Source organism: Mya arenaria, chromosome 4 (assembly GCF_026914265.1).
Source record: "Mya arenaria isolate MELC-2E11 chromosome 4, ASM2691426v1".
NCBI lineage: Eukaryota > Metazoa > Mollusca > Bivalvia > Myida > Myidae > Mya > Mya arenaria.
In genome coordinates this window covers 74,367,035-74,605,301 of record NC_069125.1, presented here as the reverse complement: position 1 = coordinate 74,605,301, position 238,267 = coordinate 74,367,035, and the positions used below count along the sequence as shown (strand labels likewise).

The window sequence follows — 238,267 nt, the reverse complement described above, 5'->3', positions numbered from 1 at the left end:
GCAGTTAAACTTTATGTCTTAACTCTTGAAAATCTTAATTATGTTTGCAATAATACACTTCACTGGCAATCAATTTAAACTTAGATCAATAAACACAACTCTAAAACACTAATTTTAATTAACAATATAATTAAAAAAAAATACAAACTACTTCAACTGATGTACCGGCATACATCCGAGGTTGTTTTCTAAAAAAATGGCCGAGGAGTTCCGAATGCCGAAATACCATAACAATAAAACGAAAGTAGACTTGATCAAAACAATAACAGCGATTATTTTTAGACGAAATAATCGCCATTATGTGGGACATAAAATTTTAAGTTGGATCTACTGCCATATGAGTGAACTTCGTTACATTTGGCAAAATTATCCTTCATATAACTTGGACACTTGTCATAAAATATATTGTGTACATGATTCAGCCTAAGTTGTCTACATCTTTGTTCGACATTTAAAAAACCAAGATCAGCAAAACTTGCCACTGAAAGCGAGGTTCTACAATGAAAATTATTAATAAAACGAACAATTTTATTTTGTGCCACCTGGAGTCTATTTTTAGACTTCATGGTAAGGCCACAGTGCCAAGATGATGAAGCATAGTCAAGATGACATCGAACTAATGCATTACAAAGAGTTTTCCTAAGAGATTTGTTTAAAAATTCACGTTGTCTATATCAAAATTTGATTCTAGAGTTAACCTTCTTAACAATATTGTTCACAGTAGATGTACCTGACAAATCAGAGTCCAAAATTGACCCAAGATATTTTACTGAATAAGTAAGTAAATTGTTTATTATAGTGACATGTGTATATAACATAATTACATTTTCAATACAAACATATAGTACATTTTACACCCGGCCCATCGGACCTATAAGTCACCTAAATATTAACGTTATGTAAAGCATATATTTATAGTTATACATTTTTAAATTTGTATGTTACAGTGCAGTTAATCTGGTATAGGTAATCAAGTTTATACATATATAGCATCTATGAGTTATAAATATGGAGATTGTTCAAAGAGGTAATAATTTCATTCGATAAAGATTAAATGAAAAAACGAAAGCAAACGTGTAACTGTGCAAATATATGGAGGCAAAATAAATAAACATAAACATGTATATTGAATAGAAACACAATGTCATTCATGCGTTAAGAATATAACGTATTTCTCCTTATGGTGTATGCCTTCACAATATATTTTGCTAACTGTCTGACATGTTTTTGCATGAGATATGTGATTTTGCCTGTATCAGAGAGGTTTACAAATTCATCGTTGGACATAAGTGGTCCTAAACATGTAGTTCTTGCAGCATTGTACAATTGACATTTTAGGACAAAATGGCACTTGTTTTCCACTTCTTGGGAATCACAAAGTTTACAGAGTCTGGAGTTGACTGGTTCACCTAAATAACGACCTGTTTCTATTCGTAGTGGCAATATACCAGTCCTAAATTGAGCAAGTAATGAACGTTCGTTCTTCTTAAGAGCTAAGCTCAAATACTTTTCACATTAAAATTCTTGTTTAAATTCACGGTATGTTCGTAGTTTTGGCATGGATCCTACATCTGTTGACCAAATGTTATTAATGTAATGATTTCGCACAAGCTTATGCACAGTCGGGATTTCAACAGGTAGCTTAGCATTGAATTTATCCAATAATCCGATATGCATCATGATGTCCTTGACCTCGCTTGACCAGTTTGTAGTACATCTGTTATAGTCCGTTTCAAATACTTGCGCGCATAGCCGGTCTCGGTCCATTAGCACGAGTCTATTCCAGAGGCGTAGCATATTACTCCATCTGCGGTAGCGGGTGGGAATCCATCCGGTGTCCCCGGTTAGGGCGGGTATTGGAGCAAATCGATGAACACCAAGAGCGTAACGTAGGGCACGGTTTTGGACGTTATCCGATGATTGAAATTGCTTGTATCCCCACACCGAACTACAGTAATCCATGACGGGCACAGCACATGCGTTATAAATTTTTCATAGGGTTTAAATCCAAGGTCCTTCAGTGTGTGTACTTTACTGATGACACTTCCAAGTGCTCTGCCGGCCCCTTTTGAGAGACCTTCACAAGTGAACGAGAAGTCGCCTTTATCTTGGAAAACGATACCGAGGTATTTGTATTTGTCCACGATTTCAAGGACATTTTCACCGATGTGGAAATTAAACTGTGTTCGTTGAGTACGTCCTTTCCGGAAGTGCATGCATTTTGATTTTGACGTATTAATCATCACACGCCAACGTTTCCACCAGCTGTTGAGAACATCTAGCATTGACTGCAATTTTTCCTCACTGTCAGCCATAAGCACTATGTCATCAGCGTACATGAGCATTGATACCTGATTTTCTCCAATAGCTACGCTACAGCCCAGGTCATTTATTTCCTTGACGAGATCGTTGGCGAAGATGGCAAAAAGTGTCGGCGACAACGTGCAGCCCTGTTTCACGCCTGTTACACAGTGAAACCAGTCGGTGTGAGGGTTATTTATCCGGACACAAGATGAGGAACTGGCATAGATATTCTTGACAGAGTTGTAGAACTTTCCATCTACTCTAGTCAGCAACAGTTTGTACAATAGCATGTCTCGATCAATATAATCAAAACAACGTCGCAGGTCGATATATGCCGCAAAGACGTTCTTGTTGTTTCTAACAACACTATTTAAGGTGAATACATGATCTTCACACGATCTATTTGCCCGAAATCCGTTTTGTTCATCCGCAAGAAGATTTTCAATTTCAAGGTACTTCGAGAGCCGTTTATTCAAAAATGCAGTATACATTTTGCTAACGCACGACAAAAGGCTAATCCCTCTATAGTTCATTGGTATTCGTTTATCAGATTGAGGATCCTTAAGTATTGGGTAAATAATAGCCTTTCTCCATATTGACGGGATAATGCTGGTGTCGAACACTAATTGAAATAATTGCTGTAGCACGGCAATAACTGGTGGATTTTTCAATACGTCATACGGTAAATTGTCTATTCCGCAGGCCGAACCAGATTTACATTTCTGTATTATAAATGCTATCTCTTCTAATGAAATGTTGTTATTCAATGATTCGTTCGTTTCATATAGGGGAACATTTTATATTGTTCTCAAGTAACAGTTTATGTAACTTTACACGGTTGTAATGTTCATTGTCGAAATTATCAAATTCCTGGCAATTGTACAAGTCTTTGAAGTCCTCTTTCCACCGGTCAAACACTCTGTTTTTATCACTCGTAACAGATTCGTCGGCTTCGTACACTTCAGTAGGGATGCGCGAGTCTCTCCGTGGTCCCAGCGCTTTGATTTTGCTCCAAAACTCTTTGGGGTTATTTGCCTCAAAGGTCTCGATTTCAATGGCTTTGTCCTTTCTATAAACACGTTCTGTTCTATGGAGAGTCTTGTCAAACTTATTCCTGGCTGTAACATATTCCGAGTGCAGACGTACTCTTAATGTCCTGTCATCCCTGCACTTAAGGAATCTATTTTCACGCTCTCTGAGCTCATTCCAAAGATCTTGCAATTCGTTGTTCCAGAATGGTTTTGTGTGTTTCAGTCTTTTTGATGTTCTTTTTGAACTTGACAATTTCGGATTTTTATCATTCATTTCAACCAAAATCACATCGCAAAGAGTTGTGTATAGACTGTCAATAGATTCTTGAGTCTCCCTTGAGTTTTATATTTGCATGATAAGAGAAAGTAAAGCAGTTCTGACCCTCTCACTGTCCATGAAGTCAGACGGGATACGCCGTAGGTTAAATCGAGCTTCGCGGGGGGTCTCTGTAGCAGTATTTGTACCAGATAAAGGTGCACTATAGCCCATGTCAATATATACACTTAATGCGCAGTGATCAGGAACGCGTGAACGCTCACTCAATAATCCCTGTAATCCTTGTTGATCAATAATGTCATGGGGGTTTATAACTTTAAAGTTTTTACAGCGCTGATAAATATCGTGTGGGACACAAATAAAATCAACAACAGCTTTCCCTTTTCTCGAAATAGACGTAAAGATATCTAGATCACGTTGAAAACGGCCGTTTAATACACAGAACTTGGAGTCACATAGGAATTCAACGAAATCATGGCCGTGCTGGTTTACAGTTTTATCAATAACCTTTCTATTTTACTGATTATTGAGACTTGATTTCATGGCCATTACATTGAATGCTGAAATCCCCTATTTTGCCAAGTTTACGTTTGGAGCCAAAAAGAATGCATTCTGTCTTTCCTAAATGAAGGGATAATTTGTTATCAGTTAACCACATGCTGCAGTTTTGCAATTCTTGACCAAGAACTTGTCTAATAATATCAGGGTCTTTATGAGAAAATAAGATAGCGCTGTCATCTGCATAAAGTATAAGTTTGCATTTAGAACTGATGCTTGTATTCATGTCATTAATGGAGCATAAAAACAGCAGAGGACCTAATATACTTCCTTGAGGTATACCACACACAACTTGATCAAAATCTGATTTGGTATTGTTAACATAAACAGACTGTTTTCTGTCGGTTAGGTATGAGCGAAACCACTCCACCGACTCCACACCCAATACCTGTAGCTTTCGGCATAAAATATCATGATCTACTGTGTCGAAAGCTTTTTGTAGATCCAACATGATCATGCCAGTAAATAAATCTTTAGCAGATTGTCTACGTATATAATCTGTAAGGTGTATTAGGCAGGAGTCGGTAGAGTAGTTACCACGGAACCCGCTTTGATATTCATACAACAAACCATTTTTTACTAAGAAAGATTCCAGCTGAGTGTAGACAGCTCGCTTAAGAATTTTGGACACAATTGATAAAATGCTAACAGGCCTATAATTTGAAACTTCTGACCTACTATTTTTCTTAAAAAGCGGTTTGACCTTGGCAATTTTTAAGTCATTTGGCACGCTTTCATTAACAATAGAACTATTTATTAAAAATGTAATATGTATCTTAATAAAAGGAGCTGCATCCTTTAGAAATCTAGAAGGAATATCATCAAGCCCAGTGCGTTTTGAACAATTTAGTTTGGATAATTCATTCAGGACAAATTGCTCTGAAACAGTATGTAGTTTAAAGGATTTTGACTCAGGGTTTCTCTGCTTATAGAAGTTTTGAAAAACACTAGATGAAACACTGAACAAATTTGATGCAACAGGCAGTTTCTCCACTAGAACTGATGCGACCGTAGTAAAAAAATGATTAAAATGATTTGCTATTGTTTTAGCGTCAAAACACAGTTTGTCACCTATGTTAAGAACTACATAAGGTGACGATTTACTACTATTACTGTATCCTAGATCCTTTAACTGAGACCACAGACTTTTTGGATTGTGTTTATTTTCTTCTAGTTTGTTGCATATATACTCAGATTTGGCTTTCTTAACAGCCTTTTGAACTTTATTTCTAAATGAGCAAAAGAGCTTGTAAAAATGTAAAAATCTGTATTGCCTGTTTTCCTAAACTTAAACTTATAAAAATCCCTATTCTTTATAAGGTCCAATATATCAGAATCAATCCAAGGCTCACTTCTTTGTTTTAAACGTACTTCTTTAATAGGAGCACTGTTATTTAAAACTGATAAAAATGTATCTTTAAACAAAATCCAAGACGATTGTACAGATTCCATCTTAAACATTTCAGACCAATCACAAAGTTTTAATTTACTAATGAAATCATCAACATTGTAAGTGTCAATAGTTTATGTCGGTTCCATAAAATACAGTATTCTTTATACTAACCAATTAAATTATATCAAAGAAGGTCCGTAGAAACTAATATAAATCGGTTCAAATGAAGGTAATTAATAACTATAATGAAGTATCCTTATAAAACAAATAAGTGAAGCCTTGTTGGAAAAACAGACGCGTAAAACCCTAACCCTCCACCTGGTTGTAAAGGAATTTTAATATGAGTTTCTTCTAAACGCTAATGTGTGAACTAAGGGAATAAGGTTAGGCAGAAACGCTCATAATTATAAAGGTTACACATTGAACACGGTTAACCGCCTATAACATGCAACAAACGATACTCCGTAACAGTATAAAAACTGAAATGAAAACACTTTTTTTAAAGTTAGGTCATTAAACAATTTCTTTTTAAACCTAAATAGTGTTTGTCATCCTATCCGAACATTAATATTCCGAAGCAACTATGGATTAAATTACCTGTACAATAAACACGCGTTAATTGAGTAAAAACAATATCCTCTTAACAATATCTGCCAGATCCCATGATGGTTGACCTTAAGTATGGGACAGTAATGAAGTAAGAGGTAGGATCGTGTCTCGCACTCGAAGTATTTTTAATATCCCTCCGGAAATATATGTTATATTCATTTGCAAATATGCAGCATTCCATAACGATCACGCTCTTAATGTGACGTTGAAACTTTAAGTAGAGTTTATGGAACGAACACATTTTCCATTTAAAAAAAACCCTCTCCTTGCATGACAAAGTTACAGCACGGACACGGCCAACTACACTATCTATCTATTTATCTATCTATAAGCATAAATGCAGCATTTCATAACGATTAATCTTAGGTGTCACTTTAAATTTTGAGATAGGAGCGTGGGTCTTGCATGTGACACAATACTTTTATGTACCTTCCGACAAAAAAACGGGTAAAATTGCTTTAAAATCAGATACTGTATTTGCATATACTTGTATGAATCATTCCATAATGACATTTTAAAGCATCCTCTTGCTTGACAAAGTTTCAGACCGGAAACCAACTTATAGACTGTAAACACTGTATATGCCAATTTATGAAACATTCTATAATGAAACAATACATACAGCATTCCATAATGATTAAGCTCTAAGGTTGACCTTAATCTTTCAGGTAGGTCCGTGGGTCTTAACGCTACTCATCGCCTGTATCTTCAAATACAGGTGCCGTTTTATTTTAAAACCCATCCATGCATAACAAAGCTCCAGCCTTGATTCGACCAACCATAGAAATATAATCAGAGTGACAGTATGAGGGTAAATTTGACGTCGCCATGCCGTCTTGCTGATTACCTCTTCGCTCGCCATTCTGAAGAAGGAAACAATTGAACATTATAGATATTAGAATTATGCAAGAGCGTCGTATGTATACACGGGGATGCACATACATATATCACACGCGTCAGGGATAAGCTACAAACTTGTGTTTCATAATTAATTCAATGTGAACAGAGCTTCGTGTTTGTGTGAGATGTACGCTCAACATTTAAGTTTTGGTAGTTCTTTGGAAAACAGAAAATGGTAAGGTGCTTGTCTATTTTGTCAGTTGATAAAGGTCCACAAATCACTAATTATAAAAGGCATTGTTGTGGTCTAGCTTTACATGTACGCATTGTCTATGGCAAGTCCAGCGGAGCCTATGTCGATGACAAAACCAATGTTACGACAACCTTTTGACTTATATTTGTTTCTAAAGAAATTTGACAGCAAAAAGAAAACACTAGACACGCAGCCATGCGACGGAATCATGTTTCAGTTTGCACAAACAGATGGATTATTAAACGGGTGACAGATAAGCATTCAGAAACCGTTTGTGAATGGTTGTTGAATTCGACCACGAAGTGTTTTATGAATATGGAACTCATATTGTTTAATTACATTGTTAATGCGATAAGCAAACTGATATATTTACCTGAGATATTTTGAAATCCCAGTCGCATGGCCAAGTTCAAGCCAGGACAAGCTAAACTACAAAGAATTTTGACGAATGGCCTACTGTTACACCTCTGCAATTAACATGAGATGCACAGCAGGGGATTGCCATGCCAAACATTCCTTAAACTTGCCTTTAAGTGTGACCTGAGCCTTGCACTTGTCACACAATTTTCTCATGGAAAACATTTATGCGTAGAAATTTTAAAATCCCCAATTCATGGCTAGAATACAGACGAAATACAATCCATGACAAATGACCCTCAAGTATTACCTTGACCTTTCACCTACAGGTATGGGTCTTGTACGAGACGAAATGTCTTTTCGCGATAAATAAAAGTCTAAAATTATTGTCATATTTCCCTATTTATGGCAAAGTTACAGCCAAGACAAGCCAAATTTCAAGGACGTTATCCAATGATCAAATGTAACCGCAACCTTGTTCCTATAGACATAGCTCTGACAAGCGACACCTCGTCGTATCTCGTAATAAGGTACTATCTTGACAAGTGAGCCCAGTTATTTTCCAATAGTCACCACATGATAGTTTGATAGAAGAACCTACCCTGGCATGAGACTCCGCGGGTCTCTCGTTGTTATTGATCACCTGCTGGTGATATACCATGTAAGATGGGGTAGAAGAACCTACCATAACAGCAGACTCCTCAGACCTCTCCAGGCTGTTGATTATCTGTTAAGACTGTATTATGTAAGAGTTGGATGGGAAAACTTACCTCGGCAGGAGAAACATCGGACCTCTCCATGTTGTTGAATCCTACGAGACTCTACCATGTAAGAGTGGGATAGATTAACTTCGCGGACCTTTTCAAGTTGTTCATTACATGCTGGGATCTACCATGTAAGAATGGGATAGAAGCACTGAACACTGGCAGGAGATTGCGCGGACCTGTAAAGGTTGTCGATCACTATGTGACTCTACCATGTTAAAGTGAGGTAAAATCGCCTTCCCTTGCAGGAGACTCTGTGGATCTCAAGGTTATTGAATACATGTTTGGACTCTACTATGTAAAAGTGGTATAGTAGCCTCAACAATGATAGTTAACTTCAGTTTTGAATGGCACGTTTGAAATTCTCATAGAGCATATATTGCAATCTAGGTCCAACAATCTCGAATGTAGATTTTCTATGAGATGTGACTAATACCATGCTCTGTGTGTGTGTGATTCATGTATGTGTGTTGGTACGCTGTCTGATTATAATGATGGTTCTATTGTTGCTGGGTCTCCATTGTGGTGTTCAGCTGGTTAGATTGTTGGCGGGCTTCCTTTGGTTTTCCAACTGCAGCTGCAGACTTGCAGCTTTATTTAGTTGCCGATCATACAGCTGTAACACACAGCAACATTCATATGAGGATGATGCACTAAATGGCTATGGTTTGAATACTTAACACTTATTTGTGGATTTGGTATTGCCATGTACATACACTTTCTTATGTCAGGCTGTTTTGTTTAAAACTGTGTAAATCGAAACATGAAATATCTAACATATTTCAGTCAGACCGTAACCCAAAAATGGCTTGCAACACCCGTAATTGTATACATGTGCTTATGACGTGGAATCACTTTCCACCTGTCTGTAGTTTTTCATCTGTGAGTATGTCATCTTCTATCATACCTTGATGGAATCTATAATGTAAACCCACGTCTCCATCATTCCTGTAACACACAACAGCCTGGTGTTGCACAGAATATATATAAAATAAGACTTTAGACCTGAGCACCGGAACTGAAACATTTCATCACTTTTCATACATTACTATCACTGAAAATCAGATAATTTTTTTTCGATTTTAACAAAGTAGCACAATGGTTTAAAAATGCATGTGCATTTCAGCAACATACTGTTAAAATAAATTCAAAAATGATGTGCATAAAATAAGAACGTATTCTCATTATAACTATCTAACCACAAACCTTAGTAAAATTAGCTTGTATACTTTTAAAGATAACGCAAGATCTGGTTAGGCAGTAGGCCTACAGTTTTAAGTACCGCAAATTGAAATTAGGTATCGTCAGATTTACTTTTTGACATGTTAAAATAATTAATGCGCTGGGGTTTCAAAAAAGGAGGAAGAATCTTAAAAAGCTCTTGGTGAGGAACCAAGGGAAATATATAATTATAGATAATTACGCTGAAAATTGAAGTGTGTTGACTAAAAGACTAAAAAATTAGTCAACACGTCCTCAGCCAATATCGGTTTTCATTTAATTAATTTAACTCTACCGATAAACTTGCTATAATAATAATAATAATAATAATAATAATAATAATAATAATAATAATAATATCTTTATTTAGAGAAGGTATAGACACATTATGACATAATTACAGGTTCAACCATAACAACATCATATTTTCAATGTGGCCTTCTATGAAGAAAAACAAACAAACAAAAACAAAATGCATTTGGTAAATCATAAAACATCTGCATCGCACTTATACATTCCTATACAAGAACTATTGATGTTTTGAATATAATTATTCTATACAAATCATGTTTAATTAACATAACAATTTAAGTTATTTGGATATACATCATGTACACGCCGACATACACTCAATAAAACACAACAATTTATAAAAACAACAGTTATTTCAATCTTTAAGATAATGAAAAGATGATAAACCTTTTTGAAACTTATGATATGCACATTTCAAGAGGTCCACTTTGTAATTATGCTTAAATGTGTTTAACTTTTTTGCATTTCCTATTTCATCCGGAATAGTATTCCAAACCTTCATACTGTAGTACGAAAAGGAATCCATGAAATAGTTAGTTCGCGGTGTTTGTATCAAAACTAAATCTTGTTTTGAAGTTGATCTTAGAGAATAGTGTTCATTATTTGCAAAGATTAGCAATTCAGACATTTACCCCGGGGCCTTTCCAGTAAGGGTATCATAGACATGGGTTGCACAGTGATATTTACACCTGTCTGTAAACGTTAGCCATGGAAGTTCTTGTAACAATCCATTTGAAGATGATCGTTTAGGAATTTTAAGAATGATTTTTGCAGCCCTATTTTGCAAGAATTTAACTTTATGTAAGTAACTTGAGTTTCCTTTGCGCCAAATATGACAACAATAATCTAAAATTGGAAGGATATATGCATTGTAAAACAAACGTTTCATCTCATCATTGAGGTAGAACACTAGACGTTTCGAAAGTGATATTTTACAGTTCATTTTTTTGCAAACAATTTCTATTTGCGGACGCCATTTTAGGTTATTATTTAATATAGATTCCAAGTAATTTTTGCACCGTCACATTTTCTAATGCTGTTCCATCGATTGTAAGATTTAATTTACTAACTTGTTTTGTTTTATATGAAAGCAATGTTCATATAACCTAGTTCATATAGGTTTATCATTTACTTTTATGAAATTAGCTAATTGTATTAAAGAAATCATCATTTTACATTACCTATTCTTAGATAATCACAGGCACATACCGGTTACAGTTTTAGGCTTCTCAAAATATTTTCGATTAGACTATTTTTGATAGAATTGTAAAACAAAGTAAAATTACGTTTTCCGCGCATTCACCCTTTGAACGCGTTCAGCACTTTCATTTCTCGAAGGGACGGGAGGACATTCATCCTATTTTAGCTGCCGACGAAAATCATTACATGACTTGCATAATCTACGTATAACTCTTCACCATGTACCGAGCCATCATGAAAGAAACTTTTATTGTGTTGAGTTAGTTTAATTGTGCTAAAACGAAAATAAACAACAACAATTTGAAGTACATGCATGATCTCCTGATTTACATCTATCAACATACCAAGTTCAATTCTTTACTGATTTACAAGTTATGCTCTGTACTAAATTTGTCTTATTGTCCCGCGATGGACTGACGAATAAGCGGGACAAACCACTTTTTTGTGGGTGTATAAGGAATTTTTAAACCATGTGCACTATCTTGAATTTAATATTCCTAGCTCTTTTTCATTTTATCTTTCAGATTATTTATTTGTAAGAAAAAGAAAAGGAATCCTTTGCAAAAGCAGTTAAGTAGGTAAGTTTTTCCTGTGGTCCCCAAGAATAGCACTCTGCTTAAATAACTCGCCGTTGGAATCCAATTGACATGACGTTAAACGAGATTAAGTCCGCCCTTGGCAATTAAGCATCTTGTTTAATAAATGTTTGACTTCCCTTTCATTGGTTTAACGTTTCCTACGCCATTTAAACGTGGACCGTTACCATACAAGCGGGTTGCATGTTCCTTATAGATTAACACCTCTGTGCTTGTAAAATATGTTGTTTGTAGGATAGTAAACCGCCGTAAAAAATTGAGGGTTGTCTAATAAGTAAACACCTATTGCATTACCGATAGTAAAAAACTTTTGAATAAAATTAAACGTACAAGTGGAATTTTGATGCAAGACATTAGTGACGCGAATCATAATCCGATTGACGGTAAACATGAATTTAAACGTTACTTATTATAGTATACACTGCATCTATCTACCTTAAATAACAGCGTAATGCTGAGCTTACTGAAATAGGCAGGGCGAGTTAGCACCTGCTATTGACCTTCTATGCATAGAACATTTTCCACATTTCTCCTAAATTGTCGTTTATACCAATCACGTATACTTAACTTTACATATGCATATAAAAAATTCTAACTCGACCATAACTTACGCTAAGCGCTATATAGACGTGTAACCTGAGATTCTCGTAGTTATACGTACAGCACGTATGCACAGCTTTTTAAATAGCCACGTCGTCTTACCATCGACATTTGGAAGGTAACGAATAATTTTGTTGATTTTCTGTATATTCGTTCGACTATCATTCCTTTATCAAACATGTTTTTAAAGGTGTGTTATCCATTTACGGACATTGAAATGATTTCCTTACAACAAAGTTTAAGAAAAGTTGAAAGAAATGTTTATTACTAAGTATTCACTTTTCTTGTTATTTTAAAGTTATCCATAGACACCTGTCCATTGAAAATTGCGTCTAATATGCGAAAGCCAGTCGTCTGTGAGTTAAAGAAATAAATTCACCTAGTTAAGCCCCCGGTGCCAGACCTTATATGTCTTCTGCCCATTGTCTTAAATTTTAATTAATTGTTAAGTATATCAATATGTTTTTGGATATAGCAATAATATGTTATAATGTCTGAAGTAAGTTTATACATTTGTGAATAGCATGCATAAAGATGTTCAATGCGGTTTCTGCATGATATGAGCAACGTCCTTGTTTTCGTTTTGTTTTGTTGTTGTTTTATTGTTGTTGCTCTTGTTTCACAAGATTTTGTTTGCGAAATATATTTGAATGTGAAAAAAAAACGGCGTGCCGCATGCAAAAAAATTCAGACGAAAGTTAAACCTTATTTTCAACTTAAGTCACCGAAAAATGTTGAAAGCTCGCCGGGCGCGAATTGTTGAACGTCCCTCAGGAGCAAGTGCTGACTGGGCGCATTGGTGAAGTGTTCCGTCGCCCCGCGAGCATCCTGCCAGCCGCTATATAAGTAACTGATGAAGCACACTCAACAGGTTGCCTAAGTGAACAACAGACCTCATCTAACTTGCTTCAAACGTCTTTCAGTAAGTAGTGTGTATAGTGTATGTCATATTTATGTAAATGTTGTAACGTTTCATTGCAATGCTCTTTGCAAAATAGATATTCTAGCAAATCCATTGATTCATGCATCCAGGACAATTAAGCTAACGTCTTGTATTCTCGGGATAAAGAACGTAGGTCGTATATTACTAAGTTATAACACTGTTTTAATTTTATTCACAGGAAGCTACAAAGATGAATCCACTTCGAATCACCCTGATATCGGCATTGTTTGCCATTTCTTTCGCCTACAGAGGTAAACATATTTTTAATTATTTAATAATTTGAAAGAAATTTCGTTACCTAAACGTGCCAAAGTCAGAAATCGGTACTGATTTTTCGTCATTGTAAAATGCATAAGCGTATTATTATTATTATTATTATTATTATTATTATTATTATTATTTTTTAACTTTTTGTAGTATTGTAATTTGCGATAGGACTAACAAGTTTTGCAGGAAAATCTCGCTATGGGACATGATATAAGTACTGCTAGATCATATTAATATAAATAGTTTATGTTTGTAAGCATACTGCACATAATCAAGGGAGACAGATCTGTTATATCCAAATTACCTTACTTCACATTCGGAATTACTCGGCCGTATCCCCACCGAAAAACAACATCGGGGGGGGGGGGGGGGGGGGGGGTATGTATATAGACGACTTACAATATCAGAAAACTTTACATTTAACTACATTGAAGATACGATCAGTGTAGTTAAATGTAAAGTTTTCTGATATTGTAAGTCGTCCATATGGGACTAACAAGTTTTGCAGGAAAATCTCGCTATGGGACATGATATAAGTAGATCGCGCAGTTGTTTCAATTTAGCAGTTAAACATGATGACTTTACTCTTGGGAATCTTAATTATTTATGCAATAAAACACTTCACTGGTAGTCAATTAAAACTTAGATATAAAAAATACACGTAAAAACACTACAAATAATTAATGCCATTATTTAATGTTTACGAACTACTTCTTCTGATGAAGCGGCATACATCCGAGGTTGTTTTCGATGGAAAATGGCAAAGGAGTTCCGAATGCCTTAATTCAATTTCATATCGAAATCTTAACTACTACATAACCTTAATCAATCTAATCCAAATTATATCCTAATATACTCTTTGTTGTCAAATTGGCAATTTAACTAGATTGATAATTTGTTGAAATGCTTTGATTGGCAAAGCTTTTCTAAATATGAAACCGTATGTTTGCAGTAACTATTCATTTGTTAGTTATCAATACTTTTAATCCATATTTATCTTTTCTGAAAATTTAAAGGATATTTCCCTTTTTTTGGTGTTTATCACGCAAGAACATGAACAACTCACAAGGATTTGACTCTTATTTTTATTTTAGTACTTTTATACACAGAAAAAAAATGATTGGTATCATTTACGTGGCTTATACGTTGCAGATTTGTTTCATTTCCTAGCATATAATTTCAGGTGGCGGCGGTGGCCGAGGAATGGGCGGTGGTATGCCCATGGGAGGTATGGGTGGCGGCATGCCAATGATGGGCGGTGGAATGGGTGGTGGTATGCCAATGATGGGAGGCGGAATGCCAATGATGGGCGGTGGAATGGGCGGCGGAAAAATGGGCGGCGGTATGCCCATGATGATGATGCCCGGCGGTGGCATGGGCGGCGGCATGGGTGGCGGCATGGGCGCCGGTAAGCCCATGGGAGGAATGGGCGGCGGCATGCCCATGGGAGGAATGATGATGCCCGGTGGCGGTATGCCCATGGGCGGTATGGGAGCCATGGGCGGTGGAATGCCCATGATGCCAATAGGTAAGTGTCTGTTTATCTTTCAATAAAAAAAATACATCTGAGTTTTTTTACTTGTTCTAATGCATTTCTTTTTTTACATTATTTAAGTACACAGAATATCGTCGATGGCATCTTTGATTTTGCTTTTGCAGGTGGAATGGGTAAAATGGGCGGCGGCATGGGAGGCGGTATGCCCGGTGGAATGGGTGGCGCTATGGGCGGTACGTTTGGAACTTTTTTTAGTATTTTCGGAGGGGAATTTAAAAGTTTATTTATAAAGAACTTTAATTTTATATATTACCAGATCATTTAAGTGTATAGATCCTTGTACCTTAGATATTTTTCTAGATATGTTATTATCTAATATGTTATTATCTAAATATATGCGTTTATATTTGTATTAACATGTTTCACTTTATCTTGCAGGTGGCCGCGGCGGAAAAAGTAAGCAATATGCAGATAAAATAAAGGCCTACACATTATTTACTAAAATTTAAATTGTATTTGACGAATTCGGATAGTTATAAAAACAGTCATATTAATAAATGATATTTTAAAGTAGCTTCGACGTAGATTTAAAGTATCCAAGGTGTCAGTTTTCTTCTAGTTAGTAAACTAACAACCCGTTATGGTTTGGTTTCAGGATACAAGCGCTATGCGAGCAGGAGAGGTAGGTTGTTTTTATATTGTATATATTTTGATACGACAATGGTTTTACTTTTATTTCTAGCAAATCAATCACTTTAAATAGTATTTATTGAACAAATAAAAACAGTCATGGTCAATGTGTATCCAATGTGTATCCGAATTTCAGGCGGCCAAGGTGGTGGAATGGGAGGCGGTATGCCCATGGGTGGTGCTATGGGAGGCGGTGCCATGGGGGGTGGCATGCCCATGATGATGCCCGGCGGCGGTATGGGAGCAATGGGCGGTGGAAAGATGGGCGGTAATATGGGAGGCGGTGCCATGGGAGGCGGTATGCCCATGGGCAGTGCTATGGGAGGCGGTGCCATGGGAGGTGGCATGCCCATGATGATGCCCGGCGGCGGTATGGGAGCAATGGACGGTGGAAAAATGGGCGGTAATATGGGTGGCGGCATGGGCGGTGGTATGGGAGGCGGCATGCCAATGGGCGCTATGCCCATGATGATGATGATGCCCATGGGCGGCACTGGGAGTATGGGCGGAGGCATGGGCGGAGGGATGGGCGGTGGCATGGGCGGCGGCATGGGTGGCAGTAAAGGTGGAATGGGAGGCGGCATGGCCATGATGGACCAGGTACATTTAATTTATAATTTTCCATACTTACACAAACGGATTAACAAAAAACAAACAAAATAAAGAGTTTCGACAAAAAAAAATCAAAATACTTTCAGCTGTTTTAAATCTAGAACATTATATTGACTTAATCTGCAATAATGAATCTTAAAGACTAAATAAATAATAATGCCACAGATGATGATGCAAATGATGATGGGTGGTGCCAATGGAGGCGGTGCTATGGGAGGCGGTGCCATGGGAGGCGGTAAAATGGGCGGCGGAATGGGAGGCGGTATGCCCATGGGCGGTGCTATGGGAGGCGGTGAAATGGGTGGCGGTATGCCAATGATGATGCCTGGCGGCGGTATGGGGGCAATGGGAGGCGGTAAAATGGGCGGCGGCATGGGCGGTGGTATGGGAGGCGGTATGGGAGGCGGTATGCCAATGATGATGATGATGCCCATGGGCGGCGCTGGAGGAATGGGCGGTGGAAACGGAGGTAAAGATTTTATATAGTCTATCTACATGTAACATGTTTTCGATTGTGTTTAAACATTTCAGTACAATACCATTTTTGTTTATATTGTTGTTTTACAATATTTAGCTATGGGAGGTGGTATGTCAAAGATGGGCGGAGGAATGGGTGGCGGCAAAATGGGAGGCGGCATGCCCATGATGATGATGCCCGGTGGTGGCATGGGCAGCGGTATGCCAATGATGGGCGGAGGAATTGGTGGCGGCAAAATGGGAGGCGGCATGCCCATGATGATGATGCCCGGTGGTGGCATGGGCGGCGGTATGGGAGGAGGTACAGTAGTGTTATGTTGCCTAAATTATATGATTAATGGTAAACCATCAAGTGATTTCCGACCTATTTGCCCGACCGCATTAATAAGAATTAGAACCACCTAATGAGTATATACATGTGTTATTAAAATATACATTTTGCCATTATTTGAGACGTTATAAAACAGCGTTGGTAGCATACTTCCGTGAAATTGTTTTATTCAGGTTACGCTATTACCGTTAATTGTGACACCGAGTACATATCAATGAGTGTAACTATTTCCTTATATTACTCGAAATACAGTTATCTTTGACTTCGTAGGTGAGGGCGGTATGGGCGCTGGTGGAGCTGGCGGTATGGGCGGCGGCAAGGGCGGTATGGGAGGCGGAGCAGGGGTCAAGGGTGGAGCTAATAAAGGTGATTAAGTCACGTTTATCATCCGTTTTCCGTCGATTATTCTTCCATTAGTCTTCGGCAATCGCAATGATTTTTTTTGCATTTTTATACAGATATGTTCTTTTTTTATTTTCCAGATGTGTAAAGGACAACCCAACGTCCATGGCCTTCAAAACTACGCGCGATTATATATAAACAGAGCTTTTGCTTGAATCCTATCTCCATCTAGTCGCAATAGTAGTTTCATTTGTCATTTTGCAGGCAAATATTAGGCGCTGTCTAATGCTTGTTCTGGTATCGGTATCGACTCACGACTCGTCCAATCTCGGGAATCCAGAATGCCCTCGTCTTGTCCCCTGTCCACATGCATGCATGACATCTCCCGCGTTAGCAGCATCATCACCATTGTAAGCAGCAACAGCAGCAGCAGCAGCACGGACTGTTCTTAGAGTTTCGACTCTTTCTGTATTACTCGGAAAGAACAAGAACCAACAGTGACTTCTAGTGTTCAAGATCCTGTACTGTACCAAAGACCGCAGACTATCCTACCTCGGAGATACCCTACATGCATGTGTCTTATATGTAACTTTAATTGTTGTTATATGGTATTTAATAAACTAGATTTGCAACTGAATATTTGTCGCGTTGTAGATGTTCAGTAAAAGTTCGTTTTTTATTAATATCTATTAGGAATCGAAAATATTGACTTTAACGTCAATGTTTCCTGCAAATTGTAATTGTGTGCAAATAACGCATAACGCATACTCGGGCAAAATCAGAAACATCAAACACGGTAGTATCGGACAGTTATGAAACTAAACGGGACTTCACTAAAAAGAGCCCAGAAGTAAATGGTTACACAGTACTACTGCCAATGCACCCATAGTGGGAGCATGATACACCACAAGAGCACAGCAAGTGGCAGCGAAAGATATTTTGTTTTGGTTTTTCATATGATAAAGGGCGATAACTTCACAATTACTAACGCCATAGAAAACTTACGTTCTTTAAAGGGGCTAAACATCAGACGATACAAATGCAAGAAAACATGTCAAAAACTTACATACAATTGACATCATTGTGTACAACGCATTGAATTTTACTTACTGATGTATCACATCGTTTACGATACATGCATTTATTGCAGAGTTTGTGCATTTGTTTCAATTCGAAATTTCGTAAATCTCAGTAAGTTTAAAAATAGTATTCCTATATTTATATGCACTCATAAACAGATATGGTTAAAACTGGATAACCATTATGCGCTATTTTAAGCGGGTAAACACAGAGAAGACAGCTGCTAATACGGGTAACTTCTTGAAATTATTGCATCCTAGTGTGTATTAATAAAATATGTACCAAACGTACGTGTAAAGCCATTTTGATATCCCTCCGTGAATGTATACTATATTTCTGTGCAAATATGCAGTATTCCTTAACAATCAAACTCTTAGTGTGACCTTGAACTTTGTCAGAAGTAGGGTCGTGGGTCTGCCTGCTGCACATCATCTTTAGGAAACGAATATATTCATCAATTATTTAAAATCCCTCCGTGTATGACAAAGTTACAGCACATACAAGACAAACTACACTCAATATATGTGCATAATTACAGCATTCAAAAGTGATTAATCCCATGTCTGAATATTGAGATAGGGTCGTTGGTATTACATAACTTGTATGTGTCACCGGCAGAACAATACGATACTCTATTGGCATATATGCAACATTCCATAATACCATTTCAAAACTCTCTCCTGCATGACAGAAAAGACAAACTATACCGTTCATGCCTATATGAAGCACTACAATGATAAACCTGTATTTGTGACCTTAACCTTTGAGATAGACATGTAGGTCTTGCACGCGACTTGTTGAAAGAAGCTCAGGTGTCAGGAATAAGCTGCAAACATGTGTTTCGTAACCAAAGATTCATGTACGTGTGAGATGTGCGCCTAATATCTAAGTTTTGGTAATTCTTTGGAAAACATAGACTCGTTAGACAGAAAAGGAGAGCCGATGAGCGAACGCCAATGCTCGTTTGTTATTTTTTATTACTTGAAAAGGGACCATAAGGCAACAATTGTAAAAGACACCGTTTAGGTCTAGCTGAACATGTGCACATTGTCTCTGGCAAGTTTCTCCAAGTCTTTATCAGTGTTTATGTTTTGACCAAGCCTCTGCCGATGACAACACCAAGATTACGACAACCCATTGACTTATTTTTGTTTCTTAAGAAATTTGACAGCAAAATAAAAACACTAGATAGGTCGCAATGTGGTGCAACTATGTTTTCAGTTTGCAAAACAGAATGGCTTGTTGGAGTGGGATAGATAAACCTACCCTGGTGGGGGACTCCACAGAACTCTCCAAATTGTTGATAATTATGGAACTCCACCATGTTGGAGTGGGATAGATAAACCTACCATGGCAGGAGACTCCACAGAACTCTCCAAATTGTTGATAATTATGGAACTCCACCATATTGGAGTGGGATAGATTTATCCTGGCGGGGGACTCCGCGGACCTTTTCAGGTTGTGCAACACCTGCTGGGACTCTACTGTGTATAAATGAGATAGAAGCACCTTATCTGGCAGGAATTTGCGCTTTCTCCTCAATGTCTCTTGAAGACATGATTGAACTCTACCTTGAAAGAGTGTTATACTAGTCTCTACTCTGAAACTTTAAAGAGGTCTCAAAGTTTCAATTTAAGCTGGGATTCTACCATGTTAGAGTCAGTCACCCAACTTGGCAGGAGACCTCGCAAATTTCTCAAGGTGGTTGATGATCTGGTAGGTCTCTACCAACATCCACCATAGCCTTTCTAAATATAATTTTATGCCGACATAAAATGTTTTTGGATCTGCGGGTTGAACTGAATCACCCCTTGCTAAATGTTTCATTCGAGAGGAGGATTCACTTAATTTTCAATTCGGTTTACACGGACGGCCCATGATACAGTACTCCGGCTTTCCTGGGGCCTCAGCAGCGGTTCTCAAAACAAAAATTGGAACAATGGCCGACTTTTCTCCGGATGTTCTCATATTACTGATTGGCACTAATGACGTTTATAACTGTAAATTAACCGTGCAAGGCATTACAAATCAAATTTGTGATATAGTCGACAGTGCACTTCATATTTTGAACATTACACAGGTCATAGTTTGCCAAGTGTTACATCGATGTCCAGCATCTGTGCAAATCCGTTACCCAGTTGACATTGAGTGGTTCAATGATCGAGTGGATACTTTGAACATACAACTTCACATCAATCTGCATTCCCGTTTTCCTGGTCGTGCATATCTATGGCGATTCAAGGGATTTTGGTCGGCAGAGGCGAAGGCAAAACACTTCAGTTCGTATGGTTGCCACCTTTCCAGAGATGGGCAGTTCAAACTTTTGTCAAATCTTCGGGCAGCCATAGTTGCAGCCATCCGTACCACAGTCAAGTGATACACAAGTTACGTTTTTATGTTTCAATAACTAGCTTGGTACATTACGCAAAAGTTTGGAATAGCTTTGCTTTTCTTTAATTTATGAAGCATATTCAACTTCGTCAATGATATTCCATTACGATAAGCTTTATGCTTGATATTTCAGTTTGATTAGTTGAAAATACATTTTACAGTTTTATTAATGGTATAATATTGTTTGTTACCACAGTGCGGCATGATTTCACTGTTTTCAGTGGGATATGCACATTTTCTTGTCTGTGTGGTGCACAAGGTGTCTTTGGAATATGACCACGGTGTGGTCATTGTTAATTTTTGCAGTCTTCCCATTTTAGACCTTGTGCGGTGCACAATGCGACCACGGTGTGGCGCGGGTCAACCTTATTTAGTGCGGTGCACATTTTTGACCTTGTGCGGTGCACATTGCGACCACGGTGTGGCGCGGGTCAACTTTTTATTTTATTTTGGGGCGTTGCACATTTTTGACCTTGTGCGGTGCACATTGCGACCACGGTGTGGCGCGGGTCAACTTTATTTAGTGCGGTGCACATATTTGACCTTGTGCGGTGCACATTGCGACCACGGTGTGGCGCGGGTCATTTTTTTTTATTTAGTGCATTGTGCACATTTTTTGGCATTGTGCGGTGCACATTGCGACCACGGTGTGGCGCGGGTCAACCTTTTTATTTTTGTGCGGTGCACATTTTTTGACCTTGTGCGGTGCACATTGCGACCACGGGGTGGCGCGGGTCAACTTTTTATTTAGTGCATTTGCACATCTTTTGACTTTGTGCGGTGCATATTGCGACCACATTGTGGCGCGGGTCAACCTTGTTTGGTGCAGCATGACATTTTTTCTGTTGCTTTGTGCGGTGCATAATGCAACCGCATTTTCGTTTCTATAGGTTTTGATATTTTTCAGATGCGCCGTCAAAAACGTAAGGCTGCCACAGTATCTAGTTGTCCTTGCTGCCCCGACACAGACAATAACAAAGATGCACCAATTCCACTACATGGAACAAGTCGAGACAACTCTCGTCATGCCCTGTCTGCAGTTCGAAATAAGAAGGTGGCAACTGAGAGGCAGACTGGACGGCCTAGAAGTAAGAAAACGGCCAGCGCCACAGCCTTTCCGGATACCTCTCCAAACGTGTCAAAACGTACTAGGCTTTTGCTGTCACGTGACAATTTGGATTGTGACGCTGAGGCGGAAGCCCCGGTTCTGGCAAATCCGCCTCTATCTTCTACATCGATGAACAATCATCACTTCATATCTTTATCTCATGAAGATTCCGAAAGTGAAGCTGAGATAGTCATCCCAGCCCATCCGAATCCCAACAGTTCACGTCTGAGAAGATCAACCATTAACACAATGTCTATCCCTCCTGGAGGTGTTCAGACTGTTCAGATCCCTGGAAGCGACACTTCAGACTCAGATGAGTCTGTGGAAGACACAGACAACCCTTCTCGCCAACACTCGGTTTAATAACAGGTAATGGCACACCAATTCAATATTCTGAGCCTATTAGCTCACCTTTCTTATCGCAAATAAAGAAGTCGGTCCAAAAAGCTATCTGGGCACATAAATATATCGACATAGCTTCGCTTCTGCCGGCATCAACCAATCAACACCAATCTCCAACATTTTCTTTACATGTGGACAATCAATCCAATATATCTATCTCACCATCACACAAAGCTAAGAAAATTACTACCATTGAGTCATGGACATCGGCTTTTATTCGGTTTATCGCCGTCTACTCACACAAATATCCACTTGAAACTTCCCAGCTCATGAAGTATATGGAGATAGTTCGGGATATCGCTTCACGGCGCCCAGGTCTTTCATTTGCTTTCTACGACACCCAGTTTCGTATGGCCCGAGCATCTGCACCTTTGCCATGGGACAGGTTACACACAGAATTTTGGTTAATGGCGTGTACCTCTTTTAACCCAGTATCTGCACAAACACAGCCATTTCGTCCCTTTCGTCCTGGAAAGTCAACTTCATTCAAAGTCAGACAATTCCTCGAGAACACATGTTGGAATCACAAAAAGCGCACTGGATGCCATAATCCCAAATGTTCCCAGCCCCACGTGTGTGGGTTTTGCAGAGGACAACATACAGCATTCCATTGCACATACTCAAATAAACAATTCAATGCCCAGGCCGCTCAAAACTCATCCACGCCCAAATCATCCCAAGCCAAGTCTTACAAACCGAGTGGTCACTCCAGTTAATATTGCCAATATGACCCCTTCTTTATTCGGGTACCCTTTCGCCCAGTATATCATCCATGGGTTTACAAATGGTTTCAAATTGGGTTATTAAGGTCCTCGAAATAACACTTCATGCACAAATCTAAAATCTTGTATCCAAGACCCTTCTATGGTTGCTCGTAAGTTTCAGAAAGAGTTAGATGCTGGTCGCATTAAAGGTCCTTTTTCAATTAAACCCTTTCCCCAATTGCATATTAGTCCTATAGGCTTAGTTCCTAAGAAAGAACCAAACCAGTTTAGGTTGATTCATCACTTAAGTTATCCCGAAGGTAACTCAGTTAATTCATTTATTGACAAAAATCTGGCTTCAGTCTCTTATGCAACTTTCGATGATGCTGTACAAAAAGTAGTCATGTTAGGGCGGGGTTCTTTCTCAGTAAAACAGACATTGACTCTGCTTTTCGCATCATTCCAGTACACCCTGAAGACCATGATTTGCTCGGTTTCAAGTTTCGAGACAAATTCTATTTTGATACTTGCTTGCCCATGGGCTGCTCTTCAGCTCCCGCCATATTTGAGCGATTTAGCACTGCCCTTCAGTTCATTTCTGAAAAACACCTGGGCATCGATTGTATGGTTCATATTCTTGATGATTTTCTCATTCTAGGTCCACCTAATTCCGCTCACTGTCAAACGAACTTGGATAAATTTTTACGTTTTTGTGCATACGTCGGGGAGCCTACCAAACCCGAAAAAACTGAAACTGCTCGGACAGTTATCACATTCATGGGACTCGAATTAGATACTATTAACATGGAAGCTAGACTTCCGCAGGACAAGCTAGTTAAACTTCGAAACCTTCTGTTCTCGGTAAAACGTACCATAACTCTGAAACAGCTTCAGTCTTTACTTGGTTACCTCAACTTTTGTTGCCAGGTGGTTCGTCCTGGCCGATGTTTTTTAAGGCGTCTCATAGACCTCACAAAGAAAGCCAGTTACCCTCGACATTACATTACTCTCACCAAAGAACATAGGAGAGACATAGCTGTATGGAAGCTTTTTACAGATCATTTTAACGGTACTTCTTTACTGCTTCAGCTCCGCTGGGTCGAGGCTGATTCACTACACTTGCATACTGATGCATCTGGTTCATTAGGTTTTGGGGCGACATTTAAAAGTCATTGGTTTTTTTGAACATGGTCAGACCAAATTCAACCTGAGGGCATAACGTTAAAAGAACTTTTTCCTATTGTTTTGGCTTTGGAGCTATGGGGTCAACAGTTACAAAATCGTTGCATTGTGTTACACACTGACAACATTTCTGTCATCCATATAATTAATAGACAAACGTCTAAAGTTTCGAATATTATGGTTTTGGTCCGTCGCATGGTACTAGCGTGTATGAAGTTCAATATTTTGGTGAAGTCGGAACACATTCCAGGCAAACAAAATGTTTTACCTGATCTACTTTCTCGCCATCAGGTCGACAAGTTCCGTCGGTTAGCGCCCCACATGGACATAGACTCAACTCCGGTGCCAGAACACCTGACCACAATTTTCTGAACTACAGTGTGTGTACCCTTCTAAATACGTCTCTGGCACCCTCCACGATGAATAGCTATAGAAATGCTTGGAAGCATTACATGGCCTTTCACCAACTGTATTACCCACAATGCGCTCCTTTGCCCGTACCAGTAGTACATCTTACACAGTTTATTGCCACTTGCCAACATCGTCAGCTCAAATCTTCTACAGTCACATCATACGTATCTGCTATTGATTATGTTCATAAAATTCAAAACTTTCCGAATCCGGCAGAAGCATTCATAGTACAAAAATTGTTACGCGGTCTTCGGCGTGATGGCGCGAAAGACAAACGGCTCGCGTTCTGCCTCAACGACCTAGAAAACATAATTTCTTATTTACCATCCGTCTGCGTGAACGGCTATTATGCGGTGTTATATAAAGCTATGATACTGGTTGCTTTCTTTGGTCTATTCCGCATCGGCGAATTGGCATTATCAAAGTTAGGGCAAAACAATTTGATTCAAAAGGCAGGCATTCAGTTTGAATACGCAAACGGTAAAGTATCCGGTGTTCAGGTTGAGTTACAAGCTTATAAAAACTCCGCGGGTCGGGGCGCCAGGATTCCCTTGTCCCGACAGCCTTTAAAATCACTCTGTCCTGTTCGCGCTTTAACTCGTTATCTACGCCGCTCATGCGCTTAACAGGGTCCCCTATTTCATCACCCCCATGGCATACCGATAACTACATCTGCGTTTTGTCAGGTGTTAAGGCAATGCGTTATAAAATGTAATCTTAACCCAAAACGCTATACGAGTCATTCTCTGCGGATCGGAGGTACTACTCACGCCCATTTATTGCATATGCCTGCAACACAGATTCAACAACTTGGCCGCTGGCGTTCTAATGCATATCTAAAGTACATCCGTCCGAAACCAGTGCCTATTACCAGTTAGGGTCAGGGGTCGCCATTTTGCTCTCATACTTGCTATATGACTTTCAGTGTGCCATTACCTGTTCCTATTGTTTCTACAATGACCCAGTGGGGGTCAAACTAGTTGTATTACTCACTGTGATAAAGCAGGGGTAAACAATTCAACGTTTTACCTACCGTGAGAAAGTGGAGGTCCTATTTTAATATTTGTATTAACAGTGTTTCCTACCGTTACGAAGCGGAGGTCCTATTTAAATGTGTTTATTCACAGTGGTACCTACCGTTACAAAGCGGAGGTCCTATTTCAATGTGTTTATTCACAGTGTTTCCTACCGTTACGAAGCGGAGGTCCTATTTCAATGTGTTTATTCACAGTGGTACCTACCGTTACAAAGCGGAGGTCCTATTTCAATGTGTTTATTCACAGTGGTACCTACCGTTACAAAGCGGAGGTCCTATTTCAATGTGTTTATTCACAGTGGTACCTACCGTTACGAAGCGGAGGTCCTATTTCAATGTGTTTATTCACAGTGGTACCTACCGTTACAAAGCGGAGGTCCTATTTCAATGTGTTTATTCACAGTGGTACCTACCGTTACGAAGCGGAGGTCCTATTTCAATGTGTTTATTCACAGTGGTACCTACCGTTACAAAGCGGAGGTCCTATTTCAATGTGTTTATTAACATTGTTACCTACCGTGACAAAGCGGAGGTCCTAGTTCAATATGTTTATTAACAGTGTTACCTACCGTGACAAAGCGGAGGTCCTAGTTCAATACTGTATTAACTGTGTTACCTACCGTAACGAAGCGGAGGTTCAATTTCAGTATGCTTATTAACAGTGTTACTACTTGTTTTTGCTTGTAACTTGTACATATGTGTGTAGTGTTGCTATGTTATCTAACGTGTCAAAGTGTTGTTCTTTTGATAGATTTTTATTTCATTTTCTTTCTTCACGTTAAATAGGAAAACATAAATTAAATTGTTTTCGTATATTTTAAAATTGAATTCACGCAGATTGGGTTCCCAGTTTCATAAGCTAATCATCCTTAACAGCATCTATGGCGCAGTGCCATGCCAACGTTCCTCTCTTTGGGCGTCGTGTGGTTACACTTATGGCGGTTATTTGGACGCTCAATGTGCTAGTCGTAAATAATATGTTACGAGGATGTCAAACTCGTATTTATTATTAGTTTTGACATTGAATAAATGTCCTTTTCACTGACTGTGGTTTATTATTCACGTCTCCCACTTAGTTGAACTTGTCATGGCCAGCCCCTCCTTATTCAGTAGCAATACATAAATATAATTTTATGCCGACATAAAATGTTTTATGGATCTGCGGGTTGAACTGAATCACCCCTTGCTAAATGTGCGGGTTTAACCGTTTACATCCAAAGCGTGGCTTAACAGCGCTCCACGCCGTGACCAGTGGCCACGTGGTGTGTGCTTGGCTTATCAGCGTTCCAAGCCGTGACCAGTGGTCACGTGGTGGGGGTCAGCCTATCGCTAGCCTCCCGCGTCAGCCATTCTAGTAAAATCTTCTGAGATGCGTGCATGCATATTTTGAGCAAAAATATTTTGCATAATTTTTCCTCCACCTCCCAATCCACCTCCATACATATTCAAATAATCTATGTGTATATTATTTTATTTTTTTGCATTTCTTTATGTTGTATATTTGTAGTGCAATCAACTCATTTCTAAGTTGTTTGTGTACTGTTTTATACTTCATTTCTTTGAACATATACATGTTTAGGCATTTGTTCTAGTATATTTTGGTTTTATTGTTACACGGTTATTCATTATTGGGCGGTTATTTGGACGCCCAATGTGCTAGTCGTGAATAATATGTTACGAGGATGTCAAACTCGTATTTATTATTAGTTTTGACATTGAATAAATGTCCTTTTCACTGACTGTGGTTTATTATTCACGTCTCCCACTTAGTTGAACTTGTCATAGCCAGCCCCTCCTTATTCAGTAACAATACATAAAAGGAGTCGAGTCACCCTGAAACATAAGAACATAAAATATGCTTATGTTGTCTATTTCATTTCATTTTATGACAAACATTAAACTCATTATTTTCAATATTAAATTTAGTATCTGAACCTGAAGTAAAATAAACAAAGGAACACAATATAGGTGTTCCAACAAGCGAGGTATTATATAGATAGAATGTACATTTATCACACCGAAACAATAATCTATTTGTATTTTACTTTTTTGTATTATATGATAAATAATAATCACCAAAAATAAATAAAAAAACACGTTTTTAGTTCACAATAAGACGATCTTCACTGTTCCCCGCTTGCTCTTCGAATGATTTCCCAAATCAGTACATTGTCCAGTGTGTGTATACCACGTGATAAGATGAGTCATAAATGCTACGTCGGAAGGCAACATTTTACTTCGAATAAAGACTTTTAACTAAGATAACTTCACTATTTCTTCACCATTTTAAATGAAACATAATGCAGTCTACCATGCTTACGGAGCCACGCCTTCGGTCTTTTACCAGAGTTTGATTGAGAGTTTAGTTTCTGAAAATTCTTCGACAAACCTTATCAAAATACGACCGTCTGACGGAGCACTGTCAAAACATTAATTTGGAAACAGGTTTGTCGAAGTGTTTGATGAAACTATAATCACCTTATCAAACTCCGGTAAAACAACGAAGGTGGGACTCCTTAGGTGGCATAGACTGCCCTTTGTTTCATTTAAAATGGTGTAGTAAAAGAAAAGTTATTGTTGTTTAAAGTCTTCATGTTAAGCAAAATATTGCCTTCCGACGTAGCATATATATTTATCACGTGGTATACACACACTGTAACCCGATACTTGTAATTTCCTCGAGGAAAATGTAAAACTTATAAAAACTACCTCACAGCCGTGTTTAATAACATAATCAATTCCGATAATAAATACGTACACTTAAGGCCTGTACACTTATATGTTGATATTCCAACCTCTAGATAGGGGAGTTGACTGTTCTAAAAGAGTACTCATCACTTGTAAAAATATCTTTGATTTAACATTTCATTGTTACACAATTTCGTGTCGTGCAATATCAAATCTATGAAAGTTTAATGCCGATGGGTTTGTTGTTCCAGATGCTGTCGTCAATGCCATCCAGGTCCACTAAGATGAGCTTATTCTCGAAAGTGAAAGGATGCAACAGCCATAATTGGGTTTGTCTGGGCCAGTTGTTTTGGAATCCACAGCTGTAGCACAGCTATCAGTCTAAGTGTGTGTTTTAATAGTATCTTAACTGGCATCATTTGACCTTGTTGTGTGACAATTGTTTGAAATTGCCTTCCCTGCAGCGGATGAGTCACCCTTAAGTATTATTTTAGCCTCTGGTCTGTTGCTGTTAATAACATTGACAATGTTGTGGCAAAACTATAATTCCGTTACTTCAACTCCATACCTATCACTCTTTACATGGGATACATAGTATGTACTTCTAGAATTGGGAACAGAGGATAATTGGAAGTTTTCTTTTGATAACATGTCTAAAGACATTTTATGTCTTTCTTTCTGCATGTTGCTGCTTGGTCTGTCTTTCAGAGTTGTTTATTTTAATTTGATAATATACAGTATTGTTCTGTGGACTATTTTGAGCAGATTTTGGCACGTGTGAAATTGTCCTAGAGCATATTTTGCCTTCTTGGTCTAACAATCTTCTGCTCATGAGCGCATGTTGTTCTGGTCAGAGATTCGTCTGAAACATTCGCCATCTTAGACTAGACTATACAGTCTGCTGCCATGTGATGTGATTCTCTGGATACGAGATGGGTATTTTGTACAGTTAGAGTCCATCAGCTTGAAGTGTTGCTGCGCAACACCTGTTTGACGTGTTTCAGCCAGATGGTCGGATTCTGTGGAGTTGTTTCGCCCATGGTACTTGTAGGTCTCACCATGACTATGGTTGCTGCATTTTTTTTATTTTATTTGATCTTGTACTGATACCCTGAGCTGTGGGTTTGGGATTCCTTGTAGTTAGGTTGGTACTCTGCCTGACTATTATGTTGGTTCTATTGCTGGCGCGTCTCCTTTGTGTTGGCACCTGGTTAGATTGTTACCAAGTACATTCTTTTGTGAAGCTGGTTTGTTTAAAACTGTCCAAACCGAAACATGAAGATGTTTTAAGTCAGGTTTGCTAACCCGAAAATGCCTTGCAACATCCGTATTTGTATACATGTGCTTATAAAGTGGATCTCACTTAACCAACAGTCTGTGGTGTAGTTTTTTTTCATCTGTGATTCTGTTCTCTTCTGTTTTACCTTGATGGAAATTATAGGCTCATCCTAACACCTCTCCATCATGCTCATAACTAAAGCTATCACGTGATGTTATTAATACCCCATATGCCGATTGAACACCGGAATTGAAACATTTTATCACGTTCCAGATATTACTTTCAATAAAATTAAGATTTGTTTTCGATTTACAAATATCACAACCTCTTAAAAATGTAAGTGCATTTAGCAACATACTGTTGAAATGGAAAAAAAATATGGGCATCAAAAAAGAATGTATTCTTAGTATTACCATCTAACAAGAAAACTTAGTAAAACTAGCTTGGATACTTTTAAATATAACGCAAGATCTGATTAGGCTGCAGCCCTACAGACTTAAGTACCGCTGATCAAAATCAGGTATCGTCAGATCTACTTTTTGGCATGAAATATTAAAAGTAATTACGCGCCGGGGTTACAGAAAGGGATACATTGTGTAATGCGGTTTAAAATAGTGTGAATTATATACCTTTTTATTTAACTACGTTTAAAGGACTGCAACACTTACCTGAATTTGAAAGCAATACTTATGTGAAAAACTAAGTCGAAGAATCTTAAATAATGGCGAAGGGCCGAGAAAAAAAGTATAGCTATTTATAATTACGCAGAGAATTGAAGTGTGTTGACTTAAAGACCCTGTCTAATTTAACATACTACACATAGTCAAAACGTCCTGAGCCAATATAGGGTTTCACTTCATATACGTTTGACTGACAGTTAACTTTCGAGATATAAGCAATGTTCATATATCCTAGTACAAATAGGTGTATCAGTTACTACATAATCTATTGTTAGGTAATGACAGGCACGTATCGGCTACAGTTTAGGGCCACTCAAAATAGTTTTGATTCATTTGTTTTTGCCGGTGAACAGCGCTTTCATTTTTCAGAATTATTGGATTTTAGCTGCAGACGGGAATAATAACATGACTTGCATAATCTCCGTATTGCCATTAATCCATATATGAAGTCATATGAATGTACCGTTAATTTTGTTAAACATCAATAAACAGTGTAGTACTAAAATACTGATGAAAACTCAGATTGAAGTGGTCTATCTCTATCAACATACCAAATTGAATGCTTCAATTCTTAACAAAATATGTAGCTCAGCACTATATAGTGCGTGTAAAATGAATTTTAAACCATGTGTTCTGTCTGAAATATAACATTCCTAGCTTTTTCGTTTTTCGTGATTATTCAATTTTTAACAAAAAGGCAAGAAATCCTTTATGAAAGCAGTTTGTATTAAGTATGTATGGCTTTTTTTGGTTCCCAGAATAGCACTGTGTTTAAATAATTTCCCTCTGGAATCCAATTGACATGACGCTAAATGAGATTAAGTCCACACTAAGCAATTAAGCATCTTGTTTAATAACTGTTTTACTTTCCTTTCATTTGTTTAACGCGTCCTATGCCATTTGAATGTGGACCGTTACCATACAAGGGGACTGCATGTTCCTTGTAGATTAACACCTCTCTGCATGTAAAATCAGTTGTCCGTAGGATAGAAAACCGCCGAATAAAAATGTGAGGGTTGTCTAAAGAGTAAACGCCTATTGCATAACCGACAATAAAACAAAATTAATTTAATTATGATTAAAAGTACAAGATCAATTTTGATGCAAGAAATCAAAGATGCGGCTGAATCGGTTTAGATGCGATTCTATAGTTTTTATCATAATCCGAATGAAGGCAAACATGAGTTTAAACGTTATTATACGTGATTGGAATAAACGATAAATTAGAAAAACTGTGGCAAATGTTCCATGCATATAAGGTCGATAGCAGGTGCGTACTCGCCTTGTGTCTGCGTTTTTCAGTTATATTAGCATTACGCTGCTATATATAAGGCAGAGAGATGCAGTGCATATCATAACAATGTGAGAAACTATACATATGCATATAAGAATGGCATACTGGAGTTATTTTTAAGTATTCACTATTTTTTAAGTATTGGAAATTTGGCCGCGTCTAATATGCGAAGGCCAGTCGCCTGTGAGTCCAAGATAAAACTTAGACTCACCTAGTATAGCCCCAACTGTTCCAGACCTTACTTGTAAGTATTATGCTTCCCATGGTATTAAATCTTAACTCGATGTTTTGTCTATAAATATTTCTTTAATATACCAAGCAAATGTTAAAATGTCTGGAGTATGTGCATATAGTTTTTCAAACAGCATGAATAAAGCGAGTTAAACCTATTTTTCAACATAGATCGATGAAAAAGGTTAATAGCTCGCCTGGCGAGAACTTTTGAACGGCCCTCAGGAGCAACCGCTGACTGGGCGCATTTGGTGGCGGTTTCCTTCGCCCCGAGAGCATCCTTCAGGCTATATAAGCAACTGAAGAAGCTTACTCAACAGGTTGCCTGAGTGAACATCGGACCTCATCTAACTTGCCACGAACGTCTTTCACTGTCTCAATTCACATAAAGCAGCAAAGATGAATCCACTTCGAATCACCCTGATCTCGGCACTGTTTGCCATTTCTTTCGCATACAGAGGTAAACTATTATTTAATTATTTGATACTTTGAAATATATTTCAAATGATGGCTGCAATCTTTTATTTTTTGCTCATTCGCAAAATTGGGCTTGAGTATAGTAGTTACCAAAACGTGCCAAGGTCAGAAGTAAGAACTGATTTTTCGTAAAAACCGTTAAGCATTTCGGGTAATGATCTTTTCCCCCCAAAGTATTGTAGTTTGCGAAAGGACTACCAAGTTTACAAGTACGCTTAGTTGGTACCGCTAATAAACCGACGGTCGTTGGTTTACAACCCAAACCCATATTGTTTTCCTTTAAAGGTTATAAGTTATGATATGAAACCTATAGTTGATTTTTTATGAGATGTAACAGGAAGTGGTCCAAGGCAATGGAACAAGAAAGTGAATTCTACTACTTATAGTGCAAATATGCATATAAAAACAGGACTATTATTTCAGTGATTATTTCTTCGAAATTCTTGCTACGGGAGATGATGAAAGTACTGTTAGAATAGTTGAAGCATATAGTGCACATACTCAAGGGAGACAAGTCTGCTAAATCCAAAATGTTATATCGATATCTGACCTAGAACATGACATTCATCGATCTTATTAAAATCATATCCTTATGGACGCTTTGTCGTCTGATTGTCACTTTGGCCAGATTGATAATTTATTCACAAGTTTCAATTGTCAAAACCTTGCCAAATATTTTTGCAGTTATTATTTGATTAATTATTATTTATGTTTATCAACCGAGAACATGAAAATGTAACGTAGATTTACAATGTCTCAGAATTTTATTTTCAATTCTGCTTTCATGAACATCAAATTTACAGAGAAAAAAAAACGATAAAGGAATTATCTGATTTTGTATCATAGACGTGGCTTATACGATGCAGATTTGTTTCATTTCCTAGCATATAATTTCAGGTGGCGGCGGTGGCCGAGGAATGGGTGGTGGTATGCCCATGGGAGGTATGGGTGGCGGCATGCCAATGATGGGCGGTGGAATGGGTGGCGGTATGCCAATGATGGGAGGCGGAATGCCAATGATGGGCGGTGGAATGGGCGGCGGAAAAATGGGCGGCGGTATGCCCATGATGATGATGCCCACTGGTGGCATGGGCGGCGGCATGGGTGGCGGCATACCCATGGGAGGAATAGGCAGTGGCATACCCATGGGAGGAATGATGATGCCCGGCGGCGGAATGGGTGGCGGTATGCCCATGGGCGGCATGGGAGCCATGGGCGGTGGAATGCCCATGATACCAATGGGTAAGTGTCTGCTTATCTTCCATGATACTATTTTTAAATCTGAGTTTTTTTGCTTGTACCTATTCATTTCGTTTCTAATATTTTATAACACTTGGTAGGCCGTTACTTGCATCTTTGATTTTGCTTTTGCAGGTGGAATGAATAAAATGGGCGGCGGCATGGGAGGTGGTATGCCCGGTGGAATGGGTGGCGCTATGGGCGGTACGTTTAGAACTTGTTTGAGTGTTTTGAGAAAAATGTATTTTTGACTATTAAAATGCGTACCAATGTGTCTTATTTTAGATTTTACCGGATCATTAAAGTGAACAGGACAAGGTACATAAAAAAGGTATTAGATATGTACGTTATCTTAACTTGTTTCACTTTTTCTTGCAGGTGGACGCGGCGGCAAAAGTAAGCATTGTTACAGACATATAAATAAAGCCTTCAAATTACTAACTTAAATTAAAATTGTATTTGGATAGTTACAAAACAGTCATATTTACGAAAGTTATTTTAAAATATTCAGGTATATAACTTTGACGTAAATATAAGTATCCGAGATGTCAGTTTTATTCTAGTGACTCAACTGACAACTCGTTATGGTTTGGTTTCAGGATACAAGCGCTATGCGAGCAGGAGAGGTACATTGTTTTTATATTATCTTTGTTTTGGTATAGTTATGGTTTTACATGTATTTATAGCGAATCGATCGCTTCCAATAGTATTAATTGAACAAATAAAACCCCTAATATGGTCAATGTGTATCCGAATTTCAGGCGGCCAGGGTGGTGGAATGGGAGGCGGTGCCATGGGAGGTGGCATGCCCATGATGATGCCCGGCGGCGGTATGGGAGCAATGGGCGGTGGAAAAATGGGCGGTAATATGGGAGGCGGTGCCATGGGAGGCGGTATGCCCATGGGCGGTGCTATGGGAGGCGGTGCCATGGGAGGTGGCATGCCCATGATGATGCCCGGCGGCGGTATGGGAGCAATGGGCGGTGGAAAAATGGGCGGTAATATGGGTGGCGGCATGGGTGGTGGTATGGGAGGCGGCATGCCAATGGGCGCTATGCCCATGATGATGGGCGGCGCTGGTGGTATGGGCGGAAACATGGGTGGCGCTGGTGGAATGGGCGGCGGCATGGGCGGTGGCATGGGCGGCAGCAAAGGTGGAATGGGCGGCGGCATCTCCATGATGGACCAGGTATGTATAATAAGATTACCATGGAAATGAAAATATTTGATTTTGCATACTAACTTAAACAGGTAAACAAATGTCTATATCAATCAAAATCAAGATTTCTGACAAACTTTGCTTAGCCGACTTTTCAGCTGTATACCATCTAAAATTTTATATTGACCAAATTTATAGAAATGAATAATATAGACTAAATAATCATGTCCAATCACAGATGATGATGCAAACGATGATGGAAGGTGCTATGGGAGGCGGTATGGGAGGTGGTGCCATGGGAGGCGGTATGGGAGGTGGTGCTATGGAAGGCGGTGCTATGGGAGGCGGCATGGGAGTCGGTACTTTGAAAGGCGGTATAGGAGGTGGTGCCATGGGAGGCGTTTCTATGGGTGCCGGCATGGGAGGCGGTATGGGAGGTGATGCTATGGGAGGCGGTGCCATGGGGGGCGGAATAGGAGGCGGTATGCCTATGATGATGCCTGGCGGCGGTATGGGGGCAATGGGAGGCGGTAAAATGGGCGTCGGAATGGGAAGCGGTATGCCTATGATGATGATGGTGCCAATGGGCGGCGCTAGCGGAATGGGCGGTGGAAACACAGGTAAAGATTATATTTGATATATATTACATGTCAAGTTTTCGATTTTGTTTAAACATTTCAGAACAATTGTTTATATTGCTGTTTTACCAAATTAAGGTATGGGCGGTGGCATGGGCGGCGATATGCCAATGAGGGGCGGAGGAATGGGCGGCGGCAAAATGGGAGGCGGCATGCCCATGATGATGATGCCCGGTGGTGGCATGGGCGGCGGTATGGGAGGAGGTACAGTAGCGTTATGTAGACTTAATAATATGAATAACGGTGAACCATCAAGTGATTTGCGACCAATTCGATAATAAGAATAAGATTGATGACCATTTGCTTGATCACATTTACAATGAACCAGTTATATAGGAATTAGAACCACTAAATGGGAACCAATACCACGTACACGAAGTCATACACTACAAAGAAAAGGACACCGAGTTAACATAAATTAATGTAACAATTTCAATATATTACTAGAAATACAAATTACCTTAAATACGTAGGTGAGGGTGGTATGGGCGCCGGTGGAGCTGGTGGTATGGGCGCCGGTGGAGCTGGCGGTATGGGCGGTGGCAATGGCGGTATGGGAGGCGGAGCCGGGGGCAAGGGTGGAGCCCCTAAAGGTGATATAGACACATATATCATTTGTTTTCCGTCGATTATTTTTTTATAAGTCTTCGGCAATCGCAATAAATTTCTTTTTATTTTCATGTGAGTTAAAGTTAACCCAGAGCACATCGCCTTCAAAACTACGCGCGATTGTATATAAACGGAGCTTTTGCTTAAACCCTATTTCCATCTAGTCACAAGTAGTTGTATTTGTTTTTTCAGGCAAATATTAGGCGCTGTCTAGTGCTTGTCCTGGAAACGGTATCGACTCACGACTCGTCCAATCTCGGGAATCCAGAATGCCCTCGTCTTGTCCCCTGTCCACATGCATGCATGACATCTCCCGCGGTGTCAGCAACAGCAGCATCACTGGTGTCTTAGAGATTCGGCTCTTTTTGTTACATTCGAAAGTGATTTAAGCCGACAGTGACTTCTAGTGTTCAAGATCTTGTACTGTACCAAATACCCCAGACAATCCTACCTCGGAGATAACGTGCATGCATGTGGCTTACGTAGCTTGAATTGTTGTTTTATGTTATATAATAAATTAGATTTACAACTGAATGTGTTTTGGGTTTTAGCTGATCAGTTTGTGGATTATGGTATTTTTGAGTTCTCTCTATTATAAACGGAGAACTTTTACCGCCTCATATTCCTTGTAGAGTGTACTCGTGTGCGAATGACGAATATCGCATGCTCTGGTTAACTAAATCGAGACATATAGAACACGTCAAGTACTTGGCAGCTATCAAATAAAACGGAATTATACCGGGAATAACGCATATATCTTGTCAATTAAAAGCAGATATATTGAATACGGGTAATGTGAAAGTTATGAAGCCAAACGGAACACTACTGGGAAAAGCTGACTAGTAAATGGTTTCACAGTTCTAGTGGCATGGCATCCATACGGCAGGACATGAGACACCACAAACAGTTGAGCACGCAGTGGTACGATCAAAACTGCCTCAAGCAGTAATGTAGGTTTTTAAACAAGAGGCACATCAGTGCCTGTGCTCCACTGGCCAAAAGGTTCAAGCAAAGACCACCTAACGAACATTTTCGTCAAGTTTCATAGAAATACAATCATCAATTTTTGAGGAGAAGTTATTTAAAAAATTTTTTTACTTTAATAGCTCTGGCTGCCATGTTGTGCAGTGGACCGAAATGATTTGGGCAATTTGAGTAAAGGAGCACCAAACAAACATTTCTGTCAAGTTTTATCGAAAAAAGGTCATCGGTTTCGACGACAAGTCGTATAAAGTTTTTTTTATTTTTTAGCTCTGGCAGCCATGGTGTGCAGTGGACTGGAACCATTTAACAAATTTTGGTTAATGACCACCCAAGGAACATTTCTGTCAAGTTTCATCAAAATCTGATCATCGGTTTCTGAGAAGATGTTCTTTAAAGGTTTTTCTATTTTTTTGCCCTGGCAGCCATGTTGTGCAGCGGACCGGAACCATTTGAGCAATTTTGGTTAAGGACCACCCAAGGAACAATTCTGTCAAGTTTCATCAAAATCTGCCTATCCGTTTCAGAGGAGATGTCGTTTAAAGATTTTGCTATTTTTAGCTGTGGCGGCCATATTGTGCAATGGACAAGAACCATTTGAGCAATTTTAATAAAGGACCACCCAAGGAACATTACTGTCAAGTTTCATCAAAATCTGCCGAACCGTTTCAGAGGAGATGTCGTTTAAAGATTTTGCTATATTTAGCTCTGGCGGCCATATTGTGCAATGGACCGGAACCATTTGAGCAATTTTGGTAAAGGACCACCAAAGGAACATTCCTGTGAAGTTTTGTCAAAATCCGCTTATCAGTTTCAGAGGAGATGTCGTTTAAAGATTTTGCTATTTTTAGCTGTGGCGGCCATATTGTGCAATGGACCAGAACCATTTGAGCAATTTTAATAAAGGACCACCCAAGGAACATTACTGTCAAGTTTCATCAAAATCTGCCTATCCGTTTCAGAGGAGATGTCGTTTAAAGATTTTGCTATTTTTAGCTCTGGCGGCCATATTGTGCAATGGACCGGAACCATTTGAGCAATTTTGGTAAAGGACCACCAAAGGAACATTCCTGTGAAGTTTTGTCAAAATCCGCTTATCAGTTTCAGAGGAGATGTCGTTTAAAGTAAAAGTTTACGCACGCACGCACGCACGCACGCACTCACGACGGACAATCTGTGACGACATAAGCTCCATGGCCTTCGGCCAGTGGAGCTAAAAAAACAAATGCAGATGTTACGTAAGAATAATGGCATGTATACACGTGTCAAATCAGGCCGCAGATAACTCTCAAGAGCACCGAATGGATGCCAAAGCTTTGTTTTTCTCATTACATCAAGGGCCGTAAGTCAAAAATTATTAACTCCAGAGAAAACACATGTACTTAAACAGAGCTATACTTGGCTTTAACAGCTTGTTTTTAATTAATTTATACCATATACATTCCCAGTCCAAGTATGTTGACACATACAGAATTGGAGGCCGGTAAATAAAGATTCAGTGGATCAAGCCCGGGTCCGACCATCACAAATAGAACAATGGTAGAGATCATCTGGATCAGACACAACAACTTGTACAAAACATAATAATATTTATTCATAATTCGCTTCCTTCTGAAGCATTTCTATCACAGTTATCACAGGTGTGTTTATGGTTTAGCTGAATTACTTGCCACTAATATCTCAAAACTATAACACTTTAAGAATACTTCAGTTTTACTCAATATTTAGCCAGTCAACATGAGCAGTACACAAACACTCTTTCATGGAATACACATAATGCATGGATCTACATAACGAGATGGTCAAAACCCAAAGTGTCATTAGTTTAGGCCGTTTCTATCATATACAAAAAATACAGCTTTCCTTATAAAAAAACATTAAATAACGTTTAAGAAGGTCTGCAGAAACTATTATGAATTAATAACTATAATAAAACACCCTAATAAAAACAAATATGTGTAGCTTTGTTGGGAAAAAGTATGAGGGTGCTTAACCCTAACCCTCCACCAGTTTGTAAGCATTGCTAACATGGGTGACTTCTACTACAATCCTGTTTCCAATTGGGTATCAAGGGCCTAGGAAGAAACACTTATATAAAGATTTAATCTTGAAAACGTTTTACCATTAATAAAATCATGCAACAAGTAATAATCCATAACAGTTAATTTGACTAAAATGAAAATAACTGTTCTTAAAAACTTATAAGATCATTAAACAATTTTCATATTAAAACTCAACAGTAGTTACCATCTTATCCGAACAATAACACTGGCCATGGACTAAAAATACTAGAAACATTCGCTAATTGAGTCAAAATTAATATCCTGGCAGTTAGCTAGTCTATAATTGTGTCTAGGTTTATCTTTTACATGAAAAACTGGTTGTCAGTTTCCCAGTCCACCATCACAGGGACAGTAGGAAGTACAATTGGGCGCTGTTATGAGTCTTGCTGGCTGCCTCTACCCTCACCATTCTGAAAGAGTGAAAACTGAACATAATAATACAACTAGAGCATAGTAATCAATAAAATGTGAACAAAGCAGTTTGTGTAGTTCGTGAGATGTAGGCATCTTTCAGGTGACAAAATATCTTGTCATGTAAGAGTTGGATACAATCACCTACCGTAGCAGGAAACACAGCAACTTCTCCAAGTTGTTGATCACCTGCTGGGACTCTACGAAATAAGAGTTGGATACAATCACCTACCCTGGCAGGACACACAGCAACTTCTCCAAGTTGTCGATCATCTGCTGGGACTCTACCAAGTAAGAGTGGGATAGAAGCACCTATCCTGGCAGGACACACAGCAACTTCTCCAAGTTGTTGATCACCTGCTGGGACTCTACCAAGTAAGAGTTGGATACAATCACCTACCATGGCAGGATACCCAGCAACTTCTGCAAGTTGTCTATCACCTGCTGGGACTCCACCATGTTAGAGTGGGATACAATCACCTACCCTGGCAAGAGACACAGCAACTAATTACTTCGACAAGTTTAATCGTCTGCTGGGATTCCACCATGTAAGAGAGGGATACAATCACTTACCCTGACAGGAGACACAGCAACTTCTCTGCAGACCAGAACTCTCTATGTTTTTGATCACATGTTGTGACTTTACAATGAAAGAGTGGATAGAAGCACCTACCCTGGCAGGAGACTCTGCAGATCTCTCAAGGTTGTTGATCATCTGCTGGGACTCTACCAACAGCTTCCGTAGCTTGCTCGCAGGAGAGGAGTCACCCTGAAACATACATAACAACATACAACATGCCTTGGTATTAATTTTGTCATTTATTACTCCAATCTTTTGATAGAACAGTTGATTGACTTACTCATGCCTAGTCAATTATATCATTAGACTAACTTGTCTTTGCTACATGATTTTTATATCATTCAATATCAAATAGATTAAAAAGTAATATTGGATAACAAATCTCATTCTTTCCAAAACAATATTGAATAATTTATCAATAGGAAAATCAAAAACAATAGAACAACAACAATAAAAACACACCTGAGATATGGTTGATATTTCAATGTTGATGGGTTTGTCGTTCCATATGCTGTCGTCAATATCATCCAGGTCTTCTAAGAAAGAGGTAAGCTTGTTCTCGAAAGTGTAAGGTCGCTCTAACTCTGTGTCTGCACTGCCCTGGGCAGTGGAATCCTGTCCATAATTGGGCTTGTCTGGCCCAATGGTTTTGGAATCCACTGTTGAAACACAGCTATCAGACTGTTCAGACTTAGTATTTTCCTGAACATTATAATGAGCACCATTTGGCATAGTTGATTGACAATAGTTTGATTCATCCTGAAGTCTACTGTTAGCACCTTCCTTTGTCTTGCTGCTGTTAGTGGCATTGCCAGTGTTCTGGTGAAACCGTACTTCTGTTTCTATTACTACATATCCTTCACTCCTTACAGGGGATACACAATATGTACTTCTAGAATTAGGAACAGAGGAGAACTGGAAGTTTTGTTCTGACGACAAGTCTGAAGACTTTTTGCGCCTTTCTTCCTGAATGTTACTGCTTGTTTTGTCTCTTGGTGAATTTCCTCTTTGATGATGAAACCTAGTTTGTTGACTGGGACCCTCTGACTGCTCATAGGACCCATTTAGCACTGTTTCTGGTCTACTGTTCTGTGGACTGATTTGAGCAGGTTTTTGAATGGCACATCTGAAATTCTTTTCAAACGACAACCTCCCAGAGCAGATATTGTCCTCTAGGTCTGACAATCTCCTGCTTGAGCGCAGGCTGTCCATGTCAGACAGTCGTCTGCTGTCCTCACCATCAGAGACCAAACTCTGAGGTCGGCTGCCCTGTGTTTGGATTCCCTGGATATGAGAAGGGTATCCTGTATGGTTTGAGTCCATTTGCTTGTAAAATTTTTGCGGAACACCTGCTTGACGTGATTCAGCCAGATGGTCTGACCCTGTGGACTGGTTTCGCCCATGATACTTGTTGTTGGTTCCACCATGACTATGGTTGCTGCCTGTTTGATTTTCTATGATCTGTGACTGATACCCTGAGCTGTGTGTGTCAGATTCCCTGTATTTATGTTGGTAAGCTGCCTGACTAGAATGCTGGTTGCCTGGCTGCCGCTCCCATGAATACTCTGACATTTGACTATTTTTGCCTTGATAAGAATTACTAGAATTAACTCTGAAACACAAAAAAAACCCCATAACATTCTTTATAAAAGAATATATATTTCCAACTTTAAACAAACCTAAAGCAGAAAGTTGTTTTTGTAATAAACAAGCGCTGTCACAGTGACAGCGCGCTCGACTATTCTGCCGCTTTACAGTGTAAAAATTGAAATGTTTTGGCGAAACATGCATGGATCACTGTAAAATTAGATTAGATTTCAATGCAATACATGATATGTTTGCTGAGATATTAACATAAATGTGGTTACATGCAAAATATCCCAGCTCACTTGTAAAAACAGTTAACTAACTTGGTTATTTAAGTAGGTTGGGTGGTTGAGTACCATTGTATAAAGTCTAAATGCAATACATCAAGTAGTTGCTGAGATATTAACCTATGTGTGTTTACATGCAAAACCTTAACCAGAATTTCTAAGTCAAATAAAAAAGGCCTATAATTTGCATTATATTCAAAAAAGTGTTATCTAACTTCATTAATTTAGTAGGTGAGATAGTTGGATATACATATATCTAAGGTTTTAATGCAATACATGATGTATTTGCTGAGATATTGACTTAAATGTGGTTACATAAAAACCTTAACCAGAATTTCTTTACATGCAAAACCTTAACCAGATTTTCTATGTCAAATAATAAAGGCCCATAATTTGCATTATATTCAAATAAGTGTTATCTAACTTCATTAATTTAGTAGGTTAGATAGTTGGGAATACATATCCAAAGTTTCAAGGCAATAAATGATGCATTTACTGAGATAATGACTTAAAGGTGCTTACATGCAAAACTTAACCAAAGTGTGACGCCGATGCCCACACTGACGCTAGGGTGAATAGTATAGCTCTCCTTATTCTTCAAATAGTCGAGGTAAAATCTGATGTTTCCCCCTATGCACATCATTGAACTTTGACCTTTAAGTGTGACATTATCTCAATACAGTTAACATTTGGAGTGAGTTATTTCAAAATACTTAAAGCTGTTCTAGAGAAATGGAGCGGACACAAAATAAACTCATATGACCTTTTACCAGTGTGACTTTGACATTGAACTGAGCTGGATGTAACATGCCCTATGCACATCTCAATATGGTGAACATTTGTGGTAAGATATTTCAAAATCCTTCTTGCGGTTCAAGAGGTATGTGGCGGACACAAAATATAGTCATATTATAAAACCAAATTATATTTAAATTGTTTGGTTAGGGCTACGGACTATAAAAGGGGCACAGTCGGCGCCTATTTCATAGGTTGGGTCGGGTAACCCAAACCAGAAGTATTTTTTTTAGGCCTAGCCATATGACCTCTGACCTTGACATAATTGTGACCTCAACCTTGAGCTGAGCAGGTTGTAACATGTGCCCAGCACATTGTCTCAATACAGTTTACATATGTGGCATTTTTTTTAAATTGTTCTAGTGGTTCAAAAGATATGGAGTTTGACATAAAATCTAGTCATATGACCTTTGACCTTGACCTGAAATCGAGCTAGTTGTAACATGCGCTCTGCACATTGTCTCAAAATGATGATAATTTGTGGGTAGTTTTTTTTAAAACCCTTCAGGGAATTCAAGAGATATGGAGAAGACAGGATTTGTGACAGACAGATGGACAGATGATACAGAACTTTTCTGGTTTATATTTCTGGTTTATGTGTTATTTCCTTTATACGGACAACTCTAGCAAATACAATACATCTCCCCATTTATGGGGGGAGACCTAATTAGACTAACTGGTACAATTTATGAACATGTATTATTGTCCTATAGATGTGGTCGTTACTCACTGTTGGTTGGAGTGTTGGCAGGTCTCCTTTGTGGTGTCCAGCTGGTTAGATTGTTGGCGTGCCTCTTTGGTGGTGTCCAACTGGAGCTGTAGACTTGCAACTTCATTTAGTTGCCGCTCATACAGCTGTAACATACAGAAATATTTAGATGAGGGTGATGAACTTATTGGCTATGACTTGAATACACTCATTGATATGAAATGCCTAGGAGTTTTCAAGTCAGTTCTAACTTATTGAAAAGGCTAACTTAAAGCCTTGCACCAATTGTAGTTGTATACACATGTTTATGATGTACAGCATACTGTTCCCACCTGTCTGTAGTTTTTCAGCTGCGAGTCTGTCCTCTCCTGTTTCACCTTGATGGACTCTATCAGCTCATCCTTGCACCTCTCCATCATTCCTGTAACATACAATATCATGGTGATTGAATTGTGACATGGAGGGCTCATTTTTATAACACTGTTTGCATAGAATATCTCCAAATAAAAGAAGAGCTATCACAGAATGTGATTAATAACCCAATATGTGGTGTGGCTTTAGTTAACTTTTAAAACCATTTTCTGGAGGAGGGGATGAACCTACCAAGCTCTTTCCCTTTTTGTGAACCTATTTTATTTTTCACTGAAAGGCAAGATATCCTTTTCAAAAGCAGGTTTTACAAGTAACTGAAGTTAGAATGGCTTTTCTGTGGTGCCCAATAATAGCCCTCAGCTAAAGCAACTCATCTCTGGAATCCAATTGACATGACGCTAAATGCGATTAAGTTTCAGTAATTAAGCAATTTGTTTTATTTTTTTAGTGTTTTTTTTCTTTTTATTGGTTTTATGGTTAAAAACATTCAAATCCAGGTTGCACAGTGTCATGTTATTTAAAAGAATGCCAATTTGTTCATAAATAATAGAAAGCACTTACAAACATTTAATAATAACTAACCTAAAAAGTTAACCTGGACAAAAATGTTTTGTTAAATATAAAGTTCTAGGCTGTATTCTCTGTTCTGGCTTATGAGTCTAGTGTTTACCTGCTTCCTTCTGTACAAGGGCTAGCTGTTGCCGTGCAGACCTGTTCTCCTCAGCCAGACGTACCACTTCCTGTCTCTTCTTCTCCAGCTCACCTGTAACCAGTTTATATTGTGTAACATTGCTATCTACATTCCAACTGACCTGTAACCAGTATTTATAGTGCAACATTGCAATCTACATTCCAGCTCACCTGTTACTAGTATTTATAGTGTGACATTGCAATCTACATTCCAGCTCACCTGTAACCAGTTTATATAGTGAAACATTGCTATCATCTACATTCCAGCTCACCTGTAACCAGTATTTATAGTGTAACATTGCTATCTACATTCCAGCTCACCTGTAACCAGTATTTACTGTGAAACATTGCTATCTACATTCCAGCTCATCTGTAACCAGTATTTACTGTGAAACATTGCTAGCTACATTCCAGCTCACCTGTAACCAGTATTTACTGTGAAACATTGCTATCTACATTCCTGCTCATCTGTAACCAGTATTTATAGTGTAACATTGCTATCATCTACATTCCAGCTCTCCTGTACCCAGTATTTATAGTGAAACATTGCAATATACAGGCAACAAATGTTCCCCCTCATCATTCATCAGAGGTTTGATAATGATAAATCACGCACTTGCTGTATGCATAGCATCATCACTCTGGTGTATGAGTATGATGTGTACCTTTAAGTGTTCGTATGTCATCATTGGCGTTGGTGTATCTTTGTTTCCAGTCCTGAGTCTCGCGGAGGGCATCCTTCTCACGGTCTTGACATTCCTTGCAGCGCAGGTCTAGCTGACGTAGCCGCTCACTCAACTCTTTCATCTGACTGGTTGCTGACGAGATGTCCTTCTCCTGATCACATACAAGCAGATCAGACAGTGTCAACAAAGATATAGGTACTAGCCCTTTATGGCAAATTTTAAATGAAGTCACAAAGAAAATTTTGGTTTCTTCTCAGACTCATGTATACTTCAACAAGCTTTTTTTCATGAATCTATGCTCAACACAGGCTTCGGAGGTTAGTATAATTCAAAGTTCATTTGTTTAAATTTTCAGTTTCTTGTGTATTGTAAGCCCATTTTATATGTTCTAAGAACCCAGACAAAAAAACAACAACAACAAAAATAACAATCCTGTAAGCATGGTACACTTGTACCTTTGTTCTCAGCGTGGTGGATAGTTCCTGTTCCTTGGTTTGCAGCTGGTTGTGGGCCACTGTCATATCTTTTAGAGACTTTTCCAAGCTTGACATCCGCTCCTGTGAAAAGGAATCATATAGTGAAGAGTAAGAGAAATTTCCCTAATTATGATATTTCCAGAGAATTTACCTTTATTTGCCATTCCCTAAACAATATGTGTATGTGTTTGTTGCAGAATTGCATATCTTTCTATAACTAGTCATGCTTACTCTAGACACTAAACTCCCACCTTAAGCTTTGTGTTGTGAGCTCGGCAGAGAGAGTTCTGGTTCTCCAGTGCAGAGACATCTCCCCGTAGCGACTCCATCTGCTCTAATGTATCCACCTCCCGAGTTTTCAGCGCCCGAATACTCGATATGTAGTCGCGCAGCTGGTCAGTCTTACTACGCAAGTCCTCTAAACATAAAAGACAGTCTTTATCATAAAGGACATTGTGTTCAAAAATCAAAAAACTGTTAACACCTTGTGTTTGATATAAAAAAGCTACATATAAAACATTGTGTTTAATAACAAAAAAGCTTTCTAAGATTTAGGATTATATGCTGTATGGTGACTTAATAATCTAATTTATCTAAGATTTTCACTCATAGAATAAAATATAAAACATAGATTTCTAATAAAGTGTTGAAAAAAGAAGAAACATTAAAAGAAGCTCATATTGCTGAGGAAACGATAGTTTCTTAAAGTGGGAGAATAAGACTTTTAGGAAGTAAAACAAGTTGTTACACTTATTTTTTTTAATTTACTGGTCATTTAATGTTTGCTATAAGAAATATTTTTATATAAATTGATCTATCTAAAGTCTATGTTTATAAATTGAATCTAATCATGCAAGAATTCAACCAGATGAGTTACAATTAAGTATTTTTAATTTTAAACAAAGAATGTCCATTGTGAATACATGTTTCAGTATGGATGATCTTTATCTGCCCAAAACAAAGACTAGCACAGAAACTATACTTCAAGAATTTAAATAGAGTGTGGAAAAATCATAAACACAATATGAACGTAAACTTGATATAATACATGTAGTGTAGAGTTCAAACTTAAAATTTATAAGATTTTTTACATGAAATTGTTAGAACAGATTATGGTAGATTTGTTTTAATACTAGTTAGTGATATTAAACATTAAGCCCCCTGAGCACAACTTTGACAAGGAAATATTTGAAAAGCATTATCTATAACCATGGCCTTGACCATTGATCATCTTACACGTAATGCAAGAGGTGTTGTCCACTTGCCAAGTACAAAGTTTATATAACACTGTTGATTGTGACCTACTGCCCCAATATCAATAGTGGTCATCTACTGGTCAAGGGAACCTACCACTGAAGTGTCATAGCCCTGGATTAAACCATTCTCAAGTTTAAAGCCACCGAATTCTTCATAACAAGTTGATCAAGACCTTGACCTCCGACCCCCAAAGTACTGATCAAGGGTTTTTTAACACTGGACTTCCATGGTTCTAGGTCAAACCATTAATCAAGTTATTGTGCCAACAGTGGAATAAAGTATTTTACTGACAAACAGTAGCCATGTTTCATATTCATAATTAAAATAAATCCGAAGAAAACTACAGGAAAGGTGTCTCAGCATGGTAAACCACCATAACAATTTGTTCTGAAAATCTTTCAATGCATGGTAAAGATACAGCCCTGATAAAGGTTCAGTCCAGACCTCTCCTATCAACAGTACTCATTTTGAAATTTAACCTCTAAGTGTGACCTTGACCTTGGAGGTGTACACCTTGGTCCTGTGCAAGACACGCCACAACATCATGGTGAACCTTCATGGCAAGTTTTTTGAAAATCCTATCATGCATGGTCGAGATAAAGCCCAGACAAGAAACATTTCAACCTTTGACCTCTTACCTTGACCTTTAAGGTACAGACATGGGTCTAGTGCGCGACATGCCATCTCTTTATGGTGAACCTTCATGGCAAGTTTTTTGAAAATCCTATAATGCATGGTCAAGATACAGCCCGTACAAAGGTGACTCTGGACAGACGCACACACATACATGTAACTGTCATTGTTACATCTATGTCTCGCTCAGCACAAGTGGGCTCAAAAAAACATTATGTCCATGATTTTAGTATGCAACATAATAATGCAAAAACATCCCCACTGAGTATATATATATATATGTATGAATAGATTTTCAAAACATATCTGAAAGAAACTAAGTTTTGACCAAAGCCGTTTCAATTTGAGCAGCGCACACATACAGAACCTTTAAAAAATAATGTCATTTTGTAGGTTTTGCCATAGTGAGTCAATCATATATATGTTCAAGCGCTCAAACCCAAAAAAGTAAGTAAGCAGTGAAATGCCCCAAGTGGAGTTGTAAAAGAAAGAGGAATAGAGCAAGATTATCAGTTTGTACCAGAGCTCATATCTACAAAACTACTCTCCGTGAAAATGTTAGTTCTACAACCAGGTGGTTACCGTATCTCACTGGATTGGAATGCAAAATTAAAATTAAATCATGCTTATACTGTTACAATCTTTAAATATAACTTCAGTGCATTATTAAAGTATGTGAAATCCCATAAATGACTCAATTTTAGATCCATTACACAATACAAAAAAATATTATATTTAGAGAACAAATCAGTGACGCAAATGAATTCCTTTTAATTTATGTATACCAGAACATAACCTAAAGAATCATCTGAATGTGTTTTTACAATACAGTAACTACAATTGAAGCACTAAGAAAACAGGTGCAAATACAAGAGAGGACTAGTTCACATAACTGTCCCATGATAAGTCATTAGTCAGTCTTAGTATATTGAAATAAGCCAGCATTCTTACACACCCGTGACCCAATACAAATCTGACACCCACCCTGCAACACTACCCTATCAGGTGTTAAGTGTTTCCCACTATGTTGACATACCCACCTTCATACTGTGCACACTTCTTGTCCAGGGATGTGAGGCGGGCTCGGTCCTGCTCCCAGGCAGTCAGCTGCTGCTGGTGGGCGGCCATCATGTCACTGAGTTCACGGTCCCGGTCCCTTAACTCCCCAACCAACAGCTGAATCTCTGCGCGCTGCTTCTGTAACGTCATGTTCTCAAGCTCACACAGGCTTGTATTCTGGAAACAAGTGGCAGGTTCATAATGTCTTCAAATACTTCAATAGGGGAACATGTGAAAATGAGGTCCCCATCTCTGAGAACACACCATATAAAATGACTACAATAAAAAACTTATGAAAATTAGATATAATCAAAGTGCAATTCTTCATCCTCCATTCTTGAAAGTTTGAAGATAAACACTAGTAATTTTTGGTAGATCATGAGACACCATCTCTTAATCACCGAATAATTTTAAGTCTTTCTATATGTGTACATTTGTGACTTCATTTATAGTGAAAACAAGTACACATGTATGCTAAATCATAAACTAATTAAGAAAAGTGAATGTCTGATAGTATATATATAGTGGAATAATGATTGACTCTCCAGTTTTATTGGAAAAAAAACAACAACAGACAAGATAAAAATGACAGAGGAAGACTCACTTGTTTAGAGAGTGACTTGTTGGTGTTGCGCTGTGCTCTGGGACTGTGTATAGTTGGTCTCTTCATCTCTGGTGTGCCAGAGATCACTTCCTTGTGTTTTCTGCCCCCTTGAGCATCTCTTTCTGTCTCTTTTGTCTTATTGAGCAACCGTGTTTGACTTTTGGGGCTTGATGACTTGGGACTTTCCAAGAACTCCGTACTAATCCTTGCTTTTGTCTGAACATTTATTTCTTCATGTCGACCACTAGATAATCTTGATGATGGAGTATTGTCTTCAGACCTTATAGACTTAGAACCTTGCTTGTCATTATCATCAACAGATCTGTCTCTATGTCTTGAGCTTGAAAATGCAATATTGTCACTATTTTCAACATTTGGTACACTAAATAATCCATCAGTGTATTTCAAACTTGATTTGAAAATGTTTTTAGCACCTTTGTTTTCTGAATCTCTTACATGCTGACTTTGGACTTTGTTCTTAGCGAGGTCTGACATAGCTTGTCTTTCATGGTGGAATGCTTTAGTGGATGGATGTTCTTGTGTGCTGGGTCTGAGATTGTCAATGAATGAGAGGTCTTGATCATTCCTCCTCTCCACCAACTGTGGTTTCCCGCTGTACTGTTGATGTTCCCTGTTTGGGTGGCCCCTGATCCTGTCTGGGTCATGTATTGCCTGCAGACTTTCTTCATAGTCATCTCTGTTAGCATGCTTCGACATGAGAGCTCGCATCACATTTTTGGTTGATGGAAGAGGTACTTTACCTCCCTATAAACAGATTCAAAATGATCACAACACACGAAGTATTTTACCAGTACTACTTGTAGTCAAAATCACTGTACCGTAGTGTACCTGATTGGATAGGAATGCAAATCAACTCAATATAATGAGTTTTATTTGTTTAATTTATTTAACTCACCTTTATTGGAGTGCTGTGCACTGGTATATCATCAGCATTGGAAAGGGCTGGAATACCTGCCAAAAAATGGAACATCATAATATGTTACAGAGAACGAAGTAATAGTTTAAGTAGAAATTGTGGCCTGAAGAATACAACTTGAATTCACTTGAATCTTCTGACTGGGCATTTTGAATTACTGAACAATTACAGCAGTCTCCATTCACAGATAATAACATCAATAACAACTAAAAATGAGACACTGTCTTTATTTTATTGGTTTAGATCCCCAACTATATTTTTAGTTGTAATTATCAGATCAACATCGAAAATTCTCTGCAACATGCTCTGAAAGTAAAACCCTCAGTCACACAGTACAGTTCAAGACTCAAGAGATACATTGTACCATGTACTGTACTAAAATATGTGAAATGATTTACATCCAATACACCTTTAATGTTTGCACACTTTTGTATACAGTAAATTGAGTAATCATTTTAAATGAAGATGGAGGTACTATCACATCATAACTGTATTGATTTTACAAAAATATATCTCCATTCAATGTATACTTTGTATCATCTAGTTTACCCAATACATGGAAGACATGACAAGTCCCTGGTACCTGATTCATCTGCAAAAGTGTCGTCCATAGCACACTTTCAAAATAGCAGGTCATCTGAAACAAATCAGTTAAAACTACATGTACATTGACACATTGCAATAAAATTGGTCACTATAAGAGTTCATGCATAAGCATATTTTTTTAAATGATATAAAAAGATAAATTCCCTTATTGCTCCCACCAAGTGCCATGGTCCCCGGTGTAGGCCCAGTCTATCACATCATTTTAAATGTGTTTTTAGCTTAAATACACTAGAAAACACCAGTTCACTAAGAGCATACTAAACATAACGTAATAAAATCCAACTAAATCATGACCCAAACATCCTGAGCTGTATGGTTATATTATAAACTGTTTGTGTCATATATTCTAGAGTCATGTTTTAATAAAAGGACTTACTAGTTTGTCTAATTTAAAACAAGACGCCAATGCGGCAACCCCGCATTAAAGCCGGATTTTTTATTTGACACTGCAATTTAGAAAACCTAGGATTTGAGCTAGTGACCTAGTACTTTTAACCAAAAGGACCCATTTTTATACTTATTGGAGATATAGTTCATATAAATAACCTGATCAACAGAAACTATTCCATTTGTGTGGGGAAAAATGAACATTTTATAAATACATCAGCTTTTCCAATAAGATCTGTCCCAGAGACCTAGTTTTAGACCCTAGATGGCACACTTTATAATCTAAGATTACATGTACACAAATATTTTTAAAGTTAATTAAAATTTAAATTTTTGAGAAATATGGGAAGATAAATTATGAAATTCATGATTGGGACGTGTGTTTATGAAATAGCAATTGAATTTAGTTGTTGACTGATATTGATAGGTTTATTGGTAAGCATATGACATCGGGAAACTATTTCCTAAGATTTGACCTAGTGACCTAGCTTTTGATCTGAGGTGACCCATATTCACAAATGTTTAAGACAACATGTAGACAAATATTTTGACCAAGTTTCATAAAGATTTGACAAAAATTGTTGAATTTATGATGTGGAAAGATTTTCCTAAGATTTGACCTAGTGACCTAGAATTTGACCTGGGATGACCAATATAAAAAATAAGCAAGATATTATGCAGACAAATATTCTGACCAAGTTTTATCAAGATATGAAAAAAAATGTTGAATTTATGACGTAGAAATATTTTATCCTAAGATTTGACCTAGTGACCTAGATTTTGACCCGAGATGACCCATATTCATATATATTCAAGATAACATGCCGACAAATAGTCTGACCAAGTTTGATAACCATTGGATCGAAACTCTTGATTCTATTACATAAAATGAAAACTTTAACGCAGAATTGTTAACGCAAAATCTACCACAATCCCCTAGCATGCTTAATAATTAGATTATAATACTGTTTTTGGAATTTGGATTCGATGTATAGTAGTGCAAACTTATGACTGATGTGGATTCTGGTATTTTCGCAAACATTTTATTTATTGAGTGTATTATTGTGTATATATATATATCAATTACATAATGAAATAGTATAAAGTATCAATCTCCTTCATTTACTTCATTAGCATAAGTTCTCATTCCTTTAGTTAAGTAAATGGCGATCATGTACTCATTTTCAAATATATCCCTACAGATCATGCAAGCATTATAATAAAGAAGAAAGTTTGTTTTAAGCTTAATAAATAAAAAAAAAAAATAAAATATTTGTAGTAAACATTTTAATTGCTAAAAACATTTAAATACTAAAAAATAATAATCAGAAAAAAAATATAACTTTAAAAAGTTAAATCAATTTAGCTTAAAAGGTACTTACACCCACAAAAAAGTTCTTATTTTCAAAACAGACTCCAGCCCATATTAGCGCCCTGATACCAGGGCGTCTGTTTTTCAAAATCCATATCACCAGAGCGCTTGAAATTCGTATTGCGTTAAGATCAAGCCACAGGGCACTTGTACTTTCGTTACTCCAATAGCAAGAAATAAGCCTGCTATTATCAGACCATACTCCCAGGGCATTTTCTTGACCATTTAGGAGATGCCAAACATGGGTATGAAGTAATTTTCAATGAAAGGGTGTTGTTTAAACAGCATTTTGATAGCAGACTTATAACATAACTCTCTTTGACTTATCTTAAATGGTAATTGATTTAAGGCAATGTTTTCGATGCAGGGTAATTATAGTGTGATCAGCTGCTTCTGCATTTTTTCTATTGAATTAAAAAAAATGCAGAATGGTTAAATTTTGACACCATTTCTGCAATAGAGTATTGTGTGCATGCATCTGTTTGAAAGGACAATTATTTTATCTGCACTATAGTATCAGAGTCGTGTGTTTTTAAAAAGAACCTGTCAAGTGACAGGAAAAGTGAGCACCAACCTGGGCCAAGGAGAATATTTGGACTAAAATTGGTTCGGGAGCCTCAGCGTGTTTTCCTTCAACTAAAAAACAACAAACTTAACCTTAATAACTATATTGAATAGGAATACGTACGCCGATCAGATATTGAAAAACACATCGTTTAAACGCATGCAAGGTTTGTTTTTGTTTTGAGTTTCATGTCCAAGCACGCCGCGCATGCGCATTATGCATCCACTGCCGCAAGGGTCTGTTAAAGGCTACAGTCAACCGTAAACAGTGGTGATACGCTAGTCGTCTGTAAAGCGCACAACTGACAGAACAAGCCATATTGCATATTGCATATTGATGCAAGGTGTCTCCTTGGCCTAGTGGTTAAGCATCCGCCTACGGAGCGGGGGTTCGTTGGTTTGATCCCTGACCGCGTCATACTGAAAATACGTTAAACGTTGGTACAAGTAGTTTCCTTGCCTGGCGCTTGGCATTAAAAGGGTACAGTAATGCTTGGAAATGTGGTGTACTCAGTACTGGTTTAACCCAGGAAAGTTGTAACCCGTGTATCGGTGCTTTACACCGAGCACGTAAAAGAACCAAGGGGTCTCTTCGAGGGTATCTCACCACTGTCTCTTCAGCCTGCTGTCCCTTCAGCAAATACAAAGGACCCCTTTAGAAATAAGTGTTTGCACTTTCACGGGTTATCCTTGACCGAAAGGTACAAACAAATCATGTTTTTATTAAGGCTTCAATAGTTAATTCAATGCTACTTTAGACGAATTATGAAGATTCATGATTTCTCATGAATAATCCTACACATGTGATTATTAGAGAGTTTACGGAACTTATATGGAAATGATAAGTGTTTACTGTTAACTATTATCATATGATGTATGTCTGTTGATGGGTTAACTATGGAATTACTGATTTCTCATTATCTTTTAGTAACCAATGATAATATGTTTTCATGAGTTTTTAACAAATGACAGTCCTTTTCCTTCTTTTTTTTGGTGAACCTTGGGCCAAAAATAATTATTATGAACATTTTATTTTTGGTTTCTGGCGTAAGCAGTTAATATTATATAATTATATAAAGTTTATTTATTTATTTGGGAGGGGAACATCATATTGAAGGTATTTGCTTATTTATTTTTCTATTCTGATAGCATTTCAATTGAGGTCCAAATAGTTGTTATTTGATATTTAGTACTGCTGGAATTAGACATGTAATTTAAACAAATTACTTATTTTTTTATTTACATGCATGTTTCGGTTAACAGAAGCATATTAGTAGCGATTTGACGAGTGTCAAGGTCAACTAGAGATTAGACTTTAGGTGTGTGTGTGTGTGTGTGTGCGTGTGTGCGTGCGTGCGTGTGTGTGTGCCGCGAATGTGTGTGTGCGTCCGTGCGTGCGTGCGTGTGTGCCGTGCTTGCGTGCGTGCGTACGTGTGTGTGTGTGTGTGTTGTTGTTTTTGTAAAATAAGAATAAGATGTATATTTCTTTGTATCGTGTTTTATATAATTGATATCCTACATAAAATTAACAAAACTCGCTGTATTAATGTATTTTGTCTTTGTTCTGTTGTATGTATTTATGTAATATTGTTTTATCTAAAAGTTCATCACATTGTTATAATTGTAATTAACTCAGCTCATATTCTATATAACGTATCCGTAACATTAAATACAACTATAAAATAAAGAGAGAAAAACATGGTCAACAACTAACGCCATATCTATTTAACTTCATATAAAGAGCCAAATCACGTATAATACACAGCCATGACCTTAATAGTAATAATGACTACTACTACTAATAATAAAAACTACGCATTCGGAACAAACCGAAATGTCCGAACTATGACGGATTTATGACATTAAATTTTCGCAATCGTAGTTTCTCGGCCATCGCCGGCATGCGTAATTTCACGGAAACGACTATATAAACTGACACCTTGCGATATCGCGAGAAAATTCAGTGCTGTCGCGTTATCTTTCCGGCCTCAAAAGATTACGCCCCTAAGTTATGCCCCATCTAACGCCAAGTCCTGGATCCGCCCTTGCTTTTATCGTTAATCACAATTCCTTTGAATTACGCTTTAAGTTTTCATATCATATTCTTTAAACTTAAATTTATCTATCTAGTTCGTGTTTTGGCACTTATGTTTTCTATCAAATACATATGAACTAACCATCAGATTCTTACATGCGTATTTACTAACACAACGTGTATACAAATCGTTTTCATAGAAAGTATATATTTTAAAAAAAACAACGAACTCGTATGGTCGGCGACCAGCCAAACTAAAAGAACAGCGAATAACTTCTTTTAAGTTCTCTTTTTAGACGTTATGCTTATTCATTTTATGACTTTATTTGTCGTTTTAGAAGATTTTTCACGCAACAAAACGGTTCTTAAACACAAATTTGAAGTACAGTTAAAGGAGAGTTATCATTTAGGATTTGTTTTCTTATATATAAAATGAATCCATGTATACCTTCCAACTGAAAATTACAAACATGTATCCCTATATATAACAAGAAGATTTTTGATGCAAGACAACACAGACGCGCCTGAATAGGTAAAAACGTGTATTTATATGTTTTATAATAATTCAAATTCGGAGGGTAAACATAAATTTAAACATTCTACTAAGTGACGGAAATAAGCAGGGCTGACATGAATTGATATACGCCGGTTAACTGACGTATTAAATCAAGGGAGCGCCATGTTGTCAGAAACATGTTAAAGGTTATACAAAACATGTATATCCCCACCAAATGACTAGCAGTCAATACTTGATTTCGAATTAAATATCTGCGGTACAATTAAGGAGGTATGTGGAAAATGTTCCAAACACGTAAGGTCGACATTTAGGTGCATTATCACATTATTTGAGGGTATATTTGTCTGCCTATTTCAGTAATCTGCGCATTGCGGTAAGCCTGAGACATGTACCCTGTGTTTCTTATCGTGAAATCTTACAAGAGGTATGCGCGTGATTAGGTAGCGATTTTCAAACACAGTGCTTTCCTTTGACAAAGGGGAATCACCACTGCGTCTGACTAGCGACCAGTCTAAACAAAAGGGCAGCGAATAAGTTTGTTGTTTTTCGTTACAGCCGTCAGCCTAACATATCTTTATAGAAACATGTTTTATATCGGTGCTTTGACTATTTACGGACATCAAAACCGTTCCTTTACAACATAGTTTAAGGAAAGTTGAAATTAATGTATTATTGATGAAAAGTATTCACTTTGCTTACCATCCAAACTTTTTTCTATAGACCCTTTCCCATTGTAAACATAAAGACCACCACAATCGTCATATTCACAAACACTGTCAATCTTTGCTTATATATGACTACAAAACCGTGTAAGAATAAATGTTAAACAAATTATGATTTACAATTTTGTTATCGTAATAGTCGAGCAGCCACTCGCTACATCAATCACTCCTGATCGAACAACACAGTGATAATATACTTTTGCACAGAGGTTACATTTTGAGTTTGCTTTCTTAAAATGAAGACTCTGGTTATCTGTCTCAGGTTTATTTTCAAAGTTTTAAGTAAACTATTGTTTGACTGTGTTTAATGTGAAAAGGAACATTCCCATAGTCACGGGTATAACAACCGAATGTGTATGCGGACTTACATGTCCATGTCATCAACACAGCACGACGCGGCATCGGCCATGCATAAGAGTTAACGTGAGTAACATTGGTGAACGTGATTTCCTGCGTTTCTTTACTACAAGCACATATAAGGTCACTGAAAACGGCCAGGATGACAACATATTGCTGCTATTAGATATCCGATGAAGCGAGTGAAGAAGGAAGTTAAACAGTAAGCTGTGACTTGCAATTACCATCTACATAATACTTGTATCTTAGCAATGACGAGTGTTGATGACTTCCACTACATTTTAAATTTAACTGAATACATTTTAGTCATATTTCGTTTGACCTCACTGTTGACTAGCACAAAGACAAATCACTGGTATAATAGTTAAGGAATGCGAATCAGCCCATATCTCAAATTCCATTCATTACTCTCAAAAGCCATACTGAAGTCACTGTAGCCGTATTTATTCTAACGAGTCATCGAATCATTGATCTACAAACGTCAATTGGTGGAGATACATTATTTAGGTATGTGTGGCGGTTTTGGTCAAAGGTTTGAACAAATAAAAGAAATCAATTAAACAACTTTTAAAATGTATGATATATATAAAGATGTTTAAATAAAGTAAATTTCAAATGTTTTTTTTTATTTAACTAAAAAGCTGATAACGAAGTAATGGTCATTTATATATGCATAATGAAAGGAACAAATACGGTAAATAGCTTCCTTTCTTAAAATATGAATAATTGTATTCTGGAAGCAATGCAAATCAATGTCAGTTGATGTAATGACTAAATTTGCTTTAATTATTTTCTTTGTTCATACAATTAACTGCATTTTGGGGAATTCAGTCGTATGACGTGAAGGAATTCGCTGTGAAAGGAAGTAATGTTTTTCATTACGTTTCTAATGAGAGTTTGACAAAGTTCTTTATATAGAAGCCGAACTAAATGCAAATCATTTTCATCATAAATATTTTCTAATAAACGTATATGAATACAGAACAGAGTTTTGGTAAGCTTGCTTTTTTGTTATAGCTAAAGATTCTTAAGGAAAAAACGTCAGTTCGATAAAGTTTGATATTTGGATCATTGTCTCATACATGTATATGTAATGCAACTCCGGAAATGTATTGTATGAATGAAGTTTTCGTTGACTTTGCGTTGGTTTATAACTGGTAGGATTTCAGTTTTATAATGCAAAGCTTTTTAATAATACTATACATAGTATACTGTTGTCGAGTGAAACCTTGGTGGTGGATTAGTTGTGGCGTTAGCTGTCCATCCAAGGGCCTTCTCGATCAGTAGTGTGAGAGCGGGGTAACAAGGGCATCATTCGTGCCAGGGTGCCAGCGCCTGTCCACCCGTCCCAGGCCCACTTATCAGCGCGCCGCCTTATCGGGAAAAGAATGCCAATCGTCAACACTGGTACCACAAACTCTGTAACGGCTTTCAACTGATCGCAACTTTTATCTTGTGTGAATATATTATGGTCAAGATAAATTACGGCTTTTATTAGTATCTGAATGGATCGTTTATGGCAGTGTTAATGGTGACGCAAACCGTACAAAGAAAGACTGACCATCTACCATCGTGCGCCAAGTTTCTGTAGATCCAATAGTCACGAGAAATATTTCTTCAGAATGTTCGCAGGCAGACATTATTAATAGTAATTGAGCCATGAGTCTACAATATTGATGAACACCCTACGTGAAATTCAATATGAATTCGCTGTGGGAATTCGGCATAAAACATCATAACTGCGGAGTCTTCATTATACGCTCGTGATATGTGTACGATAAGTTGTGGAGTGTTCTGTACCCAAAACTGAGGTCAACAAAGTGGTTCATACACAACAATCAGGCGAAGTATTTCTTAAGTACCAACTCTTTGCCAGGCTCGTAATTGGCGTTAAAACTGGACATGAACAGCTTGTAAGGCTTTGTTTGATAGAAGAATGCATTCGCAAGCTTAAACAATGGTAATATAGACTCAGGTTATTTGGATACTTAATACAATACAATACATTCTGAATTAAGATTAACATCCTCAAGGTAAACACTTACTTTTTATACGATTAAAATAAAATTCATATTTTAGACAGACTTTGACGGGGATATAATACCCCACAGTCCCAGAGTAGACGTCGTTCGATCATTTGATGCGCTTGATTACGGGGGGGGGGGGAGGCGTGTGGACAGGTCAGAGTTAAGGCTGGCTTAAGCTGTGCGCGGCCTGCCACCGACAGGTGTTGACGTTACCTGGGCCGACGCGCTAGCAGGGTCTGCGAGGAGCCAGTTCGCAGCCTGCCGCTCAATATTACCACGCGGAACGGCCAGCAACGTGCCTGATACACACTCACACTCTACCGATGAACAGTTCGGTATACTGACAATAGTTCATGGGAAAAACACATTGTATCTACTCGAGTGCTATTCATTTCGGACACAGCTTTGCTCTAATGGAAAAAGGAAATGAAGTGCCATTAACAGACAACAGAGAATAACTTCAATGGATTTTTATTAAAACTTTTGTAAGTACTTCACACCGAAATAATTCTGGTTTATGCCTTTGAAACAAAATTACTTATAGTGTTGCATATATAAATGTCTAAGTTCTGATTTTGAAGTAGCATTTTCAGAAAAGTATAAAAAAAGAAAGAAAAATTATATAAAACAGTAATTGTACCGCAGACTGTTGTGAAAAGAAATGGTCAGGTCATCCATGCTGATTCTTAAACTGATTACATATTCTGATCAAACAATAAAACTACACCACATCTTTTTATTACAATATATTGGCATAATAGATGAAGTGTCATGCCCAGACCGCCACTTGATATATGGGGCTAATGAGGGTCGGGTCCCAGCGAGAGGGCTGACGGCGGCTGATAAGCCCGGTGCTGTTATCTCATTCCAGGCTGGTGCCCAGGCCAGCATAGTGTTGGAAACATAGCACAGTGGTATTTGTTGGAGTACATCTGTGAACCATACTGGTAGTATTTTAAAATTTTCATCAAAGTCTTCGAATAACGTTAAATAAATATAGCACAGTTGCAGAAGGCATTACTATTGTGGGTGCTTGGAAAGTAATAACTAATGAATCAAGACGAATGTTCGTAGAACATTATGATTGTCCTTGTCGACTGGTGGACTTTTATTGTGTGATCTGATCCATGTTTCTGGATTATAGCAGGGATGTGTTTTATGTGTTCGCCAAGACAGTGATATAAACGCTTCCCCTGGATACACTCGCTGTATTATGATTAATCCTGGCAGGAACGCTGAATGCGCTGTCCAAGGTAAACACAACTTACCTTTTTCACCAGCCTTGTGAACTAGAATAACCACAAAACGTACGCTAATTATGGTTTGGATCAAAAACTAATTACAGTTGTACGTGGAAGCCACTGGCTACTTGACCGAGCGACTGTTTTGCGTGCGTCGGTGCCGACATACATATCCCGTCGGAAACGGAGTACATAGTCCGTCTGTGACGGCGTACATAGTCCGTCTGTCATGGCGTACATAACCGGTCGGTGAAGGAATACAAAGCCCGTCGGTGACGTCGTACATAATCCGTCGGCGACGGCCTACATTGTCCGTCAGTGAGTGCACACATAGCCTGACGGCGTACATAGCCCGTCGGTGGCGGCGTACATACCCCGTATGTGACGGCGTATAGAGCTTGCAACGTACACATCCCGTCGGAAGCGCCGCGTATAGACCGTCGATGACGAAATATATAGCTCCTCGGTGACGGCGTACATTTTCTGCAAGAGCGACGTAGTCCGACATAGAAACGTTAAATTCGGACAAATGTAGCCCCTGTTACTTTAGGGAAGAAGTGTTTGCACTGCACAGAGAGATTATTAGCACTCCGTCGCCATTTATGGAGGTCACACTCCTCCTGAATAGGAGATACACTGCGTGTGACGCTGGATTTCTTTTCTTTTGTTATTTAAATAGCAACGTCATTTAACTGGAATAGTGGCGCGATAACATCCGATAACGCAACATGGTATCTCACCACATGTCACTGGCAATGGGTAGACATTAGAGCGATTTGAAGTCAGAATAGTACAGTTATTGAAAATGGAGTGATTTAGACATATTTATTTACTTCAGATTTTCTTGTTGAAACATATGACTTCGTATGAAATGTTTTCGTAACAGCAACTTGATGCGTGTACTTGTGTCAACCACTTGTGTTGAGAAGTAATTATCCTGTTTTGCTAGACGTATGCTTGACAACTTTCAGTTCGGACGGTTGGTCATAAACGAGACTTGGCTAAATTTTCAACTCGTGACGTTTCCCGTTTTGCCCACATATATATATATATATTATATACACAATTATACCATGTCAGAATATCCTGTGGAGTGTGGTAACGTTGTGGCATTTCATGGAAGTCATTAGAGGAAAACTGGAGAAAATATGTGACATTTGTTTGGCTAATTTGAAATGTCTATAAATCAGTATTAAAATAATTGCATGGTCAGTGGTGATCACAACTCAGCATGTGCTTAGCTTTTCACATTGTTACTTAACAACTTTAACAATTTGTTTCAATTCTTCAGGCAAGATGCGACCCAGTGTGACATGAATACACACCAACCGAGACGCATCTGACTTGGATCATCCGCTGGTACCATCAGTGATAAACACATCGTCTGTGATAGCAAACATGAACCCCCAAACCCTGCTGGTGCAGGTCGCAGTGCTTTGCGCCGCGCTCACACTCGTCAACACATCCAACATCGGCGCCGACGATGACGCTAAGAAATCGCGTCGGCGAAAGTGTCGTTGTAAGAAATATATTGCACAAATAAACCAAGACATAGATAAAAGATTAGAAGCGTTTGAAAATAAGTTCGAAAAGTATTTGAAAACCTCGCTCGACGACTTAAATAAAAACAATGACGACGTTCATTTAAATGTAATATCAGAAAATATGAATGAGACAAGAGACACATTGAAAAAGGAGAGTTTGACGTTAAAACGTTTACAAAGAAGTATTCATACACAGGAAATTAGTGTTGAAACTTTAAATGCAAATTTTCAAGCTTTGGATACAATAGTGCGTAACCTGTCGCGAATTGTGGAGCGACTTGAGTGGACAATGCGCTCTAGTCTGGAATTCCGCCTTACTGACGTACGGACGCAAGAAGAGGCGGCGAACACAACTCCAGAGCCACTGTACCCAACAGGTGAGTCGCACTTCTCTCAACCAAATGATGCTAGTTTAATATATATTTTTCTTTTGTTTTTGTTTGTTGCAGTAATTCATGAAATCTGTCACAGTGTAGGGTATGCGTAATAATATGATGACATTTTAATAACAATTAAGTACTAGCTGTGCATACACAGCGGCGATGAATGTTTTTATTGAGTCATTTCTTGGTATTGTAAATACCTCAAAACGGAAGCATGATACACGATCCTGAACTTGGAAAATTGTTATCGATGAGCAAATTAAAAAGATTCATGACATGTATCATAAATTGGATGAGAAACTGATGTGTCAGTGACAATAGATTGGTGTGACTCAGTTGCGTTTGGAAGTCTTTATTATACGAGACTTTATAACTATCGGGCCGCGGTCTGTCAGCAAGCGACACCCGACCAGCCCCATTACATTATCCAGCCCCGGTCCGCATACCGGGTGGCAGTCGTTTTGTCTGAGAGATACGTATTGTGTCGATTGTATTGTAATAGATGCGGGGCAAACTTGATTACCACCGGCTAGACTTTTCTTATTCAATTGCGTGACTAACTAGGCTCTCAAATATATGTTTATATCAATTTGCAAGCAAAGTCACTGATGATGAACACACGAACGTGTACAACATACTTCAAATGATTGTGACCGAGCTGACGGAAATAGTCACAAGAATCTGTCATCCTGCGGTGCATATAATGTTTCCTCGAGGCCGTTTGTATGGAAATGTCGTGGGATGCTGCCATAAGAACCGTGATCTAAATATATGCATATGTAAGGACAACAAAGCTGACAATCTCACATAATTATATTGATATACAATGCCACAAAGTACTGATAAATCGTTATTGAAAGATGTCTGGGACACAGTTCCGTGTTTTCCCCCTGGCTCCAGCAAGTATAAACAATGATCGTAATCGTCTGTCTGTCCAACTAACTACTCGTGGTTTCCAAGTGGTTTCTATAAACATTCGTCATTACAAGAAATTGCAAAATACAGACCGATATTACCACTTTCTGTTATTCAGAGTGAGAGCAATTTAGAACTACAGTGCAATGTACTGGCATTATAGTTGAAATCATTTATTCAAAGTCAATGGTCTTGATACTTTGAGTGTCAGTAAAAGGGAACAAAGCAATAATGATTCAAAGACACCATTGTTCCAGAGAGTTTATAGATCTAGGTTAATACGTAAACAGACGAATTCCCTGTCTAGTCAAAAAGCGAACAGCCGTTGACTGGATGTACCTCGTAACCCGGCACACATAATCCCCGTGTCGTGCACGTGCCACTTAACTATAATACCCGTCTCGTGCACGTATCACTTTACCATAATACCGGTCTCGTGCACGTGTCACCTATTTAACCATAATTCCCATCTCGTGCACGTGTCACTTAACCATAATACCCGTCTCGTGCACGTGTCACATAACCATAATCCCCGCCTCGTACACGTGTCAATTAACCATAATACCCGTATAGTACACGTATCACTTAACCATAATCCCCGCCTCAGACACGTGCCACTTAACCATAATACCCGTATCGTACACGTGTCACTTAACCATAATACCCGTATCGTACACGTGTCACTTAACCATAATACCCGTATCGTTCATGTGCCACTTAACCATAATACCCGTATCGTACATGTGCCACTTAACCATACTACCCGTATCGTACATGTGCCACTTAACCATACTACCCGTATAGTACACGTGTCAATTAACCATAATACCCGTATCGTACACGTGTCAATTAACCATAATACCCGTATCGTACACGTGTCACTTAACCATAATACCCGTATCGTACATGTGCCACTTAACCATAATACCCGTATCGTACACGTGTCAATTAACCATAATCCCCGTATCGTACACGCATCACTTAACCATAATCCCCGACTCAGACACGTGCCACTTAACCATAATACCCGTATCGTACACGTGTCACTTAACCATACTACCCGTATAGTACACGTGTCAATTAACCATAATACCCGTATCGTACACGTGTCAATTAACCATAATACCCGTATCGTACACGTGCCACTTAACCATAATACCCGTATCGTACATGTGCCACTTAACCATAATACCCGTATCGTACACGTGTCAATTAACCATAATCCCCGTATCGTACACGCATCACTTAACCATAATCCCCGACTCAGACACGTGCCACTTAACCATAATACCCGTATCGTACACGTGTCACTTAACCATAATACCCGTATCGTACACGTGCCACTTAACCATAATACCCGTATCGTACACGTGTCACTTAACCATAATACCCGTATCGTGCACGTGTCACTTAACCATACTACCCGTATCGTACACGTGTCACCTAACCATAATCCCCGCCTCGTACACGTGCCACTTGACCATAATCCCCTTATCGTACACGTGTCACTGGACCATAATCCCGTATCTTACGAGTGTCACTTGACCATAATCCCCGTATCGTATACGTGTCACTGGACCATAATACCCGTATCGTACACGTGTCACGTGACCAAAATCCCCGTATCGTACACGTGTCACTTGACCATTATAACCGTTTCGTACACGTGCCAAATTGACCATAATACCCCGTATCGTACACGTGTCACTTAACTATAATACCTGTTTCGCACACGTGTCACTTGATCATAATCTCCGTATCGTACACGTGCCACAGGCCCGTAATACCCGTATCGTATACGTGCCACTTAACCATAATACCCGTTTCGTACACGTTCAACGGCACCATCGTACCAGTTTCGTACACGTTCAACTGCACCATCGTACCAGTTTCGTACACGTTCAACTGCACCATCGTACTCGTTTCGTACACGTGCCACTGGACCGGAGTAGTATTGCCTTCCAATAGTATCTCTTTTCAGCTATGCAGGAGGCCAATCTCATCCATTTTGAAGAAGGTCTCTAAATAGAAAAATAATTTACTTTATAGGTTGTTCGACTCAGTCTTTATTATTGAAATGTATTTATAAGAACTATAAAATATCAGGTTAGGTTTTTCTTTCTCCTGAATATAATCGATTATTGAGCAATAACGTATGTTCTTCAAAATACTGTTAACATGCAGCTTGTTGAATGTAAACACTTACAATTGCAGAATATAATTGGATATTAATAAAACACATGAACGATTATCAGAAATGAATAACTGTGCAGACGATTGGATGGTAGCAGAATGTTCAAGCAATTTAGTGCCGACAACAGATTTCTCATCACGGAACCGATCATTGTAAAACTCATTAAGCTATTATTTATAAATAATGGCTAAATGCAGATTGAAGATAGATAGTCCCTAAATATCTTTTACTTTTTGGTTTTGAACCTGCATTTTAACAAAGCAGTGATGCCCGTTCTGGTTTATATCTCAGAGGTCTGGAGAATACATCTTCTTAGGGCACCGCCATCTGATGATTCTCTACACATGCACCGTAAAATTATAATAGGGAATTCCTTTGCAGTAGTCATCTGACGTACAAAGTGGTTATAAATAATATTTCTGCAGGTGCATAAGTTTATGTGCGTTTTGATGGATTGTTCGGTTTGTTGGTATTAAGTATTTATACCTCATGAGCCAGATCTTTAAACACTGAACATGTGCTTAAAGTATTTTCGAAAATATTCTACACATCACTTCTAAAGTCGCAAGCTCTTAGCCACCCCTGGGATCTGCCTGTGTCAAAGATACCAACTGAAGAAAATGGATGATCATTTTGCCTGTCGGGCTTCCTGTAACCGAGGCTAGTCCCTACTTCTAAGCTGATGCAATATATTGCCGTAACGCAGCTTCCTTCACTTCCGCTACATAATAACTACCTCACTTACTGATGAAGGACTTTCCCTGCCTCACTCACTGATGAAGGACTTTCCCTTCCTCACTCACTGATAAAGGACTTTCCCTTCCTCACTCACTGTTGAAGGACTTTCCCTGCCTCACTCACTGATGAAGGACTTTCCCTGCCTCACTCACTGATGAAGGACTTTCCCTGCCTCACTCACTGATGAAGGACATTCCCTGCCTAACTCACCGGAAAAGCCCGCCCCCCCCCACCTCACTTACTGCTGAAGGACTTTCCTAACCCCACTCACTGGAAAAGGACTCGCCCAACTTACTTACTGATGAAGGACTTTCCCTACCTCACTCATTGATGAAGGACTTTCCCTTCCTCACTCACTGATGAAGGACTTTCCCTACCTCACTTACTGATAAAGGACTTTCCCTGCCCCACTCACTGGAAAAGGACTCCCTCTACCTCTCTTACTGATGAAGGACTTTCCCTACCTCACTTACTGATGAAGGACTTTCCCTGCCCCACTCACTGGAAAAGGACTCCATCTACCTCACTTACTGATGAAGGACTTTCCCTACCTCACTTACTGATGATGGACTTTCCCTGCCCCACTCACTAGAAAAGGACTCCCTCTACCTCACTTACTGATGAAGGACTCCCCTACCACCTCAATGATGAAGGACTCCCCCACGCCCATAGTACTTCACCCACTGATGAAGGACTCCCCCACGCCCATAGAACTTCATCCACTGATGAAGGACTCCCATACGCCCATAGTACTTCACCAATGCACATAGAACATCACCCACTGATGAAGGATTCCCACACGCCCATAGTACTTCACCCACTGATGAAAGACTCCCCCACGCCCATAGTACTTCACACGCGCACATAGAACATCACCCACTGATGAAGGACTCCCAAACGCCCATAGTACTTCACCCACTGATGAAGGACTCCCCCTAACACATAGAACATCACCCACTGATGAAGGACTCCCAAACGCCCATAGTACTTCACCCACTGAAGAAGGACTCCCCCACGCCCATAGAACTTCACCCACTGATGAAGGACTCCCCCACGCCCATAGTACTTCACCCACTCATGAAGGACTCCCCCGCGCCCATAGTACTTCATCCACTGATGAAGGACTCCCACACGCCCATAGTACTTCACCCACTGATGAAAGACTCCCCCACGCCCATAGTACTTCACCCACGCCCATAGTACTTCACCCACTTATGAAAGAATCCCAAACGCCCATAGTACTTTATCCACTGATGAAGGACTCCCCCACGCACATAGAACATCACCCACTCATGAAGGACTCCCAAACGCCCATAGTACTTCACCCACTGATGAAGGACTCCCCCACGCCCATAGTACTTAACCCACTGATGAAGGACCCCCCCCACGCCCATAGTACTTCACCCACTCACGAAGGACTCCCCCACGCCCATAGTACTTCATCCACTGATGAAGGACTCCCCCATGCCCATGATACTTCACCCACTAATGAAGGACTCCCCCACGCCCATAGTACTTCACCCACTGATGAAGGACTCCCCCACGCCCATAGAACTTCACCCACTGATGAAGGACTCCCCTACGCCCATAGTACTTCACCCACTCATGAAGGACTACCCCACGCCCAAAGTACTTCACCCACTCATGAAAGACTCCCCCACGCCCATAGTACTTCATCCACTGCTTTAGGGCTCCCCTACGCTCATAAGGAGGAGGCATGCTCTTAACTGCTATGAAGGCGATTACATCAACATGTTTAGAAGCTTACATTATGTTTGGAACCGATCTCTCGGAGAGACACTTGCCACACACCGCACTTTTAGTTCAATCTTCAGCTAAATCGAACTTTAAACAAAAATATAAGAAATATTCCCTTCATTAACAGATGGGCCTCGGGTGTTTTGATTGATGCACAGTGTTTATGTTGTTTTCTGCTCGACATTGTAAAGACATGATTGCATAAACATAGAATGTTATGTTAGGGATCTTCCGTTGAGTCCCGGCTGCAGTAGGGAATATACACCGGAGTCACTGTAGGTGTATGTGTGTCTATATGAATCCGGAGCACAGACGAACCTGGAAACTGTCATGAATTGCACAGAAACCCCCCACATGTTTCGTGCAGACGTAAAAGCGCACATTCTTTCGGTGATGTCATGCATAGTAGCCGAATTTTCGCAGTCATTGGATACTCGGCACAGGACATATGACACACCTTCCTCCAGGGGTTCATTACCTTACTAGGAGGACACAATGCCGCCACCCTTCCAGGTAGAAGGGACCACATGACATATGACACCTTCCTCGAGGGGTTCATTACCTTACTAGGAGGACACAATGCCGCCACCCTTCCAGGTAGAAGGGACCCCATTGTTAGTGCTGAATAATATGCCCGGTGTTTGAATGCATATTTACTATTTAGTAATTTACGTGTGAGTTTGCGCGTGCCAAATGCTGGCGGCCCAGCTGCTCCGTGTCCCGAACAGTTTCCCAGGACCTCGGCATGGCAGACACGTGCCCACACAATTTACGCTCTGATTCATCTCCTTTAACGAAACTTCTCGTTTGGTGCATACTGTCAATTCGTATACCAATTTGAAATATCTCATTACTTCAATTGCGTTATAGAAAAGCAATAAAGCACGGTGTATGGCTTTATAACAAACATAGCACCATAATCATATGTACGTATTATACGTTTTGTTACATAGTGACGATATGCACTGTTTGCGTCGAAATCTTGCAGAAATGCATCAATCCATTTAAAAAATCGACACCAACATTTTTAAATTGAAATGGGCACGCATAAACATAACTGAGAAAGTAGCATTACTTGTCGGGTGCTCCATAACACGGGTTTATTTCCTCTGTATCAGGGACCACATTGCTCAGTTAATTGGATGACTTTAAATTTTTAAGGGAATTTGGAAATATTACTTTTGATGTTTTTATAAACAGCATGACAGATCTTGAGAGAAATGTAAACTGTTTACACGTGAAAAGATGAGGCAAGAATTGCTGCAGGATCTCTCACTGAACGTGGCCACGTGCAGATACACTGGCCATTGAGTGCTCGTGTACAAGTCACTGTTGGTTGGTGGTAAATGGTTAATCATTTCTTAAATAGGGTTGATGAGGTTCTTTTTGGCGATTTCAAATATTAAAGGGCATTCAGATGATTGTCACAGTATATAAAACCATGCACAATCGATTTCTATATGTCAGAAACTACTTTTCCAGTCCAGAATTCCCACGGTAATTGGGTCAACGGGCCACTCGAATGAATTCTGTCATGATTAGAAATTAATCTTGCGTGTCGATCTGTCTACAGATTAAAAACGCGTGTTGCAATGTTGCAGAAGTATACCATCATCATCGAGGAACTGGCAGCAGCCGTACATGTGTGGGTGTTAGTCTCAAATCGAAGTTAAAATCTTGCACTGACAGTCCCTCTGACAGAAACCACAAATCGAGCTCTCAAATCACGATTAATGTTGTAATGTTATTGCTCATCACTGGGATTTGTTGCCATTTCGTTAGGCTGGAGAAACTCGGTCTAACAGGTGTATCTTCCACAGTTAAAACCTTTGCTATTCTTGCTTTGGCAAACTTTTTCTGTGGGTGGATTCATGAAGGATTTCCGGGAGTGGCAAAACGGGCGCCCCCTACCTTAAACTCGCGTAAAATGTTGTCTAAAAACCGAACATTCAATATCCTTATGTTATAATACATATGCGTAGAATATCCCAACATGCACCATTTTACACTATACATGTATTTAGCCAATAGGTTTCCGGGAGTTCCCAGCGTTTAGAGCTGTGTTGTTATTCACAATGCTCCATATACTGAAAGCACCACTCTGCTATACGGCTGTGGTACCATATTGATATTGTCCAATGTTATGATCCAAACAATCCAACCAAACATTACACAGCCACCATCGGGAATTAGAAACATGTGCGTCTACTTGGCCGCTGACTATCCATCATCGTCGAAGCCAAAATATAAATGGCATGCTTCAGAGACACGGGCTGACCCCTGCCTCACACTCTGATATACACCGTACATTGGTGCTATTATGTATGATTTTAATATTTTTTGATATTTTTTTCCCAAAGTCTATGTAACAAAGCAGAAAATGTGCTTTATGGAAAAATGAGAGTCTTGGATTTAAATAGAAATGGATAAGTAAAATATTTATACCATATACTTGCTTATACATGTAGAAAGTTGTTTGGCATTGGTGAGTGAAATTGAAAAAAAAAGTAATAACCTAAGTAAGCTCATCAATATTTATCAGTGCATACCTATGTTACAGATTTGAGACATCAGATAATAGACATCAAAATGCAGGATGTTCTGTTCGCGGGTTGTGGAGAGGATGTGCCGCGGATTGGTTCTTAATGCTCACTTTGTTTGCAATCTTTTAAGTTCATTGCTTCTCGCTGGGTTACATATTCCTTTCTGATCTTAAAGCAGAGATCGTTGAGATAACTTTTAGATAAAAAAACTATTTAAACAAATAGACAGTTAATACCGTTGCTGCACTTTGATTTCTTTTTTCTCAAAGGCGTCGCATAATTCAAGACAAACTTCATCAGGTAGATTATAATTAAAGCCATAGAATAAAGGCTTTTTCTAAGAGATATTACAATTTGGTTACCTAACCAGATTTTTGCAAGTAATCGAACTCTGGTCATACTTTCTGTTTGACCTCGAGATGTCACGCATTTAAACAGAAGTGTTTTGCATTTCATCGTGTTTTCAGCGACTGTACTGTCATACTGGCAATCAGACAGCGACTGTACTGTCATAATGGCCTTCAGGCAGCGACTGTACTGTTATACTGGCAATCAGACAGCGACTGTACTGTCAAAATGGCCTTCAGTCAGCGACTGTACTGTCATACTGGCAATCAGGCAGCGACTGTACTGTCATAATGGCCTTCAGTCAGCGACTTTACTGTCATACTGGCAATCAGACAGCGACTGTACTGTCATACTGGCAATCAGACAGCGACTGTACTGTCATACCGGCAATCAGACAGCGACTTTACTGCCATACTAGTAATCAGACAGCGACTGTACTGTCATACCGGCAATCAGACAGCGACTTTACTGTCATACTAGCATTCATACAGCGACTGTACTGTCATAACGGCAATCAGACAGCAACTGTACTGTCATACTGGCCTTCAGGCAGCGACTGTACTGTCATACCGGCAATCAGACAGCAACTGTACTGTCATACTGGCCTTCAGGCAGCGACTGTACTGTCATACCGGCAATCAGACAGCAACTGTACTGTCATACCGGCCTTCAGGCAGCGACTGTACTGTCATACCGGCAATCAGACAGCAACTGTACTGTCATACCAGCCTTCAGGCAGCAACTGTACTGTCATACTGGCAATAAGACAGCAACTGTATCGCTGTCAGACTGTCCTTAAGACAGCGGCTGTACTGTCATACTGGCCTTCAGGCAGCGACTGTACTGTCATACCGGCAATCAGACAGCGGCTGTACTGTCATACTGGCCTTCAGGCAGCGACTGTACTGTCATACCGGCAATCAGACAGCGGCTGTACTGTCATACTGGCCTTCAGGCAGCGACTGTACTGTCATACCGGCAATCAGACAGCGGCTGTACTGTCATACTGGCCTTCAGGCAGCGACTGTACTGTCATACCGGCAATCAGACAGCGGCTGTACTGTCATACTGGCCTTCAGGCAGCGACTGTACTGTCATACCGGCAATCAGACAGCGGCTGTACCGTCAGACTGTCCTTTAGACAGCGGCTGTACTGTCATACTGGCTCTCAGGCAGCGACTGTACTGTCATACCGGCAATCATACAGCGACTGTACTATCATACCGGCAATCAGACAGCAACTGTACTGTCATACCGGCAATCAGACAGCGGCTGTACTGTCATACCGGCAATCAGACAGCAACTGTACTGTCATACCGGCAATCAGACAGCGGCTGTACTGTCATACTAGCAATCATACAGCGACTGTACTGTCATACCGGCAATCAGACAGCAACTGTACTGTCATACTGGCCTTCAGGCAGCGACTGTACTGTCATACCGGCAATCAGACAGCGGCTGTACTGTCATATTGGCCTTCAGGCAGCGACTGTACTGTCATACCGGCAATCAGACAGCGGCTGTTCTGTCATACTGGCCTTCAGGCAGCGACTGTATCGCTGTCAGACTGTCCTTTAGACAGCGGCTGTACTGTGATACTGGCTCTCAGGCAGCGACTGTCTTTGATTATTTAAAACTCCATATATACGTCAATATCATCAGAAATAGTGGATTTCTTCAGTGATCCGATAGGTAACATTCGTTTTATTTTATCATTGCATACTTTATTCGCCTTTCACTGTTCATGTTGCCGAGAAGTATTGAAGAAATGCTAACACCAATCTAAAGAAGGGAGGACAGCTTGCCAATTTCATATCCACACGAAAAACGAAACGAAGCAGTCTTTTTTGTTGATTATTAAAACGACACGTGACATTGTCGATACCTCGCCTGTTTTCATGTTGTAATAGACGGCTCCGACATATTTTGAAATTTGATGTACAATATCATGTTCACATGGAGCCATACGTTGGAAGAATCTGTGGAAGATGATGCGGTTTACCCCTTAAGGGCTACTATCATCTGCATCTTATCTAATTCTTTATTAGCCACCAACCTGTAACTTAGGTGCCATACTCTCCAAAATAATGTTTACTTTCCACAGGAGACTTAATATTTGACTGCAGATTTGACTTAAGTATTTTCTTAGAACTACTAAGAGGAGGTCGTTTGTGTAATATGTTATTGTAATTAAGGTGCGAGGAAATGTTAACAGCAAAATTAACAGGTTGTTACGGTAAGCATTTCCAGAATGTTAAAAGAGATCCCGAGAGAAGTGCCGACGCCCGTACATTTAGGTATTGCCGCCGGGAGTAATTTCACGTCCGAATTCCGTGCTAACGACGGTGACAGAGGGGACCCAAATAACGCACTGAAAACAACACATAGTTTCTTAAGTTGAATTTAATCATACACCTGTTTTATATTTAAAACAAAAATGCTGATATATAATATGAATGTCTGAAAAGTTTGATGACATCAGCTGCATGTTACAATACAGATTGAGTTAATTTAAGGATTGGTGCTGAACATACTGACAATTGAAACACCGCCCCTTCATTGCAAATATGACCGTCTCGCTGTGCAAGCTGACGGGTAAATCAAAAACATAATGAATCCGGCTTCGAGAAGTGAAAGTACCCGCTTTGGTGACCACTTTGACGGTTGCCTTCGAGATGTGTAGGCAGGAAGTCAACAGCCATAAAGGGGTCACTTGTAAGTACGGGCGGTTCAGCGGGATAATCTGTAATGACCGGAACCGGATGAACTTGTTTCAATCAAAGCGCGAACGAAGCGTATCCCAACGAACCGTTTGTGCTAAGGCTCCCGTCATGTCCTGACATATCAAGTTCACATGCTGGCGGTGAACTGACGTCCATCGTGGTATGCGCCATTGATGGGATATAAATATATGTTTTAATCATCAAACGAAGCTCAACATCCGTTTCATATAATGAAGAAACGAAAAGTTTGCTATTTTGGATAATATATATCCAAGAACTCGTGATTCTAATTTTTCTCCGACACACGTTTATTTTCAGATTTTATTGAAGTCTTGAGGAAGCTCAGTGTTCTCTAAATGATGTGAATGATTAATAGCTTATCTTAAAATTACATTTCATTTATACCAGGATTGACATAGATATATATGAAGGCAGTAAAACACATCTCAAACAATCGTTCAACTTCGAGACCGTCTGTTGAATATTCACAAACATATTTTTTAACAAAGTTTTTGACAATATTAATTTGATGGTGCATGGCCTCGTTTTTCGCTACACTCCATGTCCGTATGACAGTCATTTCCATTAAATGTACGTATGTTTGCAGATTGCGAGGCCGTATACGCGAGTGGGGGTATGAAGTACCTGGGTGACTACTACATCATGGTGAGGCCCGACCGCTCACCAACACCATTCAAGGTCGTCTGTAAGATCATCGAAGGAGCAGGTATGCGGCCGCTGTTTTATAATATTGCATATGTCTTGGTGTAACACATACTATAAAGTTGAATACTTCTAGATATTTATTTTTATTTAAAAAAGCGTACGTACCGCAGCAATTTTAATACAATTTATTGCGTATAATGTTTCCCCGAATCAGCCCAAGATACAAATCGGAATATACTTTTATACGTAAACGTAAGAGTACATCGTATAAACCAATTGTTACGTGTTTCATTGTTTTGTTTTTTACAAGTACTAACTACTAGTTTTACATATGCGTACCTCATGAGTACCTGATGTCAGTTGTTTGCGTGTTTCAGGGTGGACGGTGATCCAGAGGCGACAGGATGGACGGGAGAATTTCTCGCGCGACTGGGAGGACTACAAACACGGCTTCGGTCGACTCCAGGGCGAGTTCTGGCTTGGAAACGACAACATCCATTTCCTCACTACACAAGGTAACACACACTCACTAATTTGCCGTTTGTTTTACTTTCACTTTTACAATTTAACTATCGTCTATTTAAAAGACAAACGCGTTCATTGCGTTAATAACGCAATCGAATTCAGTACGTTTAGAAAGAATTGGTAAAGTTAAGGAAGGCACGTGATTTCACGTGCGAATACTAGTTATAAAACCCAAATTTATTCTGACATAAAACATATATAATCATTAAATACATTTGTTCGAAATCAATGAAAATGCAATAAAATAACAGAACGTGAGAGATTATGGTAAAAGCAGCAATTCTCCGCAGCCAGGGGCGATCAGGCTGTGAACAGGAAGCGCCTCAAGAGGTCGAGCTATCAGACCGTCCCTCGCGCAGGTAGGCTTAGTCTGACGTATGGAACCCCGACATTAAACACGCCGCTTACGAAATAATGATGCCATGAAATTAAACGTTAAGAGTCTATCGCTTCTCAAATCTTAAGGATACACTAAAATATATAAATCCATAGAAGATTGGCTTCGGGCGATGTTGGAATCGCCTGCATACACCCGCAAGGAGTATGAGAATCACCTGTATACGCCCGCCAGGAGTATGAGAATCACCTGTATACGCCCGCCAGGAGTATGAGAATCACCTGTATACGCCCGCCAGGAGTATGAGAATCACCTGTATACGCCCGCCAGGAGTATGAGAATCACCTGTATACGCCCGCCAGGAGTAAGAGAATCGAGGTCAAGCGGTCGCCATTAACCTTATATTTATAAACACGATGTACGACGTGCTTTAAAAACAAGACAACTATTATATTGATAAATAAAAAAATGACCAATAACAAAGTAAATGCAAATGGCTAACACTGTGAAACTGGCATGAACACATTGACATATGAAAATCCGTCTTGACGTTTTGAGACAAAAATAAAATTACAATTTCACACAGAACAACAACTTCTACATGTTTCTCGTTGACAAACAGTGTTCATGTGGCGGCCCGTCACGAGAAGGACGGTTGTGTCACGAGGCGGTCATGGGTTTGCGGGCCGGTGAGGGCCGTGGTGCCGGATTTCGTGACGCCTGGGCGCGCGACCCTCCTTCGTAGTTCACGTTGTAGTTGTATGCTTTCCCATTCCCTGTAATAATTTCAAAATGAAATTGAAACAGTATGTTAATTATGTCTACTTTGCTTTATGAATAGTTTGAGAAATACTGATGAATGGTAGAGCAACTATAGTCACGGTCTTTCTCACAGCGAGTTGAAACCAAATAAAATATGTTGGCGAGTTAAAAGAGCTAGGCTGGTATAGAACAAAATGTTCGGAACTCACGCGGGTCGACGTAGGTTCCTGTAAACTGTCGGTTTGATAATCGACTCTGGGTCAGACTTGCATTATTTCGACTGTGGGGCAGGCCATCGGAGCGGTAGGCGGGGTCCCGGATATCCTGCATAGACTGGGCGCGCCGGCCGTGTAGCAACGTCTGTGTATCATTAACCGGCGCCGTGTAAGGAGGCTTCACTTCGCTTTCATAGTCCGGCTGTGCTATAAGTGGCGGGGCGGTTCGTATTGACAGCTGGTCAAGGTTCCTGGCGGGAAACGGATTCGGGGAGAATCTGAGCTGATCGTCCTCCTCTGATATTAGCGACAGTCTTTCACTGAGATCGTCATCCTCTCCGTCCCTCTTGCGGCCGATGGAGTTAGCCGTCCAGGGGTAGTTGAACTGGTTGTTGTGAGCTGGCTGTATGTGGGCGTGGTCTTTATGTGGACACTGGATCTTGTCGTAGAACATGGACGGCACTGTGTGTTGGCTGGTGCGAGGGTAACATGTACACACAACACCGTCATCATGGTTCACAAAGTCATCTCGCACCTGGTCGTAGTAGCCCCGACGGACGTTCATCTCGATGCGTGGCGGAGCCTCGACCGGCGGTCGCTTTGCGATCGGATGCCGCGGGTATCGGTGGTACCTCTCTCCCATGGTCTATTTCGACTGGAACAGGCACTATCCTTATTTGCTTGAAATGCTTATTATATACCAGTTTTTTTCCACTGAGATCATGTTCCGGCACTTAATAAATCCGGTTACGTCCTTGTCTGATATGCGCCACTATCTTCCACTTTCAGGGATTTAATCTGCAATAGCAATTATTAATATTAGGAAAATACTACAGATACAATAACTCTTGTCAGTTTAACTATGATTTATCGTTACCAAAAGAAGTGTTCTTAAAATGTAGACCCTGAATTTAACTTAAGATCTTCAAACTTAAAATGATTTAAAGATTTCGGCCACTGGCACACTCGAAGTTCATGTTTATCTTCCGTCTTACATTGCACCAAATGTGCTGCGATGTAAGGAAATGTTCAAACACTATTCATTGTACGTAGATTTATTATTATTTCGACCTTTATTTGTCGGCGTACATGAAATGAAAATATCCATTATGTATTGGAAATTAATGACACACGAAGAACGATAATACTAGTATTGTACAATATCTCTGCTTTACCTATATTTTTGTACATTTAAATAAAACAAAAATAGATGTTTTATCGGAGTTTTTGTAGTGCACAAACTCTTTTCCCAGAGACTGTTTTTATATCAAAATGTTTTGTGAAAAGAATATTGAAGCATCTTGAGTGAAAAGCTAAATATGTTCTATATTTGTTCCCCTTTTAATAAATATTTATACTTATCAATTATCACCCGGAATTTGGATAACATTTTCAGGAAAATCCGTGGAAAGGTTTAAAGCTGGTGAAAATATACATTTTTGTGACATATCTTTTTCTGGAATGTGCCACTACAGTTCTCTAGTTAAACCCATTTGCAATTAAACGGGCAAAAACATACACTCCTTTAAGTTATGTCTGGGACTGTCAATTTATATAAATAGGAAAAAAAGTATTTGTCAAAAATTGAATTAGTTATGGTCTAATCCAGAGCGGGAGAAACCTCGTTCTCAAAGTATTGCGTACTGTATTGATAATTATACAAGTATCATACAATTCTCTGTTGCAGGCGACTACGAGCTGCGTGTGGTGCTTGAGGACTGGGAAGGCGGCCGTCACCACGCCGTTTACGACCGCTTCCGGGTGTCGGGGGAGGACCAGGACTTCCGGCTGCACGTGAGCGGCTACCATGGCGACGCCGGCGACTCGTTGACGACGTACTACCACAGCCATGATGGAATGGCGTTCAGCACGTACGACCGCGACAACGACCGCCGACTGTACGACAACTGCGCAGAGTTCTACAGCGGCGGCTGGTGGTTTAATGATTGCTTCGAGAGCCACCTGAACGGCATGTACTACCAGTACGGCGACCACGACAACTACTTCGTCCGTAACGGCATCCAGTGGAATACCATCCACCGATATTCATCCCTCAAATTCGTGGAAATGATGGTTAAGCCCGCCAAGAGCCCAAAACTGCCGAATGAAATATAGACGGTCAGGGTATATGGAAGCAGGCGGGTTGTTAAAATGGGTTTGTGGCGCGGAGTGCTATTGCCCTTAGTTGCCTTTAGGCGATAGACAATCAAGTGAATATGTGATGCGGGAGTGGTTATCCAAACTAGTCACTTCATGTTGCTATGTTACAAAGGGTTCGTCTTTTCACATGATGATTGCCTTCTGAAAAGATCCCTTGGCAACAACTCAAAATTGTTTGCATCCATTGTTTATATCGTTAGTGAATACATGTATGTTGAAAACGTTAAACAAACAACTTGTACTGTATTGGCCGTTTTCACTGTAAATTTCACTCTTATTTATTGCATTTGAATCTCATGTGTACATATATATATATCCGTTCAAGTTACTTGAAGTATAAATTGGCTTGTCGTTTGCTGTATCATTTGCTGGTTGTACATGGACAACTTATGCCTTGTTACTGAATGCAATATCATTTTCCTGTCACATGTTTCGCTGTTTAGTCATTTACATTATACCACATTATTGGCCATTTCTGTTCGAGAATGATGTATGATATTATTTCTCTGATATTTGTTCCTCGTTTTGACAAGAGCAGTTTTGTTTGATTTGTAGGTGTTTAGTTACCGTTGTCAAACATTTGCTTACATTTTTTTCATTAGACATTTGTTTCATTTCAACTTTCTTTTTCTTTTTTGTACTTGACTCTAAAGTGGTTTATTATAGAAGTAGTTCCTCTGGTAAAAGTTGTCTATTATATAAGTGGTTCCATTGGCAAAATTGGTCTATTAAAGAAGTTGTTTCATTAGTAAAAGTGGTCTATTACAGTAGTAGTTCCACTGGTAAGTGGTCTATAGTAGAAGTAGTTTCACTGGTAAAAGTGGTCTATTACAGAAGTAGTTCCACTGGTAAAAGTGGTCTATAGTAGAAGTAGTTCCACTGGTAAAAGTGGTCTATTACAGAAGTAGTTCCACTGGTAAAGGTGACAACTGGTTTGTTACATTAATGAATAATGTGTTTTTTGAATCAAATATAGCTGCTTAATAATTTTAGAGTTTTGAATTTGCAGACATTTCCCGAAAACTCTTTGTACATACTGTATGTACATCTATCAGTGCCAATCATGTTTAAAATAAAATGTTTTCAACTTACTTTGTGTTATTCCGTGCATTAATATAACATCTAATTTTCAATGGCATTTAGGCTGAGTCCCTCTCGTAACTCGTAAGTTATCCACTTCAAAATATAAGAAATGTAAGAAATAACATTTTGAATGATATTAATGTTGAACGAAATGGTAAATGCTGTAGTTAAGAGTACTTTTTCAAAAGACTCATTGAAATAGTTTGAATATGTAGATCAGTATGTATTGATTTTATTGGTAAATATTCCAGAACCAAAGAGTTGGGCATTTATTACCATAACCAATACAGGCATAGAATATTGCGACAAAGAGAAAATCAGCATTTAAAAAGAAATGTGAATGTGTTTATTCTGTAACCCAAGTAGAGAATCAACCAGCCATGAAACCTTCATATAATTGCTGTCTTTCATGAAGAGTAGAGAAGGAGTTTATTCAATGATCAGGTATTGACAGTGTAGTAACAGAGTGTACGTGACAGCCGTGTATTGTAATGGTATGAAGAAGCTAGTATCTGGAGTGAAGGAATAATGAACATCTGTATTAATATAAATACGGCCTATACCAATTATAAATCAAAAGAAAAAAATAAAATAATAGTCATGGACATTTTAATAGCATATGTCAACCAATGAAAACACATGAGGCTATTGGGTTTGATCAGCCTTGTACTGCAATTTACAGGGGCTACCACAGTTCAACTGGGATTGTCACATTTACCTTTGACCTCGCAAACAACCAAGGGGGTGGGGTCAACATCTCACTGTACTGATGGTCCACAAAACTTAAACACCTTAAACGTAACTTAAGTATTGCTAGTGACTTGATACTAACAATCAGCAGTTATTAACTTTTGAACAATGTCTTTCATTTATTGTACTAACAGTAAAGAAAGGAAGTAGCTCAGTATAAGTATTACATTTTTTTTCATTGATGGGCAAAGCAATATTTATTTACAACCAAATCAAAGTGCTTTTCCTGATAAATTCATCTGAAAAACTTTCAAGGCCACAATCATGAACAATTTATGTTTCGAAGTGATAACGTGCACTTCTCATTCAGCCTTATCTCTCTCATGTGTTTTTGTGCAAGAAAAAAATAACTTGAATAGATAGGTATTTTCAAAGAGATCATGAAAGAAGTATTGTGCATTGGAAATATTAAATTGATGCAACAAAATTGTCTTAATCACTCATTATTCACCCAATGTTCAAAGGAACGATCATATTGTTTTTGTTTTTTTTATAAACAGATGACTAACAAGGTTTTTGAACACAAAGCCTTGCTTAAGTCCCTTTTTATTTGAATCCTCATTCAAGTGAACCAATTCCAAAGACATGTTGATTTAATTTTGAAAAAGCATCATTTGTAAAGATTTTTTTCTTTTAAAAAATATTCCATGAAAAGAAGTAAATAAAAAAAATGTAAAATTGCTCATTCCTCCTGATAACTTCAAACATTTTAATGAAATTTGGCACCAAAATTGTGTATAACTATGTTTCTTTATTTGCTTATCAAGGCCTTTAAGTTTAAAAGTTTATCATTTATGAAAGATAAAAGAAGTCTTCATTCTTATTAAATCCCCCTTTATACCCTGTTTGTCAGTGCATAGATTGTCACTAACATGCATCTGAGGTTATATTTACATTTATGATTTACATACCAAGTATAAAGTCAGTAACAAAACTTAGCTTAATAAATTTATTGCTCATATATAATCAAGCTGTGTAAAGAAATACATATTTAAATAATTATATAACAAATAAGAAAATCCTATCTTTACATTTCTTAAAAATAATAACAATGCTGCAATTAAAGTCTTGAATGTACTTGAAGAACTGTTTAATGTTGATCTGTTGAAAAACTTGACCAAAAAATTACTCTGAAGTATGATCATAATTGCTGTAAACAATTAATACATGTATGTAAGAGAAGACTGAAATCCAAAAAAACTTGGCATAACTGTTGAGAAAACAGGCGAGTATACTCTAGATTGAACAGCGTGTGAGGACAATATGAGGAATTATGCTGGCTGGAAACCTGAGAAAGTCATTGTCAGATACATGTAGGCAGACCACCGACTGGTCCAAAGGTTAACAGTGCTTTATGTGGTCATACAATGTAGATTGTGTAAAATATGAACTGTCAATATTACATGTCCGAGTATAAAGATGCAATTACAAAGAAATCATAACAAATACAAGTGAGATTTTGTATACGCATAAAATAAAGTATGAAAATAGATAAGTGACAGATATTATAAAAACATGTACTTAAGTGGGATATGAGATTATCAAAAACATTACAATGTAAGAAATACTATACTATATAAGTCAAAAGCCATTGTTTTATTTAAATATGATTTTTTTCCATAAATAGTTGCATTCATCTTGTTCATACTGTACACACAATTAACAATAGAACAATCTAATGATAAGCCTTCTTACTTCTCAGTTATAGGTTTATTGAATGGCTAGGTCTGACATTGTACTATGATCCCACTTATCAATCAAACCACCAATGTATACAGGTCAGCCAATTATTAAAAAAAAGAAACTTTCATCAGCCGTTTCACTAAGACAACCACAATCTTATCTTCTTTCATCACTGTCACATAGAATGTGTGAACTCTTCCCAGAAATACAGGTCATATCAATATATTGATGTTGATGTTCTAGGCCAGACATATAAACACCTTAGGAACATGATTAGAAAAGACACCAGACAAGATAATGCTATAAAGTGCTGTGATGCAGATAACTTTATACCTTTCATATCAATAGAAGAAAACACTAAATCATGTAAAGAGAACAGTTCTTGTAAATCTTTCAATTAATTGAAATGGTTACTACTGTAAGTGGTTCTTTGTTTAACAAAGTAAAATTGCATAAGTATGCTTGCAAATAGTACTTTTCTATCACATCAAAACAAGAAAACAAACTTCTCATAAAATTCTATAACTATGTACACATCTACCTAACCAAATAACTTAACAAAACAGGGATGACAATATGGCCTGTCATTTTGTTCCTTAAAAGTTCCTTTATTCAGCTGTTTGAGGCAGAAAGCACAGACAAAATGCTCCGGGTGGAACTTCTTGTACATGGCTGTGATGCATCTTCCAGTGATGGGCTTGGAGCAGCCCGCACACAGCGAGCCCCGTTTTAAGTGGTAGTGGTTCTCGCAGTATGGCAGGCCTTCGTAGTCAAAGAAACTGCCACCATTAAAAGGCTGGTGACACTCCTGAAATATTCATATAGATAATTATAATACACGGCAAAACTGAAATGCAGATGGTGGCAAGCTCACTCCTTACCTTGGAAAGGTTCAAAACTTTTCCATTACTATGTATTTACAATTGTTTGAAATATCAGTTAATGCAAATTTGCAATTATTCTTGAGGATGGTTCATCATAAATGCACATGTGGACCCAATCATAACTTATTTTTGACGTTCTATGAAACAACAGTTTGTCAAGTAACATAAGACATACCCAGCAGGCAAAACACTCTGGGTGCCAGTGTCTGTTGAGCCCAGAGATGTAGTTGTCAACAATGGCTCGCCCACACCCACCACACTTGGGCGCAAACAGCTCAAAGAAGTCAGCCCTTTAAGCGAAGACATGAAGATATCCATTAGGTTTTACTTAGAAATATAAAAGAAAAGGCAATGGGAAAGAAATATTTTCTGACAGAGAGAAAAATCAGGATGAATGGAAATATGTGTGTTGTGAGCATAATATATGGTATGATACTGACATTGTTAGTTCTTTTTGGTTTTCTTACTTTAATTCTGAAGGCAAAAATACTCTTAATTCATCCACTTGTTTAAGCTTGTGTTATCATGGAGATATGTACCTGCAGTAGGCCTTGCCATCCTTTTCATGGAAGCCCTCGTCCCCGAACGGCCGGCCGCATTGACCACAGAAGAAATGCTCCGGATGCCATGTCGCGTTCAATGCTGTCACACATTTCTGGAACACACACAACCAGTACACTTTATAACGATTATTCAAGTCATAAACAAAGCTAAATATCCCTTTTTAAAAGACAACTGTGTCATAATACTGAAATTTAAAAACAAAATTTTATTTTGGAGTTTAAATGATTTATCTATCAAATGTACTTATCAAGACAAACCATCTTAATATATGCACAATCAATTCCCTTTACATTTCTATTCTCTTCTGTTTTCACTTATAGGGTTTTTTAACGGAGTGCTGTTTTGCATGCTACAGACCCATTTCTGATGCGGGTGAAAAAGTTGTTTGGTACCAGCAGTCATGCACTTCTAAAATGGCATTCAAATGAAAATAACATTGTTTTTTTTATTTGATGCTTTGTTTCTATGGTTTTGTTTGTTTCTATGGTTTTGTTTTATTTAACTTAATTTTTAAGAATAATGTTTGGTGTATAAAATGTAGGAATATGATGAAGGACTAATGTTAGAAACAAGTCATTGTTCAGTCACTATGGAAACCCAGTTTGGTAAAAAGAGATTCCCCATAATCCTTAAATTCCCCATTATTCTAAAAATATATCTAATGTCATAAATAAAATTCATGATTGATGACATACACATTGTGCCTAGACATGACCTAAGCAAATGGAATTCAGCTAAGGAATTTCTTGCAAAATTATGATTGGAATTATGTGTGCATGTATGGTGGCAATATTTTAAACTTAGGCTGAAAAAATAAAGAATTTTATCTGTTTGAAGTGAATGTCATTAAAAAGGTATCAAATTATATGAAAATATCTACTCTCATTCTTGTACAAAGCAAGATTGAGTTCCTGATGTCACACAATACTAATCCAGTTCAAAACTCATTCTTATATTTTCAAATCCATTCAACAACCTTTACTCAACTATAGATACTGAAATTTGAAAATTAAAGCATTTTAATGGTCACAAACATCTAATAGCCTATGCAACAGTAATGGCTTGCCTTATTAAATATAAATAAATGTCAGCAGCTCAATTGTTTTCAAATGTAATTTGTATTTTCTTTAATCGGTAATATAATCATATCCTATCATTCTCCATCTAATCATTTATTTCCCTTCATTCATACATTTTAATAGTCAACCTAACCCTCCTCACTCATCCTTTCTATCTTGCTCATTTCATTGTTCATATTTATATTATTATATTAACTGCCACCATATATGCATACAAACTTTCCTTCATTTTTTTAATTATATCATCAGGCTTTCACTCCAAATAATGACATTTCGCCGTAACCACATCTGGACTATTTGTATTTGTTATTCAATTTCCATCTTCACATATGGATTATGGATTGTTATTCATGCCATTTCGTTTATGCATGCAAATAGAAGCAACATTAAACCTACATCAACAATGGGGCCATTGCAGTATGCACATCTCGGAGCAAACAGGGAGTGATAGTCTCTCTCGCAGTAGGCGACACCATCGCGCTCGTAGAAATTCTTGGTGCCTAGCGTCTCGTGACATTGGGCGCATGTGAAGTGCTCGATGTGCCAGATCTTCCCTAAAGCTGTGATCACCTGCATGAAATATATCAAAAATTCATGGAAATGAAAACATACAACACAAGTGAAAACTATCCAGATCAAAATGAAAAGTATTATTAAATTAGCATTATAAGTTAAAGACTGTTTTTAGAATCTCAAGTTTTGTTATAATTTTGTAGAAAATGAGTATAAAATTTGACTGTTATTAGCAACAAGCTGAAGGCACCTGTCCGACAACGGGCTGGTTGCAGGCAGCACAGAGGCCCTTCGACTTGGTGTTGACGCCCTGCTTGCTCAGGTCAGACTGCAAGTCTCCCAACATGCTCTCAAGCTGTCCACCCGCTGACCCACTAGACATTGTCCCCGTACCTGGGCCAGAACTCTGCAAATATATTCAGACACAACATCAGCCCCACAGGTCACATGGATATGAGTGACTTTGAAATCCTTTTGTAGAATAACATGTTTTATAACGACATAAAATGTTTGAAATATCCCATTTACTACAGTGAAATAAATGTTTTGGAGATATTGTGATATAGATGTAGTGAACTTAACATTCACAAACCATTTATGTGTTAAGATTAAATCATTACACTGGGAGTAGTTGGTTACCTGCATGCTTGTATTGGCACCATAAGACTGGGAGTAGTTGGTTACCTGCATGCTTGTATTGGCACCATAAGACTGGGAGTAGTTGGTTACCTGCATGCTTGTATTGGCACCATAAGACTGGGAGTAGTTGGTTACCTGCATGCTTGTATTGGCACCATAAGACTGGGAGAGGTTGGTTACCTGCATGCTTGTATTGGCACCATAAGACTGGGAGTAGTTGGTTACCTGCATGCTTGTGTTGGCACCATAAGACTGGGAGAGGTTGGTTACCTGCATGCTTGTGTTGGCACCATAAGACTGGGAGTAGTTGGTTACCTGCATGCTTGTGTTGGTACCATAAGACTGGGAGTAGTTGGTTACCTGCATGCTTGTGTTGGCACCATAAGACTGGGAGAGGTTGGTTACCTGCATGCTTGTGTTGGCACCATAAGACTGGGAGAGGTTGGTTACCTGCATGCTTGTGTTGGCACCATTAGACTGGGAGTAGTTGGTTACCTGCATGCTTGTGTTGGCACCATAAGACTGGGAGAGGTTGGTTACCTGCATGCTTGTGTTGGCACCATTAGACTGGGAGTAGTTGGTTACCTGCATGCTTGTGTTGGTACCATAAGACTGGGAGAAGTTGGATACCTGCATGCTTGTGTTGGTACCATAAGACTGGGAGAGGCTGGTTACCTGCATGCTTGTGTTGGCACCATTACACTGGGAGAGGCTGGTTACCTGCATGCTTGTGTTGGCACCCTAACCCTGATAGATTGCCCTAATCTCGAAGAATTTTGTTACCTGCATGCTTGTGTTGGCACTGCTAGACTGAGATAGGTTACGGCTCTTCTGGGGTTTGGCATATGAGGGTTCACTGCCGGGGGAGGGGGAGCGACGCTGGGGCCCTCCTCCTGCCTTATCCTTCATCTGCAGGGTATATGCACATATATTAGCCTTTTATAGGAAAACATAGCAAGAGTACACATGTGCCAACTATTTTCAAGTTAACCTTAGGGAATAACTCACACATTTAAGCCTGGGAAGCAAATAATGTTAAAAGCACTATAGGAGTGTTGAAACTAATAAAAACAAGCAAATTCGTTGAATTGATATCCCCCGCCTGATTGGGCTAAGTCAAGAAATGGAAATCAATTGTTGATGAAACATACATAAATGAGTTTGAGTTTGCAACTGTTTGAAATAAAAAAAATATTGTATATAATGTACCCAGTGACCTCATTTTTGACCTCACATGACCTACTAGTTTCAAACTATTCCAAGATTTCATTGAGGCATTCTGATTAAGTTTCATGGAAATTAGAGCAGATGTATTGCCTCTCGAGTGTTCCCAAGATTTCTGTAAGATATTACCTAGTGCCCTAGTTTTTGAGCCATATAACACACTTTTAAAACGCAGTCGAAAACCTAAAAGAACATTCTGACCATATTTGAACTTAATCAGACCAATCACCACCATAAAATAGTTTCGGACAAGATTTTTGAAAGATTTGACCTTGTGACCTAATTTTCGATCATATGTGACCCAGTTACAAATAAGTCCAAGATTTCATCAAGGAAAACATTCTGATGAATATTTGATCATGTATAATGCCTCTGGTATGTTCCAAAGATTTTTCTAAGATTTGACCTTCTGACCTAGTTTTTGACCCCATGTGACCCACTTTTTTAAGTGGTCTATATTTAATCAGGGGGTACATCATGACCAACTTTGAACATAACTTGACCAATCATTACCATGATATGGTTCTGGACAATATTTTTCTAATATTTGACATAGTAACCTAATTTTTGATCATATGTGACCCAGTTTTATTTACAACCAAGAGTTTATCAAGGAAAACATTCTGATTAAGTTTCATGAATATTTGACCATGTATAATGCCTCTAGTATGTTCCAAAGATTTTTCTAAGATTTGACCAAGTGACCTAGTTTTTGACCCCACGTGACTCACTTTTTTAAGTGATCCATATTTCTTCAAGGGGTACATCATGACCAATTTTGAACATAACTTGACCAATAATTACTTTAATATGGTTCTGGACAAGATTTTTCTAAGATTTTACCTAGTGACCTAATTTTCGATCATATGTGACCCAGTTTTATTTACGACCAAGAGTTCATCAAGGAAAACATTCTGATTAAGTTTAATGAATATTTAACCATGTATAATGCCTCTAGTATGTTCCAAAGATTTTTCTGAGATTTGACCTAGTGACCTAGTTTTTGACCCCAAGTGATCAACTTTTAAAAGTGGTCGAGATTTGATCAAGGGGAACATTCTGACCAAGTTTGAACATTTTCTGACCAATGCCTACCAAGATATGGTAACGGACGGACGGACGGACAACGCCAAAACAATATCCCCCTCCCGAAATCTTCGATTCTGCGGGGGATAATGACAGTAATACTTATGTCGATGAGGGATTTGTATGTCCTTTAGGCTTCTGCTGTTCTGGTACTAATCTGTACATCAATATGGATAGTTATTGCTGGAGTATTTCCTGCAAAATGCTTGGAAATCTCTGAGGCTACTTAAAATTAATTTTAAAGATGATATTTTATTTCAATGGAGAACTCAGCTCAACTGAGAGGTTCTCAATATTATAATTGAATCATGACTTCAGAAGCTCAAAATCTTGAAACATCCTGTTTGATCCAGATCACAAGACCACATTTTGGCATAACAACATACGAACAGGAGTGATTAATATAATGTTGAAATAATCTGTTTAACAATCGTTGTAAAATAAAAAAAGATACAAAATGGTTTCTTCATAAACTTTTCTGTGTGCACTTTCAAAAGTCACAAACCTTTTGATTTTCATGTTTATGCAAACTGCAAATATTTAGGTTTCAAAACATTTTGTGTTAATTAAAAAAGGTTGTATAAGAAATACGTCAGAAGCTGATTTTTGCAGACACAAGAACACCAGTGTGCCTGTTGAAATCAACTGTGCTAATATGCAGTCGGGCAATAGGTTTATAATAATTAGCACCTACACCATTTCTTTTGGTTAAAAACTAAAAATCCGCAAATTGCCTGGCTTTGTTCTAGTAAATGTCATCATGACCATTGACCTATTGACTGCAAAATAAATAGAGGTAATATACTTATCATGGCCAATGTGCATACCAAGCTCCAAGACTCCATGACCTATACATTTGACCTATTGACCCCAAAATCTAACCCTAATCCTCATCTACTGACCATAAACAATGATAATTCCAAGTCTGTCTGCTAGGGATGGGCTTTACCGGGGAAAAACTTGTCACAATATATACAGCTTATAATTTCATCAGAAGACGTAGCCCAATACACTGATGCAAATATGAATAGATAAATATGGCAATTAATGTAGTTTTCATGTTTATATTATTATTGTTTCCCTTTCTACGCATTATAAACACCTGTCAGCATGACATGTAACTTGATTAATGTATTTATTCGTCCTTCTGACTTTGCATCTTCGCTATATTGCAGGGTTGTCTACAGTTTTCATGTACCAGTAATGCTGACCAAAATTAAATACAAATTGTACTTGGTCATTTACTGGATACAAAATGATTCTTTTATTCATTAAAGCAAAAAAGTCAATAAATAAAGTTATCAGGAAAAGTTCAAATACAATAACAACAGGCCCACGAGGGCCTATGCTTTACTGGCATGAACATATATAAACTGATCTCATATTCAAAGGGAAGCTATCATATGTTTCAAAAAGGGCAAAGAGAAAGAAAGTTGTCTCTCTCAAACGGAGAGACTTACTACAATAATAGACATCTCTTGGTACAAAGTTGTCTGCCTTAGAAAACAATTTTGTAGGGCTGCAGCATGTTAAGGGCCATAATCCAACCATGCATGGGGGGATCTGGCTGATCTAAAGCTCGCGTTCAATGCAACTGTTAACAGACGGACACATGAATGACGTGCCAAATCATAATCTCTTATGGCCTTGTTGCCAGTAATGCTTAAATTGGTTAAAACAAATGTCATATTAGACAAAAAAAAATATTGATATGATTGCCCCCTACGTTCCAAAGCTTATCACTTCTCTCGTGCATCACAGTTTTTTTTGTCATTTGATTATATTGCACATCCCTAGAGTCTGCCATGATTCGCAGGAGTCACAAAAATACCAATGGTTAGCAACACAAACATTTTGCAACAGACCACCAAAAACACTAAAAAATGTGAACTGTTCTGCGAAAATAGTGGTAGTATAAATGTTTGGAAAAAAATTGCATTTCAATATTTCAGGAGGATAAATATTTTCAACCTGTCAAAGTGTGAATCATTGAAACATAAGAATAGCTCAGTAATGATTCTGTTAAAAAAATAGCCTGAAAAGTGTGAGCATATTTATGGCAATTTCTACAGCCAAACTAGTACAAGATGCACACCTTGAAATCGGAGAGTGTTGCCATGAGAGTGTCGAGCTCCTGTGTGGCAGCACTGCTGGTCTGGCTGACAGGCTTGTGATCTCGGTATTGGACCTGCTGCCCACCATAACTCACAGGGCTACCCGGCCTGCAACACCCAATATCATACACTCACAATGGTACTGCAACATAAACTAATCTGGTTCCATCTTTATAATCATTACAAGAACAGTAATGGACTCCAACAGCTTTGACTCCGTACTGCAGTCATGCCTGGTTTCGTTCTAAAGCCCTACACTCTTTTTTTGCGATAGACACATTTTACTTTCCTAGTTTTGAATAGGAATATTTTCAGTTCATTTAGACAATCAATCCAGATGAAATGTAATACAATGAAAGTGATATTTTACATTCTATTTATGAAGAATCATCATTGACTGTCAGTTAAGCAGCGTATATTGTTTTGTGAAGGTTTAGCATTTGCAAACTCATCTAGTGGCAAAATCAAATCCTAGTGAAATATCAAATAAACCATTGTTAACTGATGTTATAATAATAACAATGCAATTGTAAACCTTGCAAAATTTCTCAACACAATATAATCATAACTTTGAAATATTTGTCACTCTGAATGACATATAGCTTTGTATTTAACCTGCACTGACATGACTTATTCTTTCTCTTGTCTTACATGAACGCCTTGAAATCAATCCCTCTAGTGCTTATGCAAGGAAACAACCGCTGGCCATCCCACACTATACATCTATTACTGGTGGCCAGTACTCATACTGGGGAATGTGGCTGTGCTCATGCAAACAGATAACTCCTGGCCATCCCACACTATACATCTATTACTGGTGGCCAGTACTCATACTGGGGAATGTGGCTGTGCTCATGCAAACAGATAACTCCTGGCCATCCCACACTATACATCTCTAACTGGTAGCCAGTTCTTACCCTGGGTAATGTTGCTGTGCTCATGCAAACAGATAACCCCTGGCCATCCCACACTATACATCTATTACTGGTGGCCAGTACTCATACTGGGTAATGTTGCTGTGCTCATGCAAGCAGACACCTCCAGGCCACCCTACACTTTACATCTATAACTGGTGGCCAGTTCTTACCCTGGGTAATGTGGCTGTGCTCATGCAAACAGATAACCCCTGGCCATCCCACACTATACATTAATAACTGGTGGCCAGTACTCACCCTGGGTAATGTGGCTGTGCTCATGCAAGCAGACACCTCCAGGCCATCTCACACTATACATTAATAACTGGTGGCCAGTACTCACCCTGGGTAATGTGGCTGTGCTGGGGGTACAGAGGTCTCAAGCTGGTCAAGCAGGCTGTCCACTGATGTCCCACCCCCTCCACGACCTGGCTTAGGGGCAACAGGGGGCGGCTGCTTCATGTCTGAATCACACATACAGGTATTGATCTCAGCTAGAGTAATAATATCAGCAACTTTATAATAGATGACAACTAATATGTTTGTTGGAGCCATATTGTGCAAGGGGCAGTCTTATAGTCCCTGGACCATCAAGGAAAGAAAATGAGTTTATTATATTAAAAAAACAACATTCAAATGTTAAACAGTTAATAAAAAGTTTACTGATATATTGTGTATAATTGCAACCAAAGACAGATTTAATGGAGCACTTTGAAATAGTACATTCTTTAAACTAAAACATATCATATTTCAATAAAACATATCGTATTTCAATGAAACAACCTTATTTTTGATAAAACAATTAATAACTACAGTATTTTTTAAATTACAACTTTGAAGAATCAACAGAAGCTGGTGTAATTTGAAGTGACGTCAAATTGTCAAAGAGTCAATAGGCACAAAGTTATTCTGTGACAGTGTTTTAATTTGAAGTGACGTCAAATTGTCAAAGAGTCAATAGGCACAAAGTTATTCTGTGACAGTGTATCATATTAACGCTGCACTCTCACAGATATAGCATTTTTACAAGTTTTTTATTTTTTGTCTTCGAAAGAGCAATTTTTTGCATAAATATCTGCAAACCAATGATATAAAATTGCTGACAAAAAATCAGATCGTAGATTTTCATATTTCCGTACAAAAATTAATGTTTTATGACTTAAACTGTTACTAACGGTTTAAGAAAAATGCATAAAACATCAATTTTTGAACTTAAATATAAAAATCTGCGATCTAATTTTTTGTCAGCAGTCTTATATAACTGGTTTCCTTGTTTTTGCCAAAATTGGCTCGTTCCAAGACAAAAAATAAGAAAGTTGTCAACACCTTCAATCTGTGAGAGTGCAGCTTTAAATGAAAATAAAAACTGATATTTTTTGTAAACTAGAAAAATGTTTTAGGATGCTCTGTAAAAGCCTTAAAGAGTGCAATGTTTTGGAAATACATCTGGCTATCTTTAATAGACCATGTTAGGTATAACGTGTTATATTAGACACACTATAAACACAAACATGCCTGTCCAACCATACATCCAAACAGCTTACCCAAACCATTTTACTCTTTAAGTTATCTTCACTATCATGTTAATAGTCTACGAAAGTTAACAAAATATTTCAAGCATGTAAAACGTGAAAAGGTTTTAGCTGTGATGAAAAACTCAAGTGGGTTTATTGGTATATACATATAAAATGGCACCCTAGATGAATTATTGAATATTTCTCTTTTTTCGCAGATACATTAGGGATAAATAATACATTCATAGATGTGACTTGTATTCATATATGGTGTAAATTGATATTTTGATGAAGTCAGTCCTGGAACTTTAGGACAGACCCTCATACTTCATTAATAACACAGAAATTACTAAGACAGCTATAAATAGCTAAAAACAAAATACTCAGTAGGCATATTATTTAAAAAGTATGTGCATTGTGTTACCAGGTTGGTCAGATTTCTTGTCGACCTCAGCCATGAACTGTGCAGAGTTGAGGTCAGAGAGGAGCTGGTCCAGCTCTGACAGGTTGTTACTGATAGCAGACATGTCTGGCTGGGGTGGAGCTTGCTGATATCCTTGTTGGGGTGGGGCTGACTGGTAGCCTGGTTGGGGTTGGGCTTGTTGGTAACTGGTTTGAGGCGGGGCTGGCTGATAGCCAGGCTGGGGTGGGCCCGGCTGGTAGCCGGGCTGGGCTTGTTGATAGCCGGACTGATGCGGTCCAGGCGAGTAGCTGGACTGGTGCGGTCCAGGCGAGTAGCTGGATTGGGGCGGTCCAGCAGGCTCTCGCCAATTGTACTGGCCGTCTCCTGAACCCCTAGAACTATGTGAGCTTGGACGACCCTTCAATACACACATGGATCAGTAAAAGGAAGTTATGTATAATAGTAAGGCAACAGAAACCAACAATGAAGGCACCTTTTCCATCATTTCATTTCTTTTAATTCTGCAAAAAATAAAAAAAACAGGTGCCTATATGTTGTCTATTTTCATTACAGCATAAAGTACCTACAAAGGAAGAGCACTGGAGTCATTTCAGCTGATAAGAGTTCATCAAAAGTGATTGTTTGTAACTATAGACTTCTAAATATGTAATGCCCAAGGATAGTAACGGACTTAAGTAATCTTAATAAGAATGCAAACATCACAATTGTTCATTGTTCACCATCAAATTGACCATTAATTTGACCAACCCTTTAATATTTGCATACATTTGCCCATACTGGTAGTAAATACAGTCCACCCAATGTTATATATGATACATGTCATGACTGTAGCTAACCTGTTGTTGTTGCTGGTAGTGTTGGGATGTGTCTCTGTAAGGAATGTTGCCCTGTGACCCCTGGGAGGAGCCCTGGGAGGAAGTGGACCCACGGTGGGGCTGGTACCCCTCACGTCTCACTTGCTGTACCTCGTACAGCGGCTGCTGCTGAAACAGGCAACCACACTTATGGTATAGTAAGTTAATTCTACATCACAATGATGAACAATAAAATACGCTCTGAAGTCCTTTTAAAGCGACAAACACATAATCATACTTTTTCAAAATTTGCTATATAGTGGTTGATTTGACTCGGACTCAGGCTTTACATCATGTCTAGGGAATGTCCTCACAAATATTATCATCATTATTGTCAAGTCAACACGTTTTTTCTCTCAAATTCATGTACAGTACAACATGAATATATTAAAGTAAATATAATAGGTAAGTATACACAAGGACAGTCACAATGATATTGTACAGTTCTAGTCATGTAAAATGTGTACAAACAAATGCTTAACATTTCAACTTGTCAACTTTCAACAGTGACTTCTGCTCAGGATAAGAAACAAGGGAGACAACTTTTGCAACCCTGCAGAACAATAATCCACACCATGCAGCCCATGCCTACCTGAGTGGGGGAATCTGTGGTTTGGTATATTTAGACAGATGATTTATGAGTTTACACTCTTCATCAAACCAGCAATTAACTCAACAAGATTTGGTCTGGGAATCAGATTACTATGTTTATAACTGTTTGCCTTAAATGACTCCAGAAATAAATTGTTACAGCAGGAGAAAAGAAATTTTGCCAAACACATAAGTGTATAATAACAGTAAATAATTATGAAAAATATGGTGAGAAGTAATAATCTAACAATGAAGATGATCAAATCTGGTCATAGTAATCAGCCATCTAAATCATACTCAAGTAATGTGATAGTTTGCATAAAGATGTCAATGAAATTGACATTAATACAAGTGACCAATAGATACATGTTTAAAGGCAATAACATCCCAAATACAAGCTACATTAGTAATCATACCTGATCATCAAACTGGTGAGGTGGTGGAATGGCATCTGGTAGGTCTTGAGGGGGTGGTGGTAGAGGGGGTGGAGTCTCGCTGACACGCCCACCGGGCTCTGGCTGGTTTCCGAGCTTGGGGGCAGGGCTGACCTGGGTAGCCGGACGAGCAGGAGGAGGCCCAGAGTTGTTGTATGAGATGTGGGCAGTTGTTGACTGCAGGTCAGCTAGAAGTGCATCTGAAATAAGAAAATATCAAGACTGATTTTGTGGCGTTAAGGTCACCATATCAAATATAATTTGTATTAATTATGAAGCAGTACATTGCTGTATAAAACCATGCATAAAGGCACACATTCCATACTAGTATTTTTGTTTGTTATATAGAATAACAGATGAACTAGATGTCATAACCTAATGAGTATTGATCTTTATAAATGGATGTGTGTACACCTTTCAAGGCATACATGCTATCACACATGGACAGTTTTTTGGTATATAAAAATTGTAACATGTATACAAAACATACAACACATATTTAGCATCAAATCTTAATACCAAACTCTGAACAACCGAGGGTTTTGTCATTCAAAAATGACAGCACGGTGCATTTTTATATAGCAATATTAATAAAGTTATTTGTATCAGTGTTTCACCCAACACACATTAAAGGTATCTCAGGCTAAACAGGGTGGTCCAGGGATCCCTTCCCAGCGCGTTTTTTTAGTATTTCATTCACTGATGGTGCAATTTGATGTATATTTTTAGGAGGCGTAATTAAGATGAGTTTCACAGTATATTGCATAACTTATATAAGCGCCCTTGAACGTATTTTTTTATGAAAAGGGCGCTCAACAAATCTGGTCTAATAATAATATAATATGAAATGACACGTGCCTGGATTAGGCATGTCCGACAAGGCAAGTTGGGAATCCAGCTCTGTCTGTCAAGGGATATCAGGGGATATACTGAGATATTTATATTTACATAGAAATTGAGCATTTTCAATAAATTCCAAATGATACACACAATGTTTAAAGGCATAAATAAACTACTGACCTGAGTCCATGCTAGCCAGACAAAATATCCTACACAAGAATAAATAATAAAATTCCTTGAATATGTTAAGGCTTTTAAAGAATGATGTAAAATAGCATGTGCCTAGAATTTGATTGCCAAAAATTTCACTACTATCTGATAATGTTCCACAAATAAACGAAAGTGTGCCTGCTTTTATACAGTAATACAGGTTGCACAGATCCCCCATAGAATTGTAAAACAAGAGTGTAGCCGAGCAAAATGGTCATCTGTTTTTTTTATTAAATAAGGAACATAAATTGACATTTATCAAGAGCAATAGGCCTTACCACACATGTGGACATTGTCACTGGTAATATTTAAAACAAGTTTAATGTTATTTATAATCTTGAACCCTTATGACACTAGTTAAAGTTTTTTCTGTCAATCAAGGGGCAGTACGCAACAATTATTAAAACTCGTGTAATAGGTCTTTCTTCACATGTTTATTTTGTCACTTGTAAAATATGTACAAAGTTTCATGTGAACATCTTGAATAATCATTATGTAATGGCCAAGTTAAAGTATATGCAGGACCTTCCAAACTATCAATGGAAATAAGTCTGAGGCACAGGCCTTGCTGTTCATGTGCGTTTCCTTTCTGAAAACATGTGTCACAAGTTTCATTTTAATATCTGTAACATCTTTTTCCAAGTACTGTCTATAATAGGAAAGGGTTTTTGCAGACTAACGCCAATGACGTTAACTCAACCGAAGCTAACTCGGCTGATACCAATGACTATTACTCAACTGACGCCTATGACACTAACTCAACAGGCACCACTGACAATAGCTCAACTGACGCCAATGAATATTACTCAACTGAGGCCAATGACTGTAACTAAACTGATGCGAATGACACTAACTCAAGTGGCATCAACTCAACCGATGCCGATGACTTTAACTCAACTGATGACAATGACGCTAACTAAACTGATGCCAATGACTTTAACTCAACCGATGCAGATGACGCTAACTAAACTGATGCCAATGACTTTAACTCAACTGATGCCAATGACGCTAAATAAACTGATGCCAATGACTTTAACTCAACCGATGCAGATGACTTTAACTCAACTGATGCCAATGACGCTAACTAAACTGATGTCAATGACGCTAACTCAACTGATGCCGATGACGCTAACTAAACTGATGTCAATGACGCTAACTCAACTGATGCCAATGATGCTAACTAAACTGATGTCAATGACGCTAACTCAACTGATGCCAATGACGCTAACTAAACTGATGTCAATGACGCTAACTCAACTGATGCCAATGACGCTAACCCAACTGAAGCCAATGATGCTAACTCAACCGAGGCCAATGAAGCTAACTAAACTGATGCCAATGACGCTAACTCAACCGACCCCAATGACTTTAAATCAACTAAGGCCAATGACGCTTCCCCAACTAAGGCCAATGACGCTAACCCAACTGAGGCCAATGACGCTAACCCAACTGTGGCCAATGATGCTAACCCAACTGAGGCCAATGACGCTCTCCCAACTGAGGCCAATGAAGCTTACCCAACTGAGGCCAATAATGCTTACCCAACTGAGGCCAGTAACGCTTACCCAACTGAGGCCAATGAAGCTTACCCAACTGAGGCCAATAATGCTAACCCAAATGAGGCCAATGACTCTTACCCAACTGAGGCCAATGACGCTTACCCATCTGAGGCCAATGACACTTACCCAACTGAGGCCAATGACGCTAACCCAACTGTGGCCAATGACACTTACCCATCTGAGGCCAATGACGCTTACCCAACTGAGGCCAATGACGCTTACCCATCTGAGGCCAATGACACTTACCCAACTGAGGCCAATGACGCTTACCCAACTGAGGCCAATGACGCTTACCCATCTGAGGCCATTGACGCTTACCGAACTGAGGCCAATGATGCTAACTCAACTGAGGCCAATAACGCTAACCCAACTGAGGCCAATGACGTTAACCAAACTGAGGCCAATGACGCTTACCCAACTGAGGTCAATGACGCTTACCAAACTGAGGCCAATGACGCTTACCTAACTGAGGCCAATAATGCTAACCCAAATGAGGCCAATGACTCTTACCCAACTGAGGCCAATGACGCTTACCCATCTGAGGCCAATGACACTTACCCAACTGAGGCCAATGACGCTTACCCAACTGAGGTCAATGACGCTTACCCATCTGAGGCCAATGACGCTCACCGAACTGAGGCCAATGATGCTAACTCAACTGAGGCCAATTACGCTAACCCAACTGAGGCCAATGACGTTAACCCAACTGAGGCCAATGACGCTTACCCAACTGAGGTCAATGACGCTTACCATTTGAGGCCAATGACGCTAACACACCTGATGCCAATGATGCTAACTCAACCGACCCCAATGACTTTAACTCAACGGATGCCAATGACTTTAACTAAACCGATGCCAATGACTAACTAAACGGGCACTTATGATGCTAACTCAACAGGCGCCTATGAGGCTATCTCAACTAGCGCCTATGACATTAACTCAACTGGTGCCTGACATTAATGACTAAACTGAGGCCAATGACGCTAACTAAACTGATGCCAATGACCCTAACTCAACTGACGCCGATGATTTTAACTCAACGGACACAATTGACTTTAACTCAACTGACGCCATTGACGCAAACCCAACTGGCGCCTATGACGCTAACTCAACTGACACCAATGAAGCTAACTCAGCTGATGGGAATGATGCTAACTCCACTAACATTAATGAAGCTTACTCAACTAACTTTTCTGCAAAAGACAAACAGGCTTAAAATTGTTGCGATATTTCAATAAATTATGTTTGGACAGTGTGGTTAATTTAGAGCAAATCATTTTGGGCAGAAGTCTTTATGACAATGTTCATGTACCAAAACTGCATTATTTTTTATTATAGGACATTTTTGGAATTAAGCAATACCAATAAATATAAAGTACTGGCCATGTGTTATATACTAAACAGTAGGTGGGTAAATAGTTCAAAATGAAGAATGTTAAAGATTGAATAACATTGGTCTGGAAAGATAGAGGGCAGACCAGCTGTCAGACACTACAAGGTCTGTTCCAATCAAAATCAATCTCTTTGTTCCTTGTGAATTTGTTACCTGCAGGATGAATTACTATTAAACTGGTACATTCCACAGTATTTCTACATTCATTCATTGTAATATTCATTCCTCGGGTTAAAACTGTATGTCGTTACATACTAGGGACTTGTACATATACATTGACATGGAAATAGTAAATTACACGTTTGATTTAAATTGAATTAAATGAGCAATGACTTTATAACAATGTTATAACTACGAAACAAGGAAGCAGCATGGAGGCACATAAATCATGCTAGTGCCACAGTGGCGGCAGTGGCAGGTATATTCCAGGTAACAGAGGGCTTCCAGTGATCACTGTGTTTTGGAACACTGGAATGTGTTGGATATTTCAAACAGCAGTAACTGTCAGAATATCCAGGAAATAATTAAAGTTCCCCAGACTGGCATCAACATTACAAGGGTTGAAATTAAATAAGCCTGCAATCCCTGCACACAGGGCTCGCTCAAATTCTGAATTGAATTTGCATGGGTTGTTAATTTTTTGATGCCAAGAAATATGAAATTCAAGCTTGCTTGTCCATAAGTCTTATTACTGACAGAAGCACTGTATGTGTTTACCAGTTCATTGTATTCAACATGCTATGTTTATTAAGTTAAAAGAGACAATTCATGAATATCATATTTTCAATGGAGGTCATTTGTTTAAACATACATGTCTGAAGGCATTCGATACCACAGTTACACAACTTTCATTGTTGACTGTGAGAGTATTTGAAACAATAGCCGGGATTGTGCAAACTGATTGTTTTTTTCATATCGTGACCACACATCTGGTTGAAAGGAAGGAGGAGGGCATTCACGACTTCCTTTTATACTTAGGTTGTGACATCCTCAACAACTTCAACTGTCTCCAACTTACCAAGTTCTCATAAAATAAAGAAAATGTAAGACTGATGAGTAGTAGAACTTTAAAAGGTCACCATATCAACAAAACACATAAAAATGAGTTTGTACATACATTTTAGGATCATCCAAATCTCTTTAAAGATGACTTTATTAATTTATACTATCCTTGAAGTATGGCCACAAGTTTAGTGAAGAATCGACTATCCAAAACAACAAAATGATTAACATTTGGAGGTATGGTTATTGACCAGTTATAAATATTGTTATAGGAGTTGATCAGTAAAAGTTTCCAGTAAAACAAGTATGCATCCCCTCATAGCAGTGAATAAGTTGGATGGAAAATTTAAATTGAAGTATATGGGCATTGCAAGTTATACAGATAGCTTTTTAAACCAAAACTAACGTGGTTTTAAACGAATATGTTTATTCAACAAAAATCTTTGAACTACTGACATCATAGGGGTCATCTGCAAGTCACAACCAACCTTCCTACCAAGTTTGAGAATCTTAGCATTCTCAATTAACAATTTAAGGCAGAAGACTGAAGGCCAAAACAAGTTTATTTTGTGTACAAGGTTACTACAATCATGACCTTTAACCAAATATTCATAAGGGTGCATGACTGACCTTCCTACAAAGTTTGAAAACTGTAGGCCCAAGCATACTTTAGATGTCATTCAGACAAGCTTTACGTTTTTAAGGTCACCATGACCCCAAAATCAATATGGGTAATCTGCCGGTCATGACCAACTTTTCTACCTCGTTTGAGAACCTTAGGCCCATGAATTCTTAAGTAAAAAAGTTAATGTTTGGTTTACAGACCGACCGACAGATGGACTTACATGTGCAAAACTATACACCTCGAGTTCTTGGAAAAAGGGTAATTAAAAATGAAAAACTCATGAATCACATACGCCCCTATTATGGGTAGAATCTGGTTCATGTTTCATTAAAACCATGTAGTGAAGTGTAGAAAGGGGCACAAATCTAAAGCTTCTTGATTGAGATACAGACAAATGTCATGGACCAACCAACACTTATAATGCTAATATAAGCATAATAATATGAAATATACTATAATCAACAATGGAACATGGAGTATTCAGTCTGTTCAATAGATGAACAAATAGAAATAGATTCTCACGCTTTTTCACAAAAGATTGTTAGAGGCAAAATAGGATGATACTTCATGTATATACATTTTTTTTCCGTTTTAAACAAAATAATGCTCTGGGGCATGTTAATCGCTAACTCAACTAGCGTCTATGACACTAACTCAACTGTGGCCTATGATGCTAACTCAACTTGCGTCTATAAAGCTAACCCAACTTACGCCTATGACGCTAACTCAACTAGCACCTATGATGCTAACTCCTTTGACGCTAACTCAACTAGCGCCTATGACATTAACTCAACTTGCGTCTATGACGCTAACCCAACTTGCGTCTATGACGCTAACTCAACTGGCGCCTATGACATATACTCAACTGGCGCCTATGACATTAACTCAACTAGCGCCTATGACGCAAACTCAACTGGGGCCTATGACGCTAACTCAACTAGCGTCTATGACAATAACTAAACTTGCGAAGACTCAACTGACGCCAATGACCTAAACTCAACTGAGGCCAATGACGCTAACCCACCTGACGCCAACTCAACTGGCGCCTATGAGGCTTACTCAACTAGCGCCTATGACGCTAACTCAACTGACACCAATGAAGCTAACCCGACTGAGGCCAATAACGCTAACCCAACTGAGGCCAATGACACTTACTCAATTGATGTAAATGATGCTATCTCCACTAACATTAATGAAGCTGACTCAACTAACTTTTCTGCGAAATATGAACAGGCTAAAAATTGTTTCGATATTTTAATAAATTATATTTGGAAAGTGTGGTTAATTAAGAGCTTTGAAGATTGTTAAAGGCAAAATAGGATGATACTTCATGTATATACATATTTTTTAGTTTAACAAAATAATGCTCTGGGGCATGTTAATCATTAATATAAAACATTTCTTAAATGTTTACATCTTAACAGCACAGTGAGAGTTAATTAACAAAGTTAATCAGGAATACAGTAGCAATGCAATGATAGAATGATGCTGGAATAGAAGGTTAAACCTAGATACTTACATACACATGAAGTTTTACACTGTTAAATTTCCAACTAATTCCCCTTCTCTTTCACAATAAACCCCTAAACATTCCAAAAGTTTGTTAATGTAAACATAAGAAGAGAGTCTATGGGTAGATGGAGATATAGAAGTTGGCCACTCCTGGGCTTGGGTCTGATAAAACTACAAACACAAGTAAACTAACTACTGTGTCACTGTCCACATTCCTCCTAGCCTGAATCACTTCTTCCTCTCCACAAAATACTTCATGCTCACAAATAATTATAATGGCAAATTAATGAAAAGCAGCTGAGTTAAGAGAGCCACAATAAGTGAGTTATTGAGGATATTGCTGAGTGCAATTACCATGTACTGCAGCTTGTAAGTTCATTAACTGCATCTGCAGAATTTAAAGCTGCACTCTCACAGATTGACAGTTTTGACTCTTTTTTCAGCTTTTGTCTAAAAATCAGCTGACTTTGGTATCTATGCAAATAAGATAACTCACATTAGAACAGATCTCAATTGTTTGGGAAACTGTCAAAAATTTCATTTTCCTTATAGAAATAAGTATAATGCTTTTAACCATTGAAATATTAATTTTCGAACATAAATATGAAAAACTGCAATCTGATCTATTATCAGCAGTTTTGTATCACTGGTTTTGAGACATTTACACAAAAATTGGCACATTGCAAGACAAAAAAAAAAGTCAAAACAGTTAATCTGTAAGAGTGCAGCTTTAAATGTTAAACCCCCCACAAATAAACATGTGTTGTAGTTTTCTAAAGTTTATAAATAATATGTTTCAGAGAAAACACACACACACACAAACACACATAGCAATGTTAATACTGCAGTTACTACCTGTGTGATCAAGCAGACGGAGTGATTCATGCTTAAATGCTACATCCACCTTCCAATACACGACATATAAGTGACTCTTGTCACTTCCCTTACAGACTTGTCCAAATATTTCAATGATACCTAATACTGGTACTTTATCCCCCACACACATGCAGGGATGAACAGGATTAAACTAAAAAACCTAAAATAAATAAGTTATATTTCGAATATATTAACCCACCATACAAACAAAGAGCAACAACTCCTAAAATTAGACTTCGTATATTATAAACATGGTAAGCACCCTTCATTTCGCAATTGCAATGTTGCTGCAAGATATAAGGGCAGTCTCCAGGATTTGCTGTATTTTACCCATCTATGATTCAAATCTTTGAGGCCCTCAGTTAATTTATCCAGATAAATTTTTGTTAATCAATGATCACAGCTGTTTGCCAATGACTTTTAAACAAGTTAATCTACAAATAGATTTTATCAGGATCTTACGAAATGTACCGCAATTGTGACAATGGAGCTTGTGTATCTAACAGTAACACTGTATCATATGTAGTAGACACGTTTTTATTAGATGAAGAATACAACAGGCAATCTCACAGAACTTGGCATTTAAGGAATCTGATGTATAAATATGCTTGTCAATTTATTGAATCATTGGGGATAATCTTACATTTTGATGCCTACTAACACAGTATATATTACTAACATCTGAAACGGTATTGCTTACTGATGACAACCAGGGATTATCAAAAAAAGGACAAAAAATACAACACAGATCAAGTTATGGCACTCTTTGGGAGGCTCTGAAACGGTGTATGTTAGATGCACAAGTTCCAAGATCATAACTGAGGCACTCTTTGGGAGGCTCTGAAACGGTGTATGTCAGATGCACAAGTTCCAAGATCATAACTGAGGCACTCTTTGGGAGGCTCTGAAACGGTGTATGTCAGATGCACAAGTTCCAAGATCATAACTGAGGCACTCTTTGGGAGGCTCTGAAACGGTGTATGTCAGATGCACACGTTCCAAGATCTTAACTGTGGTACTCTTTGGGAGGCTCTGAAACGGTGTATATTAGATGCACAAGTTCCAAGATCATAACTGTGGCACTCTTTGGGAGGCTCTGAAACAGTGTATGTTAGATGCACAAGTTCCAAGATCATAACTGTGGCACTCTTTGTGAGGCCCTGAAACAGTGTGTGTCAGATACACAAGTTCCAAAATCATAACTGTGGCACACTTTGTGAGGCCCTGAAACGGTGTATGTCAGATGCACACGTTCCAAGATCATAACTGAGGCACACTTTGTGAGGCCCTGAAACAGTGTGTGTCAGATACACAAGTTCCAAGATCAAAACTGTGGCACTCTTTGTGAGGCCCTGAAACAGAGTGTGTCAGATACACAAGTTCCAAGATCAAAACTGTGGCACTCTTTGTGAGGCCCTGAAACAGTGTATGTTAGATACACAAGTTCCAAGATCATAACTGAGGCACTCTTTGTGAGGCCCTGAAACAGTGTGTGTCAGATACACAAGTTCCAAGATCATAACTGTGGCACTCTTTGTGAGGCCCTGAAACAGTGTGTGTCAGATACACAAGTTCCAAGATCATAACTGTGGCACTCTTTGTGAGGCCCTGAAACAGTGTATGTTAGATGCACAAGTTCCAAGATCATAACTGTGGCACACTTTGTGAGGCCCTGAAACAGTGTGTGTCAGATACACAAGTTCCAAGATCATAACTGTGGCACACTTTGTGAGGCCCTGAAACAGTGTGTGTCAGATACACAAATACCAAGATCATAACTGTGGCACACTTTGTGAGGTCCTCATAAAAATTACAGGCCTCCAATTTAAACTTTTTTCCTACTTACATTTTTTGCAAGTGGGTAAATGTTTACTTGCATTTTCAAAAAGTTACTTGCTTTTTTTCCCAAAACTATTAATTTAGTTTAATTTAGCATTCTTTGCCATATAATAAATTTACAAAAGTCAATACAAGTGAGTTCTAGTTAAACGTTTAATGAGCGAGTATCAAACATTACTTTTTCATAGGAACACATGACAATATTCTTTTAAATAGAACAATAGACTTTATTCTGACATATAATAGTTTATTCATATCTGCAGATGGCACATTCAGGGAAACAACTGTTTGGATTTTTCTTTGCTGTAATTGTCTGCTGCCTACTTCAAATGTGTACTACATCATCAAAATCAGCATTCGCAATCAGTGTCACAAAAGCATTTTATGTTTACCTGTTATGAGTTGTTAAGCGTCTATGCGACATGATATTCGTTGTGTACTCATAAGCGTTTGTCCTCTGTATTTTTATTTTGAAATATGGGACTCGCAAATGTTAGCAAGTAGATTTTTCATGAGGTCGCTATCGGCAAAACTGAATCTCATTTAGTGAGTATGCGAGCTTAAATTCCAGCCCTGAAAAAAACATATGGGTCTACATATTTGAATCAGTGATGCATGAAACGCAACTTATCCATGAGACTGTCCCTGAACAACATTCAGCTTTAAATGACGTGAAATGACCAAATTTTCAAAATTTGTTAATTTCAAGTCCAAAAATGCTTGTTTTTGATATGATTTGCAGTTCATATATTTTAAATTATTTTTCCACACATAAAAACCAAAATAATATTGGGACAAGTAAATTGATATTATTGTACATTGATACCTTTTAATTGAAGTTATATAGTAATTCAAACCCACAGAGAACGTGAAGCCCCCCCCCCTTCCCTTGCTTACTGTATGAATACTACTCAATTTTTACCTGAATTTTGCATAATATCTAATGTCACAAGAGATGTCTGTCAAACATTATCCCCCCCCCCCCGAGCGCATGTTGTCAGGATTATGAGGACAATTGAATAAAAAATTTACATGGGGCAAATGATAGCTGATTTGTCATTGACATGAGATGCCTTTGAGGCAGTTTTAAGATTATGACCATTCAAAGTGTGAGGATAGTAGGTACAGTTTTTAATCATGTTCAGATGACCTTGACCTTTGACCCCCCAAATCAATAGGAGTCATCTACTGATCAGGCCCAACCTCTAAGTCAAGTTTGAAGGTCATGGCTGCAGGCATCTAAAAACCGCCAATTTGCTGGTCTGGACCGATTTTGACCAAGCAAGATCAGTTTCAAAAAGAGCAAGAAAAATCGGTCCAAAATTTTCTCATTTTTTTTTATAATGTCGGTCCAAAATGACTAAGTCAGTAAAACTTGTAATACACAAACAGTCTTGGGTCATTCACACATTCAAAATTACCCCCAATAAAGTGTCCTAGTTACTATCGGACCAATGCGCCAGCTGCTTTTTCATCTACGCTGAACACTCGATATCTGTTAATAAGCAGACGCTTGCAATCGGTCCAATCACGTGTATTTGTAGGTCACAGAAGACACAACTAGAGCTGTCACAGGAGTGACGAATACCCCCAAATGCCGCCTGGACACAGGAATGGCAAACCATTCCTTTGAAAAGAGGCCATAACTCCAAGGGTACTGCACACTGCATCTTCTTTTATCATGCATGTATTGTTTGTCCGGAAACCGTTTTTCTATTTTCGTAACAGTGCACAAAAACCTTTACTCCACTGGCCCCATTTTCAATCACAAGCATTGTCTTCACAGAGGCTGCCTATACAGCAAGTTTCATCACAATATCTCATGCCCAATTAAAGTTATGAAGCAGAAACCATTTTTCTATTTTTAGTAACAGTGACCTTGACCTTGGCCCCACCAGCCCCAATATCGAACTTGACCTGTATCTTCTGATGTTACACCTGTGTACCAAAAAATGTTCAAATCTGTCAAGCCTTTCATGAGTTATCGTCCGGAAACCATTTTTCTATTTTAAGTAACAGTGACCTTGACCCCACCAGCCCCAATATCGAACTTAATCTGTATCTTCTGATGTTACACCTGTGTACCAAAAATTGTTCAAATCCGTTTAGCCTTTCATGAGTTATCGTCCGGAAACCGTTTTTCTATTTTTAGTAACAGTGACCTTGACCCCACCAGCCCCAATATCGAACTTGACCTGTATCTTCTGATGTTACACCTGTGTACCAAAATTTTTCAAATCTGTCAAGCCTTTCATGAGTTATCGTCCGGAAACCGTTTTTCTATTTTTAGTAACAGTGACCTTGACCTTGGCCCCACCAGCCCCAATATCTAACTTGACCTGTATCTTCTGATGTTACACCTGCGTACCAAAATTTTTTCAAATCTGTCAAGCCTTTCATGAGTTATCGTCAGGAAACCGTTTTTCTATTTTTAGTAACAGTGACCTTGACCTTGGCCCCACCAGCCCCAATATCGAACTTGACCTGTATCTTCTGATGTTACACCTGTGTACCAAAATTTTTTCAAATCTGTCAAGCCTTTCATGAGGTATCATCCGGAACCGTTTTTCTATTTTTAGTAACAGTGACCTTGACCTTGGCCCCACCAGCCCCAATATCGAACTTGACCTGTATCTTCTGAAGTTACACCTGTGTACCAAATTTTTTTTTTCAAATCTGTCTAGCCTTTCATGAGTTAGTGTCCGGAAACCATGAAAACCGACAGACCGACCGACCAACCGAACGACAGACAGACTGACCGACAGACCGACCAACAAGCTCACTCCTATATACCCCCTCAAACTTCGTTTGTGGGGGTATAATTGATGTGTTAATTATGTGCTTGCAGCTATCCTGATTAAGTGTTAAAATCGGTCCATATTTTCACATGGCAATATATGCTATGTTGTCGTCAATCATTACATGATATATCCGTTTGTTAATTTCGAAACTGTTAAATTTAAATTGTAATAAAGAAGTATTGCTGGTTAAAAACGGTTTTAAAGATAAATGCAACATTTTTGTCATTGTTAATCCACGGAAGCATTAAAATTCTGAATTAATTAACCTAATCATATAGAATATCAACAGCAACACGCTTGATTAACTACAGAGTCTGATAGCTGAATGCGCCTCCTACGTCATTTTAATTCACAGTTATAAAAAAAATTCTTGTCAATAGCAAACTTATAGCTTGAAGCCCCGATAAAAATCTAGATATATATTATTATACAAGATTATCAGTTGAATGTTGACCTGCTGTAGAAGCATTAAGCAAATAATACTGTTTCACTTTTTGTCGTCTGATCGCTTCCCGCCGGCCGCAGTTGTACTTGTTAGAAATGCCGCAGAACTCAATGAGAGTCTCATTTGAATTAAGCTTGTATCAGTGACTATCTAAGGCATTGTCGAGTTATCACTAAGACAACCTTTTATCATTAAAGGTCACTGTGACCTTGACCTTTGGCCCGATGACCCCCAAAATCAATAGGGGTCACCTACTGATCAGGCCCAGCCTCTATGTAAGTTTTATACCCATAGGTCTAGGCATTGTTGAGTTATCACTCGGACAAGCTTTGGTCTACTGACAGACCGACAGACAGACAGACATGTGCAAAGCAATATACCCCTCTTCTTTGATAGGGGACATAATTATTAGATGATTGATTTTGAGCGTTTGGATTTCAAATCATGCCTCAATTTGAGTTTCTGCATATCACATACTCCAGTTCACCTTAAAACTCTCATGAAAACCACAAATGTACAAGGACCTAAAATGGGATAACAAGAGTGCCAACTCTTGCAAAATAAGCCTGTCCTCTTTTTAGGACACCAAGTTGTTGTACAAAATTTAGAGAGTGAATACTGTTAAAGGGACCCGTTTATGTTTTGGCATTTTTTCCCCCCTAGTAATGAATCTGAAAACACTCCATAGTATAACTATTTACTCTTTGATACTGAATATGCAGAAACAAATACACCATAAGTAAAAAACAAATATTCAGGTTCAATTGGGGTGCAATCCAAGGACAGTAAAGTCAGAAAATAAAAGAAAACTGACATCAAAACCGCTCGCCCACAAGGACTCATACACAAACATGAGGATAACTGAATCTTAAAACATTGTGATGAATCACATTACTAACGCTATTCAAAATTTACAACACTTTATTTTGTAATTCAAACAAGAGGCCCAAAAGGGCCTATGCTCTACTGGCATGGCTTTTGTGGTCATATCAATCCAGAGCATGTATGTATGGGTAAAAGGCAACAGACATATACTTTATGTTTTGTGTTTGGGTTACCTGAAAACGTGGCACGTTCAACATCTGAGCCCAGAAAGTATTGTAAGCAGATTAGTTGCATGAACTATTTTAATATGTTCCAAGCAAAAGTCATCTGACAAAAAAAAAATGCTTTCAAAACTGTACTCATAGTAAAAAATTCTGTAGTTTTAAAAGTTAAAAAAAGTTGGTCAAAAGGTCAAAGTCAAGGGCATCCTATGACAACATTGATCAATTTGAACAAACATTCACAATCAATTGTGCTGAGATGGATGCACGAACACACAAAAAGATTTTCAAACCTTTCCAGATTTATGTTTACTAAACCTGTGAACCCTGGGTGTGGCCAGTAATGACACCAGGTGCATAACTTAAACATTCACAACCAATTTTGTTAAGATGAATACGCAAACTACAGAACTTAAAGCTAAAAAATGGCCTTTGGGCTTTGAACAAGAACAAGGCAGAGTAATTCACAAAATCAACTGCAGAAGCAAAAAGCAAATTGTCTCTCAAAATCCTAGACTTGCAAATTGTCTCCCTTAACTCTAGACTTGAATTTACATGTACATGTAAACTTGGCTAAAAATAGAATTCGCTCATGCAGACCTGGCTAAAAATAGAAAGCATTTCTTTAAAACTTTCATGGCCCATAATCTAGGCATTTATGGGCAGATCTGGCTGGTTTTCGAAAGGAACAGAGCTCTAATGGATATCTAGATACTGTACAAGTTTCATCGAGATACAATCAAAACTGAAGACTGTATCGTGTTCACAAGCAATTGTTTACAGACGCACAAACGCACGACCGCACGGATGCACATACTACGTACACATTACCACCGCATAAGCTCTTCTGGCCTTTGGCCAGTAGAGCTAAAAACTAGAAACCCTGCAATGCAAAGAAAACAGATTTTTAATATGGGCAATCAGAAATTAAAGCCAATTAATTTCTAGTATGAGCTAAGAAAAGGTAGCAGCCTTTTTATTTTCTTTATCAAAAAGAGACGTAAATGAAAATTACTCGAGTTTAGTTTCCATCAAGTTTTTCAACAGAACCCATTTTTATACTTTTTGTAACAGTGACCTTGATCTTGACCCCATCCCTCTCAAAAGCAATTGCATGCTAGCTCTTCACATAAGCTACCTACACACCAAATTTCATCACTTTCCATTAATTCTTACTGAAAGTATTGTGAGGAAACTATTTTTTCTAGTTTTTAGTAGCAGTGACCTTGACCCTGACTCCCTCAAAAGCAATTCCAAGCGAGCTTTTCACATAAGCTACCTACACAGCAATTTTCATTAAATCCATCAATGCTAGCTTAAGTTATTGGGAAGACACCAATGTTTGACGCCTGCCTGCCTGTCCACCACCCCAATGACATCCTCAATCTATAAACCTGATTTTCATTGAAAACCAGGGTTAATTGAAAACCGGGGTTAAAAGGTGCATTTCATAATTCAATGCCAATTGAAGGGTCATTATTCTTGAGTGACGGAGGCGACATCATTGAACCATTGGAGATATTTTACCCATACACATTCTGATCAGATTAGGCGATGATCGGACAAAGGTTTCTAAAGTTAATTGATCAGACATGATTTTTTTTTTAAAAATCAGGCTTTTAAGGATTTGTATTATTATTTCACCAAAGTGTAAATGCCTCCATATTGGTGATTTAGTGCTCCCCATAGCTTAGATTTTAGGCCCTCTGAGGCTGATCAGTTGACCAAAAGAATTACAAACACGGCATTCCATGGAGGGGTAAACTATGCGAAACATTGCAGACACTTGATAAGAAAATATGATTTAACTATGATTAATTTTGTTTAAATAAACATTTCTATCGATTATAATGGCTACAGTAAATTGCTGTTATTGTTTCTCCTCTGCCCTTTTCATTTATTTTGAAGATCCACTTCTGAGAAAGTGTTTTAAAACATTATGTTTTGCATGAAGTTTTGCATAAGAAATGCAGTCGTATTTGCCCATGCATTTCAGAAAGTGGCTTTTGCTCGTGTTGACAATGTTTGATTAAATCATGACTGAATAATGGCATTTTATTTTGATATAGCATAAACAATGATAAATACATAACACATAAAACAGGCTATGTCACTATTTAATTTTTTCCTGAAAATCAGGTTTGAAAGTGACTGGGGTCAAACATGTGTTCAAAGCGCATGGTTGAAGTCCTTCTTGCCTTATTTTCTGTGAAAAATTCCACAAAATGTCACTCGCTTTTTTTAACCACCAATGATAAATATAGAATAATTATACGCTACATGGTATTGATCATGCGCATGATCTCAGAGGTCATGGTTCAGAATCGTGTTAAATGTCGACTGTTTTACAATGAAATACAAACAGAGGGTATATATCAATGATTCAATGTTTATCACTAACAAGTCAAGACAATATTTATTTGGCATTTACACACACAAAAACAAATCAATAGCTGGCATGAACTTTATGCGACTAAGAATCAGACATGTGAACTCTACCGGCGGTAGACAAAATCTACCGCTTTTTAGACCCTTCTAACGCCCTACTGCTGTCCAGACAAAATCTACCGCTATTGTTTAAATCTACCGATTCTGAAAAAAAGGCCTATAATTTGCGTTTTACCTCCAGTAAGGTCATACATTTGTCATAATGTAAGTGCAGTCGGCTTGGCACACGTTGCTCGAGGGCAGAGATTAGCACCATCATTATGGCGGTACCTGTCATGCTCCTACCAATTAGCACAGTCGGCGATTATTGGATCATTATTTTCATAGCATCCATAAAAGATTATAAGTATCTTCCATGGCCGAGAGTGTAAGATAGGTTCATTCCGACCCGAGCGTAGGGTGTTTTGCGGAAACGGGGTTTACCGAGTTTCCGCAAAACACCCTGCGCGAGGGTCGGGATGAACCTATCTTACACGAGCGGCTATGGTAGATGCTTTTTCTCCCACCTCAGTTAAACAAAATTAAGTAAAAATGTATTTTTTGCTGGAACTCTTTTGTGCTTAGTGAAAATAATTGCGTATGGATATGCGATAGCATGTGGTTGTCATGGATATCCGCGCAGTGATCCAGTTAATGTTAATAGTCAAATCGGTATTTTTAAATAGTTCTAAGTAGAATGAAGCATTATTTCTTGAATGGTGCGTGAAAACTGTTTTATGGTGACATTTGAAGTGAGCAATAATTAATCAGCATTCTAAATGTAACCGGGTATACGATGTATATAGCGGCACTTATACTGTCTCGCTATAGAGCTAGCTTTTATAGCGACGGGGTAGAGTGTCCGCCTACAGAGCGAGAGGTCGTGGGTTCGAACCCCGACAGGAGCACATAGTAATTTGTGCAGTCTGTTACATTTGGCACCCAACATGGGGCCCGTGTTATACGATATGCCTCAAGGTCATTGCGAATTGACCTTAGTCTCCGAAATTCGAGGACGAATTTCAAAATGGAGGGGGAATGTGTAACCGGGTATACGATGTATATAGCGGCACTTATACTGTCTCGCTATAGAGCTAGCTTTTATAGCGACGCGGTCGAGTGTCCGCCTACAGAGCGAGAGGTCGTGGGTTCGAACCCCGACAGGAGCACATAGCAATTTGTGCAGTCTGTTACATAAATATTACCATAAGACAAGATTTCCTTGATGCTACTGACGACAGTCTTCAACAAGGGAGGTAATTACAATGTGGTGAACAATAAAAAGGAGTTCCATACGGGCATTTTATCTTCGCCCGTGGGCAAGATAAGAATATCTAGCATGGTTAAATTATTGGATCTACTTATCTGAGGTGGGAGAAAAGATGATCAATGGAGGGGAAAGTGAAGGCTACTGTGTTTTCTTCCTAGGCCTAGATAAAAAAAACAATAGTTCACACCTTGTGGAATTATGCTTGATATGATGGCTGTGTTACCACAGTGAACTAATACATCACACATTTAACAGTGACAAATGGTTGATTATTTGTGAAATTTTCAAGATATAAACTTGCTTTGTTACTACTAGTGATGGGCCGATTAGCGGGTATAATCGATTAACGGCTAGAAAAGCCCAACCGATTCCGATAATCGATTGTGTTTTCTCCGAGTCGATAGCGGGTACGAATACTCACGGGTACGAACGAAGATTTCCGAATGGGAAATAACGCAAAATGGCCACTCTAGCAGACGGCAATAGAGAGTCGGAGATATTAAATTTGCCACCGACGAAGGATAATTTGAATATGAACATCGCCATTTGTCGTCTTTGTAAAAAGACTTACAAAAACACCGGTTAGTTGAATCTTTTGAAATTTCCCGTCCAGTATTTTAATGTCAGGCTTCAGCATTATATTTTGGAACTCAAGAGCTGTGTTTGTGTAATCATCATTAATGTTTTGCTAATATATTGTCCCCACTTTAATAGAAAGAACGCGTGCCTGTCTGAAAGTTTAAAGTTTCCGAAATATCAGAAATGATTAATGCTTAACGGTTAAAACCGAAGTATGCCGGCAAATGGTCAGCCAATGAAGCGTTAGTATTTCGTTGCAGTTATCCAATGAAAATTGATTTAACATCGTACAGTTAGGCACAACTGTCAATATGGCGGCGCCCATAGCGTCAAAAAATAAGTTCGAAAGAAGTAGCAAAACTTTGATAGATTTTCGTATTTTTAAACGGTATGTCCGATTGAATCTATCTGTCGACAAGGGACAAAAATGCTGTGACATTTCTATATCCATTATTATGTAATATCGGTGGAAAGAACTTAGTTTTTTATGCAACTTGATCTTTTCAGTGACATTCAATGTACATGTTAAAGTGTAAAACAGTTTTTTATGTGAATAATGCTGTTGTTTGTACTAAATATCTAGAAAAAAATATTATAGATAAGTTGTAAACTGTCTTTGTGTTTAAATTTGTTGTTTGTTTTAAACGGGATGTTTTTTCATAAATAAAAAGTATCAAACTTGAGATGTAAGGGTGTAAAAAGAGCATGTATATAAAGCAGAAATTATACTATAATACCAGTCAGTTCTCACAAATGCCAGCTATGTATACACCAGATTGTAATTTAAGTTCTTTACTTTTTCAAAAGATCATTAGAATTTAAGTAAAACAGTCACTTTTAAGACATAAATATCTGAATAGAAAATTATGAAAATAAATAATATTTAACCGATTATTTTTCCGATATATCGCATCGGTTTGCTAACCGATTCCAACCGATAATCGGTTGCAGTTTTCCAACCGATATCCCATCACTAGTTACTACAAAATCATTTGCTATGCTGTTTGTAAGGTTTACTATCGGTATTTTTCTTATATCTTCGATGTCAAAAAATTGAATATTTAGCGAGAGTGCATGTTTCTGCACAAATTTTTTCCAACATTCTATTTTAAATTTAAATCAGTGATTTTAAATGTCATTTATTTTGAAGATTTCAGAATATTAAAAATTATTTAACCAAAGACTAGTTAAATTCAACACAGCTAAAATGTGACATTCGTACCCTCCCCCAATTGTACCAAAATAAGTTTCGTCCCCTGAAATGATGTTTTAACAGTACATGTATTTATTATAACAATACTTCATCTAGTAAATGCAATCAAATTGATTGTGACTATAAATTGATGCTTATTTATTGATAAGGAATATATATATACTTTCATGTACTGTTATTTAGTAACTGATACTTAAATGTCTTAGTGGAAAATTTATAAGAAACAAGATAATGGGTTTGTGCGTTTCCTTCTCATTAAATGCGGAGTTCTGGCCCAGGGTCATAAAATTGGACGATTTTCAACCCTACCATATTAAACTCCGCAGTATACAAGCACCACAGAAGAACTTGGAGGGTTTCTAGCAGGGATAATAACAGAGCCAAGTTGCCAATCCTGAAAATGTCTGCGTGGGGTTCAGGGGGCCGCTTAAGGCCTCCGATGGGTCCCGGGCAAAGCCCTGGTGGGGGGACAAGGGGGGCAAAGCCCCCCGAAGCTTTCCGTATTTTAGGGATTCTAATACCCTTTTTTGCCTTAGAATAGTGTTCAAGGAGTACTCCTTTCGGTTTATGTTCAACACGAGACATCCAAAATCACAACAAAGTTAAATTTACTTTTTTTTACCTGAAGTCACAGGCATTAGACATGTACCTGACATTTTGGTTCAGTTGTCCACTTCCCATAAAGCTATGATCAAATGCCTGCGTATGAACAGTCTACACTGTGGGATGTTTGATTTATAATAATGAACAACATATCAATTATCATGCTTGCAAATGTTTATTGTAAAAGGGTTCATTATTCATTTTTTTATGTATCATATAAAGAGTATTTATTCCATTTTCTGCAAATTTGATGAGAATATAACGTTATTAATTATTATATATATTATTCCAAGTAATATCCAAACGGGACTTAAATGCTTTGGCAGTGTAGCCGTTGTGGACTTGGTGGACTTTGACGTATTCTGGTCCCTAAGCCAGATTCTTTCCCCTCATGGTGTTACACGAGTCCAGAAGCACACAAACTAGATTGTCCCACGGCAGTTTAAGTCTCTCAAACTGGCTTTCAAATTCTATGAAAATTGATTCAGAATCAGCCCTTGTGATTTTTAAGGAGGCCAAATGTCTCAACACTATTTCTTTCTCTATAGCAGAAAAATAGCTGCAACAGTTTTCTCATTGTGTTTGTTGACTTGTCTTAGTTGAAACAAAACCGAGATCCATTAACTCCTCCACATGTTCATCATTGAAATGGCTAGCCACTCCGTAAGTCATCTTGTATGATGCTGTACACCTTTGAAGTTTTAATTCGCTGAGAGCTTTTGTATCTTTGGCAAGTGTCTTAAGTAAGACACACTACTGTGGTGACAGGGAGCATGTTCAGTTATAAATCCAAGTATCATGGCCTCTGGATTGAATTGTCAGTCATTGACAGGAACAAATGGATGCACTGGCTGAGGTGTCTGTTCATCCCTGACTTTTGTTACCATCAACATACCTGGAAATTACAACTATAGAATTTAAATCTCACTCAAACTGGGTCCTCAAGAGGTTTTGTTGAACTGTCTCAAATAGAAAATAAAATGACTGCCTCTACGTAGTATGTATTACTACTACAACATATTTATTCTTTTTTTTTTAAATTTGAACCAAACCAATTTTCATTTGAACCTCCCATTATGGTCAACAGCCACTTCTTATTGAGAACAAAGCTTCAAACATTATGAGAATAATAAAGAAATGGTTTACAGCGTAAACTTCAATCGGCCAAATAAAATTTGTAAAATTAAAACGATTATTATGACACAATCCGAATCGGGATGTCCGAAATAATGCTAAATGCGCAAAATTCATTCGTTCATTATTAGTTTGATCACTTTCCATTAATTTAAAAAGAAACGTTTCAGGAATTTCTCTTAAAAATAAATGGCAAATATACCCTTTAAATCGACGAATCGATGTTTTTAGAAGTTGGTGGTGGTCGATTTTTTCAAATTTTCCAATACCCGTTTATTTGTCTTCGTCTTCTGTCATATCCGGATACGACCATCCGGATACTTTCTTCTAGTCCCATTGGTAATTACCGTAATCACCGGATGCTACCTTAACCAATCATATAGCTCGATTGCCAAGACGTAAATAGGTTCGTTAATTTCCGGCTTTACTCTTCCGGAAAACTCACTTTTCGTACCCATAATTGTTCGAACTGAGCTCGATTCGCTCCCTGTACCCCTCCCCCCTAGAAAAAACTCAACGGATTTACATTAATTTCAAAATCGATCCGTGAGGCCTTAAATCCGGAATTCCGGATTAATCCGGAATTTTATCATCCCTGTTCTAGGAAGAGAAACAGTCTCAAAGGAAACCCCTGGTTCTAGGAAGAACAAGGGCAAAATACCAGAGGTACTTTAAATACAAATATTCAAGCACAGGGCACAATTTTTTTTATGAATTGATTTTAAGATGCGTTAACAGCCCTCGGAAGGCCCTATACAGTACAGGAAATATTTTTAAAGATGGCCAGACTGACATGAACTTGTTAGACGACCCCCCCCCCCCCAAAAAAAATAAAATAAATTCCCAAAAAAAAGCATTCAGCAACTCTTACCTAAGTCATCCATTACTTTTCTGTTGTACTGAACACTATTACTCATGAACTCCACATCAGAAATAGGTAGGTGTGACCTAAACTGTCAGGAAGTGTCAATTCATCAACAGGTGTCCGGGTGAAGGGTCAATGTACTATCTAGATGAATATGGTAATAAGAAACAGCTACGATGGACTTACTACATTATAACGCTCTGTTATACCAAATAGATTGCAATCAATGATAAAAAGGATCAATTTATGAACAGAAAGGGAAATTTTGATCATTACAGCTTCAACGTTGAGGCAATCGATTTGAAGAGTATTTAATCGAGTAAGGTTACACTATTTAAATTTGAGCAATATCCTACGCAGTGATTTCCCCTAAAACATCGTTTTCAGTTTGAATACAGTTTCGAATTTTAGTTTACAGGTTTATGTTTATAGATTTTTGTTGCATGAAATTAGACATAGCTGAAGGGAAAATGATTGAACTAACATGGACAGCATCTGATAGTCTCGATAGTGTGATGGTTTTGAAAGATAAAGCATAGTTAATAAATTGGTTTCATTTCCCTCGTTGGGTTTGATAAGTAATGCAATTTTATATCTATATCCTCTCGCCTCACAATGTGACATTGTCACATATAAGTTAGTCTAATTGAATGGCCCCATATAGTAGACTCGTACAATCTGTTCCATGATGCTCCGCGCATGAGGTGGTAAAGATAGAAGATTCAGATCGTGTCATGTGGCTGATCGATCCGTGGTCTTGTGGTACCACACAGGTGACAGTGCTATACACTGGTGCACGTTAACTTGGAATCAGTGTTACATTCTGTCTGCTCTAAAAACCTTATATGACTGGCACTCTTATCGCGGCACTCCCGAATGGGCCTTGTTCGATTGCGGCTATAAATAAGCCCCCCCCCCCCCCCGGTTGTCCGCCCAGTCCGCCCGGTTAGCTCAGTCGGTAGAGCGTTGGACTGTTAATCGGACAACCCGGGTTCGATTCCCGGGCGGACCAGGTCACTGCTGTTGTGATTGGTTATGAAATCCTTTCAACGACCATTCGCACTGTACCACTGCCCCTGGCATGTACAGAAGTTGTCAGTTCCTTGCAGAAGTGAAGGCACCTAGTACTGGTTAACCGCCTGATAGTCTGCCCAGGATAGGTGTGCGGTGCTCACGCCGGGACCCGGAGTATAAACTACTAACACCACCACCCCCTGGTTAATAGACTGATTGTTGCAAGCGGACCATTATAATAAATTTCTTTATGAATCAAAAGCTCTTTGATCGCTCTGAAAAATAGCCACACATTACTATATGATCAACATTATGAACAACTGAAGTGAATCTACATCTTCATGCATACATGTACGTGTATATGGTAGGTTAAACTGTCAGCTCTTAACCACTTTTAATGGTACGAAGAGAGATAATAGAAAAATGTATCTGGGAAGAAAGTATATTTATATAGCGATATAGTAAGTTTGACCATCAATGCACCTCACCTGTCCAGCTTCCGTGGCGGTACCTTGAAACTAGTCTCCGCTGACATAGCTCAACACTCCACATTTGGTTAAAATTATTACATGGCGAAAGGCCCCAAGAAAGTGATGTATGATGGTAATTCTTTATATGATGCTAAAGAAGAGGCTTTTTGTCATTACGGCTGGTAAATTGTTCCATACGGTCGGCTTGGTTCATGTAAATAGAATGAATGTTGTAGGGATCAGGTGTTATGTGGCGGAGTTGGAATTGGCCGTGATCTGACAAATAACTGATACCCGGGATGTCAATTTCGATATGAAATATTTTGTAGAAGATAATTATACGCATCTGTGTTTCCCTTCTTGAATAAATACCTTCATAATTGCACTATTTTTGTTCACTGTTAGTATCAGTACATGTTGGTCATGCATCTTGAAGCCCTCCGCTGAACCATGTCAATGCAGTTAATTTGAATCCAAAAGTGTTGGGTCCAGTCAAATGCATAGTAAGCAAGGTCGGAGCTTACACGAAATGCGCAGGCATTTGTTTGCGCTTGTTCGCTGCCCTCTGCAGAGAAAACAGAAAACGCTGTTTGATAAATCCAAAAGAAAGCGTCCAAAGAAAACGACTCAGAGGATCCTGGAATTGAGCCTTTGGCCACGACCATTTTAATGGGATCTATATCAGGCCTTCCAGTCTCAAAGAAAACTATGTTTTAATTGTATTTTAATAGTTAATTATCTGTATAATCATGGTTAAAATACAATGAAAACTACATGGGCATGTCTAGCTATAATTTGAATGAACTTGGGAAAAGTATCTTAGCTGTATGCCTTCTGCATGGTTTCATACAGAAGCGCCGGAAGGTATTTTGTTTTGGGGAGGCGGGGGTTAACCCCCTTCCGGTTGCGCGGATTTTTTTTAATCACATTGCTTAAAACGCATTTTTAACGCATTTTCAGGACTGACATCAATCGTTTGAAACAGCTTTAAAATAACGAAAACTGTAGATTATACCAATTAGATCAACTACTTTGATTATTATTATTTTGACCACATTAAAAAAATACATATACATATAATTTTACCGTTTATTACGTCGATAAATAAAACGATGTTAACATCAACACTTGATGTAATTGTCGTTTTTTTTTGACCATCCATTTTAGGATCGATTCAGCAGACTCGTCCTACAGCTTGCGGATCTGAATTAAATTGCTCTGGTCATTATCGTGACCTCTGAGTTGAAGGGCCTGGCGCGCAAGGAATCGGTTACTTTTCAGATTGGTAAGAAGCTGCTGGCGGTTGTTTTTCTTCCCTTTCCCTGTGCGCGGGTGAAAAGCTTTCCCCCAACATCTAGCTGTGTCTGTTTTGGCAATGTGGCATGGTGTTCGACCGCTTCCTTGTGGCACTCCGCTTGTCCGTGTTTTCTGAATTTGGGAGTTCCACCATTCCGGTTACAGAAGCCCGCTGAGATGAAGCTCTTGTCTGACTTGGGGTTAGCGACCTTTCCGTCCTTCATCGCTGCCACATGTACTGTTATTTAGTAAATGATACTTAATGGAAAAACGCCAGATCGGTAGACTGTATAAGAAATAGAATTATACTATCTACATCATGATTATAGCCCTTCACACATTGGCAATTAATTATCCTGCCACCCCCCTTCCACCAGCTCCGCCGCCTCTGCCATATAAAACAATAAGTATGGGGCGGTTTGTTAACCTCTAGGTTATATGATACATATACACTTATCTATGCCTAATGGTTGTAAAATGTAATAGTTGGTTCATCTATTTTAATGCATCTACTTCCTGACTTGTTGAAAATATACACAATGAGCTCGAAGCTTGAGTTATGCATAACTTCAATCACGAGAGTTATGCTCATGAATAATAACTACCTAAACGCTGACGGTCGGTTGTTCACGACAGGTGATCTTTTGCAAATCGCCCAACAGTAGACCTATCAACTGAATCGATGGAAACAGAAGATGGTGCACGAGTGATTAAAGGTACATGAACCTGACAAACACCAGTTAATTCAAACTGTATCTATTTTACATTGATTGTGAAGAAAATTATCATTGACTTATGCTTAGTCACTCTCGTTGGCGCGATTGTGCGGTTCTTGTTAAATGGCCGGAAACCGGAGTGCCAGAGAAAACTCCACTTGTCCCGCTTGGTGACCGCCTAACAAACTCACGAGCAACAAGTCCGGTAATCAATCCGGACTCCGTCTGGTCCTTATTCAAAGAATTAAGTTAGTTATCTTTTAATAACAGATGTTTATTTCATGTTGGTGTTATTATCTTAATTAAAATATTTGCTTGGGCTCATGCCGCAACCAATTTAAGTGAAGTAATTTCATTTATAAACTGATTACTAATTAAGGTCCTCTACGGCCACAAAAATATTAGTTCATTTTGCTATAAAACAAAATATCCCGCTATCTAAAGATGTATGGAACACTATTCCAGTCATTATTATTATTATTATAATTATTATTATTATTATTATTATTATTATTATTATTATTATTATTATTATTATTATTATTAATATCATTATGATTATGATGATGATCATGATGATCATGATGATGATCTTGATGATAAGGTGCTGCTGATGATGATGATGTGCAAGTGTATTTAAGGTGAGTTTTGATAATAAGTATATATGTTGAATAAAATGTGTTCAACCAATAAGCAGTTCAGATATATTTTTCTATAAAAAGTGTTCTGTAACCTCTTTAACAAACCGTACAATCAAGCGAACCATACTTGACAAGTACTGACAAACATGGCGTCGCGTAGCCATGTGGATAGCAAAGCTAACGCTGAAGTGGCTGAACGCCGGTTAAGACCCATATATGGTAGAATTTTAAATCATTGCAAAAACATCAATGAATAAATAACCCATCGCTAAATATCTTTGTTTTGCTTGGTGAACTTGATCTCAGTAATCGCTAATCTTACTGTGCAGCCACAGATATTTCGACTTTTGCCGAAGTTTTAGTTGTTTCATTCAGAACCCAGCAAAGCTCTGCCCCTGGCTAGCGTTAAATAGTTGCCTATGGCTGTGACCTCTGCTGGGTCTATATCGTAGCTAATCGGCCATCTCCGGCAAGCTCAGGAAAGACTACAACAGCATCATTGCAAGTTCTTAATAATTTCTGTATTGGTTCGATTTTCATAGAAATAGCTCAGCCCAGTCCGAGCCAGGCAGGATTTACTGGGCATTTATCTAAATTCATTTTTTTAATTTTGTCTTTATAGTATTGATTTTTTTCTAACATTCAAACTTGAAAATATATAACATTTCATATGTTTGTAATGGGACTTTAAGTGACTGATGTACATTGTTTATATTAAATAACATGAACGCTTACAATCAGTGGACTGCATTATTTTCTTCTGTATTATTTTAGATTGCTTGGACAATGGCAACAACAAAAAAGCACTTCAGGAAGCAGACAAAGTGTTGAAAAAGCAAAAGGATTTTCTTTGTGCAAAGGTAATGCTCTTGAATTTACTCATCACTTTTTCAAACAATTAATTCTTGGTATTATCATAGCCTTTGGCTTTGTAAAGTCATTGACATTGTTATGCAAAAACAAACCCTGGCAATAATAAATCAAGAATGAAAATTGATACACATCATGTGTATCGTCATGATGCGTGAGTGTAGCAAAAGCCACAACTCTTGCTTTAATCAATGCTGCATTATACCATTTATTTGACTGGAAAAAGCCCCTGAAAATAAATCAAGCTCCATGGCACTTATGCACCAGTAAATTGTAACCACGGCCCGCCCAGGTCCGGGGGTCTACCGGGGATAGCCGTGGAAATGGGCCGTGTTTTTACCTTTAAGGTGGCCCCGCAGTGCAGGGTGAATGCGGTGGTTTTGTCTTCGCTTTAAATATAGCGGGGAATGGGCCTTACCTAGGGACCCTGGGGTGCGGGGACATTTGGCGGGGATTTTACCATCTGTTCATTCCCGCAGGGAGGGGAATTTAGCCGGAGTTTGCTGGACCGAAAGTCAAAGTCCCCGCTACTCCCCGGACCGGGGGGGGGGGGGGCGTGGTTACAATTGACTGGTGCATAAGATGCCAGCTGTATCACACAGTATGTGTATAAACATGTCTCATGTCTTATTTGCATGAAGCAGAATAACAGAATTACTTTCTGATAGTCTGTAGTTTTATTTTGTAATTAAAAAAATAATGTTTTACAAACCATGGACAAGTTACTTTACAAAACAAAGAAGTAGTAAGACTGAACATGAAAACTGTACTTATACTGTGTACAGCGACTATGTATCTTTTAAGGGTATCTGTACATTTTAACATATGAAGTTGATTACAAGGATAGAACGTATAATATTTCATTTGGATCTTAAATTCCACCAAGGCTCAACAATTTATTTCCCATAAACATTAATGATTTCACAGTAGTAGGTTCTTAGAAGTCATTTACAAATCCTACTTTATCCATTAAAAACATGTTATTTATTTATACAAAATGTCAAAACAACATGTTTGGCTGTAGGTTACATATTTTCAACCTGATTTTCTTGAATACTGGTCCAGTAGTTGGTAGACGGTAAATAGGAGTTTTGGTGTTTCAAGGTATTGATGTAACTGTTTGAATAATTAATAGTAATATAGATGTTTGGTGTGGTCAGGTGTTGAAGTCTCTGTCATTGCTGCGCCTGGGTCGCCATGACGAGAGCACAGGGCTCTTACATGAAGTACACCAGCAGCACCCGACAGATGAGGCAACGCTGCAAGCCATGGCCATCTGCTACAGGGAAATACATAAACGTATGATGATTCCTTTTGTGAAATTACTTTAAATCATGGTTTCGTAAAAACTCCCACACTTGTAAGTTTTTGTTGTTCATATATTGATTTGGGACTCCAAAGGAAAGAGTTAATTGATGAAGTTGAAAATTTTGAGTATAATTTCCTTGAAGAAGCAGTATTTTGACATTATTTATATATTCTACATTTTAGTCTTCTGGTTTTGAAACCATGAGTCAGCTCGACTCACAATCATTAAAAAATATGAGTTTGGGCCCAATTCTGGATGTATTGGAACTTAATAACGGTAGTTAAAATTAATGAAATACTTTAATAGCAGTCGGTCTGAAAGGGATTTTATTGTTCAAAGTTATTTAGTTCAGCAATTGGGAAAAAATGCTTCATCAGTATCCTGTCCTCAATCATGAATGGTACTAAAATCAAATTATGAAAGCAGCATAATCCTCTTTGATTGAGAGAGTAAAAAAAAAAGATGTAAAAAAGATTTAAACAGTTAACAAAACGTTATTGAAAGCCATTAAGCATTAGCTGTAAACACTGTTGTCACATTAGTTTTGAAATTAAAATGACTTAACTAATAGCTCCTACACAATACTTTGGAAATACATGTAGCTGTAACTTTCTATCAAAGTATGAAAGTATTAAATTGCAATACCACTGACCAGGCTGCACTTTTTGTCAAACTCATTGATATAATGCTGATATTTCTACACATGGCCATCTTTGTATATATATGCATGATACGATTTAGAACAAGTGTATTATGTGCACCTGAAAGATTTGTTGTAGTTTCCGTTGGCTATATCTGTATGTTTGATTGCTGTTACAGTTGATCTGATAGCAGACATGTATGAGAATGCTAACAAGAGCAAACCCGGCAATGAGGAGACTCTGACAGCGCTGTTCATGGCCTATGTCCGTCTCGGAGACTACAAGAAACAACAGCAAACTGCCATGGCTCTCCACAAACTGAAACCACAAAAAAACCCATACTACTTCTGGGCTGTCATGAGTATAGTTATGCAGGTACACATGCATGGTTGCACTCATTTCACCCTTTTCTCACATTTTAATGGGTCTCAATTATTAATCATTGTTACATTGTTTTGAATAAGTGACTTGTTTATATGGTATGAACCAACAGTTTCTTTGGGGGGTGTATCCAGTGCTTGCAACCCTTTGAATCAGTTGGAGGGAACTTTCATGGTGAAAGTTTGCTTGTAATCAGAAAAAATATTTTTATGCTTAATATAGCGTTTACTATAAGTTATGTCTACTATACATGTCTGAAAATGGAAGATTTGGCAAGGAGAAGTTTTTTTTTCTTTTTTTGAAAATTCTATGTTGTTGTAGTGAATTTTTCATCAAGGACATTGATTTTAAGTATCGTTTGATTCTTAAATGTCAGCATATTAAATATCTTTTAACAAAAGAGTATTAAATAACAGCAGAGCTGAATGTAATACTCGTGCCCTATCCTGATCCTATCAAAATAAGATTCACCCCCTGCAGTTAACAAATTATTAATACTGGTAGGACATGTATTAAGGCCATTATGATTGTTTCAAATGTTTAGCTGTCTTTGTTCTTTTCTTCATGTAAGTTTAACAAGTACACTTTTTCTACCCCCCCAAAAACACAAATTTTGAGATGTGAGAAACAAAACTATTTTGTTTTAAAGCCATGAAATGAATGAAGATGCATAAATTTGGGTTTAAAAAACATAATTTTCCTCCCTAACCCTCCCCATTGGCCCCTGCGTGGGTCAAGGTGCTTGCCTTTTTCAATATTCTTACCTGCCATTTTCAAATCTTTGCTGGAGCATGGAGCATTTGACTATATTTAATGATTCCTTTGGGAAGGGGTCTCTTCATTGCGCTACATCTCACATTAAATACTGGACCCAACATTGCATTTTACTTTAGTTCTGTAGAATTATATCTAGCAAGAATATTTATTAATGTGTATAATCATGTATGCTTGTCAGTTAGATAGTTGGTCATTTGATTGGTTTTGTCCAGATTAAAACTCATGAAAGGGTCAGGTTATTTAAATAAATTTTAGTAACACATGTTTAAAACATTTAAATGTTTAGTTCATCTTTGGTTACATATCACTATTTTTGTGATTGTTTTCCAGGCCCACAGTTCCCCTCACGACCTTGCCCAGAAGATGTTCCTGCCGTTAGCTGAGAGGATGACAAAGAAGTTTGTGGAAGATGACAAGATTGAGGCTGAAGCAGGTGGGTTACTTAAAGACCAATCACATTGCATGGTTAACATTCTGCACAAAATTCTGTTCTTGTAAGTTTTGTGATGTTTCTTATGTATTTTCATCCGACACCTGTGAAGTAAACAGAGAAGGCAAGTTCATATATATATATTTTACATTATAGTTATTGAAATGTTCTTCACGTCCCTTTATGATAAGTTGTGGATGTTTCACTGCTGTTTATTCCTGGTGCCGTCGACTCCGTATCTCCTTCACTTTTCACTGCAATATTGTTTCACAGACTGATGCTGTGTTATAGTTTCTCTGATACAAGTTTGCCATTAGAGCCCCGTAAAAAAATGTGGTGCCATATACTTACCAGATTTATGCTTTTTAAAGTTCCTCACAGTAACAATACGGTACACTCTTTTATGACCAGTTATGAAACTATTTAATGTCTAGATATTGCCATATTTATGGCACTGTTGTACGGTATACCTGTTCTTAGAAGTTATAACAATTTTTATAGTTTTGTTGATATTAAACTGCAAACTGTTTAGATATTAAGGTCAAACTTTCTTTGCTTGCTCACAATATTAATACGCCCTTTTGTGATAATTATGTAATTAATGCTTAACTATTATCACATTTATGGCTCTATAAACTTCAAACTCTTTTGAGAAGTAATATAAGTTATTCTTAAATATTGTCACATTTATGGCCCATGGTATACTTAGAATTTATGACATAATCACATTTGTTGTGGTTTTGTTAGTAACCAATAACTAAAAAACCTTCAAGATATTAAATATAACTTTCCATACTTGCTGATAACAAGTCAATAGGCCAAGGATGTCATGCCATACTTTACTTTTCAATAATAAAATGCTTAGTACAGCAGTTCCCAATTATTTAGTAGCATGCCATCAAATTGCATACTCTTTTAGATATGCTTTCATTCATGGCCCTTTATCACTCCTGTGATGGCTCTAGTTATGTTTTCTTATACATACCCCGGTAAAAGTTTTGAAATCAGTAGAGGGTGTTCAGAGTACCAGTATAATGGATTATACCTAGCTGTGAAACTGTGTTGTAGAGGTTCAGATGTACCTGATCATCCTTGAATTGCTGGGTCGCTGGCAGGAGGCTGTCAATGTGCTTAACTCACCAATTGCAGGTAATTATAAACCTTAACTATTGTGGATCATTTAATAACTGCTTGGAATTTTTGTTTCAACATTATAGAAAATAATTATCCTCGTTTGTATAATGAATTGTTTCATTCTGGAATTAAAATTTGATGTCCATAATATTGATATGATTTACCATAAAACCTTGCAAGTGTGTTGTGATATAATGGTGTTGTGTTACCTGTAGATCGGTTGGTGAGTGAGCTGAATGTGAAGGAGATCAAGGAGGCAGAGCTATACACACACATGGAGGACTGGACCCGCACCAACCAGGCCTACAGGAAGCTCATCAGCAAGGAGTACGCAGCACACTAACATTATTTAGGCCTAAAAAAATTTGTTTGGTTAGGGTTACATCCTTTTCAAAAAAAGGTAGGGTAGGTAGGCTTTTTATTTTTTTTGTTATTAGGCTTTATATAAGAATGTTATTTTCATCATTGGAGAATGGTGTTAAAGTTATCTTCTGTATAAGCATTTAAGGTTTTAAACTACATATTGAAAAGCAATAAAAATAAAAAAAGTTTTTTTTTTTTTAGTTTTTCATTTTTTTTTCAAACTGACAATAAAAACGGTAGGGTCGGCGCCTATTCAGAAGGTAGGGTCGGGTAACCCGAACCAAATGTATTTTTTTTTAGGCCTTAGATTTTAGTCACTTCAATATGTTTAAAATAACCAGACTGTCATTTTGCAGTTTCATAATTTAAGGCCACACCAAATTAATGTTTAGTTCCTCGGATTTTTGCCAAAAAAAATTGAAGCGAGCGAGCGAAAAAAAAGAAAGAAAAGTTTTTGTCTGTTTTCATAAAAACCGAAGCGAGCGTAAAGCGAAAAATATATTTTTCCTTATCTTCAATATAAATAAGAAAGATTGTTCAAAATAATTGCCCTTAAAACTATTTTAATGCCATCTTGAACTGAACCTCTAATGGACATTGGGAAAATGTCGGAATACATACTATTTATTCATCCGTGTTTAGTACAAACATTATATGGATAAATCTAGGGATGGAAGCGAATATCCGAGTATCCGGATATCACGCAAGTATTCGGATACCAAAATGGGTATTCGAATATTCGTTAAGAATTAAAATTTCAATGAAATAGCTTAGCAGAGACATAGCAATTGTTATAAAAAATTTCAGATGAAGTATTTCAGGTGATTAACAGTGTCTGTCGCGAAGCGTGTATGTGTCACAAATCGTCTGCTTATTGGGTGTTTGCACAAGGCGTGATATTGTGTCCTTGTGCAGCACCATGTAAAGTTCTATGACCTTGTTTACAATGACAAGTGTTGTTTTATGATCTCAGATGTGCTTAATTGACACTAATTGGCACTAGTTGATATTAAACGGATTGATCATTAATCTGTAGGAATTGAACGTCCAATCACAAGATAAGGGTCGTGCAATCAAAGCTATTAATGACCAATCGTATTTTTGATGAATATGCATGAAGAAATTATTGCTATCTGAACAATAAATACAAATTTGTTTATCTTTTCACTTTTCAAATTTCCATCATTTTGCATCTTGTAATTTATTTTTCATACGATATGTAAACATGTTTAGTTTATTGATAAATAAAAAAAGTACACGCATGTAAATAAAGAAAAATCAGATCGTCTTTTTGTCTTCTTATCTTTTCCGCAATTATATCCTTCATTACAAAACACCGCAGAAATTGTAGGTATTGCATTAAATCAAACAATGTAATGAAATAAAATTACAATCGACTATCAAATAATCAAAGCGTCATTTAACATGAAACCTGCTGATAAATAACAAACTCGAAAGCATGTGGCAGTAACCAAGCAACCACCTCGGCCGAAGTGACTATCAAATTCGCGAGGTGTTTATGTGGTATTCATCATGAGTTTTATGACATGAAATGAGTTGTTTAGCTTTGATTATAACATTATAAATTATTAGGAATGAGAAAGAATGAATGAAAAAGTGAAATTGCCATATGACGAATTATAAATTAAGTGGACAATTATGTCAAATAACAGAAGGTGGGTGACATATAATAGGAAATTTACTTATTATTAAAACAATTCGATATGAGTATCCGGATAGTATTCGAATACTTGATACGAATATCCGGATACCGATTTGGTATCCGGTTTCCATCCCTAGATAAATCTAATTTCTTATAAAATTAAAACATACTTTAATATGACGATCATTCATAATAATAAATAACCCTGCTTTTAGTAAAAAGTTTGAAACGACTTATATAAATCTACCTGAATCAGTTTAACATCATATGCAACTGTATTTAGACATAACTAAGGATTGATTTTGGATTTGTAAAAAATGATCACTTACACAGGCATCATCAAACATCAGACTCCATACAACATAGGCTAAATTTTGTTTTTATTATCACAGGAAATACAATGACATGTGCTTATTAAAACAAAAAGAACAAGGGTATTTTTCAGAGTACTTTTTTTGGTTATTTATATGTTTTTATGCACCAGCCAATTGTATATGCCCCACCCCAAGTCCGGAATAGCGGGGGCTTTGACTTCCAGTCTCTCAAAACCCGGGTAAAATACCTGACCTGCTGGGACAGACTGCTGATAAAATCCCGCCAAATGGCCCCATTACCCCGAATACCTATGTGAGGCCCATTCCCGACTATTTTCAATATGAAGACAAAACCACATTCACTAGGCACTGCGGGGCCACCGGAAAGGTAAAAACACAGCCCATTGCCTCTGCTGTTCCCGGTATACCCCTGGAACAATGGAACAAGGGCGAGGGGTGGGCGGGGCAGTGGTTACAATTGACAAGTGCATTACAATCCCGGATTATGCTGCAAATAAAAACAAAATATAAGGTGATAAACTTAGTCTTACTTATGTTGAGGTATATCGAGACCAGTGTTTATATCGCTATTTGTGAAAAGATATTTGTTTAAAACTGTTGTTTTGTCAGAATTTGATAAAAAATGAGCTTGATACATCAATTTGGACCAAACAATGACTCAAGTTCCAGTTAAGTTGACCTGTCCGATTTCCATTCAAAACGAGTCACTAATTACGCAATATAATCGCTACCAGTCTCAGATACACATGCTTTATTGCATAATGATTGCTTTAAATAATGATCCTTTAGTGCATGAGACGATCAACAATGACTTCAAGCATGCTCAAAACATATTTATTGTCAAAACTGAGATTTTATTTCCAAACTTTGAGCCACTTTGTTTATACCGGAAGCCGCCATTTTGATTGAATTTATTGAAACCCATGCTAAACCAATCGATATACAGTATAAAAACATTACGCATCGGTAACTTCCCTTTACAAAAACACAAAAACTAGCGTAGAAAAATTATACTTGATTATTTTTAGCCTTTTAATAAATTATTACCTGAAAAAAATCTGCTTGGCGATCAAAATGGAGCTGCGGGCGCACAAAAAAAATAAAAATATTTTTTTTACATTTTCAAAATAATAGGAGTGGTAAATCCGCGGAACAAAATATCAATTCGGTGTGGCCTAAAGGTGCAGTTTGTAAAAAACCCACAAAAAACAGTTTGAATGCATATTTTTCTTATTTTGTTTTCTGTGTTAACTATAGAGAAACATAAAATAAAAACAGCTTTTCAATTTTGCTTTTCATTTTTTAGAAGAAAAATGTTTCATATTTTCCTTTTTCCTTTTCATTATCAATAATAAAAAATGAAAGAAAAAATGATTGTATCTAAATAAGGACGTTTTAGTTTGTATCAGTTATAAAACTTACATGGATTTTTCAGTGTTGACAATGTAGGCTGGTGGAAAGAATATATCTGCTCAATGGTTCAACTCTCTGCCACAAACACTGAGACCAGGTAAACTATAGTTTTTGTAACTGATGTTGATAAATATAACATTTTACTGAACTATGGAGCAATTTACGCATGTAAGTATTTGTTTCCATTTTGATCAGAAACAGGATAAGTAAGATGAATATATAGATTTAATGTCTAAAAGTTTGGAAGGAGCACAGTTGACACTTCTGAATGCCCAATCTAAACATGTACAGTCATGCATGTTGTTTCATAACTGCTGTGTGAACCATGCAAAACAGTATAACACTCCAATAGGCATTAGTTGTTATATATTTCAGTGGTAATGATGTGGATAACACAGCAGAAAAGGCTCTGGAGTTCATAGTTGAGTGTCGGGAGGTGCCGCGGAGTCGAGGGCCGTACCTCGCTCACCTTGAACTCATCCTGCAGTGTCAGCAGCACTCAGACAAACCATGCAGGCAGTACGGTATGTAGGCTTATTTGGTTATCTGCTTGTCATTAAATGTGTTTACAAAAACATTAAGAAAATGTTAAATGTTCAGGTGTTGACAAATTGCAAAGTGACATTGAATGTGTAAAATTACTGTGGGAAGGAAATGAACAGTTTGCTTGACTCCCATGGAGTTTTATTTGACCTAAACTCTCCTATTACATGGCAAAAAATAGCACTTGCATTTAAATTACTTGATCTTTCTGATTGTATTGTGGAAAAAACATCATTAAAAGTAAAGATGGAATAAAATGACAAGTTGTGTCTTTGTTTTTAGTTAAACGAAAGCATGTATTTCAGTTACAGCATTTGCAGAAGAGAAAAAAACAAAAGCATTTTGATCGAAAATTTGTGAAGATTCTAGTTTTTGTAATCTGGTTATCTCCCTTCAACCTTAAAAAAGTTGAAAAAGTTTCAAACAGTTTGTCAAAGGCAAACTCTTAAAATATCATCATTTATTTAGCAGTGAAATACTCTCAGTTTCACTTTAAACATTCACACATATAGAAAAACCTAGCACGACTACATGAACTTATTCTGAAACACTTTCATAATTTTGGATAATAAGATTGAACATAATTATAAATATGTTATCAGTTATGAGTTTTTGTTGATATCATTTAACTGTCTAGTGTGTCACTGACTGTGTATATTCTACCTGCAGGCGACCCTGTGGAGCTGTTGAACAGCTACTACGACATGTTTGGGGACAAGTACTGCTGCTTCAGCGACGTCCGCGCGTACCTAGAGATACTCATGCCACAGGAACAAACCAAGGTATGTGAGGCTGAACATTCATTCTCAACACACTCATGATAGACAGAGCCTTCCCCGGGCTGATATAGAGCTAGGGTATTAGGGCACTAAAAATCTGAAATCTGGGTCACCACAGAACTTAAATTCCAAAGTGAGTTTAAACTGATGTCCCTGGGTGCTTGTATATTTGTCTTTAAAGCTGCACTCTCACAGATTGACATTTTGACAACTTTTTTATATTTTGTCTTGGAACGAGCCAATTTTTGCAAAATCCATGGAAACCAGTTAAATAAGACTGCTGACAAAAGATTAGATAGCCGACCTAAACTGTCCTATTACGTTGGCGTCACACCTTGGTTAATGTTTTGCATGTAAGCACCTTTAAGTCATTATCTCAGTAAATACATTAGTTATTGCATTGAAACTTTGGATATGTATTCCCAACGATCTTACATACTAAATTAATGAAGTTAGATAGCAATTATTTGAATATAATGCAAATAATAGGCCTTTATTATTCGACTTAGAAATTCTGGTTAAGGTTTTGCGTGTAAGCACACATAGGTTAATATCTCAGCAACTACATGAGGTATTGCATTGATACTTGATACAATGGTACTCAACCATCCAACCTACTAAATTAACCAAGTTAGATAACTCTAGTTTGCATTTAATGCAAATGATTGCCCTTTATTATTAGAGTTAGAAATTCTGGTTAAGGTTTTGGGTGTAAGCACACAGGTTAATATCTCAGCAACTACTTGAGGTATTGCATTGAGACTTTATACAATGGTAGTCAACCATCCAACCTACTTAATTAACCAAGTAAGATAACTCTAGTTTGCATTTAATGTCATGTATCATATATATCATGTATTGCATTGAAACATTAGATATGTATTCCCAGATAACACTTTTTTGGAATATAATGCAAATTATGGGCCTTTATTATTTGACTTAGAAATTCTGGTTAAGGTTTTGCATGTAAGCACGCATTTGTTAATATCTCAGCAATTACTTGATGGATTGCATTGAGACTTTATACAATGGTACTCAACCATCCAATCTACTTAAATAACCAAGTAAGATAACTCCAGTTTGCATTAAATTAAAATAATGGCCCCTTTTTTATTCGACATAGAAATTCTGGTTAAGGTTTTGCATGTAACCACTTTTAAGTCAATACCTCAGCGAATACATCATGTATTGCATTGAAACAGATAACTTTATCTTTTTTATAATATATAATTTTTGCCCCTTTATTATGCGACTTAGAAATTCTGGTGAAGTCTTGCATGTTAGCACACATAGGATAATATCTCATCAACTATTTGATGTATTGCATTGAGACTTTATACAATGGTATTCAACCACCCAACTTAATTGAATAACCAAGTTAGATAACTGTATTTTGCAAATAATGGCCCTTTATTATTAGACTTAGAAATTCTCGTTAAAATTTTGCATGGAACCACATTTATGTTAATATCTCAACACACCATGTATTGCATTGAAATCTAATCTAACAGTGATCCATGCATATTTCGCCAAAACTTTTCAATCCTTACATTAAAAAGCGGCGGAATAGTCGAGCGCGCTGTCTCTTTGACAGCTCTTGTTTATATTTCAGATCAAAAATTGATGTTTCATGCATTTTTCTTAAACCATTCAGGCCATAAAACATCAATTTTCGAACGGAAATATGAAAATCTACGATGTGATTTTTTGTCAGCAATCTTATATCATTGATTTGCAGATATTGATGCAAAAATTTGCTCTTTCAAAGACGAGAAACAAAAAAGTTGTAAAAATGGTAAATCAGTGAGAGTGTAGCAAAGTACCTCCCATATCGTGTTTTATTCCACATTGAAAATTAAGTATATGGCAAGTGCCATATCTTATGTTAATATTTATATAGTTGTATTAAACTATTATAACACCCACATCAACCTTATGGTCGCTCAGCTGGGCTAGAACTGTCTGACTAATGATAGAAGTAGTCGAAACAAGGGATGCACAGTTTTGGGCAATTGAAGTGGTGATAATGTTGAGGGACGCACAATTTTTGGTGATGGGAACAGTAACGTATGTCCATGGGCGCAAAATATTTAGCAACAGGAATGGTAGAATTTATTATTTGCAGTTGGGTGGGTAACATCATCAATGGGCACACAAATTTTAGCAATGGTAGCAGTAACGAAGACCACAGGCACACACATTTTGGCAATGGTAGCAGTAACGAAGACCACAGGCACACACATTTTGGCAATGGCAGCAGTAACGAAGACCACAGGCACACACATTTTGGCAATGGTAGCAGTAACGAAGACCACAGGCACACACATTTTGGCAATGGTAGCAGTAACGAAGACCACAGGCACACACATTTTGGCAATGGCAGCAGTCACAAAGACCACAGGCACACACATTTTGGCAATGGCAGCAGTCACAAAGACCACAGGCACACACATTTTGGCAATGGCAGCAGTCACAAAGACCACAGGCACACACATTTTGGCAATGGCAGCAGTCACAAAATCCACAGGCACACACATTTTGGCAATGGCAGCAGTCACAAAGACCACAGGCACACACATTTTGGCAATGGTAACAGTCACAAAGACCACAGGCACACACATTTTGGCAATGGTAACAGTCACAAAGACCACAGGCACACACATTTTGGCAATGGCAGCAGTCACAAAATCCACAGGCACACACATTTTGGCAATGGCAGGAGTCACAAAGACCACAGGCACACACATTTTGGCCATGGTAACAGTCACAAAGACCACAGGCACACACATTTTGGCAATGGCAGCAGTCACAAAGACCACAGGCACACCAATTTTGGCAATGGCAGAAGTCCCAAAGACCACAGGCACACACATTTTGGCCATGGTAACAGTCACAAAGACCACAGGCACACACATTTTGGCAATGGCAGCAGTCACAAAGACCACAGGCACACCAATTTTGGCAATGGTAGGAGTCACAAAGACCACAGGCACACAAATTTTGGCAACCTTAGCAGTTACTTAGTCAGTGGTTAGTCAATTTTTAGTGATGTTGGGCAGTTGCCAACACCATGAGCGTACCATTTTTATTGATGGGAGTGGTAGCAAATTCAATGGGCACAAGCAATGTTATTATGATGGTCAATGGGAGAAGTGGTAGTGGTGCTATAAAGTGTAGCTGTGAGCAAAGAGGGAAGTTCATTGAAAACATGGGTGGCAAATGATTTTATCATAAATAACATTATTATGGTTTTACTGAAAAAGAACTTGAAAGTAAAAATTATATTCTTGAAATAAATCACATTTTGATGTGTTTAGATAGTGTCATAACATTCCATTTTATGATTTACATATTTTCAAAAGCTAAATGGTCAGATCCCAGATGGGGGGGGGGGGGGGGCACAAACAAAAGGCTCCCAACCCCAACATTGTTTACGTCTGAATATGCAATTATGTATTTTAAATTCTTAAATTAAGTTCAACATGTTTGTCAAGAAAAGTGTTCGGAATATGTCATGATAATAAGTCTTTTTCTGTCAAACAGGGTCTGTCCTTATTGTTGTAAATGTATTTGATATAAAAAAAAATCATCCCTTAGTCACAGGCAAAACACACAACTTTTAAGGGCATAATTTTATGCAATTTCATTCATGTCAATTTAAAGCTGTAAAAGCTTTTTAAAAGAATTGTAATTTAAGTGATCTTAAAATCTAGAAATGTAGTTAGAAACTAAATACACACTTGCGAAATAAACTAAACAAAATTTACATACGAATTAAGTTAGATAGTTAAATATTAGTTGAAAGATACCAATATACACATAACACAATGGAATGAAGGTGTTAATAGCTCAACAAGTCTTACTTTATTTCGTGTAGTGAAATCCACTTTTGAAATGTCATGGAACCTGAACATTGTTGACAATGTTAAACACAGACATGCGTTAAGCAAATTAAGATTATCCTCTCACAGGCTTAAAATAGAAGAAGGCCGTTATAGGAACATTCCCGACATGAAAGGAGATGTGACGTATGTTCATTGAATGACATTGAAGATGAATATCATTTTGTACTGATATGTGATAGATATAAACACTTAAGAGATCATTATATACCTATTTATTATCGAACACGATCTAGTATGTTAAAATTTATTAATCTTCTTAACTCTAAGAAGAAGTCGTTGTTACACAAACAGGCTATATTTACTATTAAGGCAAATCAGATCAGAGACAATATAATTAATATTACAGCCTAACTTAAACCGGATGTTATTGCTCTCTTCTTGTTGTTTCTTTTTGTTTGTATTCATGTTAATGTATATATCCTGTTGTGCATGCTATGATGATTGTTTTGATGATCATAAGCTGTATATGCTTGTATCTAAATAAATGTTCTGTTCTGTTCTGTTCTGTTATTTGACTGGTATACAGAAAAAAGTGTAAATGACTTACACTTTTTTCTGTATACCAGTCAAATAACAGAACAGAACATATGTGTCAATGCAGTTATAAATCAGGCATTGTGCATAGACTCGTTATTGACCTATGTAAATGCTGTAGTGTTTGTTGTTTTGATACAGACTTTTTTGTTCGCATTTCAGTTAATAGAAATTCTACAAAGGAAAAACCAGTACACCAATACCGATGGATCTTTAGTCTACGTAGAAAATGTGAGTCCATCTTCTGTTAGAATACAGTTTCAAGTAGTTCTTTGCCAGTTATCTCAAGTGTTACAAATGATTTCCAAACAGTTGTTTAGAATTGTTCAGTCTGAATGTTTTGTTAAAGTAAGTTATTTCATTTTTAGGTAAAACAAATGCAGCGACATATAACATCTCTACAATTATGTCGATGTTTAGGATGTCATGAGAACTTAACCAAAGAAGGAAAACTTTCATTTGCACATGAACTTGTACAAAGACATAACCATGGTATTCAGTTTGGTAAGTTTATCTTCACAGTACCCTGTCTGATGAGTCTTGATTCAAATAAACCTCTCTCTACTTGTCCAAGCATTACAGCCAGGTGTTGTTTTTTATCTAATACAGAAGGTGTTGTTTAATGGTCCCTTTCCCTTGGGAAATAATTATATATTTTCCCTAAAAATCAAAAATTCCTTCATCGAAAAGCGCATTGCCATAATTATTTATTCTGTGCAGTGATCTCCCTTGATATGCAGAGAAGATTTTTGAACTGCAAAGAGAAGTTGTCGCTTTTCTGAGTTTCTTTTTTATGACATCTTTTTATATCAAGCATGCAGTGCCTTGCAAATTACTAATCAACAACAAATATAGTTCCACAACTGGAGGCATTTCAACATCGCATCATCATTGCGCCTCTTTTTTTTTAAAAAATGCCTCAAAATTTTCCCTTGCTCAAAGGCCCTTGCTAGATTCAGAAAATAAAACCTAAAAGCTGACTCTCAGCCTCGGATTTTCTGTTTGTTAGGTATGGAAATGGGTCACTGATCAATGAGTATAGGGCCACAATCCCCCCAACACATACACACAGATGAACAAAATCCCCCATCTTTAATATTGTTTGTATATACAAATGTTGTAAAATATAATACTATGAAACATTATACTTGAAAAAATAAAAACAAAAACTGTTATTACTTGGGATATTTAAAAGTTACTTTGGCTGGGGTAAAGAAGTTGATTAACTCATGTGGGGGGTGGGGGAGTAAGAATTGCACATCTATGCAAACATTGGAGGGGGTGATTTTGTCCATCTGCCTAGCAATCAGGAAAATCAACAACCTGTTTTGACATATAGCCATGTATTTATTGTTTTAGATCATTACTTCAGTAAGTTCCTTAACTACTTCCAAGGCCTTACTTGGTTGCAAAAGTGATTAAGTCTGTATGTTGGATTTTTACCAGCTAGCAAGGGTGTATTTAGATAGAAATTGATGTGTAGGGGGTAATTCAGGCTTAAGTGGAATATATTTATTCTAGAATGCCCTTAGGATTGGTTCTGGCAAATTTAAGACAACAAAGATATTTTGTGAAATAATGTGGAGGCCCAAGTCTCCTGCACCTACGTGTATCTTCACCTGTGGCTGGAGTTTTTCCTACATATTCGAAAAATCAACTTAAGTATTATCTGGCAAAAAATGAAATGCACTTTATGGTTAAACTTGTAAGACCCTACTTGATAAGTGTGTCTGTTTTCAGGTGAAGACCTACTGACTACTGACCTGCAGTACTGTGATAATTATTTGTTGTTAGCTGTAGCCCTCATGATAGAAGTATGGCAAACTGATGGTAAGTAGTGATAGTTATGTGTATGTCAACTGTCTTCATCAAGTTCTTAGTGTGCTGTTCTCTTCATAAAGAATTCATGTTCTATTCAAATACGCTGTTTGTTTAAAACAGGTTTCGAATTTAGACTCGCATACCCGCAAAATGCGAGCGACATTTGCAAATTGCGAGTGACTTTTATTCAAGCTTGCAAAATTCTGCAAGTGGCTTTTTCGAGACCACACAATGTTAAAAGGAAAGAAGAATAAACATGAACATAACTACGCTACGTAGTCGAGTGTAAACAGCCTATAAGTGGCATGTTTACACTACTAGTATAAAGAAGACAGTACCGAGTCACGCTCTAGTAAGTTTTCAAAAACAGAACAAATACGGAAAAGGCCAAGTTTTATCTTGAATCTTTCCGGGATGCGCCGAGGCGTGCATAATACATAGTGAATACAAATGATGAAATCACCTAGCTCAATCATTGGCTAAATTTAGCGCTTTCGCGCACTATCAGGGCTCTCGCGAGGGGGCGACTAGGGCGAAGCGGTCGCCTTAAATTCCCAGACTTCGCCCATTTATATCATCAAAGCGACATTGACTTCGCCGACAATTTTATCACATTTTTAATCTGTCAATCAGCGAGTATTTGGCCACTGTCCTATTATTAGTCAAAACTTCGCAATTAGCCATTCATAAAATTTGGTAATCTCCTAATCCGATAATTGGGCCGTGTCATTCAATTACCAAAACATTGCGAGTAGGCGGAGCTATTGAATCAGAATGTACATTGAGAAGACCCTGATCAAAGTAAGTTAAAATATGACAGAAAAGGCGACATAATTATGAAAAATCTTGTTAAGCATTAATCAAGTTAAAAAATAATTGATATATGTATTAAACAAACAAAGCAAGACATTTTAAACATTGTTGCTTTTGAACCAGACGATCATAGCCATCGGCAAGGTGGCGCTTAGAAAATCAATATCATGACCTGTTAACAAATATTTGATTGGTTTTAGTGAAATGTTCATGATAAAAAATGTTTGGTAATCACAAAAATATTTTTTTTGCGTTGTGTAGAGTTAACTTACAGTAGTTTTCTCCTGTTTACGATGTCAAAAAAAATCAGCGAGATCGCCATTTTGTCAGAACAATTTTCCGAGTTAATTTTTCAACCTCCCATTATGTATTGGTAAATTTTTCATCAAGGCCGGTGATTTAAATGTCATTTGGTTCTTAAATGTTAGCACATTGAAAATTATTTAGCCAGAGACAACTAAATAACAGCATAGCTGAATGTGACATTCGTACCCTATCCCGAACGTACCATTATAAGATTCGCCCCCATGCACTTAATATATTTTGACAGTTCATTTTGATTGTTTCAAATGCTTAGTTGTCTTGGTTTTTGTTTCATTCTTGATGCTATTTGGAGATAAACATTGAAAAATACACTTTTGCTGAGCCAAATATGATACATTATTTTATGGACATTTCATAAAGCTAAAGCAATCAATTTGAATGTGAATATAAACTGAGGTGGTATGGCATAGTTTTTGTATCAGGTGTTAGGCGAAAAGTATCACTTCTCCCTAAAGTCTCCCCACTTCTCCCTAATTTGACTGAAGGGAGAAGTCCCTTCTCCCAAAATATTTAGCCTAGTGAGAGCCCTGAGTATATGTAAACCCCATCAACCTTTGAATATATTTCCGCCCAACTGTCAAAGTGAATAGACCGTCGATCGATATATTTCATGGTCCAAAGCATCCACGCTACATTTACTGTTGCTTTTATTGTTTTAAATTTATAATGTTATTGTTTTTAAAATGTTATTGTTTTTAATACTTATAGACTTAATGAAATCTGTAGCGTGCTTGCCAAATGGGTATTACCCGATGGTGAGGGTAAATATACAAAGTGAACAAAGTCAAATTATTGGACAGCTTTGTTATCAAAACGCGGCCAGCATCTGATGTGACTTTCCCAACCCCCAAAAAGAATAAGCCATCTTAAAGTTCTAGTAGTCGAGTCACTCAAGATTGATGTGTAAATTTCTACTGTAATTAGACAATATTATAAGGGAATAAAGCAAATACCGGTAATAAAATTGCAAGTTGATTTTTCATTTTGCGAGTTGCTTCAAGAAGCACTCGCGAAATTTTGCAAGTCAAATTTTCATAAGATGATGTGTTGTACACAAGCATGAGAACATTAGTGAACAAGTAGATCTTGTTCTGACCCATTCCAAAAACAAATTGAAAAATAAAACGGTTATGTTAGACAATGACTGTGTTAGATTTTAGTGAAAGAGCCAATGTGATTTGTAAAACATAATCTTGTAGAAATATGTATTCCTACACAGCCTGATATTTGCGTTATAATCAGTTTCTCAAACACTTGATTTGACTTGAGAAACACTGCATGAGATTTAAACTCTGGTATAATTGCTTAAGATATAAATTTCCCTGGCTAATTCATCTTTAAACTTTTTTTTATCGCAACAATTGAAGTCTTATATTGTTAACATACATGAAGTTACTATTTAAGTAACATATTGCCGATCCGTGAAGTATAAATTGAAAACAGCTTTTTTTTATTTTATTGAAGTCTTATTCATTTTTTCCCATTTGAAAGAAGAAATGTTGTAAATCGCAGTGCCAACTGTTACATAGTATTGCGTCATAGCAACACATGTTTTCTGTTGGATACATGCTCTCCAGCATTCAGACATCTTCCTATTTTTGGTTTAATCAATATTTATTACATAATAGTATAAACCAGATTGCACTGTTAAAATCAAATGTTTTCAAAAGGTCTATTTTTTCCTTCTTCCTGTTAAAAATTATCATTCCTAAAATTTATAGAGTAGTTTTTGTCTTAATTTTTCAAAATTTTATTCATGGATTTCCTCGCCAGTATAAAGCTGTGATGCACAGATCAACTCAAGAGGTAAATGGTCAATAAAGTTTTGAAAATAAATCTATAAATCTTACTGCACTGCATATATTAGTTATTGAAACATTGCTGACCTGAGATGGCCCGATGGCTATTAACTTTCAACAAGTTGAAACTTGCGTTAGTGCCTAGATTCATCAAAGGTTGGATAAAATAGGTAGAAGACATTCAAAAAAGGGTTATTAACAATGCCTAGACCTGTGGTCATGAAACTTATCATGGAGGCTGACCAGTAGATGACCCCTATTGATTTAAAGGGTTATAGATCAAGGGTCAAGGTCACATTGACCTTGAATGCTAAAAAGTTGTCAGAGTGATAACTGGACAATGTCTGCACCTATAGCCTTCAAACTTGACCTGGAGGTTGGGCCTGGCCTATTGATTGTAGGGGTCATCAGGTCAAGGTTACAGTGACCATGAACACAGACTTGACAATTCCTGGGCCTATGGTCATCCAACTTGACATGAAGGTTGGACCTGACCAGTAAATGACCCTATTGATTTAAGGGGTCATCAGGCCAAAGGTCATGATCACAGCGTTTGACAAACATCTCATGTTGTTTATTGATTACCTGATTCAGTATTTCTATTAACTATTTATTTGCTTTGTACCATTGTTATTTCAATATATTTATTACTACATGTGCTTTACTATTTAATAACCTTTGCCATGTTTACAAATCAATAAAATTCATCAAAACAAATATGACGGATGCTGATTTTGACATTTTTTTACCTTGCCCAATATATAATATTAGTGATATTAAGTTTTTTGTTGTTGATTTTTTTTTTTTTGCCTGTGTCTTATATACAATAACATCCTATACACAATAATTTATGGTAAGTTTAGTGATTTGTTCAGGTGCCAAAAAGTGGAGGCAGTGAAAATTGGTTGTGCTTGAATACAATGTACATTAAGAATGGCAGAACAGTGCTTAATTTTTGTTTATTTCATGTCCAAAAATTGCATGGAATAAGAGAATAAGACCATCTCATTATTTGCTTTTGGCTTTCTAAATGTAGATCCCTTTTGGTTACAGGTGAGCAGGGTATTGTATGGCAGATGATAGTGCTGCTGGAGCTAGGGCTAAAGGCGAGCCCCTCCAGCTCACAGATGAAACTGGTCCTCATCAGGCTCTATTGCTCCATGGGTAAGTGCTTACTTCTGTGTGGTTTTGTCATTACTGCTTAATCTTTTAGTCCTACTACTCCGGTGGGTAGTCATTCTGCTCTGGTGGTTAGTCCTTACTGCTATGTGGATACTGCTCTGTGGCTTACAATCATTTTGATTAAACAGTACACATTGATTATGACAAGTGGAAATGCAGTGAACAATAGCCTCGGAGCCTCTTCAAATTAATAGTTTGCCATTCTTGTGTCGAGGCCGCATTAAGAGGGTATTTTTCCCTCCTGTGACAGCTCTAGTTTAAAAATAAAGTGCTCTACTTTTGATCTGAGAAGATAAAAATTCACTCCTAGAATTTTGCAAGCTTAGGCAAAAGTCATTGCAAGCTTAGGCAAAAGTCATCGAAATATTTAAGTTTCACTCACAGTTTGCGAGCATTAGAGTTCAAATTCAAACCCTGTAGTTTCTCCTGGTCCATGGGTTAGTATCCACTGCTCCATTGGCTAGTTCCTTGCATTATAGATAAGTTCGTTGGTAAGTCAGGTGTGCATAAAGGTCATTCTCTCAGGCTTTGTTGGTAGGGCTTCAGTGCTATGGCCAATGTTTTCAGCACAAATATACAAATATAGGGTTGTTTGTATAACTAAGTGACACCATCATTTTTGGTGTTGTAAATACTTTCTATTCAAACAGATAAACTGTTAGATTTTGAGTATCCAATCCGAAAGAGAATATATTTGATTATATCTTATGCATAGGTTATATCTTTTCAAGGAGCATTTGGTCCATGTCCAGCCCTGTATGACGGTATGGAGATCAAACACATCATGAATGACACGTTGGGCTATATCGTGTCAAGCCACGTTGGCCGGTTGGGACATTTTATGGCCGCCTGTGCCATGTATGGAACTATGCTCCGGTTCTTCACTGTCAATCACAAAGAGGTACATTTTCTAGAATACTTCTGTTTGTTGTAAAACTGACAGTCTAGTGGAAATTGCTTTACATTTTGCAAAAGCCATTGTCTATGGAGAGTTCAATGAGCTTTATACATTATTTCTTATCCTGAGAAGTGTTTTCATTTTTATGCCCCCGAAGGTGGGCATATTAAAATCGCACCGTCCGTCCGTCTGTCCGTCCGTCCGTCCGTCCGTCCGGCTCTGTAACTTTCCCTTGTATGGACAGATTTTAAAATAACTTGCCACATGTGTTCCACATACCAAGATGACGTGTGGCGTGCAAGACTCGTGTCCCTACCTCAAAGGTCAAGGTCACACTTAGTGTTTATTCACAATGGAGTGCTGCATATAAGGACATAGAGTATAGGTTGTCGTGTCCGGGCTGTATCTTTCTCTTGTATGGACAGATTTTAAAATAACTTGCCATATGGGTACCACATACCAAGACGACGTGTCGCGTGCAAGACCAGTGTCCCTACCTCAAAGGTCAAGGTCACACTTAGTGTTTATTCACCATAGAGTGCTGCATATAAGGACATAGAGTATAGGTTGTCGTGTCCGTGCTGTAACTTTCCCTTGTATGGACAGATTTCAAAATAACTTGCCAAATGTGTTCCACATACCAAGACGACGTGTCGCATGCAAAACCCGTGTCCCTACCTCAAAGGTCAAGGTCACACTTAGTGCTTGTTCACAATGGAGTGCTGCATATAAGGACATAGAGTATAGGTTGTCGTGTCCGGGCTGTAACTTTCCCTTGTATGGACAGATTTTAAAATAACTTGCCAAATGTGTTCCACATACCAAGACGATGTGTCGTGTGCAAAACCCGTGTCCCTACCTCAAAGGTCAAGGTCACACTTAGTGTTTATTCACAATGGAGTGCTGCATATAAGGACATAGAGTATAGGTTGTCGTGTCCGGGCTGTTACTTTCTCTTGTATGGACAGATTTTAAAATAACTTGCCACATGTGTTCCATATACCAAGATGACGTGTCGCGTGCAAAACCCTTGTCCCTACCTCAAAGGTCAAGGTCACACTTAGTGTTTATTCACAATGGAGTGCTGCATATGAGGACATAGAGCATAGGTTGTTGTGTCCGGGCTGTAACTTTCTCTTGTATGGACAGATTTTAAAATAACTTGCCACATGTGTTCCACATACCAAGACGACGTGTTGGGTGCAAGACCCGTGTCCCTACCTCAAAGGTCAAGGTCACACATAGTGTTTATTCACAATGGAGTGCTGCATATAAGGACATAGAGTATAGGTTGTCGTGTCCGGGCTGTAACTTTCCCTTGTATGGACAGATTTTAAAATAACTTGCCACATGTGTTCCACATACGAAGACGACGTGTCGCGTGCAAGACCCGTGTCCCTACCTCGAAGGTCAAGGTCAAGGTTTATTCACAATGGAGTGCTGCATACAAGGACATAGAGTATAGGTTGTCGTGTCCGGGCTGTAACTTTCCCTTGTATGGACAGATTTTAAAATAACTTGCTACATGTGTTCCACATACGAAGACGACGTGTCCTGTGCAAGACCCATGTCCCTACCTCTAAGGTGAAAGATACACTAAGTGTTTATTCACAAGGGAATTCTGAATATAAGGACATAACAGTGTAGGTTGTCAAGTATGGGTGGTATTTTTTTATGTACAGAGGAAATTTAAAATAACTTGCCATATGTATTTGACACATAAAGGCAAGATCAACTTTTCATGTACTGACCTTGTTCGTAGGTCAATGTCACATTCGGGGGCATTCGTCACATACTGTGACAGCTCTTGTTATTTATTTTTTTTTTTTTTCAGACTGCAGAGTACTTAATAGCATCATACAAATATGGGTCTTTTACTAAGGTATGTAAATCAGGAGATATACATTTTGGAATAAAGATACTTCTAGATTGAAGTCACAGGACAGAATATGTTTTGGTTTGTCATCTAGTGTTAATTGACATCAGTACTGTAGGACGGTTAAATTTTGCAGAAGTTTTTTTGCAAAATCAAAAAGGTTTCGATAAAAAATGTAGCAAAAAAAGTATTTGCCATACCGGAAATAAGAATTTCATATGAATTTTTTTTCTAATTTCTGTGTAGATCAATGAGTTTGTGAGGTTCAGGGACCGCCTGCAGAACTCACTGCAGTATGCAAGCGCAACCGCTGAGAGGATGCTGCTGGACATGATCCTGGACACAAACAGGTATTTACACAGATTATCCATGAAACCCTTGTATCGCAGTGTAATCCTTAAATTTAATGGATGGACTTGGTTTGAAATAATTCATAAGTAAAAGATTTTTTTTATTTATTATCCCCCGCCTTGAAAAGGCGAGGGAATATAGTAATGGTAGGCGCGATTCCGTGTGTGTGCGTCCGTCCGGCCCACATTCATTTCTTTGCATCTCCTCTTACATTTCTCATAAGATTTCTGCCAAACTTTCACAGATTGATGATCATGAAGTGAAGCAGCGCATATTGTTGGGCTTTCCCGATTCAACCATTTTTGAAAGAGTTATTGCCCTTTGCTTACTTTATATTTAAAATTGGTTTCTTCGCAACTCCTCTTACGTTTTTCATGCGATTTCTACCAAACTTTCACAGATTGATGAACTTAAAGTGAAGCAGCGCATATTGTCGGGCTTTCCTGATTTGACCATTTTTCAAAGAGTTATTGCCCTTTGCTTATTTTACATATAAAATTGGTTTCTTCGCAATTCCTTTTACGTTTTTCATGCGATTACTACCAGACTTTCACAGATTGATTATCATAAAGTGAAGCAGCGCATATTGTCGGGCTTTCCCGAATCGACTATTTTTAAAAGAGTTATTGCCCTTTGCTTATTTTACATTTAAAATTGGTTTCTTCGCAACTGCTCTTACGTTTTTCATGCGATTTCTACCAAACTTTCACAGATTGATAATCATAAAGTGAAGCAGTGCATATTGTCGGGCTTTCTTGATTTGACCATTTTTGAAAGAGTTATTGCCCTTTGCTTATTTTACATTTAAAATTGGTTTCTTCGCAACTGCTCTTACGTTTTTCATGCGATTTCTACCAAACTTTCACAGATTGATGATCATAAAGTGAAGCAGCGTGTATTGTCGGGCTTTCCTGATTTGATCATTTTTGAAAGAGTTATTGCCCTTTGCTTATTTTACATATAAAATTGGTTTCTTCGCAACTCCTTTTACGTTTTCTATGTGATTTCTACCAAACTTTCACAGATTGATTATCATAAAGTGAAACAGCGCATATTGTCGGGCTTTCCTGATTCGACTATTTTTGAAAGAGTTATTGCCCTTTGCTTATTTTACATTTAAAATTGGTTTCTTCGCAACTGCTCTTACGTTTTTCATGCGATTTCTATTGCCCTTTGCTTATTTTACATTTAAAATTGGTTTCTTCGCAACTGCTGTTACGTTTTTCATGCGATTTCTACCAAACTTTCACAGATTGATTATCATAAAATGAAAAAGCGCATATTGTCGGGCTTTCCCGATTCGACTATTTTTGAAAGAGTTATTGCCCTTTGCTTATTTTACATTTAAAATTGGTTTCTTCGCAACTGCTCTTGCGCTTTTCATGCGATTTCTACCAAACTTTCACAGATTGATGATCATAAAGTGAACCAGTGCATATTGTCGGGTTTTCCTGATTTGACCATTTTTGAAAGAGTAATTGCCCTTTGCTTATTTTACATTTAAAATTGATTTCTTCGCAACTGCTCTTACGTTTTTCATTCGATTTCTACCAACCTTTCACAGATTGATGATCATACAGTGAAGCAGCGTATATTGTCGGGCTTTCCTGATTCAACAATTTTTGAAAGAGTTATTGCCCTTTGCTTATTTTACATTTAAAATTGGTTTCTTCGCAACTCCATTTACGTTGATGACTATAAAGTGATATAGCGCATATTGTCAGGCTTTTGCAATTTGACCGTTTTTGAAAGAGTTATTGCCCTTTCTTAATTTTACGCATTTCTTATGTTCCTCAGAAACTACCCTTACCATTGATTGGCTTTCGTTACAAAAAAATGCCCCATGAGGCGGGGGATATAGCTGTCTGTGACCGCTCTTGTTTAGTGTAAGATTGCAACTCATCAAGTGAGTACTTTGATCCATGTTTTCTGTCACCACTCACACACACACCAGCTTATGTACTAAACTGCTCAAACATTTCGATTGAAAGGTCAATCGGTTTTCAAAGATGTGAGAGTGCATTCTGATTCAGTGCAGTATGCTAAAAAGGCTGAATAATCTGTTACTCTATGAGTCTGGTCCTATAAGCAACTTGCCAAATTGTTTGACACCTCAGTCAAATTTAGGAGCATGTGTTGTCAACTAGAGTCGTGATTTTATTCAGTCTGATATTTAATGCTTTAAACTGGTTTAAAATGAAAAAAAATGTTATCCAAAGTTACAAACCTTCGCCTACATTGAGCAAATAATTATGCACATTACTACAGTTGACATTGAAGGGAAAAAATCCTGTTTATTTGAAAATGTTTTTTTTAAAATGGCATTTTTGCCCGTTATCAACCATGTTATTTTGTAACCCATATTTCTATCGTGTATTCACTGGTTGCTGTTAATAATTTACAACCTTGGATAGAGTGATCATGATGACAAAAGGAGTGGTAATGATGGAAAGGTCAACAATAGCAATGGGAGGGGCTGTGACGGCAATGGAAGGGGTAGTAAAAGTGACTAGAGGGTTAATGACGGTGATTGGAGGGGCTGTGACAGCAATGGAAGGTGTAGTAAAAGAGACATATTATTCAGCAAGACAGACAATCAGACTAAAAGACAGTCAGACAGACAGACAGTTAATGAGGAAGTCAAGGGTTTTTCTGAGGTTTTTAACCAGGTTTTTACAAAGTGAAACCTGGTAATTTGAATGACGAACAGACACAGGTTCTTCTGTCAATCTTTGAAAACCTGGTTTTCGTCGCATTGCGGCGTTTCTTGTTTGAGTATGGATTGATCAAGCGAGTAACACATCCCTCCCTTATCATGTCCCTTGAGTGGAGGGTATTGGAGTGGTCCCTTGAGTGGATGGTCTTGAAGTGGTCCCTTGAGTGGATGGTATTGGAGTGGTCCCTTGAGTGGATGGTATTGGAGTGGTCCCTTGAGTGGATGGTATTGGAGTTGTCCCTTGAGTGGATGGTATTGGAGTGGTCTCTTGAGTGATCCCTTGATTGGATGGTATTGGAGTGGTCTCTTGAGTGGTCCCTTGAGTGGATGGTATTGGAGTGGTCCCTTGAGTGATCCCTTGATTGGATGGTATTGGAGTTGTCCCTTGAGTGGATGGTATTGGAGTGGTCTCTTGAGTGGAGGGTATTGGAGTGGTCCCTTGAGTGAAGGGTATTGGAGTGGTCCTTTGAGTGGAAGGTATTAAAATGGTCCTTGAGTGGAGGGTATTGAAGAGGTCCCTTGAGTGCTGGGTATTGGAGTGGTCCCTTGAGTGGATGGTATTTGAGTGGTCCCTTGAGTGGAGGATATTGGAGAAGCCCCTTGAGTGGATGGTATTGGAGTGGTCCCTTGAGTGGAGGGTATTGAATAGGTTCACTGAGTGGAGGGTATTGGAGAGGTTCCTTGAGTGGAGGGTATTGGAGTGGTCCCTTGAGTGGAGGGTATTGGAGAAGTCCCTTGAGTGGAGGATATTGGAGTGGTCCCTTGATTGGAGGGTTTTGGAGCGGTCCCTTGAGTGGAGTAGTCCCTAGAGTAAAGGGTGCTCCCTTCAGTGCTGGGTATTGGAGTGGTCCCTTGAGTGGAGGATATTGGAGTGGTCCCTTGAGTGGAGGGTATTGGAATGGTCCTTGAGTTGAATGGAGGGTATTGGAATGGTCCCTTTAGGGGAGGGTATTGGAGTGGTCCCTTGAGTGGATGGTATTGGAGTGATCCCTTGAGTGGAGGGTATTGGAATGGTCCTTGAGTTGAGTGGAGGGTACTGGAATGATCACTTGAGTGGAGGGTATTGGAGTGGTCCCTTGAGTGGAGGGTATTTGGATGGTCCTTGAGTTGAGTGGTGGGTATTGGAATGGTCCCTTAAGTGGAGGGTATTGGAGTTGTCACATGAGTGGATGGTATTTGAGTGGTCCCTTGAGTGGAGGGTATTGAATAGGTTCACTGAGTGGAGGGTATTGGAAAGGTTCCTTTAGTGGAGGTTATTGGAGTGGTTCCTTGAGTGGAGGGTATTGGAGTGGTCCATTGAGCGGAGCGTATTGGAGCGGTCCCTTGAGTGGAGGATATTGGAGTGGTCCATTGAGCGGAGCGTATTGGAGTGGTCCATTGAGCGGAGCGTATTGGAGTTGTCCCTTGAGTGGAGGGTATTGGAGAGGTTCCTTGAGTGGAGTGGTCCCTTGAGTGGATGGTATTTGAGTGGTCCCTTGAGTTGAGGGTATTGTTGTGCTCCCTTCTTAAGTGTAGGGTATTGGAGTGGTCCATTGAGTGGAGGGTATTGGAGTGGTCCCTTGAGTGGAGGGTATTGAATAGGTTCACTGAGTGGAGGGTATTGGAGAGGTTCCTTGAGTGGAGGGTATTGGAGTGGTCCCTTGAGTGGAGGGTATTGGAGAGGTCCCTTGAGTGGAGGATATTGGAGTGGTCCCTTGATTGGAGGGTTTTGGAGCGGTCCCTTGAGTGGAGTAGTCCCTAGAGTAAAGGGTGCTCCCTTCAGTGCTGGGTATTGGAGTGGTCCCTTGAGTGGAGGATATTGGAGTGGTCCCTTGAGTGGAGGGTATTGGAATGGTCCTTGAGTTGAATGGAGGGTATTGGAATGGTCCCTTTAGGGGAGGGTATTGGAGTGGTCCCTTGAGTGGATGGTATTGGAGTGATCCCTTGAGTGGAGGGTATTGGAATGGTCCTTGAGTTGAGTGGAGGGTACTGGAATGATCACTTGAGTGGAGGGTATTGGAGTGGTCCCTTGAGTGGAGGGTATTTGGATGGTCCTTGAGTTGAGTGGTGGGTATTGGAATGGTCCCTTAAGTGGAGGGTATTGGAGTTGTCCCATGAGTGGATGGTATTTGAGTGGTCCCTTGAGTGGAGGGTATTGAATAGGTTCACTGAGTGGAGGGTATTGGAAAGGTTCCTTTAGTGGAGGTTATTGGAGTGGTTCCTTGAGTGGAGGGTATTGGAGTGGTCCATTGAGCGGAGCGTATTGGAGCGGTCCCTTGAGTGGAGGATATTGGAGTGGTCCATTGAGCGGAGCGTATTGGAGTGGTCCATTGAGCGGAGCGTATTGGAGTTGTCCCTTGAGTGAAGGGTATTGGAGAGGTTCCTTGAGTGGAGTGGTCCCTTGAGTGGATGGTATTTGAGTGGTCCCTTGAGTTGAGGGTATTGTTGTGCTCCCTTCTTAAGTGTAGGGTATTGGAGTGGTCCATTGAGTGGAGGGTATTGGAGTGGTCCCTTGAGTGGAGGGTATTGGAATGGGGTTGTTCACTGAGAATACTGGCCTTTAATGTATTACAAGAGTAGCAATATATAATCTATAATTTTTTAATGATTCACTGAAATATTCATATACACCCAAATGTAGCAGTTTGATGATGAAATACATGACTGTTTCAGCCATGTTAGCACAGAGCAGATGGTTAATTACATGGAGATTGATCCTGCCAAAGGTAAGAAATCAATGCTTTATGTTAAATACACATACACTGGTAGCAACTGTTGCACAAAATCAATTTTGTACCTATATGTAAATTCTTATGAAATATAAAAAAAGCTTGGCAGAATATAAACTTGTTTTTTCAATGGCTCCTTGAGTTAGATAAGTTATCCAAACTGGAGCTTAGGGTGTTTTACCGAAACAAGGTTCCCCGAGTTTCTGCAGAACATCCTGTGCAAGGGTTGGGATGAACCTTGCACAAGCAGCAAAGGTAGATGCCTTTTTTCCACCTCATTTAGACAAAACACAGAGAAAAAACCCCGAGGATTACCAAGTTTCCACAGAACACCCTGTGCAAGGGTTTGGTTGAACCTATCTTACAGGAGCGGCCATGGAAGATGCCTTTTCTCCCACCTCAGTTAATCAAAATAAAGCTGTATTTTTAGCTCTACTGGCCAAAGGCCAGAAGAGCTTATGCGATGGTAATGTGTACGTAGTATGTGCGTCCGTGCGTCTGTAAACAATTCATGTTAACACGATACAGCCTTCAGTTTTGATCGTATCTTGATAAAACCTGTGCAGTATCTACATATCAATAAGAGCTCGGTTCCTTTCGAAAACCAGCCAGATCCGCCTATGCATGCCTAGATTATTGGCCTTTATAGTATAAAAATCCTGTAAACAATTGCTCGTTAACACAATACAGCCTTCAGTTTTGATTGTATCTCGATGAAACTTGTACAGTATCTACATATCCATGAGATCTTGGTTCCTTTTGAAACCAGCCAGATCGGCCCATGCATGCCTAGATTATGGGCCTTGATAGTATAAAAAAAATCAGTGTGTCAGTAAACAATTCCTCGTTAACACGATTCAGCCTTCAGTTTTGATTGTATCTCGATGAAACTTGTACAGTATCTACATATCCATGAGAGCTCGGTTCCTTTCGAAAACCAGCCAGATCGGCCCATGCATGCCTAGATTATGGGCCTTGATAGTATAAAAAAATCAGTTTGTCAGAAAAATTACTCGTTAACACGATACAGCCTTCAGTTTTGATTGTATCTCAATGAAACTTGTACAGTATCTACATATCCATAAGAGCTCGGTTCCTTTTGAAAATCAGCCAGATCTGCTTATGCATGCCTAGATTATGGGCCTTGATAGTATAAAAAAGTCAGTGTGTCAGTAGACAAGGGGTTGGTTCTTTTCAAAAACAGTGATGTTGACCACACAAACCCAGCCAGTAGAGCATAGGCCCTTTTGGGCCTCTTGTTTTGAAATAGTGAAATATGTTGTGTATAAATATGTATTAATTCGTGGCTGTCATAGATTTGTGCACAATGATTTAAAATATGTAAATTATCAAATCGTTCTTTAAATAGTCCTGAAGAGAGTGCAGCATTAGTTATTGAATGCAGCATAAAAACCTTTTTTTGGTGCCATTTGAAGCGAGAAAAGATGTATTTGGATTTTAGATATTTACGCAAGATGAGGTTTCCATGTTGCTACAGAAGATGGTCTGTTAAAAGAGAGTAATTGTATGATGACAACAAAAAGTTGTCACATATGGGTACTTTTTAACACGGCTATTTGAAGAATAAGGAGTGCTATACTACTCGCCCAAGCATCATCATTGGGGTCCGGTTAAAGTTTTAGGGCAAGTTGGGATTTTCTCTTAGTCCAATACCCTTCCTTCAATTCACTTAATACTTCACACAGTTGTTCAGGGCCATCACATAATGAGGTTAGATAACTCCATATTATCCTTTATACAAATTATAGCCCCTGATTGACTATGGAATTTAGGTTAAAGTTTGAGGGCAGGTTGGGATATTTTAAATAACTTCTTTACCCTTCATTCAATTGACTTAATACTTCACACAGGTGTTCAGGACCATCACACAATGAGGTTACATAACTCCATACTATCCTTAATACAAGTTATGGCCCCTGATTGACTTAGAAATGTAGGTTAAAGTTTTAGGGCGGGTTAAAGTTTTAGGGCAAGTTGGGATTTTCTCTTATAAGTCCAATACCCTTCCTTCAATTCACTTTATACTTCACACAGTTGTTCAGGGCCATCATATAATGAGGTTAGATAACTCCATATCATCCTTTATACAAATTATGGTCCCTGATTGACTTTAGGTTAAAGTTTTAGGGCAGGTTAAAGTTGTCAGGCAAGTTTGGATTTTAATAAAAAAAACTTCTATACCCTTCATTCAATTGACTTGATACTTTGCACAATGAATGACGACCTTCTTACAATAAGGTTAAATAACTCCATATAAACCCTAAATACAAATTATGGCCCTTGATTGACTTTTTTTTTCTTTTCTTTTTTTTCTTTTGACAGGCACATTTTAATATTCTTAACCAGGTTTTCACAAGAGGGAAAACAAGTTATTAGAATGACTTGCGTCATTGTGTTGGCGGGCTGGTGGGAGGGCAGCAACAAAGTCACCTTATGTATCGAATAATTTTAGCTAGGTTTGACATATAGTGACCAAACTTGGTATATAGGAAGGGTTTATATAGATCTTTCATGGGATTACGTTTGAGGCCCCTAGGGTCAAGGTCAAAGTTACTATTAATAGAAAAATGGTTGGTATTGAACATGTAAGGGTCGACATATTGTGAGCAAACTTGGTATATATAAAGAGTTTATAGAGACCTTTAATGATATTGTGTTTTGGGCCCCTGAGAGTTATTGTCACTGTTTACTTGTCAATTTGATTTTTTTATTGCTTTTGACAGGCACATACATCATTATTGTATTCACTTCTAAGTCAAAGCGGCGTAGTCGAGCGCGCTGTCTTATGACAGTTCTTGTTTATCTTTGCATGTGAGCCAGTGTTTGTAATGTCTATAGGTAAGCAAGTACCTGAATGCATTATTGAAATAAATGGTAAAATGTAATAGTTATCTGTTGGTGAATTTTGTATTTGAGATAGCATTATTTTCAAATCATAAGTTTTAATGCAGTTACTTTCAGTAAAAAGAGTTCATTAAGAGTGTATGTTGGTTTTTGCTGACTGTTTGTGTGCTGTTCCTTTTGCTGACTGCTTGTGTGCTGTTTCCAGACAAGACTGACCCTGACCAGGTACAGGACAACCGAGACTTGACTGTGATCCTGTGCTGGGACCCACCATCCACATACAGCATCAACCAGGCCAAACAACAGTCTCTCAAAGAAGAGGTACTGGCACATGCTAGTTCATAATGAGACATTGTATTATGTGTTTCATAGTTAGAAATTGATATAAATTCTCCATTTTCATTAGACTGATGGTCAAATTTTTATGCTCTCTAACAAGCATGCATTTATTATTATGCCCCGCTTCGAAGAAGAGGGGTATATTGCTTTGCACATGTCGGTCGGTAGGTTGGTCAGTCGGTCCGTCAGTAGACCAAAGCTTGTCCGAGGGATAACTCAACAATTCCTGGACGTATGGTCATCAAACTTGACATGAAGGTTGGATGTGACCAGTAGATGACCCCTATTGATTTTAGGGCTCATCAGGTCAAAGGTCAAGGTCACAGTGACCTTTAATGATAAAAGAATTTTAAAGCTTGTCCGAGTGATAACTCAACAATGCCTGCACCCATGGCCCCCAAACTTGGAGGTGGGGCCTGACCAGGAGATGACCCCTATTGATTTAAGGGGTAAAAAGTCAAGATCACAGTGACCTTGAAAGCAAACTCAACAATTCCTGGACCTATGGTCATCAAACTTGACATGAAGGTTGGGCCTGACCAGTAGATGACCCCTCTTGACTTTGGGGGTCATCAGGCCAAGGTCAAGGTCACAGTAACCTTTAACGCCAAAAAGTTAACAAATCTTCTCGCAGTGATATCTCAACAATGCCTGAATCTATGATCATCAAACTTGACATGTAAGTTGGCCTGACCAGGAGATGACCCTTATTGATTTTAGGAGTCATTGGGTCAAAGGTCAGGTTCACAGTCACCTTGAATGCGAAAATGTTTCAAGTGATAATTGGACAATGCCTGCACCCATGGCCCTCAAACTTGACTTGGAGTTGTGTCTGACCTGTAGATGACCCCTTATGATTTTATGGGTCATCGAATCAAAGGTCATGGTTACAGTGACCTTGAACAAAAAAAGCTTGTTTGTGTGATAACTTGTCAATGCCTGCACCCATGGCCCTCAAACTTGACATTTAGGTTTTTGGTGACCAGCTGATAACTCCTATGGATTATGAGGTCATAAAGTCAAAGGTCATGGTCATAACACACTCTATCCTCACACTTTAGATGGTCATAATTTTTAAACTGCCTCAACGGCATCCAATGTCAGTGACAAATCAGCTGTTATTTTGGTCCATGCCAATTTCATTCAATTGTCCATATAATCCTGACAACATGGTGCTCAGGGGGGGGGGGGGGGGGGCATAATGTTTGACAAACATCTCTTGTTATAGTTGCCACAAGTGTCCATCTATCTGTCTGTATGTCATTAATTAGTGTCTGCTCCATAATTCTCTAGCCAATCAAACGATTTGAAATATCTGGCTCAAATGTCCACCACTTAAAGATGACATGAGCACATGTTGCAGCTACATATCTTAAAGGTTTGAGGCACTCTTAGGACCATTTAAATGTCCACTCCTTATATCATAGATTTCATCATGTCCTGTTAATGTCTTCTAAACCACTTGAAAGATAACTCAGTTTAGCCACATGGAGACAGTGTGCAGAACCCATATTTCAGGTATGCAAGCTCAAGCCATAGATTTTGTGTCTGCTCAGTATCTCCTAAACCCCTTGAAGGATTTTCATAAAACTCTGATAAATTGTTCACCACATCCAAACAATGGGCAGAACCGAATAACAGGCACGCTGGCTCATGGTCAAGTTCCCTGTTCAAGGTCAAAGGATCAAGCTATGGATTTTGTGTCCACAATTTATCTCCTAAACCCCTTCAAGGATTTTCATGATACTTCTACATAAAGAAAACATTCTAAATGCTCATTTCTGGCCAGCTGGCTCCATTTCAAGGTCAACTTCACAATTTAAAGTCAAAGGTTCGTGTCATAAATTTCATGTCTAGTTTTCAAACTTACATATGGTATCAAATATTTGTAGCTAGGTTTGACATTAAGTGACCAAACTTGGTATATAGAAAACAGTTATGGAAACCTCTAATGGGATTGTGTTTGGCGCCCCAAGGAGCAAGGTCAAGGTCACTGTTTATTTTACTTCTCTATTTCAGCTTGCATGGTTGAAGGTGCGGAACTTGACACTGCGTATCCTGGCAGGCAGTGTAATGCTAGGTCAGAAGCTTGACCATGATCACACTGCTAACAATGGTGTGACTGACGATGGTAAACCAGCGCTGCACAGCACCCTGGCTGACTTGCGGACACAATTTGCTGCTCACATTGAAATCTGCCAACAGTGCTATACTCAGGAAATAAAGGTGTGTGCCCTAAACTGTGTACGGAGCATGTCTGTAAACAATGGCTCATGTAAGAACTCTTTAGAAAGTTTCCAAGTATTGGATTATTCTTTATATAAGTTTATGAATGAAATGTTAAAGGAACACAAATAAGATAAAGATCTACAATTTTCTATATATGCACTATTAAAATCTCACAAGGAACTAGAAACATTTTCGCTGTATATTTTACAATGCATATTTGTTTTTCACAAGTAAGATGTTAGTAATCATTACTCTATTACTGTTGATAGTACCCTGTGCAGGGCCCCTTCAGGACGCGGCTGGTCACCTACTTGCAGGGCAACTACCACACAGTGTTCCTAGAGATGCTTGATAATCTCCTCTACATCCATTCACTGCAGGACATACAGCTAGGTATACTCACAGTAAGGCAAGGTGAACTCACTGCAGAACATACGGCTAGGTATATTCCCAGTAAGGCAAGGTGAGCTCACTGCAGGGCATACGGCTAGGTATATTCCCAGTAAGACAAGGTGAGCTCACTGCAGGGCATACGGCTAGGTATATTCCCAGTAAGGCAAGGTGAGCTCACTGCAGGGCATATGGCTAGGTATATTCCCAGTAAGGCAAGGTGAGCTCACTGCAGGGCATACGGCTAGGTATACTCCCAGTTAGGCAATGTGAGCTCACTGCAGGGCATACGGCTAGGTATACTCCCAGTTAGGCAAGGTGAGCTCACTGCAGGGCATACGGCTAGGTATACTCCCAGATAGGCAAGGTGAGCTCACTGCAGGGCATACGGCTAGGTATACTCCCAGTAAGGCAAGGTGAACTCACTGCAGGGCATACGGCTAGGTATATTCCCAGTAAGGCAAGGTGAACTCACTGCAGGGCATACGGCTAGGTATACTCCCAGTAAGGCAAGGTGAGCTCACTGCAGGGCATACGGCTAGGTATATTCCCAGTAAGGCAGGCTGAACTCACTGCAGGGCATACGGTTAGGTATATTCCCAGTAAGGCAAGGTGAGCTCACTGCAGGGCATACGGCTTTGTATACTCACAGTAACAGGATTCGAATTTCGACTCGCATACTCGCAAAATGCGAGCGATATTTGCAAATTGCGAGTGTCTTTTATTCAAGCTCGCAAAATTCTGCGAGTGGCTTTTTCTAGACCACAAAATGTTAAAATGAAAGTAGAATAAACATGAACCTAACTCCGCTACTTAGTCCAGAGTAAACAGCCTTTAAGTGGCATGTTAACACTACCAGTATAAAAAAGACAGTACGGAGTCACGCTCTAGTAAGTTTTCAAAAATAGAACAATTATGGGAAAGGCCGAGTTTTATCTGGAATCTTTCCGGGATGCTCAAAGTGAATACAAATGACGTAATCACCTAGCTCGATCTTTGGCTAAATTTAGCGCCTTTGTCGACTATATGTAAACCCCATCAACCTTTTAATATACTGTATCCGCCCAACTGTCAAAAAGAATAGACTTCGATATATTTTATAGTCCAAAGCATCCACGCTACATTTACTGTTGCTTTTATTTATTTTAAATTTATAATGTTATTGTTTTTAATACTTATAGACTTAATAAATCTGTAGCGTGCTCGCCCAATGGGTATTACCCGATGGCGAGGGTAAATAAGCTCATAAACAAGTTCCAGTAGGCGAGTCACTCAAGATTGATACTTTTTATTTTCATAATATGTCTTAGGTGTAAATATTTACTTTAATTAGACAATATTATAAGGGAATAAAGCAAATAATAAAATTGCAAGTTGATTTTTCATTTTGCGAGTTGCCTCAAAAAGCACTCACAAAATTTTGCGAGTGCTCTTCAAAGTTAAATTCGAACCCTGAGTAAGGCAGGCTGAGCTCACTGCAGGGCATACGGCTAGGTCTACTCACAGTAAGGCAAGCCAGGTATACTTACAGTAAGGCAAGGTGAACTCACTGCAGAACATACAGCCAGGTATACTCACAGTAAGGCAAGGTGAACTCACTGTAGAACTTACAGCCAGGTATACTCACAGTAAGGCAAGGTGAACTCACTGCAGAACATACAGCCAGGTATACTCACAGTAAGGCAAGGTGAACTCACTGCAGAACAAACAGCCAGGTATACTCACAGTAAGGCAAGGTGAACTCACTGCAGAACAAACAGCCAGGTATACTCACAGTAAGGCAAGTTGAACTCACTGCAGAACATACAGCCAGGTATACTCACAGTAAGGCAAGGTGAACTCACTGCAGGACATACAGCCAGGTATACTCACAGTAAGGCAAGGTGAACTCACTGCAGGGCATACAGCTTGGTATATTCCCAAGTAAGGCAAGGTGAACTCACTGCTGGGCATACGGCTAGGTCTACTCCCAGTAAGGCAAGGTGAGCTCACTGCAGGGCATAAGGCTAGGTATACTCCCAGTAAGGCAAGGTGAGCTCACTGCAGGGCATACGGCTAGGTATACTCCCAGTAAGGCAAGGTGAGCTCACTGCAGGGCATACGGCTAGGTATACTCCCAGTAAGGCAAGGTGAGCTCACTGCAGTGCATACGGCTAGGTATACTCCCAGTAAGGCAGCCTGAACTCACTGCAGGGCATACGGCTAGGTATATTCCCAGTAAGGCAAGGTGAGCTCACTGCAGGGCATACGGCTAGGTATACTCCCAGTAAGGCAAGGTGAGCTCACTGCAGGGCATACGGCTAGGTATACTCCCAGTAAGGCAAGGTGAGCTCACTGCAGGGCATACGGCTAGGTATACTCCCAGTAAGGCAAGGTGAGCTCACTGCAGGGCATACGGCTAGGTATACTCCCAGTAAGGCAGGCTGAACTCACTGCAGGGCAAACGGCTAGGTATATTCCCAGTAAGGCAAGGTGAGCTCACTGCAGGGCATACGGCTAGGTATATTCCCAGTAAGGCAAGGTGAACTCACTGCAGGACAACTGGCTAGGTATATTCCCAGTAAGGCAAGGTGAACTCACTGCAGGACAAAAAATAGATTGAAATAACACCATTTAGAATTGATTGAATAATGAATACATCTGCATTTTATGACTTGTGCGTTTGTTCTGTTCACTGACGTACAATAAAGCACTTCTTACAGGTTGCAAATAGTCTTTATATTTCACACTGTTGTTGGTTTGTGATTTGATATTTCATGGAATTGCATTCTACTAGAGATGGCAGTGGATGTTTTTTTAGCTCACCTAGCCAAAGTGCGCAAGGTGAGCTATTGTGATCGGTCTATGTCCGGCGTCTGTCGTCCGTCGTTTGGCGTCAACAATTGGTTATAATCATCTTCTTCTCCTAAACCGCTTGGACAATTTTGATTAAACTTCATAGGAATGATCCTTGGTTGGTGCTTTTTCAAAATTGTTCAAAGAAATGAATTCCATGCAGAACTCCGGTGCCATGGCAACCTTAAGGAAAATGTCAACAATTGGTTATAATCATCTTCTTCTCCTAAACCACTTGGACAATTTTGATGAAACTTCATTGGAATGATCCTTGGTTGGTGCTTTTTCAAAATTGTTCAAAGAATTTAATTCCATGCAGAACTCTGGTTGCCGTGGCACAAGGTCCGCACAGGATAGGAAAAGTCCTGGAAAACTCCTTGAATTCGGCGTCAGTCCTGGAAAACTCCTTGAAAATGTCAGAAATTTCCTTGAAATGTCCTGGAATAATAAAAATTTCCCATGAAAATTTATAATTCTCCTTGAAATTGGTCGGACAAACTAATCAAAATAATCATGAATATTTACATTGCTGACCATCGGAAGTCAAATTTCATCGACGAAATAGACGCCGTAAAAAGCACCGTGATTTTCCGGTCTTAAACCCGTTTTTTAACACTGCCTTTATAGTGCTGCGCGCAGAATAGCATGTTTCCGGTTGTTTACTTCCGATAATCCGATAAAAATGTCTTCGCGAGGAAAATGTGTGTTTAGAAGTGAATGGGAGGCGAATGAAAACTATAGACGATGGCTTCGTCCATTTAAGGCCGACAAGACAAAAGCGCTTTGTATTGTTTGCGATAAACTGTTTGATATATCAAATATGGGAGAAGCTGCACTGAAATCCCATGCGAAGGGAGATAAGCATGTAAATAACATGTCGAGGGATCAAAATAACAATGTTTCATCACACGGTATACACTCCTGGAAAAAATATTTTAAGTTCTGGAAAAGTCCTGGAATCTGATGATGACAAGTCTGTATGAACCATGTGGCAACATAAAGGAAAATATCAACAATTGGTTATAATCCTCATCTTCTCCTAAACTCCGTGGACAATTTTAATGAAACTTCATAGGAATGATCCTTGGTTGTTGTTCTTTCAAAATTGTTCAAAGAAATGATTTCAATGCAGAACTCTGGTTGCCATGGCAACCTTAAGGAAAATGTCAACAATTGGTTATAATCATCATCTTCTCCTACCCCCCTGGGACAATTTTAATGAAACTTCAAAGAAACAATCCTTGGTTGGTGCTTCTTCAAAATTGTTAAAAAAAATTAATTCCATGCAGAACTCTGGTTGCCGTGGCAACCTAGAGGAAAATGTCAACAATTGGTTATAATCCTCATCTTCTCCTAAACCGCTCGGACAATTTTAATGAAACTTCATAGGAATGATCCTTGGTTGGTGCATCTTCAAAATTGTTCAAAGAAATGATTTCAATGCAGAACTCTGGTTGCCATGGCAACCTTAAGGAAAATGTCAACAATTGGTTATAATCATCATATTCTCCTACCCCCCTGGGACAATTTTAATGAAACTTCATAGGAACAATCCTTGGTTGGTGCTTCTTCAAAATTGTACAAAGAAATGAATTCCATGCAGAACTCTGGTTGCCATGGCAACCTAAAGGAAAATGTCAACAATTTGGTTATAATCATCATCTTCTCCTAAACACCTTGGACAATTTTAATGAAACTTCATAGGAATGATCCTTGGGTGGTGCTTTTTAAAAATTGTTCAAAGAAATGAATTCCATACAGAACTCTGTTTGCCATGGCAACCTAAAGGAAAAATTACAAAACTTTTTTGGCAAATACTTTTAGGCCTAGTGCTTAAATATTTGGTGTGTAACATTGTCTATTGGTTATATACCATGTTTATTCAAAATATGCCCCTGAAGAAAAATTGGCCTCACCCAGTGGGTTACAAGTTCATTATAAATACATTTTGTTAAAATTTGATAGTTATGTAAAGTTTACCCTTGAAACAAGGGCAGCAAGTCTTTCTATATGGTTTCCCTTTTTGTTGGAGATTCCACTTCTTCCTATTTTTAGTAACAAAGGAATAGATTTTAAATTTTATTAAGTCTTAAACATAGTCACTTCTAAGGTAATTATTGTTCTTTTTTTAGGATCATGGATTAAAATAATCAGACTTTTCCATTGAACTTCATGTATATTATTGTTAACTTCATGTAGATCAATTTAAGCTACAAATCTTATCTTCTGTGTGGATAGTGAATAAGCCTTATACAGAAGTATGGTGATGTTGTCCTAGATGGAATAAGCAGAAATAGACTAAGAAGATGTACTGTTCTTTGAGCCTAGGGCAGATTATTGATTTTATTGGATGGTGCACTGTTTGTTGTTTGTGTATCTATACTATAAGTTATTTTAGTGTGCAAGCAATTAAACATAGTTTTGTCAGTGTGCATGCAATTGAATGAGTCCTGTCAGTGTGCATGCAATTGAACGAAGTCCTCTCAGTTGTTTGTGTATCTATACTAAAAGTTCTTTCAGTGTGCAAGCAATTTAACATAGTTTTGTCAGTGTGCAGGCAATTGAATGAGTCCTGTCAGTGTGCAGGCAACTGAAAAAAGTGCTGTCAGTGTGCAGGTATCTGTACCAAGTGCTGTCAGTGTGCAGTCAATTATCAAGTCCTGTCAGTGTGCAGGCAACTGAACAAAGTCCTGTCAGTGTGCAGGTATGAGAATCAAATTATGTCAGTGTGCAGTCAATCTTCAAGTCCTGTCAGTGTGCAGGTAACTGTGACAAGTCCTGTCAGTGATTATCCAGGGAAGATGTTTGACCATAATGTTTTTCAATATTCTTTGAGAACAAATATCAAGCTATATTGATTACAAAGGTTAAACTCTTTTACTCAGGTGAGCGATTTAGGGCCATCATGGCCCTCTTGTTTTTTCTGTTTTATCTTAATTGTATTTAGTATAGTGAGACCAACTCTCCACATAGCATAATTATTCAATGTTTTAGTAAACATCTCTTTTATTGGGAACTCCTGGCCATAGTGTAACAGATGGCTATCCAATTATTACTTGTGTTGAAATTTTGATATTGCTGGATGATAAAGATGTACTGATGAACATTCTTTTTGCAGATAAAACAGACAGCAAAAAAGAAGAGAGATTGCAAACATCTGTGCCCAAACTTGTTGAAGGTATGTTTCAAATTGTGAAACTTTCCTACAGCAAAATTAAAAACAATATATCATTTAATTTCTGCACGAGTAAAACTGAATAAATTTTGCAAATAAAAGAACCAAACACATTACAGACTGACCAAACAATGAATGTCAGAAATAACCATCACGAGTTCATAACATTGGAATGCCTTAACTGCCTTAAAGTCTGACATTCAGATTAAGAAATGCAAAATTCAAAAGCAAACAAAATAATTTCTTTCATTCTGATAGATAAAATATGTTTATCCATAATTATCGCTTTTTCGAAAACATACCTTTTCTGAATTAATAATTTCGATCCCGATTCAGTATTTCACACCTTTTTATCAATCCTTATTTCGAACTTGATCATGTCATAGTTTTTCACACCAAACTGTGATAGCACTAGGGCATCGGCTTGAAGTGATAAAGAAGCACAATGGGTTTGTTATCGAATGACATTGAGCACACTTAGGTTACAAACATCGTATAAGATAATGTGTGAATTATTTGGGTGTTATAGTGTATAATTGCTGTTTTACAGAATCTGAATATTATTTGAAAATGACTCATCAAATTCGATTGCCACATTTTTCACTTAAATTGCTACCGAACAATCAGTAGAAGGGCCCAGTAACCACTGCGGGAGTATATCTGGATCAGTAATTAAAGGAAAGGGTTTAAAGTGGCACCACTAAGCTACCAGGAGAAGTCATTTTTTATGAAATAATTCAACGAACATGTTTACAGAATGATCACTCAAACCAAATGTAACTTGTTGGTAACGTGTAACCGACATTGCAATTTTCACAACTTAATATGTTACATCATCTATAATTTGCAAACGCTGTCATTTTCTAAAATTATTAATCCCAAATTTTTTATCTGGGTCACGACGATTTCGGATTAATGGTGTTTAAATGTAATTGTAAAACCCATTAACATATACATGTCATACCTTGACAATATTCAATATTTTAGTGTTTTTTTTTACATAAAGGATACTTTTGAGTTTGAACTCAGTTATTGCATCAGCTAAGTGGTGTTATTGTGTGTAGGTGTGCTTGATGGATGCCCTTGCAAGCTGCTGATTGAGGACGGGGCAGGGCGCAGGCTGGACCCCTGCATCCTTGAGACAACTGTCCTGGCTGCAGAGGTAACACCTTACCACACTCAACTTTCTGATCTTAATATAATTACGTCAAACAATAGATATACATGTGTGTACTAGTTTTTATTTGGTCTATGGCTCTTTTTTTGTCTGTAATTAAGTATACATACATATTTCATAGTTATTGTAGCACTTTTTTTTTACCATTTTACCTCCAATTTCATAGAATGAACATGGTTTTATGCAAAGTATTTTGTATTTGCTGCATGCATATAAGACTTTGAATCATTTGTACATACACATTGCTTATTGCAGATGATCTCACTTCTGTAAATGGCTGGTGTCTATGTTTGAGCAGATGATCTCACTTCTGTAAATGGCTGGTGTCTATGTTTGAGCAGATGATCTCACTTCTGTAAATGGCTGGTGTCTATGTTTGAGCAGATGATCTCACTTCTGTGAATGGCTGGTGTCTATGTTTGAGCAGATGATCTCACTTCTGTTAATGGCTGGTGTCTATGTTTGAGCAGATGATCTCACTTCTGTGTAATGGCTGATGTCTATGTTTGAGCAGATGATCTCACTTCTGTGTAATGGCTGGTGTCTATGTTTGAGCAGATGCTCTCACTTCTGTGTAATGGCTGGTGTCTATGTTTGAGCAGATGATCTCACTTTTGTTAATGGCTGGTGTCTATGTTTGAGCAGATAATCTCACTTCTGTGTAATGGCTGGTGTCTATGTTTGAGCAGATGATCTCACTTTTGTGTAATGGCTGGTGTCTATGTTTTAGCAGGTGATCTCACTTCTGTGTAATGGCATGAGTCTATGTTTATTGCAGGTGATCTCCCATGTCTGTGTAATGACTGGTGTCTGCTACCGAATGTTGAAACCAGTGAAGACGGTTCTTACACGCAGGAACAAAAAGAAAAAGGACAATCCTTTACCTATGGTCTGTTCATGTTTCAGTATTATAAGTAGTTTTATTTATAACTTAAAAGCGCAGTTCTGAACATGGTTGAGAGTTTACTGTGGCAGCTATCTGTCCATTTATCTGTGTCCCTGTGTTCTTACCATAATTACTTGGGATGCAAACGAATGGCAAAACTGATATTCGAATATTCTGTAATTCTTTCAATCGAATATTCGATAACCAAAATGAATATTTAAGAAATGTAGTAAACTGCTGTTATTGTTCACTACAGTAATAACTGGGGCCTTTGATATAACCGGAGCATGCGATGGACCCTTATTTTCCCCAAAAGTATACTAAATAAATCCAACAAAAAACAATAGATTTTGAACAAACAAAAATCCAAAATAATTTATATTCCACAGCATTCATAAGATCGTAAATTCCCGGTTGAATGTCGTAATGCACCAGCGGATGGTCATTCTGTAGGACGCGCAGCCTCGTTCTGGGACTGATCTCAACTAAAAATAACCATGGAAAAAACAAACCTACGTGGGAATTATTTAGATAATAAAACGAAAAAAAAACTGAATATTTTACTCATCTTTTGTACAAAAATGTTACACTTCACAGTGCGGATGTAATAATGAAACATGGAAACTAGTTAAGAGCACATGACTAACACATGTCATTCATATCATTATGGCGTTTTGAGCAATATTGCAAAGCTTATTTATCAGCCATGACACCACTTTGTTGGCTGATTCCGTTTGTCCTTTATTGGCATGGTCATTAAAATTTACCAAAAATAATTGAAACTTGTTTGATGTCACTTGTCTAATAGGCAATTTTCGTTAAATTTCGGGTACTGTTTATAGTTGCGACGAAATGTCCCTAATTAACATATGACGCGTGCATAGTGTCATCACGTTCACGCCTCTGGCATTAGGGATTAATCGTTTTAAAAACAAGACAGGCGTATATATATAACTCATTTGCAGGCAAAAGGTTTAATAAAATATCAAACAAAAATCATCTAATATTCGAATACCGATTTTGACATTCGAATATCAAATGTTCGATCGAATATTCAAATATTCGTTTGCATCCCTAATAATTACTTAACAAGAACTTCTTTAGCTTTAAGCAAAACTAAATTATAATGAGTAGAACTCATTTGTATGATTAGTTGTATGATTAGACATAAATATTATATAATTTATAGTATTGTACATACCATGTATGCACTCTGTCTCAACAATTTCATAATAGGTACTTGTATAGAAGTTGAAATGACTTAATTATTTAGTGATGTTTATTAATCTAAGAACTACATGACACCATACAAAAGAGCAATCATTCCTTGACACATCACCTGTAGTTTTAGGCAAATAATAAAATATTAAAGAAAAAACACACTACAATTTCCCTAATTTAAACACTAATAGTTGTTTTGTCTTTCAGGATTTTTTCTGTCTATTTGAAGGATACACTTGATCACTAATACATTAAAAGATTAACAAAACAGTAATATACTGATATTTCAAGCATTACATTAGGGCTAAGCAATATACTGATATTTCAAGCATTACATTAGGGCTAAGCAATATACTGATATTTCAAGCATTACATTAGGGCTAAGCAATATACTGATATTTCAAGCATTACATTAGGGCTAAGCAATATACTGATATTTCAAGCATTACATTAGGGCTAAGCAATATACTGATATTTCAAGCATTACATTAGGGCTAAAACATGCTAAACAGATGCTTTTCTAGTACATGTTGTTATGTGTAATTGTTGGTAGTATTCAAGGTACTCCCGCAGGCTTTTTTCTATAGTACCCTATTAGACCTATACAGTTCATTTAACATCTTAATAAATTATTGGATGTAAAGTTGGGGGATAATTGAATTTAGAAGTTGTTGATTTACATCACATTGAAAGATCAGTATGAAATGTTATCTGTCATGATTTATTGCAATAGATATTTACACCACAAGTGTTGATATGCTAGCTGTTTTATGTCTTTTATCAGGGAAAAGAAACTGATATTGAATAATTTCCGCATTCGCAAAAAAACTGAAAAGCTTGTTTTTTTAACAAAATTTCCCAATTTCGGCATATTTCGTGACGCATATTTTCCCAAAATGTCTTGGGTCTTTTCCCCAAAATTGGCAGAAAATGCCCCGTCATGAAACTAGACAATAAATGATGTGGTTTTTATTGTATGTTGCAGCCATGCACATTTGAGAATTATAATGAGCTCGTTGCTGGGCTGGAGGTTGTGTGTGGGAGACTGCACAAGACTGCCAGTGACCTTGACCCCATCTTCCTTGGCCTTGACTTTGGCCAGCTCAACCTCACCAAACAAACAGATACCACAAACAACCACGTTAAGGTCAGTGTAAATGTCTGTTAAAATATTAGTTAGTAATATTTCCTCTTTTACTGTTTTACTCCATTACTTTTATGGCAAGTGTGCTGTTAAGTTGAAATTAGAAATAATCTGATTGTTGTTCTGCCATGTTTTTACTGTACTCACATATGCGTGCTGGAATTCAATGAAAACAATTCTGTGTTCAGGGCTATGCAGAGATGGAACGTGAAGTGTGGAAGAAGGTGGAGCTAGCCTACCAGCAGAGTGTCGTGGAAATCACTGAACTCCTTCATAAAAAACTCCAGTACCTCGGCGGCATACACCTTTGAGCCCATCTGACATGGGAAGTTTCCAGTCCCTCAACATTACCACCTGCTCATCTAAAGTCACCGAGTGTTCCTTCTGGCCTCAGATGTCAGCTATGGTTGCCCAAGCCATAGCCAGAGAGACCTGCATTGGCCATCAAATGAACTGTTTTTTTACTTGTGCATGAACATACTTTTATTTATATTAATGGCAACAGTGGTTTATCTGATCACCCTGGCTGTTTTCATTTAGAGCAATTCTGATTAAAATTGTTCTGTTGACAACTGAAATTTTGTTTTACTATTACATATCATAAAACCTGTATTTTTATGCTCCCAAAACTGCAGTCATATAGTTGCCTCTCTATCTCCTTATATCACAATTCTGCAAATGCTTACATGATTATCAAATAAACTGCCACAAATATTAACAAAATACTACTTATGTGCAGAGTGAATGTTCTAGTTGTGTTGCATCAGGCTCGACGTCTGATAGGGCTGGCTCGAAGACAGATAGCATTGTTTGTGGGGATTAGAAGGCTGATTGACATTGTTTGTGGGGATAAGAAGGCTGATTGTCATATTTTTAGAGTGTTGGAAGGCTGATTGATATTGTTTGTGGGATTTGAAGGCTGATTGACAATGTTTTTGGGGGGTTAGAAGGCTGATTGACATTGTTTGTGGAGATTAGAAGTCTGAAATCCATTGTTTGTGGACGTTAGAGGTCTGAAAACCGTTGTTTGTGGTGGTTGGTGGTCTGAAATCCATTGTTTGTGGAGGCTAGAGGTCTGAAATCCCATTATTTGTGGTGGTTAAAGGTTTGATCGCCATTGCCTGTGGTGGTGATAGGTCTGATAGCCTTTGTTTGTGGAGGTTATAGGTCTGATAGCCTTTGTTTGTGGAGGTTATAGGTCTGATAGCCATTTTTTGTGGAAATTATAGGTCTAATAACCTTTGTTTGTGGTGGTTATAGGTGTGATAGCCATTGTTTGTGGAGGCTAGAGGTCTGAAATCCATTATTTGTGGTGGTTATAGGTCTGAAATCCATTGTATGTGGTGGTTTGAGGTCTAAAATCCATTGTTTGTGGTGGTTATAGGTCTGATCGCCATTGTTTGTGGTGGCTATAGGTCTGATAGCCATTGTTTGTGGTGGTTATAGGTCTGATAGCCATTGTTTGTGGTGGTTATAGGTCTGATAGCCATTGTTTGTGGTGGTTCGAGGTCTGATAGCCATTGTTTGTAGATGTTATAGGTCTGATCGCCGTTGTTTGTGGTGGTTATAGGTCTGATAGCCATTTTTTGTGGTGGTTATAATCTGATAGCCATTGTTTGTGGTTGTTAGAGGTCTGATAGCCATTGTTTGTGGATGTTATAGGTCTGATCGCTATTGTTTGTGGAGGTTATAGGTCTGGTAGCCATTGTTTGTGGTGGTTAGAGGTCTGGTAGCCATTGTTTGTGGTGGTCATAGGTCTGATAACCATTTTTATGCCCCCACAAAGTGGCGGCATATAGGGTTGCCCTTGTCCTTACGTACGTCTGTCTGTCTGTCTGTCTGTACGTACGTACGTCCCGAAGATTGTTTCCGATCTAATTCTTGAAAACTGTTTGTCCAATCCTCACCAAACTTTAAACACATGTTTGTGACCATAATATCTTGATCAAGTTCGATAGTCATGGAAATCGCTTTAGTCATTTAGGAGTTACGGCCCTTTTTTGCCAAAAATACTTCAAAAATATATGTTTCCAATCTAATTCTTGAAAAGTATGTGTCCAATCCTCACCAAACTTTACATACATGATTGTGACCATAATATCTTGATCAAGTTCGATAGCCATGGAAATCGCTTTTGTCATTTAGGAGTTACGGCCCTTTATTTGCAAAAAAAGACTTGAGATTATCCTGAATAATCATTATGGCTTATTTTCTGTGACAAAAAATCGAAGTGGGGGCATCCGTGTCCTATGGACACATTTCTAGTTTTTTTTGTGGGGGGTGGGGTTAGGTCTGATCGCCGTTGTTTGTGGTGGTTAGGGGTCTGATAGTCATTGCTTGTGGATGTTATAGGTCTGATTGCTATTGTTTGTGGTGGTTATAGGTCTGATAGCCATTTTTTGTGGTGGTTATAATCTGATAGCCATTGTTTGTGGTTGTTAGAGGTCTGATAGCCATTGTTTGTGGATGTTATAGGTCTGATCGCTATTGTTTGTGGAGGTTATAGGTCTGGTAGCCATTGTTTGTGGTTGTTAGAGGTCTGATAGCCATTGTTTTTGGTGGTCATAGGTCTGATAACCATTTTTATGCCCCCTTTTGAAAAAAGTGGGGTATATTGTTTTGCACATGTCGGTCGGTCGGTCGGTCGGTCGGTCTGTCTGTCTGTCGGTCGGTCGGTCGGAATACCAAATGGTTTCCGATCAATAACTTGAGAACGCTTTGACCGAGGGACCTCATACTTGGTATGTGTATTGGTCATCACCAGCAGATGAACCCTATTGATTTTGAGGTCAGTGGGTCAAAGGTCAAGGTCAGTGTGACCTTTACATGAAAAACGGTTTCCGATCAATAACTTGAGAACGCTTTGACCCAGGAACCTCATACTTGGTAGGTGTATTGGTCATGACCAGCAGATGAACCCTATTGATTTTGAGGTCAGTGGGTCAAAGGTCAAGGTCAGTGTGACCTTAACATGAAAAACGGTTTCCGATCAATAACTTGAGAACGCTTTGACCCAGGGACCTCATACTAGGTAGGCTTATTGGTCATGACCAGCAGATGAACCCTATTGATTTTGAGGTCAGTGGGTCAAAGGTCAAGGTCAGTGTGACCTTTACATGAAAAACGGTTTCCGATCAATAACTTGAGAACGCTTTGACCCAGGAACCTCATACTTGGTAGGTGTATTGGTCATGACCAGCAGATGAACCCTATTGATTTTGAGGTCAAAGGTCAAGGTCAGTGTGACCTTAACATGAAAAACGGTTTCCGATCAATAACTTGAGAACGCTTTGACCCAGGGACCTCATACTAGGTAGGCTTATTGGTCATGACCAGCAGATGAACCCTATTGATTTTGAGGTCAGTGGGTCAAAGGTCAAGGTCAGTGTGACTGTAAGCTGAAAAAAGGTTTTCTGATTGTCCATATTTTATTTTCTTATATAGTAGACAGTAGAAATTTATATGTCACTAAATGCATGAGTTGAAGTATCAGTTTTCAGTGAACATCTAGTTTAATTATGCCCCCCTTCGAAGCAGAGGGGTTATATAATTGCTTTGCACATGTCGGTCGGTCTGTTGGAAGACCAAAGCTTGTCCGAGTGATAACTCAACAATTCCCGGACCTATGGTCATCAAACTTGACATGAAGATTAGGTATGACCAGTAGATGACCTGCCTCATATGCATCCAATGACAAATCAGCTGTCATTTCAGTCCATGCATATTTCATTCAATTGTCCAAATATTTCTGGCAACTTGGCGCTCAGGGGGCATAATGTTTGACAAACATCTCTTGTTTTTTTTTGTGGGGGGTGGGGTTAGGTCTGATCGCCGTTGTTTGTGGTGGTTAGGGGTCTGATAGTCATTGCTTGTGGAGGTTATAGGTCTGGTAGCCATTGTTTGTGGTGGTTAGAGGTCTGGTAGCCATTGTTGGTGGTGGTTAGAGGTCTGATAGCCATTGTGGTGGTCATAGGTCTGATTACCATTTTTTTTTTTTTTGGGGGGGGGGTAGGTCTGATTGCCATTGTTTGTGGTGGTTAGAGGTCTGATAGACATTGCTTGTGGTGGTTATAGGTCTGATAGTTATTGCTTGTGGTGGTTATAGGTCTGATAGCCATTGTTTGTACTGGTTATAGGTCCGATCTCCATTGTTTTTGGTGGTAATAGGTCAGATAGCCATTGTTTGTGGAGGCTAGAGGTCTGAAATCCATTATATGTGGTGGTTATAGGTCTGATAGCCATTGTTTGTGGTGGTTATAGGTCTGATAGCCATTGCTTGTGGTGGTTAGAGGTCTGATAGCCATTGTTTGTGGTGGTTATAGGTCTGATAGCCATTGCTTGTGGGGGTTATAGGTCTGATAGCCATTGCTTGTGGAGGTTATAGGTCTGGTAGCCATTACTTGTGGAGGTTATAGGTCTGATAGCCATTGCTTGTGGAGGTTATAGGTCTGATAGCCATTGCTTGTGGAGGTTATAGGTCTGATAGCCATTGCTTGTGGAGGTTATAGGTCTGATAGCCATTGTTTTTTTTGTTTTTTTTTGTTGTTGTTTTTTTTTTGGAGGGGGGGGGGGTAAACGGTCTGTGGCTGCTCTATAACTATTTTCAGCTACTCCATGAAAGGGTTTTGAAATATCTGTGTTCAATTTTTAGTTAAACTATTCGAAGAATAAGGTGGCTTTACTTCTCAACCCCTCATCATCTGGTTTAAGTCTGGGGCAGGTGACATTTTCAACTGTATCTCCAATTTCCTTTATACAATTCACTTAAATTAAATACTTCACACATTGGTTCAGGACCATCACACAATGACATTCCATACAGTCCAACCCCGTTGGCTCAAACTCACTTGGCTCAAAATCCTCGTTGGCTCGAACTAGATGTAAAGGACCAATTTCTTTATACTGAAGGTTAACATTCCGGCTTGACTTGAATATTACAAGACTCAACATAATTTTTCGCCGGTCCCTGGGAGTTTGAGCCAACGGGGTTCCACTGTATTATCCGGAATACAAATTATGGCCATTGATTGACTTAGGAACTTAGACACACTGGGGCAAGTTTTAGGGCACATTGTGTCTAGTTAAAGTTTAAGTTGGAATTTTCACTAATGACTTCTATACCTTTCATACAATTGACTAAATATTTTACACAGTTAGTTACAGCGTTACGGCCATCACACAATTAGGTTACATAACTTCATATTGCCTGTAAATACAAAATATGGCACTTGATTGACTTTTTCTCTTTTTTTTTTCTTCATTTCTTTTTTTTATTGCTTTTGACAGGCACCTTTTTATATTTTAAACCAAAGTGAAACCTGTTTATTAGAAAGACGTACGCCGTTGTTGGGGGGGGGGGGGCCTGAATAAAGGTGGCTTCAAACACAATTATGGTATATTTTTAGTAAGGTTTGACATAAGAGTTTATTGAGAATTTGGATTGGATTGCGTTTGGGTCCCCTAGGGTCGAGGTTACTGGAAATAGAAAAATGGTTGGAACAGTATTTTTAGTTAGGGTTGACATATTAAAACCACACTTGGTATATAGGAAGAGTTTATAGAGACCCTTCATTAGGTTGTGTTTTGGGCTCCAAGAGTCGTGGTCATGGTCAAGGTCACTGTTACTAAAAATAGAAAAATGGTTAGTACTGAATAACTTGAGTTAGGGTTGACATATTGTAACCAAACTTGGTATACAGGTAGTTTATTGAGACCTTTCATGGGCTTGCTTTGGGGCCCCTACGGTCAAGGTCATGGTATATGTAACTAAAATGGATAAATGTCTGGTACTGAATAAATTTAGTTAGGGTTGACTGTTAAAATGGAAAAAAATTAATACTGAATCTCACAACGAAGGCTGAAGTTCTTCAGTCAATCATTGAAAACCTGGTTTTGTCTCATTGCAGCATTTCTTATTTTTGTTTCTTTATTGCCTTATTTGCCTTTTTACATCATTATTGTATTCATTTCAATGACAAAGCCGTTTATAGTCAAGGTCAAAGTCCTATGATAGCTCTTGTTTCCCTACATGTGTATTCCAGCTTCATCAGTTCAAGGTCACCGCCAAATTGTGTGGCAAAAATACCAAAGATTTGTTTGTGTACGCTCAACTGTAATGTTTAGAAAATAAATTAAGCCAGCACAAATGTTATGCATACTTAGTAGAGATGTGCCAATGAATTGATGGTATGATCCACGATATGATATGTTATAATACAAATGTATTTTGTTTGATATGTGTTGCAATACATGAGAGATAGGTTTATGATGGCGCATTCTTGCCTCCTCTATTTTGCATTAAAATTGTGTTTGAAATCAGCGCTGTAATAACAGATAAAACCTTGATGTCAATATAATTGTTTTCTCTTTCATGAAGCAATCAGCAAATATTTGATGAAATTTGGCCATGATCAGTGAAAAACATGTGTTTTATCATTTTCAATGAATACAGGGAGTGAATGAGTCATCTCCTACACTTTGCCCGTGGATTTCCCTGGTACAGAAAACTTGAGTCCCTGATTCAATTTTCTGGCTAGGGACCCCCATTTCCATCTAACCGTGCATCCCTGGGAATTTGATTATCAACTATTATACTGTGAACCCACAAAATCACTAGAGCTCTCTTACGTCAAACTTGAGTGAGTGAGGAACACCAGCTTAAATTCCTAAGGAAAACCCTGTGTAGCCTTTCATTCTAATACTGAGACATGTAAATTTCTGGACATTACAGATTGAAACCTATTGATGGACATTGCATGAACATTGTAAGCTGTCTAAATACATTGCATGGATACTGAAACCTGTCTATTGACCTTGCATGGACATTGAAACCTGTCTATTGACATTGCATGAACATTAAAACCTGTCTATTGACATTGCATGGACATTGAAACCTATTGATGGACATAACATGAACATTGAAACCTGTCGATGGACATAGCATGAACATTGAAACCTGTCAATAGACATTGCATGAACATTTTAACCTGTCTATGGACATAGCATGAATATTGAAACTTGTCTTTGGACATGACATGGACATTGAAACCTGCCGATGGACATTGCATAAACATTGAAACCTGTCGATGGAAATAGCATGAACATTGAAACCTGTAGATGGACATTGCATGAACATTGAAACCTGTCTATAGACAGTGCATGAACATTGAAACCTGTATATAGCATGAACATTGAAACCTGTCTTTGGACATGATTTGGACATTGAAACCTGTATAGCCATTGCACAGACATTGAAACCTGTAGAAGGACATAGCATGAACATTGAAACCTGTCTTTGGACATGACATGGACATTGACACCTGTATAGCCATTGCACAGACAATGAAACCTGTCGATGGACATAGCATGAACATTGAAACCTGTCTTTGGACATAGCATGAACATTGAAACCTGTCTTTGGACATGACATGGACATTGAAACCTGTCGATGGACATTGCATGAAAATTGAAACCTGTCGATGGAAATAACATGAACATTGAAACCTGTCGATGGACATTGCATGAACATTGAAACCTGTCTATAGACAGTGCATGAACATTGAAACCTGTATATAGACATAGCATGAACATTGAAACCTGTCTTTGGACATGACATGGACATTGAAACCTGTATAGCCATTGCACAGACATTGAAACCTGTAGATGGACATAGCATGAACATTGAAACCTGTCTTTGGACATGACATGGACATTGAAACCTGTATAGACATTGCACAGACATTGAAACCTGTCGATGGACATAGCATGAACATTGAAACCTGTCTTTGGACATAGCATGAACATTGAAACCTGTCTTCGGACATAGCATGGACATTGAAACCTGTGGATGGACATGACATGGACATTGAAACCTGTCGATGGACATGATATGGACATTGAAACCTGTCGGAGGACATTGCATGAACATTGAAACCTGTCGATGGATGTAGCATGAACATTAAAACCTGTCGATGGACATAACAGGAACATTGAAATCTGTCTATGGACATTGAAACCTGTCAGAGGACATTGCATGAACATTGAAACCTGTCGATGGACGTAGCATGAACATTGAAACCTGTCGATGGACATAACAGGAACATTGAAACCTGTCTATGGACATTGAAACCTGTCGGAGGACATTGCATGAACATTGAAACCTGTCGATGGACGTAGCATAAACATTGAAACCTGTCGATGGACATAACAGGAACATTGAAACCTGTCTATGGACATTGCATGGATATTGAAACCTGTCTTTGGACATTACGTGAACATTGAAACCTGTCTATGGACATTGCATGAACATTGAATCCTGTCTATGGACATAGCATGAATATTGAAACCTGTCAATGGACATTGCATGAACATTGAAACCTGTCTATGGACATAGCATGAATATTGAAACCTGTCTATAGACATTGCATGAACATTGAAACCTGTCTATAGACATTGTATGAACATTGAAACCTGTCTATAGACATTGTATGAACATTGAAACCTGGTTATTGACATTACATGAACATTGAAACTTGTATTAAGCTTGTTTTCAAATGTTATTTTACGATAATTTCTCAAAATGTCACTTAATTTCTACATTTACATTTCCTCCAAATTGCAATGATACAAAAATATCTTGGTTCTACAAATCAATATGTCAAATGCACTTTTAGATAAATTCTTTGAACTGGTCCGGAAGCAATTGCATTATCATCAAATTATATTTGAACAAGCAAAAGGATAAAAACTTGGTTTAATGTGTATAAATTGAATAAGAGATTATTTTTACTTATTTTTAGCTCTTCTGGCCTTTGGTCCATCGACCGTTATGCGATTGTAATGTAGTATGTGCGTCCGTGCGTCTGTAAACAATTTCTTGTTAACGCGATACAGTCTTCAGTTTTGATTGTATCTCGATGAAACTTGTACAGTATTTAGATATCAATTAGAGCTTGGTTCCTTTCGAAAACCAGCCATATCTTCCTATGCATGCCTAGATTACGGGCCTTGAAAGTTTTAAATTAAAGAAATGCTATTTTTAGTTAACTTATTTTTAGCCATTCAGGTCTGCATGAGCGAATTCTATTTTTAGCCAAGTTTACATGTACATGTAAATTTAAGTCTAGGACTAAGGGAGAGAATTTGCTTTTTGTACTGCAGCTGATTTTGTGAATTACTCTGCCCTGTTTTTGTTGAAAGCCCAATTTTTTTAGCTCTAAGTGTCTGTAGTTTGCACATTCATCTTAACAAAATTTGTTGTGAATGTTTGTTCAAGTTATGCACCTGGGGTCATTACTGGCCGCACCCAGGGTTCACAGGTGTGGTAAAATTAAATTGGGATAGGTTTGAAATAAATTGGGATAGGTTTGAAAATCTTTTTGTGTGTTTTGCCTCCATCTCAGCACAGTTGCTTGTGAATGTTTGTTCAAATTGATCAATGTTGTCCTCGGGTGCCCTTGACTTTGACCTTTTTACCAACTTTTTTTTATTTTTTAAAACTACAGAAATTTCTGAGTACAGTTTTGAAAGCATTTTTTTTGTCAGAAGACTTTTACTTGGCACATATTAAAATAGTTCATGCAACTAATCTGCATACAATACCTTCTGGGCTCTGATGTTGAACGTGCAACGTTTTCAGGTAACGCAAACACAAAATGTGAACTTTATGTCTGTTGCCTTTTACCCATACATACATGCCCTGGATTAAAAATAACCACAAGAGCCATGCCAGTAGAGCATAGGCCCTTTTGGGCCTCTTGTTATCAAACATCACTGAATGCGTGCTTTAGATTCAATATTTGCTGTCATTGAAGTCGTCAATAGCCGTACTAGAATTCGCCAGTGCCCGTCATAGAAATCGCCAAATGTTGTACTGGAAGTCGCCAGTGTCCGTCATACAAGTCGCCAAATGTTGTACTGGAAGTCGCCAGTAGCTGTACTATAAGTCGCCAATAGTCGTACAAGAAGTCGCCAAATGTTGATATATAGTAAGCAATGATTTTTGGTCTACATTGCCCTATTTTGTTATTAACAAAAAGCAAATCTATAATGTACTAATGCACAACTGTAACTATTTACATTTGAGTAAATTGATGAATTGAAGGTAAATCATTAATTAGGATGTTTCTGTATTGGCCGTTGAAAATAAACCTTATCACTATAATGTTGACATGTTTCATCAATGCATTGTACATTCATGAATATAAGTACATTCAACAAACAGTACATACAAGTGCATCGCCACTCTAGTAAGAGTTATAAGAGACTATTACAATACAACTAAGGCACATATCAATACATCTTTATACAGATATGAGCAAAATACCCTTGCTAATCCCTTTTTAAAAGACAATAGAAACAAAATTCTAATAGTATAAAGTAGTACTGAATGCACAAATAAGAAATAGGAGTAAGATACGAAATCCACATATGATCAGATCAGCAATGTTAATGAAATTGGCTGTAAATATAAATTTCGCTGCTATTCTAAAGGCTGTTAAATTAATTTACATGGCTTGTATACTATATCTTTTACATTAAAACCCACCACGTTCACCTGCATCTGTGGCAATGTGGATGTTCTGTTTAAGTATATATATATATATATATATTATTTTTATATTTTTATTTTTATCCTCTTCGTGATAATTTGATTTATTTCATCTGATCGTTTTTCAGTTTCAGAAATGTTAAATGTTTGATCACATAAAACTGAAGACAATGATTGGATTCTATTATCAGTTGTTAATTTACTTTTAACATCGCCCACAATACATATGTTCCCACTTTACATAACTTTCCTATGAGACAATCGTGATCGATGTGGCGATCCGTTCTGTAGTGAAGTTATAACGCAGTAAAATTGTCTATATTGTGTTAGTTTGTGTTGTAGAGAAGGAACCATGACGTGCATCTCGTTTGCATTGGTTCTGACCCTGATGTGCTCCTTCATCCCTCCGTGGAGTGCCGAATTTCAACTTAACATTCCGAAGGCGATTTCCTTAGAGAAATTTGATAGCTTCGTAAGTGTTTAATATATTTATACATTCTGTTTACAAGCAAGAATAATTGGAAGTAAACTATTTCAATATATCATATGACTTAGGCAATTGTTATTCTATTTCAAATTAAAGATATCAGTAAATTATCTGGATGCTGTCCAGTTAACGAAAATACATTACTATAAAATTGGCATCTTGATGCCAGTTTTATAGTGGAATCACAGATTGTATAGTGGTATCACAGCACTAGTATTTTGGGTGTGAACATTGCTAGTGGATATGAGGACCAAGGCAGCATTTATGTTTTATGGTAGGCAGATCGGTTGATGGTCCGATGACTATCCGATATTAACGTAAAGTTCCTGTATGTGCTGGTACAAGACAAATCAATATGTAACGAATGTATTTGTTCAAAAATCTGCGGCTATTTTGAGTGCTTTTGTTTGTACAGACAAGATAACATGGGACCAAGATCTTCAAGATAACGTACGGATATATATTGGACCTATATAGATCCACCCAGCTGGTACATGTCGGACCAGAATCTTTTTATATATATATATATATATATATATATATATATATATATATATATATATATATTTCGTCTGAAAAACGGCTTCCCGTTGCGTGGTTTGCTAAGCTACCCGTCACAAGCGTTGCGTGGGTTACTAAGCTATCCGTCACAAGCGTTGCGTGGGTTGCTAAGCTATCCGTCACAAGCGTTGCGTGGGTTGCTAAGCTATCCGTCACAAGCGTTGCGTGGGTTGCTAAGCTATCCGTCACAAGCGTTGCGTGGGTTGCTAAGCTATCCGTCACACGCGTTGCGTGGGTTGCTAAGCTATCCGTCACAAGCGTTTCGTGGGTTGCTAAGCTATCCGTCTGGGAACGGTCGCTCAAAGTCAAACACATGTCGAAAAAAACAGCCTGCAAAGGACCACCGTATCACATTTCGTGCTATTAGTGACAGAGTTGATTGAAGTGCTGGGACTGTTTACTATATCATTTAAAATGAACTTAATATGAGAAGGTTGTGTTGAAGATGGATCCCAGAAATGCTTTCGGATATTCAAAAGAAACAGAGTCTTGTGAGCGTTTTCTGTGGTGATTTAAGAGAAAATGAAAGGCGATTTTCAGGCGCATAATTACCGTTGACGAGACTTAGATTAGTATATACGAGCCACAAAAGAACCCCAACTTTATGGAAAACACCATATATCCATCGAAAAGTTCAAAATAAGTCCGCCTTCAAAGAAGCAGATGTTCATCGCGTTCTTTGACACCAACGCAGTGATCTTGAGCCAGGCAGTACTAAAACGGCAAATAGTGAGAGCGCAGTAGTACTCAAGGGTAAATTAATTTATTTCAAGCATTTATTTCTAAATCTTTATGGTGTTTATGAATTGAATATGTTGTATATTAGAGATTTATACGTACCAAATTAAAAAATTACTGGACTTAATTTATTCACAGGTCCTATATCTTGATTTCATTAGGGCGATGCGGAAGAAGCGAGCCTCGGAACTGACGACAGCTTTTGTATCACAACAAAGCAACTCAGGAAATGATCGCCAATCATTTAAAGTTGAGAGCACCCTCCGTACAACCCTGATTAAGCATCATGCTATTTCTTCCTCTTTCCTACGCTAGAGTGATTCCTGAGAAAACAGCCATTTGATGAAATTGACTAAAGTGCATAGTTCAGTTCAGCCGGCGATCTTCCTTTCCAACTGACTCATAACTCGAATACTATACATCGGTGCATAGTCCAATGGATGGTATTATGAAAAAAGACCGATTAGTAACACACTGTTTAAAAATGCTGTTTTGGACATGACGTCAATGACTTTTGGCCGCATACCTAACACTGCTGTTTAAAACAAATATGAAAATTGTCAATTTGGCAATTTTTGTTATGGATTTTTATGTAATGAATACTTCAAAATAATATCAGTAAACGCAATCTTCATGAAAATGCGATTAGAAGTAAAGAAAGAGCTCTTTTCATGAACATGAGATTTGAAGTACAAAAAGAGCTCTTTTCCGCGAACCTTTTTAACACCCCTCGTAATTGAACGTTCGTATTGAAGACTGACTAGTGGAGAAGAATGATATTGAAAGATTGAAAGATGAATGCAATTAACTACGTACGTGTCTACATTGTGCAATTAAAATTAGAAATTATTTGACTAACACCTAGGTAAAAATACGGCATTGTTTCACGTCCAAAATAATCACTGTGTGGGAATGGACACCGGATATAGCTAAAAAATGATCAATCGATAAGCGTTTTCTTTTGACAAATGGTCAGTTTTCTATCATTTTTTTGTATTTTACGTTGATATATTTAACAAAATCGAAGAGTTTTGAATTACTTGATACTGTGCAATATACGACTATGATGAAAATATGTCTCCTCTTTTGTATAATAGCCCAATTCACTCCGAAAGTTGCATGATCGCTCACAAATGTTAATTTATGTGGTACGATTTCAAACATAAATCAACACATTGAAAATAAGAATAAAAAACTGAATCGAGCGATTTCATTGTAATTACATAATCTAGTAATGTGTAAAATATCAATATGATATATTTTGTTGTTACGGAGATATTCATACCTGATGGCTTGGCAGTGTACTGGGGATAGATGAAGCAAATAAATAACTGCACAGGGGATAGCTATTAAGTGGACTGAGGATAGTAACGTTGTATTTAGAATAACGAGACTATGATAATGATTACGGCTATTTATCTATACGCGAGCTCGAGGGAAATTGTTCGATGTTGTCCATATCGAGGGATGAGAGCAAAAACATGTTGTTGTTGTTTTTTTGGTATCTGTATGCACTGTTTCATTCATACATATTAGTTAACCATGATGTGTTTTTCACAAGCATCAATACCTAAATATTTTAAATACGCCGGTAATCTGATTTATTGAGTAACACAAAACATGTGGCCGTATAATTTTTGTGGTGTTTGCATTTCATATATATAGTGTTGCTTTGTAAATCAAGTAGGTACGTTTTTGCACACATCAAGTCACCAGTAGGGAATGAGATATTGTGATCAAATTTGGAACACGTAAAGCTTTTTTCTTAGCTTGGGTCGATTTTGGTATTACTTAGAACAGAATAATGGTCTCTGTTCGTTCATTTCAGTGAGAAAGAATGTATTGTGACCAACCCTGATATTATGCAGCGTGCATATACGTTCATTTAGGAGAGCATGGATCAAACTCATTGTTAACTAAAGTTTGCTCAATAATTTCTTATCAAATTGTACTCTCACTTTTTGCAGATTATTTGAAAGGTCGAAATGGACATATACATGTATATTATATATTAACAGTATCACTATCAATTTTTGTCCCATTTTATATGTTATCACCAGGACACAAATTTCTCAACTTTGAAACTATCCCCAGTACATAATACGGCTATCCCCAATACAGTACTGAGAACATTTCTAAGGGCATTTCTTTAACAGTTTAAAAGTTACATTGCCATATCTCACAATAAAAATAATTGAGCTTATGCTAGTGAAATCCTTCGATTCATATTTTTTATTTATTCGATATATTTCCTAAAAATAACAATACTTGTCGAAATTTTGTAAGTTTTGAGGGGATCAGCTCAGATTTGAAGAAACATTTTACGAAGTCTGCTAAATCGTAAGCACTTTAAAGTATACCATAGGCCAAATTAAGCATTCAGCTATTAATTCGAACACTTCATTTGTGGATACGGTAGATATGCGTTTACACAGCAAGATCTTACCTCTGGTTAAGAAAAACAACTGCATAATTGTCTGTTTACTTATCATTTTTTGAGCTATATCCGGTGTCCGTTCCCACACAGTGATAATTATGTATAAAACATATATAAGGATAAATGGTTTCAAATATTTATTAATACCCTCCACATTGTTTTTGTGTGTATTATTGAATGTTTGTTTTATATTACTGAATGTATTATATGTATATGTATGTGTATGCTTGTGTGTATGTACACCTATGTGATTGTTTGTAATACGAGAGACTATGTAGTCTAAATCCAATAGGCTTTCAATGTACTTTTTATTGTGTTCTTATCAATTTATGTTTGTTTTTATGTATTTTATATGTTTTATACTGATGTATATTTACTGAAAATATGTCTTTTATTAAATAAAACAGTTAAAATAAAACTTCTGGAGCTTTAAAAACTTAAGAAACAACAAAATGTTTTATGAAAGGATTTCCAGAGAATAAAACTTTAAACATTAAGGATATTTGGTGACAAAAACGAACGTTAATCATCAGGAATACAACACGGGTATGATATAAATATCGATGAGCTCCATGCAAAAAACATCGCCAAAATAAAATCCTTCTTAAACACATGGAAAGCTCATAACTTCACGTGTCAAGGCTGTAATATTTCTTCAAACACTTTTCGAACCTGGAAAACTGGAATATGATAGGTAAAATCTAGTTCTTTTCTTTGGTTAAAATATTTGACGCGAATTCTTTCTTTGTCACTGCTCTTCAATTGTCTGACTTACATGGCCAAAAGACATTGTAATATAAAAATGAAATCAATAACTTGGTAAAATTTATTCCGGTTATGTACCAACATAACCTCGTGCAAAGTATCTGCATATAAGTATAGTATAGACAACGAGTCTCTTGTGCAATAACCAGCCTTATCACTAGTCACTCAATAGTTAACGCCGTTTGATTATGAAAATGACCTTAAATTTGTGTTGTCCGATCAATAACTCAAGAAGCCTTCGTTCAATCATAACCAAATTTGTTCAGAATGTGTATGGCATAATATCTAGGACATGTTTGATAACTTAAGAGATATTTTCTTTTAATTATATAATTTACCTAAAATATGTACTTTACGATCAATGACTTTGGGAGCATTTGTCCAACAATCACCAAATCTGGTCATAATGTGTATCTGCGGTACATCTCGGTCTGTTTGAAAATCAGTCACGTTGCCTCCGACACTCGAAAGTAATAAATATTGCCCATAAATGCATTATAAGATAAATAGATAAAGATATAACAGTCAAAATTGATGTTTGTTATACATGTGTATGTTTGATTTTGCATAAGAGTGTTATTCTAACAATCAAGAAGTGCCACTTATATGTTATAGTTCATTTTAACTATAACAGAGTACAGGCAGCATTCGGAACTCCTCGGCCATTTTTTCAAAAAACAACCTCGGATGTATGCCGGTATATCTGTTGAAGTAGTCCGTATTTTTTTGAATAAAAGCATTAATTAAATGCAGTGTTTAAGAGTTGTATTCATTGCTCTCAGTTTAAATTGATTGCCAGTGATGTGTATTATTGCAAACATAATTACGATTCCCAAGAGTTAAGTCATACATTTTAACTACTAAATAAGATTACTACGCGATCTATTTGCAGCGGACTTAAACGTACCACTTTTTAAGTATGTAAACCGTCCATATACATCCGAGGTTGTTTTTGAAAAAATGGCCGAGGAGCTCCGAATGTACAGGCAGAAGATTAGATTTCTGCAAATACACCTTCTTCGTGAGATTGTTTTAACTCTATGTACCGTTACGACGCTGTTGGACATATTGTTACTGGAGATTTTAAGTTTATTAAAAAAATAGTCTCCTAAGAAAACTGATAAATAAAGGTCCTAAATACCGGATAGGATCTGAAATTAATTTCAAATACATGTACATACGAATTGACAGAAATATTGTTCAAGTTGGTGTAACTAATTGCCTTGATGACGTGGATGAATTAAATGTCTTTCCTAAAAGATACCAAAACTGAAATTTTAACAGTACTCCATTAGCCCCCCCCCCCCTCTATTTCTATATCTCCAAAAGTAATTATGGAGATCAAATCCCTACATAACAAATAGTCTTCGTTCCAGCTAAAGTTTGAAGTTTCACGTTTATATTATGCAAATACTATCATTGATGAGTTACAATCTTCTAGAACTTGCAATCCTAGCCTACTGGATGATTTTTTTTATTAAAAGTCATATTGATTCTTATGTTCAATTTCAATTGTGTTGAATGATGATCAAAAAAACATCCCAACAATACACTGGTTGCCTAAATTGCATAAAAACGTATAAATCACGATTTAAAGTTATTTTTATTTCTTATTCTACTAAACAGGTTTCGATTTTACTTACATCCTGCTTTACTGCGATTAAAATGCATGTGAAAAAATGGTAATAAAGTTTATGAGAACTCTAGAATTAATCTGTTTTGGTCCATCAATAAGTCTATAGAAGTAGTTAATAATATTGAAAGTAGACGATATAAGGCCTCTAAGCTTAATACTAATGACCTTTCAACGCTGTAAACATTTATTCCACAGTCTTTAGTTACAACCAAATTGACTCCTCTTATCGAAAGTACATTTGCTATGGAGATCAAAGCACTGAAAGAGCTGGAGACGTTACTGCTTAAAGCTGGCAGCAGGGGAGATACACCTGGTTGTATGAATGTCAGACGTGTGGCAAGTTGAGATTGAATCAGACCGTACAACACTCCTAGTCTGGTATTTTTTTGTAGAAGAAAGTTTCAGGATTGTGAATTCAGGACCTGAGCTATGATTTAAAAAGAGCAGGGTGCTAGGTCAGACAGTGATCTTTTGATGTGAATTGAAAGAGCGCTATCGCCTAATGGGGCATTTGCAAGGGTCAATGTTCAAAATATATTGTGCATGTGTTGTAACTACTCTCAATACCAATACAAATGGTAATGGTTGCTTTTATCTCAAATAAGTATCACAATAATATATCATTCTGTATTATTTTTAAACTTTTTTTAAATCGACATTTGGACATCAAATATAGTTTATAATTATTGATGGAAGCTCTTTCTAACAAAACGGCACAGTGGGAAATAGTAATACTGCAGCAAGGAGTCGGAAAAGGGAATCAGGTCACTAACTTCTGCTTTTTAGGCCTAGCTTAAGCACGGCAATGTTAAAAATTTGGGTAACAACTTATAGGATATGATCACAACTTTTTTGGTTTTGGTAAGAAGGAAACCATAAAACATGAACACTGAAATGCATACGGATATTAATTTTATTGATAGGTTGTAAATGTGTTTAATGAATTTCAAAGGAAGAATGTATTACAAAATAGATTTAAACAATTAAATGTTGAATATTATTTATAAATGGCAGCTTATATAAGATTATAGCAAGTTTCAAGTTTTATTAGCAATATCGGCAACACAAGAGCCTTTGGCCATGAACAAGTAACATAAAACATTTTAAGTGAGATGCACACAAAATACAAAGATTTAAACAGTACATACACCAATTTTATATGTTCTTATACAACAATATACTTGAAGGTACTAAACTAAGAAGCAACTGCATCAATGGAGGCAGATCGCCTCAACATAGCATGGTATATGAATTTAGCCACACGTCTTAAAGTTATACTATCATTTGATGACATTATCTTGACAAATTTATTCAATGTATTCCATGATCCTGAAATATTATATTGTATACGTATGTCGGAGTAAAAGGACAGCATAGTATAAAGTGGTATTCAGATTCAACCATACTTGTATTACAAAGTTTGCATTTACGATTTATACGTGATATATTATTATATCTTCCAACCTCGATTTCAAGAGAGTGTGAACACAATCGTAGTCTGGATAATGCAATTCTATATTTATCGTTCATATTAATTTCAAGATATTTTTCGAATTTAAAATCTTTCTTAAATTGTTTAAAATAGTCTAACTTGGGTTGCGAATTAATAGTATCAGACCAGTGTTGTACAAACTAATCAAAGAGACGTTGCCTTAAAGAAACAATGCACAATTTATCAATATGAATAGCTATTGGAGGTTCTTCATTAGCTGTATTAGTTAAAATGCTGACAGTGGTGTATGCATATAATGTTGTTATCGTAGCTGGTTACATTTACATATCAACAGTCAACCACACCTTTCATAGACCAATGCCATAACACCAGCAGTTCAATTTCAGAAAAAAACAACAAAAGAACAAGGTAAATGAAAAGGAAAGTTCTTTTTTTGCGTTTTTATAGTTAGTCTATGATTAAAAGTTATAATGCAGTATTTTATTTCATAATCTAAACAGGTCTGAAATTGAGCCCAATTAACATTTCAAATAAAGTACATCTTTATTTGTCCATAATTATCAATATCATACTAGGGTTTATTAGATCAATTGGGGATGAACCAAAAGTCATACATTCAAGGGACTTGAGACACCAGATGGTACCAAAATCAGCAAATTAAAATTTTCCTCAAAACAAGACTGAAATTATGAATAAGGGCTAGTATGAGGTCAAAAATGCAATATTTTAAATGAAAAAATAAATATTTCTATCCCTGTCCCAGCTGTGTGTATACACTAAAGAATAGCATGTGAGGGTCCTGTGATTTTTACAGGACACACTCAGAAGCTATTTTTTTTTAAATAACTGGGATTTACTCGGTCCAAAAACTCAATTAAAATGTACACAAAGATATAAATTCCATTAAAGTTTTGGACATTTTTTTTTCATCTTGCAATGGTATCATCTGGTGTCTAGTCCCTTGAAACGTATTCCAACCATGCCTGAATGACAGAAATGCAAGGTAAAGCTTAAGGAAAGAATGGTGCAATATGAAGGCAATATCAAAGGATGGATTTCTTTTAAAAGAACTGAAAAATAGTTACAATTAACCAGTCTGTAGTGTTATATGTATCTTTAATTAACTACTTTGGCAAAATGATAATGTACAGTATATTGGGCTTATCAAAATAACCCATGTTCTAATAGCAACAACATCAAAAATACTATAAAATCTGAGGCAAAGCGAAGGTAATGCAATTCATGGAAGATGCCGCAGCTGACAATTATCAAATAACAAGAATGACAGGAAGAGTATATCCATTGTCACACTCTTTTGAGTAGCATTTGTCATTATTTACAATTCAACAAGAAGAAATTTACATGAAATGAGATTAGCACTAAATCATGAGTGAAGTAATAATGTGAAAACAATGAATCTAAATGATACACATGAAAACGCTATAACATTGTGGCAGAAAAAACATGCAATGAGTGAAAATAATTACAATATGTCAAAAATCTATGTGTCTCATACAAAGCAATGCATACAAGCACTTACATGTATGTTGAACTAATTTAAGTATATTTACTAAGATTTATACAGCAAGTTCCTTAGGATTTGAAGTGATTATTTTTAGTTTGTAGAAGTAATGAAATTTAATTAACTATCATTTATTGTAGAAGTAATGAAATTTAATTAACTATCATTTATTTATAGGTTAAGCAGTGCATTTGGTTGGGGGAAAATCCCATATGTTTTACTTTATTATCATTTATTTTTTAAGGCTGTGTACTGCAAAAAAGTTTGTCCAAAAATAATTTCATAGCCGTTGAGGAATGTTTGGAATATGTTTCCATTAGAGCATTAGGTTATTGTTATTTTAATTAATTATCAATTTGGATGACATTTCTAGGCAGCCATGAAGAAGAGGCTGTTTTTAACAGTGATCAGACTTCAAGCTTAGAAAGAAATGTTAATGAAAAATATATAGACAATTGAGAGCAGAATTGTCAAAAGGCTTATTGCTGAGTTGTTATAGGAAATGAGACATTGACTGCCTTGTATATCATGAAGTGTACTAACTAAGTGATATAAAAATGATCATAGACAACAGTGGTAGAAATAAATAAAAACAAATTCATCTAGATCGATTATCAATTATTGACACTGGTATGGCAACATAAATGAAAGTATGTGAAAGTATGTGAACATCAATACAGAGTGAAAAATCGCATCTTAATAAAATCATAGTTGACATCAATTACAATATTTATGCATTGAGCACTGATAAGACACAAGTAATAAATGCAATAAATTTGGCACTGTCTGTACATACTGGTGATACCAAGTTGCCGCAGAATTTATAACACAGGAGTTTATCATTCTTCATTAATCACTGGAGACAGCATGATTGCGTTTCAGACCTTTCTAGTAATGTTTGAATATGAGGAAATGGTAGTAGAAGAAGTATATTGTTCAAGATGATGGTCCAGGTACACAAATAGTTTGTGCTAATGAAGGAAGTTGGTGTAATTTCAATCTGTTTAGTTACATGTTATCCTGACAAATAAGTGGCATAAGAACTGAATTGTTTAAAATAAAAGTGAAGATTTCCTTCTGCTGCCAGTAGGAAGCAAAATCAGCTCTGTGGAAATAGTCAGCATTGTGTCATCTGAAACTCCACCATCCAATCTTCTCTTGGCCTCTTTCACAAAGGTAGCTCAGATTTTCTGCAAATGTTCACACATGCTAATAATTTTTTTATTCAAACCTTGAATACTTCAAAATACCTATCAACTAAATAAAGAATGTATTGTATTTGGCAACGAGTGTTGTTTTTTTTTCCTTTAATTATGGGCATTTGTCATGATGTATCATCTAGACAAACACAAATCTTAAGTTGAATGAAACAAAAATGAAAAAAGTTTTCAAACAGCAGTAATGCTTGTTGTTTTAAGCATGATCTGACCAAATATATTAGGCTTTTGAACCAAATGAATGACACTCATTCTAGAGTTTTCTAGATGTCCGATGGTTATGCTAAAATTTTATTCACCTGCACGCAGTATATTGTTTGTTGTGGTAGTTGTAGTGAATGGTTTGTTGGCGTTTGTAGTGAATGGTTTGTTGGCGTTAGCAACAACATCAGTAAAGCAGAACATCAGTATGTCTCCCGGCCATACATCTTTCTCCACAGCATTGAGCCTAATGGTCACAACCTCATTGCGTTCCTTAACAGTAAGCCCTGGGGTTCTTCCTGCATTAGGAGACAATACGGTAATGCTTAATAAACTTAGTGATTAACATTTACAGAAAAACACACAAAAAAATATGTACTAGCACTATAAAAAAGATATATACATGTTACTGGTGGCTGTGTGAAAGAGATTAGGGCAAACTTATAGTAATCTGATATCAGCAAGTTGATAGTTAGATATTTTTCAGTAGTTAAATTTATATTTTGAAGCTAAAATGGATTGAAAAAATGTATGATAAATGAAAGATTCCATACCTGGATTATTTTGCTGGAAACTGACATCCTTGTTTTTTGAAGTGACTGTAAAGCATCCTAAAGGAAGACAGTGGCAGCCCCTGCATGTTAACAAAACAGCACCGGATGCATTTGCTGTTCATGCACAACCAAACCGCTATTACATAAAGTGGAATTTCTTGTTCCTAGTCTGCCAAATACTGTCTGAGGATGGTAAAGAGCACTTTTGACCTGCTGAATTTGGTAAGAGGTGTTATTGCCATCATGGAATGCCATCTGAGCTCCTGTGGTACACCATATTTCAACAGGCAAAGACTAGAATATGGCCCTCTTTTTTCAAAGGCTTCATTGATGGAATTCATCTGCAAATACATATGTTTCATTTTAAAATGTTTGGTTAGTTTAAGGTATGTTTATAAAATTGTTAAATTTGAATACTAACTGGTATTGTAATAAATAATGAAATGAGTTATATTTTGAATGATAACATTAAGTAATTAATGAATGTAAATTAAAACGAAAATGAATCTGCCCGGTATTGTTATTATTGCAATCCCTTCCATTATGATCATTCAAGCGAGAATTTGTCACTTGGACCTAATAAAACTGTCACGATTAGCATTAACACTCCGGGGTGTCGATTTGGCGTATTGCATTCGGCCCATGAAATTGTGTTCATTTGGGTACAAATAAGGTTGAATTAGTGAACGAAGAATTGTCCATATATAAAGTTATAAAGATATGTAAATCATGTTCAAAATAGCATTAACCTAAAGCACTCATTTTATTCCTATACTGGTCAGCCTGTATCTTTTCTTGAATGTATGATTTGATTTTATTTCCTATAAACATTACAGAATGATTACACTATAAATAAAACACTATTGACTTGAAATTAAACAGTAACATGTATTTATTATCGCTGACCAACCTGATGTTTAATACGGAAATAAAATGTTTTCAAAGTCCGTTTAATGCATATATCTTACAATAGATGGATACATTTGATCATTTGATACGTAAAGACATAGTGTAATTCTACGTCTATTTTTAAACTTGGAAGTTAATGAACAAGTCTTGTTGCAATGCAGTTAAATACAGACCGACAGGCTATACAAAGCTGAAGCACACTAATTTCACGTTTAGATGGCAATAACAATACTCACTTTACACATAGACGTTGAAGTCAGTCGCTTGCATAGACCTTGTTTTGTTCTGTAAACCTTCGTGACAGCGTGTGTAGGACTCCTGTCAATAGGAAGAATTTTAGCTGAACAAAAATAATAACAGCAACAAAATTTCTAATTTCCTACAAAACAAGATTTTTATAGCTCGATAACTGACCGAAAATTTTTTTCATCTGTATATGCTTCTACATATCATTTTCAAAAGATCAGAACAAAATACCAAAATCAGCGAAATAAAAAAAAAAGAACAAACTAAATTCGTTCGAAAATTCGTTCGAAAATTCTATTGTAAGTAGTCACTCACCGAAACTCGCCGGCCGATGATTGGAAGATGCTTGGAACGATGTGTATTCATAAATCATTTGAAACATATCAATCAAATTCCTTGAATCGCATAGTAAGGAACTTGCGAATTATGTATGAAAGTCAATTATTTTGACTAGCTAGCCGCGTCTATATCCCACTTGTTGTTTTTCTAGCAAAAATTGACAGATCCCAGCGCTAAGTATTATCGAATGGCAATGTTTTGTTTGATAGACAGGTCAAATCGATGTATTGAAAGATGAATGGAACGTGTTTCATTCATTCATTCATTATTCATAACAGGTCTGTTTGAACTTTATAGAAAATGCGTGGTGCGTTGTCATTGTGTTTTATTATTTAACAATGCCGTGTTAAATATTGTAGAGTTACAGTTGAATAATAAATTTTACATCATGAATCAATCGCCTTGGGGCACTACTTGACACGCGTAGTATGAAACGCACGTTTTTATCTGGCCGTGCACTTCCGTCAAACACTGGTTCCAGGACGCTTCTGTTTGAGGCATGAAGCCGGGGACCAAATGGTGCATGCCTGTCGAAAAGTAGCATGATACCTATGAACGGCACTGCTTTGGCAGTACCGTCCAAAAACTACTTACATGGCAGTTAATGATAAAAAAAGCTTTTTTAGCAATTATCGCTCAGATAAATACATGCCCAGATGTTATTGAAGTATTAACGTTTGTTCTGAATAATTCTTTTCTAAAATTTGGTACATGTTATATAAACAAACTATAGGCATTTCAATGGGTGCTAATAATGCGGTTTTACTTGCTGTCCTCTTTTTATACTGCTATGTAAGTGAATATATGTTCAAAATATCTAAGTCTTGAGATCTTGCCCTTGAAGATAAATTCAATAATACTTTAAGATATATTCCCAGCAAACATGACCATATCGGACCGATGTCGGCTGAATATCGGCATATCGGCCAGTGTTTGCCGATATCGGCCCGACATCGGCCCGATATGGGCATATTGACTGAAACATTGTATTTGTAATAATACTATATGATTTTATTTCGAATGTTTAAACATTATAACATAAACAATAGCTTTTGTTTTTTTAACATTTTATAAATATCGCGATATCGGTCCGATATTGGCCCGATGTATACTCTGTATTGCTTCAAGGGAGAGCAATGCATATGCTGCAACTTTCACTAGCAGTTCATTCCCCTGGCAATTAATAAATATTTAAATTCATTACCATTAAATAATAAAAACAATTTAAGTTTATATGGTTATTTTTAATTAATTCTGTAATTAATAGATTCAGTTCATGTTTATTTGATTTTTATCTACGAAATTATTTTGTTTTATATTCACTGCGGTATTTGTGCCATTTCAACAAGATGATGCAAGTAAAATCATACTTTTGGTATTAATCAATGGTAAGTAATCTTTGAATCGTTGTTGAACTTATACATATAAGGAATTATTATAGTACTATTCTGTTAATCTATTGTTTTATTCTCAAAAGTGATATAAATACTTTTATTTCGAGTAAATATGTTGAAAAGGAATTCGTGTAACAGATTTTCGTGACTAGTTCTCTTTGTAAGTTTGTTGTTTTATGAGTTTGATTAAAATCTACATTTAGGTAGCATATGCACACGAAAGCAAAGTATTACATTAATGATTTGGTTGGGTTTGAACGATTAATTTATCTGCTTCCATTGTAGACAAATTTAAAAAGAACATTTTGTTACCAATTATGAATCATAATTGAGACATTGTAATTTACAGTATCGTATATTGTGGAAAGATCGATCAAAGTTGCAGAGAGCGGACAACTGCAAATCGAGACACTGAAATAGAGGAATAAAGGCAATCATAGGAGAGGTATGTCTTTACGTCCTAATTGTAATGCACCAGTCAATTGTAACCACGCCCCCCCCAGGTCTAGGGAATAGCCGGGACTTTGACTTTCGGTCCAGCCAACCCCGGGTAAAATCCCCGCCCTGCTGTGACGAACTGATTGTTAAACCCCCACACCCCAGAGACTCTATATAAAGCCCAATCCCCGCTAAATTTGGCGCTAAATTTGGCGCTATGACAAAACCACCGCAGTCACCCGGCCCTTTTCCCCGGCTATCCCCGGTATACCCCCGGATCTGGGGGGCCGTGGATACGATTGACTAGTGCATTACCATTTATATTGAACGTGTTCATATTCATAATATGTTAGTTACAATCAGTCTGTCAGGATGCATATGTATATTTTTTGTGAAGCAAGTTAATTTATGATACATCTGTTAATGAATTAAGATCGAAAGTACTGATAAAAAGCAGGTGATTTAGGGTATTTGACTATTTCACACTTAAGAAAAGCAGGTTGACTATACCAACCTTTAAATTTACCTAAAGGGGAGAATGATCAGGATAACCGACTAATGTATTTGTAACTGTAACAAAATGTGATGCATTTCAGAGGAAGCGAGTTTAATCAGATGAGGATGAATAAATGTCAGTGACAACACCACCAAGGCATTCGAAGGTGACAGTGGCTATGGCAGGACTGTTCTGCAGGCATCACAACAGTTACTATAAGATCCCCAAACAGTTGCACCATCTCTACAGGTATATACCGCTATTAACCTTTGTTTCAAGCACAGTTCAATATATAATCCCTCCAGAAATATGCGAAGGGATGTAGGCAAATTTTATACAAACACAAACAAAAAACATTTCACATTTAACAAAAACCCAATTAAAATTAAGAATACCAACTTCCTTGAAAATGCATTATGTAAATACCCATATCCTGGAAAAGACCTATCTCGCCTATGTATTAACAGTACATGCAATTATTCCAGAGGGTGTCGCGAAATTCCGTCGTTTCTCACAACAGAGGTGCGAGCGAAAAATGCCGCCTGGTTGAAGACAGCATCGGAAAGAGATGGTGGAAGGGAAATGAGGCAGACCCAAATATCTGAGTGCATCCTTGGAACACTGGGATGAAAAAACAAAACAATATTATGTTAAAAACGCTTAATGTTTAATGCAGTAGCGTGATTTTGATAAACTGTTCAGGGGTATTATCCACATCCTGTGATAATTCAATTGTTTAAATATGTATAGCAATGATAATAATAATAAAAATTTATAAGATGAAATAGCTTATTTTATTATGTAGTAATTTGTGAGTATATTATATGCATGTAGGTTTACGGTTGATTTTCTCTGCATTATTATTTTTTCTCTCAGAAGATAAACCAGGACAAAGTCTTGTGTTTTAACTATCTTGTTCTGTTGTCATTGAGCATGACAATCCATCTGTATAAGAATAGGGACGAAATAGAAAGGATATCGGCATCATGCTGGCTAAATGTCGGCTATTAAAAATATGCCGACATCGGGCCGATGTCGTGCCGTGTTGCACATCCGACATCGGCCCGATGTAAATGCCGATGTCGGGCCGATGAAGTGTTCCATATCGGCCCGACGTCGGGCCGATATGAAATGTTTGCTGGGTTGCCGCTTAATCTCATACATCTAAAAGCATCCAATTAAGTTCTGCAACTCGAAGTTAGGGAAGATAAATTGGTATCAATCTGTATGATAAACGTGATGATTTTAATTTCAAAATAATTGATTGCCCTTGTTTAGATGGAGATATTCCTAGTTCACCATCAAATGGTGTTTTTATTGCACAGTTGATAAGATTCGCCAGAATATGCACAGTTGTCAAAAACATCTCTAGCAGTAAACTTATGACGAAAAACCTTTTTATTTTATAAAAAAAATAAAGTTGAATATGACGTCTTTTCATAACTAATTATATTTATGCAGAAAGCTACAGAAATAAGCTCAGTAGCAAAAAGTTTAAACAAACAGCTTTCAGTCCTTTGATTTAATTAAAATTTTGCAGATTCGTGTTAACTTTTAAACCGTTTTTTTCATACGTTTGGTTCACTCGGAATGCTTCAGCGTATGACGTCACTTTTTTCAAAATTTTACTTAGGGTTATCATTTAGAAAACGCTTTAAGCTAATTTGTATTGTATTTTTATTTTTAATAATGTTTTTTGTTTGTTTGTTTTTTGTTTATTCCCAGAGAAAGTACAATGATGATTTTCTCGCAAGTGTGTTGCTAGTGTAAAGTTAATTAAATGAAGCCCGATATGGCTGAGGAGGTTTTGATTTAACACATTTTTATTTTCTGCGCAATTATCTATACTAATGTATTTCCTCGGTTCCTCGCCAAGATTTATTTAAAATCTTCGGCTTGCTCTCAAATTCACATTTAATTAACAATCTTATGAACGTATTTAAATAAGGTTGTATTCAATTAAACCGTATTCATTGTATAGTTGGACTATATACATGCATCTGTGACACACGTGCGTTATTTCATTGTATTGTTGGACTAAATACATGCATCTGTGACACACGTGCGTTATTTCATTATATTATTCCTCACATAAATGTGTCCCTTCTTTGTATATATAAACTCGATCGGTCCGTATATCGCTGTATTCAAATAAAAATCCAGTTTTATGAAGTCAGCGGTCCATATCATATTTTTGGCCGGTCCGGACCTAGCCAAAATGTAATATGGACCGGTGACGTTATAACTTTGTCCATATACACCTTCGGGGGCTGACTGGCCGGTCCTTATAATGTCATATGACCCTCAGTGGTGTATAATATTTGTTAAGTATTGTTAGACTAAATACATGCATCTGTGACACACGCTCGTTATTTCATAGTATTGTTGTGACTATATACATACATCTGTGACACACGTTCGTTATTTCAATGTATTGTTGGACTATATACATGTATCTGTGACCAGTGTGTGTATACCACGTGATAAATTGCGTCATAAACGCTACGTCGGAAGGCAATATTTTGATTTGAAAAAAATACTTTAAACAAAGATAACTTCATTATTTCTTCCACCATTTTAAATGAAACATAGCGCAGTCTACGCCGCTTACGGAGCCCTGCCTTCGGCCTTTTACCAAAGTTTGATTAAGAGTTCAGTTTCTTAAAACAATTCGACAAACATTTTCACAATACGGCGAATAACTGCCAAAACATTTTTTTGGAAACTGGTTTGCCAGAGTGTTTGATGAAACTAATGACCTTAACAAGTTTAGGTAATAAAACAAATGCGGGGCTCTTTAAGCGGTATTGACTGCCCTTTGTTTAATTTAAAATGTGGTTGTAAAAGAAAAGTTATTTTTCTTTTAATTCTTCATTTTAAGCAAAATGTTGCCTTCCGACGTAGCATATATGACGTAATTTATCACGTGGTATACACATACTGGTGACACGCGTTCGTTATTTCATAGTATTGTTGAACTATATACATGTATCTGTGACAAACGTTCGTAATTTCAATGTATTGTTGGAGTAACTACATGCATCTGTGACACACGTTCGTTATTTCAATGTATTGCTTTTTATTTTTGGTATGTTTTACAGATTAAAACCAAGAAGTATTTCAGTGAGTTTAGCGTATTGGTGCCTAGGAAAAGTTCGACTGAACTGGAATGGTATCCATATAATTGCTATTTCTATAACTTCCAAAAACACAACCACTGCGGTAATAACGCTGATAAAAAGGACTGTTCTACGACCAACTTCTACGTCGTCAACTTCAAAGGACAGAAAAGGTCAGTAACTTCCAGTTGCTTTAATATATAGTAACATTAACCTTTTTCGTTCCAAAATATAGATGCCTTCAATCGCAATATTGTACTTGTTTATACTCATTAATATTGTGTTTTTTTATTACTCTTATTGCTTTGCAAGTGCAAAAAACGTATGGACAAGCGCAAAACTGAAAAGACGGATTTTGACATTTTAGTTTCACCATAGTATGTAGTACACAATTCCTGGTATCGAAAGGCCGGGTAATAGTGATACTTTGCTTCATTGTTATGTTACCTTTTTAAGAAACTAGTGTATATAAAAACGAATTTTAATATTTGAATCTGAATAATCTGTTCCTTAATTGTTCAAATTTGATACAGATGACAAGCACGCATGATCATGAAACTAAATTTTGGCTGGTTATCACAATTTTGTCAACCACACAATATTCCTTATATATTTTGAATATTTGTTTGACTGATTTGATGGGATTTCAATACAAATGCCATTACGGAAAAAGAGATTGCCTTATTTGTAAAATTTCAGTGCGTACCTTAAAGAGATGATACTGATGCTTTTGAAATTTATATTGTACAAAGTATAACAACTAAAATCATAAAAAGCTTAAATATTGAGGCCAAATCACTGTTTAAATAATTTAGTATGGTAATCAAAATCTCTGCTATCTTACACTGATCTGGTCAAGTGTTTTTTTCATTAGGAATAATTTTATTGGTATATTTGATAAGCGTAGTACACATGGTTAGGGATGGCATTCCTTTCCTGGAGAAATAAAAAATATAGGTACAATTGCCAATGTGGCCATACCACTCTATTACTGAAATGCGGTGCCTTTTAGTTTTGGATTCCCTTGTTATTTCATATTATTTGTAGAACATGCAAAAATTGGATACAGTTTCACAAGATATCCTCGTAACGAATGTTAAATTATTCATTATTCGGTATTGCTAATACTATAATAAAAAAAATAAAAAAATAATACATAGAGTTTAATTTATATAATCTAAGAGAACATAGTTTATAATAATTAGTTATAAACAATAAATGAATATGAATATATTGTTGTATTTCTCTAATAGCCTAAGAGTGAGTTAATGAGTTGTATGAAGTGACGGCAATAGGACTGTCAAAAGAACACAACGGCTGGCAAAAAAACTGAACAGTCCATGGAAGCCCAACTACTTTGTACTTTGAATGGTATACTTATAATACCGGTCAAAATCGTTCGAACAAGACCTTGGTCTTAGTCCAACAATTATTTATCAGATAGCTTACACATTTTGGTCGTGACTTAGGTGTGTATGCTTCTGAACCCAAATTGAATATGCAGCGTATGGAAGAGGAGGTAGTAGAGCAAATTTAATACAACGGTTTATAAAGTATTTCTAAAGTTTTCAATAAACTTTACCATTGAGACACTGACTAAAATTCAACTTTATGCTGTTCTACATGCCCATTTATTTATTTATTTAAACATATTTTATTGCCTTTTTTCTTTCAACATAATCGGTATTTACAACAATAATATAGAGTATACAAAAAGCAAATGGCTTGGACACAAGTTCTAACAACATTAGTAACGTCTTCCCCACGAGCACATAAACTTGATAAGTATTTTGCGATAAATATAAATAAGATAAGAAAAAGGTAAGGAAATGGATAAGTGAAAGAAATGTTAGTAAAAGACAGGAAGTAAAAAGAAAAGAAGAAGCATTTTGACTCACTGCTACACAGGTGATATGTGGTAAACTGTTCAATAAAACAACCTGGTTCAGTTATATTTAAAGAAGAGGCTAATCCGTAAACGGTTTAGAGTGTTTTATAAATAAGTGTACATAATGAAATAATACAATATTTTGGAAATATCGTCGGAGAGTAAGGGTTTTCCAAATAATAACGACGTAATGCTAAGTGGGTGAAACGCACGTGTTCCACGAAACATGGATATACGTTCCTGAGTATAAAGATTACACCTAAAGAAATAATGCTCTGCATCTTCAACTGGGTAACCACACTGACATCTAGTGCTATTAAGCAAATGGTTATTATAGAGGTCAAAGTTAAGATTACTACAATGGTTCCTTATACGAGCATGCATTACGGAGTATACACGTTCTCCTAACAGAAAGTACTTGGGAACCACAGGATCTTTAAATTTTTCCTTTAAATTTGCTTTAAATGCCGAAATTGAAGGAGATATTGTAATGTTAAGTTATAAATTGTTATATAAATCTATTGCTGATGGAATAAAAGACTTTGAGAATAACTCTGTTCTGCGAGGAATAGTAATGAAATTGCTATTATTTCGGAGATTATAATTTGTTGTTGTTGTAGAGATCACAGGCGGTATTATTTCTTGCAAATAAACTGGTAGTGTGCCACTTTTAGTTTGACGAGAGTTAACTTTTGATTTTTGGACGGTGCCCGCTCAGGGCAGCGTTCATAGTAGGGACAATCGGCTGAAAAGTTTCAAACCGATTTACCGCCTGTCTCGGTCGAAGAAAGAGTGCGGTTTTTCAATGTTTAAGACACCGGTAATATTCAATAGCTTACAAGAACATTAATAATTATGCAATAAATCTATAATTCTAAAGCATAAAGGATATGTTTAAAATACATCACTTAAGAATGCATGATTTATTTATCTTGATTTTTCCCTGCGCGAGCTGACCGTTACAATTCATGACATTGGACTTTTTCCTTTTTTTTGCACCAACCAAATTAATTGCTAAAAAATAAATCCGGACTCCAAGCTTTACTAGAATAAGGGCCAGTTTTATTAAACTTCGTACGAAGTCTGTTTTGCGTACGAACTTCGTACGATGTATCTCAGGCTGTTTTATTTATTAAGATTTTCGTACGAACAAGCACCTATTTCTTCGTAGATCTACGGAAATTTCTACGAAAGCTCTTAGGGTGGCGTACGAACTTCGTAGACTAAAAAATGGCCGCCACAACAACAGAAATATTCTATATTGGCGATCTTTCATTTATTATGGCGTATTTTAACAAAACCAACTGCCAAATTTCAAGACAGAAGACGACTCTGTGGAATCTGCAACCCGGTGAGTAAATTAACAAATCGTTACGACACTGTTTTGACTAAATTGTCATGGGGACGCAACCTCGCACCAACTGTCAAAATGTTTCGAAAAACAAAATGCTCTTATTTCGATGCATTTCAAGTGTTTTGTTGTGATAAAAACACTGGAATATAGACTGAAATACTATCCAACCATTAGACTCATGGTATATGAATTTTACGGTGTTTTAAGTAAAACAAACAAGCTAAAAACAGACTGATTTTATGACAGTGTTTTCATCTGTCAAAGTTTTTATCAATTTTCTATAACTTGCTTTGACTTATATTTACAAGATTATCATGTCTCTAATAGTGTTCAGAAATTCTAAATCAACATTGAAGCTTATAAATTTAATAGTTGCCTGGGGGTGGGGATGCTGTGGGGGGGGGGGGGGGTCAAAAAGTTAGTCCACTTAAATGGCCGTCAACGAGTCTTTTGACGATGTTGTTTTACTATGTCAGATTCGTGACGTCCACCATCCCAACAAAAAGTACCGAACGGTCCTTGCGCAGAGAATCTTCGCGGCCACAATTTTGAAATTATCTCCGTTATAAATTCAAATTTCTACGAAAATATTATTGCCTACTTTTAAACACATATTTATTTATGTCACTATGCCAAAAACATGTTCAGATATACTGGTTGGAGAGCAGTAGCCGGCGGAAAGCAGTAGCCGGCAATCGCTTTTTATTTGTGTGTTTTTTTTAAGTCTTCTTAAAAAAGGTGAGAATGGTAAATCTAAGCAACACCATTTGCATCGAATCCAACACAAAGCGTACGTTTAAACATTTTATTTACAAAAAGTATTGGAAATGTCAAAAAGTTTGCCAATTTTCTCTTGGGGGATGATCACGTGAATGTTACTGCGCATGCGCAATTGAATAAATTTGCATATCTAATTATAGCACTAGCATTTACCGACAGTCAAGTGTTGGTTATGAACGATTATTCGTCGATGAATCACAGCAAAATGTATTTTTAAAAAAGCCTGTTGAAATGATATTTTCATATTGCCCGTCAATCGCTTTCAAACAATATTGAGACATATTCAAAATTTTATGTATCCATGGTGTGGTTTAAGAGTCTTAAACCACACCATGGATACATAAAATTTAAACGCGTTGTTAAAGCGAGACTACTCCAGCGCTTGGTTACCAGTATTACTTCCCTGTTCAATAGAGGCGCCCCATGGGGAAATTATACTTAATAAACCGATACATATCGGTTTTATAGTCAAGGAGCGGTACTGAAATAAAACTGCCGGGTACTGCTTCTCATAATCTGTAAATTGGCACTAATTGATTACCCCCTTTGTGGCCCCAATTAGGCACGCGCTTTGTGACAACACAAATTTTAATAAAGTTAGTAGACCTTGACCCCTAGTTTAATAAAATGTAAGTATTATTTCCGTTACATTTCGATCTACCGAGAAAATCTTCAAAAACATGCAAAAACTGCCGGCTACTGCTCTCCAACCAGTACATGTGTCGATTTTTTTTATCAAGTGTCCCGATATCTGTAAATCTGGGACAAATCTGACAGGTTGTGTACATGTATAACGGTATTCGTGACCAAGAATATATTTATGTGAAAATAACGACTCTAATGACAAATTAAATCCAGTTTAGATCACTGTCGGGTATATATTGAACAACTTTGTCATTATTATTCATCATCGATGCATAATATAACTATTTATTCTTTCGCTCAGTGTATTTATTCTTTCACTCAGTATTAAATGGTAGAGAGTTGTAGCGTTACAGGGATACGTAAGAAATGTCAAAATAATAAAAAAAAGAATCGTTGATTGCTCATTATTGTAGCTAGTCAAAAAGTATTTTTAAAATATCCAGAGCAGCCAGAAGGTAAGCATAAGCTCTATTGGTCACAGTTGGGAGACTTGTTTGTCCCAAACTACATTTTTTTCAATTTTCTTGCGGTTCTGAAAACAGTGCAGCTAGTAATGGCTATTTAAAAAAAAACGGTTAGAAAAGTTGAAAAATGGTCTAAATTTAAAATCATCATTAAATACAAGGCTGTATGCCTAGTTTTGATGAACAATCTTTGTAGTGTACAAAATAGGTTTTGTATAGAGAAAACAACTCATATTTACATTTTTATCAAACTTTTATCTAACTAAACATGGAATAAAAACACACAATACATGAACACTTTCAATGTCATTTTTTCTTGAAATAAAATGAGTTCACATGTCTACCAATTATTCTTTTAGTAGCTCTTATGTCAGCATACATTAATAGAATGTTGAATTTACTCAATCGCTCAAAATTTCTGAAGAATTTGATTTTTTGTACTTTTTTTACCGATGAAATGTAGTATTCAAAGGTATTTTTTTATTTTCTATTTAAATTGTGCAATTAAACTAAAAAAATATATTTTCATAGAATTCAAACAATAACAAGTAACATTAACAAAGACATCATAGGAAGCATTATGATTTCACGCAGCAAAAATAAAAACAGGAACAATATTTTAAGAAATTGTTACACTCCTGACATATGTAGATTACAACCATTAAATAGATTTCACTTAAAATTTCTCAGTGTAAATCAAAAGACATGCAATTACAAAGTAATTGATAGCCAGTGAAACATTATAAAACAAATTTAGCATTGACACATTGCGATTTTACATAATTTTTTCAAAACCATACAAAAAGTCTACTGTTACTTAATTCTTGCTCAACTTGTAAAAAATTGCAAAACTCTTGAAATAACAGTAAAGCACTACAACAGTTACACTTTTATTTCATTTAACTAAGTGTATTCAGTGTAAGTAACTAAATACAACTGATTTAAATTGTTACACTCCTGACAAAATATTTCAAGTTCAAGTTATTATGTATCAAATTTCAATTTTAACCCCAAACTGAGACATAAGTGTTGGTAGTGATAGTTTTCTTAGTATATCATGCTTTGAATGTCCATGATATATCATGTGCATTTGATTAGGTGTACATCCCATTGAAGGTAGCTCACTGCATTAATCTAATCTAAATATCTGAGCCATCCACTTTTAAGACATATTCATCAGAAAGTCATATTTCACAACATGTTCATAAAATATTTGTCCTTCTATCATATATGATGATTAATATAACTGGTAATAATATAAATTTATTGCACATCTACTGTTGAATATTTATATTTATTTTACCTTTAAGTCAGACTTATACTAATACAGTGGCATTGACATTCGCAACACTTTAAATATATTGTGGCCACAACTTAGTAAATGGTGTCACCAACTTAATAACTTGAGGCCAAAACATAGTAACTTAATTGAGGCTGCAACTTATAAAAATGTGGCAACAATTTAGTTACTTGTGACCACAACTAAGTAACTACCATTAATTATTTTGTTGTGGCCACGATTTAATAAGTCATGGCCACACGTTACTAAGTTGTGCCCTCAAGTAACTAAGTTGTGGCCACAATATAAATAAAGTGATGTCATCTCCGTGTCACTGTAGAGACTTCTTTCTGCATTAACTGTCAAATTATCAGCCACAAACTGATCCGGTACAAATTGAAAGTAATGGCTCATACAGATTATGAATAGAGTCCACACCCCAGTTCTCACAGTCCCAGGTATAGGGTCAAAAGGACATTGTCATATTGATATGTCAGACAGATCTCTATGGTCTGTTAATTTACCTGGGCTGCCTTTTTCGACACATTTATAAAAATCAGCTGTTCTAGACATCAGTTTTGAACTTTGCAAATGGCGTTTAGTTACTGGTACATGACTTCCATTTATATGCATGGTGTCTTTTTTGTTGGGCATGATTCTTGAATTGCTTTCAAGGTGTACAACTTATCTTCCCAAGCTGCTGGTTTTGACAGTGTACTTTTCAATTGAGTATCTTTCCTCTTCTTGTATCTATTTAAACATGACATTCTTCTGGTCAGACTAATTTTCTTGTTTGCAGATGCCACTTACATTTGACATTTTTGTTCTCATACTTTTGGATGGCCAACTTTGCTTACTTCAAGTGTTTACTCTACAACTTCATCTTTGTCAACCAGCTTTGATCATCTGTTAGCAGTTGCCTTATTCGATAAGTCTTGGCCCAAGCTCTGGGGTTTTCCAAAAGATTCTTCATAACTTGGCTATTTTTCTGATTTTTGCTTGCTTCTTGTGTTTCCTGTGTTTTCTTTTTTTCATTTGCATTTTTTAAAAGTTAATATTGTCATTTTTAAGATTTTCTCCGTATTTCCTAATTCTTTCCTCTGATGTTCTTTTAATGACTTTTTTCCTCGTATTTAAACTTTTCTTGTTTCTTATTGCCCCTTTAAAACCTGGAAGCCTACAATTAATTTGTCCCTATTTCCTATGATATTTCCTCTGAAAAAGAATTATTTTCACACTCATAACCAATATTTGGTCAGGAGTGTAACATCGAAGGACATGTCAACAGTCATGCTGTAAATTAAAGTCACAAGTTTTAAATTCAAACATTTTTGATAACATTTTTAAGCATGGAATTGGTTTAAACTTACCCTATTTACATCAGATTGAAAATGAATCCTTCACTTCTCTTTTGAAATCTTAACATTTGTAGAATTATACTGTAATACTTCTGAAAATGACGATATAATAATATGCCAAGCCAAAAATTCGCAAAAAAATGTTACACTCCTGATGGGCACATATCATCTAAATGCTCAGTAACCATCCATTATTTTCAGTCATGATAATTTCTTATGATCACTCCAAGACATAGACTTCCAGGAAACACCCTAAGTAGTACATTTGTTAACTGTTCGCCACCACTGTGTTTCATTTTATACCAAATGTTACACTCCTGACATTTTTAGGCCAGCTTCTTTCTAGAAAGCTAAACATCAAAAAGAGTAATAACACACACAAGGTATTGTACACATGAAATAATGATATATTATCCTAAACTTTAGATAAATAAATTGTAAGTTATATGATGATTCATCAGAGCTATACTTTAAAAAGAGTTTTTTAAAAAAAAAAATGTGGAAAAATTCCTAACACACATTATCAGTATCAGTAATATTTCATGCATAAATAATGGAATATTGCTTAAATTTTTATATTACCTTGAGGTCAACATGTGTTTTTTTTGTTAATAAGGTTATTACATTGTCATTTGCCAATGTTGTTTACAGTAATGCTTTGAATTGAGTGCTTTTTGTAAAGTGTCACGTTTTTTTTGTTACACTCCTGAAAATTTTGGAATGTGTTTTGTGCATAACTTTTTTTCCGCTGAAGCTAATTTAGTCAAACTTCCCAGACTTTTAGATGACACAGAAATACAAGATATGGGAAAGAAGAAATGATGATAATTTGTATATTATTCATTTTATTTAGGATATACTCAAACTAGCCATTTTTTTTAAATAGCCCTAATGGGACTTGGACTGGGGACTCCCTGTTTGCAAGTTTGTGCTCTATCAACTTGGCTCAAAGACCCTTAGAACTTAAAATAACTTAAAACTTGCAGTTGAATTGTTCAACCAGCTCTACAAACTGTTCCTGATAACTTAATTTGCAAACAATCTGACCTGTGTGGGTTAGTACTGGGACACACTCATGAACCGTATAATATTAGTACGGTAAACCTGGGTGCAAAAGTGGGACAGGTTCAGATCTTGAACCCCACGACTGATGAATACTTGAGCTCAAGCAATGGCTTTATTAAAAAAGAAATCACCTTGCATTTAAAGAAAAATGTCAACCATATTTTAAGCTTCAGAAAGAAAACAGCCTGTTTATAAATAAATATACTATTCATTTTTTTATTTCAGATCTTGACATGGATCCAAGATGCTGGTAACAAGGCGGGACGGATTGTTTCACAGAACTGCAGGTTTCCGGATGGGTAACTAAATTTCCATATTTCCGGTTTACTTGTGTTATTTATAATCAAGATAAAAGTTAATACACCACAAGAGCAAATCAAGTGGAAATCGTGCATTATGTATGTATTTACAGTCAGTTTGTAGCATTTTTTTTCTAAATCTCAATTTAATACAAACTTTTAAGCTTATCATGCATATAGTTTGATGCACATTCTATAATTATAATATTAAAGATGTGCAGCATATATATGGAATGATCCACATCACTGGATACTGTATATATGTAACATTTTCACATGCATAGCAACAAGTGATTTAAGACTGCTGAAAAAATCACATTGCAAGTTTTCATATTACTTTTCAAAAATTGATGTTTTGTGCATTTTTCAAAAACATTAATTTGCGACAGAAATATGAAAAACTGCGATAAAATCTTTTGTCAGCATTCTTGTATTGCTGGTTTTCAGATGTTTACACAAAATTGGCTCATTCCTGGACAAAAGATAAAATATTATCAAAACTGTTAATCTGTAAGAGTGCAGCCTTAAAGAAAACAAAAGAAATAAAAAGGGTTTTTAATGATTTCTAGCAGATAAGTCTATTGACAAAGAACCAAATTCAAGGTATCATTATAGCCGTCCGTCATGTCAGAGACAATACACTAATGTTAGTGTATTATATTTGTATATGATGTATAGGTCCTAATTTTTAGGTCTATAAATCCGGCTTTAAGAGATTTTGAGTTGTGCCCTTTATCTAACTGAGAAAACAACAGATGTTTTATTATACGTATTTTACTAGTGGCTCTGTGAAATATTCTGTGACTGTTAAAAGGTGTAAATTTAAAATATCTTGTATATGTACTCAATTATTTTTTTTTATCATTGTTATATTTGCTCTTAAATCATTTTTGTTTTTTGTTTCAGAGACTCAGCGCCATGTCACAAATACTTCAGAACCAAGAATGAAAGTTACCGAAAGAGCAATAGACTTTCCAATCTCTACAAAATTCATCTTTACTGTTCTTCAAGGTGATACTTGAGACTACCAAAGATTTTCAAGGACAGAACTCACAAAACAGTTTATGCCACCATCTCATATCAAAGGATTGTGCTTGAGTTGAACAGCCTTCAAACAGAAACTGTTTCAACACCTTCAATGGATTCATTCTGATTCAGTTTACTCTTGCTGTGATCTGAGCAACTATTTACATCAGTTCAACATTTTAAATTGTTTAAACTTGAAAATTCTGTCTTCTTGCAACTCACATAATTTTATTTACTGTGGACTTTGATGTTGACTCTATACAGGAAGAAGAGACCATCTTTATACATGCTGGCATATCATTTAAAATGGAAACACATTTTATAACCAACATACTGCACTGTTATGTCATCCAAGGACTCAGCTACTGACTCAAGGCAAAAATGTATCTGTCAATGTAATTACTGTTGTGCATAATAAGACATTTTTTATTATGCCCCCTTCGAAGAAGAGGGGTATATTGCTTTGCACAGGTCGGTCGGTTCCGTGATCTTGAAAGCAAACTCGACAATTCCTGGACCAATGGTCATCAAACTTGACATATAGGTTGGGCCTGACCAGTAGATGACCCCTCTTAACTTTGAGGGTCATCGAGCCAAGGTCAAGGTCACAATAACCTTTAATGCAAAAAAGATAACAAATCTTCTCCCAGTGATATCTCAACAATGCCTGAACCTATGATCATCAAACTTGACATGGATGTTGGGCCTGACAAGGAAATGACGCCTATTGATTTTAGGAGTCATTGGGTCAAAGGTCAGGTTCACAGTGACCTTGAATGCGAAAATGTTTCGAGTGATAACTTGACAATGCCTGTACCCATGGCCCTCAAACCTGACTTGGAGTTGTGTCTGACATGTAGTTGACCCCTTTTCATTTTGGGGGTCATCGGGTCAAACGTCAAGGTCACAGTGACATTGATTGAAAAAAGCTTGTCTGTGTGATAACTTGTCAATGACTGAATCCATGTCCCTCAAACTTGACATTTAGATTTTTGTAGACCAGCTGATGACTCATATGGATTTTGAGGTCATAGAGTCAAAGGTCATGGTCATAACACACTCTATTCTCACATTTTGAATGGTCATATTCTTTAAACTGCCTCAACGGCATCCAATGTCAGTGACAAATCAGTTGTTATTTTGGTCCATGCATATTTCATTCAATTGTTCATATAATCCTGACAACATGGCGCTCAGGTGGGGGAATAATGTTTGACAAACATCTCTTGTTGATACTTGGCTCATTTCTTACATGTAGCTGTAACATTTTGGGCAACTTCTCAATTATTTTGTTTAAGACATTTTTCATCCAGCTTATCTAAGCCTAAGTTAGTGTTCATGTTAACTTTTATGACTGCCTGTTTATTGTACTTTTTATAAATTATTTTCAATGACTTTTTCTCAAGAACCATTTGGCTAAGTATGTCTCCTCCTGAAATAAACTAATTCTTTTAGCTCGAGTTGTCTGTCTGTCCGTCTGTAACAAATTGTGTCTGCTCCATGTCTCTTTAACCTTTTGAAGGATTTGATATAACTTCCCACAAATGTACACCATATTGAGTTGAAGGGTTTATTATTATAACTGTTGAGCAGTTTCTGAACTTGACTGTATTATATCTTGCATTTACCTCAAGCTGTTAAGTGAACAATATAACATTGACCAATACAAGGAACTAAACCTTCTAGGTCACCATTTTGGAATAAAGTAATACTTAAAGCTCATTATTCCATAAGAATCTGCTCATATACAGTTTAAATAGCTTATACAAGTATATCATTTCAACATAACATCAGATCCTCCACTGTTTTATGTTTGCAACATTTTTGCTCTAAACTTTGATTTATATATCATGACTTTTATGAACAAATACCAAATAGCAACTCACATATCTATGCTCATTTGGGCAGAATTTTGTAAATCCAAGCATTATCATTTGATATTCAATGCTTTTTGGCAAATTGGGGCATTTTCTGTCACATTAAAATCAATATTAACAATAAATCTCCAACTTCAATATTCTCATATTTTTGTGCCCATTCTTTGCCAATTATTTGTATGTCTATTGGTATACATGTATGTTTATTCATACTGTTTGTCAAAATAACGAATGAATAAAATGTTTGAAATATTTTATTTGTTCATAACGTATTTAATATGACAAAAAGATGACTGCATTTTGTTTTATATCACATCATGATCACTCATGGAGCGAGACTTGAAGAAGTATAGTGATATAGCCACAGGTGTTTGTCTGACTTTCTCCTACCCAAGAGGGCATGTGTTTGAATCCCAAGTTGGAAAACACAGTTCAAAGGTCAGTTGATGTATCCTGATTGCAGGCAAAGAGAAACACTTTATGATGGGCACCTATAAAATAGAAGATACACAAAACTTTACTAATATCCATAAAACGTGAAAGTTGTTAGTAAAATAAAAAAAGAAATGGTCTACCATTTTTTTCAAATACAATTCTTGATAATATTTCTTGTAAAAGTACACATTTATCTTAAGAGATAAAAAAAAACACTTCAGTACAAATTTGTTTTGTAAAAGCCATTTCTCAAATTCAAATGAAATGCCTGCCTTGACAGTGATATTTTGTATTATGATTACATATATTGGTAAAAAATCGGTAGTTTGCAAGAAGCAGTAGCAAGTATTTTCTTATTTTATACTATGTTTTAATGGCAATTGCATCTGCTTTTGAAAGACTGGGTCTTATAACAATAAAAAATCTAATAATTATCCTACTCCCCGATTACTGTTTGCATAGTTTTTGCAATAGTTGGTTTAATCATACGCTGAGATATACAGTCATACCCAATGCTTTTCAGTGATGCAACACTGCATCTCAGATGACTGAGCTTTTCTTTCAAAAGATTGCAATCAACAACAAACAAAGAGGATACTGTAATTGACAATAGGTATACCTATTTGTAATGACAAATGTCATTTGTATACTGGCTAGTATGTAGAATTGTATATTAAAACATATTTGAGTGTGTAAACTTACATACCTTATGATACAGTTCAAATAATATTCGCTAACTAAACTCTTTCTTATATGTACTTCCGGGGTTTTCAATCGAATAGAACAAAGAATTAACGAACGTAATAGTACATTTACCTTTTGGGGTGTGATTATTTAACATGTTAACGCCACAACAATTATTATACACAGTACAAGCGATAAGAAATGAATATAGTTGGTATCGAAATGTGTCATAACCTGAAAACATTGCAATGTTACACAGAAACAGCTGTTTAAACGGGTCAAACCTTGCCGTAGCAACCGTAGTCGACAAAAGGTTACCACCCACTATATTTATTAAAATAAATAGTAAATATCTATTTTGATTATTCGAAAAGTGAAGCAGATCAAATCACTATTTGCGAAATTTTTTTTAGTATACTCACATCTACGGTTTGTTTACATTTTTAGTCCGATTCTTCCCCCTTTTGAAGAGTTATTACGTACGAAAGCGTTAATAAAACGGTCGCAGAAATCATCGTACGCAACTTCGTACGAAGTGATCGCTTGCTTAACATGCATTCATAAAAAATAGTTATGCATGACGAAAGTTGGCTCTTGAAATAACCAAACTGTCAATAATTGATAACAACGACGATTTTGAAAGCAGGCAGCTCTCCCTGTATATTTTTCTGCACATACACAAGAGGCACCGTCCCTCAGCACTTTCAGTGCTTTGATTTCGTCTGCCTGCAAGCGAAACCCAACCTATTTCTTTCATTAGATTATCAATCGATACAGATCGTGTTAAGCCTGTGACTAGACGCGCGGCTTTATATTAAAGTTTTTCTAAATTTTCCTTTTCATACACTGTGCATCCATCCCATACCACAACGGCATATTCTAGAAGAGGTCGCATATATGAAATATATATATTGTTGAGAGTTTTTCTGCTAACTCTGAATTTGATCATCCTCATTGAGTTCAATACCTTTGATGCTGATTTGGTAATTTGAATGATGTGTTCATGCCATTTGCAATCATCGCTGAGTGTAAGACCTAAGTGCTTGTGGTGCTTAACAAAATTTATTTCTACGTTGTTGAATTGTATATTTGGTAATCTTGGAAAACGGTTGGAAAATATCATTCCTTCAGTTTTACTTGCATTAAAATTTACAAGCCATTGTTTAGACCAACTTCCATATCATTGTTTAGGACACGTTCAATTTCATTTAAATCAGTAGACGTAACTGATAGTGAACTGTCGTCCGCAAATAGACGTGTTATGCTTCCAATATTTTCAGCAATATCATTTACATATATCAAAAATAATAAGGGACCCAGTACTGACCCTTGAGGTACACCTGCATTTGTTCGCAATAATGACGAAGCGGTATTTCCAACTCTAACTTGTTGTTTTCTATGACTTAGATAATTTTCTGACCACACTAAAAGTGTTTCTGTTATACCACACTGTCGCAATTTGAATACTAGACCAGCGTGCCAAACTCTATCAAATGCTTTAGAAATGTCACAGAATATTATACATGTTGTTTCCTTATTGTCAGCTGCATAACAAATTTGATAATATATGTCTATAAGTTGATACACAGTAGAATGCCCTGGAAGAAATCCCGATTGATTTTTAAATATAAGTTCGTTTCTTACTAAATGGTTATAAATGTACTTAAATACTATCCTTTCCAAAACCTTTCCCGAACAGCTTATTAATGATATTGGTCTGTAGTTAGATGCATTTGATTTGTCTCCTTTTTTATAAAGTGGAATAATATCTGCTAATTTCCATTTGCTTGGGAACTGACTATTTGACAGTGATTTATTAAAAAGTTGACATAATGGTTTGCAGATGTATTTCTTAGTAGGAAGTGGCTTATTTCATCTGGTCCAGTGGCCTTTTTTACGTCTAAATTACTAAGTATATCAGTTATTTCTAATTCTGTTATTTCAAACTTACTTATAGTTTCAGCAGACCTTAAGTCGAACGGAGGTAACTCCACTCCATTATTGTCAATTGTAGAAATGGATGCAAAATATTCATTAAGTGCGTCTGCCTGATCTTTATCAGTAAATATATAATTGTTGTCATCTAATGATAAAGGTGGATTTTTTTCACAGTCCTTATTTTTTTTTACAAGCGTTTTTATTGTTTTCCAGTATTTTCTCGAATTATTTTGAGACATATCATTTAAAGAATTCTCTAAATTTCCGTAAAAAGATTCTTTTCCATGTTTAATCAAGTTATTAACCTTGTTTCTAAGTGTTTTATATTTATTCCAGTCGCTAGGTAACTTTGTTCTTATAGCTTTACGTTTTTGTCGGTCTCTATGTCGAGAAAAGTTCCGTATTACAGAGTCGTACCACGGTTTATTTATTATTATCATTTGGCCTAATAGTTACTTCTTTTCGTGGAATATGTTTTTCAGCTAGTTCAATAAAAGCTTTTGTGAAAGCACAACATGCATCATCTACAGAGTTTTGATCTATAAATGACCAGTTATAATCATAAATTTCATTATTAAGCTGATCGTAATTTCCGTTTTTATATAACCAAACTTTTCTCTTGTAACAATTATTTCTTAGAGATTTGATTTTAATGTATACGTAAGTGCTAAAATGGTCACTAATGTTTTCTGGAGTTTTTATTATTCCGCTATCTTGAACATATATATTGTTAGATATCATAATTGGATCAAGTAATGTCTGTGTGATTTGAATACTCCTGTTGGTTGCGTTATAATATTTTTTAGATCTAACGCAATCATTGTCGGGGAGAGTTTATTATTTCTATTTAAGAGATTTTCATTTAAATCACCTACTATTATTACTCGTGAGGACATTTCAAAGGCTCTTTCTAGGCTAGTTTCAAATCTGTCCCAAAATTCAACTCTAGTATTTGGACGCCTATACAATGTACATAATAAATATTTGTTAACACCGTCATTTAATTAAATCCAAATTGATTCAGAAAGAGCATTCTCAAGCTCGGTGACACGTTTTGATACTAAATCATTATTGACGTATACTAAAATCCCACTGGAGAAATTATTTACATCTTTACGATAAATAGTGTTGAAGTTATTTAGTTTTACAATTGAGTTTGAAACTTCATTTGAAAGGTGAGTTTCAGTAAAACATAATATATCAAAATCTGATATTTGTTCGTTTATGTATGATAATTTGTTTCTTATACTGCGGATATTCAGATGAATGATTGATAGCGAATTACAACCTTCTTCAGTAATCGGACCGGGATTCTGTTCAAAGTCGTTAGATAAAACGATTAATAATATAGTGATGTACATATACATATGTATACCTAATATCGACCTAGTACTATCTACCCAATAAGTATTTATCAAACTAGAATACGTTTCTTTCAAGTCCCTTGACAATTGAATGAAACACATATTTATAAATAACTGTGAAATAAAGACAAGTTGATCAACAATACGCACAAGCCTCAGCTTAAAGGTGAGGATAAAATCTAAGACAATAGCAATTGATAACCAGGTGTAAGTGTTTGACCTAGTTACCCCATTTCTTTTTGCGTAGTACAATCCGATTGATGCTCGCCATTGATCTTGTTCAATACCCATGGTTTACATTGTAATATTCAGAATATTTAAATATGTATAGAATAGCGATGCATCCAGCGAAGTGACCACATATAACTGAATACCCATCCTAATATATATTGGATACACTATGGAAAACAATGAGTCAGACATAGGAGAAGAAAGAGTAAAGATAAATAAATCAATAAAGAAATGAATAAGTAGAAAACTAGTCATTCTCATAAATCTACTGAGTGTAAGGGAAAGTATTGCATTATCATAGAGCAATAATTATTCAAAGACAACAGTAATTTGATGAATGCATAATTAGTTCGTCTAAATGATTAATAAGATAAAATGGTAAGTTATTTTCGAACAAAACATTTAGCATAATGACACTTATCAAGTTGCTAACATATGTAATCAATATGAATTATATAATACGTGCTATTTCATAGATTTGGAAATATTATGCTAATACCAACTTAAATGGTTAAAGATCATTAGCATGTGTGGGTTTGTCTAGACCTTTGGAAAATGTTGGATATTTACATTATAAACAATCTGTTTACACCCTGGGTTTACCCCAACTGGATTTATGAAATTGAAGTTAAATTATCGTGCAAATCGCTTTTTACAAGTTTTGTAAGGTAGTTCGTGTTTTTACAAATATAATGAGAAAATGTATCAAATGTATAGCTGGACTAAAATGGAATGTGCATATCAATCCTAACTCCAGCTTAAATACAGGCATAAATATACATGTATATATGTATTATATATGAAAAATAATAAACAACTGTACAATGTGTATGTACATTGATAGTGAAACAGTGTTAGATTATTTACATAATTGTTTACAACAAGGATGATACTAGTACTGATATAAAATAGTATTTACAGTGTGGTGTGTTATCATTTTACCAAAAAAGAGTTTAAAGTTCTGTGCTAAATTGCTAATAAACTCTTTCTTGGATAACATTTAATGACGGATATATACATATACGAGTGTATAAACTTAAATGATACAACGCAAGCATTAGTGTGTCTACGCAAGAGTCACTCCACACTAGCTACAGATCCTGATCCACGAGCGGCATCAGCATAGGCTGTCTGCCATGGGTTGTCTACATTAGCCGTCAGGTCTTCACTCGGCAAGAAATGTTCGACGCTGTACTTGTCTTGGACAAGGATCTTGGGACCATCTACAGTTCTCTTTTAGAATATTCTACCATCATTTGTCCAGAAGGAGTTGACTGTGTTGCTTTTTCTGGCAACATTCAAAACTGATATGATGGACTGTCTATATTGAGGGAGGTCCTCAGTGATAAACACATTGTAAGTTTCAGCTTTATGGTGCTTAAGATTAGATTATTGTGTGTAGACCCTGCTTTTTGTTTTCCAAGAACTGAATTTGCATAAAAGCGTTACAAAATCTTTCTGTCTTTTGCCGGATGGATGGACTCTTTCAATATCATTTGAGGGAGGGGTGATTTTCAGTCTGTTGTTGCAAATATTCAAAATTTGTTCTTCAAAGTTTCTATCTTCAAATGCCATGGGAACTCTGTGAAATTTCAGTGAAGATCTTCTAGTGTCAATTTTGGAGCTCATTTCTTTTATTATGGATGTTTGAGCTTCAATTTGGTCTGTTAAGGGTTTAAGTGTTGAGGACAGGACCTCTTTCAAGGTCGAGTCTTATGCTGCAACTATAGATTTTAGTACTGTTTCCGTGCAGAGCGCTTTCTGTACAATTTCTGATTAACACCAATGTCCGGACCGTTGATTTCGGACAACCTACTCAAATCAGGTAGTGAGGATTTTCTTCTTATTGGGTTCGGCGAATTCACATGCCCACCTGCTACGTTATCCGAGGGACTTGTTGTTTCTGTAATTGGTCTTTTGTTCCGAGTATCGGGTGTTTTTGTAGCCATTTTCGATCACTGACAAAACAGTCATACAAGTTGCCAATTTAGAAGAATATTTTCAACGTAAAGTTTATGGATTTATTTGCAGATATTTGTACTAAGAATAGTCTATTGGCTACAGATGTTCGTTATGTACATATACCTATACCATTTTATCATATTCGTGTCATATCAAGGAAGCAGCAACACTTTTCCCGTCGACTCAAAAAATACGCTCAAGCCGCCATTTTTAATCGATAATCGCGGGTATTAAATTTGCTCTACTACCTCCTCTTCCATACGCTGCATATTCAATTTGGGTTCAGAAGCATACACACCTAAGTCACGACCAAAATGTGTAAGCTATCTGATAAATAATTGTTGGACTAAGACCTAGGTCTTGTTCAAACGATTTTGACCGGTATTATAAGTCTACCATTCAAAGTACAAAGTAGTTGGGCTTCCATGTTGATGCTTTTTTCTTTGACCATCTCGGTGAATCAGGGATAGCGGGACTACTGTTTAAAGACAATACACAATAAAATACTTAGTGTAGTTAATTATGATAAAACATGGCAATTTATCTAGGCACAATACTTGTTTTAAAAGGTCTGCGCAACGATACTTCTAGTGAATTGTGATGTTGACGACAAACCAGTGTAGACAATCGCTGTATTAAACGTCATTGTGCACGAAGCACTATTGTGCACGATAAGAACACAACTTTGCCCTGAAACCTGGCTACAGCTTTTAACTTAAACTTTATACCAATTCTTAGATGACTCCCTAAAATGAAGTCAAAACGTTTTCTATTTAAGATTTGCTTTATCTTCAATAGTTCGCTGAGTGTTTACGACTATTTTCTTATATATACGCGTTTATTGACAGTGACCCGATCAAACACAAGATGGAATGCGAAACCGGGAAGGAAATATTACACATCCTGCCCCCTTATGATAAAGCGAAATTCTGCAATTACGGAGGCAATGGTAAGTTTTCTCTAGTTTGTTTGTTTGCGTGGGAATTATATGTATTTTACGATCCTAAAAAAACACGCATGATACTCGCTTCTAGAGACAACATGTATACCTGACAGTGCTTAAACAGAACACTTTACATGCAGATTTGACCTTGAGGTCAAGTTCAATGTCACAGCCTCTGGATAGTATTGCAATGACTCTAATAACTTTTAATCGCAGTTATTTAATGTTATTTAGATATACAGAGGTTTTATTCCATGTAGATTTTGTAATGTTATAAAACCATAAATGACAATACCGACCAGGGATAATTGTATAAATAATAATGTGTCCCCAAGACAGATGAACAGTGTTCATCCCTTGCCCAATACATCTGAATATTTCAAGCAGTAAAACTTAATTAATTAGCACATACCAGCACTTCCATTGATCGAAACAAATGTCAAACGAGAAAGACATGAAATGAGCCCAAACAGACTAGATTTAAAATGGTACATGTCAATTTGGTCACAATTTGACTAAGGGTTAAAACTAGGGATCTAATGAACGCACTGAAAGCGTTTTAAGGCTGAAGCTGCGACATGTGTTATTTTCCTTTTTTACAATTCTGTTTTACAGGCATTAAAAAGCTAATCCCCCAAAAATATTTTGAAAGACCCCAAACTGTAACCGATAAGTTCCTGTTATTGATGAATTTAATCATTAGTTAGATTCATAACAGTAACGGCCATTTCCGACATACGACTAGCCTCGGATGTATGCCGGTGCATAAGTTAAAGTAGTTCATGAAATTACTACTAGTACTACTACTGATAAATTGTTGTGTTTTTACATGTAAGTTTATTACGAAATTTAAATTCATTTCTAGTGTAGTGTAACCGTGCAAATATCATTAAGATTCCGAAGAATAAAGTCTTAAGGCTTTACTGCTAAATTAACACTACTACGCGACCTACTCATTGTAAAAATGACATTGTAAACCATCCATTTTCATCCGAGGTCAATGATGGGTACCGTACTATACTGAACTTTCTGAAAATACGTTTGAACACGGAAAACTACCTTCCCCTTAAAATGTTGGATCTCTCGTCCCTTGTTTCGTATTAATTATGACATAGGCTGGATATGAACGACCTATTATGGTTTCTCCACGTTCATAGAAATGTACGTCTTTGTGGAATATAGGTCAACATTAAGAGCTGTTTTGTCGAAGAAGTATGTCGATATGTATATTAATTTAAACGAATGCCGACTTCGATAACCATACAGCATATAAAATTTTAATTTCTTTCTTAATTCGTATCAATAAAAATATGGATGTACAAGGCTTACGATGACGATTTATTTATATCCATTAACTAAATATTTCGCATTGACCAACTTAAAATTCTATCCGAGATGATTTCCATTGGGCAATGTATTTTAATTGCTAGAATCTATCAACATTGTCCAAAAACAGTTCCTTTATTTATCAGGTATTTACCCAGCACGAAAGTAGCTATGATGTTTTGCCGTCGTCATTCCTTTACTAGCCTTGAGGCTTTCACTTAGACTCAAGACGTTAGTAGACAATACCTCAGAAAATTATTTCCTATGATAACCATCAAACTGGTAAAAAGGTATCTTGGTATTTTCGAAATAAAACAAAGGATTTTTTTCAATTTATTTAATAACGGAAGAAGTCTTTGGAAAGCAATTGTACTATATATTACGAATATCATGTTTCTACTAAGATCTTTAATTTTTTATTTAAACACTATCCCATGATCTCGAATTGATTTAATTTGAACATAGAACATCTTTACTTTCAGTGATAAGGAAAAACGGAACCTTAAATATTTTGAATATTTCAAGACTACTATAGTTTATAGCATATTGTTCAGGCATTCCGCAAACCCTAATTAAGTAGACAAACACGTCCGTCTTCTGATGACTTGTGTGGACATTCCGGATGCCAGGGTGTTTAGTCTTTCCTAAATGTTACACTTACTCCGTGACAAGTCAGTTTTCCGATGTCTTTGTTCTTTGGCTTAGTTGCATATCCGATAAACAAAACAACAACATCACACTACAGTAGAAGTTGAAGAGAAAGACGTGTGAGGGAAAAAGAGATCGAGAGAATATGAGCTCCTGATACCGATTGTTAACTTAGCTAAAACGTTGAGAACGCTTAATAAAACGTTGAACTTCACTAAAGATCAGGACGTTGTCCTCTTCTGAAGGGTTGTTAAAACCAAATAGCAGTTTATCTGTACTGAGCGGATGGAATTTTCGAGTCTGAAGAGATTTAATCGCTGGTCGGCGAATAGAGAACATCGAAATAAGAAATGTTCAGCATCTTCGTCTACATTGCAATTATTACATAGTGGGGAGTCTCGAAGGTGGTTGTTAAAAAATTCGGAATTTAGGTCATTGCAAAAGTTACTAAGTCGCGCATGATATACCGAGAAGCGACGTTCTCCTATAATGTTGTATAATAAGAAGATGAGATGGAGGTTGGTTTAAATTGATCTTTTAATTGACGCTTAAAAATACAGAGAGTTGGCGAGAGTCTTGTTTCTATATTTAGTGAATTCCACATTGACAAAGATGACGGTATCTTTGAACGATTATATATTTCTAGGCGTCTATTCAGTGTATTAAACTTTTCATTGTTTCTCAGATTATAAGGATAAGAATCATTGACTGTTTGTGAAAGTGTGCTGATAAATACGAAGGCAGTTCACCGTGGAAATGTTTGTAAACTAAAATTAACTTTTTCATTTTTCTTCTTTCCAGCCGATTTCCTTCATTAATCCAGTGATTGAAACTGAACGCGTGAGACCGGTAACAATTCATGCTGCTTTGTATTGCAGTTTTTCCAAGGTCTCCTTTTCATAAATTGTACAACTATCCCAGACAACTGAGGAATACTCTGGAATTGGTCTTAAATATTATATATTAATTTGATAAAGAGTTTTACGACAAAGTTTATATTTTAGGGCTTGCATAGAACCAAGAATTTTCCTGGCAGAACTAACGATTGTATCTATATGATAGTGATATGTACCATCAGACTCAAAGTGACCCCTAATTGTTTGTGACGATCGCAAAGTATAATCCAAATATAATGTAACCAGGCTCCTCAACACCGAAAAATAAAACTGCCCGATTATTCCTAAACTGCATTTTTCGCAAAAAACAGACGATTTATTTTGATATTTTTCGAAACATAAATTGATTAGCAAAAAGGCAAAGTATAAAACAACATGAAATAAAAAAATGATTCTTTTAATTTTGAAGGATCGGGTCACCTTGGCATCTAAAAAGATTTATATTGGCTTGTTAATAGCAATTAATTGTGATTTCATGAGTGAATGTCCAAAAGTGTATTAAAGAACTAAAACTATTGAACGTTGTTAAAATCTTTAAAAAGTGAAAGACAAATATTAATGATGCTATCAGAGTAACGACAACTCTATTGTGGAAACAACTGAAGTCAATCCTAGATTATTGCAAGATGAATATGTGGTATTTTGCTTAGATATATTTTTTTTCTTGACGGGCTTCCCTGGAATTATTCGATTTTGAACCGTAGCATTTTTAATAAAGCCGAAATGAATTTTGTCCGAAATAAACAACCACAACAACTACTACTCACTCAGCGTTATGGGTCCGAGTGGATCCGAGTTTAAGGCAATCTAAGGCCAATCACAATAAACGATGGCCACGATATTTACACGTTCTAATCTAAATTTAACATGCACTCATTTAAAACGAAAACAATAATAAAAAAATGAATACTTTCTTTAGTCACTGACAGTATATATTTGCCAATCTTAAACAAAAAAAAAACTGCTGCTAATTGATCACAATTGATATTTTCAGATTATGACAAATCAACATGTAAAACGGGAATAGTTACTAGTTGGAGTTCACACCCGGAAAGCTACATGTTAATGCTGCATATTGACCCGAAAGGCTATGATTACAATGCAGACACGTGCAACGATACCAATGCTGCGTTCATCACATTTCTCATCAAAGATCCTTCAATTTTGCCTTATGGAGAAATCGCCAAAGACCTTTACCAGACCAACGTGAAATTTGTTTCACCTCATTTCCAGACCGTCTTCACCCATTGTGAAAGCAGTAAGTAATAATAATAATAATAATAATAATAATAATAATAATAATAATAATAATAATAATAATAATAATAATAAATAATAATAATAATAACTCAGTAACATTCACACTAAAAAATGATACTCAATTAATAATCCAACATATAATTAAGAAAATTGTTCATATATATATATATATGAAGTTAGTTTTCACCGGTAACACTTTATACTTTCAGGTATTTGCATAGATTAGTTCGGCTTGTCGAGTACACCGAGGGCGATTTCATTAGCTTCAGTTGTATGAGTTATATTCAGTTAAACATTTAGTAGTTTAATAATGTTTGCCTCGTGAAAATGAAGGTATTGAAATTGACTGTTTTATATTCTCCTAATTCGGCCATTTATGCTGGCATTTAACAAAGAACAGAAATGATAATGTACTTCGACTTGTAAAAGATACATGGTCTTCGTAACCTTAAAGCCGCACTCTCATAGTTATACCGTTTTTACAACTTCTTTATTGTTTGTCTTGGAAAGAGCATATATATCTGCAAACCAATGATAAAAGATTGCTGACAAAAGATCAGATCGCAGATATTCATATTTCCGTTCGCAAATTAATGTTAAGTGGCTTAAACCGTTACTAACGATTTAAGAAAAATGCATATAACACCAATTTTTGAACTTTAATATAAAAATCTGCGATCTAATTTTTGTCAGCAGTCTTATTTAACTTGTTTCCTTGCATTTTCGCAAAAACTGGCTGGTTCCAAGACAAAAAATTAAAAAGTTGTCAAACGTTCAATCTGTGGGAGTTCAGCTTTAATATAATGTATAACAATACTATTAATAAACAGTAATTCAAAATAAGAAATAGAATACAGATACTAATCAAATGGACATTAGAAAAGTAGATGAGGTTGAACTAAACATTTTATCTTTCAACATTCATAACTGTTTGCCTTAGACACAATGCTTGTTAGATACTTAAAGTTCTCGACCATTTTAGGAGTTAATAAATCATCTAGAAAATCACAGACGGACGAATATAAACACATTGCTTAATATATTTCTTCGAATAATGTTAAAACATGGACAAATACATATAAAATGGAAATCGTCTTCTAAATATCTTTAGTTGCAACATAAACAAAATAAATCTTCACGTTCGATACGATTTTGGTTATATCTACCCGTTTACATGCTAAAAGCATAAAGAGAAAGTCTAATTCTACAAAAGAAAATGCGTAAACCTTCAGATAAAACATCTAAGTTGTCTTCATATTCAACTCTTTTAAATTCCTTATACCAAAATATAACTGGGCTATCTAAAGATCTTCTCAACTCTTGTTTAAAACAGTCGACTATTCTAGTTTTTAACTCGTACAAAAATGACTGTCAACACATAAAACATAACAGCAAATTAGTCGTAGAAATACTCGATCAAAAGGCTGCCGTTGACTCTGACTGATAAGCATGCTCCACTCAAAGAGAGAACTGTTATTTGCAGACCAAATGTACCATGGTATTCTGGATACCTGAAATCCCTCAAGCAGTTTAAAAGGTCAATAGAAAGTATTTACAAGTCTGACAAATCAAATTTGATGGAAAATATTTACAAAAAGGTTAGAAACAGCTACACTACTGCAGTGACAACATCAAAAATAGATATTATCAGTCTAAAATCAGTGGGGCAGAGGGCGATGTGAAAATGTTATATGGGGTGACTGCCTGTCTGCTCGGTCGTACAAAGGACAATCCACTTCCACCGCATACTGATGATGTATCTCTTGCCAACGAAATTTTGCAATTCTTTGTTGACAAAATTGCCAGATTGAGAAATGACTTAGATAACAAAACCATTGAATCGGCACATATCGGGTCTGTATCATTAAACGAGCCTCTGGGTGGCACAATTTTGACTGAGTTCACACCAATCTCAGAAAATGATGTAATGAAACTTATCCAAGGATCAAAATCAACAACTTGTGAGCTAAGTGTTATTCCAACACCAAAGTTGAAAGACAATCTTCATATTTTTGTACCAGTTGTGACAGAAATTGTAAATAGATCATTATCATCTGGGGTGCTTCCAACAGAGTGGAAATGTGCTGTGATAAAGCCTCTACTGAAGAAAAAAGGGCTCCCTCTAGAACTTTATCGAAATTATCGGCCTGTGTCAAACTTGTCGTTTTAATCAAAGATCCTTGAGAAATCTGCCTTACAACAAATTACTCATCACACCGAAGTAAACAGACTTCTTCCGTCATATTAAAGCGCTTACAGAAATGGTCATGGTGTCGAATCGGCAATGATGAAAATGTATTGTGATTTATTGGATGCTTTTGACAACAATAAAGTTACTATCGTTGTCATGATTGACCTCAGTGCAGCTTTTGATACAGTGGATATTCCAAGTGTACTTCGAATTCTTCAGGAAGACTTTGGTATTAAGGTATTCCTTTGAACTGGATAAATTCCTATTTAACTGAAAGGACAATGAAAGTTATTGTTGAGAACGCATCTTCCAACACAGAACAGCTGCAGTTCGGTGTACCACAGGGGTCCTGTGCAGGCCCAGTTATTTTTACCATGTATATTGCTGCTCTGAACAAAGTTGTACAAAAATACCCAGCTGGACTTTATGGGTATGCTGATGATCATAAAATTGCTTTCAGAATTCAAGCTGGAAATGCACAAAATGAGGAGAATGTGCTTGAACAGCTAAATAATTGTCTCAATGATGTAATTGTGTGGATGACAAAGTTGAAAATGAATAACTCAAAAACAGAAATTGCACTTAACATCAGCTAGCAAAACTTAACATTTCAAGTGTGAGTGTTGGTGGATCATCAGTAAAATGTGTTAATAATGTCAGAGATTTGGGTGTACATATGGAAAGTACTCTTAATTTTGACATGCATATCAGAAAAAAATGTCAGATTGCGCATGCTCAGCTTAGAAATCTGAAAGAAATTCGTAAACACCTTTCACAAAAATCAACAGAGGTAATGGTGAACAGGCTTATTCATTCTCATATGGCTTTTGCATAGGTTTATTTACGGAAATCCCTTCCTATCAGATTAACAGACTTCAGAAATTTCAGAACCAAGCAGCAAGAGTTGTGACCAACACACCATACGGTCATCCAACTACCGAAGTCCTCAAATCCCTTCACTGGCTACCTGTGAGGGCAAGAATTATGTTAAAAATTCTTGTCATTGTGTTCCGTATTGTGCAGGGAACAGCTCCATCTTATTTGAGGTCTTTGTTAAACCGTGTTCAGGGAAAATACAGACTAAGATCTTCTGATGACATTAAATTTATTGTTCCAAGAACCAGAACCAGAATTGCTGACATATCACTTGCTGTGGTTGGTGGAATGCTCTTCCTAGAGACATAAAACACATTAAAAGTGAACCTACTTTTAGAAAGGAACTGAAAACTTATTTGTTTGGACTGTTTTATAATTAAGAGCCTTCCAGATTTTATATGTAAATGACTGTATATAGCCTTGTGTAAAATAGCGCATGAACAGTGTGAAGCGCAATCGAATATTGAACAATACTTTTTGCGCTATACAAATGTATTTGTATTTGTATGGGACGAAGGCGTTTGTTGGAAATTCTTTACGAACACTAAAGTCCTCATATCGGGACTAAAATATATAGTAAAGGACGATAATACCTCAAATAACATTACTATACGGAAATCAGTCCTTAAAGAGGTGTCATTTCTACGTTTTATTATCTACTATACATGGATCAACTAGGAAAATATATTGAAAACAGTAACTCCCACAAGAAACAAAGTCCGGCATCACATTCCACGCAGACGACATAGCTCTGATAACATTGTCACCCCTCAACCTACAGCGAATGGTGGATATCGTCTATACGTACAGTCAGTCATGCAAAATCAATCTGTTACCGTGAACCTCCTAATATTTATGTGAAAAACTACAAAAAAATGTCAGTGGCCAAACATTTAAACATAAACACCGTTTAATGGCACAGAGTTAACGACTTAGACATAGAACACAAAAAATCCCAAACAAGAAACATGGAATAAATGCTCAATGTCGCGAATACGTTTAGAAACACTATTATCGCACAGTAGTGTTGGGAATCGGACAGAAAAGTTACTATCGATAATCGGTCTATGAAACCGATCTATGATCGATTATGAATCGATTTAATCATTATTCAATTATCCTTGGTCATCATATTCAAGGCATACAGATACAGTACATGCATCAGTTTTAAGCACCAATGTTCCCATTACGATATTGTTTGTACATTTCATTGTATAAATAACATTATTTTTCAGAACGCAACTATCTTTTAGTGATAACCAGTTACTATTACTGTAACAGAACATGAGACTACATGCTCTCATTTTTGTCTTTCATTTAGTATTGAATAGTTGTGTAAAATGAACACAAAAAAAGATATCAATTTCTTTTTAGTAATCAGTCAGTAACAAGTACAACAAGCAGTTGGATATTCCATATGGTAAACAAGAACATTTTCTATCAGAAAACTGAAACTAAATGTTAACAATGTACGAAGTAAACGGTAAAATGTTTTAAAAATCACTTTAACCTCAAACATGAGTTGACAACCAATCTTTTAGCAGTTGAATAACAAAAAAAAATTGTAATCAGGTACTGTAGTGACTTACTGACTTGATAAAAATATGATAAGATAACTTAACATTTCACATTACAACATAAACTAGCATTAACCAGATAAGAAAATTAGTCTGAAGCGGTTACGTCCCTTGTTTCTCTAATCGATTGTTCAGTTTTCACTATCGATTGTAGCCGACGTAGGCCTTTCCGATCAATTGTCGATTATAATCGATCATCGACACAACACTATCGCACAGACTAATTCGGCAACTCACCTAGATGTTAACCATACTTCAAAAATGAACTGAGAACCTACAATAGAAATGAGATGTTAGAAAGCTGAATTTTACGCAATGACTGCCCGAAGTGTCCATCCATATGGTTTAAATCAACTAGTGTCTGTTGACCTGTATATCAAAATAAGTATACCAATTGTTCTATATTGTTGTTAATTGCGGAATAATAGTACAGCTATTGACACTCCTACAATCAATCGACTCCAATACCTTATTGTTAAGAAAATGGAAAAGGATTTTATTTAATAACTATATCTGACATATGCGAATCCATGCTGGGACTTAACAAATTAAATTCGTCTGTAATAATCAGGAAATTGTTTTTAAATTAACTTCTATGTGTAGACACTTAATCTACTAGTGAACTTATACTTTTAAGAAGATACTTCCAGTACGGCCAAGATGAGAATGTGACTTGAGGTTTTATACCTGATATCTGTAAGATTTTATGTGGTTTTGTACTTCATAACTTTATTAACCATGCTTTTATACACCTAGAACAAACACCATCAAGACACCACTGTGCACTGTCCTGGGCGCTCTAAGAAAATTTGCTATGAGCAGATAGAGTTACGTCGGACGAAGATTTTAGACCTTTCAAAGTGTTACAAACGTTTCAAAAGCAAAATTCTATTATATTTTTTACCTGAACGATTTCAAACACATCCGAATAATAATTGCGAATTAAGCTCTGGTGCAAAATACCAGCGAACTGTCTTCAACGATGTTACAGCTGTGGTAAGGACGTTAATTACGTAGAAAAACACAGCGTATATGCATGCAGTATACATGAACAAATTGGTGGTGTTTTATCGCTGACGTTCCAGAACTTGACGTCAACCTTGCCCATGAACTAGCATCAATGGGTGGAAGCATTCTTCCTAGCACTTCTTGGCACCTAACTGATAAATCATGAATACCAGCTGACTCGCAGGCAGTTCCTGACACGATCGTATATGTTTATATATAATTGCCTGAATGGCTAAGACATAAATCTATGTTGTTATTACATGTATGCGGCAATATGATTTTGCATTGTATAATTGTATTCATTGCTAAAGTGAAACGCTAATCTGCTCAATTTTTACGGTATGGTAATTTCTATTATTAATCATTATTTGTAATTATTTGAATATCATCACGTGTGGTGGAAATAAAGATAACTTGAGTTGAGTTGAGTTTTCATATTAATGCGATGATACTATATCTACAGTTTCGATAAAATACTCATTCAACATATCATCACTGCCATAGGCTTAACATCAGGTTCCGGAAAAGAAAAGTTTTGTTCATTAAAATCATTCTTTATTAAAATCGTCTGCATCGTGATTAATACCACCCAAAGTGTTATCATTAAGTGTTTCAAAATAATCACTCAATTCATTTAGTAGTATTTTCTTCGATCTATAGGAAGATGTAGTCTGAAAACGTTTCCAAAATTCTCTAGGTTTTCTCTTTCTTAAGTTTTTAATATCTCCCATCCTCTTGTTATAATCAATTGTTGTTGTTATTTTTTGCGGACAATATACTTCTAATAAGTTTTCCAATCATATAAAATCAATCCGTTTGCCTGTGAATATTCGATATTAAAGATCCTTATTTTTTTTGCATGAAACTATACAGTTATGGTCAAACAATTGTATAGTTTTCAAAATAAAATAAATTACATCTGTATGAACACATTCCTCAGAAAACAATGGATCGGTTTTACCACTTAGTTTGTTAACATAAATTACATTTGATTATCAGAATCTTTGCTCAAGCAGTTTGCACTATTGGCAATAACCCCGGAGCGAAACTGCTCAAGAAACATTTATGTTTATTTTCTGAGTAGTTCGTAGAGTCAGGTATAATATAAACATAGTAATGACATATTAACGGAGCATAATCACTGCATTTATTGAATATATCTTGTATTGTTTCTCTGTTTGCCAAAGTGTTTTTTATTTATGAACCCGAAATACAGATATATTATACAACTTGGACCGAATAGCCATTTCATTTCACCGGACACAGTAGCGTTAGTAGACCCAAGAAACAACAAACATGTATGTACAAAGAAATTTAACAGACGGAAAAATAGACCGACATTACATTCCCATTTACCATACAATCCCTGGCAATTTAACGTTGACCAGTATGTATCACTTTATATACAATCGTAACTCTCTTTCAATCAATGTAATTTCATTTGTGTGTTGATCCGGTATCAATAATGCTAGTAAAACTAAACATTGTTCGCTCAATTTTGTACACTGAAAAATCAATACTAATTCTTCTATATGACAGTGGGATTTGGTATTGGGTTAACTAAACATTTAGCCGAAATAATTGGAACATGAGCGTCCAGGTTTCAATTCTTCACATGCTTTAACAAAATCATTTTACTAAAACTCTTGAGTTCATCAAACATACATTAAACATCCCAATATCAGATATATGTTATTAAAATACAATACATCATAATCTGGTTGATAAAAATGTGTCTCTGTATTATAAATTGCATTGAAATACGCAAAGCTATCAGAGCCTGACATATTCTTATTGGGAATCTTAAAATTGCACAAATCTTCAGCATTTTCACATAATATTTAGCAATATTTAAATTACATTTCTCAAGCTTACTAGTTCTAGCTTTCTCAGAAGTACTTCTTTTATTTCTACATCCACTTTAATATTTTAACCAAGCCTTTTCCATATGTGGTCTATTTATATATGATTTTACTTTTCTATAAATATGCAGAAACTAATAAAAAATATCTTTATTAGGGTTTTCATTCAGTATCAAACCAATTTTAATGATTAGTATTATTGCAATTAGCTTGCTTTCATGTTCGACTTTTCTTTTAAACAAAGGTGAACACACATTATCTATTAATGCATAAAATTCACTGAGATTCACAAATATATCTTTATCAATACTACAGCTACCACTATTACCTGATATTATTTGAAAAGAGTTTATGTTTCCAATGTCAAAGGCCTACATGTTTATATATATCCCATACATATTTTTGTGATATTTTGATATTTTCACTTGTTTTATTCTTCACAACATTTTAACAATGTTTTCGTGTCATGTAAATTAAACACAGCAATGGTCACTTAGAATATATGGTTACTCAACAACAAACTCATCAAAAAAGAACCATGTTTTGTCTACATAATACATACTCAACAACTGATGACCCGTTTGACTTTAAACATGTGAATTGTTCAATTTCTCAATCTTTACAGCATCTTCCATTATCAATCCCTAAATCTGAGGTCTTACAAAAGTGCAATAAAAGTCTACTATTTTCATATACTACTTTATCTTGAACCTTTCGAGGTAAGCTATAGTCAATATCATTCTCATTTAGCAATAATTCTAAATTTTGGCATCTTGTACAAAGTCACATCTCAACCCTACTCTGCTATATAAGTATCCAGCTATAGGTCAATTACATTTTTCACATGTATTGTCATAGTAACATATGTCATTTAATATGGTATCAAAAATACATTGTTCTGACATTATTTCCCTACTTGACCCAGAGGGCTGAGTATGACATAAACAAAGCAGTATAGCATTCTCAGTATTTACAAAGTTTTATCAAGTTTGAACTAGATACTACTGTCTGCACTATTTTTTAAAAAAAACTGAACATCATGTTAAATTCTATCTAACACATAAATTATGACTCCATCACTCTTCCTTTTACTTTTTTTTTATTTACATACGTTCTATCAAGTCTAAAATAAGAAGCCCTATAAATTCACAAGTATCATTTTCTCTAATTAACGTCTAAGGCAGTTATATAAAACATTACACTTAAATTGATCAAAGTATTCCTGAGTATAATTCAGAAATGTCTTCCCTAATAGTCCCTCATACTTTAATAAACACAAATGCAAGTTTTTAACACCGCTTTTCTAGAAAGTGCTTGATCTTTGTGCTTAATCTTGACCTAAATTCCACTCCACGAATTTACTAGTTTGCCACTGCAATTTTGATTTACCGGGACAAAATTTTGAGCCAAAACATGAGTGACGCCAGTCCCTTCGAACCCAAGTAATTTGGCTGCTAAAACTAGGGTCGTACTTTTCTAGTCCTAGAGGAGATGCAACAACTGGACTATTGTTCGAAGCATTCCAACAATTCGCTCCCTTGGCTTCTCGCCACTTTTTTCATTAATTACATCCAACACAAACTTGCAACACCAACTTCATCCAACACATACTTGCAGCATCAACTGCATTCAACAAAGACTTGCAATTACAACTGCATTCAACATGTGTAACCCATTGCCAATTTGCCGTTTGGACTATTCCCTTAAAATAATAAGATGTTGTGAAATCAGCATTTTTTCACGCACTTTGTTTTCGCAGTTCAAATTATCATTTGGACAGACATCTTGTCTTTTTAAGGGAATAGTCCAAACGGCAAATTGGCAATGGGTTACACATAAACCTGCATCGACAACTGCATTGAACATATAACTGCATCACCAACTGCATCCAACACAAACTTGTAGCACCAACTGCATTCAACACAGACTTGCAACATCATCTGCATCCAACACAGACTTGCAACACCAACTGCATCCAACACAGACTTGCAAAACCAACTGCATGCAACACAAACTTGCATCACCAACTGCATTCAATACAGACTTGCATCGCCAATTGCATCCAACACAAACTTGCAGCACCAACTGCATGTAACACAGACCTGCATCACCAACTGCATCCAACTCAAATTTGCAGCACCTTCTGCATTCAACACAGACTTGCAACACCAAGTGTATCCATCAAATACTTGTAGCACCAACAGCATCCAATACAAACTTACACCACCAATTGAATCAATCACAATTTTGCATCAACCATTGTATCAAACTCAAACTTGCAGCACCACCTGTATCCAACACATACGTGCAACACAAACTGCATCCACTACAAATGTGCAGCAACAACTGCATCCATCACAAATATGCAGCAAAAACTTTTTTTCTTTTACAAATTTGCATCAACAACTGAATTTATCACAAATTGGCAGCACCAGCTGCATCCATCACAAACTTGCATTGACAACTGCACCAATCACAAATTTGCAGCAACAACTGCGTCCATCACAAATTTGCTGCGACAACTGCATCCATCGAAAACTTGCAGCAACATCTGCCTCAATCACAAACTTGCAGCAACAACTGCATCTATCACAAACTTGCAGCAACAACCGCATTAATCACAAACTTGCATCAACAACTGCATCTATTACAAACTTGCGGCAACAACGGCATAAATCACAAATTTGCAACATCAACTGTTCGCTTCACAAACTTGCAACACCAACTGTCTTTTTTCACCCACTTGCAGCAACAACTGTTTTCTTCACAGAATAGCATCACCAACAGCATCCAACACAAACTTGCAGCACCAACTGAATTCATAACAAATTTGCAAGACCAACTGCATCCAACACAGAATTGCAACACTAACTGCATCCAACACAAACTTGGATCACCAACTGCATACAACACAAACTAGCAGTTCCAACTGCATTCAGCAAAGACATGCAACATCAACTGCATCTATCACAATCTTGCAGCAACAACTGCAACTATCACAAACTTGCAGCAACAAATGCATTCATCACAAACTTGCGGCAACAACTGCATTCATTAAAAACTTGCATCAACAAATGCATCCATCACAAAAAGCAACATAAACTGTTTCTTTCACAAATGCAGCAACAACTGTTTCCTTCACAAATTTGCAACACCAACTGTTTCTTTCACAAACTTGCAGCAACAACTGTTTCCTTCACAGAATTGCAACACCAACTGCATCCAACACAAACTTGCAGCAACAACAACATTTAACACAGACTTGCAGCACCAACTGCATTCATAAAAAACTTGCAACGTTAACTGCATCCAACACAGAATTGCAACACCAACTGCATCCAACACAAACTTGTATCACCATCTGCATCCAACACGAACTTGCAACACCATCTGCATCTACCACATGTTTGTAGCACAAATGCATTCAACACATACTTGCAGCACAAACTGCATTTAGCACAGAATTTCAACATCAGCTGCATCCAACACAGATATGCAGCAAGAACTACATTCAACACTTTCTTGCAACACCAACTGCATGCATCAAACCTGCAGCACCAATTGCATACATAACAAACTTGCAACACCAACTGCATCCAACACAGAATTGCAACACCAACTGCATTCAACACAAACTTGCAACACCAACTGCATCCAACACAGATTTTCAACACCAACTGCTTCCAACACAGATTTGCAACACCAACTGCATCCAACACTTACTTGCAACACCAACTGCTTTCAACACAGACTTGCAGCAACAACTGCATTCATTACAGACATGCAGCAACAACTGCATCCAACATAGACTTACTGCACCAACCGCATTCATTACAGACTTGCAACACCAACTTCTTACAACACATACTTGCAACACCAACTGCATCCAACACAAACTTGCATCGCCAACTGAATTTAACATAGACATGCAACACCAACTGCATCCAACACAGACTTGCAGCACCAGCTACATTCAACACTTACTTGCAACACCAACTGTACCAACACAGAATTGTACCACCAATTGCATTCAACACAGACTTGCAACACCAACTGCTTGCAACACAAACTTGCAACACTAACTGCATACAATATAGACTTGCAGCAACAACTGCATCCCTCACAAATTTGCAGCAACAACTGCATATATCACAAACTTACAACATCAACTGTTTCCATCACGAATTTGCAACACCAACTGTTTCCTTCATAAACTTGCAAAACCAACTGTTTCCTTCACAAAATTGAAACACCAACTGTTTCCTTCACAAATTTGCATCATCAACTGTTTCCTTCCCAAACTTGCAGCAACAACTGTGTCCTTCGCAGAATTGCAACACCAACTGAATCCAACACATACTTGCAGCAACAACTGCTTTTTACACAAACATGCAGCACCACCTGCATCCAACACAGACTTGCAACACCAACTGCATTCATCACAGACATGCAGCAACACCTGCATCCAACACAGACTTGCAGCACCAACTGCATTCATAACAGACATGCAGCACCACCTGCATTCAACAAAGACTTGCAGCACCAACTGCATTCATTACAGACATGCAACACCAACTTCATACAACACATACTTGCAACGCCAACTGAATCCAACACAAACTTGCATCACCAACTGCATTTAACACATACATGCAACGCCACCTGCATCCAACACAAACTTGCATCACCATCTGAATTTAAAATAGACATGCAACACCACCTGCATCCAACTAAGACTTGTAGCACCAACTGCATTCATTACAGACTTGCAACACCAACTGCATCAAACACATACTTTACACACCAACTGCATCCAACACAAACTTGCAACACCAAATACAATTAACACAGACATGCAACAACACCTGCATCCAACACAAACTTTCAGCACCAACTGCATTTATTACAGACTTACAACACCAATTGCAACACCAACTGCATCCAACACAAACTTACATCACCGACTGCATTAAACACAGACATGCAAAAACACCTGCATCCAGCACAGACTTGCAGCACCAACTGTATTTATTACAGACTTGCATCACCAACTGCATACAACACATACTTGCATCACCATCTGCATCCAACACGAACATGCAACACCATCTGCATCTACCACATGTTTGCAGCACCAACTGCATTCAACACAGATTTGCAACACCAACTGCATCCAACACAAACTTGCATCACCAACTGCATCCAACACAAACTTGCAGCACCAACTGCATCCAAAACATACTTGCAGCACCATCAGATTCAGAACAGACTTTCAACATCAAAAGCATCCAACACAGACTTTTAGCACAAACTGCATTCAACACTTTCTTGCAACACCAACTGCATCCAACACATAATTGCACTACCAATTGTATTCAACACTGATTTGCAACACCAACTGCATCAAACACCGATTTGCAACACCATCTGCTTCCAACACTGATTTGCAACACCAACTGAATTCAACACAAATTTGCAACACCATCTGCTTCCAACACTGATTTGCAACACCAACTGAATTCAACACAAACTTGCAACACCAACTGCATCAAACACAGATTTTCAACACCAACTGCTTCCAAAACAAATTTGCAACACCAACTGCTTCCAACACAGACTTGCTACACCAACTGCATCCAACAAAAACTTGCAACACCAACTGCATGCAACACAGTTTGAACACCAACTGCTTCCAACACAGGCTTGGAACACCAACTGCATCCAACATAGATTTGCAACACCAAGTGTATCCATCAAATACTTGCAGCACCAACAGCATCCAATACAAACTTACACCAGCAATTGAATCAGTCACAATTTTGCATCAACCATTGTATCAAACACAAATTCCCATCACCAACTGCATCCAACACAAACTTACATCACCAACGGTTTCCTTCACAAACTTGCATCAATGATTATATAAAACACTCACTTGTAGCAACAACTGCATCAAACACAAACATGCAGCATCAACTGTTCCCTTCATAAACTTGCAACACTACCTGCATCAAACACACACTTGCATCACCAACTGTATTCATCACAAACTTGCATCGAAAACTGCACCCAACACAAATAACATCACCAACTGCATCCAACATAACTTACTGCACCAACTGCATCAAACAAATACTTGATTCACCAACTGCATCAAACACAAACTTGCAGCAACAACTGTATACAACACAAACTTACATCAACAACTGCATCCATCACAAACTTGCATCAACAACTGTATCCATCACAAACTTGAATCACAAACTGTATACAACACAAACTTTCAGCACCAACTGCATCCATCACAAATTTGCAGCAATAACTGCATCCATCACAAACTTGCAGCAACAACTTTTTCCTTCCCAAACTTGCATGAACTACTGCATCTATCACAAATTTGCAGCAACAATTGCATCCATCACTAACTTGCATCACCAACTGTATCCATCACAAACTTGCATCACCAACTGCACCCAACACAACCTACATCAACAACTGCATCCGACACAACTAACAGAACCTACTGCATCAAACACATACTTGCAGCACCAACTGCATCAAACACAAACTTGCAGCAATAACTGCATTCGTCACAAACTTGCAGCAACAACTGCATCCATCACAAATTTGCAGCAATAACTGCATCCATCACAAACTTGCAGCAATAACTTATTTCTTCACAAACTTGCATGAACAACTGCAATCATCACAAATTTGCAGCAACAACTGCATCCATCACAAACTTGCAGGAACAACTGCATCCATCACAAACTTGCATCACCAACTGCATCCATCACAAACTTGCATCACTAACTGTTTCTTTCACAAACTTGCAGCAACAACTTCTTCCTTCGCAAACTTGCAGCAACAACTGCATCCATCACTAACTTGCTGCAACAACTGCATCGATTAAAAACTTGCTGCAACAACTGCATCCAACACAAATTTGCAACACCAACTGTTTCCTTCACAAACTTACAACTTCAACTGTTTCTTGTACAAACTTGCAGCAACACCTGCTACCTTCGCAAATTTAGCAACAACTGCATTCATCACAAACCCTTGCAGCACCATTTGCATCCTTCAAACTGCATTAAACACAAACTTCCAGCACCTACTGTTTCCTTCACAAACTTGCATCTACAAGTGCATCAAACACAAACTTGCATCACCTAATGCATCCATCACAAACTTGGATCACCAACTGCATCAAACACAAACTTGCATAACCAACTGCATCCAACACAAATTTGCAACACCAACTGTTTCCTTCATACACTTGCAACACCAGCTGTTTTCTTCACAAACTTGCAGCAACAACTGTGTCAAACACACTCTTGCATCACAACTTGCATCTAACACTAACTTGCAGCAACCAGTGCGACCTCCTTTTACCTGAGAACCATTTGCTTCTTACACTAACTTGCAGCAGCCAGTGCGACATACTTTAACCTGAATACCATTTGTATATAACACTAATTGGCAGCAACAAGTGCGACCTACTTTAACCTGCAGCCCCATTTGCATCTTACTCTAACTTGCAGCAACCAGTGCGACCTCTATTAACCTAAGCACCATTTGCATCTTACATAAACTAGCAACAACCAGTGCGACCTACTTTAAACTGAGCACAATTCTTATCTCACACTAACTTGCAGAAACAAGTGTGACATACTTTAACCTGAGCACCACTTGTATATAACACTATCTCAGCCACCAGTGCGACCTACTTTAACCTGCAGCCCAATTTGCTTCTTACACTAACTTGCAGCAACAAGTGCGACATATTTTAACCTGAGCAACATTTGTATATAACACTAACTTGCAGCCACCAGTTCGACCTTATTTAACCTGAGCACAATTTACATCTCACCCTAACTTGCAGCCACCAGTGCGACCTACTTTAACCTGAGCACCATTTGCATCTTACACTAACTAGCAGCAACCAGTGCGACCTACGTTAACCTAAGCACCATTTGTATAATACACTAACTTGCAGCATCCAGTGCGACATACTTTAACCTACATAACTAGCTTCATTTTACACTAGCTTACAGCAACCAGTGCGACCTACTTTAACCTCCGCACCATTTGTATATACATTTATCTGCAGCAACAAGTGCGTCCTGATTGAACCTGAGCACTTATTGCATCATACACATTCTTTCAGCATTCAGTGCGACCTACTTTCACATGAGTACCACTTGCATCTTACACTAACTTGCATCAACAAGTGCGACCTACTTTAACCTAAGCACTATTTGTGTATACACTAACTTGCAGCAACAAGTGTGACCTACTTTAATCTGAGCACTATTTGTTTAAATACTAACTTGCAGTAACAAGTGCGACCTACTTTACTTGAGCACAATTTGTATAAACACTGACTTGCAGAAAAAAGTGCGACCTTCTTTAACCTGAGCTACATTTGATTAAACATTAACTTACAGCAACCAGTGCGACCTACTTTAACCTAAGAATCATTTTTATATACATTAACTTGCAGCAACCAGTGCGACCTGCTTTAACCTGAGCACCATTTGTACATACACTAAATTGCAGCAACAAGTGCATCCTACTTTAAGCTGATCACCATTTGTATATAACACTAACTTGCAGCAACAAGTGCGACCTTCTTTAACCTGAGCACTCTTTGTATAGACACTTACTTGCAGAAACCAGTGCGACCTACTTTGACCTGAGCACCATTTGTACATACACTAAATTGCAGCAACAAGTGCATCCTATTTTAACTTGAGCATCATTTGTATAAACACTACCTTGAAACAACCAGTGCGACTTACTTTAACCTGAGCACCACTTGTATCTTACATTAACGTGCGACAACCAGTGCGACCTACTTTAATCTGAGCATCATTTGCATCTAACACTAACATGCAGCAACCAGTGCGACCTACTTTAACCTGCACACCATTTGTATCTTACACTAACTTGCAGAAACAAGTGCGACCAACTTTAACCTGAGCACTTATTGCATCTTACACGAACTTGCAGCAACCAGTGCGACATACTTTAACCTACGCACCATTTGTATCCTACACTAACTTGCAGAAACAAGTGCGACCTACGTTAACCTAAGCACCATTTGTATAAAAATTTACTTGCAGCAACCAGTGCATCTTTCTTTAACCTGAGCACCATTTGAATAAACACTTACCTGCAGCAACCAGCGCGTCCTACTTTAACCGAAGCATCAATTGCATCTTGCACTTACTTGCAGAAACAAATGCGTCCTACTTTAACCTGAGCACTATTAATTTTGCATCTCACACTAACTTGCAGCAACCAGTGCGACCTACTCTAACCTGAGCACCATTTGTATATAATACTAACTTGCAGAAACAAGTGCGACCTACTTACACCTGAGTACATATTTCATATAACACTAACTTGCAGCAACCAGTGCGACCTACTTTATCCTGAGCATCAGTTGTATATAATACTAACTTGCAGAAACAAGTGCGACCTACTTTATCCTGAGCACCATTTGTATATAATACTAACTTGCAGCAACCAGTGCGACCTACTTTATCCTGAGCACCATTTGTATATAATACTAACTTGCAGAAACAAGTGCGACCTACTTACACCTGAGTACATATTTCATATAACACTAACATGCAGCAACCAGTGCGACCTACTTTATCCTGAGCACCATTTGCATCTTACATTAACTTGCAGGAACCAAGGGGACTTACTTTAACCTGCAGCACCAACTGCATCCAACACTAACTTGTAGCACCAACGGCATCCTACATTTTTTTGCAAAACCAACTGCACCCAATATCAACTTTTAGCAACAACTGCATCCGTCACTTACTTCCAGCAACAACTGCATCCGAAACTTACTTCCAGTACCAAATGCATCCAACACTAACTTGCTTAACCAGCTGCATCCAACACTTACTTGCAGTACCAACTGCATCCATCAGATACATGCAGCAACAACTGCACCCAACATGCACGAGTAGCACCTACTACATCCAATACATACTTGCGACACCAACTGCATTATTATTAAATTGAACTGTCTGTTTTTTTACAACCAATGTCTACAATAATACTCTCTTCTAATATAAAAGTCCTGAAATATTTACCCCTTTTCAATGCTTTTATTTATACAAACTTTATATACCTATCATTGTCATGGGAATTCATGATTCTTTCCGATATTACCTTTTGCACATCACGTGACGAATTTACAATCTGGCTGGCTACCAGGGTCCACATACGCAATGACATGAACTTTCACGCATTTTTTTCTAATGACTTCATCATTAATCATTGTAACTTTCTCAGCATAATGAAATAGCAAAACGTCAAGTTCCTCTCGTTGAAAATATCAAAATTTAAATTGATTAATATAATTAAACTCTGTAAAAATGAATAATATCCACAGCAAAATTAACGTAGTGTGAAAAAAGATGTCAATCATTATACACTAAACATATTACGGAATATCACAGAAATGTAATTGCATAATTTTCGTTGAATCGTTTATCGAACCGTCTTTTTGATCATTATACACTAAACATATTACGGAATATCATAGGAATTTAATTGCATAATTTTCGTTGAATTGTTTATCGAACCGTCTTTTTGCAAACATGGAACTCATGCTTAGTCAGTGTGTGTTTATCACGTGATACATTGCGTCGTACATACTGCGTCGGAAGGCAATATTTTGCTTCGAATGAAGACTTTAAACAAAAAAATACTTCACCATTTATTCACCATTTTAAATGAATCAAAGCGCAGTCGACGCCGCTTAGGAGCCCCGCCATCGGTCTTTTACCAGAGTTTGATTAAGTGTTAAGTTTCTTAAAACATTTCGACAAACCTTTTCACAATACGGCCACAATACGGAGCACTGTCAAAATAATATATTGGACACAGGTTTGTCGAAGTGTTTGATGAAACTTATCAACTTATCAGTCTTCGGTAATAAAACGAAGGCGGGGCTCTGTAAGCGGCAGAGACCGTCCTGTTTTATTTAAAATGGTGTAGTAAAAGAAAAGTTATCGTTGATTTAAGCCTTCATTTTAGGCCAAATGTTGCCTTCAATTATCATTACGGCTATTAGTTCTGGAATACAGATACAAATCCAGTCTGTCAGGTGGTTGAGATATTCTACCGGATTTTGTAACTTCATAAGAACTGATATCATTATCACGTTCAGAAACATCCTGAGAAATATTTAGACAAAGGCGTGGCACGATATGTTTTGTAAGGTCGTTTGTGCTACAAATTAGTTTTTTTAGGTTTAAACCCTGTGCATTAATCCTCCTCCTCTGTATTGTCAAAATTTAAATTATAATTCTGTACCGAGACATGCCAACATTGCAGACAAAACTGAATAATCCAAGATGGTGGCCACGGTCGGAAAACAAAAGGCAACTAGAAATCGATAATGGTGTTCCCTGGTATACAAAACTTACTGTAACTGATGGCAAAATGATTGTTTTAAATATGAGTGAAATTTAAAGAAGCTTGCATGTAACCTCGCCAAAATTTCATTGGATAGTTTCTTAATACACCGGTAATTGGTACA

General features: G+C 37.3%; 11 protein-coding genes and 3 long non-coding RNA genes across 25 annotated transcripts; 11 read left to right on the top strand and 3 right to left on the bottom strand.

Annotated features, from left to right (window-relative positions):
- Window positions 1-12,805: 12,805 nt before the first annotated feature.
- Window positions 12,806-15,529, top strand: LOC128231072 (acanthoscurrin-2-like). Its single transcript, XM_052943492.1, has 5 exons — window positions 12,806-12,814; window positions 13,437-13,509; window positions 14,709-15,053; window positions 15,185-15,253; window positions 15,459-15,529. The coding sequence occupies exons 1-5, from the start codon at window positions 12,806-12,808 to the stop codon at window positions 15,527-15,529; spliced, it is 567 nt and encodes a 188-aa protein (XP_052799452.1).
- A 391-nt stretch (window positions 15,530-15,920) lies between these two features.
- LOC128231071 (uncharacterized) lies at window positions 15,921-17,504 on the top strand. The gene is made up of 4 exons (XM_052943491.1): window positions 15,921-16,310; window positions 16,488-16,791; window positions 16,897-17,100; window positions 17,401-17,504. Exons 1-4 carry the CDS (start codon window positions 15,921-15,923, stop codon window positions 17,502-17,504), a joined length of 1,002 nt encoding a protein of 333 aa, XP_052799451.1.
- Window positions 17,505-20,202: 2,698 nt separating this feature from the next.
- Window positions 20,203-23,181, top strand: LOC128231070 (uncharacterized). Its single transcript, XM_052943490.1, has 3 exons — window positions 20,203-20,268; window positions 21,851-22,408; window positions 22,450-23,181. Exons 1-3 carry the CDS (start codon window positions 20,203-20,205, stop codon window positions 23,167-23,169), a joined length of 1,344 nt encoding a protein of 447 aa, XP_052799450.1. The 3' UTR covers window positions 23,170-23,181.
- Window positions 23,182-32,357: 9,176 nt separating this feature from the next.
- LOC128231068 (acanthoscurrin-2-like) lies at window positions 32,358-34,489 on the top strand. Its single transcript, XM_052943489.1, has 5 exons — window positions 32,358-32,418; window positions 33,333-33,677; window positions 33,810-33,901; window positions 34,053-34,070; window positions 34,436-34,489. The coding sequence occupies exons 1-5, from the start codon at window positions 32,358-32,360 to the stop codon at window positions 34,487-34,489; spliced, it is 570 nt and encodes a 189-aa protein (XP_052799449.1).
- Window positions 34,490-34,649: 160 nt separating this feature from the next.
- LOC128229896 (uncharacterized) lies at window positions 34,650-36,515 on the top strand. Its single transcript, XM_052941797.1, has 5 exons — window positions 34,650-34,863; window positions 35,072-35,453; window positions 35,550-35,675; window positions 35,945-36,064; window positions 36,273-36,515. The coding sequence occupies exons 1-5, from the start codon at window positions 34,651-34,653 to the stop codon at window positions 36,281-36,283; spliced, it is 852 nt and encodes a 283-aa protein (XP_052797757.1). The 5' UTR covers window position 34,650; the 3' UTR covers window positions 36,284-36,515.
- Window positions 36,516-38,637: 2,122 nt separating this feature from the next.
- On the bottom strand, window positions 38,638-53,341 carry LOC128232669 (uncharacterized). Of its 2 annotated transcripts, none has more exons than XM_052946361.1 (14): window positions 53,261-53,341; window positions 50,791-50,844; window positions 50,187-50,242; window positions 49,271-50,035; window positions 48,648-48,843; window positions 45,969-46,135; window positions 45,697-45,798; window positions 45,221-45,392; window positions 44,536-44,628; window positions 43,826-43,914; window positions 43,515-43,639; window positions 40,578-41,727; window positions 40,209-40,304; window positions 38,638-39,534 (listed from the first exon to the last, which is right to left on the bottom strand). In XM_052946361.1, exons 2-14 carry the CDS (start codon window positions 50,816-50,818, stop codon window positions 39,499-39,501), a joined length of 3,075 nt encoding a protein of 1,024 aa, XP_052802321.1. In that variant the 5' UTR covers window positions 50,819-50,844; window positions 53,261-53,341; the 3' UTR covers window positions 38,638-39,498. The 2 variants fall into 2 exon arrangements, with proteins under 2 accessions (XP_052802321.1, XP_052802322.1); XM_052946362.1 differs by lacking the exon at window positions 53,261-53,341 and adding an exon at window positions 53,147-53,258.
- A 4,178-nt stretch (window positions 53,342-57,519) lies between these two features.
- LOC128232892 (fibrinogen-like protein 1) lies at window positions 57,520-78,937 on the top strand. 8 transcript variants are annotated; one of them, XM_052946686.1, is made up of 5 exons: window positions 57,520-57,632; window positions 61,327-61,956; window positions 73,789-73,908; window positions 74,225-74,362; window positions 77,374-78,937. In XM_052946686.1, the coding sequence occupies exons 2-5, from the start codon at window positions 61,434-61,436 to the stop codon at window positions 77,799-77,801; spliced, it is 1,209 nt and encodes a 402-aa protein (XP_052802646.1). In that variant the 5' UTR covers window positions 57,520-57,632; window positions 61,327-61,433; the 3' UTR covers window positions 77,802-78,937. The 8 variants fall into 8 exon arrangements, with proteins under 8 accessions (XP_052802646.1, XP_052802644.1, XP_052802645.1 ...); XM_052946684.1 differs by lacking the exon at window positions 57,520-57,632 and adding an exon at window positions 57,638-57,761; XM_052946685.1 differs by lacking the exon at window positions 57,520-57,632 and adding an exon at window positions 58,443-58,680.
- On the bottom strand, window positions 74,531-80,063 carry LOC128232894 (uncharacterized). 2 transcript variants are annotated; one of them, XM_052946688.1, is made up of 3 exons: window positions 78,939-80,063; window positions 75,681-76,484; window positions 74,531-75,485 (listed from the first exon to the last, which is right to left on the bottom strand). In XM_052946688.1, exons 2-3 carry the CDS (start codon window positions 76,327-76,329, stop codon window positions 75,370-75,372), a joined length of 765 nt encoding a protein of 254 aa, XP_052802648.1. In that variant the 5' UTR covers window positions 76,330-76,484; window positions 78,939-80,063; the 3' UTR covers window positions 74,531-75,369. The 2 variants fall into 2 exon arrangements, with proteins under 2 accessions (XP_052802648.1, XP_052802649.1); XM_052946689.1 differs by lacking the exon at window positions 78,939-80,063 and adding an exon at window positions 77,359-77,492.
- A 551-nt stretch (window positions 80,064-80,614) lies between these two features.
- On the bottom strand, window positions 80,615-116,746 carry LOC128232891 (leupaxin-like). Of its 3 annotated transcripts, none has more exons than XM_052946679.1 (12): window positions 116,442-116,746; window positions 94,179-94,396; window positions 93,154-93,300; window positions 92,318-92,714; window positions 90,723-90,843; window positions 89,447-89,573; window positions 85,825-85,950; window positions 84,653-84,808; window positions 84,286-84,459; window positions 82,786-82,901; window positions 82,422-82,536; window positions 80,615-82,170 (listed from the first exon to the last, which is right to left on the bottom strand). In XM_052946679.1, exons 1-12 carry the CDS (start codon window positions 116,485-116,487, stop codon window positions 81,904-81,906), a joined length of 2,010 nt encoding a protein of 669 aa, XP_052802639.1. In that variant the 5' UTR covers window positions 116,488-116,746; the 3' UTR covers window positions 80,615-81,903. The 3 variants fall into 3 exon arrangements, with proteins under 3 accessions (XP_052802639.1, XP_052802637.1, XP_052802638.1); XM_052946677.1 differs by lacking the exon at window positions 116,442-116,746 and adding an exon at window positions 102,193-102,358; XM_052946678.1 differs by lacking the exon at window positions 116,442-116,746 and adding an exon at window positions 102,193-102,358 and having other exon boundaries at window positions 93,154-93,297.
- A 3,963-nt stretch (window positions 116,747-120,709) lies between these two features.
- LOC128232297 (N-alpha-acetyltransferase 25, NatB auxiliary subunit-like) lies at window positions 120,710-166,976 on the top strand. Its single transcript, XM_052945776.1, has 26 exons — window positions 120,710-120,791; window positions 121,347-121,432; window positions 122,603-122,741; window positions 123,571-123,767; window positions 124,881-124,983; window positions 126,049-126,129; window positions 126,330-126,441; window positions 129,911-129,985; window positions 130,264-130,412; window positions 131,101-131,213; window positions 135,812-135,880; window positions 136,018-136,153; window positions 137,390-137,479; window positions 141,460-141,570; window positions 142,320-142,489; window positions 144,321-144,368; window positions 144,609-144,712; window positions 150,082-150,134; window positions 153,208-153,323; window positions 155,361-155,567; window positions 155,840-155,963; window positions 161,914-161,973; window positions 163,035-163,132; window positions 163,926-164,036; window positions 166,240-166,401; window positions 166,587-166,976. Exons 1-26 carry the CDS (start codon window positions 120,719-120,721, stop codon window positions 166,707-166,709), a joined length of 2,910 nt encoding a protein of 969 aa, XP_052801736.1. The 5' UTR covers window positions 120,710-120,718; the 3' UTR covers window positions 166,710-166,976.
- A 10,246-nt stretch (window positions 166,977-177,222) lies between these two features.
- On the top strand, window positions 177,223-220,326 carry LOC128231798 (uncharacterized). Its single transcript, XM_052944997.1, has 5 exons — window positions 177,223-177,419; window positions 195,442-195,632; window positions 214,957-215,057; window positions 218,916-219,179; window positions 219,391-220,326. Exons 1-5 carry the CDS (start codon window positions 177,300-177,302, stop codon window positions 219,405-219,407), a joined length of 693 nt encoding a protein of 230 aa, XP_052800957.1. The 5' UTR covers window positions 177,223-177,299; the 3' UTR covers window positions 219,408-220,326.
- On the top strand, window positions 178,180-181,459 carry LOC128231802 (uncharacterized). The gene is made up of 2 exons (XR_008260442.1): window positions 178,180-178,748; window positions 178,872-181,459. It is a non-coding gene; the product is annotated as an uncharacterized LOC128231802 (long non-coding RNA).
- Window positions 188,818-193,070, top strand: LOC128231799 (uncharacterized). The gene is made up of 4 exons (XR_008260440.1): window positions 188,818-191,400; window positions 191,756-191,851; window positions 192,441-192,589; window positions 192,826-193,070. It is a non-coding gene; the product is annotated as an uncharacterized LOC128231799 (long non-coding RNA).
- LOC128231801 (uncharacterized) lies at window positions 204,453-207,746 on the top strand. Its single transcript, XR_008260441.1, has 2 exons — window positions 204,453-204,591; window positions 205,498-207,746. It is a non-coding gene; the product is annotated as an uncharacterized LOC128231801 (long non-coding RNA).
- Window positions 220,327-238,267: the final 17,941 nt, after the last annotated feature.

Excerpts from the sequence above, each read along its gene's own strand:
- LOC128231072 (XM_052943492.1), top strand. Across the intron at positions 13,510-14,708 it reads CATTTCTTTCGCCTACAGAG|GTGGCGGCGGTGGCCGAGGA; the intron begins GTAAACATATTT and ends ATATAATTTCAG. Across the intron at positions 15,254-15,458 it reads AATGGGTGGCGCTATGGGCG|GTGGCCGCGGCGGAAAAAGT; the intron begins GTACGTTTGGAA and ends TTTATCTTGCAG.
- LOC128231071 (XM_052943491.1), top strand. The coding sequence starts at position 15,921 with ATGCCCATGATGATGCCCGGCGGCGGTATGGGAGCAATGGGCGGTGGA. Across the intron at positions 16,792-16,896 it reads AATGGGCGGTGGAAACGGAG|CTATGGGAGGTGGTATGTCA; the intron begins GTAAAGATTTTA and ends TACAATATTTAG. Across the intron at positions 17,101-17,400 it reads GGGCGGCGGTATGGGAGGAG|GTGAGGGCGGTATGGGCGCT; the intron begins GTACAGTAGTGT and ends TTGACTTCGTAG.
- LOC128231070 (XM_052943490.1), top strand. The coding sequence starts at position 20,203 with ATGTTAGAGTCAGTCACCCAACTTGGCAGGAGACCTCGCAAATTTCTC. Across the intron at positions 20,269-21,850 it reads TCAAGGTGGTTGATGATCTG|ATGCGCCGTCAAAAACGTAA; the intron begins GTAGGTCTCTAC and ends GATATTTTTCAG. Across the intron at positions 22,409-22,449 it reads ACCCTTCTCGCCAACACTCG|CCTATTAGCTCACCTTTCTT; the intron begins GTTTAATAACAG and ends CAATATTCTGAG.
- LOC128231068 (XM_052943489.1), top strand. The coding sequence starts at position 32,358 with ATGAATCCACTTCGAATCACCCTGATCTCGGCACTGTTTGCCATTTCT. Across the intron at positions 32,419-33,332 it reads CATTTCTTTCGCATACAGAG|GTGGCGGCGGTGGCCGAGGA; the intron begins GTAAACTATTAT and ends ATATAATTTCAG. Across the intron at positions 33,678-33,809 it reads AATGCCCATGATACCAATGG|GTGGAATGAATAAAATGGGC; the intron begins GTAAGTGTCTGC and ends TTGCTTTTGCAG.
- LOC128229896 (XM_052941797.1), top strand. The coding sequence starts at position 34,651 with ATGGGCGGTGGAAAAATGGGCGGTAATATGGGTGGCGGCATGGGTGGT. Across the intron at positions 35,454-35,549 it reads AATGGGCGGTGGAAACACAG|GTATGGGCGGTGGCATGGGC; the intron begins GTAAAGATTATA and ends TACCAAATTAAG. Across the intron at positions 35,676-35,944 it reads GGGCGGCGGTATGGGAGGAG|GTGAGGGTGGTATGGGCGCC; the intron begins GTACAGTAGCGT and ends TTAAATACGTAG.
- LOC128232669 (XM_052946361.1), bottom strand. The coding sequence starts at position 50,818 with ATGGACGACACTTTTGCAGATGAATCAG. Across the intron at positions 44,629-45,220 it reads TGACATACGAACACTTAAAG|GTGAGCTGGAGAAGAAGAGA; the intron begins GTACACATCATA and ends AACTGGTTACAG. Across the intron at positions 39,535-40,208 it reads CTGCAGAGTCTCCTGCCAGG|AATGGTGAGGGTAGAGGCAG; the intron begins GTAGGTGCTTCT and ends TCACTCTTTCAG.
- LOC128232892 (XM_052946686.1), top strand. The coding sequence starts at position 61,434 with ATGAACCCCCAAACCCTGCTGGTGCAGGTCGCAGTGCTTTGCGCCGCG. Across the intron at positions 61,957-73,788 it reads AGAGCCACTGTACCCAACAG|ATTGCGAGGCCGTATACGCG; the intron begins GTGAGTCGCACT and ends GTATGTTTGCAG. Across the intron at positions 73,909-74,224 it reads TAAGATCATCGAAGGAGCAG|GGTGGACGGTGATCCAGAGG; the intron begins GTATGCGGCCGC and ends TGCGTGTTTCAG.
- LOC128232894 (XM_052946688.1), bottom strand. The coding sequence starts at position 76,329 with ATGGGAGAGAGGTACCACCGATACCCGCGGCATCCGATCGCAAAGCGA. Across the intron at positions 75,486-75,680 it reads AGGAACCTACGTCGACCCGC|GGAATGGGAAAGCATACAAC; the intron begins GTGAGTTCCGAA and ends AAATTATTACAG.
- LOC128232891 (XM_052946677.1), bottom strand. The coding sequence starts at position 102,343 with ATGTGTGTGGGGGATAAAGTACCAGTATTAGGTATCATTGAAATATTT. Across the intron at positions 89,574-90,722 it reads GCACAGCCACATTACCCAGG|GCCGGGTAGCCCTGTGAGTT; the intron begins GTGAGTACTGGC and ends TGGGTGTTGCAG. Across the intron at positions 82,171-82,421 it reads CAGAGTGTTTTGCCTGCTGG|GAGTGTCACCAGCCTTTTAA; the intron begins GTATGTCTTATG and ends TGAATATTTCAG.
- LOC128232297 (XM_052945776.1), top strand. The coding sequence starts at position 120,719 with ATGGCGTCGCGTAGCCATGTGGATAGCAAAGCTAACGCTGAAGTGGCT. Across the intron at positions 126,130-126,329 it reads GCTTAACTCACCAATTGCAG|ATCGGTTGGTGAGTGAGCTG; the intron begins GTAATTATAAAC and ends TGTTACCTGTAG. Across the intron at positions 141,571-142,319 it reads CAGGCTCTATTGCTCCATGG|GAGCATTTGGTCCATGTCCA; the intron begins GTAAGTGCTTAC and ends TATCTTTTCAAG.
- LOC128231798 (XM_052944997.1), top strand. The coding sequence starts at position 177,300 with ATGACGTGCATCTCGTTTGCATTGGTTCTGACCCTGATGTGCTCCTTC. Across the intron at positions 177,420-195,441 it reads TAGAGAAATTTGATAGCTTC|ATTAAAACCAAGAAGTATTT; the intron begins GTAAGTGTTTAA and ends TATGTTTTACAG. Across the intron at positions 215,058-218,915 it reads CTGCAATTACGGAGGCAATG|ATTATGACAAATCAACATGT; the intron begins GTAAGTTTTCTC and ends TGATATTTTCAG.